Source organism: Macaca nemestrina, chromosome 13 (genome assembly GCF_043159975.1).
Source record: "Macaca nemestrina isolate mMacNem1 chromosome 13, mMacNem.hap1, whole genome shotgun sequence".
NCBI classification, from domain to species: Eukaryota; Metazoa; Chordata; class Mammalia; order Primates; family Cercopithecidae; genus Macaca; species Macaca nemestrina.
Genome location: NC_092137.1, coordinates 25,181,563 through 25,467,281, shown reverse-complemented (window position 1 = coordinate 25,467,281; position 285,719 = coordinate 25,181,563). Strand labels below are relative to the sequence as shown.

At 48.8% G+C, this 285,719-nt stretch overlaps 2 protein-coding genes, 1 long non-coding RNA gene and 1 pseudogene across 56 annotated transcripts in view; all 4 read left to right on the top strand.

The window, feature by feature from the left end:
• Positions 1 to 106,989, top strand: part of LOC105479800 (dystrobrevin beta) — a 311,471-nt gene extending 204,482 nt beyond the window's left edge. For 6 of the 44 annotated variants that reach the window (XM_071076312.1, XM_071076313.1, XM_071076310.1 and 3 more), the window contains 10 exons: positions 591 to 668; positions 30,055 to 30,144; positions 33,626 to 33,713; positions 52,822 to 52,907; positions 53,798 to 53,911; positions 59,148 to 59,244; positions 67,805 to 67,825; positions 96,015 to 96,174; positions 96,996 to 97,085; positions 97,409 to 98,321. In XM_071076312.1, coding sequence (XP_070932413.1) covers positions 591 to 668; positions 30,055 to 30,144; positions 33,626 to 33,713; positions 52,822 to 52,907; positions 53,798 to 53,911; positions 59,148 to 59,244; positions 67,805 to 67,825; positions 96,015 to 96,174; positions 96,996 to 97,085; positions 97,409 to 97,566 — 982 coding nt within the window. In that variant the 3' untranslated portion in view covers positions 97,567 to 98,321. Of the gene's footprint in view, positions 1 to 590; positions 669 to 30,054; positions 30,145 to 33,625; positions 33,714 to 52,821; positions 52,908 to 53,797; positions 53,912 to 59,147; positions 59,245 to 67,804; positions 67,826 to 96,014; positions 96,175 to 96,995; positions 97,086 to 97,222; positions 98,322 to 100,452; positions 100,507 to 104,911; positions 104,946 to 106,677 lie in introns of those variants that run through there. The other 38 variants (XM_071076348.1, XM_071076352.1, XM_071076331.1 and 35 more) reach the window with 29 other exon arrangements.
• A 34,605-nt stretch (positions 106,990 to 141,594) lies between these two features.
• Positions 141,595 to 256,404, top strand: LOC105479801 (DNA methyltransferase 3 alpha). Of its 11 annotated transcripts, none has more exons than XM_011738093.3 (23): positions 141,595 to 141,756; positions 169,379 to 169,627; positions 183,487 to 183,591; positions 201,251 to 201,521; positions 208,661 to 208,704; positions 209,116 to 209,262; positions 236,088 to 236,303; positions 236,591 to 236,749; positions 237,170 to 237,277; positions 237,552 to 237,708; positions 238,019 to 238,168; positions 238,264 to 238,308; positions 239,001 to 239,080; positions 239,684 to 239,796; positions 239,990 to 240,173; positions 240,346 to 240,430; positions 242,636 to 242,781; positions 243,611 to 243,701; positions 243,891 to 244,039; positions 245,113 to 245,198; positions 247,286 to 247,355; positions 248,466 to 248,584; positions 249,867 to 256,404. In XM_011738093.3, the coding sequence occupies exons 2-23, from the start codon at positions 169,565 to 169,567 to the stop codon at positions 250,006 to 250,008; spliced, it is 2,730 nt and encodes a 909-aa protein (XP_011736395.1). In that variant the 5' UTR covers positions 141,595 to 141,756; positions 169,379 to 169,564; the 3' UTR covers positions 250,009 to 256,404. The 11 variants fall into 11 exon arrangements, with proteins under 11 accessions (XP_011736395.1, XP_011736394.1, XP_011736396.1 ...); XM_011738092.3 differs by lacking the exon at positions 141,595 to 141,756 and adding an exon at positions 142,260 to 142,359; XM_011738094.3 differs by lacking the exon at positions 141,595 to 141,756 and adding an exon at positions 169,049 to 169,201.
• An 11,203-nt stretch (positions 256,405 to 267,607) lies between these two features.
• LOC139357791 (uncharacterized) lies at positions 267,608 to 269,058 on the top strand (annotated as a pseudogene).
• An 11,811-nt stretch (positions 269,059 to 280,869) lies between these two features.
• On the top strand, positions 280,870 to 285,100 carry LOC105479802 (uncharacterized). Its single transcript, XR_986081.2, has 3 exons — positions 280,870 to 281,060; positions 282,960 to 283,112; positions 284,067 to 285,100. It is a non-coding gene; the product is annotated as an uncharacterized lncRNA (long non-coding RNA).
• Positions 285,101 to 285,719: the final 619 nt, after the last annotated feature.

The following is a 285,719-nucleotide window of genomic DNA, read 5'->3' as shown; positions in this document are numbered from 1 at the left end:
AGACAACATTCTAATTAGGGTATAGGTGTAAAATTTGGATTTGTTGTTAAGATTCTAGTAGAGAATTAATCAAAGTTTGTTCCAGAGTCTTATTTTTGAATGTGGTATGTAACAGTTTGTTTTGGTTAAAAGTTTACAAACTAAGTCTGAGGGAAACCAGTGAGCTCTAACCAAATCTCAGGAACATCATGCACCTCGATGCTACGACCTTTGTAATATATGATGAATGCCAGACACCTAGTAATGTTGTACCTAAAATGTAGAGAAATTCACCAAGGGGCAGAATTTAAATTCTTATGTACTAAAACTACAAAGCAAAAGCCACCGAAGTTATGTCCTGTGGTAGTGTGTTTATGATCAGTTGCTTCTCCTGGTACCCACAGCTCAGTGGCCCTGTGGCTTTGTGAGAGAGAACCTCTTGCTGAATTTACTTAGGCTTGAAGTATCGATTTCTGCCGCACTCCGCCTGGGTCCCGCTGTGCTTACCGCGAACGATCGTTGGTCCCTTTGCTCTTATCATGCCTATTGTCGTTTCCCTTGTTTCCCCTAGTTGGTAATTATTAATATAAGGCAAATGTCTTTTCTTTCAGTCCTCCTCGCCCTCTGACTAATATGAATGACACCGTGGTTAGCCACATGTCCTCTGGAGTGCCCACTCCCACCAAGAGGTACGTATGTCTTGTGCCTTCGACTTGAGTGTTGGCTTTTGCTACTGATTTGCAGTGCCCCTGTCAGAAATGAGGCCTGAAAAAGCAGGTTGTTCCACCAGGCAGAAAGGACTGGTTTGCTTTCTCTTCCTTTGGCCGTCTTTTAGTCTTAATTTCTACTTTTTATTTTCCTTTTTTTCCCCCCACTGACTCACAAATACAGCAACTGAAGATTGGCTTTCAGTGGTGCCTCAGGTGGAAACTTCATTTGTGACAAGCAGTGGTGACAGTGTCAGAGCAGATTAGGCACGTTTCAGATCCGTTTTTTAACCTGAAACAATGTTTTGATAGTCATGAGTTTCAACAGTTTTGCCTTTGAATTCTTTGAGTGTCAAAGATCATTTTTGCTCTTTGATTAGATGGTAAATTGAATTAATCCCTTATAAGATTTTCTCCTAAATCGTTCTGTATATGATTTATAAACATTTAAGTTGAAAAGCCCTAGTGTCTCTCTTTTGGTTATGCAAGGAGTTTGCTTTAGGGGCCTTCAAGGAATGAGAACTGTGTACTTCTTTCTCCTCTTTATTTAATTTGCTCTTCTCCAAAAATTCTCTCAGGCAGGACTTGAAAGAACTATATAAAGTGGCTTTCTATTTGGTATACGCTGTTCCCTGACCAGAGCAATGCAAAAACTCCCTCAAGGGCACGGCCATTAAAGAATTCTTTCTAACAGTCATCACTCAAAAACAAGAAAACCACAAAGACATTCCAGCCCACCCCCTAGTCCTTCCTGGAAAAAAAACCATTTTGTGCCATATGTACCGATTGCTTTGGATTAATTCAGCTATGGAAACGCTATAGAAATTTTGACTATGTAATACATAGTGCTTAAGACAATGATGTTTGTTCCCATTGGCTAAAACTCCTAGGGCAATGTTTCTCAAACCTGACTGATGAGAAGAATCACCTGGGTCACTTGTTGAAAACAGATTTCTGGGACAACATCATACCCAGTGAATTGGAATTTCTAAAGATAGGATCTTGAGAAGCTACATTTTTATTCCAGCTGATTCTTATCATCAAGCAAGTTTGGGCAATAGCCTGACAAGGAAGCTAATGAGTAAAGTGTAGGACTACCCTGAAGAGAGAAGTTAGGGACTTAATAAACCAGAGTGGCCTGATAATACATTACCTGTGTGGAGACCCAGGACCTGACCAGGTAAGAGTACTTGCCTTTAGCCTCGTTAGGGCACTTTCCAGCAGTGAGAGAGTCAGGCCACTGCTTCTGGGCAGAGCTGAGTGGTGCAGGGCACCAGAGCATGTACTCTTGAGCCAGACTCTGTCTGAGTTGGAATGCTGGCTCTTTGCTTACCTTGAAATGTTCTCGTCTTCATTTTTAATTTAATTTTTTTTTTTTTTCAGAGACATGGTCTCTCTTTGTCGCCCAGGCTGGAGTGCAGTGGCCCAATCTTAGCTCACTGCAACCTCTGCCTCCCAGGTTCAAGTGATTCTCCTGCCTCAGCCTCCGGAGTAGCTGGAATTTCAGGCACCTGCCACCATATCTAGCTAATTTTTTTTTTTTTTTTTTGGTAGAGATGGGGTTTCACCATGTTGGCCAGGCAGGTCTCAAACTCCTGATCTCAAGTGATGCAACCGCCTCAGCCTCCCAAAGTGCTGGATTACAGGCGCAAGCCACCGTACCTGGCCTTGTTTTCAATTTTTTATCTCTGAATGGGGACAAAAATAATATCTACCTTTTGGGGTTTATGTGAGGATTTCATATATTATTTTTATGACTTAGGAAGTAAACTGGAATGTGAGAATAAGTGAGGAAGAGACAGAATGATTTACCAGTAATGCCCTCTCAAGCAGGAAAGGAATTTTTATGGACGACTACAAAGCAATTAAGCCCGTCCCACCTACCTAGATATTACGATAACCCTTGCTGCCCTTGGACTTCAGTTTTTTATGTTAAACACCCATAGCATTCAAACCCAGACTCCAGATCAAAGATGTTTCCATTTCAAAACCAGGCAGATAAGGTGGCCTATTCAAAGAATTCAGGTCATAGTTTTCATGTTAATTATAAGAATACCATCTCATTCAGTAGCATTTCCTATCTGAATTCTTCTCATCATTTACTAGTTCTGTCATGCTAAGTCACCCAAGTACATGAGGGTGTACACCTTGGTGCCCGGTGACGGGGGAGGAGGGGGAGTGGGGGGGTGGGAGGAGTGGGGGGGAGTAGGGGGTGGGGGAAGTGGGGGCATGGGGGAGGATGCCATGTGTTATATGTGCCACATTCAGTGACCACAGCTGAATGTGGCTGCTAGAAGCTGTTAGAAGGAGCATGGCTTTCTGGACAATGTTTTCTTGCTTGAGAAAACTAAAAGAAGGGAGCAGTAATAATCATAACCACCTCTGTAGAGAACTACCCCTTAGGCTTGCTGCGTTACACCCCCAGGCTTAATTGTAAGTAGCCAGCTGTGATTGCCAGTCACAAAATGGTATCTGTCATTTTTGAAAGCTGCTTCAGATAATCTATAGCCTGGATTAAGATTTCATCTTAAAGTCAGCGTTTCAGCCAGCACCTCTTTCTGGTAGAATTAGCCCACCCTAGAGGTGGTTATCGTAAACTTTGCAAGGGCTGACCAGCAGGCCAAAGGCAGCCAGAGCGCAGACCAGAAAAGAAGGTTGAGCTCCGGTCGATCAAGAAGCACAATTACTTGAGCAGAGGCTCCATAGGAACAAAATGCTCCTATCCTACCAATACAGCCCCCAAGATTTTAGGGGATTCCATTTATATTCAGTATGAGATTATGATATACCATGTGGATACCAATTACCTAATTCATAGACTTGGCTTTTCATGGCCCCAGTAACCAAATAGTATAAATTTCCAGGTGGTATTCTACTTGCTTCCTTAAGGATTCCTCAGCTTTTCTTCCCTGCTCTGAATGTGGACAGACCTGTGTGGCCAGAGTCTAATGGAAGCCAGGAGCCCAGCATGTCTTGCCGGCCACAGAGCCTTACTCTGCCCAGACAGGAATGCTCACGGAGATAGAGCAGCTACTCTCCAGAATAAGAGGTTTCTTTTAGAACTCATCCTAAGACGTCAATCACTGAATGAGACAACAACATGCACAGCGATAAAAATGCAGGAAAAATTTTAAGTGCTCTAGTTCCTACCTTTTAAATAGGCAGTGCATATAAAAATAGTGATAATCACAGTGGCCAAAAGTAATGCTGTTAGTCCAAGTAAAAGATGATCTGAATGTAAGCTTTACTTTTCACAGAAGACCTTATAAATGGCAGAGATGATGACTGTGATGTAAGATACCATAAATCATGTTCCTGAGAGGTTCCACTGTAGGGATTTTTCCTCCCTAGTAATCTTTTAATATCCCTAAATTGATATCTTATAACTGAAAAGAAATTTTGTCTTTGCCTTAGGCTAAATAGTTTCTTGAAATTTACTTTCTTTTGAAAGCGTCTACATAGTACATTTAAAAGCAAACAAGAAAACACTTTTCAAAGCTTTAAAACATAGGCTTAAAATACCCTCCCCTGTCCAATTTCCTCCGAGACCTGCGTCTAGACCTCTTTTTTCCCAGGGTTCAGAATGTGAATTGTGTTCTTATGCTCTGTACTGTTCTATTATTTTAAGTCACCTTATATTCAGACAAATATGGAAAATGATGCTAATGTTTTTTATTTTTAAATGTCTTCTAAAACTTTAGCTGTAATTGTTTATGGATACTTAAAGCTTAACAATTCTGTGGCAATTTCATATAACTATGGAAGTAACAAAAGCCTTCAATATGCAATTTTGTGCTTTGTGCATTCAGTTGGTATATTAATATTATATCTCCTTTAGCTTCAAGTATTAAAATTGAACCTTAAAAGGCAAAACCCACAAAGCAAAGGCAAAAAGCAGAAAGGGAGGGGCAGGAGAGTACACTGATCACGAAAGCAACGGGAATGCCCCCAGGCAGCCCTCCTTCTCCGAGCTGCCTCTCTCTGTGTGCCTTCTTTGCTCCCCGCCACTGCAGAACAGCTGCTCCCAAGCTGCTGATGCTTCCAGACACACACCTACCTACAGCCTTGCTCCTCCAGGGGTTGTGCTTTTCCTCCCTTGGATTAGAAAAATGCAAGGAAGGATTCTTGTGTCCTGGATTGCATTACTGCCCATCCTTGGTGTATGTGACGGGCCATGCCCATTAGAGCTATGGCATCAGAGCAGAGGGAGAAGAATTTCCCCCCAAAGAAGGGTATACTGTCAAGAAAAGGAGAGAGAGAAGAGGCTGAGGTGGGAGGATGGCTTGACCCCAGGAGTTTGAGGCTGCAGTAAGCTATGATGGTGCCCGTGAATAGCCACTGCACTCCAGCCTCAGCAACGTAGCAAGACCCTGTCTCTCAAAAAAAAAAAAAAGGAGAAGAAGCAGAAGAAGAAAGAAGGAGAAGCAGAAGAAGAAAGAAGAAGAAGAAGAAGAAGAAGAGGAAGAAGCAGCAGAAGCAGAAGAGGAGGAGGAGGAGGAGGAGGAAGAAGAAGAAGAAGCAGAAGCAGAGGAAGAAGCAGAAGAAGAAGAAGAAGCAGAAGAAGAAGAAGAAGCAGAAGCAGCAGAAGAAGAAGCAGAAGCAGCAGAAGAAGCAGCAGAAGCAGAAGAAGAAGAAGCAGAAGAAGAAGCAGAAGAAGAAGCAGAAGCAGCAGAAGAAGAAGCAGAAGAAGCAGAAGCAGCAGAAGCAGAAGCAGCAGCAGAAGCAGCAGCAGAAGCAGGAGGAGGAGGAGCAGGAGGAGGAGGAGGAGAAGAAGGAGGGGGAGAGGGAAGGGGAGGGGAAGGGGAAGGGGAAGGGGGAGGGGAAGGGGAAGGGGAAGAAGGAGAGAAATCCTGGGCAATAAAAATAACGGAAGTTGTTAGCAGACCGTGGTTTTCCTACCTAGCACATAACTGTGTGCACACATGCACACACGCAAGCCTTCCCATATACATTTCCACTTCCAGAATTTTCCTTCTTCACATAAGGCAGCCATCCATGTACAACTGCCGATGCTCTCATACTTTTCCCAGGAGTCTTAGCCACCTCTTGTGAAAGGGACGAGGTCCAGGGTATCCAATTTATACCCATTCATCTGGACCAGGCCTAGGTATCTCCTTTTGTGATTCATTAGCCCATTAAACCATGAACCAAATGATGCATTTTAAACACTCACACATGCAGTATACAAAGGTAAAGATCTGCAAATAGGATAATTGTAATTTAAAGACGTAGGGAAAAGGAAAGTAACAAATAGCATGGCATATTAAGCCACATCTGCCTGTTTCATCCTGAAACACCACTAAAATGACAGCCAAGAGGTTTTTTTTTTAAGTAAAAACTCACAAGAACAAGAAAAATGGAAGAACAAACAATAGCAACAAAATTTTGGTAGCAGCCAAGCAAATGGATGAGTGGTAACGAACTTAGCAGAGAAAAACTAAAACATAGGCTGAAAGTAAGACAAGCCTGGAAGAAAGCCAACCCTAGGAATTAGAACACTCTGGAAACACAGATTCAGAATGATTGGCTCGTAGTCCCTGGAGAAGGTAGAGGTACTCAGAAATTACAACTATGGGCTTCTCTTTTGGGTGGCTTCTGAAAAAAACTATTTTATGTATTGTATCACACCTCCCTTTGCATAGATGTGTTTTAGAAGAGGTCTTTTTTCCCTAACACCTCACTTTTATTTCTCTCAACAAATAATATTTTCTCAAAAATAGAAATAATTCTTTCTATTCTGTTTGGTTCAGTTGTTGATGATGTATTGACTTGGGACATAATACCATCTTTGGATGGGGAACTGGTAAATATTAGAGCCTATAATTCTGAGTAGTCCTAATTGCTAGCACTTTTAGGTAAGGGCGAGATTTTATCATAGCATATTTACTTTAATTTATACTTCATAAGAAAGAAAAGCAGTTTTTGAAGATCAGAAGATGCCACAATATAAATATTATTTCTGAACTGTAGAAACATGAGGAAATTAAGAGATGAGTTAATATAATAGTACACGCATACCTCAGAGACATGGCAGGTTTGGTCCCAGACCACTGCAGTAAAGTGAATATTGCTATCAAGTGACTCATACAAACTTTTAAATTTCCCAGTACATATAAAAGTTTAGCTTACACTATACTATAGCCTCATAAGTGTGCAGTAGCAATATGTATTTTAAAAGTATGTACCTTAATTTAAAAAATATTTAATTGCTAAAAAATGCTAATGATCATCTGAGCCTTCAGCAAGTTCTAATCTTTTTGCTGGTAGAGGGTCTTGCCTCAGTGCTGATGGCTGCTGACTAAGCAGCATGGTGATTGCTGAAGATTGGGATAGCTGCAGCAAATTCTTAAAATAAGACAATAATGAAGTTTGCCCCTTTAATTGACTCTCCCATTCATGGAGGATTTCTCTGTAGCATGTGATGCTGTTTGATAGCATTTTACCCACGATAGATCTTCTTTCAAAATTGTAGTCAGTCCTCTCACACCCTGCCACTGCTTTGTCAACTAAGTTTACATAATATTCTAAATCCTTGTCATTTCAACAATGTTCACAGCATCTTAACCAGTAGATTCCATCTCAGGAAACCCCTTTTTTTTGCTTATCCATAAGAAGCAACTCCTTACCTTTTCAAGTTTTATTATAAGATTGCAGCAATTCAGTCACATCTTCAGGCTTCACATCTAATTCTAGTTCTCTTGTTTTTTTCTACCACATCTTCAGTTACTTCCTCTATTGAAGTCTTGAACCCCTAGAATTACATGAGGGTTGGAATCAACTTCTTCCAAACTCCTATTAATGTTTATTTTAGCCTCCTCCCATGAATCACAAATGTTTTTAATGGCATCTAGAATGGTGAATCTGTTACAGAGGTTTTCAATTTACTTTGCCCAGACTCCATTAGAGGAACCACTCTATCTATGGCAGGTATAGTCTTACAAAATGTATTTCTTGCGTAATAAGACTTGAAAGTCAAAATTACTTTTTGGCTGGGTGTGGTGGCCTATAATCCCAGCACTTTGGGAGGCCCAGGCAGGTGGATCACCTGAGGTCAGGAGTTCCAGACCAGCCTGGCCAACATGGTGAAACCCCGTCTCTACTAAAAATACAAAAATTAACTGGGCATGGTGGCACATGCCTGTAATCCCAGCTACTTGGGAGGCTGAGGCAGGAGAATCACTTGAACCCAGGAGGTAGAAGTTGCAGTGAGCTGAGATTGTGCCATGGCACTCCAGCCTGGGTGACAAGAGCAAAACTACATTTCAAAAAAAAAAAAAAAAAATTACTTCATGATCCAGGGGCTGCAGGATGGATGTTGCGTTAGCAGGCCTGAAAGCAACATTCATCTCGTTGTACATCTTCATCAGAGCTCTTAGGTAATCACATGCATTTTCAATGAATGAGCAGTACTGTTTGAAACCTACTTTTTTTCTGAACAGTAGGTCTCAACAGTAGGCTTAAAATATTCAGTAAACCATGCTGTAAACAGATGTGCTGTCATCCGGGCTTTATTCCTCCATTTATGGAGCACAGGCAAGGTAAATTTAGCATAATTCTGAAAGGCCCTAAAATTTTCAGAATGGTAAATGAGCATTGGCTTCAAGTTAAAGTTGCCAGCTGCATTAGCCCCAGCAAGAGAGTCAGCCTGTCCTTTGAAGCTTTAAGGCCAGACATTGACTACTTCTCTCTAGCTATGAAAGCCCTAGATGGCATCTTCTTCCGATAGAAGCCAGTTTCATCTCATCAAAAATCTGCAGTTTTTGTGTAGCTGCTTTCATCAGTGATCTGAGCTAGATCTTCTGGACAACTTGCTGGAGCTTGTCCATCAGCACCTGCCACTTCACCTTGTACCTGCATGTTCTGGAGATGGTTCTGTTCTTAAACCTCATGAGCCAACCTCTGTTAGCTTCCAGCTCTTCTTCTGCAGCTTGCTCACCTGTCTCAGTCTTCATATAATTGAAGAGAGTTAGGGCCTTCCTCGATGAAACTTTGGCTTAAGGGAATGTTGTGGCTGATTTGATCTTCTATCCAGACCACTAAAACTTTATATCAGCAATGAGGCTGTTTTGCTTTCGTATCATTTCTGTGTACAGTGGAGTACCACTTTTAATTTCCTTCAAGAGTTTTCCTTTGCATTCATAACTTGACTGTTTGGCACAAGAGGCCTCGCTTTCAGCCTTTGTTGGCTTTCGACATGCTTTCCTCACTAAGCTTGAACATTTCTAGCTTTTGGTTTAAAATGAGAGACATGCAACTCTTCCTTTCACTTGAACACTTAGACATCATAGTAGGGTTATGAACTGGCCTGATTTCAATATTGTTATGTCTTAGAGAATAGGGAGGCCTGAGAAGAGAGACAGAGAGATGGTCAGTGAAACGGTCAGAACACATATTGATTGATTAAGGTGGCTATCTTATGTAGGCATGGTTTGTGGCACTCAAAAGCAATTACAGTAGTAACACCAAAGATGACTGATCACAGATCACCATAACAGATATGATGATAATAATGGAGAAGTTTGAAGCATTGCCAGAATTACCAAAATGTGCCACAGAGACACCAAGTGAGCACATGCTGTTGGAAAAAATGGCACCAGTGGCCTTGCTCAACTCAGGGTTGCCACAGACCTTCAATTTGTAAAAAGCACAATATCTGTGAAGCACGATAAAGCAAAGCACAATGAAACAATGAGTGCCTGTATTAAAATGGCTTTCTGACTGGGTGACAAAAGAGTTTATCTTGTTATCTGCAGAATGCAGTAGAATGACAAAAATCACTATTTTTTGGTTTTTTTAAGACCGAGGACAACAGAGTTGTTGGGGGAAACTAAGAAAAGGAACAAAACAAAAGTGGTCATGTCAGAAACTACCCATATGTGGACTCTGCGCACAGATTCTCTTCCTCCCTGTGAAATGAGAAAGATAGAGTTTGTTTGAAAAGCAAGAATAGTTCATGATGGTTTCAGGAAACAGCTAACTTATACGAAGTCTTCGTGAGAATTTTACCAAGTCAACACAAGAATAGTTTTTTCTCCGGTGTTTTTTTTTTTTTTTTTTTTTTTTGAAGACAGAAAAGCAGAGTAATTGAAAATTAACACATAATCTTAGAGAACTGCAGGGTCCTTGATGTTGGCAGGTGTCCAGAGCCTGCCTGACAGCCTGGGCAGACCGCCAGTTTTCAGCTGCTTCTGGGTTGGGATTAGATTCCATTTCCACTCAAGCATTTAAGGTAAACCTTTCACCAGTTCTAACTCAGATTAGTACAAACAGAAAGTTTGAGTATTTCCAAGTCCATACTTAAATACCTTAGTTTGAAAAATAGAAGCTGACAGAAGCATAGTACGTAATAGTTTGCTTCTTCTTTGCATTGGACTGAGGCTTGAGGTCCTGAGCATGACCAAGCGTCACATCCATCATAGACCGTCGGCAGAGCCAAGTGGAAGGAGCAGGTTCGGGGAAAAAGATCTCAAGTGTAATGTTGTCGTGTTCAGATTGAGATGTTTGTGGGATGCCGGGAGTGAAGACAAGCTTTGTAAATTTTGGATGTGGGTGGGGCAAGGAAAAGTGTGGATCATTTTCAGATTTCTTCCTGGCTTGAGTTAAGGTCCCTTTGGTCAAAACACTGGAGGAGGATTTGTGCCAGAAGAGGGTTGGGAACCAGACCATCGTTTTTGTCTTCCAGATTCTTCCAGCGAATCTCACGTTCACACCAGCAAAAGGGATACAAATACTTAGAGCCAACAAATGACCAATAGAACCTGACATGCATACATGCACACACACCCCTTTTCTCCCTAGCAGCCCCCACACAGACTCTCTTCCTCTCTCACTATATAATGTCTCTTTCTCTCTTTCTGATACACACATGAACACACACGTGCTTTTTAAAAACACATTTTTACACACACATGCTTTGGGGCTTTTCACTGAAATACCTTTTGACCTTATCTCCTAAGAGGTTGACTCAGTATAGTTGCTACGGTCAAGTGATGGTGATGGGCCACAGCCTGGCACATAGAACAAACATCTCCGAATGCTGAAATTCCCATGCTGATCCAGCCTAGACGTACTATGTTTAACCAGAGATTTTTTTCACTCCTCTTGATATGAAACTAGTAAAATATTTCAGCTCACTGTAGCTAGTAAAGCAAACACTTAAATCAGTACAGTTCTCAACTTTTTCATGGATCTTATTGGGGAATCTCCAGTCTACTCCCCACTTTACCCCCAATTTAGTCTTTTCTTTGCACCTGCAGGGGTTTTTCTGAAATGCAAATCTGATTATGTTGTTATCCCGATTAAAACTTTCCAGGGGCTCTTCTTTGCTACGGCACTGTCTAGTAGCATGGAATTGTTCTGTGCTAACCAGTATGGGAGCCAACTAGCCACATGTGTCTGTTGAGTACTTGAGATGTGACAGAGAAAATGAATTTTTAATTATTTATTTAGAGATGGAGTTTCATTCTTGTCACCCAGGCTGGAATACAGTGGCACAATCTCAGCTCACTGCAACCTCCACCTCCTGGGTTCAAGCAATTCTCCTGCCTCATCCTCCTGAGTAGCTGGGACTACAGGTGTGTGCCACCACACACGGCTAATTTTTCTATTTTTAGTAGAGATGGGGTTTTACCACGTTGGCCAGGGTGGTCTTGAACTCCTGACCTCAGGTGATTCACCTACCTCAGCCTCCAAAAGTGCTGGGATTACAGGCATGAGCCACTGTACCTGGCCTAATTTTATTTAATTGGAGTGAATTGGAATTTAAATAGCCATAGGTAGCTGATGGCCACACAGTTCTACAAGCTAAAACCCCCATTCTTCTGTGTGGCTTACAAGGCCCTTGTTTCTGAGCTGACCCTTGCCAGCCTTTCCAGCCCTACCTCATCCCACTCTCTCTTCTCAGCATCCATACTCAAAAGCACTTGGACCTCTCACAGTGCCCCAGGCAGGCAGCTGCATATGCCACTTCTCCCTGAAGGACCTCCCCATCCTTTTCACCTTTGTTCTCTCTTCTTTGTCATCTAATTCTTCCTTGTCATCTTAGCTCTGACTCCTCCAGGAAGCCTTCCCTAATACCCTAAAACTGTATTATGTGGTCTTCTGTGAGCCACAGCGTCTGGTACATACCATAGTATCGTAGTAGCTGTTTGTTCGATGTCTTTCTAGACTACAAGCTCTTTGAGGGTGTAGACTTCCCAGGCTTGGGCCAAAAATGAATTCCGTCTCTCAAAATCTTCTTGCTGCTGCTTGCCTCTTAATTGGTACTTCCTCTGCTAGGAAAGGGATTTTCTTTTTTCAGTTATTTCAAATAAATCACTAGTACTGCCTGCTTATTCCATTCAGAACGGGGAAATTAAAAAGAAAGGTATTATTTCTCTACTTTATACATATTATGTGTAAACATAATATTACATTGCCTTTCACATGAGTAATTAGTAGGAAGTTTAACCGATTACTAGAATTTTATGTACATTAAACCCAAGCATTGATTGATGGCGGGTCCTTAACCTCATAGAGCTTATTTACTCAGGAAGAAAACATAAATGGGGGGGTGGGGAGGGAAGAAAGTGGAAGGACTAGATATGTTTTCTTGTTCAATATGATACTTATTTGGTGAAGATTTTTGATGCAGGCCAGGTGCGGTGGCTCATGCCTGTAATCCCAGCACTTTGGGAGGTCGAGGCAGGTGGATCTGGATTGCTTGAGGCCAGAAGTTTGAGACCAACCTGGCCAACATGGCGAAACCCTGTCTCAACTAAAAATACAAAAATTAGCCAGGAATTGTGGTGTGCACCTGTAATCCCAGCTACTCAGGAGGCTGAAGCAGGAGAATTGCTTGAACCTGGGAGACGGAGGTTTCAGTGAGCTGAGATTGGGCCACTGCGCTCCAGCCTGAGCAACAGAGTGAGTGAGACTCCGTCTCAAAAAGAAAAAAAAAACAAAACAAAACACTTTTTTCATACACTTCGTGTTGGGAAAGAGGTCACTTGACAAATTTAGATAGCATCACCACCACTACTTTATTAAGACGAGACCCCACTGGGTAGATATGCACAGGAAAGGTGAGTGGTGATGAGCATTTCTTAGAGAGCCCCATGTCACTCCAGCTTCTCCATTCTGTCCATAACCTGGCTGTGCCAGAGAACCTATAGAGCCTGGCATGTCATTGCGCTTGTTTGTGTCTCTCACAGGTCCTCATTGGACAGCATTATTTTTTCTCATTAGCTTGTAATGCAGTGAAGGCACAGACTAGTTTCTTTCCCTTAAACAGAGTTGATTGCATCAAGCCACAACCTATGAGACAGTGAGCTGTTGGAAGGATGTTTTTCCTGTACCCCCTTGCCCTTTGTGGCTAAAGTCCTTTGAGGAGAGATAATCCAGATGGGGAGTGTCCTTACATTCTGTAAATCCATCTCTTCCACACTAGTGCCTTGACATTGTGTATTTTTTTTAGTGACAGAGGAGAAAAGGACCTTAATTTGCTGAGAATTATTTATGGTGTGCTGCAGGATCACATGTTAGAGAAGAGTAACATTGCTTGCCCCATGGATCTGAGAGTCTCAGTCAGGCATTTAGAATACTGTTATACCGATATAACAGCAGGCATGTGTTTACATTGCTGTAACAGAACACAGCTTTACATACTGTGATCCACAGTTGTTGTCTTCAGGCCAGGCACTGGCTCATGCCTATAATCCCAGCATTTTGGGAGGCCAAGGTGGGTGGATCACCTGAGGTCAGCAGTTCAAGACCAGCCTGCCCAATATGGCGAAACCCCATTTCTACTAAAAATACAAAAAATTAGCCAGGTGTGGTGGTGGGTGCCTGTAGTCCCAGTTACTTGGGAGACCAAGGCAGAGAATCGCTTGAACCCGGGAGGCAGAGGTTGCAGTGAGCTGAGATCACACCACTGCACTCCAGCCTGGGTGCAACAGAGTGAGACTCTGCCTAAAACAAAACAAAACAAAATAATGTTGTCCGGTGTAAGAATCTACTCTGAAATGTGTTACTTTCAGTACTAATCCCTAGCCTGCATCCACTTACCTAGGGTTTCCTTGCTAAAGTCACTGATTATTCTGGGTGTTCGGGTTTTCACTGGAATATTTTTTTGTATGTCTTCCTTCTGCTTTGGTGGTTCCTACAGATTTCTCCCACCATGGCAGAACTATTGATATTTCTTCAACTTCAGGACTTTCCAGAGTCAGAGAATTGTCTTATAATTTAACTGTTAGAATCAGCTGGCCTTGTGCATTTATTGTGGAGGACACAGAAATGCTTTTCTGAGCTTCTCACTCAGCATTTCTAATAGAGCTTCCGTGTGGGATCTTTCTTGGGACAATTTGGTCTATTTGAAGTTGTGGAGGCCAGGCTATGTGAAAGATGACAGTGGTCTTTTCTTCTCCTAGCCTTAAATTTTAGCAGATGATAAAGGGAAACAGCAGCTAGATTGATTTATGTTTATTTTTAAGAGACAGGGTCTTGCTCTGCTGCCCAGGCTGGAGTTCAGAGATGCAGTCACGGCTCACTGCATCCTCAGACTCTTGGGCTCAGGCACTTCTCAGCCTCCCAGGTAGCTAGGACCATAGGCATGTTGCCACCACACCAGGCTGAATTTTTCATTTTTTTTAAATAAAGACAGGTTCTCGCCGTGTTTCCCAGGCTGGTCTCAAACTCCTGTCCTCAAGTGACCTCCCACCTTGGCCTTCCCAGTGCCAAGATAGATTGAATTTCAGATTGAAAATGACTGAATTGAAAGTGACCGAAGTGACCCACATTCCAGTGTGTGGCTAATTTTTGGTTCCTTCCGTCCTTGGTTTCCTTCCTTGGCCTCTGTGACTAATTCCTCTGGCCTCACTCATTTCTTATATGCTGGTGCTCTTTAGGACCCTGCCTTGGGCCTACACTCCCATTTTAGTGATCCTACATCTAACCTCCTACCCAAATCAATCCTCCGAGTTCCAGAACCATTTATCTCAGTGCCCACCTGGCATTTCCACTTAGGTTTTTCACAGACATCTTAAAGCCAACATATCTAAACCTAGACTTTCTCCCCTCTTTTCACCTCTCATCACCCTTTTTCACGTCTTTTCACCCCTCTTCCTTCTCCACAGCTTCAGCTCAGTAAGTGGCAGTACCAGCCACCTCTTGCTGAAGCCAGAAACCTGGGAATCTTTTTACTCCATCCTCTCTCTCTCTTCCTCTCTCACACCAGCCAGCCAGTCACTAAGTCACTATTTTTTCAGCTTTATTGAGTTACAATTTATTTACAATAAAATTCGTCTGCCGGGCACGGTGGCTCATGCTTGTAATCCCAGCACTTTGGGAGGCCAGGCAGACATGTCGATCACTTGAGATCAGGAGTTTGAGACCAGCCTGGCCAACATGATGAAACCCCATCTCTACTAAAAATAGGAAAAATTAGCTGGGCGTGGTGGTGCGTGCCTGTAGTCCCAGCTCCTCAGGACGCTGAGGCACGAGAATCACTTGAACTCAGGAGGCGGAGGTTGCAGTGAGCCGAGATCATACCACTGCCCTCCAGCCTGGATGACAAGAGTGAGACTCCATCTCAAGTAAGTGAGTGAGTGAATGAATGAATGAATGAATGAATGAATGAATAGGCTTGGGCAACCATTCATGGTGCCCAGCGTGTCTCCCCAGCCTCATTTTCCAGTGCTTTCCCCTACTCTTCAAACTGGGACTCTTTCAGTACCTGAAGTATGCTGTAAATTCTCTCAACTGCACTTTTGCACTACCCTTCCCTCTGCCTGGGACCCTCTTCATCCAACATCTTCATTTAGCCAACCCTGTTTGTCACCCAAGTTTCAACTTTGATGTCACTTTCTGAGGGAGGACTTTTCTGATCTCCTGGACTAGGTCAAATCTTCTATTTATGATCTCCCCAAACATCCTTTTATAACATTCCCTACCCTTATAAATAATTGATTAATATCAGTATTTCTGTATTCCTCTCAAGATCGGGCACTTCACAAGGATGGAGCTACATTTGTTTATCACTGTAGTTCCAGTACTGATGTAGTATCTGGCACATAGATACTCACTAAATGTATTGAAAACTCGGTACAACTAAATATTTACTATTTGGCCACTCTGTGTCATACAATTCAGTTTTGCCTCCCAATCAAAATTCCAACTGCAACTACATTGAACTTGATGCATTTATAGCTTATCCTTGTAGGATAAGTCATTAAACTATTTTCTGACCTTATAGGTAAACCCTTTAGAGTTTATATCTGTTTTCTAAAATAACCACATATTAGGGACCCTGTCATTGACCAAGAACACACAAAAAGTGCTTTCATGAGGAAGGCAAGAGCATTGTTCCGAAACAGATTTCTAGTGTTCATGTCTAGCAGCCTCTTTGTTTTACACTTGACCCTGATTTAACTTGTTGCTCCTGGCTTATTTCTTAAACTTGCCTTTATAACCTCGTGTTGACCTCTTGTCAGACTCCAAAGGCCAGTTTCTTGCTGTGGTTCCCTTTGGACTGCTGTCCTTGCACTTTGGCCCTCGGTCGTTTTGTTGACTTACATACTATCTTCATACTTAGACCCAGTGGAGGAGCACCTGAAATCCTTGTGGCCACTGTTCCAACATGGACAGTCCAGAATAGCGTATTGCAGCCTGGAATGGTCCTGTTAGATTAGGAGCACCCTGGAGTTGATCCTGGGCTAGAAGGTTTGCCAGGAAGAAAAGTATGTTAATTCCAGAGTTGCTTTTCCTGGGAGCTTCTTCCTGTTGTGACGACTTGGAAGGGTGCAGCTATCTTCCTTAGTTTCTCACCTTCATCGCAATGAATCCCTAGGCTACCTAAAACTTATCTAAGGCATAGAAGGGTTTGAGAGCCACTTTGGAATCAAAGCAGACTTATGGATGTGGTTGTAAGCCACTTTAGTTCCTAACATCCACCTAAATTCAAGAATATAAGACAAAGACTCCTGACCTCTTCTCAGATATTGGCATGGTGCACAGGTATATAACTGGCCTCAGAACACTTCCAAGCCACCACATGGTATACACAAGGGCAGGGGCTGGCAAACTACAGCTTGTGCCAACTCCTGCCCTTATGTATACCGGGTGTATACTTGTTTTGTAAATAAAGTTTTATTGGAACATACTTGTTTATATATCGGCTATAGCTGCTTTCCCTACCATGGCAGACTGAGTAGCTGCAACAGAAACCTTATGGCCTACAAAGCCTAAAATATTTACTATCGGGCCCTTTAAGAACAATAAACATTTCACCTTGTCTTGGATTTAGAATAAGGATGCTAAAAAGAAGAGATGCAGCTCTATATACAATTTTTTTTTTATTACTCAGAATTTAAGAGCTGATAAAAGGTACTTTATAAGTCAACATGTTGTGATCCATTACCGTACTCAACATAGATAATGAAATATGATTACAAGGCTGGGCGCTAGTGGCTCACACCTCTAATCCCAGCACTTTGGGAGGTCAGGGTGGGAGGATCACTTGAGGCTAGGAGTTCGAGACCAGTATGGGCAACACAGCAAGACCCCATCTTCACAAAAAAATTTTTTCTTTAACTCTCTGGGCCTGATGCTACCCGCCTGTAGTCCCAGCTACTCAGGAGGCTGAGATGCAAGGATTGCTTGAGCCCAGGAGTTTGAAGCTGCAGTGAGCTATGATCACATCACTGCACTCCAGCCTAGGTGACTGAATGAGACTCTGTCTCAGAACAAAGAGAAAAGAAAGATTACATCAATTTAGTAGGCCTTTACATCTTCTTTATTAGTAGTATAGTAGCAGTAGTCAGAGGTACAAATTTGGCCCCTGTGAAATTTAGAATAACAAATATGGATATGAATTTCTATTCTCTCACTTCAGCTTGCCCAAGGACTTGATTATTGGGAAGATTAATGTGACTGTTTGAGTTCCCATGAAAGTAAAAGAGTATAATATACTTATTCAGAGAGCAGCTGGTAATTAGTAATTGAGAGAAGGACTACCTCCATCAAGGAAGATAATATTAGAAATAATTGTCCTACCAACACTCAACCAGTACATTAAAGATTGCTTTGACGGAACTCTTCGGTGCTTTTAACCTTCAGAGATGACTCCCTTAAATATCTAACACTTTGAAACAGTGGTTGCCAGAATTACTCTCATTGTTTGAGGAGAAACGACAGTGTTGGGAAAAAAATTATCTTAAAATCCATTATAACAACTCTTTGTAATATTCCCCAAATTCTGTATTTTCACTTACATTATATATATAAAAATTGAGGTGCCATAAGAAAACCTCACTGAACTCTGCCTGTCAATTCAAGAACAGAAATTCAGTCTAAACTTCTGCCCCAAATTGTGTATTTCCCAAATGCGGATCAGCTCCCTAGTCACAAACACACTGTAACTGTGCTCTTGCACTGACAGCCACCTCAGCGCAGCACTCGCCTGGCTGAGTGACTCGCGGCAGGAGCTCCCCCGCCTTCTCTGCCACGGCACCTGATGTTACTCCTGTCCTTTGCTGCTGTCAACTCCATTTCGCTTTAAGTGTGGCGTGGCTGAGAGAGTATGAGCCCTGAAGTCACCTAGGCCTGGGTTCAGGGTCAAGCTTTGTCACTTACCTGTTGATGGAATTGTTAACACTTACACTTAAGTACTTCACACTTAAGTACTTCTTTCTTTTTGTTTGTTTGTTTGTTTAAGACGTTGGTTGTCTGGCTCTGTTGCCCAGGCTGGAGTACAGTGACACAATCTCGGTTCACTGCAAGCTCTGCCTCCTGGGTTCAAGCGATTCTCTGCCTCAGCTTCCCAAGTAGCTGGGATTACAGGCACGTGCCACCACGCCCAGCTAATTTTTGTATTTTTTAGTAGAGACAGGGTTTCACTATATGTTGACCAGGCTGGTCTTGAACTCCTGACCTCAGGTGGTCTACTTCTCAGCCTCCCAAAGTGCTGGGATTACAGGCGTGAGTCACCACACCTGGCCTTAAGTACTTCTTTAGAAGTAACAAATTACTTCATCTTTAGGCTAATTCATTAGTTCAGCAAATATTTGGTGAGCATCTGATATGTGCAAGGCACTATTTTAGGAGGTGCCTGGTGATTTAGCCGTGTAAAAATAGGTCCGTGCTTTTATGTAGCTGCCGTTCTAGCAAAGAAGACAGAAAAATATTGTTTTATAATATAATAAAGAATAGTGGTAAATGCTGTGCAGAAAAAGAGAGAGTGAATGGGGCAGAGAGTTTCAGGGTTTAGATGGGATGATCAGGGAAGGACCCTCTGGAGAGATGACTTTGATCAGGAATCTGAATGATGTGAGGAGGAAAGAAAGCCATGCCAGCATCTGAGGGAAGATCGTTCCAGACAGAGGGAATGGGGAGGATAAAGGTCCCATGGTGGGAAGGCACTGGGTGTTTTCTGGAACAGCAGAAAGGTCAGCATGGGCCGAAGCGCAATGAGCAGAGAGACGAGTGTAGAAAACCAGCGGGAGAGGCAGCAAGGGGCCAGACCACGCAGGGGAGATGGGATTTGATTTTTAAAAAGCATTTTTAATAAGATATACTGTAGAATAGTTTTAGGCTTAAAGAAAAGTTGCAAAAGTAGTACAGTAAGTTCCTATATACATACATACCCCTTCCTCTGTTTTTTTTTTTTTCTTTCTTTCTTTCTTTCTTTTTTTCTGAGACAGAGTCTCACTCTCACCCAGGCTAGAGTGCAGTGGCTTGATCTTGGCTCACTGCAAGCTCTGCCTCCTGGATTCACACCATTCTCCTGCCTCAGCCTCTCTAGTAGCTGGGACTACAGGTGCCCACCACCATGCCCGGGTAATTTTTTTATATTTTTAGTAGAGACGGGGTTTCACTGTGTTAGCCAGGATGGTCTCGAACTCCTGACCTCAGGTAATCCCCCTGCCTTGGTCTCCCAAAGTGCTGGGATTACAGGCATGAGCCACCGTGCCCGGCCCTGTTTCTTCTATTGCTATCATATATTGCCTTGGTGCACTTGTCATAACTAAGAAATCAACACCCGTACATAAAGTTCCAGACTTTATTCCTGTTTCACTAGTTCATCGAGTCATGCCCTTTCTCTGTTCCGGGATGCCACATCTCATTTAGTTGTCCTGTCTCCCTGGCCCCTTCTGTTCTGTGAGTTTCTTTTTTTTTTTTTTTTTGAGACGGAGTCTTGCTCTGTAGCCCGGGCTGGAGTGCAGTGGCCGGATCTCAGCTCACTGCAAGCTCCGCCTCCCGGGTTTACGCCATTCTCCTGCCTCAGCCTCCGGAGTAGCTGGGACTACAGGCGCCCGCCACCTCGCCCGGCTAGTTTTTTGTATTTTTAGTAGAGACGGGGTTTCACGGTGTTAGCCAGGATGGTCTCGATCTCCTGACCTCGTGATCCGCCCGTCTCGGCCTCCCAAAGTGCTGGGATTACAGGCTTGAGCCACCACGCCCGGCCTGTTCTGTGAGTTTCTTAGTCTTGTCCTTGTTTTTCATGATCTTGGAAGTTTTGAGGAGTACTGCTCAGATATTTTGCAGAATGTCCTTCATGGTTTTCTCAAGATTAGACTGTGTTTATGGATTTGGGGGAAGAACACCACAGAGGCGAGTGCCCTTCTCCCTGCATCATAGAGAACCTGCTGTCAGCATGAGTTCTCGCTGCTGATGGGAACCTTGGTCTCCTGGCCAAAGCAGCATTGACAAGGTTTCTCCACTCTTTTCCTACTCTATTCTTTGGAAGTCCCTAAGCATGGTTCATACTCAAGGGCAAGGGTGAGGAGTTAAGATCTACTCGCCTGGAGAGGGAAGTATCTACACCCTCTGTATATCTCTCATTTGTTGATTTAATCATTTATTTATATCAGTGTGGACTCATGGATGTTTATTTTATGCTTTGGGTTATAACCCAACACTGTTTAATACATTATTTATTTTGTTGCTCAAATTGTTCCAACTCTGACTAGTGGGAGCTCTTTCTGGTTGGGACCTGTGTCCCTTTGACATGCCACCTTTTGTTTTTTAAGCACTTACTTAGGTTGTGGCGTTACAACATGCTCCAGGCTCATCTTGTATTCCCTGCCCCAGCCCTAGAATGAGACATTTTTCTAGGGAGCCCTGGCTTCTTTATTATAGAATGGTATGAGAAATCAATATGTATAGGCCGGGCATGGTGGCTCACGCCTGTAATCCCAGCACTTTGGGAGACCGAGGTGGATGTCACCTGAGGTCGGGAGTTCAAGACCAGCCTGACCAACATGGAGAAACCCCGTCTCTACCAAAAATATAAAATTAGCTGGGGTGGTGGCGCATACCTGTAATCCTAGCCACTCCAGAGGCTGAGGCAGGAAAATTGCTTGAACCTGGGAGGCAGAGGTTGCAATGAGCCGAGATCATGCCATTGCACTCCAACCTGGGCAACAAGAGCAAAACTCCGTCTCAAAGAAAAAGAAAAAAAAATCAGTGTGTATAGGCTGGGCACGGTGGCTCATGCCTGTAATCCCAACACTTTGGGAGGCCAAGGCAAGCAGATCACATGAAGTCAGGAGTTCAAGACCAGCCTGGCCAACAGGGCGAAACCCCATCTCTACTAAAAATATTAAAAAATTAGCTGGGCATGGTGGTGAGCACCTGTAGCCCCAGCTACTCAGGAGGCTGAGGCACGAGAGTCGTTTTAACCGAGGAGGCAGAGATTGCAGTGAGCCTAGATCGCGCCACTGCACTCCAGTCCAGCCTGAGTGACACAGCGAGACTCGATCTCAATTTAAAAAAAAAAAAAAGAAGGAAAAAATAAAAGAAATCAGTATGCGTATATGCACATGCCTGTATTATTTCTGTATCCATCTGTATCTGCATTAAGCTATATGTGAGTTATGCTGAAGTATCTGACTCGAATCCAGTACCGCTGGGTTTCCTCTAGCTGTCCCCACCTTGGTTGTCTGTAACTTCCCTCTCCAGGGGTGAGACACCTGGCTCCCATCATCTACCATCCATTGACTTACTTGTTCCGTGCCAGCAGCACGTGTAGCAGTTTCAGAATTATTAGTTAGGACCCTTGATTTATTTTTTAAACAGATTTACTGAGATATAACTCATAGACCATACAATTCATCCATTCAAGATGTACAATTCGGTGGTTTTTAGTGTATGCACAGAGTTTTGCAGCCACTACTGAAAACAGTTTTAGAACATTTTCCTCACCCCAAAACTGAGAAGGCCACTCATTGCAGTGTGGAGACTCAACTGTAGAGTATATGAGCAGAAGAGAGCACAGTCAAGAGGCGGTTGGAGCAGTCTAAGCAAGACCTCGTAAGAAGTTGCTCGTGAGAAGTCACGGTGGCAGTAGAGGTGATGAGAAAATAGAGCCACAGGACTTGCAGTGGATTGGATGTGTGTTCAAGGAAAAGAGAGAAATTTAAAAGACCCCTCTGGTTTTGGCCTGATGGCTGGGTATAGCGATGCCGTTTATTTAAGTTGGTCAGTCTGGGGAAGAGCAGGTGAGGAGGTGGAGTGGAGACAGTCAAGAGTTCTATTTTGAGCATGTTAGGTTTGAGATGCCCATTGGGCAGCCAAGGGGAGGTGTTGAATAGACCATCAAGTACATGATTCTGGAGCTCAAGGGAGAGGTCAGGGCTGGAGATGTAAAATCATGAGGGTTACCATAACCCCTTTCTTGTAAGATTGTTCTGAGAATAAACAAGAGAAGATACATAAGAGTATCTTGATAGGTCACAGGTACCTTGTTGATAATGACTATGACAACATATATGCCAGATGCTTTTTGACATTATTTTATTCAATCTTCCCAACAGTCTACAAAATAAATATTTTATGAAGTAGAGTTTATATTATTAATATTTTACAGATGACGGGACTAAGCATAGAGAAGTTATTGTCCAAGTGGATTAAAAATCAAAGCCCATGCTCTCAATTGCTGTATTCCACTGCCTCCTGCTTGGTACATAATTGTTACCATTGGCTCCAGGCTGCTCCTCTACACCCAGCCTCTGACCTCATCCAGCTATTGCTCACCCTTCATCCCCGCTTCCCCAATTTCAGTCCCGTCCCCTTGCTCCCTGTCCCTATAGATGTGCCTCCTGACTACGGCCTGCTACCACTAGAAATTCTGCTGACATCACAAGGTATTATCACCATCTCTTGGAGAGCAGTTCTCACACTGGAATGCAGCTAGCACACCTGCAGACTTGTTCTAAATGCAGATTCCCAGGCTGCGTTCCCAGATTGATTGAGTAGAAGCCTGGGAGTTCTAAAGGAGGTAAGTCAGGGAAAACATATTTTTAGAAAGGCTGCTTTAGACTCTACCAATCCCCTTCAAGACTCTCTGCCCTCAGCTGTGGTCATCATTAGCATTGGCTTAGAGCTAGGGGATGCCTTGAGGGAATGTGCTGATCAGGGTGCCTTACGGAATGTCCATCTTATTGTCACTCCTCATTTTAGCTCTGTGGTCGTTGTACTGACCTTTGCTTTTGCTGATCTCCCTGATTGGATAAAATTGTATTGTGTCCTCTGAGATTGGTGTGGTTGTTTCTTTTCCTACTAGAGTGTTGTTAGCACCATCGGAGCAGCAGCCATGTCTGGGTTTTGTTTACGGTGGTGTCTTCATCACTGGATACCTAGTAGGGCTCCGTCCATTGTTTCAGGTGCCAGTTTCCATCAGTAATGCTGTTAGAACGATGGGCTGTTTAGGCATCATCTCCTTTTATGGATTGAATTGACATTTGACAGTTTAGGAATTCTTGTTTTTATAGGAAAAAACCTGAATTGTAAACTATTGACTCTGCTTTGGAAAAACAAATTTCTAAAACAAACTTTGTTTATTAGTTGGGAGTTATATATATGTTGCATATTTATGTATATATGTATATTTATATTTTACCAAAAAGGAAAGAGTTTAAATTTTCTTAATCTGGTAAAATAGATACAACTTTGAATGGGGGTAAAACAACATTACACCCCACACTGCAAACAAAATTACCAGAAAATTCATGGTCGTTTAACTTCCTTATCTGACTACTAAGAATGCTTTTCATTGTGTTCTAGATCTCTAATTATATGACAAACAATACTGCTTCTGAATAGAAGCCCTCCTATAGGCCGGGCCTGGTGGCTCACGCCTGTAATCCCAGCACTTTGGAAACTGAGGCGGGCGGATGACCTGAGGTCAGGAATACGAGACCAGCCTGGCCAATATGGCGAAACCCCATCTCTACTAAAAATACAAAAATTAGCCGGGCATGGTGGCACACACCTGTAGTCCCAGCTACTTGGGAGGCTGAGGCAGGAGAATTGCTTGAACCTGGGAGGCAGAGGTTGTAGTGAGCCGAGATGGCACCACTGCAATCCAGCCTAGGCGACACAGTGAGACTCTGTCTCAAAAAAAAAAAAAAAAAAAAAATCCTTTCTCGGCCTCAGTTCCCTTTCTAAGTGCCCTCTATATCTCTCCTTCCTATTTCAGAAAAACTTCTTCAAAGGGTTATCTGTAGAAGGAAACTTCAATTTCTGTTCTGCCATTTCCTTTCCAACACACCCAGTCAGACTTTCACCTCCTGTTACTTTGCCAAAACTATTTATGTCAAGGACACTGGTGACTTCTATACCACAGAATCCAGTGGTCAGTTTTCAGTAGTTACCCTTACTTGATCTGTCAGTAGCGTTTGGCATAGATGATCTCTCCTTTCTACTTGAAACACTTGTTGCACGTGGCCTCCAAATATCACGCTCTCCTAGTTTTTCTCATTTCTTCTTGGCCTCCTTTGCAAGTTTTTCCACACTCCTTTGAAACCCGAATGGTAGTGTGTGACAGGGACCACTTCTCTTTTTTGTCTTTACTCACTATTAGTAGGCGATTATAGCCAGACTCATACTTTTTATAACACCGATGATATTGCTGACTTCTAAATGTATTTTTCTGGCCCACACCTTTTCCCTGAGCCCTTACCTCATATATCTACCTCCTAATCAGTACCTTCACTTGGATATTTAATACATATCTCATAATTAGCATGTTCCAAACTGAGTTCTTTATCGTCCCTCACCAGACCTACTTCTCCCTTAGCCTTCCCCATCTCAGTTCGTGACAGTCCCATTTTCCCAATTGCTCATTCAGAACCCTTGATTTCTCTCATTCCCTTACATCCATCTCCACTTCCTGACTGTGAGATCAACACCATTTCTGTATGCAAAAACACCATGGAAATTTGTTCAAGATTCTGCTATTTCTTACGACCTCTATTAAACACTGTTTTCCTAGCCCACTCTTGTCTCTCGCCTGGAAGATTGCAGTAGTCTTCTAATTGACTACATCTTCCCCTGTTCTCTAGCAGTTTACTTTCTAGAGAGGAAATATCTTTTATTTATTTATGAATGATGGAGTTTTGCTCTTGTTGCCCAGGCTGGAGTGCAAGGGCATGATCTCAGCTCACTGCAACCTGCGCCTCCTGGGTTCAAACAATTCTCAGGCTTCAGTCTCCCGAGTAGCTGGGATTACAGGCATCCACAACCACTAATTTTCTGTATTTTTAGTAGAGACAGTGTTTCATCATTTTGACCAGGCTGGTCTTGAACTCCTGACCTCAAGTGATCCACCCAACTCAGCTTCCCAAAGTGCTGGGATTACAGGTGTGAGCCACCGTGCCCAGCCTTGGAAATATCTTTTAATTTTTTTAGAAATGAGGGTCTTGCTATGTTGCCGAAGCTGCTTTCTAACTCCTGAGCTCAAGTGGTCTTCCCACCTTGTCCTCTCCAACATGCTGGAATTACAGGCATAAGCCACTGCACCCAGCCTAATGATCTTATTAAAATGTAAATAATATCAGGGCCGGGTTCTGTGATTTACATCTGTAATCCCAGCACTTTGGAAGGCCGAGGTGGGTGGATCACTTGAAGTCAGGAGTTCAAGACCATCCTGGCCACCATGGCGAAACCCTATCTCTACTAAAAACCACAAAAATTGGCTGGGCATGGTGGTGCATGCCTGTAATCCCAGTTACTCAGGAGGCTAAGGCAGGAGAATCACTTGAACCCAGGAGGCAGAGGTTGCCATGAGCCGAGGTTGTATCACTGCACTCTAGCCGGGGCAACACAGCGAGACTCCATCTCAAAATATAAAATAAAATCATATATCACCTCTCAGTAGCTTCTCATATCAGAGTAAAAGCTAAAATACTTGTAATGGCCTACAAGAGAGCTGAAAGGGATAATGTCTGAAATGAAAAATTCAATGGATGGACTTACACTGAACTTAAAGACATGGCAGTACAAATTACCCAGAGTAGAGCACAGAGAGGAAAATGACTGAAAAGGAACTGAGCCTCTGGAACCTGTGGGGTAATATCAGGCAGTCTTAACGGACGAGAGGGAGAAAAAATATTTAAGAAACATTTTTCCCAACTTTTCAAAGAAATTTTTACAAATTCATTGAAAACTATAAACCTACAAATACTATAAACACAACAAACTGTACGCCAGGATAAACAAAGAGAAAACTATACCAAGGCACATCAGAATCAAATTGCTGAAAATCAGTGATGAAGAAAACGTTTAAAAAGCTGCTAGAGCCGGGCGCAGTGGCTCACACCTGTAATCCCAGCACTTTGGGAGGCTGAGGCAGGCGGATCACAAGATCAGAAGATCGAGACCATCCTGGCTAACACGGTGAAACCCCTTCTCTACTAAAAATACAAAAAATTAGCCGGGCATGGTGGCGGGCGCCTGTAGTCCCAGCTACTCGGGAGGCTGAGGCAGGGGAATAGCGGGAACCCAGGAGGCAGAGCTTGCAGTGAGCCAAGATCACGCCACTGCACTCCAGCCTGGGCAAGAGTGCGAGACTCCGTCTCAAAAAGAAAAAAAGCAGCTAGAGGGAAAAAAAAAAAAAAAAGGCATATTACATACCTGAACCCAGGAGTTCAAGACCAGCCTGGGCAACAAAGTGAGACCCTGTCTCTACAAAAGATTTAAAAATTAGGGCTGGGTGTGGTGGCTCATGCCTGTAATCCCAGCACTTTGGGAGGCAGAGGCAGGCGGATCATGAAGTCAACAGATCGAGACTATCCTGGCTAACACAGTGAAACCCGTCTCTACTAAAAATACAAAAAAATTAGCCAGACATGGTAGCGGGCGCCTGTAGTCCTAGCTATCCAAGAGGCTGAGGGCAGGAGAATGGCGTGAACCCAGGAGGCGGAGCTTGCAGTGAGCCGAGATCGTGCCGCTGTACTCCAGCCTGGATGACAGAGCAAGACTCTGTCTCAAAAATAAATAAGTAAATAAATATTAGGTGTGGGGGTGCACACCTGTAGCCCCAGCTACTCTGGAGACTGAGGCAGGAGGATCGCTTGAGCCCAGGAGGTTAAGGCTGCAGTGATCCATGATTGCACCATGGCACTCCAGCCTGGGCGACAGAGCAAGACTCTGCCTAAAGAAAAGACATGTTACGTACAAGGAAACAAAGATAAGAAGAACTGTTGATTTCTCATTAACCCTTTTCCTGTTTAGAAAAAAAGTACAGCTCGCTGCCAGTGCGCCTTTAATTTTACATAAACACACTCTTTGAGGCTGAAGCAAAGCTGACTGATTTTCAATGTGAAAATAAAATATACAGACTGTTTTTGGAGTTATTTCTAAACAGAACTAACATCAGAATCATCTGAGTCATCAGAATCATGTATTTCGGAAAAAAGGTTGATTCATTAAATGAATCTTCAGCCAACCATTCGAGAATGATGTTAATAATTAACATCAGCCAGTCACAGTGGCTCACACCTGTAATCCCAGCACTCTGGGAGGCCGAGGTGGGTGGATCATGAGGTCAAGAGATCGAGACCATCCTGGGCAACGTGGTGAAACCCCATCTCTACTAAAAGTACAAAAAATTAGCTGAGCATGGTGGTGCGCGCCTGTAGTCCCAGCTACTTGGGAGGCTGAGGCAGGAGAATTGCTTGAACCCAGGAGGCGGAGATTGCGGTGAGCCGAGATCGCACCACTGCACTCTAGCCTGGCAACAGAGTGAGACTCCATCTCAAAAATAGTAATAATAATAGTAATAATAATAAACATCATGCACAGGAATGCTGTGCTTTCTACGCTTTGGCATTTTCAGCAATCGAGAATTACTGTATTTTGTAAATGGAAATTCCACTACTAAGAACAGAATGCTATAACTAGAATGATGTCTTTTCTTTCCAAAGTCAGTATACTAGAGTGATGAGATAATAATAATAAAAGCAAGATATTTCATGGCAAAGTTATCTCAGGGTAAATGCTGTATCTGCAAGTGCTGCTGGTGAGTATTCTCGGGACAAATGGGAAAAGGGTTAAAAGCAATGTAACGCAGAAGAAAACGGAATGGTACCTTGAAAGCACTGAGAGGACTTATTTTTCTTCATTCTGAAATATACAGATTTTCTACCTTTTTCCACTGAGAAGTCCTAGAATCAGTGAGCCTAGAACCGTGGGCACCCTAGCATCCTGAATGTGGTCCCTAAATACTTTTTGCCAGTAAACGGAACAAGGGATCCTTAGAAGGATGGTTCATTCCAAGTCTGGGACAAGATATATAACAAACAAAAGTAGAGGGCTGGGCACAGTGCCTCACACCTGTATTCTCAGCACACTGGGAGACCGAGGTAGGTGGATTGCCTAAGGTCAGGAATTCGAGACCAGCCTGGCCAACATGGTGAAACCCCTTCTCTACTAAAAATACAAAAATTAGCCGGGCGTGGTGGCGCGTGCCTGTAATCCCAGCTACACAGGAGACTGAGGCAGGAGAATCACTTGAACTTGGGAGGCGGAGGTTGCAGTGAGCTGAGATTGCACCACTGTACTCCAGCCTGGGTGACAGAGTGATACTCTGTCTCAAAAAAAAAAGAAAATAATAATAAAACCTAGAGCATTTTATTGTGCTAGAAAGCAGGAAAGCTAATAAGGTCTAATGGATATATCAAAAGAACACAAGAGCCTACAACAGGAGCTTCCACTGGCCAAAGGTAGGACAGTTTGAGCCTCAGAAAGATGACTGGGGCTGGGCGCAGTGACTCACATCTGTAATCCCAGCACTTTGAGAAGCTGAAGCAGGGAGATCACTTGAGGTCAGGAGTCCAAGACCAGCCTGGCCAACATGGCGAAACCCCTTCTCTACTAAAAATACAAAAATTAACTGGTGGTACGCGCCTGTCATCCCAGCTACTTGGGAGGCTGAGGTAGGAGAATCACCTGAACCCAGGAGGCGGAGGTTGCAGTGAGCCAATATCGTGCCATCGCACTCCAGCCTGGGAGACAGAGTGAGACTCCGTCTCAAAAAAAAAAAAAAAAAAAAAAAACCAGAAATGTATCAGTCAAATACAAACATAAAAGAAACCTACCAGCCAAATGCAAAGTGGGGACTTTGGATCTTGACTTTAATGTAAATGGACATTTTTTAAGATTTGAGGAAATTGGCAGATGGACTGGGATACTAAAATATTTTTGTCTATGTTTTTAGGTGTGATAATGGTGTTAGGTTGTGTGAAATGTTTTTACTGTCTGATAGATGTACAGGCTCAAGTATTCCCAGGTGAAGTAATTGCCTGGGGTTTGCTTTTAGCCACACGTCCCTGCACAAAAAGTGGGAGGAATGAAAATTCGATTAGATAACATTGACAGAATGTTGATATTCATTCAAGTTTTGCTGTGGGTACCTGAGGGGTAGTCATTACGTTACTCTATTTTATGCAAGTTTTAATATTTCTGTACTAAAAATTTAGAAGACCATGTGCTTAAGGACCTTTCACATATCTGTAAGAGAGAGCCTCACTCAGAATATATAGTGTTGCCTTACAATTAGGTGCAGTTCTGTTGAGTTTGGGATGGGTACCAGTTTTATGGGAGAAACAAACTGATGCTAAAGGCAGTATCCTTATAGAAATAAAAATGTTTTAATTGGCAACATGAAGTAACACTGAAAATTCTTAGATGCACACAAAAGCTTATAAAAGCATAACACTAGGGGGTCACATAGTAATATTTAGTAGACTGGCTGTGCCTCAGTTGTCTTGCCAGAGGGGATCCTCTAAAAAGTTCATCATCACAGAGCGCAGCACCTGGACAAAAGTGGTACACGCGGCTCCTCTGCGCACTCAACAAGTCCTTCCCAAGGGCTGTCATGTCAGTGCCAGAGCCACCCCTGAAGGACTGCTTTTGTTTCGAGGATTTGAGAGATGGATTCCTGAGGATCTAACACCATATTCCATTATGCGTTGTGGGTTTTTTATTGTTTTCCTTATCATGATTTATTATTTTTTAAATTTTTCTTTGAAGTTTGCTCATTTTAATCCATGTTCATTTCTCCCTGTGTGTGTGTTTGTGTCACGCTTGCTGTCTTTGCCTCCATTGTTCCTAGGTTACAGTATAGCCAGGATATACCCTGTCACTTGGCCGATGAGCATGCGCTGATAGCCTCCTATGTGGCCCGTCTGCAGCACTGTGCACGGTCAGTGGTGGTGCAGCAGCAGTGGGCAACCAGGGGTGATCAGAGGGAGGGAGAGCTTTGCTACCTGGGGTTGTCAGCTGGAAAAAAAACTGCATGTAGCGTTTTTCTTGAGCAACTACCAGCTATGTTTGGCAGAGTTAAAATAGTTGCTAAGCATTCGCTTCTACAAGAGAGGGAGGGTTGCCAAGCCTAGGCGCTTACCTAAACATGGAGTCAGACATTCTCCTTTAAAGTGGGGTTCACTTCCTTCAACTTACACTCAAAAAAGATACAAACCTATGAGAGGTCGACATTTCCAAAGATGCAGTATTCACAGGGGTATGTGATGCAGCCTCTTCCTGTTCATTCTTACCTGAATAATGAAATCTTTGTATTAACATTCAAAGTTTAGAGTTGGTCAGCCCACAGATATCCTGCTTTGTCTTATCTGGGGACTTTGATACTGTCACCCTATTACATCTTTACCACCCTTTATCTGTTAGCAGGAATCTGTCATTGTTGATTATTTAAACCAGTGATTCCCAACAATGGTATTGGATCACTGTCACCTGAGGGTCTTTTTCCAAATTATATAGACCCTCTCTATTGTAATACTTACATATATTATAATAGCTCCACATTCCCCTTACGCTGAAAACTACTACAGTAGTGATTCATTGTTAATAAGAGAATGTGTCTGATTCTTCAGTGGTTCGGGATGGAAAAACATTTGATAACTGCTAACTATAGCAAAGTTCATCCTTTTTTTAAAAGATTTAGTACCGAAAAAAATGGTATTATGTTCAGGTAGGTCCAAAGTCTCCTGCCCACTCCATGCCCACACCCACCACCATTCTTCAAGTAGGATGACAGGTAAAGTTTAAACAATCTAAAGCCATCCTTCCCCTATGTAACAGCAAAGTAGAGTCACAAGGCCAAACAACTTGGAAAGCCATGCTTTGAGATTCTTATTCTTAGAGAGAAAACCTAATTTATAAGCTATACCCATAACAGAGGCTGAAGCTTTAAATTTTGATCTTAGTTTTGCTTACAGCATGCCTTGGCTCCTTGGGAGGGTCATCTGACCTTGCTGCTACTCCCCATAATAATAGAAGAATAAATTAATAGTCAGTCGGGAAATATACATATGAAAAAGACTGTTTTTAATATTATACTTTATACCGTTTTCCACAGTTTTCCTGATATGACTAAATAGCATCATTTTTCTGGGGTATTTATGTATCTCTAAAGCTTGGAGAAGTAGGGTTTTCTAACCTTCTAAGTATGTTTAATAGGCTCACCCTCTAAAAGGGAAGGAAGGGCCTGATAATTGTGTGCGCTGCATCACAAAGTGTCTTCTCATCCAACAGGTGATTTCTTCGCACACTGTCCCAGCTTCTTGGTCTCTAGGAATAGAGTTGTTTCACCTTAGGCAAGACAAATTCTTTATTATCAGTAAAGGCAATTGTCCAGAGTGAGCAAAAGTTTCCATGGTAAAAATAGCAGCAGAATGTTTAACAGAGACTGTTACCTAGTAATGTAGCCCAATCAGCTTTATGGTAGGTTTAGCTAAGGCCCTCAAGTCTCACCTCGGCTCCCTGAGCAAAAATTGGTGGCTGGTAGCCTTGGGAGAACATGACGAGTGAGTGAGTACTGCCTGACTTCTTGATTAGTAATCTAAGAAACTGAGCTTCATACTTCTTCCGAGAAGTCAGAACTTTCCTGGCTAACTAATTCTGAAAATGAAAGTCAATTCAAACAGAAGAATAAGGATCCTTTCTAATTGCCCTCAAATAATTTTCATTGACCTTAAAACCTCTCATCAACACAAGCTTCCAGTTTCTGGCTAGAAAACATAGCCAATTAAAGCAGTCTGTCATCCACACTCATGTATAAATGACAAATAGGATCAGCCTTCCTAAGGAGATAGAATGTGATTGAGAAAAAGGAGCTCTTTTGCACAGAAGAACCTATTGTATCCCTTGCCAGATAACAGAGGTCAGCCACTTTAGGCCGCACTTCTTAGGCTTCCAATCCCTCCATAATATGATCCACTTGTATTCTTAAGCATCCATTTTTATTGTTTTTTTTTTTTTTTAATTTAAAAGATAGTTCTCTTATTTCACACAAATACCTTTAAAGCACAAATATTACAGTTTATCTCTCACCTTGGGGCCTTGACCCTAAAATATTAAAGCCGCCTGATAGTAGTCTGTTCTTATTACAAGATCATTTTTCAGAGGATGATTATCCTGGAGATGGATATTTGCATGCTTAAAATTATAAAGTGTTGACAAATGTCATAGGCAGAAAACTCAAAGCACTTTAAAAAAATCCTAGAAGAAAGACTAAGTTAAGCTTAAAGACTTAGCCAAAGAGATAGAAAGATTCTAAAAAAAGCAAAAACTAGAAAAAATATAGTTGATTCTACACATGAAAATTTCAGACAGATCTTTATTGATTTAGCCGCACCCTTCCCAGATTCCCCTCAGTAATTATAACAAACTTTGATGAGTATTGAAGTCATGTCTTTAAATTTTTCTATATGACTTGTCATACTGCTAAATTCTGATCAGGGGTTTTTGGAAACCCGAGAACATAGGGCCAAAGTGGAGGTAAGCCACAACAGCCACCTCCAGTCATTTAGTCATCATCATCACTGTTGTCTTAAAGCATCTGCCAGTCCTAAACAGAGAATTATATAGCCACAGTCCCTATTAATCTGGGACTGTCTTGATAAGGATAAATAGCATTTGATATACTAAATTAAAGAAGTCATGTATTTCAGAATCCAAACTTCCATATCAGCATCCCATATGCAGAGCCAGCCTATTGCTCAAGAACCCTTCCCTCATCCAGATACCACATTATCTGATAACCTGTCTGAATGGGTCCTTAGATTTTTTAGAGTGTTGGTACTGTTGTTAAAGAGTAATGCATTAAACTAATTAACTCCAAGATGGGGCTATAGATGTAGAATGAGCATAGTAAAGGAAGAGAAAGGGGCACGAAAAGGGGAATATTTGATGTCATGGAATCTTTCCAGCTTTACAGTGTGTTTGGCCTGCCCTGACAAGGCCAAACTTTTGCTTAGCCAGTGTTAAGTATATTTTTTCTCAGCCCTCTATTTTTCATAATGCTCTTGGTCTTTTTGAATTTGAGATCAAGGTCTAAAAAGTCATCAGTTTTAAACATTTGGTTAGAAATCCCTGTCTCAGACTTTGTGGGTGCCCTGTGTTTTCTTAGCCCTTGCATTCAAAATTAAGTGCCCCTTTGATGGTGGGGGAGCAGCGGGGATGTGCTGCCAATGAGGAATGACAAATGTGGCCTCCTCGTTTCTCTAAATCCCCTTTTTTCTCAGAAGGCCATTAGTATCTATGACCCAGACCTCTAGTTCTTTTATTACCATTCTTTTATGAGCTTTTCTTCCATCTATTCTAAGAATGGAACAAGAATAAGGGATGTTTAATAGACACCTGTTGCATTTTTATTTCCTTGGCAGTGTTCTGGACAGTCCTAGCCGACTGGATGAGGAACACCGTCTTATAGCTCGATATGCTGCCCGGCTGGCTGCAGAAGCAGGAAACGTGGTAAGTTAATGGAGGATCCCAGGAAAGTAGCAGAAATTAGCATTACTTTAATATACAAATGGAAAGGGAATAGTAGACATGAAATTTAGGAGAACAGGTACCTCAGGGACAAAAGGAAGGGGAGTGTTTAGGGAGGAGATTGAAGGGGCCCTTAATTTTATCTAAATGTTCTCTTTATTTGAAAAATGAACCCACGCCTGTAATCCCAGCACTTTGGGAGGCCGAGGAGGGCGGATCATGAGGTCAGGAGATCAAGACCATCCTGGGTAACACAGTGAAACACCATCTCTACTAAAAAAAATACAAAAAAATTAGTTGGGCGTGGTGGCAGGCTCCTGTAGTCACAGCTACTTGGGAGGCTGAGGCAGGAATGGCTTGAAGCCAGGAGGCGGAGCTTGCAGTGAGCCGAGATCACACCACTGCTCTCCAGCCTGGGTGACAGAGCGAGACTCCATCTCAAAAAAAAAAAAAAAAAAAAAAAGAATCAAGAAGAGAAAATCAAAGAGCCAGAATTTCATTCTTTTAAGATATCAATAAAATTAATAAATGCAGCAATACTCATCAAGTAAACAGGATAAAACACTAATTACTAATATCAGGAATGGAAAAAGAGACATTGCTGTAGATCCCACAGACATTAAAAGAATGATAAGGGAATATGATGAACAACTTTTTCCCAGTAAGATTAACAACCTAGATAAAATAGATAAATTCCTTGAAAGACGCAAATTAATAAAACTGACACAGGAACAAATAAAAAAATCAAATATTCCTATGTCAGTTAAAGAAGTTGAATTCATAATTAACTTCCCACAAAGAAAACCCCAAGCTTGGCCAGGCGCAGTGGCTCACACCTGTAATCCCAGCACTTTGGGAGGTTGTGGCGGGTGGATCACGAGGTCAGGAGTTCAAGACCAGCCTGGCCAACATGGTGAAACCCCGTCTCTACTAAAAATACAAAAATTAGCTGGGCGTGGTAGCAGGCTCCTGTAATCCCAGCTACTCGGGCGGCTGAGGCATGAGAATCACTTGAACCCAGGAGGTGGAGGTTGCAGTGAGCCGAGATGGAGCTACTGTACTGGGATAGAGCGAGACTCAGTCTCAAAAGAAAAAAAAAAAGAAAAAAGAAAACCCCAAGCTCAGATACTTAAGGAAGAAATAATGTCAATTTAATGCAAACTCTTTCAGAAAATAGAGCAAGAAGGAACACTTTACAAGTCATTTTATGAGGCCACTATAACCTGATAAAAAAACAATACAGAGGCATTACAGGCAAAGAAAATTGCTGGCCAAATTCTCTCATGAACTAGATACAAAAATCCTTAACAAAATATTAGCAAATTGAATCTAGCAATATACAAAAAGGATGATACTCCATGATAAAGTGAGATTTATCCTAGAAATGCAAATGTATTTAATATATAAAAATCAATGTAATTCACCACATTAACAGTTAAAAGATAAAAATTATAAGATCAATAGATGTAGAAAAAGCATTTGAAAAAATACAGCACTTATTTATGATAAAACTTTTCCACATGCTAAGAATAGAAGGAAACTTCCTCACCCTGATAAAGAACACCTACAAAAACCTGCAGTTAAGATCACATTTACAGTTTAAATTTTGAAATATTTCCCCCTAATATTGGGAACAATTCAGAGATATCCACTTTTACCACCTCTATTCTACATTATACTGGAGGACCTAATTAATGCAACATGACAAGAAGAAACGGGTATAAATATTGGAGAGACAGAAGTAAAGCAGTCTTTATTTGAAGATGACATGATTATGCATATGAAGTCCTAAGAAGTCTAAAAAAACACTAGTAGAACAGGTAAGTAAATTTTATAGTATTGCTACAAGATATAAAGTGTATATCCCAGCACCTTGGGAGGCTGAGGTGGGCAGATCGCTTGAGCTCAGGAGTTTGAGACCACCCTTTGGCAGCATAGCAAAACCCTGTCTCTATAAAAATATATATATATACACACACAAAAATTAGCTGGACGTGGTGGCACGCACCTGTAGTCCCAGATGCTGGGAAGGCTGAGGTGGGAAGATCAGTTGAGCCTGGAGGTCAAGGCTGCAGTGAGCCATGATTGTTCCACTGCACTCCAGCCTGGGCAACAGAGCAAGACCCTGTCTCACAAAAAGAAAAATACTATTTAATGTAGCATTAAAAATACCAAGTACTTATGGATAAATTTAATGAAAGATGTTCAAGACTGAAAACTGTAAAACGTTACTAAAAGAAATTAAAGAAAACCTAAATAAATGAAGAGGTATGCCATATTTATGGATTAAAAGATTAATATTGTTAGGATGGCAGCTTTTCCTAAATTGATCTGTATATTTAATACCAATTCACATCTCAGCAGGCTTTTTTATAGAAATTAGCAAACTGTTTTTAAGATATATTTGGAGAACCAAAGGACCTAGAATAACCATAACAGTCTTGAAAAAGAATGACAAAGTTGGCAGACTTAATCCTACTTGACATTAAGACTTACTATAAAGCTATAGTAATCAAGAAAGTAAGATATTGTCAAAAGGATGAACAAATAAAGGAATAGAATAGAGTATCCATAAAAGAGACTCATGTGTAAGGTCAGATGACTTTGAGCAAAGGTAAGAAGCAAATCTGTCAGAAAAGGAAACTCTTTCTATTTTTAACAAATGCTGTTGGAACAACTGAATATCTACATAGGGAAGAAAAGAATCTTAACCCCCACCTCACACCATACAAAGAAATCAATTTGAAGTGTATCATAAACTTAAAAGCTAAAACCATAAAGCTACTAGAAGTATAGGAGAATAATTCTTCATTGTCTTATGAAGAAGAATAAAAATTTATTAGAGTTTATAGGGATCACAAACCATTTTACAAATTGATAAATTAGACCTTACCAAATATAAAATCTTTTGCTCATTAGAAGATACTATTAAGAAACAGACAAACCACTATCTGAAAGAAAATATTTGCAAAACATGTCTGACAGAGGACAGAATATATAAAGAATTCCTGCACCTCAGCAATCAAAAGACAACCCTTTTTTTTAAAACGAGCAAAAGACTTGAACAGATATTCCACAAAGAAGATATACCAATGGCCAATAAGCACATGAAAATGTGCTTGATATCATTAATCATCAGGAAAATGCCAATGATACCACGATATACCCTCCAGAATGGCTACAGTGAAAAAGTTGGATGATACCAAATGTTGGAGAGGATGTAGAGCAACCAGAAATCTCACCCTGTTGTTGGCGGGCCTATAAAATGATACAGCTACTTTGGAAAACTATTTGGCAGTTTCTTAAAGAAGCAAGCATTTATACTATGACCCAGCAATTCTACTTTTTTTTTTTTTTTGCAATTCTACTCTTACATATTTATCCAAGAGAAATGAAAACATTTTCACAAAAAGCTTTGTACAAGAATGTTCATAGCAGTTCAATTCATAATAGCTGGAATAGCCAGCGTAGTTATCAACAGAATAGATAAACAAAATGTGTTATATTCATACAATAGAATTTTCTCAACACAAAAAGGAATAACATTGATATATGCAACGACGACATGGGTGAATATCAAAAATATTGTGAGTAATAAAAGAAGCCAGACAAAAAAAGTACATACTGTTTTTTTCTATTTATGTGAGATTCTAGAATAGGCAAAACTAACTTATCCATTACTGTAAGTTAATCATCAACTCCTAATCGTAATCAGATAAGGGGTTGTTTCTGGAAATGGAAATATTGAAGGAAGATGAAGAAACTTTCTGGATTGATAGAAATATTTCACATTTCAATAGAGATGTGGGTTGCAGGAGTATACATTTGTCACAATGGATTAAATGAAAAACTTTTTTTTTTTTCTTGAAAGAGAATCTCACTCTGTCACCCAGGCTGGAATGCAGTGGCGCAGTCTCAGCTCACTGCAAGCTCCATCTCCTGGGTTCACGCCATTCTCCTGCCTCAGCCTCCCGAGTAGCTGGGACTACAGGCACTGGCCACCACGCCCGGCTAATTTTTGTATTTTTAGTAGAGACGAGGTTTCACTGTGTTAGCCAGGATGGTCTCGATCTCCTGACCTCGTCACCCGCCCACCTCAGCCTCCCAAAGTGCTGGGGTTAACAGATGTGAGCCACTGCGCCCATCAATGGAATACTTAAGATCTAAGTATTATATCTCAATTAAAACAAAGAGGAACCAAGAATGTTGAATATGTAAGGGTTTGATTGAAATAGGAAGTGGCTCCCCAGGGATTTGCAGTGTGTTTCCTGCAATTTTGAAATATTCATAATACACTGTTTTCTCTTTTCCTTCTCCTTTTTCAATTATTTACTTTCTTTGAGGAGTTATGTTCACATTAATATTCACCCACCCCCAACCAGCCACACACACTCATTTTATTCATTCAGCAAATACTTCTTTTGTTGCTGTACTGTGCCAAATTGGATACTATGGTAGACAAATGATTCCTGCCCTCATGGAACTAACAGTGCAGTGACAGAGAGAAACATTAAATAAATAATCACACTACTAAACCTAACTACAAATTATTATGTGCAGTGGAGGAAAAATGCAGGGAGCTGTGGAAGTGTAGAGCAGGTGCCTGATCTGTTCTGGAGAGTAAGGGATAGCTTCTGTGAGAAGGTGTTACTTGAGTTGGGATCTGAAAATAGGTAGAATAGAATTCAGTTTCCTGGGAATTGAAAAGTAACTGAAAACCAAAGCAGGCCAAGAGCTACTGTTGCTGTCACTGCTGCTGCCACCCCTGCCCTGTGCTTGGATGTCAATTGTCAGGAGCTTCTGTGGGCAAAACCTCGGTTACGTGCAAAATGAAGAGTTGAAAATGAGGCTGTCACATTAAGGTAGGCCCCTTGAAGCATTATACCCTTGGTGAATATGTTGTATAAAAGATAACTAGGCCAGGCACAGTGGCTCACTCCTGTAATCCCAGCACTTTGAGAGGCCGAGGCGGGTGGATCACTTGAGGTCAGGAGTTCAAGACCAGCCTGGCCAACATGGTGAAACCCTGTCTGTACTAAAAATACAAAGAAAATTAACCAGTTATGGTGCATGCCTGTAATTCCAGCTTGGAAAACTGAGGCAGGAGAATCACTTGAACCCAGGAGCTGAGATGGCGGAGGTTGCAGTGAGCTGAGTTCGCACCACTGTACTCTAGCCTGGGCACCAGAGCAAGACTCTGTCTCAAAAAACAAAAAAAGATAACTAGCTGCCAGTACACAGAAAAAGAAAGCTTATAGATCTTCTGTTGCAGTGGAAGAAGTTGTCTCCTCTGGAAATTCAAAACCTTAGGCCTACCTATACTTATGTTGGGTGCATTTACATTACGTTATAGTTTGAGAAACACCAAGGTGAAATTTTAACATTAAAACTAACCCCAAGGCACCTGGTAGGAGCAAAGTATAAATTTCTGCTTAAATTCTCAATTGACACCTAACAGTGCTCCCACTGAAAGAGTCCAACTAAACTTGAACCCCTATGCTGACTTTGCAAAATGAGACCCTCAATGGCTTTAGATATTAGAGTTATTGGCTGTAAAATAGCTACATTTAAGATTTCTAAAGACCTAAAAGAAGGAATTAAAAACATGAAAAACTCACACCTGTAATCCCAGCACTTTGGGAGGCTGAGGCGGGCAGATCATGAGGTCAGGAGATGAAGACCATCCTGGCTAACACGGTGAAACTCCGTCTCTACTAAAAATACAAAAAATTAGCTGGGCATCCTGGCAGGCGCCTGTAGTCCAGCTACTCAGGAGGCTGAGGCGGGAGAATGGTGTGAACCTGGGAGGCAGAGCTTGCAGTGAGCTGAGATGGCGCCACTGCACTCCAGCCTGGGTGACAGAGTGAGACTCCGTCTCAAAAACAAAAAAAAGTGACAAAATACTATCTTAAAAGAACAAAGTTGAAAACAAACCACATAGAAATTGCAGATTTTTAAAACAAAAGTTACTGCAATTTAAGACTTGGTGGATGGGTTAAATGTCAGATTAGACACATGAATAGAGAATTAGTGAACGAGAAAATATATTTAAGAAAATTTTCCAAAACACAACACAGAAAGATGAAAAATTGGAAACAAGGTCTTCAGACATGGGAGATAGAGAACGAACAGTCATGTAATTGGAATTCCAAAAAAGAAAATAGAATTAGGGTTAAAAAAATACTTGAAAAATTAATGGCTTAAGTTTCCAAAATGTATTCAAGACATTCATTCTCAGATGAATATATTGCAATGAGTCCCCAAATAGATAAATAAAAATAATTCTACAACTAGACGTATCATAGTGAAACTACAAGATACAAAGAGAATCCTCAGAAAGCAACCACATAAGATGTTACATTATCTACAAAGGATTCACTACTAGATTTCTCTCCAGAAACAATACTACAATTTCTTTATAAAGGAAAAAAAAAAATAAATCCCTTTAAAAACAAAGCCAGATACAGTGGTTCACGCCTGTAGTCCCAACACTTTGGGAGGCCAAGGTGGGAAGATTGCTTGAGCCCAGGAGTTCAAGCTCAGCCTCAGCAACATAGTGAGACCTCATCTCTACTAAAAGGTGAAAAGTAAAAAAAAAAAAAAAAAAAAAAAATAGCCAGGTGTGGTGGCATGTGCCTGTAGTCACAGCTACCTGGGAGGCTGACGTGGGAGGATTGCTTAAGCCCAGAAGTTCAAGGTTGCAGTGAGCTATGATCACGTCACTACACTCCAGGCTGGGCAATACAGCAAGACCCTGTCTCAAAAATAAATAAATAAAACAGCTGATTACATCCAACATTACCAGTGTTTGTGAAAAAACTTTAAGAATTTTCCTTATAAAAAAGACAGTTGAATAATATACCAAAAGGAACTAGATGAACTGTCAAAAGGGGATATAAAGATCCTTTCTCACAAAGACAGAGAAAGGTCACAGTAAGATTCCTCCTGAAAGAATAATACTAATAGCTAGTATTTATTGAATATTTACTTTGTGCCAGTCATTCTAAGTGCTCTGCATGTATTAGCTATTTATTATTCAAAATATGCTTGTTGAGGAGACTAAGCCTCAGAGAGATTTAAAAAAAAAAAACTACCCAGGATCACATGGTGTGCTAAGTGGCCAAACTGGGACAGGGATACTATCCTGTCTCCTAACTACTAAGATTTAACTACTGGAGGTTATAATTTGGGAGATAAGGAATTAAACCTAGATGCGAAGAGTAAGATGGAAGGAGGAATGAGCTGAAGCCAAAACAACAGAGTGTCCAAGCATTAACCAGGTAAAGAGAATGAAGTGTATGCCCAGCAGGGTATTTCAGCATATGTAAAGGCCCTGAGGCTAGAGGTTGCATGACCTGAAAGTTGGCATTGTGGCTAGAATGCAGAGAACAATGCTGGAATGAAGTCAGGTAGGCCAGCTCATGCAGGACCGTATTAAACAAACCAGTACATCCATTTTGGAAATGTGTACCAATTTATGTTTACTTCTTCACAGAGAAATAAAGTTACAAAAGCTGCAAATGGGAATTCTTGCTTTGTTTCTCCCCCAAAAAGTAACTTATCCCTTTGGGTTTGTTTAGATTTCAAAATCCTTTCCTTGAAAATCTAATGTCAGCTCACGTATTTGACTCTAACATTACAACTCTAAAGGTTAGTTAGTGAAATGGAACAGAATAGAAGAAAAAGCCTGAGAAACAGAAAAGTGCTATTTGATTAGTTAAACCTTAGACATGCCCTCAGTCAGTCACAACTGCTCTGGGTATTTTAGAAATTAAAATGTATAAATAAACGTGTTGAGATGGGCCATGCTGTGGTTAGATTTTAAAAATTAATAATATTTTATGCCGTTATATAGTCTTACTGAGTTTACATAGTACTTTTAAAATGTTGTAAATAAAAGCTCCAAAGCCATTTGACCTTGAAAGATTTCAGTACTCCCTTACTGCAAACAAGATAAGTCTCTTTACACCTGATAGTTTCTGATGCCAATTCTTTAATTCTTCTGAAAATGATCATTGTTAGAATGAATACTGATATGGTTGGGCGCTTTCATCTTCAGTTGATTTTGCAGAGTGTAGTTATCTGATAACTCTTGGGCCTCGGGAAGCATTCTTCTTGACTAGAGTTCTGTTATACAGAAACTCCTAATCCTCTAATCTCACACTGATACAAGTGCTTTGCATAAAGTGGGTGTAGTGCTCAAAAGAATTTATTTATAACCTGCTAGATAGGCTTTGTATTGATTTTTTTCAAAGACCTTCTTCTACGTTGTTAAATAATTTGAGCAGCCAGCAGTGCACCCTGTAGCGTGCTTCAGCATCCGTATCATAACTTCTCCCTAGATGGGGAATGGGGCTGCAGAAACCTCTTCAGGCCAGCCTTCAAAGAAAGACATTTCACATTGATTATGTTAGCCAGGAGAGGGAATTTGTTTTCCTGAGGTGCCTACATTTCTTTTTTCTTTTTCTTTCTTTTTTTTTTTTTTTTTTTTGAGATGCAGTCTTACTCTGTCACCCAGGCTGGAGTGCAGTGGCACGATCTTGGCTCACTGCAACCTCTGCCTCCCAGGTTCAAGAGTTTCTCCTGCCTCAGCCTCCTGAGTAGCTGGAATTACAGGTGCCTGCCACAACACCTGGCTAATTTTTTGTATTTTTTTAATAGAGAAAGGGTTTCACCATGTTGGCCAGGCTAGTCTTGAACTCCTGACCTCAGGTGATCCCCCCGCCTCAGCCTTCCAAAGTGCTGGGATTACAGGTGTGAGCCACCGCGCCCTGCCCTAAATTCCTTTTTTAAAAACAAAACTATAATGTGTGGTAAATTGTAGTCGTAATAGCAGATTCTTAAAGTGTCATCACAAACGTCACCAAGATGTAATCAGATGTTTTGTTCACCTTTAAGGGTTTTTTTTCCTTTATAAAAAAATTTAAAACTCATTATGGAAAACTTGGAAGACAGGTGAAAGAAAGGGGAAACCATCACCCATTGTCATGCTACCTCACACTTAAACGTTTCTGAGCAGCTTTCTTTCAGATCCCAGGCTGCACAGCCCCGTCACCTTGTCAGCTGCTCCAGGCATGCAGCATTCAGAAATATCCTCACAGCCTATTGTAATTAAAGATTGACAATCTCCTATGATGTTTCGCACACATTTAATGGCTCCAAACCTCCCTACATACTGTAATCATGTATGAAGTATTTTAAAAATATATGGATCCTTGGCTTTGCCTCAGATCTTCTGAATCAGAATCTCTGGATTTAGGGCCCATCAGTTTTTACTGAAAAAAAGAAAACTCCCAGCATTGTGATTCACGGTGAGCTTGGGAATCACTGCCTTCAACAGCAGATTGGATTTTTGAGAGAGAGGGTGACAACCCACAGCCCTCTGGGTAGTCTGGGGCAACTTGGGTGATGGGCAGGCTGCCCCTGGAATATAAAGAAAGCCTAGTTGATTCCAGACACATCTCTTTGGAACTCATCCTGCCACATTCATACAGACAGGAGTCTCTGGTCTCTTTAGGAGGCTCCAGAAATGCATGCTACTGGATTACCATTTGCTGACTGTGTCGGCGTCCCTTGGTTTTATAACATTTGCCCAGTTTGACTCAAAGGGGTCTTATTTATTATCCTGTATTTTTCAGATGTGTCTCATCTCATTAAGATGATGGAGCTCTGTGAGTCCACCTGAACCTGAGAGAATGCTCCTGTGACAGGAAGTTAGAGGCACCTTGTCCTTCCCAGGACTTAAGGGACCTCAACATCTTATTCGCATGTAATAGTAAATGGATCCCACTCTGGAGCCTTCATTCTCAAATACAGAGCTTTAACTTTTATAATATGGTCCTCTTATCCCTAACGTTTTTGCCTTTCATTGCTCTGGCCTTAACGCCTCCATCCACTCAACCTAACAGTTGCATTTATTGTTAGGTCTTTGATTATTGTTTAATTGTTAGATGATCTCTCACCACCTTTTGTCTCCTAAACTCATTGAGCTTGTATGTCTGTGGCATTTGAGAAGTCTTTTTCCTCCAGATGTTACCCTGCCTGACTGCTTTGACCTAATAACAGAATGAGAAATAACAGCTACCATTTTGAGAGCCATCTGTATTTATAACCTGTGCTGGATATTTTAGAACTGTTACCTCTGGTTCTAACAGCAGCTCTGAAGGATAGTTGATTCCTAATGTGATTTTACAAAAAAGGAAACCGAGACAGAGCAAGGTTAAATCATCTTGCTCAAGGTTCCTCAGCTAGACTTGAGATTCAAATACAAGGTTATGTGACTTTAGTTGGGGTACCCTTTAAATACCCTTCTGGGATCACTTTCCATGCTTACAGTCAGATATACACTACCAATGTTTTTTACTTAACATATAACCAATGTTTTTGGTATTTGGTGCTAAGTAAATTGGTTTTTTCTTAAAACAACAAAAATCTGCAGGAGATGTTCTACAATGACCCAGTTCTGTCTGTTTTGACAAGAACTCTGATTCTTAGAGCAGTGCATCGATGTTGGATGCACATTGAAATCACAAGTTTTTGAAACTACTGCTGCCTAAGTCCACTTCCAGAAATCGATTTAATTGGTCTTGGATGAGACAGCCTGAGCACTGGGGGTTTAAAAATCCCTCTAGGTGAATGGAGTGTGTGGCCAAGTTTGATAACCACTGACCAAGAGAAACGTTTCTGGACTAGGGATAAACCAGAGTTACCTGGCATGTTAGATGTGACCCTTAGTTGAAACCATTAGTTTTAGATAGAGGGCACAAGGCAATAATGTTAGTTTCTCTGTTCATCTATCAGATTCCTCTCTGTAATCTGCCTCTTGGCAGAGGACCTGTACGTTTACTCTTTCAGGCCATGTTTTGCCCTTTATTAGGGCCCTCGTTAGCTCACCTTGAACTAGAAAAGACTAGATGTTGAGACTTTAGGCGAGCTTGCCAAATACAAGCCAAATTTCTGGGCTTATTAAAAGTTCAAAAATCTGAACCCTGAAGTTTTCTTGATTTTTGAAACCTGTTTGGTCTGGAGTAAGTTAAGAGGAAAAAAAAAATCTGTTTAGGGAAAAGTTGAAAAGGTGCATGTCATCATCTTCCTAGCCAGAATGCAGATTAAATACCATCTCTGTCCTAACTTTCTAGGAAACCTTACCTTCATTTCACAACTTAGGAATGCCTATGATGCCTGAGTGTCTTTGAAAAAAATATTTCTGGTTCTTCCTTAGGATTCAGGTTTCCCTGATTGAAAACAACCCTGGCTTTGAATTTGATACAGGTTTGGAACTTTTCAGTTTGTAAGTTTTTAAGACCCTGTTAAGTGTTTTGTTTATTACTTCAAAGGTGATCAAGAAACTTCTTGAAAGAGCAAATTCTACTTAATGACATGAGACCTCCATGAAGGAACTTATTAGATACACCCTGATTCTCCACTGCCCTAACATGCGATACTGAGTTGCTAATGCCCACATTCAGCACCAGAGGAAATGCATGCATCACATGACATCGCCTCATTAAAGCTGTCAGCATAACTTTACCAAACAAGTTATATAACAACCATGAAGCCATTGGTACAGGATAATATTCAGAATGTGACATGTAAAAATTGCAATGAGTAAAATATATTTTGTGTGTTGTTGAACAAAAGAAAATTGAAAGAAAGCAGTCCAAGGGCCTAGAAGCAAGTGATTATCTCCAATACCTGTGAGTAAGGCTATGTTAGCTGCCACTGGCAGATTGTAGGACAGCCCTTGAATCCATTCCTAGGGTTGTTCTGAGCTTCTTGGGAAATGGCCCCAACTGGGTTTTTGGAGTGAACCTGGTTCAATACAGATTGCCTCAGGATGTTCACTAAAAGTTTAGGCTTGCTCTGGACTCCCAGAAAACATTCAAAGAATCGGGTTGTTACACAGGTGGTTTCATTTTAAGGATGAAAGGAATAGGTTTGGGGAAGTAAATCACTGAGTTGAAGCTTCAGAGATGTCCTTCCACGTGAACCAGGAACTCTTCAGGATCCAGGAATCAGTTTATTTGCCTTGAGGTCTTCTGGATTGAAGCAAAGAGAGGGGAAAGGTAGGCCTGTAGGTGAATGACTTGGTGGCCAGTAGAAGTCCTGTTACCTGTACCAGAGGTTGGTCAGCAATCAAAAGCTGGCTTAAAATATTTCTGGAGATGTCTGCTGACGTCTGTAGGGGTGAATTGTTTTCAAGAATTTGCATTAAAATACTTCAGAGAGAAATAAAATATGGGATAGATAAAGCAAATGTGTCAAAAATTTTTATAACTGTTTAACCTAGTTTGAGTATATGGAAATACATTGTTTTATCTCCTTTTGCGTATGTTAAAAATACTCTTACTACATTTTTACGTAAGTTAAAATAGGGAACCATAAAAATGATAACTATATATTTTAACATTTCTCTGTGTGTCCTCATGTATATTTCGATGTAGGACCAAGCCCATTCATTGAGTGTAGATCCTCTGAAGCTCCAGGTTGTCTCCTTTGCATAAAATGTTCTCACATGTTGCAAGTTCAGCTTCCTTTTTCAGTCCTTTACAATGAAATGAGAACTTAATAACTCTTATGATGCAAGAGTACGAAATTTCTCTTTATAATTTTTCCAAATCTTTACAGCTGTCTTACCTTCAGCTAAGTCAGTGCCATTTTATTCTAGAAGCTTATCTCTATGGAGTCTCCAACTCATTCAACTTGGTTTTCCTAGAAATAGAAACCCTCTTTTCATCCTTATATCTCATTGGTTTGTTATTTAATTAGATGACATAATTGCAAGTGCATTTGTTCCAGTGAGGAACAGACGAGTTTTGTTAAGCATGCAAACTATGTTTTCCACAGGAAGTCGAGTCCCTTCCAGTATACCTGCTATGCTCACTAAGTAGAGATCAGTTAAGAGGCCTTCAGCTTTAGTTTTTTTTCTGGGCATCTTTTGCTCTAGGTAGTACAACCCCCGAGTTGCTCACTGGACTGGGTACTTCCTTGAGTTTTAGTGGTGTGAACATAATGCTTTAACTACCAAGATTCTAGAATTTTATTAAACCCCAGAACCATATGTCCTCCTTATGAGTAAGCTTTGCAGTGTTTATCTTCAGTTACTTAGAGTTCTGCCTTTGCTACTTGCTAGATTTACACATAAGAGGTGTATAGTAAGTTTATTAGATACAATTTTATTTTGCGTTATGATTATCAGCATTTGTAGAGCATTGTGCTGCCTCCTACATTATATCATTAAATCCTGTCCACATCACTTTCACTAAATATTCCTATTTTACAGACAAGAAAATAAAGGTATAGTAAAATAACTCAATGTTGCACAGCCAGAAAGTGGCAAAACTAGGATTACTAATTCATCTCCCTACTTTCATTCCTCTCCTACTACACTAAATTCTCCACCAAGTAGAAAGCAATGTTTATTTTTTAAACTTTATTTTAAAAGTGTTAGATTTACAGAAAAATTTTGAAGATAGTACAGAGAGTTCCCTATAATCTATACCCAGTTTCCCATATTATTATTATTCTGAGACAGGGTCTCGCTCTGTCACCCAGGCTGGACTGCAGTGGTGTATCTCAGCTCACTGCAGCCTCGACCTCCCAGGCTTAAGCAATCCTCCCACCTCAGCCCCCTAGGAGCTGGGACTACAGGCACACACTACCAAGCCTGATTAGTTTTTTTGTATTTGTTGTTGAGTAGGGATTTTGCCGTGTTGCCCAGGCTGGTCTTGAACTCCTGGCCTCAAATGACCTCGCACCTCTGTCTCCCAGAGTGCTGGGATTACAGGAGTGAGTGACCCAGCCAAGTTTCCCCTGTTATTAACATCTTAAATTAGTATAGTACATTCATTGCAATTAATGAAGCAATATTGATACATTATTATTAACTAAAATCCATACTTTATTCATATTTTCTTAGTTTTTACCTAATGTCCTTCTTCTGTTCCATCCAGGCTACATTACATTTAGTTGTCATGTCATCTTAGGCTCCTCTTAGCTGGGACAGTTTCTCTGACTTTCCTTGTTTTTGATGACAATTTTTAGGAGACTAGTCAGATATAGACTGTCTAATAATTGTAATTTGTCTGATGTTTATCTCTTGATTAGAACTGGGGTTATGGGTTTGGAGAAGGAAAAGGTAAAGTGACATTTTCATCATGGCATATCAAGAGGTAGCTGCTATCAACATGAGTTGTCACTGTCAATGTTGAACTTGATCACCTGGCCATGGCAGTGTTCGTCACGTTTCTTCAACATAAAGTTATTCCTTTTCCTTTCCACACAGACTCTTTGGAAGGAAGTCACTATGCACAGGCTTCACTTAAGGAATGGGGAGTTAGGCTTCACCTCCTTGAGGGCAGAGTATGTCCATACCTTATTTGGAATTCTTCCGTATGGGAAATTTGTCTGTTCTTCCCTATGTATTAAATTACTCAGCCACTTATTTATATAAATGTAGAACAGTGTTTTTAACACATATAGTCAAATTTCATATTCCCCTGCCCAGAATCCCACAGTGGCTTCACACCACATTCAGAATGAAATGGAAACTCCTCTCCATGGCTTAGAGGCCCTGTATGGTCTAGACCAAGCTTGTCCAACCCATGGCCTGTGGGCTGCGTGCAGCCCAGGATGGCTTTGAATGTGGCCCAACAAAAATCCGTACATTTTCTTAAAACATTATGGGAATTTTTTGTGATTTTTTTTTCTTTTTTTTTTTTTTTAGCTCATCAGCTATCATTAGTTTTTTTGTGTGTGACCCAAGACACAGTTCTTCTTCCAGTGTGACCCAGGGAAGCCAAAAGATGGGATATCCCTGGTCTAGACCCTTCATCTCATAGTGCCTCACTCTCACCACAGCTTCCCCACTCCATCAGCACTGACCTGAACACCCCAAGCCCGAGCAGCTGTAGGGCCTTGCGTTTGCCCTTCTTTCTGCCCAGCAGGCCCTTCCTTCAGACCTTCACCTGGTTGGTTTCCTCATTTCATTGAGTTTCTGAGAGCCCTTTCATCACCACCTCATTTAAAAAGAATTTTCTGTCCCGGTTCACTGTTTCCTTACCCTGCATTTCTTTATTGCATTATCCCTACTGATGTTTATATTTATTTTTTGGGTTTCTTATTTTTCTGCCAGTGTAATCCGAGCTCCATGGGGGTGGGGCTATTCACCAGAACATCCCTAACTGGTAGAGCAGTGCCTGGCACATAGTAGGAGCTCAGGAAGTATCTGTTGAATAAATGTATGAACTACTTATTTTTTTGAAGAAATCATCTTCATGTCTCTCTGGCCAAAGTGTCCTATGTCTTTATGAACTGGATGAACAAAGTGTCCTATGTTGTTATGAAATAATTCCCGTCTTTTTCCCTTCAGTGTCCTGAAGGCATTTTAGAAAGAGAGGCTTGGCTTTTTTTTTTTTTTTCTTCTTCTTCTTCATGAGCACTATGGTGTTTAAGATTGTAAATAAAGTCTGAGTGCAGTAACTCACACCTGTAACCCCAGCACTCGGGAAGGCTGAGGTGAGCAGATCACTTGAGGTCAGAAGTTCGGGACCAACCTGGCCAACATGGTGAAACCCTGTCCCTACTTAAAATACAAAAATTAGCCAGGCATGGTGGCACGTGCCAGTAATCCCAGCTACTCGGGAGGCTGAGGCGGGAAAATCACTTGAACCCAGGAGGCAGAGGCTGCAGTGAACCGAGATCATGCCACCGCACTCCAGCTTGGGCGACACAGTGAGATTCTGTCTCAAAAAAAAAAAAAAAAAAAAAAAATTGTACATAGATAAAAGTGCTAAGTTTCTGTTATTTGATGTATACTTGACTGTATTTAAAGTTTGATTGAGTGAGATATGCCATCACTGGACACTCACCACTGAGGAGTCCAACCTGCTATGTGCAGGTGGAGGTGCACAACAATGCCGGGACACCAGCTGCCCCTGGGGGAACTGCTGCCTCAGGATTGGAACCTTCCTCCACCCCTACTTCCTTATATTTGCATTACAATGCTTCTGGGAGCCAACCAGTCTTACCTGATTAGGTATCTCTATTGATAATGACCTGATTCCTGTATTAACCTACTCTGTGGAAGATCCCTTGGCTTTGCAGTCACTCAAAACCAGAAAGGTTCTCTAGATACTTCCAGAGAAATGCCACAGGGCTTCTTTTCGTCGTCATATGAAGCAAATTTCTTTCGGAACTTACCTCCATCATTTTCCCTAGTCTCACTCTATTAAGCAACTGTTACTTTTAGCTCCAGTTTTCAGGAATTGCAAACCTGTTCTTCACAGCCAGCCTCAGTCTCAAGCAAGCTATTTTTCTGAAACTCAACTCAGGCTTTCACAAGACTGACTACAATATAGAAAATTTACTCAGTAGGCTGCCAGTCCATGCTTCTCTGGAGGAAGAAAACTCATCTTCGTTTTTTTGGGGGTTTTTTTTTTTTTTCTTTTAAAAAGAAAAATACTTGGTAATTTGGTAAAAAGCCTCCTACCCAGATTTGCTATGCTGTTTTGCCCTTGTTTATTTAGAAGATGCCGCTTGGAAAGATTTACTGAATCTTCAAGCTCTAGACAGGAGACAAGGTCTTCATGGTAGAACATGTTTCAGGCAGAGCCAAGAGTATACAAAGTGAAGCAGGGTCATCATGGAGCCCTCGGTGAGAGCTGCATTTCTGGTTAATCAACAAAAGGGAGCCACCACCTAGTCATCCCTTTTCCCTGTTCATGTTCATTGGCTACCATATTATTTCCCCCGCTCCCCCAGATGGAGTCTTGCTCTGTCACTCAGGCTGGAGTGCGGTGGCACAATCTCAGCTCACTGCAACCACCACCTCCCGGGTTCAGGTAATTCTCCTGCCTCAGCCTCCCAAGTAGCTGAGATTACAGGTGCCCGCCACCACACCCGGCTAATTTTTGTATTTTTAGTAGAGATGAGGTTTCGCCATGTTGGCCAGGCCGATCTTGAACTCCTGACCTCGTGATCCTCCTGCCTCAGCTTCCCAAAGTGCTGGATTACAAGCATGAGCCACTGCGCCCGGCCTGGCTACCATATTATTAAAGGAGTTAACGAGGGTCCGAAATATCAATGGATATGCACATCACAACCACATAATTTCTCCACAAAAGATATACAGATGGCCAGTAAGCACATGAAAGTATGCTCAACATACTAGTCATTGGGGAAATACAAATTGCCTTACAATGAGATACCACTTCACACCCATTAGGATGATGTGGAAAAAATAGAACCTTGATACATTGCTGGAAGGAATGTAAAATAATGCAGCCACTTTGGAAAACAGTTGGGCAGTTTCTCAAAAGGCAGTTACCATATGACCCAGTAATTCCATTCCTAGGTACATACCCAAGAGAAATAATAACATATCTCAACATACATGCTCAAAGCAGCACTATTCAAAACAGCTGAAAGGTGCTAACAACCCAAACGTTCATCAGCTGATGGATGGGTAAACAAAATGTGGTATATCCATATAATGGAATATTATTCAGCTATAAAAGGGAATGAAGTACTGATAATGTGCTACAACATGGGTGAACCTTAAAAACATTTTGCTAAGTGAAGGAAGATAGACGTAAAATGTCAATATTGTATGACTCCATTTATATGAAATATCCAGGATAGGCAAATCCATAGAGACGGATAATGGAGGTCAGGGCGAGGGAAGAGGGATGAGGAGTGACTACTTGTGGGTATGCTGTTTCTTTTTGGGGTGGTGAAAATATTCTGGAATTAGATAGTGGAGATGGCTTCACAACCTCATAAATGCATTAAAAACTACCGAATTGGGCCAAGCGTGGTGGCTCACACCTGTAATCCCAGGGCTTTGGGAGGCCGAGGTGGGTGGATTATTTGAGGTCAGGAGTTTGAGACCAGCCTGGCCAATGTGGTGAAACGCTGTCTCTACTAAAAATCAAAAAAAATCAGCTGAGCATGGTGGTGCACACGTGTAGTCCCAGCTACTCAGGAGGCTGAGGCAGGAGAATTGCTTGAACTTGGGAGGCAGAGGTTGCAGTGAACTAAGATCACACCATTTCACTCCAGCCTGGTGACAGAGTGAAACTGCCTCAAAGAAAAAAGTTACTGAATTATATGCCTTTAAAAAGTGGATTTTATGGTAGGAAAATTATATATTAATTTTTTAAAAACTCACTATTTGGAACTTGAAACCCACTAGGATGGTTAAAAGAAAAAAGTAGTAAGAAAAATAAAATAAAAATAAGTAAATAAAACAACAGGTGTTGGTGAGGATGTAGAGAAATTGGAAATCTCATTTATTATTAATACAATTGTAAAATGGTACAGCCACTTTGGAAAGCAGTTTGGGAGTTCCTCAGATGTTAATTACGATTATCATATAATTCAGCAATTTTACTCCTAGATGTTTGCCCAAGAGAAATGAAAGTAGACAAATACTTGTGAATGAAAGTTCATAGCAGCTTCATTTGTAATAACCAAAAGCTGGAAACAATAGAATACTACACAGCAATAAAAAAGGAACTGCTAGGCCAGGCACGGTGGCGTGTGCCTTTAGTCCCAACTACTCAGAGGCCAAGGTGAGAGCCCAGGAGTTCTTGACTGCAGTGAGCTGTGATCATGCCACTACATCCTGTATACCAGCCTGGGTGACAGAGCAAGATCTTATCTCAAAAAAAAAAAAAAAAAGGAACTACTAGTTCATGGAAAAACATGAATTAACCCCAAAAACATTATGCTAAGTGGAAGCCAGAAACCAAAGACTTTGTGTTTATAGGAAGTTTCTAGAAAAGGCAGAACTATAGACAGAAAGCAGATGCATGGCTGCCTGAGGTTGGGGGTGGGAGTGGCAACTGGTGACAAACTTGCATGAGGGAATTTTTTGCGGTGATGGAAAATATTCTAAAACTGGACTGTGATGATTGGTTGCACAACTGTTTACATTTACTAAGACTCATTGAATTGTGCACTTAAAACGGGTGGATTTATGATATGTAAATTATATGTCAAAAATCTGTTTTTTAAAAATCAGTCAGTCTAGAACTCTGGGTATATTTGGATCAGAAAAAAAAACTTTCTCCCCACTTCCCCACTTTAGACTCGTCCTCCCACTGACTTGAGCTTTAACTTTGATGCCAACAAACAACAAAGACAGCTTATTGCAGAACTGGAAAACAAAAACAGGTAAGAGCGCGGAGGCTGAGCCCACTTCCAAAGTCCAGGATTATCTGATTATCATTTTCCTTGGATGGCTTTTGACCGCCCAGAAAGACCTTGCCGTGGTGAACCTAGGCTAGCCGAAGTCCAGGGAATGCCCTGGGCACTGATTTGTGTCTGTCTGCTCTGGTAGTCCACAGCTCTGCTCACCTGCCCTCGGGGGATTCCTTTTAACAGGGCCTTCTCCCACCCATGCGTGTGACCCCCTCTCACAATTGCATTTTTCACTCTGCTTCCCAGCAGCATTTTGCTGTATCTAGTCATCTTGTCCTGACCCATTATGCTATGTAGGACTGTCTGGTCTCTCCTTAAAAAAAAAAAAAAAAAAAAAAAAGAAAAACCATTTAAAGGCACAGAGAGCAGACAGCACACCATTATGTACTGAAAGGTAGAAGCCAGGTCGAGGAGACCTGACCTAAGGTAACAGGCGTAGGTAGAGGCAACACAGCTGTCCACTGGGGCATCGGGGACAGGGGGAAGGAAGGGGCAGGTAAGGATTAAGGGAAGTCAGCACAGGACCTGCATTAGGAGATTGCAAGGAGTTCCCTTTTCCTCCTCCCTGAGTGGAACAGAGTAAATAAAGTATTCTGGCTGTAATTTTCCTTTCATGGAGATTTTTCAGGTCCTTGAGAAGAGTATTTTTATGACTTTTTCCACCACAAAGGATTGCTTTGTTGAGGAAATGTCAGGTGAAGCAGTATTGAGAAGGTGTCCATTTCACCTCTTGGCCATTTGGAAGCAATCAGAACAAGATTGGTAGAGGAGGCGCTGCTAGAGTTGAACACTTGTAATAGGGAAAGAGGGAGCGTGAGTGAGAAGCACTGTGCAGCCCCTTTCCATTCACACGTCCTCTCCAGAGAGATCCTGCAGGAGATTCAGCGTCTCCGCCTGGAACACGAGCAGGCCTCCCAGCCCACCCCTGAGAAGGCACAGCAGAACCCCACGCTGCTGGCAGAGCTGCGGCTGCTGAGGTGAGTAGGGACACTCTGCCACTTCCCACATGTAATCTGCTATGGATGGAACTTGTCTGAGGAAACCAAAGGAGTGGGGAAGAATCTGTTGTTCAGTATAAACAATCCTGTGAGAGCAAACCACTGCAGAGTTCACCCATTCTGTTACTGCTTCAGATGTCTGGGTTCCATTAGAAATCACTCTACGAATGTCAGCCATTATCACAGAACTTAGTAAATACCAGTCTCCCAGCTCCGGGACCAGCGGGGCACTGTTTATACTTCTGTGATTGCTTTAAGAAGACCACTGTGCTGCAGTCCCTCTTCTTATCTTGCTAATTTGTCTGACTTTGGAGACAGTTGGCGGGAAGAATGCTTTGCTTTTCCTGTGAGTATATTTTCCTGGCTCTTTACAGTCAGTGCAGGGCTCTGCCAAAGGAGAAGGATGCTTCCTGTGCACGTCTCTGAGACATGAAACCCTTGCACCATGGCTTCTAAATGAAGTGTCTCAAGAATCAGGAAACTAAGGACATAGAATGAGAATGGGATTAGAGAGCAGTGTTACCACCATGTGTGACGCTGTTTTGGAGGGAATGGGGAAGTCTTCACAGAAATGATCTGATTATTAGGGTCTTATTGCCTATGAGCCTTAGGGGAAGGGGTGTGTGTGTGTGTGTGTGTGTGTGTGTGTGTGCGCACGCGCATGCGTACACACTCTTCTGTAAGTTAAGACATTATGGAAACTACATTTAGTGACTTGATTCTCACCAGATCTCTAGATTTTCAAATAATGGGTTCTTTCTGTTTAGGTTGATTTTTAATTTGCTATTATCTGGGATTCTGTGTAGCCTCTTGTTTCTTTTCCCAGAGAATGGAGATTATTGTTTTCTGTAGATAGTTTAGATTTAGATCATCAATAAAAGTTGTCATAGTAGAGTCATAAAGAATTTAAACTGGTGCAGGCGAAAAAAATCATTAGATGTATAGAGATTTTCATTCTTCTAAAAATTTATTTTAGTTTCTTCATGTAGTTAGGCTGAGATTTGGGTGGCTCTGTGGTTCACTGCTGCACGTCTGGGGTGTTAGTACAGCTGGTGTCGTACTAGGGAGGATGGGAGCACAAATGTTGCTGACTTGGGCAGACTGTAAGTCTAGGCTGTTGGCATAAGATGCACCTGTTGTCTAGTGCCTGATTTTATATCTAGAAAAGCAAAAAGGCCTGTCATCCTGAGTCTAACTGTTGCTGAAACTGGGATTGCTGAAAATGCTCAGTTAAGCTGGAAGGATCTAAAAATTATCTTAGATGTCGTAGCAGGGCTAAGTCCAGGAATGTCACATAGGATAGCAAGAAGCAGGAATGTAATCTGAGACCAACGAGCATCTGAAGGTGGAGAAATCAGAAAGTTTTTAACCTCAAAAGGAGTTCCTATATCACTGAAGAAAGGAGGGACTATTTTAAAGTGTGCTGGGACAGTTGTTTATGCCTATGTACAAAACATGTTGGTCTTCTACCCCACACTAATTACAAAAACCGACACCAGATGGATTCGACATGAATACAGAACTTTAAAACTTCTAAAAGACTCGGGAGGCTGAGGCAGGAGAATTGCTTGAACCTGGGAGGCGGAGGTTGTGGTGAGCTGAGATTGTGCCATTGCACTCCAGCCTGGGCAACAAGAGCGAAACTCTGTCTCAAAAAAAAAAAAAAAAAATTCTAGAAGAAAAGTAGGAGAATGTCTTCAGGATTTTGGAATAGAAAGTAATATCTTAGAATTACCATGAAAGAAGAAGTTGGTAAATCCACTTATATTAATATTAAGAACTTTTGCTTATCAAAAGACACATAAAGGGCTGGATTCACTTGTAGGTATCTGACATCCGTCTGCTTTTGATCAGTGTGTATGAGGCCTGGGACTGCCAGTACCCAGTTAGTATAATAAAACAAGGTGGACAACTTCACCCATAGGGTGAGTGGCTATGAGCCTTGCACCAGGGTTGCCTTTTCTTCCTTTATTATTATTTTTAATGGTATGTTGCTTACAATAAAATGTATGACAAATGTGCGTGTGACAAACGTTTATGAAGCATAATAGTCAAATGAATACTTATGAACCCACATCCTATTTGAGAACTCATATATGACTAAAACAATGTCATCCATAGAAGTACCTCTCCCTTACCCCATTTCCTTGCCTTCACCTTCCGCACTGGGTGAACCCCTATCCAGAATTTGGTTTATCATTACCTTGTGTTTAAAACAGTATTATCGCATTATCACTATCCTATGTAATAAACTGTTTAGTTTTGCCTTTTGTTTTCTGATCTTAATAGAAATATTGTACTAATATGGTGGGGATAGTCCCAGAGGACTTCCCTGTATACCCCCTACCCCTACCATATTAGCCTTTAGGATCATTCCATGTGGTTGGATGTAGCTGTAGCTCATTCATTTTCACCTTATACCATAATTGTTTGGTCACACACGGTACAGATAAAGAATATAACATCCAGGCTCAGGAGTTCAGGGAAGGAAATCTTCCTAGAACATTGAATGAGTAGGTCCTTCTTCTGGAGAGTCTACTGCACTGGAAGTTTAGGGAGTATGAAGACTAGAAGACAATGAGTCCTTCCTAAAAACTTATAATCTGATTTGGGAACAAAACAGAAAATAATTTGGTAGTCAGTTAAATAGTATTGTGCAATGTCAATAAACAGTATGGATAAGAAATCTGTGCAGAGAAATATATATATATATAATATAAAGTATATATACATGAGATATTTTACATATATAATACCTATATAATATAGTTATTATATCTATATTCATTCTCTACCACCTTTGTGTGTCTAATTTTCCTCTGGAAGCATTCGGACCCATGGAGGTGGTAGAAGTTGAGCTAGACCATGAAAAGTAGATAATGATTTGGATGGAGTGTAGGACAAAACATTTCAGATTGGAAGTGTGCTTGGGGTTCAGTATGATTCCCCCAAATAATTATGGCACATTTCAGAAAAGGGAAAGAGTCTTGGAACTAAAAATTTCTTTTCAATCATGCATTACATCAATCTTTAGAGTGCCAGTGATAGGAGATACAATTTGCCAGGCAATTGAGATCAGATTCTAGAAAGTCTTAATTGTTAGGTCATTGGAAACCCTTGGAGAGTTCCAAATCATGATTTTGGTAAGTTCGGTAGATGTTAATTAGGCGATACTGGATGCCTGATATTTTCTTCATCCTTCAATACATGCAGAGATGAGTAAGGCCCATCCCTGACCTCAAGGATTTTGCATCATTGTAGGAATGGCAGTGAGTAAAGTAAATTAAGTACCACCGAGGAGCACTAATTACTGTAGTGCTTAATCAAGCAGTCCCTGCTGCAGTGATCAGGAGCAGCTTCCTGACAGTGATGTTGGGTCAGACATTAAGGAATGAATAAGATTTGGAAGGTGAGTTATGTAATTATGGAGCCCACTTAGGAAAAGTGAACCATAAGCTGGAGGTCCAGACACAAAGGGCATAAAATAGGAGGTGAGGTGCTAAGGATAGGAATGTAGATGGGATCTAGAGCCGCACTCTCCGATAGAAATGCAGGCCACATATGTAATTAAAAATTTTCTAACAGTCTCATTGAAAAACCAAAAAGTAATAGGTGGCATTAATTTTAATACTATATTTTACTTAACCTGATATTTTCAAAATATTATCCTTTCAACGTGTAATCAGTATTAAAACATGATCAAGATAGTGTGCTTTTTTCTGCACTAAGTCTTTACAATTGCTGAGCATCTCAATTCAGACTAGCTGTGTTTCAGGGGCTCAGTAGTCAGGCATGGCTAGTGGCTACTGTGATAGACAGCATAGGTCTAGATTGTGCAGGCAAGGGTCAGTGATGCTAGAAATTCTGTTGCGATCATTATGGGACGATGAACATAGCTTTGCTTTGAGCAGCAGTTTAAAGTTCATAGAACATCCTCATGTTTATTACCTTATATGATCCTCAGAATATTGTTGCTGTTACTAGTCCCCTTTTAGAGGAGAGAAAACTGAGGCTAAGTGACTTGTCTAAGGTTGCATATTTGCTAAATACTGGGACTGATACTCAACTTTGAGGCTGTTGACTTCTATTCTACTGCTTTTTCCTCACCATAAAAGATGAAAGAGCCAGTTGCGGTGGCTCACACCTGTAATCCCAGCACTTTGGGAGGCTGAGGCGGGTGAATCACTTGAGGTCAGGAGTTCGAGACCAGCCTTGCCAACATGGTGAAACTCCATCTCTACTAAAAATACAAAATTAGATGGGCATGGTGGTGATGCCTGTAATCCCAGCTATTTAGGAGGCCTGAGGCAGGAAAATCGCTTGAACCGGGGAGGCGAAGGTTACAGTGAGCCAAGATCGCACCATTGCACTCCAGCCTGGGCGACAGAGTGAGACTCCATCACAAAAAAAAAAAAAAAGCAGGATTAATCACACAAGGAGACTGCTTGATGTTTGAGGAAAGGAGTGCTTAGATAAAGCAAACGAAATGGGAATAGAAAGATAGGCATATAAATTTTCCAAGAAAGAATGATCTGAATTGAGTTATTGATTGAATATGGGATATAAAGAAGAAAGTAACAAAGAGGACTGAGTTTTTCAGCCATGACACCTGGAAGGAAAAATAGCAGAGACAGAAAAGAGACAGAGACAAGAAAAAAAAGAGACAGAGACAAGAAAACCATTTAGGGAGAAAAATCGTAAGTCTGGTTTTGGACATACTGAGCTAGAGTAGATGGTGTAAAATGTATCCTCAAGGAAAAGTGACTGTTCTTGGACACAGGGAGCCATCTTGATCTGTCACCCTTCTTGAATCTGTCTAGTGTCAGAAGTACTTGCTACTGAACCCTGTTTTCTCTGAGCAGTTTAATATGGTTTATCTACTATTAATCTAAATTTGGGCTGATTTTATATATTTTTCGAAAAGCATTGACTTTCTAAAGAGTTTTTTGATCATTAATTCACTCTGGTAATATGAATAATATCTTTATATGGTCATGTAAACTTTCCAAAGCACTTTTACCTATGATTCTCAAAACAGTCCAGGAAAGTAGGCAAAACAGACATTATCACCATTTTATGAGGTATTGGAAGCTAAATGACTTGCTCAGCGTCTCATAACTGGTAAGTAGCAGGATCAGGTCTGAAATCCGTTTCACCTGGCCTTAGATCCATCTTTGAGGGTCCCTTTATCTGATGGGCTTCTCCTCTTGGACAGGCAAAGGAAGGATGAACTGGAGCAGAGGATGTCGGCCCTGCAAGAGAGCAGGCGGGAACTGATGGTCCAGCTAGAAGAGTTGATGAAGTTGCTGAAGGTAAGAGCCCACGGCCCACGCTCAGTTCTTGTCATTCTCCCACCACAGCCTCAGCTGCTACCTCCCTGTGATGTCAGAATAGGATGAGGCTAAAGGCTTGACTTTAGCCTAGAATCAGTTTTCAGATAAATTTCCATAAATTTAGCCTAATTGGGTATAAAAGTCATGTAAATTAGTGCAAAGCCAGATTATTAAAAAACTTGTAACTGGAAGTAGGATAACGTGTTGAGCAGTTGCTTTTATGAATACATAAGAATGTTTATAAATAGGATATTAGCTATGTACCAATGAATAATGTTTCTCAACTACTTAAAGTGGTGTTTGTTTGTTTGTTTGTTTTGAGATGGAGTCTTACTCTGTCGCCCAGGCTGGAGTTCAGTGGTGCCATCTTGGCTCACTGGAACCTCCGCCTCCCAGGTTCAAGTGATTCTCCTGCCTCAGCCTCCCGAGTAGCTGGGATTACAGATGCCCACCACCACGCCTGGCTAATTTTTTTTTGTATTTTTGGTAGAGATGGAGTTTCGCCATGTTGGCCAGGCTGGTCTCAAACTCCTGACCTCAGGTGATCCACCCACTTCAGCCTCCCAAAGTGTTGGAATTACAGGCGTGAGCCATTGCTCCTGGCCTTAAAGTTTCTGTTAAGACAAGTTTTCAAATATTCCACTTAAATACTTAACAAATATTAAGTGTCCTATTTCAATAAGTAGTACAGAGACAACCTGTATTAGGGTTCTGTAGAAAAATTGGACCAGTAGAATATATATAAAGATATCTAAGAGGGGATTTATTATGGGAATTGGCTTACAGTCATGGAGGTAAAGAAGTCTCATGTTAATGCCATCTGCATCCTGGAGACTGAGAAAGCTGGTGGTGTAATTCAGTCTGTCTCTGAAGGGCTGAGAGCCAGGGGAACTGATGGTGTGACTCCCAATCTGGGAGGTGGCTTGGGAGATGGGCGGTGTTGTGTTACTGGTTTAAGTCCCAGAGTCCAAAAGCCCAAGAACTTGGGGAGCTCACATGTCTGAGGGCATAGAAGATGATGTTCTAGCACAATAGCCCTTCCTCTGCCTTTTTCTTCTATCCAAGTCCTCAGTGGATTGGATGATGCTGCCCATGTTGGTGAAGACAGATCTTTATTCAGTCTAATGATTCAAATGCCAATCTCTTTTGGAAACACCCTCACAGACACACCCAGAAATTATGTTTTACCAGCTAACTATCCTTTAGTCTGGTAAAGTTGACACATAAAAATAACCATCACAAAAACCAACCTAATTAAACCATTCTAGTCAGTAACTTTACTATATTAGGAGTAAGATAGCGTATTAGCTCTAGGTTTGGGATACTGGGGAACTGAATACATGCGTAATAAGTCAGGTCTATCTTGTGGTGTGATCATAGCTCACTGTAACCTTGCTTGAGCTGGGTTCTAGGGATCTGCCTGCCTCAGCCTCCTGAGTGGCTAAGACTACAGGCACACGAGGTCTGTCTATTCTTGTTGAAAGCTGTATTACAACCCCTTTACCCCTGAGCAAAGAAAGGCATGCTTGGCATTTGAATGCCCTACCCTGGACAATTTTATTGGAATTGAACAGAAATATCTACCTGGTTACTTAGCAGCAATACCAGGATACTTCCTCTGCTGAGAACCTGCTGCATTTAGTAGTATGATACCGAGTTAACAGCCAGAGAAAATCACAAAGTGTGGAGTGCCCCCAAAGCCAGATGACAGGAGTGAATTTAATATTGTGGTAAAGGGGAGTCATTGGAGGTTTTAAAAATAAGTTTAGGAAAATACGCAGGACAAGTTAGAACAGGGAGAAACTAAAGGATAATAGGAGACTTAGTTCATCCTCCAGGCCCAAAGTGACAAGGATCTTAACCCCAGGAGTGGTAGCCCAGGAGAATATCAGTTTAGAGACTTTTCTCCAACTTGTGCATCCTAAGTCAGTCTCTTAGTAATGAAGCTAGTGGGCATTAGCAACTTGGATAAATGTAGAATTTGTGTTTTAAACTGAATTTTGACTTGCGCAAGACAGTTACTGTTTTGTCATGAGTTGAGTTGTTGTTGGTGGTGGTGGTGGTGGTGGTTGTTTTCCTCCTAGCTTTGGCCGTATTTGGGTTGTTTTGCATAGATATGTTTCTACATTAACCCTGTTAGCAGGATTTTTCCTCAGAAATATTTTGTGTCTAAATGGGTCTTGTTTAAAAAAGATCTTATGTAAAAATTTGGCCCAAATCCCTATAATAGTTGTCAGATATCCAGCTAAGCAACCTAGCCCCTCACTCTAAACAGCAGGAATGTACTTAAACATACATGGCCTGTGTAACATCTGAAGCCTCATGGGACTTTAAAAGCCCGGCTGCCATGGAGTTAGTACACCTGTGGGATGGGAGATATCTAGTCGGTATCCAGTCGGGTACAGTGGCTAACGCCTGTAATACCAGCACTTTGGGAGGCCAAGGCGGATGGATCACTTGAGGCCAGGAATTCAGCCTGGCTGACATGGCAAAACCCTGTCTCTACTAAAAATACAAAAATTAACCAGGTGTGGTGGCACGTGCCTGTGATCCCAGCTACTCAGGAGGCTGAGGCAGGAAAATCGCTTGAACCCAGAAGGCGGAGGCTGCAGTGAGCGGAGATTGCACCACTGTACTCAAGCCTGGGTCACAGAGTGAGACTCAGTCTCAAAAAAAAAAAAAAAACTAGGGGATCCACTCACCTCTTCCGTGTGTCATATCTCCCTTTTCAGAAAGATGTTCTCAAATATTACCCAAGCATAGATGGGAAAGTCCCAGTGCCCCAATGTGGTTTTTGTAAAAGGCAAAAGGCGTATGTAAACTGAAGGGAAACCAGAGTGCATCTCCCCTAAATAACCTTGTACCATCGCCTTTCAGTTGGATTGTCTTAGCGATCCCCAGAACTACTGACTCCAAGCCCCATGCATGCCACTGTGGCCTTCTAGTATACCACTGATGCTTGTATTCAAGGGCTAAGCAGAATGAGCTAATGCCCGCAACTCTACTCCCAAACCTCGAGTTTCTTTATATTTGCAGCTGTAATCAGTAAAATAAGCAGGACACTGCTGCCCCTGTAGGATGCCCTGCCAGGTTCTTACCCATCTGACAGGCTAAGACTATTCAGACTGGGAGGAAGAATTTGCAAACACAAATCCGGGAATGTTGTCTTTCTATCCATTGGCTAGAATTCACAGTCGAAAATCTCATGCCTTTAGTGTCTAGCTTCCTAAAAGAATTACCACATAATCTTAATTTGTGTATTATATGCATACCTAAAAGTTCACACACAGGAATTACTGACTTCTATTAAAATTTCAGTGTTCTCCTACTATTAAAAATATATATTCATCAACCCATAAAAGTACCCTTTAGAATCCTAATTTTAGGCCAGGTGCAGTGGCTCACACCTGCAATCCCAGCACTTTGGAAGGCTGAGGTGGGTGGATCACATGAGGTCAGGAGTTTGAGACCAGCCTGGCCAACATGGTGAAACCCCATCTCTACCAAAAATACAAAAATTACCCGAGCATGGTGGCATGCGCCTATAATCCCAGCAGGATTTATCCTCAGAAATACTTTGTGTCTAAATGGGTTTTGTTTAAAAAAAATCTTATGTAAAAATTTGACCCAAATCCCTATAATAGTTGTCAAATATCCAGCTAAGCAACCTAGCCCCTCACTCTAAACAGCACGGATGTACTTAAACATACATGGCCTGTGTGACATCTGCAGCCTCATGGGACTTTAAAAGCCTGGCTGCCATGGAGTTAGTACACCTGTGGGATGTGAGGAACACAGGAGGTAGAGGTTGCAGTGAGTCGAGATCGCACCACTGCACCCCAGCCTGGGCGACAAAGCAAGACCCTGTCTCAAAAAAAAAAAAAAAAAAGAAGAAGAGAGAGAGAGAGAGAGAGAGAAAATCCTGATTTTAATTTAAAAGGGTTGCCTGCTTTTATTGATGTTCAGTATGCTAGCATTTAATTCTCTCATAAAATAGCTGTAAGCAGTTAGTCAAATGGACAATCAAGCCACATGGTCTGGGATACTCATAAATTAAAATACATCACACAATAATTTTCATGCCACAGGGAGTTCTTTCATTCTACTGCTTCAGGAAACTATTAGGTACTTTATCTTCTGTCTGAAATGATAATTTAAAGAAGCATACATAAGAAGTGACATCATTGTTAATTCATTCAACAAAAATATTAATCCTTTTTTGGAATAAGGCAGGGTTAAAATTAATTTTTTTGTTTATTTAATAAAAATCTGTTGAGTTCCTAAGTGTCATATTAGGTATTTGGCATATCGTGGTGACTAGACCCAATCCCTGTCACCAAGGAGTACCAAGGTCCCTCCTTCTTTGTTTTTTGGTTTTTGTCTGAGGTGGAGTCTCACTATGTTGCCCAGGCTGGGGTGCAGTGGCACAATCTTTGCTCACAGCAACCTCCGCCTCCCAGACTCAAGTGAGTCTCCTGCCTCCTGCTTCAGCTTCCTGAGTAGTTGGGATTGCAGGCACCCACCACCACAACTGGCTAATTTTTCCATTTTTAGTAGACAGGCTTGGCCTCCCAAAGTGCTGGGATTACAGGCACGAGCCACCCTTTATTCTTTTTAATGACGTGATGTAGACTGACACTTAGGCATTCATATTTCTGTACATATCTTTCCTTTATACCTTTTTACCTGATTAATGAGTATTAATTAATTACTAGCCTCAAAAAAAAACTTCCTGTTTAATCTAGAAGTGTTTATATGTTGGTGTTTCTAATCCATGTTCTACTTCGTTTTCCATTTGTCTAATACTGCTTTTGAAACTCATTTACCAGGCCAGGTGCAGTGGCTCATGCCTGTAATCCCAACACTTTGGGAGGCCGAGGCAGGTGGATCACCTGAGGTCAAGACCAGCATGGCCAACATGATGAAACCCCACCTCTACTAAAAATACAAAAATTAGCCAGATGTGGTGGTGCACACCTATAATCCTAGGTACTCGGGAGGCTGAGGCAGGGGAATCACTTGAACCCAGGAGGCAGAGGTCACGGTGAACCAAGATAACACCATTGTACTCCAACCTGGGTGACACAGTGAGACTCCATCTCAAAAAAAAAAAAAAAAAGAAGAAAAAAGAAACTCATTTATCAGATGAGTTCTGCAGTTTTGAATTTCAACCTCATTTGCAAATGTTTATCTAGTTTGAGTGTAAATTTTTTTTTTTTTTGAGATAGAGTCTCGCTCTGTCACCCAGGCTGGAGTGCAGTGGCATGATCTCGGCTCACTGCAAGCTCCGCCTCCTGGGTTCACGCCATTCTCCTGCCTCGGCCTCCCGAGTAGCTGGTACCACAGGCACCCGCCACCATGCCCGGCTAATTTTTTTGTATTTTTAGTAGAGATGGAGTTTCACCGTGTTAGCCAGGGTGGTCTCGATCTCCTGACCTCATGATCTGCCCACCTCGGCCTCCCACAGTGCTGGGATTACAGGTGTGAGACACCGTGCCCGGCCGAGTGTAAGTTTTTATATAAATGACTATAGTGGCTATGCCATTGCTTTGGCCACCTTGCCAGACCTTGTTCATGTGGAAGAGACTCACATGTTATTAGGTGACATAAGCAGTTCTAAGTTTACACTTTATAATTAAGGTATTATTACCCCCTTTTAAATCAACGTTGGCTCTATCCCTTGTCATCAGTCAATATTTAGTGATCCCAGCTGACTGGTTGATAACACAGAGGTTCTCAGACCTGGGATCTGACCTGCTTACTGTGTTGACAGAGCCTTAAAGGCTTTATCTGAATAAATTTTGTGAGTTTAAATTATACAACACTATCCTAAATAACACTTTGCCAAAGTCCACTCTCTCCCCAATACCAGGCCACATGGAAGGCCTATAAGTCCTGGAAGCACTGCCCTGCCCACTGTCCCCAGCCTAACCTGATATATGTCTACTGCAAATTATGATTTCTCTTCTGACAAACTTAAATTGCAATCACCAGATGTCCAAGTATGAAACATTGCTTTCTGAAATTTCCCTATTCTGTTTAGTCACTGCAGTGTTCTCTTTAATACCAAACCTGGAGAAAACTGTGAAAGTAGAGAGATGTCTTAGAAACAGTTCTAAGAAATTACATACTAGTCTTCTGACCTTGGATACAATTTCAGCCTGTTAGGATTGCCCCATCCTTCCCCAACCGTCGCACTTTCCACTTCAACACAGTGCCAGCAATGAAAACACATTTTATAATTGTTTAATAACTGTCCTATGACTGTTTGCCTTGCCTCATGAATATAAGAAAAGTGTCCTGCCCGAAAGGGAAGTCTGGCAAGGAAGAGAGCTTGCTTCCTAACTGTGAAACAGGTGCAAAAACAGAAGCGCTCTACCTCCTTCACACTGCCAGAGCCGGTGCTGAGCACTCTGAGCCTGGGCTCCTGTGAGTTTGGCTTTGGTCAGGCATCCAGCATCTGGCTTTGATTGTGAAGAGCACCTTCCTGTGCTGAGGTGGGAGTCTCCTTAAGAGATTTCTCAGTGCCCATTTATTTCTAGTCCCTGTCTCTCCTTTGCAGTAATAAAAATTATGTTCTCCAAGTGTTCACTCACCCTCTCCCTTTCGTAATTCCTCTGCTTTACTGAGGTCTTTCTCACCATTGCACCCAGGTCTGTAGACTGTGTGGGAGCAGGAGCACTTACCCATTCCTGAGACTTCCTAGGCACATACATGTTCAGTAAAGACTGGCTGCATGAATTGGTCCAATTTAAATAGAGCCATTGCACAGCTTTTAGATTTACTAGGCCAAAGAGCTGAGGCTCCCTGACCACAGTGACCCATGGTGAGGCACAGAAAGAGGAGGTGGAAGAGACCCATTAAAAGACAGAGTAGATGAGTAGCAAAGAACTGAAGAAAGAGAAACTTGAAAGTATTCTCTTTATCCTTTTTCCTACAGTGTCTGATAGTGCGTTCATTTGGGCAGTCAGCTGATAGCCAGCAAGTGCCTGCTCTATGTTCCATCACTATACGGTTCTAAAAGACAGAGACCGGCCAGGTGCGGTGGCTCACGCCTGTAATCCCAACACTTTGGGAGGTCAAGGTAGGGGGATCACTTGAGGTCAGGAGTTTGAGACCAGCCTGACCAACCTGGTGAACCCCATCTCTACTAAAAATAAAAAATTAGCTGGGCTTCGTGGCACATGCCTGTAATCCCAGCTACTCAGGAGGCTGAGTCAGGAGAATTGTTTGAACCCAGAGGTGGAGGTTGCAGTGAACCCATATCGCACCATTGCACTCCATCCTGGGCAACAAGAGTGAAACTCTGTCTCAGAGAGAGAGAGAGAGAGAGATTGATTTAGATGACAGAGACCATTTCTTTATGTTTCCAGTGCTTTCTGCACAAGAAGTACTAAATAAACCTGTACTGAATTAACGAAAAACTGAGATCAAGAATTCTTTTTTGAATGACCTTTCAGGGTCTCCAAACAGTTTCTGGTTTATTGGGGGAAGTGGGTATGTATGGGACTCACTGGAAAAACAAACAAACAAAAAAAAAGTGTTCCTGAAAGCAGGTAGATGGGGCTACAGTTCCAACATGTTTAGTGTGGAGAGGGAGAAAATGAGAAAAGAACCTGTCGTGGGCAGACTGCTAGTTGGGAAGTGATGAGAGCAGTGGGTCTCAGACTTGTATGCACCAGAATCAGACAAGGTTGAATGCAATGCCGTGCCCTACCCCTAGAGCTTCGGTTTGGTGGGGATAGGGTGAGGCACAAAGTTTACATCTCTGACAAGTTCCCAGGTGATGCCAATGCTGCTGGTCTGTGTTCCATGCATCGAAAACCACTTGCCTGGATAAATGTACCTAAACACATGTGAATATCATGAATGATGAAATAGAATTACTATTAGAATTTCTTTTTTTTTTTTGAGATGGAGTCTCGCTCTGTCACCCAGGCTGGAGTGCAGTGGCGCGATCTCGGCTCACTGCAAGCTCCGCCTCCCGGGTTCACGCCATTCTCCTGCCTCAGCCTCCCGAGTAGCTGGGACTACAGGCGCCCACAACCGCGCCCGGCTAATTTTTTGTATTTTTAGTAGAGACGGGGTTTCACCGTGGTCTCGATCTCCTGACCTTGTGATCTGCCCGCCTCGGCCTCCCAAAGTGCTGGGATTACAGGCGTGAGCCACCGCGCCCGGCCTAGAATTTCAAGTCATGGTTGCACTTCCTCTTTCAGATTCCCCTAAACAGCTATGTGAACTGTAGGCAGGTCAGGCCCTCTAGGCCTGTTTCATCTACAGTAAGAATGTTGGCAAGGTGGTTTCTAAGGTTCTTTCCTTCTAGCTCTAGGAGTTAGCATTGAATTACTCGCCGGGCCGCGGTCTGCTGCTTGCTTCGTCCTCTGATGCTTCTGTGGGGGATGGGGCCTTTGATCTCAGCACCCATGGGCCTGGCCTGGTTTGTCTGATTTTTCTATCATTTCTTCCCAATGTTTGTGGTGATGGGCATTAATTTCTCTCCTTTTTTCCTCTGCCTTTTTTTTCATCTTCAACACTCCAGGAGGAAGAGCAAAAGCAGGCAGTAAGTGAACTTCAGAATTTCCCGCTGGACTCTCGCTCTTGTTGCACGTTCTTTCTTTACTCATGTAAATGTTTCTCCTCTTCTCCCAGCACATCATCTCTGAAGAGGGTTTTACATGTAAAACTCCCAGTGGGTCTCCCCATGGTGTTGTAAAATGTTCTAAAAGTTCAAAGCATGTTTACCCGGTAGAGCATGTTCTTACTTAAAACCAGAGCTTGTAAGTACCCATCTGTTGTGAGCATTGAAGTGTGCATGATTAGCCAGGCTACCATTGCATTTTCCTGCCTTTCATTCTCTGTTGTTTTGTGTCTGGAGTGATTTTAATTCCTTGAAACAACTTTCGGGGTGCTGGGGTGACCTCATGTCATGAATGAATGTGCATGAAAATGAGGACTTATTTTGCTAACTACAGATGTCGTGCAGTCTTGACTAGGCTTCTGGATGCTGGGGCTTTGCCAGCCTTCTTAACAAAATTACTGACAACGACTGAGGCACTGACTCCACTTGCAGTGATTTCCTGTTCAGAACCTACTCCAGAGGGAGCTCAGGTTTTTCTGAGCTGTGTGGCTGCTGCATGGTGTTTGGGGGAGGTTTATATTTGTTTTTGTTTTTCCCGATAGCCACTGACCCACACAAGAAAGTCAATTGCAGACTTATCTACAATATTAGCACCATATGTTTATATAACATAGTAAGGTTTCAAAGCATACATTTTTTAAACTGAAGCTGAGTTTTTGTTTACCTTGGAGCTTTTTGTCCTTCGGGAGAGAAACATAAAACGTTTAATTTTAAAAATTTGCCTTTTTTTTGAGACGGAGCCTTGCTCCGTCGCCCAGGCCAGAGTGCAGTGGCATGATCTCGGCTCACTGTACCATCTGCCTCCCCGATTCAAGTGATTCTCTCGCCTCAGCCTCCTGAGTAGCTGGGACTGTAGGCGCGCACCACCACACCCAGCTAATGTTTGTATTTTTAGTAGAGACGGGGTTTCACCATATTGGCCAGGCTGGTCTCAAACTTCTGACCTCATGATCCACCCGCCTTGGCCTCCCAAAGTGCTGGGATTACAGGCATGAGCCACTACGCCCGGCCTACCCGTTTTTTAAAAAAAACACAAATGAATACATGTTTTAGGTTAGGAATATAAAACATTATACTTATAATTTCTAGCTAGGAGAGCAATGGGACCATAGAGTAAAGAGAAAGGAAAGAAGAGATAGGTAGTTAGGGGAGGAGGCGAGAAGAGGGTACAGAGGAGGCAGACTGTCAGAAAGGGAGAAAGAAGATGGTGCATGGCATCAGGAGTGGCCAACAGCCCAGAAATCTGATGGCTTTCATGGAACCAAAGTGCACTTGTTTAGGTTTTTGCTAGTTTTGGTTCTTTTTTCTTCATTCACACAGAGTTTATTGCTTCCATCTCTGGCACTTCTGCATCAGTAGGTACATTTACATGGGCAAAGCAGAACAGGATGGAAATCAAGCCCAGCCATTACATGCTGCTTCCAGGAAGTGACACACATCACTTCCTCTCCATTTCATTGGCCAGAGCAAGTCACATGACCACACTTCACCTCAAGGGGGCTGGGAAGTCTAATCCTCCAGTTTGTCCAGAAGTCCCAGAGAAGCAGATGTTGGAAATACCTCCCCCAAGTAGACGAATGAGTGAGACTGTTGGAGGAAGAGAAAGGAGACTACTTATCCTCCCAGCTCCTGATAGTCTCATCCCCTTGTTATGAAGTATTCCCTTCCTAGTGATCCAGGGTGTCACTTCACCCGTTGTTGCTGATCACTAGTGTCCCCTCCTTCTCTTCAGCCCTCCATACCCCAGAGATGCACTTTGCAGCTGCAGCTACTTGCTGCAAATCTACTTCCAACAGTCTGCCAGACTAGCACAGCATCTCCTGATCTCTCTCTGCGTGCACCTGCTCCAAGTGAGCACAGACTGGAAACACCCTACACCTCACCTGAAAACTCTTTCAGAAGAGGGCAGGCATTGTGGATATTGATCTTAGTGGTAGCAGTAGAGCTTCCAGTAGACATTTCATTTAAAAAATGTTTAATCCAAGAAGCAGGAATTACCACTGCTGTGATATTAGTTCTCAGGTCAATTTAAAGCTAGTCTTCACTATAAATATTTGCTGAATGATAACCAGTATTAACCAATTTTATAAGATTTTGACTTATAGTCTGTATGAATTAATAATTGTATTAATTATAAGGGACATAACTAGTTCACATACCTATAGCAGTTATTTTGCTCAAGGCACTCCCAGATAGATCCATTCAGGAGACTAAATTATAGCTCAGAAATATCCTTTATAAAAAGGAATCTGAGCCGGGCGCGGTGGCTGACACCTGTAATCCAACACTTTGGGAGGCCGAGGCAGGTGGATCATGAGGTCAAGAGATCGAGACCATGTAGCTAATGTGGTGAAACCCTGTCTTTACTAAAAATAGAAAAAATTAGCTGGACGTGGTGGTGCACCTGTAGTCCCAACTACTCAGGAGGCTGAGGCAGGAGAATGGCGTGAACCTGGGAGGCGGAGGTTGCAGTGAGCTGAGATTGCGCCACTGCACTCCAGCCAGGGCGACAGAGCGAGACTCCGTGTCAAAAAAAAAAAAAAAAAAGGAATCCGATTTCCCAAGAAAGCAAATAATAAAAATAATTTTTTAAAAAAGGAATCTGAAAAAATTTTGTATTACTGAAAAAAAACCCAAGCTGATTAGTATTATTATTAATATTGTTATTTCTGTCTAAAGAAAATACACTGATACATAGCATAAAAATCACCTTATCTTTTAAAGATAATAATCTATAAAATGCAGGATATCTATAGTTATTTGCATCATTTGAAAATATTTTGAACATTTCTCAGTAAAAGTCCAGTGCTTACAGTCAGAAATATGGTTGTAGGATTCATCAGCATGTTACAGAGGGGACACTAGGGTCACCACAGACTGATTAGGTCCCTACTGGCAATGGTGTTTATGACCATTGGTGCACTTGAGCTATGGGCCACTCCGGTCTCGATCAAACAATATCCCAGTCCTAGTCTGGAAAGAGTTCAGATGTACAAGTTCACTCTAGGAACATTTTAGGGTTCCATTTTTCCTAGCGACTCAGTGCACCATAAAATTTCACTGCTGGATCTCTAACACCACATTCACTGAGCTATCCAAGGAAATGGGTTCTGTTTATTCATGAAGGATGTGTTTTCTGCAACATTTGTCTGATCTCTCCTATTAGAAGTTAATTATCTAATAATGATCATCTGGCCTAAAGACTGTAACTTTATATACATTTTATAGAACATTTTATATAATGATCATCAGACTTAAAGACTGTAACTTTAGACAGTGAAAGTTATGTAAGGATAGGAAGCTCCTTCAGGGTGGCCTTGGCCCAGCTTAGGTAGTGGGGCAGCGGTCCAAAGGGTAATATACCTGGCACTCTGAAAATAATGTAATTAGTGGAATATTGGGGAATTGGCTAAGAGAACATTGCCACTCTTGGGACCTTTCCTTTTTCTTCAGTGAGTTTGGCTATCACGTGGGATCTTGCCATCATGTCCTGTCTGATTTCCAAGACCCAGACAAATATCCAGCTACAGCTGTACCAAAGAGAGCAGGTTTGGCCTGGCTCCAGGAAGCCCCCATTTCTGATCACAGCTCTACCAAATATGCCTCAAAGGAAGGGCACTCAATGTTTAGTTAGCAATGGTCGACCCACAAGGGCTCACATGAACCTCATGAATATTAACTTTGTAAGTTTAAGAGAAAGTACTTTCAAAAAAACAAACCTATGCGACAAGAAAAAGAAACCTCCTCTTTGTCCATTAAAGAAATTGTTGGTGAACCCCTTGATGTCAGCATGCCTCATGGGTCACGTTCCCATCTTAGCCTTTGGATACAGTCTCACTGGGAAGCGATTCAGATTCACATGCTTCTGCAGTCTTCTGGGCTCCCTGGCTCTTAATCCTCTGAAATAGAAGCCTGAGTCTACTTCCCGAAAGGCAAAGGATTGCCATTCATTTATTTATTTAGCAGTGTTTTACTATATATGTTCAAGGCAGTGATCCTGGCCTTTTGGAGGTTAAAAAGAGAAATCGTACTCAAATACCACCATCAAATAGTCTGAAAGTTATTTCATGGTTGACATGATACCCTAAATGCAGAAACACAAGCCGGGTCAGTGGTATCCTGGGCCTCAGGCACCACTGTGGCCCTCCTAAGTTGGCAAACTATACAGACGTCTGTTGGTAAGTGAGGATTGCTGTGCTATACATAGGACTCTCCCACAAACCTTTAGCCTGGTCGCAGTCCCAGGATAGGTGCATAGGCTGTCTGCCAGTGTTAGCTCCCTCCCACACATGGCCTCGCAAGAGTCGGCAGGATGTATTCATCCATCGGCCTTGGCACCTGTACTCACCGTAGGGACCTGGCAGTTTGTTGTTATTTTTTTTCCAAAAAGAGGAAATATCACTACAATATTAAAAATAGGTTTGGCTTTTCTTTTTTTCTTTTCTTTTTTTTTTTTTTTGAGACAGAGTTTCGCTCTTGTTGCCTAGTCTGGAGTACAATGGCATGATCTCAACTCACTGCAACCTCCGCCTCCTGGGTTCAAGTGATTCTTCTGCGTCAGCCTACCTAGTAGCTGGGACTACAGGTGCACGCCACCACGCCCGGCTAATCTTTGTATTTTTAGTAGAGATGGGGTTTCGCCATGTTGGCCAGGCTGGTCTCAAACTCCTGACCTCAGGTGATCTGCCTGCCTCGGCCTCCCAAAGTGCTGGGATTACAGCCATGAGCCACTGCATCCAGCCATAGTTTTTCTTTATGATTAAGTATAAGTTTATTTGAGCCCAAAGCTTGAGGATGGCCCCCCCAGGAGCAAAGATTCAAATATACATTCTGATTAGCAGCAGTTATAGTGAGTTTAAAAAAAAAAAATGAAAAGGCAGTTCCTAAGTTGTTTACCAAGAACTTACATTAAAGTAACATAAGCAGGGCACGTGTTCTCAGAATCTCCTGAGGTTGTGTCACAGGCCAGATAAGGTTTTTAAAAATAATAACATAAGCTATTGATTATGTATACTTTGTTCTTTTTATCACAGATTCCAGGAACATGAAGCTAATGAGTGAAGCAGCTAGTCAGGAACAAAATGCCTTTAAACCATTGCCCCTCCGACTTGGCAGGTGGCGTGTCTGAAGCCCCATAGCTGTGTCTCTCAGGACCTGATCAATTTTGAATACCTCATATAATTCAGACTTCCTGGAGTTATTTTTGTTCTCATTTCCCCTCTTTTCATCAAGGTCTTTCTAGGAAAGCATCATAGATGAACAAAAATGGTTTTGGTTCCTTTTATGTTCAGCAACTTAGTCTTGTGTAGCCAGAAGGCTCATTCCTGGATGGTCCTGTCTTGCATGGTGGGAATGGGGGATGGGTGTTTGTATTTCACTCCCCCAAAACTCCCTGAGTACCAAACAAGAGTCTGAGGATACAAGGGAAAAGTAGCTTTGGGATGTATGCCACAGCCCCCCAATATTTTTAATCACTCTCATCAATGTCAGGCTGAGAGATTTCCTTACCTACTTCTTGAATTTCCCTCCTGTACTGTATTTCTGTCTTTTCCTCTCCTGACCAGAATGCACACAGCATATGAAAACCATCCTTCAGGGCCTCCAAGAAAATGATCTCCTCAGCCAACTGGAGAAATTCTTCCACTGGAAGAATATTGAATTCCTAGGACACACTGCCTCCCCCAGAACACTACAGGCTGAATCTCAACAAAGCATTAACAGAAAAGGATGAAGAAAAATGACTTGTAGGCTTGGAGCCTAAGAAGAATCTGGGGAAATGATGGGTGTCATTTCCTGAACAAGTGAAAATAGAGACATGATCTGGGTTAGGAGGGGATTTTGATCTGATTTTGAACATACTATTATGTCCTATAGCCAGGCAGTCAAGCAGAAAGATCTGCTAGGTATTGGACGTGTGCAACTGAAATTTCAATGGGAAAACAGGGCTAGCAATGTAGACCTGGAACCCTTCAACACAAAATGAGGATTGAAACCATAAACGTGAGCCTTAGGGAAAACGCATAGTAGACAAAAAGAAGAAAGAGGAGGCAGGAGAAGGACCGTCGGGTCTCTTGGAAGCCCAGATAATTGCAAGAAGGAGGAATTTAGTAAGACAGTAAGACAAGAAAGCCCGTGAATCTGACAATAAGGAAGTTACCAGCAACTTGGGAAAGAAAATGTTCAGTAGAGTAGTAAAATGCACCCAGCTCTCAAAAGTGGGCTTTGTCCTGTCCGAACCCCTCAACACCACCTCCTGTCAAATAATGTCACCCCACTGAACGGAGATGTAAATCTTAAATCTGTGAATTACACGTGAATGGACTGCCCTTCCCACTAATCGAGTCTTGTTGGCTAAATCCCATTTCTTTTTCATCTAAACAAGCACGTAACCTTTACAAACCTCATTTTCCTCGTCAGTAAACTTTCAGCTCCACAATTCTTGGATCCTTTCATCATTGTACCAACTGGTACTCTGGAGAAAGGCTATAAACCTAAAAGAGTCTCCAGAGATCTTTTTGGGTCCTGGCCTATAGAGGAATGAATGAATGAATGAATGAATGAATGAATGAAATCCAGTTGGGTTTATTTCACTGAATTCTCCTTTCCTGACTTTGAAATCCTGTGGCCCTTACTTCATTGTCTGGGTTTTCTTTCAATAACTTCTTCCCCAGGGTTTATTCATGCCAGCCTCCCACCTGCCACTTTTCCAGATACAAGAAAGTATCCTAAGAAAACATCAGCTGCATCCCTGATGCCCTTCTCCTGTGGCTCACCTGCGTGATTCTTGGCCATGTCTCCAGCAGGACAGGTTTCTCTGGCATTCTTCCTCTGTGCTGTGCCTCACCCCAGCCTCTTCTCTCAGCATGGGATTGTCTCCATAACCCTTCACTCTGAGAGCATCTGGAGGCATTTCGTCAAATCATGAAGCTGTACCAGTCTCTAGGGTAACAGGTTTTATAGCTGACCCTCAGGTTGGTTCTGATGTTCCATAGTAATGGTAATGCTAAGGTTTGAAGCGTCCTTTACGGAAAAGAACGTCTGCTTAGTTTCAGCTGAAAGATGCATGTTATAACAAGTACTGTAGACTCTTTACACTTTTCTCCATTTACTCTTAATCATGGTTTGGCAGTATGCATTTGGAGCTGCAATATAGATGCCCTGATGTTTAAAAAAAGAAAAGTAGAAAGCTGTTTTATAAAATTACAGGCAATGCAGTTAACTGTAGCTGAAGTGGTACTGTTTTTTTTTGTTTGTTTGTTTGTTTGAGGCAGAGTCTCGCTCTTGTTGCCCAGGCTGGAGTGCAATGGCATGATCTCCACTCACTGCAGCCTCCACCTCCCAGGTTCAAGTGATTCTCCTGCCTCAGCCTCCCAAGTAGCTGGAATTATAGGCATGCACCACCACACCCGGATAATTTTTTTGTATTTTTAGTAGAGACAGGGTTTCTCCATGTTGGTCAAACTGGTCTTGAACTTCTGACCTCAGGTAATCTGCCCGCCTCTGCCTCCCAAAGTGCTGGGATTGCAGGTGTGAGCCACTGCGCCCGGCCGGTCTCAAACTCTTGACTTCAAGTGATCCACCTGCCTCAGCCTCCCAAAGTATTGCTACTGTGCCCGGCCAAGTGGTACTTTGTTAATTTTTTTTTTTTAATTTCAATAGCTTTTGGGGTACAAGTGGTTTTTGGTTACATGGATGAGTTATTTAGTGGTGAATTCTGAGATTTTGGTGCACCCGTCACCCAACTAGTGTACATTGCACCCAATACGTAGTTTTTTATCCTTCACCACGCTCCCAACCTCTCCCTTCTGAGTCTCCATAGTCCATTATATCACTCTGTGTTTTTGCATACTCATAGCTTAGCTCCCACTTATAAGTGAGAGCATACAGCATCTGGTTTTCCATTCCTGAGCTACCGCACTTAGAACTGTAGCCTCCAGGTCCATTCAGGTTGCTGCAAAAGATATTCCATTACTTTTTATGGCTGAGTAGTATTCCATGGTGTTTATATACCACGTTTTCTTTATCCACTCATTGGTCGATGGGCCCTTAGGTTGGTTCTGAATCTTTGCAATTGTAAATTGGGCTGCAATAAACATATGTGTGCATGTGTCTTTTTCATATAATGACTTCTTTTCCTTTGGGTAGATACCCAGTAGTGGGATTGCTGGATCAAATGGTAGGTCTACTTTTAGTTCCTCAAAAAATCTCCATCCTGTTTTCCATGGTAGTTGTGCTAATTTACATTCCCACCAGCAGTGTATGAGCATCCCCTTTTCACCACATCCATGCCAACATACACTGTTTTTGGACATTTCGATAATGACCATTCTTGCAGGAGTAAGGTAGTAATCTCATTGGGGTTTTGATTTGCATTTCCCTCAGGTTAGTGATGTTGAGCATTTTTTCATATGTTCGTTGGCCATTTGTATATCTTCTTTTGAGAAATGTCATGTCATTTGCTGAAGTGGTACTTTTATTATAGTAAGGATCCATGCCAGCTCACCACTGCTCTGCACAGATGGCTAACCATAAACCCTTCAGTTATTTTATTATTATGTATTATTAATTTAAGTGTATATACAATTCTCTGTTAATTGCTTTCACAGTGCAAATTTCAACTCCAATTTTTAACCTGCTCAGACCTCAGAAAATCACGAGAGATTCTAGGAGACTCTCAGATCTGTAGCCACCCCAGGATATCCCAATGTGCAGAAGCCACGGCAGTCTATTCTTGGGTCCCTTAAAGGTCTAACGAACCTGAGGCTGCTGGCTGCCTGCCCTTCTTTCCACAGCAGCTCACCACCCAGGAAAATAGCCCTGGGCAGACCATTCTCTGTAGGACCTCATGACTAAGTCGCCCTCAGCCATCCTTCTCATTCTCAGCACTAGTGACATTTGGGGCCAGATAACTCTGTTTTTGCAAGTAGTTGTCATATGTGTTGTAGAAAAACATATGTGTTTTTTTTGGTAGAGATAGGATTTCATTATGTTGGCCAATGTTGGCCAAGCTAGTCTTGGAGTCTTGAACTCTTTTTTTTTTTTTTTTTTTTTTGAGACAAAGTTTCACTCCTGTTGCCCAGACTGGAGTGCAATGGCATCATCTCGGCTCACCACAACCTCCACCTCCCAGGTTCAACCAATTCTCCTGCCTCAGCCTCCCAAGCAGCTGGAATTACAGACATGCTCCACCACACCTGGCTAATTTTTTTTTTTTTTTTTTTGTATTTTTAGTAGAGACAGGGTTTCTCCATGTTGGTCAGGCTGTTAAGGATGTTTAGCAGCATCCTTAACTTTACCCACTAAGCGCCAGTAGTAGCCTCTACTCTCAGGCCCCTATCAAGTAAAATTGCCCCCTTGTTAATTGGAAGCCCTGCTCTGAGTCCAGAGAACCTTTCTCTGTGATACCAGTATGAGCCTCCCTGGTATTCTCAGAACCCCTTATTCTGAAGTTTGGCTATGGGAAGGGTGGGACCCTACAGATCCCTCTTCTGCACATATTTCCTGCTTCTGTTGATGCTGTTATCAGCACCGCCGTATCCCTGCCAGCCATCGCCAGCCTCCTGCTCTTCCCTCTCAGTTGCCAACTTCTAGTCCATTTTTTCTCCCAAAAGTTGCTCTCCCTCTTTCTATTCCTGTACCTCATTCCAGCCTCCATTATCTGTCAACTAGTTTTGGAAAAGCCTCTTTATTGATAGAACCCTGTCTCCAGTCTCTCGTTTCTCAGTTCCTCCCTGCCATTGCCCAGAGCTCAATTCCTGAGCACAGACTAGACTGGCCACATCCCTCCCCTCCTTAGAAACCTTCACCGGCTTCTTTTGCCTTTGCCTGTAGCAGGAGTCAGCAGGCATTTTCTTAAAAGATTAGATAGTAAATATTTCAGGCTTTCCAGGCCAAACCAGATATTATGTAGGTACTATATAACCATTTAAAATATAACCATTAAAAAATGTAAAAATCATTCTTGGCTCATGGTCTGTTAAAAAAAAAAAGACAACAACAACGAAACAAAAAGCAAAAAGCAAAACTGGTGGTGAAAAAAAGTAGAACATTTTATTTATTTATTTATTTATTTATTTGAGATGGTATCTTCCTCTGTCGCCCAGGCTGGAGTACCGTGACGCAATCTTGGCTCTCTGCAACCTCCGCTTTCCAGTTCAAGTGATTCTCTTGCCTCAGCCTCCCGAGTAACTGGGATTACAGGCGCCCACAGCCACACCCAGCTAATTTTTGTATTTTTAGTAGAGATGGGGTTTCACTGTGTTGGTCAGGCTGGTCTTGAACTCCTGACCTCAAGTGATCTGCCTGCCTTAGCCTCCCAAAGTGCCGGGATTACAGGTGTGAGCCACTGCACCCAAGCCAGAACATTTTATTTTGAATGGTGGTTAGTTGGGCCAAGCATGGTAGCTCATGCCTGAAATCCCAGCACTTTGAGAAGCCGAAGCAGATGGATCACTTGAGCCCAGGCATTTGAAATCAGCCTGGGCAACATGGCAAAATTTCATCTCTCCAAAAATACAGTAATTAGCCAGGCATGGTGTCACCTACTCGGGAGGCTGAGTTAGGAGGATCACTTGAGCCCAGGAGGTCGAGGCTGTGGTGAGCCACGATCTTGCCACTGCACTCCAGCCTGAGTGCACTCCAGACAGAGCAAAACTCTGTGTCAAAAAATAACAAATAAAAAAAAAATAATGGTGGCAAGTTGGATTTTCCACGGGTTGTATAGTTTTCCTATCTGTGGCCTATTATTTTTTAGTTTTTGGGAGAGTTTCACTCTTGTCACCCAGGCTGGAGTGCAATGGCACGATCTCGACTCGCTGCATGCAACCTCTGCCTCCTGGGTTCTAGCAGTTCTCCTACCTCAGCCTCCCAAGTAGCTGGGATTACAGTCACGTGCCACCATGCCTGGCTAATTTTTGTATTTTTAGTAAAGACGGGCTTTCACCATGCTGGCCAGGCTGGTCTTGAACTCCTGACCTCAGGTGATCCACCCACCTCAGACCCTCAAAGTGTTGGGATTACAGGTGTGACGCACCGTGCCCAGCCCTTATCTGTTGTCTGTTAAATAAGCTGCTCATTACGGCTCTGGCTGCTCACCGTCGCCACTTCTCCTTTACTTCTCCTCTCCTGCTACAGGTCTTCCCTGTTCCTCACACTCCAGCCTCATCTCTCCAGCCCAGTACCCTCGGTCATGTACTGTCCCCTGCCTGGTTTGCCCTTTCCAAGCCTCTTCTGCCCATTGCAGTTGTACCCCTCGAGATACTCTCAGCTGCCACCTCTTCTACCAAACTTAACCCTGTTCCATAACATCAGGCCAGGCTGCTTTTCCTCTGTTCCTCTGCTGTGGCCCCTATTTCATCCTGTTTGGTGTGCTGGTTGCATACGTACCTGACTCCCTCGGGATAGGTCTGCTGAGAGTGGAGACATTGCCTCAGCTGCATAGCCCCCTACCCCTAGTACCTTTCAAAGTAGAACAACAACAGGTATCACTCTATGGACCAAGTGTGTGGAGTGTTTCATGTTCATCCTCACCAACCTGAGAGGGTAGATATTGTTATTCCCACTGTACATATGAAGAACCGTAGGTGCAGACAGGTTAGGTAATTGCTCAAGATCACACAGCTAGTAAACGGCAGCCGGAATCCAAACTAGGTTCATCGAGGCTGGGCACAGCAGCACACGCCTGTAATCCCAGCTATGAGGGAGGCTGAGGTGGGAGGATCACTTGAAGCCAGGAGTTTAAGACCAACCTGGGCAACATAGCAAGACCCCATCTCAAAAAGAAAAACAAAAACTAGGTTTATCCAATTGCGAAGCCTGGACTCTAACCACTATATTATATATAACAGGAACTTAACAAAGTGCAGCGTGTCCTTGTTGAATAAAGGTGCCGTACCTCACCACACAAGTTTGGCTTACCTATAAGTAACATTTACATTAAGCTCATTGAATTTTAAAACCCACTGATAGGTCCCAGCTGCCTTCCTGCTAATAGATTTAGCTGTCTGAATAAGGACCGCATCCTCTTGAGAACCTAGCCTAGCCTAGTTTCTGTTTCTAGTATGCAATCTGAGTGTTTGGCATTCATTGTATAGGTATTTTTCTCTTGATTGGTGAGGTCTCTCATCATTTTGAAGAGAACTTGCTTTGAAATCTTGCAGTGAAGACTAGTGGTATACAGGTCAGGCGCAGTGGCTCACCCCTGTAATCCCAACACTTTAGGAGGCCAAGGGAGGTGGATCACTTGAGGTCAGGAGTTCGAGACCACCCTTGCCAACATGGTGAAACCCCATCTCTACTAAAAATACAAAAATGAGCTGGGTGTAGTGGCGGGCGCCCATAATCCCAGCTATTCGGGAGGGTGAGGCACAAGAATTGCATGAACCCAGGAGGCAGAGGTTGCAGTGAGCCGAGATCACGCCATTGCACTGCAGCCTGGGTGACAGAGTGAGACTCTGTCTTGAAAAGAAAAAAAAAAAAGACTAGTGGGATACCATTTTCAAATAGGGCTAGGCAAACTGGGAGAAACAGAAAGGAGGTAATTCTAGGCTTGGAATTTATGAGTTTCTCTATCTAAAAGTTTACATTCCAACTTTCTTTTTATCTATAGGTTTATCTTGAGTTTTAATAGGTTGTTCTTTGTCCCAGAAATTTAATACACCTTCTTCCTTCTACCAAGAAAGATAATTGTACACCTTCCCCTCACTCTTTAATTCTTAGCATAAGCTTTGTCTTCTATATAATTTAGTGTAACTTGAATAGGGACAGAATCATGAAGATTGAGAACCGTAACCTTCTGCCGGTGGCAACACCGTGATCACAAATCATCCAGCAGTCCTAGAATAGCTGCTTCCTGTCTTCTCGCAGCTTGCCTCACCAGCCATCACAGTGAGGGACAGGTTATGCGTGAGCCCTGAGGTTCCTGACATGATGTGGTAACAAACAGGCGTCACCCCTCTGCAGAGAGACCCCATGGCAGACTTTCTGGTGGCCTCATCCTTCCAACAGACACATGATAGGTAAATGTGTTAACGGTGGTAAGAGAGACTTTATAGAACTCTTTAGCCCCTCTCTCCAGTGTCTAGAAGCCAAGTTCATCTTTAAAAGACTCCACTTCCATGCTGACCAGGGCCGTTGAAAGAAATAGAAAATAAAAATAAATAAAAGGCTCCACAGCACTTAAACTTGCAGGTGGGCGCCTCTGCTAAGCAGGGAAGGTGTCCAGGCACATTCACTCCCTGCTTCTTTGCTCATGGCCATTTGGTTGCGTCTCTCCTTCACCCTCATTCTCCATTCTCTGAGCGCTTTCATTGCCAGTCCTAACTCCCGATAGTCTTAACTCTTGTCATGTGAGGCAATTATTTCCAACTCTCACAGCAGGACAGACAGTGCAGCATCAGATAGCCCCATCACCTCTCCCTCATTTCACTTCCGCTTTGATGAGACATCTGCATCTTCCTAGCACAGTCTTCACCAGCACCAGCTCAGAATAGTTATGTGGGGTTTTTAACTTTTTCTTGAAGAAAAAAAATGTACAAAGGCTATTCTCTACATATCCCAGTTCTCTATACATTCACGGTTGCCTAAATTTCAGACTTGCAGCAACTCTCTCCCATCATTGTTTTTTGTTTCTCTGAGAGGGCCTCTGCAAATCGGCAGCAAAGAGGCCACTTTGTTTAATTTAAATACACTGCAGCAAAATGAAGGTAATTGTCCACACAGGCCATCTGCTACCTGGCAGGTGTCCATGAGTCAGGGAGATAGAAATGGAGACTAAAGTGTCTTCCATTCTGTTACCATGATAACAACTTAGCTCCAAGTTTTAGTTGCGTGTGCGTGTGGAGGGGGATGCCGTTATGAATGCTCTGCAGAGGGCATTAACTCTTAAAGTCAGGCTTTTTGCCACAAGGCTCTCTGGCCTTGTTTACCTGACTATAATGTGTACCAGGAGGATTAAAAATTCTTCCCTGTTCCATGAGGAAAAAGAAAGAAGGGAAGTCCTATTTTTGGAGCCCCTACTATGTGCCAGGCATCCTGCTGGGGCCACCCAAGCATGGCCAAGAACAGTGCAGTATCATTTTCCTACTAAAGACAGCGCTTTTCTCTCTGTGCAGCTGGTCTCCTGGCCAGTTCTCTCTGCCACAGCATGTGAGTCCCTGCCTCTGTGCTCAGATGCAGAGCTGGTGAAGGATCCCCGTGTCCTCAGGGCACCTTCTCTGGCATTTTCTGTACCTGTTTTGTCTCCAATATGAGATTGGTTTTATAGATAAGAGATTTTCATAATCCCTGTATTCTCCATTCTCACATTTCCTTGCTGGGAATGAAATCGACTATCCCCTGGAAAATCATGGTTAGGGTCAATTGTCAGAAGTCTTGACTGATCCGTGTTCCTTTTAGTGTCAGAAACATTGTGCTGTGATCCTAATATGCTTACTTGCTTACTTTTCTCCTAGCAGTTTGAGGCAATTAGCAGACCCAGGGACCAGTCCTAGCCTATCTACTGATTTTGTGGTGACCTTGTGACCGCTCTTGACCTCAGCCTCCTGAAATGAAAAATGAGTGTTGGACTAAAACAAGCTAGTTTGCTGGGGTCATGAACCCTCTGAATTTGTAATTTCTGAACACTTTTCTTGGAACATGACGCAGAGCTTTCTCGGGTTCTCAGGGTCTTTGCTGATTTGAAAATGAAGAGCCAGCAGTCTAGAGAGCTTATCAGATTGTAATGTTTCACTGGCTCTACATTTGCAACAGAATTGTTTCCAACTGTTATACAAGGGACCTCTTTATTGAGAGAACCTGAGTCACAGGGCATTTATTGTGTTTAGTTATTGGTTAGACACATGATTGGCCTGCACTGGACTCAAGCCTTTGTTACAGCTTGTACTACAACAAGATTCCACTGTCCTTGTATCAGGAAACCTTAAAACACTGAGTAGCACATTGCAGAGCTTCCCTTGCTTCTCCAGGTGAATTGCCCTCTCCTGGCAGCTGAAACCCAAAGGCACAAGAGTCTTTTGTTCCCATCATTGGACAGCACATCCCCATCCTTCGAGCCACCTGACTAGTTCCTCTACCTTTGCAGATTTCTAGGTGTTTCTCAGGTTTCCTGTAATCTCAGGGTGCCAACTGTGATGCCCCCCCCCAAGTCTCCCACTGTGCCACGTATTCTAGACTGGTTCACACTGAGCGAGTGTTCAGCAGTCTCCATGGAGAAGAGCCTGCCTCTCTGAACATAAAGCCCATCTGTGCTTTTGAGACGAGGTGCATTTGCACAGTGCAGTGCTCCATCTTGATTTTTAGTGTGTTCTGTCTGGCCTGTGCCTATCAAGTAAACAGAATGAACAAACTCCAGCCAGATTCAGAGGTGATTGTCAGCACGTCAGGAATGTTGCTGTGCACAGAAGGCTTCTCAGACTGCATGTGCGCCACACACTCTAGTTTGTGCTTATTTAGTTAGAAGGACCTTATTTCAAACTCGTTCCTGAGATAGTTCCATCTTCTACAGAGTAGCCTTCTCCCTACACCTCCTCATCAGCATCATCTGCACAAGGCCTCAGTGGCCAGCAGCTATGGTACTGACTCCACTCGTGAGAAGGAAAATTAAAAGCAGAATATGCCATGACGTGACCAAGATGCTGCTGGGACCCCAGAAGAGCATTCCTCACGGCCAGAATGGTCAGAACTGAAGCAGAGTGTTGGTTCTTGCCATGTCTGAGATGAGGTTAACTTAGCGAAGATCAGAGGTCACAGAATTTTATATCTGAAAAATACAGTTTTTATCCAGTTGAGTTCCCTCAGTTTACAAATAAGACTGAGCCCCAGAAAACTTAAAATGCATGTGCTACAGAATCAAAAGAAGAGCCCAAATCTCCCAAAATCTCACTCTGTGCCCTTTTCACTGAAGCACGCTGCCTCCTCAGTGCCCACCTGGGATGTGGTAAGAGCCAGAGAGCCTGCAGCTTTCCCTGTTCTTCAGGGTCAATGAGTTTGCAGCTGAGAAATGCCTCTAGGCCCCGGTCGTGACTGACAAAGTGAAGAGGTGAGTCTTCTGGTGTCAGAACAGGCTGATGTACTCAGGGCCCTCTGCACATTCCCAAATCAGAGAAGTTTTTTTCTCGATTGTATATCCCTGCCTCCCGTCTCATCTGGAGGCCTCTTTCCTGGGCTCTTTGGCTTGTTCCTCTGAGGGCCTCTGGTTCTGGTCTCGCATATGTCAGAATTCATCCACCCGCTCTCTTTCATCAGATGTCATCATATGGGATTGATCTAATAATGTATTTTTAAAATTTAACCTTAGCATATGAGTTAGCTGTTGCTATACAACAACGCACCCCAAAATGTAGCTGCTTGGGAGAACACGTGTTTACTAATAAATAACAAGTATGGATTACCTCACAGCAACCCAGCTGCCGTCTTCCCGGACCCCTCAGTTCAGTGTCTCGCACAAGGCTGCCATCAAGGCGTTGTCACCTCAAGGCCCAGCAGCACGTGGCTCTTGACAGGACTCAGCTCCTCATGGTTCCTTGGACTCAGGGCCTCAGTTTGGTGCTGGCTGATGGCTGAAAGCCACCATTGGTCCTGCCACAGGGCCCATTCCCAGGGCAGCTCACAGAATGGCAGCTGCCGTCACCAGGACAAGGAAGCAGGAGAGAGTGAGAGCAAGGAAGAGAGAGTCTTCTATAACCTCTCCTTGGAAGTGATATCCCACTTGTCTGATTCATTAGCAGCGAGTCAGTAGGCCCAGCCCACATCGAGGGGGAGGAGACTACACCCGAATATGAGTGCAGGGGAGGGTCACTTGGGGCCATCTTAGAGGTCTGGTGACCACATTTGCTTATCTAGTTAAAGTATCTCACATAAAGACTCACTGGTTAGCTGGGCCCAGCACTCCTGTAATCCCAGCACTTTGGGAGGCTGAGGTGGGCAGATCACATAAGGACAGGAGTTTAAGACCAGCCTGGCCAACATGGCAAAACTCTGTCTCTACTAAAAATACAAAAAATTAGCCAGATGTGGTGGTTTACGTCTGTAATCCCAGCTACTCAGGAGGCTGAGGCACGAGAATTGCTTGAACCCAGGAGGCGGAGGTTGCAGTGAGCCGAGATCACACCACTGCACTCCAGTGTGGGAGACAGAGCAAGATCCTGTCTCAAAAAAAAAAAAAAAGTCAGGCTCAGTGGCTCACACCTGTAATCTCAGCACTTTGAGAGGCCAAGGCAGGTAGATCATGAGGCCAAGAGATTGAGACCATACTGGCCAACATGGTGAAACCCCATCTCTACTAAAAATATAAAAATTAGCTGGGCGTGGTGGCACACGCCTGTAGTCCCAGCTACTCAAGAGACTGAGGTAGGAGAATCATCTGAACCTGGGAGGTGGAGGTTGCAGTGAGCCAAGATCATGCCACCACACTCCAGCCTGGTGACAGAGTGAGACTCCGTCTCAAAAAAGAAAAGATTCACTGACGACTGATAGATGTATTACTCCCTGGAGATTACTACCTGCTCTAGCCCTTTTCCTGTTCTTTTCCACTTTTCATGACAGAAGAAAAAGGGCCAAAAATGTGATGCCCTTCATTGTCATTTAACAAGTGTTTATTAAGAATTTACCAGTGCTAAGCACAGGGATTCAGAGGATGGAATTTAAGAAGCGAGATAGTGCTGTGATAGAGACACACAAGGTTCCGTGGGAGCATCTCAGAAAGACATTGTCTCATCCCAGAGGAGATGGCAGTGAGATTGATGCCCAGGGGACCAGCAGGAGCCAGTCAGACAGCATGGGGGAGAGTAGCACTCCCAGCAGAGAGAATGGCAAGAGAGAGCACGGTCCCATCAACAGAGTCGAGTGTGGACAGGCCCACACTTTTGCTTTCTTGTCAAAACCACCAAGGAACAGAGTTGGTTGACATCCCTTGCATGATGTATACCTCATCCAAGATCAGCTCCAGTCTCCGGGCTTCCTGAACCCTCAGCCTCAGGCCTGGCAAAAGCTGGTGCATACTGGTGGGCTATCACTTCTGCCTCTGACCCACCCAGGATTGCAAACTGGTATTACCCTACCCACACCAGAATTCACGGAGGGCCCTGACAGCTCTTTCCTGGCTTCATTTTCATCCAGTATGATCCTAATGCCAAGGGCTGGGGCATAAGACCCATGGAGAAATAACACCTGCCCAGAAGTTGTAGCTTTTCTCTTTCAACTGCTCTGGACAAACACAACTTCTAGAATCTGGTTTTTATCTTCCTCAGAAGGCATGTCCTGGGCGATGATCCCAGGAAGAAGGTCTGATTATTTCCAGGCTGATGGTGGGCAGGAGGTTTCACTTCCAGATGCTAGAGCTTTAGACACATGTGGCTGGCTACCCTGCCTACCCCTTTTGTCTCATCCCCCATCATCATTTCAATATCAAAGTATTTGCAAAGGTTCAGTGTCATTCTGTTACGAAGCAGCCTGGATGTTAACCTGGGTCCTGTGACTCTGAAGTGCGGTCCTCAGGCCATGGTGCCGGGCCCAGATCATACAGAGGGAGATTCCTGAGTTATTGCCATATGTTTAATGCTGGCTTGGCCATCTGTCTTACAGTGAAGTGTGTTAGCATTTCAGAGGTCATACTTTTTTTTTTTTTTTTTTTTTTTTTTTTTTTGAGATAGAGTCTCACTCTGTCGCCCAGGCTAGAGGGCAGCGGCAGCATTTCGGCTCACTGCAAACTCCACCTCCTGGGTTCAAGTGATTCTCCTGCATCAGCCTCCCGAGTAGCTGGGATTACAGGCATGCGCCACCACGCCCAGCTAATTTTTGTATTTTTAGTAGAGACAGGGTTTCGCCATGTTGGCCAGGCTGGTCTCGAACTCCTGACCTCAGGTGATGCACCCACATTGGCCTTCCAAAGTGCTAGGATTACAGGCATGAGCCACTGGGCCCGGCCCATTCTTTTTCTTTAAGTGGATTTAATTTCTATCTTGAGTTCCCACTCTGTCTGAACTGGTCACTTAATCTAGGCTTTTCCAGGCAAACTCTGAAACCAGCCCTCAGAGATTCTTATCCCACTTCCTGTGCCCTGAGATTTGCCTATTCTGGACATTTTATATAAATAGAATCATACAATATGTGGTCTTCTGTGACTGGCTTCTTGCATGTAGCATAATGTTTTCTTTTTTTTTTTTTTTTTTTTTGAGACGGAGTGGAGTGTCTTTCTGTCGCCCAGGCTGGAGTGCAGTGGTGTAATCTCAGCTCACTGCAACCTCTGCCTCCCAGATTCAAGCAATTCTCCCTTGGCCTCCCGAATTAATGGACATTTGAGTGGTTTTGACTTTTTGGCTATGTCGAATAACGCTGCTATGAACATTTGGGTTCAGATTTTTGTGTGGACATGTTTTCATGTCTCATGGCTATATACCTATGAATGGAATTGCTGCCAGTCTGTCCAAAGCAGCTGTACTGTTTTACTTTGTGGGGGTGGGGAGGGGCTGGGGGGGTGACATTTGATCTTTATTCCATAGATGGCTTAAAGAAATTAAGTTATCTAAAATCTCAAGACAAATTTATCCCTTTTAACTTATATTCAATTCAGAAATTGTTGAGATTTTCCTAGAATCGCAGTCTACAAATACATGACAGTGAAGGATTGGAAGGTGGTAATAGGAAAAGTAGTGAGGGAGACAAAACAGTGCTCAGATTGAGGTTTTAATGTTAGGAAAAAAGAACATTAACGATACTGCAGAATGGTCACAAGAGCTATCCCTAGCACCAGTCTTTTTTTTTTTTTAAGTTCCTTTTTTTAAATTTCAGTAGGTTTTGGGGGAACACAGGGGCGGGGTTTGGTTACATGGATAAGTTCTCTAGTGATTTCTGAGATTTTGGTACACTCATCACCCAAGCAGTGTATACTGTACCCAATGTGTAGTCTTTTATCCCTCACCCCCCTCCCGCCCTTTCCCTCAAGTCCCAAAAGTCCAGTGTATCATTCTTTTTTTTTTTTTTTTTTCCTGAGACAGGGTCTTGCTTTGTCACCTAGACTGGAGTGCAGTGACACAATCTCAGCTCCCTGCAACCTCCACCTCCTGGGTTCAAGTGATTCTCCTGCCTCAGCCTTGCAAGTAGCTGGGATTACAGACATGAACCACCACATCTGGCTAATTTTTGTATTTTTAGTAGAGATGAGGGTTCACCATGTTGGCCAGGCTGGTCTCGAACTCCTGTCCTCAAGTGATCCATGCATCTTGGCCTCCCAAAGTGCTGGGATTGCAGACCAGTGTATCATTCGTACGCCTTTGCATTCTCATAGCTTAGCTCCCACTTGTGGATAAGAACATACAGTGTTTGGTTTTCCACTCCTGAGTCGCTTCACTTAGAATAATGGTCTCCAGTTCCATCCAGGTTGCTATGAATGCCATTGTTTTGTTCCTTTTTATGACTGAGTAGTATTCCATGGTATGCATTTACCACATTTTCTTTATCCACGCATTGATTGATGGGCATTTGGGCTGTATTTTTGCAATTATGAACCATCCTAGCACCAGTCTTCAAGAAGGAGGGAGGGAATATTTAATTAGGGCTTCTTATATATAATTCTGGGCTACATTTTTTAAACTTACACTGTCTATTAATCCTTTTATAATATTCCATATTATGTAAGAGAAAACTAAGATTCAGTAGGATTAATTTATTTACTCAAAGAAAATGCTGAAATAAGAATGCAAATTCCATCTGTAGTGCTTTCTTCACAACATAAATTTTTATCTAGCTTCTTTGCTCACTGGAAGTACCTTTATCAATTATGTGAGAAATACCTACAAATCAGTTGCAATGATTTATTCATGTATTAATTTGTTTAATCATGATTTTGTCACATAGATTTTGAATATTTGCTATTGCTAGAAACTCTGATGCTGATGTGGTTAGAGAGACCTATATAAATATTTAAATATACATAAATACAGATTTATGTATATTTATATTTATGTATATATCGTGATTTATATATTTATGTACACAAATATACATGTATATTATGATTGATATATTTATGTGTATATATTTGTAAATATGTATAATGTGATTTATATATGTATACATATTATGTGATACATAAACTTTTTAAAATTTTTAAGTTTTTTTATTTCAATAGGTTTTTGGGGAACAGGTAGTATTTGGTTACATGCATAAGTTTGTTAGTGGTGATTTCTGAGATTTTGGTGCACCCATCATCCAAGCAGTGTACATCGTACCCAGTGTGTAGTCTTTTATCCCTTGCCACACCCCACCCTTTCCCCGAGTCCCCAAAGTCCAATGTATCATTCTTAGGCCTTTGTGTCCTCATAGCTTAGCTCCCACATATGAGTGAGAATGTACAATGTTTGATTTTCTATTCCTGAGTTACTTCACTTAGAAAAATAGTCTCCAGTTCCATCCAGGTTGTTGTGAATGCCATTATTTCATTCCTTTTTATGGCTAACTAGTATTCCATGGTGTATATATCCCATTTTCTTTACCCACTCATTGATTGATGGGCATTTGGGCTGGTTCCGTATTTTTGCAATTGCAATTGCAAATTGTGCTGCTATAAACATGTGTATGCAAGTATCTTTTTTGTATAATGACTTACTTCCCTGTGGGTAGATACCTAGTAATGGGATTGCTGGATCAAACAGTAGATCTACTTTTAGTTCTTTAAGGAATCACCACACTGTTTTTCATAGTAGTTGTACTAGTTTACATTCCCACCAACAGTATGAAAGTGTTCCTTTTTCACTGCATCCACACCAACATCTATTATTTTTTGAGTTTTTTATTGCCATTGTTGTAAGAGTGAGGTGGTATTGCATTGTAATTTTGATTTGCATTTCCCTGATAATTAGTAACTGGAGCATTTTCCCATATACCTGTTGACCATTTGTATATCATCTTTTGAGAATTTTCTATTCATGTCCTTTAGCCCACTTTTCTATAGAATTGTTTTTTTCTTGCTGATTTGTTTTCTTTGTAGATTCTGGATATTAGTCCTGTGTCAGATGTATAGTTTGTGAAGATTTTTTCCCACTCTGTGGGTTGTTTGTTAACTCTGCTGATTATTTCTTTTGCTGTGCAGAAGCTATTTAGTTTAGTTAAGTCCCATCTATTTATCTTGGTCGCATTTGCTTTTGTGTTCTTGGTCATGAAGTCTTTGCCTAAGCCATTGTCTAGAAGGGTTTTTCCGATGTTATCTTCTAGTATCTTTATGTTTTCAGGTCTTAGATTTAAGTCTTTGATCCATCCTGAGTTGATTTTTGTATAAGGTAAGAGATGAGGATCCAGTTTCATTCTTCTACATGTCTTACCAATTATCTCAGCATCATTTGTTAAGTAGGGTGTCATTTCCCCATTTTTTGTTTTTGTTTGCTTTGTCAAAGATCAGTTGGGTGTATTTGGCTTTATTTCTGGGTTCCCTGTTGTGTTCCATTGGATGTGCCTATTTTTATACCAGTACCATGCTGTTCTGGTGACTGAGGCCTTATAGTATAGTTTGAAGTTAAGTAATGTGATGCCTCCAGATTTATTCTTTTTGCTTAGTCTTGTTGTGGCTATGTGGGTTCTTTTTTGGTTCCATATGAATTTAAGGATTGTTTTTTCTAGTTATGTGAGGAATGACAGTGGTATTTTGATTGGAATTGCATTGAATTTGTAGATTGCTTTTGGCAGTATGATTATTTTCACAATATTGACTCTACCCATCCATGAGCATGGGATGTGTTTCCATTTGTTTGTCTCATCCGTGATTTATTTCAGCAGGTTTGATAGTTTTCCTTACAGAGGTCTTTCATGTCCTTGGTTAAGTGTATTCCTAAGTATTTTATTTTACTTTATTTTATTGTATTTTTATTTTATTTTGCAGGTATTCTGAAAGGGGTTGAGTTCTTGATTTGATTCTCAGCTTGGTCGCTGTTGATATATAGCAGAGCTACTGATTTGTGTATAATAATTTTGTATCCTGAAACTTTGCTGAATTCATTTGCCAGTTCTAGGGGCTTTTTGGATGAGTCTTTAGAATTTTCTAGGTATACAATCATATAATCAGCAAACAGTGACAGTTTGACTTCCTCTTTACCGATTTGGATGCCCTTTGTTTCTTTCCCTTGTCTGATTGCTCTGGCTAGGACTTCCAGTACTATGTTGAATAGAAGTGGTGAAAGTGGGCATCCTTGTCTTGTTCCAGTTCTCAGGGGGAATGCTCTCAACTTTCCCCTGTTCTGTATAATATTGGCTGTGGGTTTGTCATAGATGGCTTTTATTACATTAAGGTATGTCCCTTCTATGCCAGCTTTGCTGAGGGTTTTAATCATAAAGGGATGTTGGATTTTGTCGAATGCTTTTTCTGCATTTATTGAAGCGATCATGTGATTTTTGTTTTTGATTCTGTTTATGTGGTATATCACATTCATTGACTTACATATGTTAAACCATCCCTGCATCCCTGGTATGGAACCCACTTGATCATGGTGGATTATCTTTTTGATATGCTGTTGGATTTGGTTCACTAGTATTTTGTCGAGGATTTGTGCATCAGGGATATTGGTCTGTAGCTTTCTTGTTTTATGTCCTTCCCTGGTTTTGGTATTAGGGTGATACTGGCTTCACAGAATGATTTACGCAGGATTCCCTCTTTTTCTATCTTTTGGAATAGTGTCAATAGGATTGGTACCAATTCTTCTTTGAGTGTCTGAAAGAGTTCAGCTGTGAATCCATCTGGTCCTGGACTGTGTTTTGTTGGCAATTTTTTTATTACCATTTCAATCTCGCTGCTTGTTATTGGTCTATTCAGAGATTCTGTATCTTCCTGGTTTAATCTAGGAGAGTTGTATATTTTCAGGAATTTATCCATCTCCTCTAGGTTTTCTAGTTTATGCATGTAAAAGTGTTCATAGTAGCTTTAAATGTGTTGCATTTCTGTGGTATCAGTAGTAGTATCTCTTGTTTCATTTCTAATTTAGCTTATTTGGATCTACTCTCTTCTTTTCTTGGTTAATCTTGCTAATGGTCTACCAATTTTGTTTATCTTTTCAAAGAACCAGCTTTTGGTTTCATTCACTCATTCGTTCGTTCATTTTTGAGACGGAGTCTCGCTTTGTTGCCCAGCCTGGTGTGCAGTGGTGTGATCTCAGCTCACTGCAGCCTCCACCTCCTGGGTTCAAGAGATTCTCCTGCCTCAGCCTCCCGAGTAGCTGGGATTACAGGCGTGCACCACCATACCCTGCTAATTTTTGTTTTTTCAGTAGAGATGGGGTTTCACCATGTTACCCACACTGGTCTCGAACTCCTGACCCCAAGTGATCCACCCACCTTGGCCTCCCAAAGTGCTGGGATTACAGGCGTGAGCCACCGTGCCTGGCTTGTTTCATTTATCTTTTGTATTGTTTTGTATGTGTGTGTTTCAGTTTCATTTAGTTCTGCTCTTCTGCTGGGTTTGTTATTTCTCTTCTGCTGGGTTTTGGCTTGAATTGTTCTTGTTTCTCCAGTTCTGTGAGGTGTGACCTTAGATTGTCTGTGCTCTTTCAGACTTTTTGATGCAGGCATTTAATGCTGTGAACTTTCCTCTTAGCACTGCTTTTTCCATATCCCAGAGGTTTTGATAGATTCTGTCACTATTATTCAGTTCAAATAATTTTTAAATTTCCATCTTGATTTCATTGTTGATCCAACCATCATTCAGGAGCAGATTATTTAATTTCCATGTATTTGCATGGTTTTGAGGGTTCCTTTTGGAGTTGATTTCCAATTTTATTCTAATGTGGTCTGATAGAGTACTTGATATAATTTTGGTTTTCTTAAATTTACTGAGACTTGTTTTGTGGCCTATCCTATGGCCATTTTACATTTCTATCAGCAGTGTATTAGGGTTCTAATTTCTTCACATCCTTGCCAACACTTGTTACTACCTGTCTTTTTTATTATAGCCATCCTTGTGGGTGTGCAGTGGTGTCTCATTGTAGTTTTGATTTGCATTTCCCTAATAATGTTGAGCATCTTTCCATGTACTTATTGGACATTTATATATCTTTGGAGGAATGTCTCTGCAGATCCTTTGCCCATTTTACAATATTATTTATCCTTTTATTATTGAGTTGTAAGAGGAGTTCTTTATATATTTTATATATAGATCATGTATCATATATAATTTGCAAACATTTTCTCCCTTTCTGGGGGTTGACTTTCACTTTCTTGATGGTATTCTTCAAAGCACAAAAGTTTTACTTTTGATAATATTCAGTGTATCTAGTTTTTCTTTCATAGCTTGGGCTTTTGATGTCATATCTAAAAAGTCATTGCCTAGGCTGGGTGCAGTGGCTCACGCCTGTAATCCCAGCACTTTGGGAGGTCGAGGCAGGCGGATCACGAGGTCAGGAGATCGAGACCATCCTGGCTAACCTGGTGAAACCCCATCTCTACGAAAAATACAAAAAATTAGCCAGGCGTGGTGGCGGGCACCTGTAGTGCCAGCTACTCGGGAGGCTGAGGCAGGCGAATGGCATGAACCCGGGAGGCAGAGCTTGCAGTGAACCGAGGTAGCGCCACTGCACTCCAGCCTGGGTGACAGAGCGAGAATCCATCTCAAAAAAAAAAAAAAGAGTCATTGCCTAATCTAAGATTATAAATCCTTCCCCCTATGTTTTCTTCTAAGAATGTTATAATTTCAGCTCCTATGTTTAAGTTATTGATTCATTCTGAATTGATTTGTCCATATGTTGTTTAATGATGTCTTTTGAAAAGCAGAGGTTTGGCCGGGCTCAGTGGCTCACACCTGTAATGCTAGCACTTTGGGAGGCCGAGGCAGGTGGATCACCTGAGGTCAGGAGTTCGAGGCCAGCCTGGCCAAGATGGTGAAACCCTGTCTCTACTAAAAATACAAGAATAGCCAGGCATGGTGGCATGCACGCACCTGTAATCCCAGCTACTCTGGAGGCTGAGGCAGGAGAATCGGTTGACCCCAGGGGACGGAGGTTGCAGTGAGCCAAAATCGTGCCACTTCACTCCAGCCTGGGTGAAAAAGTGAAACTCCATCTCAAAAAAAAGAAAAAGAAAAAGTTTAAAATTTCAAAAGCCAGTTTATCTGTTTTGTTTTGTTTTTACATATCATGGTTTGGGTGTTTTCTTAGAGAAGTTTTATAATTTTAGCCCTTATAGTTACTATGATCCATTTTAGTTTTAGCTCTTATAGTTACTATGATCCATTTTGATTTAGTTCATGTTTATTTATATCATGGAAAGATCTCAGAAAGCATGCTAAGTGATTAAAGCAAATTGCAAAGTGATATGAGCAGTACAATACCATTCATGCAAAATTTAAAAGCATGAAATACCATTTATTATTCATAGCTATATATGCACATATAGGTTAAAAGTTTCACACCAAAATCTTTGATAATGGTTGCCTCTGAAGGGAGGAGAGGAAAGAACTGGAACAGGAAAGAACTGGTGGTCAAAGCAGTCTTCAGATTTATCTGCAATATTTTTAGGTTGAAATACATTTGACACGATATGAAGTTACCAATTTGGGGTGGTTAATTATGTTGTACTTTTTAGTTTTCTGTATTTTTTTAACTTCTTGAAATACACACACATACACACACACACACACACACACACACACACACATACACACACAAATGATTCAAAGTAAGAACCACAGAAAACAATCCATTTCTGTTGAGTTTGGTGGCCACACGGTTGAAGCACTGCAGTAGGGTATGGTGTGTCCAGCCTGTCCACCTGTTCAGGGCCAATTCTGTTTGTATGTGGGGTTTCTGAGCTAGCTCCCCAGAAGGATAACTATCTTCATTTGAACTCACTCTCACACTTTGGCTTATATTTTTTCCAGTTTTGCTTCCACAGAAAACCCTAGTCCACCTGTCACACTCAGTTCATGTTGTGCTGAAGAGCTCCAGAGCCCACATCTCAGTGAGCAGCCCTTGATTCGTTTTCTCCTTTTATTTATTTTATCCCATTGCTCCAAACTTTCTCCACAACTGTACCAGGGCCTCCCAAGGAAAGCTCAGTTTCTGTTTACTACGTGTCCTTTTCACCTCGTCCCTGCGGGATGGCCCCAGACAGCCTCGCTGTGTGTGTGCAGTGCGTGTGGCGTGACTGGCCCGATGGCCCCGCTTGCAGCCTGCAGCCAAGCTCCCCACATGCTCAGAGCATGCCCTGGGGGAGTGGGGGCGCAGCCTGCAGAGTGCACACTGCCACTCTTGGAGTCAAGGGGTTCTTCCCGTGCCTCCCACTGGCAAGCTGTGTTGCCTGACACAATGCTTTCTTTTCCTTCTATAAAATGGATATAAAAATATACACCCTGACTAGGTGTGGTGGCTCACACCTGTAATCCTAGCACTTTGGGAGGCCAAGGCAAGCAGATTGCCTGAACTCAGGAGTTAAAGACCAACCTGGGCAACATGTTGAAACTCAGTGTCTACTAAAAATACAAAAAATTAGCCCAGCATGGTGGTGCACGCTTGTAGTCCCAGCTACTCAGGAGGCTGAAGCAGGAGAATCTCTTGAACCTGGGAGGCGGAGGTTACAGTGAGCTGAGATTGCACCACTGCACTCCACCTGGGCAACAAAGCAAGACTCTGTCTCCAAAAAAGAAGCATATACATATATAAATATATACATACACACACACTCACACACACGTATGTCCTTTCCACTCACAGGTTGCCGGGGGTGGGTGGGGTGGTCCAAATGAGAACGTGTGCATGAATGTGTTTGCAAACAAAATGAAAGCTGTTTGCATGTTACTTCCTGCCCCGCTAGCCAAGCCCTTCTAGAGCCCTGGCCCAGCTATATGCTCACCCTGTCTTCCTGAGAGTCCTCCACCACTCTGTGCCAGCCTCTTCTTTCCCTCCCATTCTTGGTCTCTTCCTATGATGTTCTTTCTTCCTGCCCTGCACGACCCCTTCCTTTTTTCCTTTTCTTCCTCTCTCCAGTCTTGGAAGCAGCCTGACTCCTTCCTTTCAAGTATGATCTTGTACCACTGAACTGAGGCCCGCTGGCTGGCTCCGGTTGACAGAGAAAAAGTACTTTCTTTCTTCCTCAAAGAGGTCAGGTACTTGAGATAACATATTTTCTCTCTTTGAATCTCCAGGCTCAGGCCACAGGGTCACCACATACATCGCCCACCCATGGAGGCGGCCGGCCGATGCCCATGCCAGTGCGCTCCACGTCTGCCGGCTCCACCCCCACCCACTGTCCGCAGGACTCACTGAGCGGAGTTGGGGGAGACGTGCAGGAGGCCTTTGCACAAGGTGAGTTTCTGGAGCAGAGTTCAGCAGGGAGCTGAAGGGATCTGCAAACATGGACAAGATTCCTGCTGAGGTTTTTCCATTTCTCTTTTGTGCTCTTGGCTTGAATGATCAGATTTTGACAGACAGTGTAAATAAGTCAGGTGCTGGCCCCTTCTCATGAGACTGGCTGGTCTCCAGCAGGAGAGCTGCAGGCTTCCGATGTGTGCCAAGAACGGGCCTCCTGGGGTTCTCTGCCCTTTTTTCTGGATTATGGGAAGTGCTTTGTCCTTTGAGCTTCGTCTCCTCCAGAGGAATTGGATGGAATAATTCCCTGGCCTAGAAGGGACTGTAACAGGCACTGTAACTGGGACCGTGCTGACAGCATAGTGTGCACGCCATTGCCACAGTCATCGGAGGAGCTGGTGACCAGCAGTATTAAGTAGTTGGGTGGGGATTCAGAGGGAAGTCCTGCTGGGGCTGGAGGTGAGAAGGGGAGGTGGTGGTGGTGGTTGTGGAGAGTAGAGCCCCGCCCCCACAAGGCTGAGGAAGACCTCGGTGGAATGCTTATTCTGGAACCCAGCTCTGGATTGTGTGGTGATGGCAAAGCGTGGAATTGACAGGATGCTGCTCCCTAGGTAGAGAGGGCAGAGGGAGAGGGACCAGTGGGCTGGTGCCTCCTGCCCCCGGTGTGGCTGGGAGTGGGTGGAGCTGCTGCAGCCCCATCTCCCCTTAGGTATTCCACACCTGTGTCCTCCGGCCTGGCAGAATGGAGGCGTTTGCTCAGCCGTCTCTTCTCCATGCTCACCCCCCCTGGCATCCCCATCTGCTCTGCCTCTCCTCAGGTACGAGGAGAAACCTCCGCAATGACCTGCTGGTGGCAGCTGACTCCATCACCAACACCATGTCATCCCTGGTGAAGGAGCTCCATTCAGGTGAAACCCAGAGCTCCCACCTGGCTTCCCGGCCTCCCCTGCCTCGCCCACGCCCTTCTCACTTCCTCGCCAGCTCTGGCAGAACCTCACCACCCAGCTTGCACCACCCCATTTCACCACCCAACTTTGCCTTCTAGGAACACATTGGATGTCTCCGCCCAGAGAGCCTCTGTCACACAGGATTGCATAGGGGCGGTTTCACATTCAGGCTATCTCAGGAGTGCATCTTGTGGAGCAAGCTGAACTTGGAGAAATTCAGACCTTTCAGTGCAGGCAGGCCCCCTTCCTACTTACCCTGTCTTCTATCTGTGCTTTGTCCACAGCCGCTCTCTCCCTAGGCCTGACCGACCGCCTCATTCTGAAGCTTCCCTGGAAGTCTGGAGCCGAATCAGCCAGGAAAGCTCTGGACCTTCCCCTGCTGCCTTTCTGCTCTCTCCTGTTTGATTTGGTTTTGAAGCCTATTCCCTCCTTTTGTCCATGACCAGGCTCTGATTTCACCTGAAGTTCATGACCTGAGTCTGTCGCCTCTTCCACTCCTCGTGCTCAGCTCATCTGTGACTTCTTTCTCAGTCTCTCCATCACCTCGCCACATCAGTGACTTCCCAAAGACCTTTACCTTACATAAAACCCAGGAAAGAGAGAGAAAATTAAAGGCCATTCACATATCATCCTATCTCCAGGAATCCCCATGACTCTGCCAGTTACGTAGGGGCCAGAGAGTCACTAACGATTTCACAGCAGTGGGGTTTCCGTGTTTTCTGTTAAACTAATGGTTTCCCTTCCTAAGTGCTGTAGGTCACTCACACTGATGGTTCTCTTTTGTTTCTTTCCACCTAATGTAGTGCTTTTAAATACCTTGAAGTAGCTTAACAGGGCTATTAAATAAAAAGATAAAGCAGTTTTTCCACGGGCCATTCAAACACATAGATTTATTCAAACACTCTTAGGGAAGGCAAGCCTTGGGTATTTTTCAGCCCTTCGTAGGAGAAAGCTCACATGTTTCGGGTTGTCATGGGACTGGACAGAGCCCCCAGCTCTGCTCTCAAGTCTGCCTATTTTCATACAGACCAAAGTGAGTGTGTGGCCCAGGCTACTCTTTCCAGCCAGTGAAGGTCAGACGCTGCTTCTCTGGTTTGATGGCACCACCCTCTCCATTCTAGCACTTTCTCAACCCCCGTCAGAAGCATGGCCCCCCTCTGTACCCATGAACAGAAGAGGTGACAGCCTTTGGGATGACCTCACAGGTGATTAGAAGGCACTTTCCCTAATACAGCTCCCCACAGATGCCAGAAATCCCACTTTTAGAGGAAATTTCTTAGGGAATTTCGGGCCATGGAAATTAACTACACTTGTACTTCATGGCCACTTATTAGAGTTTATGCAAAATAAGTGGCTTCTGCGTTCATCGTGCTGGGGTGAGAGGTCATTAAATACCATTAAGCATAAAGCACATAGAGACCAAATAGCTTCACAAAAATTTAAAGGTTATAGGAATACTCAGCAGTGTCTCATAGTAGGAAAGAATGGTTTCAACAAAATTATGTAGTGTAATTTGGAAGGTGCCTTAGAGAGCACATTGTCCAGTCCCTTACTTTAGAAATGTTGCATATGCTTATCAGAAAAGTCTGCCTAAGGTCGTGCAGCTTGAAGGGGGAAAGCTGGTCCTAGAACTTGGGTCTTCAGAGCATTAAGCCAGAGATCTTACTCCCCTCCAGGACAAGACATCAAACCCAGAGTCCCAGAGGCCCCTTTCCCTGATGTTCTTTCAGTCACTGAAGCCTGCAGGTAGATGTGGACCAAAGCCACACATGGCATGGTATCCCTCTAACATGCAGACATAAACTCCCTTTACATGTGAGGGTACCAATTTCTCAATGAATAGAACAGCTTCGCCCAACACCAACACGTTTTTACTATCTCCTTGACAGTGACTTGACAGGTTTTTGTTCCAATGAGAGGACATACTTGGATTATCTTTACATATAGTCTATACAGTATATGCATACTGTATGTACATAGCTTGTACTCCTCATCTTTATAAAGTTTTTTCACAGATAATGGAATCCTAGAATTGGAAAGGATCGAGGCCAGGCACAGTGGCTCACACCTGTAATTTTAGCACTTTGGTAGGCTGAGGCAGATGGATCACCTGAGGTCAGGAGTTCAAGACCAGCCTGACCAACAGGGTGAAACCCCATCTCTACTGAAAATACAAAATTAACCGGATGTGGTGGTGCATGCCTGTAATCCCAGCTACTCGGGAGGCTGAGGCAGGAAAATCACTTGAACCTGGGATGCAGAGGTTGCATGAGCCGAGATTGCGCCGCTGCACTCCAGCCTGGGCAACAAGAGCAAAACTCCATCTCAAAAAAAAAGAAAAAGAAGAAAATTGGAAAGGATGTTAGAAGTCATTTAATCTAACTTGCCACCCAATAAAACAGTCCTCTGAATATTTCCAGTGAGCTCATTCATGATCAACTCTAATCACTGGAAAGTTCTTCCTCAGTGGGGAGCCAAAATCTGCCTTTCTGTAATTGACTTATCCCTGTCCTCCAAAGCCACCCAGGACAAGCTCAGTCCCTCCTCTGCAGACTCACCTGTCACGGGTTGGATGGCAGATGATAACCCTTCCTAGTGTTCTCTGTAGACTGCTACACCCAATTCCTTCAGCCTTTCCAAGCGTGACATGGTTTTCTCTTACCAGCCTGCTTGACCACACCAGGATGTGGCCATTTTCCAAGGCTCCTATTCAAAGTGCACGCCCAGGGCTGGGCCCCTGCTGTCCATCACAGGGGATCTTGTCCCTGCAGAGCACAAGGCATCTGTGACCCTCTTGAGTGGCCCCTGGAAAAGCACCTTAGACAGCATTAGCGCTTCCCACATAGCCACTTTGCGCTGTGCGGTCATTTTAAGTTTATCATCAGCTAAAACATCCGGATTTTTTTTTTTTTTTTTTTTACAGAACCCCATATTAATCTAGGTATTCCCCCACCATATATTGTATGGTCACTTTCTTAAACCTGAATGCAAGACATTAGATGTCTCCCTGGTCATCACCAGCTGAGGGCAGACAGGCACAGAACGGAGGCACGCAACCCCACACCGCACGCCCCCCACCCCGGTCAGGAAAGTGAGTGATGTGACTGCACTGCTCCTTGTGGCTCTGGGCTCACGGGCTCCTATTCAACAGTGCTGGGGCGTGGGCCACACAAGTGCAGACTGGTGAGCTGAAGCACCCTCGGAGGCCTGCAGCCAGGAGCTGTTAGCTAGAGTTTCCTCCCAAGCCTCAGCAGTTGCTTTGTTCACCCTCCTTCTGAACTTGTCCTGTGCTGAAGGGTCACTGGCCTCCCTGGACTTGTTTTCACAGCAGAGGAAGGTGCAGAGGAAGAAGAAGAGAAGATGCACAATGGGAAAGACAGAGGTAAAGGCAGCTCAACAGGACTCCTAGTTTAAATGGGGAGCCAGAGCTCATGGATGAACTGCCCCCCACTTTGTTTCTGCCTTCCTCCCTGCCACCACCTTTCCCAGAGCTTTCGGACCCGAGTTCCCTGTACCTACTTTTCCCATCTGACAGTCAGGTTTTACCTTCCAGGAGCCAATGTCAGTCAATCACCAAGAGCTTCATTTCCTGATCCTGGGATAGGTGGTTGGGATACAGGAAGTAGATACAAGTAGAACACAAAAGATGACCCTTTGACTGGAGAAGTTTATGATCTAGTTAAGAAAGCAAGACCAGGCCGGAACGCGGTGGCTCATGCCTGTAATCCCAGCACTTTGGGAGACTGAGCCGGGTAGATCATGAGGTTAGGAGTTCAAGACCAGCAGCCTGGCCAACATAGTGAAACCTCATCTCTACTAAAAATACAAAAAATTAGCCAGGTGTGGTGGCAGGCGCCTGTAGTCTCAGCTACTTGGGGAGGATGAGGCAGGAGAATTGCTTGAATCCAGGAGATGGAGATTGCAGTGAGCCAAGATCGCGCCACTGCACTCCAGCCTGGGCAACAAGAGTAAAACTCCATCTCCAAAAAAAAAAAAAAAAAAAGCAAGACCAAAAATGCAAAATAAACAGGAGATCAAATGAAGTGACAGAAAAAGCTAATCATAAAACTTTCAACATATAAGTATAATAAGGGTTTCTGAAAAGGAAGATATTATTGTGGGCCAGAATAGCCAAATGGTTTTGTGGCTTCGTGGAAGAATAAAAGCAAGAAGGGAAGGTGTCAGCAAAGGACAGTAGTGCCTTCCTAGTTGTTCATTATATATCAAACCTGCTTAACACATGACATCTGGGAAGAGCTGCACGGAATGATTTTCACATATGATGATCTCATCTAATCCTTAACAACACTGTGAGACAAATTCGAATATCCCTGTTTTACCCATGAGGAAATAGGCTCAGAGAGCTGTTATTCATGTAGCTGTTGAATGGCAGAGATTAGGCCGGGTGTGGTGGCTCACTCCTATAATCCCAGCACTTGGGGAGGCCGAGGTGGGTAGATCACTTGAGGCCAGGAATTCGAGACCAGCCTGGCCAACGTGGTGAAACCCTGTCTCTACTAAAAATAAAAAAATTAGCCAGGTGTGGTGGTGCATGCCTGTAATCGAAGCTACTTGGGAGGCTGAGACAGGAGAATCCCTTGAACTCAGGAGGCAGAGGTTGCAGTGAGCCAAGATCATGGAACAGCACTCCAGCCTGGGCGACAAAGAGAGACTTTGTCTCAAAAAAAAAAAAAAAAAAAGCAGAGAACTGGGTCTTTGACTCCAAACTTCATGCTCTTAATCTTCATCCTTCTATGTTATACTGAACAGAAAACAAAATTTTCTTTGGATATTTGAGGGTGAGCTGTCCTTCTGTCGCACATTAATGTGTTAGTTGCTGGATTTCTCCTAAACATCAGCTCCCCAAGGCAGAGATTTTAGTCTGTTTTGTTCATGTTGTGTTCCAGTGCCTGGTGCTTAGTAGGAGGTCAATAAATGAGCAAATCAAAGGAAATAAATGGGGTGATGAGATAGAGAGTACCTTATCAGGGGAGAGAAATGCAGTGGCTGGTCACCCCAAGGAGGTGAAGGTAGGGAGAGCAGGAAGGATGCGGAGGAGCCAGCAGCAGCCCTCCCAGGGAGGAATTCTGAACAAGGCTCGGGGGAGTGAAAGAACCTGCAGGTGATAAATGGCACAGCCTGAGTTTAACTCTAATACCCATGCTTTAGTCTGAGCAGAACTGGTAGACTAAGGGAAGTGGAGTGGTCTTATTTAAGGAAGGATATAAGTCAAGTGGGAGCTACAGGTAAGGAAGCTGTGACAAGAAAGGGAAACCTATGGGACAGCAGGTCTGGGGTGTTCTTGGCCCATAGGGGCTGGTGTGGCTAAGAGAGAGAGGTCTTTGGAGTCTCAGGGGGCAAGGAATTTGTCAGCAAGGAACTGAAATTGCTGAGGAAGAAACTGGGAGAAGAGGAAGAACATTCTACAGATTCTGAAATCATCTAGTGAGTCTGAGCTAGTCCTGGGAGGAAGTGGACAGCAGCACCACTGAGTTGATGAGAATGACCTATGTGGCATGGACGCCAAAAGGTCAGACTAGGCTGGCCATGGTGGCTCACGCTTGTAATCCCAGCACTTTGGGAGGCTGAGGCAGGGGGGTCACTTGATCCCAGGAGTTCGAGACCAGCGTAGGCAACATAGCAAGACCCCATCTCTACAAAAAATAAAAGTAATTAGCCAGATGTGGTAGTGCACACCTGTAGTCCCAGCTGCTTGGGAGCCAGAGGCAGGATTGCTTCAGCCCAGGAGTCTCAGGCTGCAGTGAGCCATAGTCATGCCACTGCATTCCAGCCTGGGTGACAGAGCAAAGCCCTATCTCTAAAAAATAAAAATAAAAGGTCACATTAGAGAGAGTAGTGTTTCAGACATCTAGGAATGCTTCATAGAAATGTAGAAACAGTTGACTAACGCACACACATAAGAAAGAAGGCAGGAGGGCAAGAGGTGAAGAGAGAGAGAGAAATTTCCACTGGTGTAAACACATGCTCCAAACACATGCACACACACACGCACATGCCAACCAAATCCCAGCATTCATGTGGAATGTTCCTGGCTGAAGACGTAACAGCTGCATCTCTGGCCTCCCTTCACCTGCCCCTCCCTTCCCCAGTAGCTTTTTCCCATGGCCTCTCCTCAGTCCCTTTCACTCCCCCAAAGCAAACCTAGGACTCTGCCCCAGCCACTGAGGCCTTGCCCTGGCTACGAACTCCAGCCCTTATCCTGGTTCCATTCTGAGTGTGGGCCGTGCCTCACATGGGAATCAGACCGTGTTTCCCTTGCCCGGCGGCCCTCCAGGCCCCAGGGCGTTATCTTTGTACCTACACTGCCCTGTCCTCATCAGACTGGGTTTCCCTTGCCCGGCCCTCCAGGCCCCAGGGCATTATATTTGTACCTACACTGCCCTGTCCGCATCAGACTGGGTTTCCCTTGCCCAGCCCTCCAGGCCCCAGGGTGCTGTCTTTACACCTGCACTGCCCTATCCTCATCTCTTGTTTCTGTGCCTCTTGCCCTTAGAGCTCCTTGTCTGTCTTTCAATGCATATACTAGAATGTCTGTATGTCTATGTGAAATCTTTTTGTGGGAATGCCTGAATTTTATGTGACTTTCTGGTGTCATCCCTAAGGCCAAGAGTGTTAATAGTTGGGGTGAGAGATGGTAGAGTTTTTATGTTTGGCTCTCCACATTATATAGGTCCTATGATATGTCCCTGAAACTACAATGTAGCTGATACATAGGCATTTTTCTAAGACTAAGTGTTTTTGTGGGTGGACCTCTTGATTCTCTGCCATGAGCTAGGCCTGAAATTTTACAGACCTAGAACTAACTGCAGTCACCTGGACACCAGAGATCTGTAACTGTCAACTGTAAAGAGAGAGAGAGAGTATATTTGCTTCTTTGGGGTTGAAACTATGCTGACGTAATATAAACAGAATTTGGTCAGCACTGTCAGGCAAACAGTCTGCTCGATAGGGAAACTCTTAGAGTCAAATGGGACTTTTGAAGAATCTGGACCAAGCTGAACTTCCCTGCCATATTCACCCCTACCTCACGCCTCTCCCTGTTCGCCCCTGGCTGGCTGGCTGGCTGCATCCTGGGGAACGCTTCTGCTCCATTGGGGTACCCTTCCTCCTATGCATCTTCTCAGAGAAGTGTAACCAAGACACATAGAAGAAGCACAGACTGACACCTTCCCCCATAGTATGTCTTCTCCACCCTCCAGAGCCTCATGTTACGCTCCTGTGTCCTTCAGAATCTCCCCTCCCAGACCCTGCCATCCTGGTGTGGGGGCTGTAAATCCAGTTTGCATCCATAAAGAGCCCTGGTGCAAGGCTGGACAGCAGTGGCCCTCAGAGAACAGAACAGGCTCGGGAGGGGCCAGGCAGTGCTGGAGCCCCGGGTGAGCAAGCGCATGGCTTTTCAAAGCAGACTATCTGCAGGAGGGGGACTGCCCTCACCCAAGGTGCAGTCCCTTGGGGAACTTTTAGAGCTGGGTAGGCTTTGCCCCCCCTCATGTAACTGCTCCCTGGATTTAAGGAGATTTGATTCCATTTTTAATGACTTTTCTTATCCTGGGAAGCCTCTGTCTCCATGGCTGCCTTGGGTTGGCTATGGTAGTAGAAAGTATGACTCTACCCTGCTGTCATACCTGGGTGGGAAAAGTCAACATACAAGTAACAGGGGAGAAGCAAGGAAGCCCCTGGCGTGGGTGGTTCAGGGAAGCATAGTCTGGGGCATGAGAAGACCTGGCCGTGACCTCAGCGTGTTGTTTCTGCCCGTGCTGCCACAGGTTAGCAGAGGAGCCGGACACAGAGGAAGCTCAGGTGAGTACAGAGAGTCCTCTGCCTCCCCACGGCCCCTCCCTCCTTCCTCAACATCTTCCCTTCCCCTTCCTTTCTGCAGTCACAGGTCCCAAGCCAGGACAGTCCTAACAGGTGAAGATGCAAGAGCCTGACTCCCTTCCCTTTGCCCACCCTGGCCATGTGCCCTCCTTGCCCTATTTCTAGGCCGTGTCCTGTCTTGCACGGCACTGTCTGCATGCCTGGTCCTTGGGCATGGCCTGGTGACCTCTGTGTTGGGATGACGTTGGCAGACCCAACACCGTTGGCTGAAACAGGGCGTGCTGAGCAAGGCCACCTCCCTGGGGAGCACTGCCTCCCATGCTCCTTTACCACAGCCACTGCCCACTTCCTTCCTGGGATCCAAACCACAGCCAGTGCGTCCCTGGATTCTGTCACCCAGCACTGCACCGAGTCACAGTCCCTAACCCACAGACATGTGATTCATGCAGGATCACACTACATACAGGGCTGACCAAGCCGCTACCCATGGTGCCCGGCCAAGCTGCACCTTCTCACTTCCCGAAGAAGCAGTGCAGAAAAGTACAGACTGCTCCAGTGGCAGATGCTCATTGCCTTTAGGAATTAGTCATTCCCATTTTCCATCTCAACACCTTAACTCCTTCTAGTCCCAGCGCCAAGATATCAGACTTCTCCATTTTAAAATCTTGTCTTCCCTCCCCCTTCCCCTACTTCTTATATTTAAAAATTAGGCATCTTCCTCAGGTGAAAAAGCCAGGGCCCTAGCCCCACAATCCAGAAAAGGAGTTTTTTCAGACTTTCCCAAGTCTTGTCATCCTGGAATAGCTTCTGGCCCTCTCAGCCCTCCCTGCCCAACTGCGCCAGGTCATTGAAGGGCTCTGCCCGTTCCCCTGGGGCCCCTGCAGCCTCAGCCTGCGCTGACTCTGGATTGTGCAAGCTGAGAGGTGGGCAGCACCTGGGCCACGCGCATTCTCTCGCTGCCCTGGAAATCACAGTGCCCCAGGGGCTTGGAGAGACGCTTCTCCCTAAACTCACTGTGCACATTCAGGCAAGGCCCTTTCCCAAGCAAGCCTAGGCCGTGGCAGCCGAGGAGGGAAATCAGGAACTGACTCGCCCTGCAGGAGCCTGCCAGAGCCCCTCTCTCCCCCGGGCGGAAGGAACTAGGGTGCAAGGAAACGTGGCAGAGCCATGTGCCCCCACCGCCTTGTTGCACATGGAGGAAAACAAAGCCCCACACCGGAAGCTGTATGCCAGAAGCAGAATTGGAGCCGGTTTTTCTGCCTCCTAATGGTGCCCTCTCTGACCCACATCAGGGGTGATGAGAAACACCAACAGTCGGGAGTTAAACTATAAGCATTAAACTTGGGCGCTGCGGTTCCATGGATGCCCGGGCCTGCGCTCTGATGGCCTGGGGCTGAGGCTTCCTCCCTTTCCTCTTAGTATTCATCGGCACACCTCAGTCCTCCCTGCCCTTCTCCTGGGCCACAGTTCTCCCCAAGAAAGCACCCCATTCCAAACCTTGCATTGTGAACCCAGTTCTCCACGGAAACACTTCCTGACTCTTAGGAATGGTAGTAGAGGACCCTAGGTACCACCCTTCAGCTCAGCGCTTGAAAGGCGCCCAGCATCCTAGCAGCCCCTCCCCGCAGGGCCTCCTGTTCACAGTAGATGTTAGCAGCTTTTGTCCTGAACCCTCAGCAGTGCCCGTGACTAACGGTGAGTGTGTCTTGCGCAGGCACAGAGGACGAGGAGCAAGCTGGCGCCGACATGGCGAAGGCAAGGTCTTCCCCCAGAGGCACATTCCTCTCCATCTTTCCACCGCACACCTGGACCAGGCTTGCAGGCTGCCAGACGTCACTCCACCCGCCAGGGAGAGGGGAGCCAGAGCCGGTGGGAAGCGGGGAGGGGCTGCGTGACACAGCTGGTGGGCCTCCCCCTGCACAGCCCTGCATGTACTAGCACCTTCATCACTCCCCTCAGGGCATGGTCTCATCTCCGCATCAGGAATTTACCTGGAGGTTGAAAAGAGAAAAGAAAAAGCACCAAGCTCTTGTGTGTTTGTGACCTGATGGAACTCTGCCTGGCGTCTGGCCAGCACGTGGGGTGTTCCCAAACGTGGGGGCACAAGTTTCCTTATCTTTGACCTTTAAGAACCAACAGGTTTCTTCTAGCGTGCAAAGAAAGCGTCAGGCCTTGCTCGGCTCTGTAGACATTCACACCCTGGCCACGGTGCTAAAAATAGCCTCACACTGGTTAGGCTTCCGCCCGCCCTGTGTGATGCCGCCGCCTGCAACCCGGGAGGGAGGGGCGGAGATCGCGCCGCGCGCCGCGCGCCGCAGCCCGGCTGGCCGCCTGGCCGCCTGGCAGAGGGCGGGAGGGACGCTCTGCGCCGCGGACTCCGTGGCCGCCAGGGGGCGCGCCGCCGGGGGCGCTGCACGCAGCCTTTCGCCTTAGGGGTCCATTGGGCTCGGGTACACGTGATCAAGTCCCGTTCCCGGTGATTTTCATTTATTTTTTTTCCTCCTCCCTGGGCTCCAGGATGTTATTTTTAGCAGAAGAACTGCTATAAATATTTATAAAGGGCAGTGACTGTAATGAAGCGAGAAGCCCCACAGCTGGCTCCCTGGCATCCCCCACCCACCTCTGCAGACCCCTGACCTTGGCTTTGAGGAGGTCTGTGCAGAGCCGGTGGGATCAACTCCTGGCCGCGCACGGATGGAGTCCCAGGGAAGCCTGCCAAGGCCCAGTCAGGGTAAAATAGAAGGGGTGGGTATTCACTCCTTCCATCCTTTTCTGTCTCTTCTCCCCCATAGCTCATCTTCCCATTGGTTGGCACTGTGTCCCCCCGAACTTTCCACGGGGTTCCGCTCACCGTGGCCCCTCTCTGGCCTTCCAGGCAAGGAGGGATCCCTGTTTCCAAGGGCATGGGGCCCTCTCCTCTGCCCAAGCCCCTGCTGACTGTGTCCTCAGCTCTGAGGCCAGCACTCAGGTACTGGGTGCACTCTGGTGATGCTGGTTCTTGCTAAGGTTGATGTCTTGTAGAGCTAGAATATCCGCCATTACCTAAGCCCCGAGCTCCCTCATGACTGTTGGCATCTGCTTTAGGACCCACATCCCTGTCAGACGTTTGGAACTGGGTCCCTTTCCTCAACCCTGGCGAGGAACACAGATGGTCATCACAGAAGGAAGATGGGCACTTCCATCTTAATTGCTCTGGGACCACTGAGCAGCCTAATTTAACCTAGGTAGATGGTCTTTTGAGAGACTGCGGCATCACTGATTCCTGGGTGAGCCAGGCTGCCATGCAGCACCATAGCCTGGGCTGGCGCTGTTTTTCTGTGCCAGAGGACCCCTGGAGGACTACCTAATACATCGTGGGTCTTGAGGAAGCAACAGCTCCACCGAGTTCTTGTCCATAAGTCCCAGCCATCCTGAGCCTCCTCTTCCCTTCGTGGCCGCTCTCATCTGCTGGTGAGGCTTCATCCATTGGCAGACGCGCCCCTCTTCGCTCTGCTTACTGTGCTCCTGCAGCCCATAAGCGCTTCGGAGGGGTGCAGTTGCTATGGCAATGCCTACAGCCATCTGAATTCCTGCTGCACCTTCTGGAAGAAAAGAGCTCATGAAGAGGCATTCGGTGGATTCCCAGTCTGGCCTCTGGCCTCTGCACTGCCAGGGCTCAGCTGATGGGTTACATGCGGGACATGTGGGAGGTCAGTAGCCCGCCTTCCTTGGGAAGACACCGTAGCCGCAAGCCTCATGCGCCTGGACGGGTTCTCCTCGTGTGGATCAGAAAACTAAATGAAGTGTCCTTCTCAGGGCTCCTAGGTAATATACTGCACCAGTGGTTCGCAGACTTCAGCATGTCCGTGAATCCCCTGGAGGGCTTGTTAAAATACGGATAGAGTCTCTGATTCAGCAGGTCTTGGGTAGAACCAGAGAATTTGCACTTAACAAGCTTGCAGGTGATGGTGGTGCTGTTGGTCCAAAGACCACACTGTGAGATTCACGGGACGACACTTAGATGAAGAAGAAAACAAAGCAGTGCGGAAAGACATTGCCTGTCAGTGAAGAAAGGCCAGAGTCAGCCACCTATTTTAAAGGAAGAAAGGGCCCTGGGGATGTGTGCTGGAACTAGGATCCCTAGTCTAAGTTGGTTTTGGTCCCCAGCAATCAATAAAGACTCTCCCAGACATGAAGGGGGGCAGCATTGAGGCAAGGCCTGTAAGTTACAGAAGACCAGCATCGTGGAGGCCCAGTGACTGAGGGGGTTACTTCTCAGTCTAGAGTCTCCCTGGTAGGGGTGCTGAAGGCCTGCCTGGCTCAGGAGGGATGTCAGGGGAGAGGGGGTGCTGCAGGCACCTAACCCCCACAGCCAGAGCCTCGACACCAAGATGCTTTCTCCAGGATGCAAATACCATCTTCCACATGAAACAACATCCAGGCCCAGATGGGCTGCTTCAGCCTCCCCGAAGCTCTGTCTCCCATGGGCGTTATTCTTTTCAGAGGGAAAATGATTACTAGAGAACCTAGTAATTCGATGTTACAGGCCTCCCCAGTTAAAGTAGCAAATCCCAGGGACTCTGACGCCTTCTCTGCAGTTAACCTCGCTTGGGAAGCCAGAACTCTGTAGGTAGCGAGCTTGGAGTCTCTCCTGCCTCCTGCACAGGCATGTCTGCAAACAGGTGGAGGACACTGCCTCCATCTTCCCTCTGCCTCCTACTTCCAAGGGTGGACAGCTGGAGTAGGACCATGGCATAAAAGAAACGGGCATCAAATCCTTTTACCAGTTCCAGAAAGCAAGATGAGTCTACTAGTTCTATGACAGTTTGAATGGATTGTGAGTGCTTTCATGTGGAAAATTTAAAATATCTAAGGGAGGGCCGGGCGCGGTGGCTCAAGCCTGTAATCCCAGCACTTTGGGAGGCCGAGACGGGCGGATCACGAGGTCAGGAGATCGAGACCATCCTGGCTAACATGGTGAAACCCCGTCTCTACTAAAAAATACCAAAAAAAACTAGCCGGGCGAGGTGGCGGGCGCCTGTAGTCCCAGCTACTCGGGAGGCTGAGGCAGGAGAATAGCGTAAACCCGGGAGGCGGAGCTTGCAGTGAGCTGAGATCCGGCCACTGCACTCCAGCCTGGGAGACAGAGTGAAACTCCGCCTCAAAAAAAAAAAAAAAAAAAAAAAAAAAATCTAAGGGAGGTCATGAGAACTAGAACTTGCTGGGAATGGAGGTGGGAGGCAGGTGTTGAAGACACAAACACCAGGTAGCCATCCTTGTATTTCTGAACAAATGGAGCCTGTCATTGATAAAGGTGAAGATTCAGAAGGGACTCATAGGCTAGAGGTGAAATGGTTTATTCAGGAAGATTCTTCACGGGCATCAACTGTGTGCTGGGCACGAAGCCCCTTCCTCAGGCCTTCAGGCCTCACTGGTTCCAGGGTCTTAGAGCTTAAGGTTGGAATCTGGTCTCGGTTCACAACTGTACAGTGAAGGGTGGGATTGGAGGAACCGGCTGCCCTATGAACACACCAGACTCAGGACAGTGGGTGCAAAGTGAGGCCACCCAGGGGAGGAAAAGGCTGTGGTCCCTACTCAGAATCTGTTCTAGGTGCTGAGAAGGATGGGTCCTTGGGCTCATGGGTGGGAGGAGAGACTGGGAAGAGTGGGACCTGAGGAACCCAGGGCTGTGTCCTTGAATTCAGGAGTCACGGCGAACATATAGAGACCTCACAGCCCCCTGTGACCCAGCTCACTGCTGGCTCGGAAAGAGTCCGTTACCACGCAGTCAGTGATGGCCTGGGTCAGCCCCAGCAAGTCCTCAACCAGGTGGCAGAAACACCTGTCCGAAGCTTGGCCTACAGCAATGGGCCACACTCCCAGGCAGAGTTCATAGGCCTGAAGCCAGGGGTAGTGGCACAAGCAGATAATCTCACCCCATCTTGGTGAGGGGCACAGAGAGTCCTCAGAGCACAAGCGTGGCCATGGGCACACCCTGGTGGGGCCCCTGGCTTGGACGGTGCAGGCCGCAGGTGCTGCTGTTCTCCCCAGGAGAGCAGCCTGTGCTGGAGCCCTGGAAAGCAAGGCCTTTGGCTCAGCGCCTGACTCAGGACTGGGGCAGCTGGCCGCCCTGCCCCCCGCCTTCCGGCCTGAAGGGCACCTGTACCCATCAGGCTTTTTGTTCAGGCCTCAGCGTGAGCCACGCTGTCTCCACCACCGTGGTATGTCCCAAACCTTAGTCACTTTGTCTCTTTGCCTCCCTGCCTGGAAACGCCTCCTGTGCCAGGCATCCATGGCCCTCACTGAGGAGGTTCAGCCTGGGCCTCACGTCTGAAGCCTCTGGAAGTCCTCCCCACAGCTTCTCCCAATCCCAAGCCTCTTCCTTTCCTTTCCATCAGAGAAGGCCCCATGGTTCCTCCTTCCTCCTCCACAAAACCTATTGGCCATGGGTGCCGACAAGAAGCAGCATGTCCTCTGCTTCCCAGCCAGAAACAGCAGGGAGCTGCCCTGGTGAGGACCCTGCCCTCCTTGGCCTTGCTCGTGTGCCCTCTTAGGGCTGCCCTGATGGGCTGGTCTTTTGGAAGAAGGAATATGCCCTGGGCCTGCTGAGAAAGAGGCCACGCAGCGAGGAGGCAGGCCGCCCAGGAATCGCTCTGGCCCAAAGGCCTTGCGCAAATGTCGGCTGTGAGGGAGCCAGGCGGGAGCTCCTGCAGAGACGCTCAAGCTTCCTTCTGGACCAGCTTCTGGGGATGAGCCAGGATGGGGACAGTGGGGCTGAGGGTTAGCAAGGAGGTCTCCAGGCTAGGCTGGGCTGGGACGCAGTCCCCTCCCTCCATGGGCTTCCCTTTTCTCCTGATTGCTGGTTGGTGTTTGTCCTACTTTCCTCATTGCCTAGGCAACCATTCCGGGTTCACCCTTTGCCACCCAGCCTACCCCGGGAGCCCAGAGCCTAGCTCTTCCCACTCCCGGAGGAGGAGAACAAAGAAACGAGGCATACCGAGAACAGCAGGGTGACGCCAGGGACACGTGGGCTGAAGAACCAGGGGCAAGGAGAGGGAAAGAGAACGAAAGGGATGGGAAGAGAGGCAGAGCTGGAGCTGAGGGGGAGCCATGGACACTGGGACACGGTGGCCGCACGGCAGGTCTGAGGCCAAGGAAGGCGGAGGAAGGAAGCCAGGAAGGGCCCTGGGGTAGAAAAGCTGGGAAGGAGGCCGAGTTGAGGTGGACTCTCCGAGTCGCATCCTGAGCTTGTGGGAATCGTTCCTTTGTCCCGTTGTTTCCACAGCTCATTAGCCCTGGATTTTACCCTAATTAGATCCCCACTTGCTTTCCACCAGGATATCCCATTAGCCAGGGCCAGGGCTGCAGATGGCCTTCTGCTGGGATCCTGCCCCCTAGCCCGGCCCCTGCCCCAGCGCAGTCCCTGGCCTCACTGGCTGCCTCCTCCACCCCGGAAGGCTCTTATCTCCCCAGCCCCGCCCTTCTCCCCACATCCCACCCTTACCCCAGCCTGGCCTACAGTGCTCAAGGCGGGTGATGGAATTTCCCTGGGGGGTGTCGGCTTCAAGGAGTCCAGCTTATCTTCCTGCCTTCCGCCATCACTGTTGAGTCGAGAGGAATGAGATTGGGGTCACTGGGAGGCCTCTGGAGCTGAACTACAAACCGTGGGGTTTAAAGCCAGGGTGGAGCTGGGAGAGGCCCTTGTTCAACACTGTTTACTGAGGCCCCTACCCTGACGGCCCACGCCCCCTCGCCTAACTGCTCTTTACCTGCCCCCATTTTATGATAGAGCCTGGGTCTTTATTCCTCTGCGTGCTGTGTCAAAGGGAGACAGCTCCCTGGACTAGGTCACTCCCTCGCTGTGTTGTGCACACACAGTTCCCCGCAAAAAAAAAAAAAAAAAAAAAAAAAATGCCTTTCGACTCAGCACACCCAGGCACACCCAAGGCAGGAGGAACTCGCTTCCAGCAGGGGTCTGGGGGATCTTCGAAGCTCAGAAATCACAGCCAGCCCCAGCCCCCAGGGCCTAGAGAGCACCATCCAGGCACTGTGGAGCGGTACCGAGAAAATGGAGCTCTGCTTGCGGAAACCAGAGAGCAGAGCTGCTTAAAGACACCTAGGAGGGAGTGAATAAAGGAAAACACTAGAACCGAAAGTATAGCGAGATCGTGACACACAGGATAGCGTGTGGCGGTTATGTAAGGTGCATGCACGTTGGGCTTCTGAGTCACTGGTGACCAGATCCAGGTGGGTTTCTTCAAGAGGTCTTGGCTCTAAAGGGTAGGGAACAAGTGCATGTGAAGTACCTACTGTGTGCCAGGTGTGCTCACCTATGTGATCTTAGTGACATCTGCTCAGCAAAACTGTGACGTGATGTTATCGGTTCCCAGGTGAACAGGGCCTGGAGAGGTCGGGCGTCCTCACGTAGTTAGAAAGGAGAAACCCCGTCTGTCTGTTGGGCTCTGATGCTCCATCACTTCCCACTGTCGACGAAAAGAGTCAAGCTCTGTAAAATATTTGAAGATTCTGAGCGAAATATGAGTGACTATGACCCATGACACAGCCTCAGGAAGTCCTGAGAACATGTACCCGAGGTGGTCGGGACGCAGCTTGGTTTTATACATTTTAGAGAGGCATGAGACATCAATCAAATACATTTAAGAAATTCGCTGGTTTGGTCCAGAAAGGCGGGACAACTCAAAAGGTGGCGGGTGGGAGGGGCGGTGGTTCCAGGCTATAGGTGAATTTAAACATTTTCTGGTTGACAATTGGTTGAGTTTGTCTAAACAACTGGGATTCATAGAAAGGGAATGTTCAGGTTAAGGTAAAGATTGTGGAAAAAGTTCTTTTGAAGTCTAATAGTGGCTGCCCTTAGAGACAATAGATGACAAAAGTTTCCTATTCAGATCTTAGTTAATCTCTTTAGGATTGGGAGGGTCAGGAAGAAAAAGATCTAGCTACTATAACAGAGATTCTTTACAGATGCAGATTTTTCCCCCACAAAAAAACAGCTTTGTGCAGCGCCATTTCAAAATATGGCAAAGAAACATGTTTTGGGGTAAATATTTTTATTTTCTTCCTTGTCTCATAATGTTATGCCAGCCAGAGTCAAGCTGGAAAGTAAGTCACAATATACAGGGTTAAATAAAACCCATCTGATGAGAATTTATGATTTGTAGGGCATGACTCCACAGACCCCTTAGATAGCAATTTGCGCAAGATTAAAAAAATCAGAGTTTAGTCATCACCACGGTGTCAACTTGGTAATGTGATGAAATGGCAGCAAGATTTCAAAGATTTTGAGGGAGAGAGCAGGGAGTGGCTCAGGGAAAGAAGTGGAGTGTTGAGTCAGTTGGCTTAATGGGAACCTGGTTTGCCCATTTTGAAAACCACAATGGAGAAATAATCACCCAGATCTGCCATTTTTTCACCTTAAAACATCCTGGGGCCCGTCATCTTGCACCCTGGCTCTCCAGAGCAGGACTGGAAGGTCTTTGGGGGCCCCGCTCCTCTGAAGGATCATTCACCCCACCTGTCACATTCCTCCCTGGCCAGGCCTCACACTAAAGAGACTCACCTGGCTCCACCAACACCCACCCCAGACTCTGTACAGGGGAATCAACAGAAATGGAATCTTTAGCCCCACAAAGAGGCTGTGACATTCCCACTGCCACTTAAGGGTTCAGGCTAGTCAGAGAGTCATAGAACATTCAAGTGTGAAGGAACCATCAGGACAGCTCAAGAAGCCGAAGCCAGGCAAATCAGATGGCCCAGGGCCACACGGGGAGGGAGTGGCGGGGTCCCTGCAGGCTGTGTTGCCCCTTCCAGGCCTCCTCTGTCACCAGAGGAACTGCTCCTACTGCTTAGAATCATATTAAACCTTTGAATGGGGTGTGTAAGGACACTTTCCCCTGGAAAAATGCTACATCACTCACTTCATACCCTGGCCTTAGGCCAACTGAGCCCTCACCCCACCCTCCCTGCCTAAGTCACCTCACCAAGCATCCTCTGGCACTGACGACGATGCTTTTGGCCTGGTAACCAAGGTTTCCTGACCACCTGACGGTAGGGCCCCTCCACATGGGATATTCGTCCTCCCAGAAGCAGGTCTTCCAGTGACGGATCTGCACTAATGTGACCAAACAGAGGGCGTCCTCCTCCTATCTCTGCTTCTTGTAAGTTCCTTGCAAAATTAGTGGGACAAATAAGTACAAGTTGCATGAAAATGAGAAACAGTTCTTCATTTGCCATCCACACCAGGAGCACGAGGCCCTGGAGCCCAGCTGTGCGTTAGATGTTGTCTCTGCAGCCCAAGGTGGGAGGCTACAGAACTGCACAAAGCAATTGTTCATCACCAAATATAGGGGACAGAAGAGTGCTAAGGGAAGAAGAGTCCATCCATAAATAAAATGGCAGCAAATTAGGAAATAACAGAAACCATACTGTCTCATGACGTCCATTCACTTGCTCATCACAGCCTATCCAAGGCTGCTTTCAGAGTTCCAGTGAGTTCTTCACTGTTCCCACTCTTGTAAGCTCTTAAATATGCCTGGTCAGCTCCTCTTGCTTCTTTGTTTTTTAAAAACATACTACAGGAACTATTTTTGCAGCAGAACCTTCCTCCTCGGATAAAACTTCGCTTCGTGGGCTCTGACTTTTGAAGCCAGGCTTTCCCTCCTCTGAGCCAGCGCGCCTCCTCTGAGGTCCGTTTCAGTCTGGAGGCCTGTGGTGATGTCAGTGTGCCTCAGCTGTTTTCAATTAAACCCCTCGAGCGGCGCTGAATAAATGGCTTCAGCAAGCTGATTTTCTAAAGGGTCCACCTTATTTTGAATCAACGTGTCAAAACAAAATCAACTCAACCTGAAACACATACAGTGCAAATAAATACATCTCTTCACAGATTTACCTTAAAAGTTACAAGGGCAGGCTGGGCACGGTGGCTCACGCCTGTAATCCCAGCACTTTGGGAGGCTGAGGTGGGTGGATCACCTGAGGTCAGGAGTTCGAGACCAACCTGGCCAACATGGCAAAACCCCATCTCTACTAAAAATACACAAATTAGCCAGGTGAGGTGACGAGCACCTGTAATCCCAGCTACTCGGGAGGCTGAGGCAGGAGAATCACTTGAACCCAGGAGGCAGAGGTTGTGGTGAGCCAAGATCGTGCCATTGCTCTCCAGCCTGGGCTACAGAGTGAGACGCCATCTCAAAAAAAAAAAAAAAAAAAAAGACAACTGAATTTCTGGGGAGCACAGGTTTGTGGGAAAATGTCCACACAATTATTCCATCCCCTTTTACCTCGTGGCTTCTGTGCAAAGCTACAGGGTTTTAGGACAGAACAGCCAGAGAGGGACCTCACTGCCGAGTCAGAGACGGTTCCCTAGGCCCGGCCATCTGCTTCCAATGTCTGCTGTCACTGTGCCTCTGCTCCCACCATCAAGGCCGGGGGAACTCCAGTAGCAAAAGCCCCACACCCCCAATCTACATGTGGGTTACATTATTTTGCTCATCACTGGTCAGTGCAAAATTTGCATAGGTAATTCTCAAGTGCTGTTATTCCTGGCAGACATGACCCTGGGCCGTCCCACCGTGATGGTGAGCCTGCCAATGCCTGTCCAGGATGGCCCAGGGCTATAAGTAGGAAAGGAGAAGTTTTAGAGAAGCAAGGAACTGAGGCAGAGTAGAGAGAAACCCCTTCAACAAGGGCAGAGTCATGAAATTAGCACCCACCCAGCCCAGTCACACAGGGCCTTGAACCCAAGAGTTTTTTTTTTTCTTTCTTTTTTTTTGAGACAGTGTCTTGCTCTGTCACCCAGGCTCAAGTGCAGTGCTGTGACCATGGGTCACTGCAGCCTTGACTTCCCGGACTCAAGCAATCTTCCCATCTCAGCCTCCCAAGTATTAATAACTGGGACTGTAAGCAAATGCTACCATGCCTGGCTAGCTTTTTGTTGTTGTTGTTTGTTTGTTTGTTTGTTTGTTTTTGAGATGGAGTCCAAAATCAGGATTCCAAGAGATGGATTTTATTTTTTGACATCCAGCCCAGGCTAGAGTGCAGTGGCACAATCTTGGCTGACTGCAACCCTGGCCTCCCGGGTTTTAGCGATTCTTCTGCCTCAGCCTCCCGAGTAGCTGGGACTGCAGGTGTCCGCCACCATGCCCAGCTAATTTTTATATTTTTAGTAGAGATGTGGTTTCACCATATTGGCCAGGCTGATCTTGAGCTCTTGACCTCATGATCTACCTGCCTTGGACTCCCAAAGTGCTAGGATTACAGGCCTGAGGGACCGCACCCAGCCTTTCTTTTTTTTTTTTTAAATAGGGACAGGGTTTTGCCATATTGCCCAGGCTGAGCTCAAGCAAGGGGCTTGTCTCAAACTCTTGGGCCCACCTTGGCCTCCCAAAGTGCTGGGATTACAGTTGAGCCTCCGCATCTGGCTCCTCTGCGCTTTTTAACATGCGCTTTTCTTATCTTCCTGAACCAACTGTAAGGTCCCTGAAGTCAGGGATAGTGACATACACCTTCAGGTCTCTCAAAATGTGTGGATACTATGTTCTCCAATATCCCTGGTGACTAAAATGAGTGCTTGTGGACAAATACCTAACACATAAATGATTTACTAAATATATAGAGAGATAATGCATGTAATTACATTTCTACCTGTTAATCAACACACATGAAATGCTAGGATAGTGTCCGAAAAAGTTTTAAAATAATAGTACTATTTTATTGCTTAAAAAAAATCCACCTGTCTTCCTGAATGACGCACCACCCACCCCACCCCAGCCCAAAGCTAAAGCATCCTGAACAAGTTCTTATGCAAAGAGGCGGGCCTGTCTCAGGCCTCTAGAAGAGTCGGCTCCTGCCTGGAGGCACTTCCTGGCTAGGTGGGAGACAGTCCAATCCCCATGGCCCACAGGAAGCAATATTTCACTCTGTGCCAGTTACCGCTGAGGGTATTCCCACTGGGAACACCCAAATGAGGTATAAACTTTCTCCCAAACACTTATAACTTGGAAGCTTCCCACCAACCTGAAACATGGGAGCAGAAGCTGGAAGACATGGTGCGGGGCACACGGTGGGTGCCAGTTCCGACCAACCTGACACATGGGAGCAGGAGCTAGAAGACAGGGTGGTGGGCACACGGTGGGTGCCAGTTCCTACCAGCCTGAAACCCGGGAGAAGGAGCTAAAAGACAGTTCTGGCACACAATGGGTGCCAATTCTGAATGGCAAATGACTAATGTATTGTGACCCGGAGGGTGTGCTGGCCTGAAAATGAAGCTTACGTTAGAACCTAATGATTGTGCAGACTGGCCCTGGGATGGGGAAACGACTGCTTTTTAGTGTGGTTAATATATACGTGTTTTAAGGCAATGCCGAGGGTGTCCATTTGTAGAGAAAACTCGGGGATGGAAAGCTTGCATAGTCACTAAGAGGGGAACTGAGGTGTGGGTCCGGACCCATGATCATCTGGTGTGCCCGCTGCCCACCCAGCTGCCTCAGACTGAGCACCTGTGCCCCAGCCTCTGGCCATTGTCTGAGGGCTCCCAACCCTGCTCCAACTCCCACGTCCTGCTTGTCTCCTGCTCAGCTCTGTCCGTGCTCCACCCTCAGCTCACCTGCCCATTGACGTGACCTGCCCAGCTCCTGGGAGCATTTACATGTGTGACTCCTGCCCTCTGCTCCAACCTTGGTCCCTAAATCATCCAGTCCTGCTGGGGTGCCTCCAGTTGCCCCAGGCTTCCTCCATGATCTCCCTAGACCTGGTCTAAATCTGTCACCTCCTGCCTCAGTTTGCCCTTTTGAATCTTCTCCCTTTCCTCTTCCCGCAAGTCTGCACCCTGCTGGCCCCTTGCTAAGTCTCCTCCTTCTGTCCCCATCTTTGCTCCCAAGGGTCCTCACCAGCGAGGGCTTTGCCTTCTTCTCTGCTTCTCAGGGAGGTCCCTGAGGGTTCCTGGGATCCCTGGGGACTCATGCCTTCCTGGGCAGCCATGGGGCTCAGTGGACAAGCATGGGTTCTGGAGGGCAGGCACACCTGCATTTGAATCCTGACGCTGCTCCTTTCTAGAGTGTGACCTCAGGTCACTGCCTTATTCTCTGCATCTATAAAATGAAGGTAATTCCAACCTATTTAGTTGTTCTAAGGATTATATTAAAACGTGTGAGACGCCCAGAGCAGGGCTGAGGACATAGTAAATGGTAATAATGGTTGCTTTCCTTTCTTCCTCTGGCGCTAGTGTCTGCACCACCCACTGGGCGCTGTGAGTCAAGCCACGCCGCGCCGCACTGGCCAGACCCTACCTGGACTCATAGGCGAGAGGATCTCCCCATGTCTGGCAAGGGTGCTCAGATTTGCCTCCCCTGCCCAGACAAGTAAAGGGCCACTTAAAGAGGTTGAGGAGTGGAGTCCAGAGCCCTGAGCCAAATCTCTGCCCAGACTGTAACCCTCAAGTCATGGGAAAATCTGCTTCTGGGGTGGAGGCTGGTCTTGGAATGGGAGGTAAGGACCAGGACAGGATGGGGAGGACCACCTCGCAGACCTCACTCTCACCACCAGGTATACACACAGTGGCAACTTGCTTGCCCCCTCAGTGGGTGGGCAGTTTTTTCAAGTCCTTGAAACACCAAGGTTTTGTCACAGTTTTCTCCCGGGGCAAAGGGGCTACTTTCTCCTACACTAAAGAGAGCCCTCTCCAATTTATCCTTTGCCAGAGATACTGGGCTCTGTGCAGGCTCTTAGACGGAGATTTCTCGACTGATCAAGAAGCATCTGCTTCCCTTATTCACTTAGCAAATATTTCTTTTCTTTTCTTTTTTTCTTTTTTTTCTTTTTCTTTTTTCTTTTTTTTTTTTTGCAACAGAGTCTCACTCTGTCGCCCAGGCTGGAGTGGAGTGGTGTGATCTCTGCTCACCACAACCTCTGCCTCCCGGATTCAAGCCATTCTCCTGCCTCAGCCTCCCGAGTAGCTGGGATTACAGGTGCCTGCCACCATGCCCGGCTAATTTTTATATTTTGAGTAGAGATGGGGTTTCACCATGTTGGCCAGGCTGGTCTTGAACTCCTGACCTTGTGATCCACCTGCCTCACCCTCCCAAAGTGCTAAAACTACAGTCGTGAGCCACCGCGCCTGGCCCCAGAGATGGCTTTCTATCCAGAGCAAGAGGGAAATATTCTGGAAGTTACACTCGCCCATGCTTTCCTCCCCACCAACCGGACAAAAGGCCAGGGGCCCACTCCAGCTGCCCTAGGGAATCCCCCAACATCTCACCTCTCCTTAGCTCCTCTGGGCTGCTGCAATGACATCAATGTGACTTCAGCACTGCGCTTTTTGAGCTAGAGGCTCTGCTTCGTTGCCCTCGGGCCCCACTTCCTCTAAATTCCCCGCTTATCTCCCTGTGGCTCCACTTCTCCTTCGGTGCCCATGGCAGAGTTCTTAAGTGTTCCCCGTGCACAGCCTGGATCCTGTCTGCCGCCTGTCCTACCTGTCCACGAGCTCCCCCTCTTTTTTTTCCCTCACTCTTGACTCAGAGAAACCCCACCCAATGCCTGCCAGATAGCGGAAGCTTAACAATCAGTTGTTAGATGTGCAAATAAAATACAGCCGCAGATAGTTATATTGGTAACACGCACACAACATTCAGAGGCCAAGAGAATGAAAAAGGGAGGTCTAGGAGGTCCTCACCTTCCTTCTTTTGTAAATAAACGATGTCTTTATTATCAACAGGTCCCACCAAGGATTTTTCCTGGTGTGTAAATTTATGAGGTGTCTTATAAAGGAACGGTAAATGGAAAACACAGTTAATTACACACTTAACAAATTGCCTTTATTAAAAAAGAAAAACCAGGAAATCAGGATTGTCCTTGAGGAGTGAACACATCCAGGGGCCATGCCACAAATGTTCTCCTTCTGTGTCAAGTGAGCCAACCCCGTCCCCTCTGTCCCCCTCCCACACACACGTTTCCTCTTGCGTAGCTCAGGCACCGGGACTGGGCCCCCTCCCTAGCCCTGCCAGGAAGGCGAAAAGAAAGCGAGATTGAACTCAGCCAATCAACAGTCAGCATTTCTGAAGTTCCGCCCCCTTATACAAATATGCGCTCCGCCCCCGCCAGCGCCACCTGGAGGTTGAGGAGCGAAATGCGACGCCTGCACTGGGTCGTCGCCGGTACCGAGCCGCCCACTCCGCCGGTTTTTGCAGCCGGTGGAGACCCTGCCTCCGCTCCGAAACCTGCCGACCGCGGTGGGGTTATTCGGAGCGGAGCCGCCGAGGGGCTGTCGAGCGCTTTTGAATCCGTTTACTCAAAACGACTTTCCCCACAACTTTCCCTGATTTCTATTCCCACTTGACCAAAAGAATGAGTTTGATGTGGAAAAGTGGCCAGAAAAGTGACAATAGTGTTAGATGCTCAATAGCATCTCTTTGGGCTCAACCCCCATTAATTAAAGTAGATGCCAGGGGTGGGGAGGTGGAACCCTTTTTCCGGTCCCCAGTCAGTGAGGCTGGGGCTTCGGGCACTGTCCCCACCTCCGCACTAGTGGCCCAGAGATCCTAGAAGGGACCCAGCCTTCCCGCGCTGCACCCAGACCTCTGGGGTGTGACCACCAAGCTGTCCTGGCTCCCCCGCTCAGTGGCCTGATGGGGGTCTCAGTCCTGCTCTCCCTCGTGGGGTCGGGGCACTAAAACAAATCATTTTTTTTCAGGCCGTCCTCCTTGCTCCTAATTGAAAAGGCGGCCTGGCCGGACACGGTGGCTCGTATCTGTAACTCCAGCACTTTGGGGGGCCGAGGCGGGCGGATCACCTGAGATAAAGAGTTTGAGACCAGCCTGGCCAACATGGTGAGACCCCGTCTCTACTTAAAATACAAAAATCACCCGGGTGTGGTGGCATGTGCCTGTAGTCCTAGCTACTCGGCAGGCTGAGGCAGGAGAATCGCTTGAACCCGGGAGGCGGAGGTTGCAGTAAGCCGAGATCAGCTACTGCACTCCTGCTTAGGCAACAAAGTGAGACTGTCTCAAAAACAAAACAAACAAACAGATAAACAAACAAAAAAAGCTGGCTATGATGGTGCAGTCTGTAATCCCAGATACTTGGGAGGCTGAGGCAGGAGAATCGCTTGAACCTGAACCTGGGAGGCAGAGGTTACAGTGAGCCGAGATCACACCATTGCACTCCAGCCTGGGTGACACAGCAAGACTCTGTCTCAAAAAAAAAAAAAAAAAAAAAAAAAGAGGCCTGGGAAGGATCCCCTCTGAGACACTGAAGACTTGCTTGGCTCAAGGTGGGTTTTTACCTTGAGTACCTCAGTAGCCCTCAGGACAGTCCCTCAGGTCCCACCTGCCCTCCCCTGCAGGAGGGCTTTGTTCTGGGAGGAGAAGCCCAGACACGCAGGGGTGGTGGGAGGGCAGGTGGGCATCTGCCCCCGACAGGCCTCTCTGCTTTGGGAAGCCCAAGTGCCCTCGGGACCCTTGAGAAAGGAAAGATGGTGGAGAGAGGAGGGCAGGATGAGTGTTCTTTTATTGACCACCTACTATATGCCATATGCTATTTAGATTTCTGACCACGACAGCGGCCTCCTCACGCAGGCCCAAGAAAGCTGGTTAAAATTACATTTACATACCCTTGAATATCATATATTAATTTTACACAAAGGAGAATATACCTTTAGGCTCTTTTCCTTTTTCTTTCTTGTTTATGGACCAAAAAAAAAAAAAAAAAAGTGGGAGGGGGGTTGGTGGGCTCAGGACAGAAAGGAAGAGGTATGCCACCAAAATCACCTGAGAAGAGACGGGGGCGGTGGTGGTGGGGGTCTAAGGGAAGGACAGACCCTGGCCTCTCCCAGTAGGCAAGGAAGAAACTTGCTCTAGCAACTTCAAGATGGTTTGCCTGGTCAAGGAGGGGAATGGACAGGGCGAGTCCATGGGCCCTGCTCAGGGCTGGCTGCTGGGAAAGGAGGGTCTGTGTCAGTCACGGAATCCAAGAAATCTGCCAAGTTAAGGCTCCAGGGGGATGGGGGAGCCACCTTCTCTAAGGCCACTATGGGTGGTCTTGGGGCCCTCAGAGGACTTGCTTCTTGGGGACGTGAGTTAGACCTGCCAGAACCAGCAGACACCCTAGGACCTAAGATGGGCCCTCCCTGCCACTCCCTGGGCAAGAGCCCCAAGCCCATATCTCCAGGGTCTGTTCGGAGGGCACTGCTGGGCCCCTGAGTAGTGCGGAAGGTCAGCCTTTCCGGCCCCGACTTAGCAACACACTCGGCCTCCATCTCCCCCGTTGTTCGCTGGTCCCCATGAACATGCTAGCCCCAGTTCTGCTCAGGAAAATCAGCCCCCACAGCCCAGGTTCTTGCACCCTCCTGTCCTGAGCTTCTTTGTCCCTGTCTACTCCTCTCCCCCACTGTTCACAGCCCCCAACCTCCCGGGGCCCACATTCGGCTCCTGGAATTCATTAAGTGTGGCAAGGAAAGGTCTCTACTCAAGAGATTTCAAGATGTCTGGGGACAGGCAGGTTTTCCAAATGCCCCTGGATGCCAGGTGCTTGGGACGCAGTGAGAGGGAGGGGACAGCAAGGGGAGGGCTGGGTTAGACCTGCTCAGGGCCAGAGCTGTGAGCCAGCACCCAGCCTGGCAGCAGGTGGGCTGGGTGACAAGCCCTCGGCCTCAGCCAGTCTCTAGCACAAGAGAGTCCCAGGTAGCCGGGCGCGGTGGCTCAAGCCTATAATCCCAGCACTTTGGGAGGCCGAGACGGGCGGATCACGAGGTCAGGAGATCGAGACCATCCTGGCTAACACGGTGAAACCCCGTCTCTACTAAAAATACAAAAAACTAGCCGGGCGAGGTGGCGGGCGCCTGTAGTCCCAGCTACTCAGGAGGCTGAGGCAGGAGAATGGCGCAAACCCGGGAGGCGGAGCTTGCAGTGAGCTGAGATCCGGCCACTGCACTCCAGCCCGGGCTACAGAGCAAGACTCCGTCTCAAAAAAATAAAAAATAAAAAATAGAGTCCCAGGCCCCCTGGGAAATTCTGTGTGGACAGAGGGTGAGGTGAGAGTCCAGGTCTGGCCCTGGCTCTGCCGCTGACTTGCTCAGAGACCCCCTTGGGACCTCAGCAGCCTCATCCTTAAAATGGACAAAACAAGGGCTGGGTCCCGGCGCCGTTGCTCACACCTGTAATCCCAGCACTTAGGAATGCTGAGGCCGGCGGATCACGAGGTCAGGAGATCAAAACCAGCCTGATCAACATGGTGAAACCCCGTCTCTACTAAAAATACAAAAGATCAGCAGGGCATGATGGCACGTGCCTGTAATCCCAGCTACTCGGGAGGCTGAGGCACGAGAATCGCTTGAATCTGGGAGGCGGAGGTTTTAGTGAGCCGAGATTGCGCTATTGCACTCCAGCCTGGGCGACAGCACCAGACTCTGTCTAAAAAAAAAAAAACAAGGGCTGGCCTGTCTGCCTCCGGGGTTTGTGATTAGGATCTCATGAGAGCTCTGACTGAAAGGGGAATTTCCCCTCTCTTCCGTGAAATGAGGGATGGAGAGAAGCAGGGAAGGCAGGCCATTCACCAGGGTCGTGTCAGCTAAGGCTGTGGAGGTAGAGTACTTGCTATGTGCAGGCTCAGTACTGAGGCTGTGGAGTACTCGCGATGTGCGGGCTCAGTACCGAGGCTGTGGAGTACTCGCCATGTGCGGGCTCAGTACCAGGCACTCAGCACCTTCTCATTTAATTCTCCCAACAACCCCGCAAGCCAGTCATGATCATCACTCCCAGTATTAACACGCTCAAGAGCACAACATCTGGTGAGTGAGCAAGCTGGCACGAGAATCCACAACTCCCAATGCGAAGCCCCTGCCCTTTACCCAGTGCCACTCTGGGACAGAAGTTCCCATGAAGGACACCCTCTGGGGTGGTGAAAATGCCCTCACTGGAAGCCTAGAAGTTTAGCGCTTGGCCCCAGCTGGCTGAGTGGACTTGGGGAAGGACCTAACGCCTCTGCCCTCCATGCTGTCTTTTGTCTAAGAGGAGGTTTACTCTCTGGGAGTCATTTTTTTGATCCCAGCCCTGATCCTTTGTTGGGTTAGAAAAGGAAGGAAAATGCAAACGGGCGTTAGACCTGGAGCCAGGGGCCAGGGCCCTGGCATGGGCCTCAGGACTATTGCCCTGCTTTTGAGCATCCCTACATGTGGCCTGGGCCCAGCCACCCCAGAAGAGAGGCAGGAGCGTGTTACAAGCCCATGTGTCAGAAAAGTAAGGTCAAGTGAAGAAACATGACTTCTCAGGGTCCAAGAGCAAATTAGAGGCAGAGCCAGGGTTGGAATCCAGGTCTTCCAGCTCTTAGCCCAGCTCCCCAGCTCAGGCCCCAGCTTGGAACAGAGGAGGAAGAACAGGAAAAGGGAGCTGCAACAAGGCTGTGGCCCTCTCTGAAAGCTCTAGGGGAGGACCAATGTCCTTGTCTTTGCCAGCTTCTAGAAGCACTCACATTCCTTGGCTTGTGGCTCTTGTGGCTCCCTCCTCCATCTTCAAAGCCAGACACAATGGGTTGAGACCTTCTCATGTTGCATTGCTCCAACACTGACTCTTCCATCTCCCTCTCCCACTTCTTTTTTTTTTTTTTTTTTTTTTTTTTTCTGAGATGGAGTCTTGCTCTATTGCCCAGGCTGGAGTGCAGTGGTGTGACCTCGGCTCACTGCAACCTCCACCTCCCTGGTTCAAACGATTCTCATGCCCCAACCTCCCGAGTAGCTGGGATTACAGGCGTGCACCACCATACCTGGCTAATTTTTGTATTTTTAGTAGAGACAGTGTTTCGCCATGTTGACCAGGCTGGTCTCAAACTTCTGACCTCATGTGATCCACCTGCCTCAGCCTCCAAAGTGCTGGGATTACAGGTGTGAGCCACCATGCCCAGCCCACCCTCTCCCGCTTCTAAGGATGCTTGTGATGACATTGGACACACCTTGATAATCCAGAATAATCCCCCCAACTCTAGGTCAGCTATTAGCAACCTTAATTCCATCTGCAACCTTAATTCTCCTTGCCATGTGACCTGACATATTCACAAATTCCAGCAATTTGGACATGGACATCTTTCAGGTGCCACTATTCTGTCTACCATATGCCCCTTGTCCCAAAAGGGATATATTAGGTTGTTCTGACATTGCTATAAAGAAATACTTGGCCAGGGCCGGGCACAGTGGCTCATGACTGTAATCCCAGCACTTTGGGAGGCCAAAGTGGGCAGATCACGAGGTCAGGAGATTGAGACCATCCTGGCTAAAACGGTGAAACCCCGTCTCTACTAAAAATACAAAAAATTAGCCGGGCATGGTGGCAGGCGCCTGTAGTCCCCGCTACTCAGAGAGGTTGAGGCAGGAGAATGGCACGAACCCGGGGGCAGAGCTTGCAGTGAGCGGAGATCACGCCACTGCACTCCAGCCTGGGCGACAGAGCAAGACTCCATCTCAAAAAAAAAAAAAAAAAGAAAGAAAGAAAGAAAGAAAGAAATACTTGGCCAGGCATGGCGGCTCATGCCTGTAATCCCAGCACTTTGGGAGGCTGAGGCAGGCAGATCACTTGAGGTGAGGAGTTTGAGACCAGCCTGGCCAACATGGTGAAACTCCATCTCTACTAAAAATACAAAAATTAGCCAGGCATGATGGCAGGTGCCTGTAATCCCAGCTACTCAGGAGGTTGAGGCAGGAGGATCGCTTGAAGCCAGGAGGCAGAGGTTGCAGTGAGCAGAGATCACGCCATTGCACTCCAGCCTGGGCAACAGAGTAAAACTCCGTCTCAAAAACAAAAACTTGAGACTGGGTAATTTCTAAAGAAAAGAGGTTTGATGGGCTCATGGTTCTGTAGGCTTTATAGGAAGCATGATGATGGCATCTGCTCGGCTTCCAGGGAGGCCTCAGGAAGCTTCCAGTCATGATGGAAGGCAAAGGAAGAGCAGGCACGTAGCAAAAGCAGGAACAAGAGAGTGAGAGTGTGCTCCCACACTTTGTGAGAGACGCTATGTGTCACTTTTAAATGACCAAATCTCACAAGAACTCACTATCACATGGACAGCACCAAGGGGATGGTGCTAAACCGTTTACAAGAAATCCACCCCTACGATCCAAGCACCTCCCGTACAAAGGATTACAGTTCAACATGAGATTTGGGCAGAGACAAATATCAGGGGACTTCTAAAAACTGACATCAGGGGACTTCTAAAAAGTTGCATGTCTTGTACCTGCCGCGGGTTGAGATTTTTACCTGCCACCCTCCTGTGCTCCTCCCTCAAGTCTCTGTCCAGCTGTAGCTTCAGTCTTTAAGGATTTCCCCTGCATCCCACTTCCTGTCTCTTGAGCATCCCCCGGAAGTGTTCCCTGGGGAGTGTCGGCTCTTGGTGGGAAGGCCCTGGTGCCCACCTTCCTGGTGCCTCCCTGTCTTTCTGTCCCTCCCACAAGGGGACCCATGGCCCTGCAGCTGCAGGGGGACAGGAGAACACGCCCAGGGTGCTGGCCAGGCTCAGAGCGGGAGGCCCTCGGGGAAAGGGGAGTCTCCTTCCCCAGATGGGTCAAGGGGCTGCTGGCTGCTGGCAGGGGCAGCTGAGAGGGGCCCAGAAATGTCTATGGAATTGCTTCCCCTCCTCCCACATCCTGAAGAGGTTCCTGTGTCTCGATGGCAGTGCCGGCTGGTGAGATGGGGAAGGTGAACCAGGCTGTGTACGTGGGCTGCTGGAGGGGCATTTTTGCTGCTGTGTTTATTATTTTATTCCCAGTGCTGCTGGGGGCGGTGGGAGTGAACCCAGGCAAATGACTGGGCCAGGCTCTTCTGGGAATGGCAGGAGGCCCTGAGTTGTGTCCATGTCTCCCTGTGGTGCTGGGACAGCTGGGATTTGGGCTGGGATTCTGCCCTCACACTCTCGGATGGTCTGCTCTGGGCTGCCTGGAGTAGTCTTAGGTCGAGTCCAGCCCCCTTGCCTTTGCTCCTGTGGTGGGCAGCTTCTAAAATGGCTTCCTGGTATCTGGATCCTTGTAATCCCCTCCACTGGAGTGTGGGCTGGTCCTAGTGACTGGCTATTAATGGAGAGAACAGCGGAGATTTGGTTATGAAAGTTCGTCTCTTTGCTTGCCACACACTCTCTCGCTCTCTTCTCCTTCCTCTCTGGTGAGGCCAGCTGCCATCTTGGGAGCTGTCCTGTGGAGAGGCCCACGTGGCAAGGAGCTGAGGGCAGCCTCTGGCCAACAGCCAGCACTGAATTGAAGCCCTCAGTCCACCAACCTGTGAGGAACTAAATTCTGTCAATAACAACCACGTGAGTGAGGCTGGAAGTGGATCCTTCCCCATCAAGCCTTGAGATGACAGCAGCCCGACACCTTGATTGCAGTCTGTGAGAGACCCTGAGCCTGAGGACCCCAGCAAGCCACTCACAGATTCCTGACCCACGGAAACAGAGAGACAGTATGTGTTGTTTCAGCCGCTAAGATATGGGCTAACTTGTTATGCGCTGTGGATAACAAATGCACTCCCTCCCTGACCTCTTGCCTCAGAAATACTAAGTCCCTTTGTCTTTGGCCTTCATTCATTCATCTGGTTCCCCTTGCCTCCCTGAGCCTCCTTCTCTCTCCTTTGTCAGCATCTCTTCCAGCCCCAGGTTGTAGCCTACTCCCGAACCTCTGGTCTCCACACTCCCCGGAGAGCCCATCCCTTCGTGGCTGTGGTGTGAGTAGTGTCACACCGATGGCGCTGTTCCTCAAGTTATTCCCCACTCCACCCACTCCTCTAAATTCAGTTACACTTCTCCTCTGGCCCCGGAATACACATTTGATCTGGATGCTCCTAGAACAATGCAAATCAGTTGCTACGTCCCTCCTCGCCTGTTTTCAGTCAGCAATAGATGTTCCCTTTGTGTGTGTGTGTGTGTGTTTGTTTTTTGTTTTTTTTTTTGAGACAAAGTCTTGCTCCGTCACCCAGACTGGAGTGCAGGGCGCAATCTTGGCTCACTGCAACCTCTGCCTCCCAGGTTCAAGCGATTCTCCTGTCTCAGCCTCCTGAGTAGCTGGGACTACAGGCGCCTGCCACCACACCAGGCTAATTTTTTTTTTTTTTTTTTTTGTATTTTTAGTGGAGATGGGGTTTCACCATGTTGGACAGGCTGGTCTCGAACTCCTGACTTCAGGTGATCCACCCACCTCGGCCTCCCAAAGTGCTGGGATTACAGGCATGAGCCACTGCACCCGACCAGGTGTTCCCTTTGAAAGGTGGCTTATAGCTTCCCCAAACCCATTGCCAGAGCTAGGTGCAAATCTCCTGGCCTCCCTCCAATTCAGACTCAGCTTCTTACACATGACTTTCAAGGCATCAGATTATCAATGACCTCAAGTCTCCATCTATCCCAATGAAGCTGCCTGGTCTGTTTCTCACCTGTCATCCCGTGTGACTCTGGCAAATGGACTGCAGGTGAAATGCCAACTGTGCCATATTATGCCTGTGTGCCCTGGTGCAGTTGCTTCACTCTCTGGCCTCAGTTTTCTAGGCTGTAGTTGGAAACTAGAAATCCCATGGATGTCCTTCAACAGGTGAATGGTTACACGCTGGCATAACCATACCATGAACTGTTACTCAGCAATACAGAGGGGTGAACTAGTGACACATGCAATGATCTAGATAAATCTCCAGAGGGTTATGCTTGGTGAAAAGAGACAGTTCCAAAAGGCTATATGCTGAATGAGTTTATTTCTTTTCTTTTTTTCTTTTTTTTCTTTTTTTTTTTTTTTTTGAGATGGAGTCTCACTCTGTTGCCCAGGCTAGAGTGCAATGGCACGATCTTGGCTCGCTGCGACCACCACCTCCGCTACAACCACTGCCTCCCAGGTTCAAGCAATTCTCCTGCCTCAGCCTCCTGAGTAGCTGGGATTATAGGCGCCTGCCGCCACGCCCGGCTAATGTTTTTAATTTTTAGTAGAGACAGGGCTTCACCATGTTGGCCAGGCTGGTCTCAAACTCCTCACCTCAAGTGATCCACCCACTCGGTCTCCCAAAGTGCAGGGATTCCAGGCATGAGGAACTGTGTCCGGCCTTGAATTAGTTCTTTTTTTTTTTTTTTTTGAGATGGAGTCTTGCTCTGTCGCCCAGGCTAGAGTGTAGTGACACGATCCTGGCTCACTGCAAGCTCCGCCTCCCGGGTTCATGCCATTCTCCTGCCTCGGCCCCCCAAGTAGCTGGGACTACAGGCGCCCACCACCACAGCTGTTTTTTGGGTGTTTTTTTTTTTTTTTGTATTTTTAGTAGAGACGGGGTTTCACCGTGTTAGCCAGGATGGTCTTGATCTCCTGACCTCGTGATCTGCCCACCTCGGCCTCCCAAAGTGCTGGGATTACAGGTGTGAGCCACCGCGCCCGGCCGAATGAGTTCATTTCTATAACACTATTGAAATGATGAAAGTATAGCAAAAGAGAATACATTCATCATTATTCAGGGTTAAGGGGCGGCCAGCTGGAGGGTGGCAGGAGGAATCCAGTGGTAATGGAAATGTTCACGTCACTGTCAGTATCTTGGTTGTGACAGCCCACTTCACTGTGAGATGGTATCATCAGGGGAAACTGAGTAAGGGTACACACGATATCTCTTTAGTGTTTCTCACAACTGCATGAGAATCTAAAATTATCTCCAGAAAATGTTTAACTTTAAAAATGACACCCCCTTTATTGAGTTATATGGAACTCAACTTATAAATTAGGAGGCACATTACCTAATAAAAAAATATGAATAAAAAAAAAAAACGCCACTGCTTTATACTCACTAAAACATTTGCATCTGAAAGCACATGACCACAGGTTTCTAATCTTTCATTTTGAAACTAACGCACCCCACGGAAAGCTGGGTGGATGGTGAGATGTCTGGCTATATTCCCTGAGACCATGCTCGGTGCAGATGAAGTGAGATCGGGTTCTGTAGACGGCAGCTCCTTCCCTCTTCCCTCTGGAGGAGCAGCATAAATGGGGGAGAACTTAGAGAGATGAAGAGAGGGTGCAGAGTTAGGGGTGTATACGTATAAAGAGGTCATAAAATGTATAAAGAGGTTATAAAAATCAAGAGGAGAAAGACCACAGCCTGATAGATTATCAAAAGAGATGAATGGAGAGTGCTCCACTGATACATGCTAATGGTCCTTAGACACGTGGAAAAATGCTCAGACCCCTCATAGTCAGAGAAATGCAAAAGTAAACATACAGCGAGAACCCAATGCTCACCTATTACACGGGCAAAAATCCAAGAGTTTGACAACGAACTCAATGAACAAGGCTCTCTCATATATATTTCTGGTGGGAAGGCAAAATGTTATCTTCCTGGGGGTAATTTTTAATTTTGAAACAATCTCAAACTTACAGAAAATTTGCCAATATGGTACAAAGTACTTATTTCAAGGGGGAACCATTTGTGAAAAAATTGTCAACAGGATACCCTGTTACCCCCTCCCCGACAACTTTAGTGTATATTTCTTTCTTTCTTCTTTTTTTTTTTTTTTTTGAGACAGCGTCTTGCTGTATCACTAGGCTGGAGAGTGCAGCGGCACAATCTCGGATTACTGCAAGCTCTGCCTCCCAGGATCAAGCGATTCCCCTGCCTCAGCCTCCTGAGTAGATGGGACTACAGGCACTTGCCACCATGCCTGAATAATTTTTTGTATTTTAGTAGAGATGGGGCTTCATCATGTTGACCAGGATGGTCTCGATCTCCTAACCTTGTGATCCACCTGCCTTGGCCTCCCAAAGTGCTGGGATTACAGGTGTGAGCCACCGTGCCCGTCCTTTAGTATATATTTATAACAGATAAGGATGTCATTTTTCTTTTTTTTTTTTTTCTTTTTCGTTTTTGAGACAGCGTCTCACTCTGTTGCCCAGACTGGAGTGCAGTGGCATGATCCTGGCTCACTGCAACCTTTGTCTACCAGGTTCAAGCAATTCTCCTGCCTCAGCCTCCGGAGTACCTGGGATTACAGAAATGCGCCACCACGCCCAGCTAATTTTTGTATTTTTAGTAGAGATGGGATTTCACCATCGTGGCCAGGCTGGTCTCGAACTCCTGACCTCAGGTGATCCACCCGTCTCGACCTCCCAAAGTGCTGGGATTACAGGCATGAGCCACCAGGGCCAGCCTCAGGATGTTGGTTTTCATAACTACAATATAGAGACATCAAAATCAGGAAAGCAACATTGATACATTACTACTATCTAATCCTCAGACCCCATTCAGCTTTCTCCAGTTGTTCCAAAAATGTCCTTTATAGCAAATAAAATTCAGTTCAGAATTACACATTTAGTTTTCCTGTCTTTAGTTGCCATCAATATGTAACAGTTCCTCAGTCTTTCTTTGACTTCATGACCTTGACACTTTCGAAAACTGCAAGCCAGTTAATTTGTAAAACAGCCCTCATTTTGGGTTCATCTGGCGTCTCCTCAAGGTCAGATTCAGGCGTGCACCTTTGGCAGGAACATCACAGAAATGATGCTGTGTCCTTCTGACTGCATCCTGGTAAGCGGTGCACCATTTGGATTTACCCAATTACTGACAACATTAACTTTTCTTTCAATCACTTGATTAAAGTGATGTGTTCCAGCCTTTTCCATTGTAAAGTTACTCTTTGTCGCTTTGTAATTAATAAGTATCTTGTGGGGAGGTACTTTGAGACCATGTAAACATCCTACTCCTCACTAAACTTGCTATGTATTCCCTAGTTATTTCTGTCAGTGTGGGCTATGGGTTATAATCTATTAATAGCTGTCTTAGTCCATTTGCATTGCTAGAAAGGAATGCCTGAGACTAAGTAATTTATAAAGAAAAGAAGCTGATTTCGCTCACGGTTCTGCAGGCTATACAAGAAGCATGGCGACTGGGCACAGTGGCTCATGCCTATAATCCCAGCACTTTGGGAGGCTGAGGTGGGTGGATCACCAGAGGTCAGGAGTTCAAGACCAGCCTGGGCAACATGATGAAACCCTATCTCTACTAAAAATACAAAAACTAGCCAGGCATGGCCGAGCGCAGTGGCTCACGCCTGTAATCCCAGCACTTTGAGAGGCCTAGGCGGGCGGATCATGAGGTCAGGAGATCGAGACCATCCTGGGGAACACAGTGAAACCCCGTCTCTACTAAAAAAAAATACAAAAAAATTAGCCGGGCATGGTGGCGGGCACCTGTAGTCCCAGCTTCTCCGGAGGCTGAGCCAGGAGAATGGTGTGAACCCGGGAGATGACGGAGCTTGCAGTGAGCGGAGATCGTGCCACTGCACTCCAGTCTGGGAAACAGAGCGAGACTCCATCTCAAAAAAAAAAAAAAAAAAAAAAAGCCAGGCATAATGGCACACGCCTATAATCCCAGCTACTCAGGAGAATGAGGTGGGAGAATCGCTTGAACCCAGGAGGTGGAGGTTGCAGTGAGCTGAGATCACACCACTGCACCAACCTGGGCAACACAGAGAGACTCCATTAAAAAAAAAAGAAGTAGCAGCAGCATGGCACTGGCACCTGTTTCTGGTGAGGCCTTCAGGAAACTTCCACTCGTGGCGGAAGGGGAAGCAGGCATGTCACATGGTGAGACAGGAAGGAAGACAGAGAGGAGGAGGTGCCAGGCTCTCTTTAACAATCAGCTCTCAAGGGAAGTAACAGAGCACGAGCTCACTCATCACCTTGAGCAGGGCATCAAGCTGTTCAGGAGGGATCTGTCCTCATGACCCAAGCACCTCCCACTAGGCCCTACTGCCAACACTGGGGATCAGATCTCAACATGAGGTTGCGAGGGGAGAAATAGCCAAACTATATGAGTATCATTATTTATTTTGGTGCTCAAATGGTCCCATATTCCACCACTGGCAGCCCCTTTTGGGACAACGGACAAATCTGCTTGTCCATTGCTCGACCCAATTCTGGAATCTGCCATTTCTCCAGGCAGGTCCAGTGCCTTCCAATAAAGACCGGTATTTAGAAACCAAGATCTGGTCACTAGTTTTATTTATGGCTATTGAGGTTTTATTGTGTCTAGGTGCTCTCAGGTGACAGAACAAGTGAATGTATATATTTCTGAGGTGTCTCCTGGGGGAAGGGGTTGTTAGCATCTAGAAGTTGGAGGACGTTAGTGGAAGTTGCTGTGAGAAATCCGATAAGAGAGTAAACATAGTTTAATCAAATATGGTGAACTGGCACATACAAAACCATACAGAGTGAACTTGTATCTAGGACTTTCTCAGTGAATGAGGATAACGGCATTTTATGGGTTTACAAAGCACTTTTGTATCCACTCTGTTTTGATGCTCGCAATGTCTACGGGGCACATGCACAGTGATCTACTCAGCAGCTTTGGGTCTTTGGGGGGCTGGCTGCTCGTCCATGGCATTCCCAGGAAGTGAGCTGGCTGGCAGCTGCCTGAGGTTGTAAGGAAGTGACATTGCATTCCCTGAACCCAGGGATTGCCCAACCTCTGAAGGAATCCCCAGGCAGATGTGATCAGGCCAAGAGGAAGCTTATCCTCCCCAAAAGGCACTTCTTCCCCTCAGCCCTCAGGAGCAGCCACGGACCACAATGAACCAGGGATTCTCCCAGGGAGTCAGGCCAGGACCTGGGCAAGATGTGAGCCCTGGCTGGGTGTCATGTAGGCCACGGAAGGGTAGCCCCTGCATACTCTTTCCCTTCTAGCTCTTCTACAGCCAGTCTTCATTGGGGAGCATCTATTTTCCCCCCACTATTGGATATATGTGCTTTGGGGTGGTTGAGTTTACAATTTAACCACAGGGTACAGGATAAGAAGAAGCCACACTGAGACCTCATGGACAGGCATGCACATTACTCAGAGATCTTGATCTTAGAGCTGGCCGCGACTTGGATTATCTTTTTTGCAGAAAGAGAGTAAATGCATTTTTAGTTGTGGATGGGGTGGGTTCTTTATATGAGCAGGAGCACTTTTAACACTATATTTTCTATTGAGATGAAATTCATATAACATTAAATTAACCACTTTAAAGTGTACAATTCCGTGGCATTTAGTGCATTCACAGTGCTGTGCAGCCACCAGCTCTGTCAAGTGCAGGAGCACTTTTGAAAGTGCACCGATGGGCCGGGCGCAGGGGCTCACGCCTGTAATCCCAGCACTTTGGGAAGCCGAGGTGGGGAGATCACAAGGTCAAGAGATCGAGACCAGCCTGGCCAACATGGTGAAACCCCATCTCTACTAAAAATACAAAAATTAGCTGGGCGTGGTGGTGCATGTCTGTAGTTCCAGCTACTCAGGAGGCTGAGGCAGGAGAATCACTCGAACCCGGGAGGTGGAGGTTGCAGTGAGCTGAGATCAGGCCACTGCACTCTGGTCTGGTGACAGCGTGAGACTCCATCTCAAAAACAGGAAAAAAAAAAAAAAAAGAAAGAAAGAAAGTGCATCCATGGTGGGGAAAGGTACGCATGGATGCTGTGTGGCTATCGGGTGGCGTGTCATGTGTTTGCCCAGCACCCTTGCTTTGGTGAACAGCCTTGCCCTGCTTCACAGGGTGCTGGCAGGATCTGTTCATCCTATTGCCACCTCTTGAACCCACTTACAGATGTAGGCATGTAATCTGTGCTATCCCACTGGCCACAGAATCTGGTTCAGATTGGACTTGTGACCAACGCCAGAACAACTGAAGTAGTCCCTGGAACTTTTCCGCTAGGGATGGCCCCTTGAGAGAGGGTGACATTGAAGAAAAACAAAAACAGAAACAAAAACCAGGGAATTGCATATCTCAGACCTTGAGGATCAGGGTTGGGAGTGAGGGGTTGTTAAAAGACCTAGAGCTTTATGTTGTGGAGGCATTAGGGGACTTCCTAAAGTCCTCCTTCCTCTCTTAAAGGAAAAGAAAATTATATTCTTCCACTGCGATTCTAAGCTGGGAGCATGTGAGCCTGAGGCTGCTGGTCACCATCTTCCAAGGCTGTGTGGAGTTTGTTTAAAGTAGGAGGGAAAGATGCCAAAATAGTGGGAAGCAGTCGTGAGCAATGGAAACAGGGGAAGAAAGAGAGAACAGGGAGAGAGTGTACTCTGGAGCTGGCATTTGAACCCCTGGGTTTTCCTAGTCCTAAATCCCCAACTCTGGGCTTCCCAATTGTCTCAATTCTAAACAACAGACTCCCTGTGTTCAGGCTAATTCAGGCTGGCATTCTGTTACTGCAACACAGAGAATCTCGACTAATGTAACAGCCCTACCTGGAAGGTGGGTGGAAGGATCCCCATGTGTTACAGATGAAGAACCTACGGTGACGAGGTCCAGGACATAGTTCTCCTGGTAGGTGTCACATGGAGGGGATATTAAGATGACTGCAGTGGTGAGTCACTGTGGGGGTGGAAGTCGCCGAGCAGCTGGTAGGTGAGCCAGGTCTGGAAGTCAGGAAGGAGGATGGAAGGTCACCCACTGTGCTAAAGGCAGATGGGATGGTTTGAGAAGAGCATGGATGGAGGACACATCTCTGTCAGGATGCTGGGGGCAAGGGTAGACCTACCGCCACTTCTCTCTTTTGAGTCAGGAGTGTAGGAGCTAAGCCTTCAGCTGGAGACCCCGGGTAGAGGATGTTAGAGGGACATGTGACCTGTGAGGGAGCTGGGAAGGCCCCTGTGGTAGTCACTGGTGCTAACTCTATCTAGTTCTCGCCACTTTGAGGCCCATGGTAGCATTTACGTCCTGTTCCTTGTAGGCAAATGGAGCTGTGTGACTGCCTATAGTGACAAGTGCCTTTTGTCAATAGGACACCCTCTGGTACTCTGTTTGAGATAGTGGCTCTTCTGTCGACCGGGGTCCCTGAGTATTCAATGAGCAGAGCCCCCCTACCTCACCCCTCTGCAAACCTGCGATAGACATGTGACATGGGCAAGAGAAGGAACTTGGCGGTTCGTTGGTAATCTACTGAAGAAATGTAATGTACAGTTGAACTATGCTCTATTTTTTTTTATTGTGGTAAAAGAGACATAACGGCCGGGCGCGGTGGCTCAAGCCTGTAATCCTAGCACTTTGGGAGGCCGAGACGGGCGGATCACGAGGTCAGGAGATCGAGACCATCCTGGTTAACACGGTGAAACCCCGTCTCTACTAAAAAATACAAAAAACTAGCTGGGCGAGGTGGCGGGCGCCTGTATTCCCAGCTACTCGGGAGGCTGAGGCAGGAGAATGGCGTGAACCCGGGAGGCGGAGCTTGCAGTGAGCTGAGATCCGGCCACTGCACTCCAGCCTGGGTGACAGAGCGAGACTCCGTCTCAAAAAAAAAAAAAAAAAAAAAAAAAAAAAGAGACATAACATGAAATTTATCATTTTAACCTTTTTTTTCCCCCCGTCACTCTGTTGCCAGGCTGGAGTGCAGTGGCACAATCTCAGCTCACTGCAACCTCCACCTCCTGGGTTCAAGTGATTCTCCTGCCTCAGCCTCCTGAGTAGCTGGGACTACAGGCACCTGTCACCACACCCAGCTAATTTTTGTATTTTTAGTAGAGACGGGGTTTCACCGTGTTGGCCGGGATGGTCTCCATCTCTTGACCTCATGATCCACCCGCCTTGGCCTCCCAAAGTGCCGAGATTACAGGCATGAGCCACTGTGCCCAGCCTTTTTTCTTTTTGAAATGGAGTTTCGCTCTTGTTGCCCAGGCTGGAGTGCAATGGCACGATCTTGGCTCACTAAAACCTTCGCTTCCTGGGTTCAAGCGATTCTCCTGCCTCAGCCTCCAGAGTACCTGGGATTACAGGCACCCCCCACAACACCTGGCTAATTTTTGTAGAGACGGGGTTTTACCATGTTGGTTTGGCCAGACTGGTCTCGAACTCCTGACCTCAGGTGATCCACCTGCCTCAGCCTCCCAAAGTGCTAGAATTAAAGGCATGAGTCATCACACCCAGACCTTTTAATCTTTTTTTTTTCTTTTTTCTTTTTTTTTTTCAAAGACAGAGTCTCGCTGTGTCGCCCAGGCTGGAGTGCAGTGGCGCAATCTCGGCTCACTGCAACCTCTGCCTCCTGGGTTCACGCCATTCTCCTGCCTCAGCCTCCCAAGTAGCTGGGACTATAGGTTCCCGCCACCATGCCTGGCTTATTTTTTGTATTTTTAGTAGAGACGGGGTTTCACCCTGTTAGCCAGGATGGTCTCGATCTCCTGACCTCGTGATTCGTCCGCCTCGGCTGGGATTACAGGTGTGAGCCACCACGCCCGGCCTAATCATTTTTAAGTGTATAGTTCTGTGGCATAAGTACAACCACCTCCGCCATCCATCTCCAGAACTTTTTCATCTTCCCAAACTGTAACTGTATCCTCATTAAATACCAAGTTCCCATTCCCCCTCCCAGCAGTGCCTGGCACCCACCATTCCACTTCTGTCTCTATGAGTCTGACTACTCCAGGGTCCTCATATAAGTGGAACCCTATAGTATTTGTGCATTTGTGCCGGCTCATTTCATTTAGCATAATATCCTCAAGGTTCATGCACGTTGTAACAGGTGTCAGGATTCCCTTTTTAAGGCTGGATCATCTTCTATTACGTGGATAGACTGCATTTTGCTTATTCATTCATCAGCTGATGAACATCTAGGTTGCCTCCACTTTTGGCTATTGTGAATAATGTTGCTATAAACATTGGTGTATAAATATCTATTCAAATCTCTGCTTTTGGCCAGGCACGGTGGCTCACGCCTGTAATCCCAGCACTTTGGGAGGCTGAGGCAGGTGGATCACCTGAGGTCAGGAGTTTGAAACCAGCCTGGCCACCATGGTGAAACCCTGTCTCTATTAAAAATTTTAAAACTAGCCAGGCATGGTGGTGGGCACCTGTAATCCCAGCTATTTGGGAGGCTGACACAGAAGAATCACTTGAACCCAGGAGGCGAAGGTTGCAGTGAGCTGAGATCACGCCACTGTACTCTAGCCTGGATGACAAGAGGGAAACTCCGTCTCAAAAACAAAACAAAACAACAACAAAAAACAAACAAAAAATTTTTCTGCTTTCAATTCTTTTGACTGTACACCTGGAAGTGGAACTGCTGGGTTATATGGTAATTCTATGTTTAATTTTTTTTTAAGTACCACCATATTGTTTTCCCTAGAAACATTGTGGTTTTGAGTCTCTGAGATTTGGAGTTGTTTGTTACTGCAGGACATCCTAGCCTGTCCTGATACTGCCCTGTACCCCAGATAATCTAGGATCAGCCAGGATTCTGACGAGGCCACAGTGGGGCAGACACAAATGAGGGATGTAGAAGCCCAAAGGCTAAACCAGCCTGAGTTAACCTGAGTATGAGGTGCAGTGATGAGGGTTAGCTAGCACAGATATGCCTCCTCTTGGGATCAAAGACATTAGGGTCAGGACCTGGAACCAACCCTGTAGCCAAATGGTTGTTTCTTAACAGACATAAACCCCCTAACACGGTCACCTTGGGTCTCTTGACCCCAGCAACCCATACATCCAAGGTTACATACTTTACCATGCTAAGTGACTTCGGTGACTCCTAATAATGTCATCATAAATAGCCCTATTGAATAGAAATTTACATTTGCTCATCATGGCCATGAGAATTTCAGCTTTTTTTTTTTTTTTTTTTTTTTTTTAGACAAAGTCTCGCTGTGTTACCCATGCTGGAGTGCAGTAGCACAATATCAGCTCACTGCAACCTCTGCCACCCAGGTTCAAGTGATTCTCCTGCCTCAGCCTCCCAAGTAACTGTGTTTACAGGCATGCACCATGACGCCCAGCTGATTTTGTATTTTAAGTAGACACGGTTAGCCAGGCTGGTCTTGAACTCCTGACCTCAAGTGATCCACCCACCTTGGCCTGCCAAAGTGCTGGGATTACAGGCGTGAGCCACAGCACCCACTGAATTTCAGCTTCTTAAGAGCAACTATGTTTCAAAAGTGTGGTGTGGGCTGGGCACAGTGGCTCATGCCTGTCATCCCAACACCTTGGGAGACTGAGTTGGCAGCATCACCTGAGCCCAGGAGTTCAAGACCAGCTTGAGCAACATAAAGAGAGCCCTATCTCCACAAATAATAATAATAAATTAGTCAGGCATGGTGCTGTGCATCTATAGTCCCTGATACTCAGAAGGCTGAGGCAGGAGGATTGGTTGAGCCCAGAAGGTCCAGGCTACAGTGAGCCATGATCACTCCACTGCACTCCAGTCTGGGAAACAAAAGAAAAAAAAGATTGTGTGGGGGGTGATTTGAGAGCCGAATGAACCCAGCTTTGAATCCTGACTGCCACTTCCCAACTGTATGGCTTTGACTAAGACTAAGCCTCAGTTTCTTCATCTGTAGCATGAGGGTAGTACAAACTATATCACAGGGCTGGTGAAGACTAGGCAAAATGCCATGTCTGGCGCCTGGTACATAGTAGACACTCAGTAAACAGTCGTTGCTGTTTGGGGGCAGTATTACGTAAGCCTTTGATGAAGGCAGAGGTAACTCAGTCATCCTTCTAAAAATGGTCTTCTCCTTTGCCAAGTTGGGTGCGCCATTTAGAGTGTTCACCAAGGCCCCTCCTGATGTAGAAAGTGAAGTGCCCAGGAGGGTCACATGTTAATTCCACCAAGGTTTACTGAGAATCTCCTAACACAAGTGCTGGGCTACAAGGATGACAGACATGGCGCCTGTCCTCACAGAACATTGGGAGTCTCTGGGCCGGTGGGGACCGTGGACAACAGGGCCTATCATCAGTAGGACGGGGTGGCCACTTGAGTGAGGGTGACACTGAAAATGGCCAGAACTATGGCCTAGAAGTTGGTCTCAGATATTGAGGCTCAGGGCGGGGGTTGGGGAGACGAGGGACCTGGAAGCATTGGAAGACTTCCCAAAGGAAAACCTTCCCTTCTGTATGAACAGTCAGCTCCCGGTCCCAGAGAAATCGGCAACTCCGTTCTGTGACGCTAAAAGGGTGGCATTGGTGGGGGCTGGGCTGCATGGGGAGAAGGGAAAAGTAGGACCCGCTTCACTGTGAAGTGAGTCCCACCACCAACAAGTAGGATGGCCCCTGCCCACAAGTAGGATGGCGGGTCCCTGGGAAGGGATCCGCCAGTCTGGGAGCTCAGGGCACTGTGATGTAGTTGAAGTGCTGAGTAGAATTCGGGGTGCAGATCTGCGGGTGGCTGGTGGGGTGCGGGGGCGTGCAAGGAGGCTGGAGGCGGGGGTGGGGGGCCCAGTCCCAAGTCCTAGAGAGGCTGCTGGAGGAGTGAGAGGAGCACACAGTGGCTGTGCTCGTGGAATTAGACAGAGATGCCCCAAGTCAGGAACCTGGATCCCTGAGCGCTCCATGGGGAAGGAGAACAGCCCCCACGGTGAAGGGGTGAGGGCGGTGTGTAGGCATGCACAGAATCTTCCAGCTGGAAGACACCTTCAATGTCATTTCGTTCAACCTCCCACCTCATGAAATCTTTCAGTCTTCCAGTGCCCAACTGAGGGCACCCAACTCTACTTGGACAACTCAAGGTACAGGGAACTCACTCTCTTCAGGGCAGCTCATCTCAGAGAAGCTCTGTAGCCTGCGGGACGGCCAGGAGGAGCCCGGCGCTCCGACCTTGGCCCTGTAGAGCGGAGTGGCCTCCACTCCGCGGCGGCACCTGGCTGGGGGTTGCGGCGCGGATGGGCCGGCGCTGCTGTCCCCAGCCCCAGTGCTGAGGCAGGCAGAGCGCAGTGGGCTCTGGCGGAGGTCGGGAGAACTGCAGGGCGAAGGCCGCTGGGGGCTCCGCGGGCTGCGGGGGGAGGCACTTGACACCGGCCCGGGGAGAGGAGGGGCCGCTGTCCCTGCGGCCAGTGCTGGATGCGGGGACCCAGCGCAGAAGCAGCGCCAGGTAGCGGGGCGCCCCGCGTGGGGAGGGCTGCAGCGAGGCCCGGGGCTCGGCTCCGACTCGAGGGGCTCTGAGTGGCCGGGAGCGCGGCCGAGGCGGGGCGCCCGGGGCCCGGCCCCCGGTCGGGGCGGTGCGGGTCCGGACCTCCGCCAAACGGCGTGCGGGGACCCTGGCGGGGCCGCAGAGGCCGGGAAGTCGCGCCGAGGGCGCTAGGACCGGCCGCGCGCCCAGGCCGCTCCCGCCGCGGCGCCCCGGGGCCCCCCAGTCGGCGCTGCCTCCCGGGCCGGCTCCGCAGCGCCGGGGCCCGGGCCAGCGCGGCCGCGGGGGGCGAGCGGCGGGCGGAGGCCTGGGCCCGCGGGCGGCCGGAGGGAGGGAAGGAGGAAGGCGGAGAGAAGGGGTGGGAGGGGGGGACCCGGCGGAGGAGGCGGAGAGAGGGAGCGCGACAGCGAACGGAGGGAGGGAGCGAGCGAGCGAGGCAGGCAGGCGGGCCGGGAGGGAGGGAGGGCGCGCGGGCGGCGGCGGCGGCGAGAGCAGAGGACGAGCCGGGACGCGGCGCCGCGGCACCAGGGCGCGCAGCCGGGCCGGCCCGACCCCACCGGCCACACGGTAATGAGCGCCGCTGCTGGCGGCCTGGGAGGCCGGCCCGGAGGCGGCGGGGAGCCGGGGAGCCGGGCGGGGGACGCCGCGGCGGGCAGTGCCCGGCTCGGGGCACGCTCCCGGACCCCCGCAACTCGGCGCCGGGCGCCCGCGGGGCCGGGACTGCGGGCGGGGACCGCGGGTCGGGCTGGCCGGGGCGGCGCGGGGGATTTGAGGGTTTGTTTATGTCCCCGCGGGCTCGGCAGGCGCCCCCTCCCGTCCCGCCCGCTCCCGGCGCAGACCCCCCTCCCCGCCCCCGCCCGGCTCCGGGCTCAAGTTCAAGTCTATACAATGCCGCGGGGGGCCCCTCCACCGCCGGCCTCCGCCGCGGTGCCCGGCTCGGCGCTGCCGCAGGGGCCCCGGCCGGGCCGCCCCCGCCTTCCGGGCTCTGCCCCCGCCCCGCGGCCCCGCCTGGAGCCCGCGGCCAGGGCGCCGGAGGGCGCGGACCCCGACCCAGAAGGATCGGCCCCCGCGGCGGCCTGAGGGAGCGAGGGAGGGGGCGGAGGCCGGGCCCCGCGCAGGCTCCGCGGCGGCGGCAGAAAATGGCAGCCTGGCACGACCCGGCCCCCCGCCCCTCCCCCCGGCGCCCGGCCCTCCTCGGCCCCGCGGGGCGGGGGACCCGGGAGGCCCCCGGGGGCGGGCCGAGGGGTGATGGCGGGGCCGGGCCGGGGAGCGCCGCGCCGCGATCCTCCTCCGGCCACCTGTGGCTGGGGGTGCGGGGCGCCGACGGGTCCGGGAGGGGCGGCGGGGCCAGGGAGAGCGCTCGCCTGGGGGGCACACCTCCCCGCGGGGTGCCGGCGGCACAGAGGGGGATGGTCGTGCCCGGCTCCTCCCTGTCCCCACCGCGGGCCGTGGGTGCCGGGGCGGCCGCGGTGGCGGCGCCGCAATGTGGGGGCGGGGCGGGGGCGGGCGAGGATCCCGGGCCCGGGCCGCGGGGGCCGGAAAACGCGGGGGTGGGAGCAGCGGGGCCGGGGCCGGGAGCGGCCCAGAGGGGGACGCCCGGGGTCGCCCCTGCCGCCCCCCCGCGCACACTCCCACGCACGCGGACACACTCACGCACACGCACCCCGCCGGGCCGGTGCAGACGTGTCCTTGAAAGCTTCGCATCTGCACAGTGAAGGACGAGGCCTCGCCGCGGCTGCGGAGTGGGGTCTTCGGCCCCACGTCCCCGCACCCCGGGAGACCCCGAGCTTCGGAGCCGCAGGCGGCCGCGGTCCGTGTCCCGCCCTCACCCCAGCTCCCCTCCCCCAGGCTGCCCTGCCTTCCCTCCCCTTCGGCGCGGACCGGGCTGGCGCGGGTCCAGGGCCCGCCCCTGGCCTCCCCCAGCCCCTCATCGCTGGGGCCCGCGGCCCTGGGACTGCCAAACTGCGTTTCGCTTTCCTGGAGCCTCCCTTCTTGGGGGCACCTTCTCCCGCCCCAGCGCCTCTCTGCCATTTATCCCCCTCTCCTCATCTCCTCCGTCCTGGCACCCTCTCTCCGCTGCACGGCTAGTTGAGGAGGTTTCGGCGCCCTGGCAGCGGGGAGCGGTGCCCTCTGGTTCCCAGGGCCTGCCTCCCCCACGCTCCTGAGGGGAGCCCCCTGTGGCTGCACCTTGACCCAACATGGCGTCTGGCACCCAGCAGGGCAGCTCTGGCCTGCGGCAGGCGGGAGGGTGGGCAGGGCCGGGCCCCAGAGCCGCACAGCTACCCCCCCTCCAAACCAGCGGGGACAGAAGCCTTGGGGAGAAGCGCCCTCCGCCCTGTGACCCAACTTGCCCCTCAGTGCCGTGCCCAGAGACTGCCATCAGCATCCCAGGGGGCCTGCTCAGTCTTCATGTTTCACCCTAGGCTGCCAGCAGCTGAACCGCCTCCTGGGCGGGCGGCTACGAAGGGATCCTGGGATCAGGTGCTGCTCCAGTGTCGCCTCTTCCCTCCCTCCCGAGCAGATGTGACAGCTGCAGCCAGGGGAGCTATTCGCCTTGCTGTTGCCTGGGTGTTAGGACTGGCCTGTGGAATTTGGGGGGCCCAGCATCTGGGGGACCCTCTTTGGTTGGCTGGCAGGGGCCATCACCAGGTAGTTTTCTGAGGTGCCTGCCTTCGGAGAGTTGGGTTGTGGGGAGTTCCTGCTGGGTCTCTGGGGCAAAATGGTCCCCCTCTGCCTCCAGGTTCCACCAAGACCCTGCTTGGGCTGTGACAGGTGGCTCTGTCAAGGTGGGAGTGTGTGTGTGCACATGTGCTGGCTCCAGGCGACGGCGCAGGCCGGCCTGTGCAGCAGCTCTGGCACCTGCCTGCCTCCCTGGTGGGTCCCCCTCCTCTGTGCAGCTCCTCCCCAGATAAGCAGCTGCGGATTCAGGCCGACCAAACTTCCCTCCTTACCCCACCCAGGCACCAGTTCCTTCCATAGGAGACTGACCCCAAGAAAGGTGAATTCCTTCTAGACTCAAGGAGTGGACTGGTCCACAGGGACAGGGCTGCCCTCTGAGTCCTTCCTGGAGAAGCCTAGGAGAGGACGCCAGCGGCCATCTGTCAGGGTGTCTGCGGACAGGATTCCTCTGTGGGGTGGGGGTTGGACTAGAGCCAGAAGGTCCATTCCAGCTTTGACATTCTATGGCTCTGATTCTAGTGGTGGAATTTCAGACCCAGAAATGGGGACAGGGTGGTCTGTTTTTCCGCACATGGCAGTAATAGGGGAAGGCTTCCAAGGAGAAGGAGATATAAGAGAGATCAGGGCCCCCAAACGAGTTGGGCTTGGGAAGGAGAGGCAGTGTGAGGAGGGTCCCTGCAAGAGACGGGTTGGTCACGTCCGACTCTGCAGAGGGTGTAAAAAGTACAGCCTCCTTTAAGCCTCAGCACGTGTGTATTCTGTAGGTTTGTGTATAAATCCCTGTGTGTGGATAATTTCTGAGGTTTCCTTTTCGAGTCCAATTCACAGTAAGCTCCTCAGTCCCTTATGGATGTTTTACTATCGCTTTCACACCCACCTCTGCCAGTGGTTCTCAAAAAGCTAGGAAGACAGGACAAACGGTAAAATCCTTGTCCAGGGTCACTGGCAGGAAGAAGTGGAGCCAGGCCTGCACTCAGGGGAAGACGCCCCACACTACACCTCTTACCTGGGCTGCTGCATGTGTCCGTCCCCCCTCTCAGTTTGTGATCTCCAGGGAACAGGGGCTTTGCCTCCCTGGGTCCCTTGGACAAGCGATGAGGCCTCCAAGGGAGTCTGCTGAATGAGGGGAGTGTACTGCCATCCTGTCCTCTCCCCGAGGCAGCGAGGCAGCGTTAGTGCCGGGCTCCCTTCCCCCTATTGCTGTGCGTTGCTGCCCAGTGGCCACCGCCTACTTACAGGCCAGCTCCTCAGGCTCACACCTCCCTGAAAGACCCAAGTTCTTTCCCAGCAAGAGCCAGACTCCCCCAAGGCTTCTCTTTTTGGGATCCAGGTAGAAAGAGGACTCTAATGGGTGAGTTAAAACAGACCACCCTCTCCCCGTCTTTGGGCCTGAAATGTCAGCATTAGAACTCAAACGTTAGAATTGCAGGCTGAAAGAGGAGTTTAAGCTCCGAGAGCTCTTGGTACTGGCTATGGTACTGTTTGTGGGAGGTGACGCCCAGTTCTTCTCAGGGTTGTCCATGCTACCCAGAGCCTGAGGCCTGCAGGGCCGTTCACGTGCCAGTCACATGCCTCTCCTTCGGTACTTCCTGCTGCCTCCAACTTGCTGGCCTGGGGTCCTGGACTTGGTGCTCGTGTCCTCCCCAACCCATGCCCCACTGGGAGTTGAATGTGTCTCTGGCCTCTAGCAGGTAGGGCCAGAGCATCTACCCCAGTACTATTTCTCATGCTGCAGCCCCCGGGGAATAGCTTCCACTTCCATTTGAATAGTAGTAGATGAGCAGAGAGCCCATAAGAAGCCCACCTGGCCTGTGGCTGGGTTTCTGCCGGACGTTGCTGTTCCTGAGCAGGGCTTTAATGGTCTACCAGAGGTGCCACATTCCTTTCCACTTTAATTTTGAGGGCTCATTTTCAATCATTTCTCTCTTTGACGATTTTTCCCTAAAAACATGACCAAATCTGAGATCCATGAAGTGTCAGCCTGAGATTTATGTCTGTGTCCGAGCCTGCCTCCACTTGGCTAAGTGTGTGGGCAAGACGAGGTTCAGTGCACGTGTGTCTGTGCATGATGTATGTGTACATGGTGTGCCACTGCCTGTGGATGGGGAGGACTTGCTTCCACATGAGCCAGTGTCAAGGCAGCATGAGGCCCTTGAGCCACAGGAAGCTGCACTCTGACACCTCCCAGCGGCAGGAACTTGGGCGGCAACTCGATTCCCTGGGCCTCAGTTTCCTCCCCTGTAACATGGGAGTGCTCATGGATTCTGCCTACAGGTGGTTGTGAGGATGGAGTGAGATGATGTGCGTTACAGCCTCAACAGAGCGGGAGCCCTCCTGTTAGCTGTGTCTGTTTTCATCATTTGGGCGACTCACGTGGACTAGCACTGCAGGAAGTGCTCTAAGAGGCCTCATCCACCTTCCTGTGTCTTTTGCAGAATCTTGGTCAGATGAGGAAAGTGCCGATTCTGATTCAAAATCCTGGGAGGTGGGAGGCTCCTCGGTGCCACTTAGCAATCTGTTGAGTTGAACAAATCGCATGTCAACAGGTTGTTTTCTTCCACCTGAAATCCCTCCCGCTGTAGTTTCAGCTCGTTATTCTCATCCTGTCTTGAGTGCAGCAGCACTTTGCCACCGTATTCGCTTCCATTTTCCAGAGATGTGCTGAGCATTTCCTGTAAGCCATGCCCTGTGCTGGCTTTGAGGGGACACGGTGCATTTAGGATGTGCCCAGCTAACGAAGGACTGCAGAGTGGTACTGGGGTCACTGGAGAGGGAGAAATAAAGTGCCCAAAGGAGAGTGAGGTCACAACCAACTAAGGCCATCAGGGAAGGCTTCTTGAAGGAGGTGGCATCTCAGAAGCACCTCAGAGCACAGAAGTGGGACTTCAGGGAGGAAGCCAGGCCTTCAGGGGCAGGGCATCATTGTGGGTGGCTCTAGTGCCCGGGAGGTGGACTGGGGCCTGGGTTGTGCTGGAGGCCAGGCTGAGGCCCTGCCTTGGTTTGGGGAGGAGGTCCCTGCACTCCGGAACTCCTCTGTGACCTACGGAGAATTGCTCTGAACTGCCTGAGTGTGGCGGCCAGTGCGGGGTGGGGGTGGAGAGTGGACAGCAGGGAGGGAGGGGAAGGGGCCAAATGAGCTCATTTGGTGTCAGATCCTGATTCTTTCTATTCCATAGACCAGAGCTTAAGAGCTCAGACTTGGAAAGCAGCAGAGCAGGGTTTAAATTACACTGACCCCAGGGGGTTGTGACGATGAAGGGGGAGGCCAGGGTCAGGTCTGGTCTGTGTGCGAGTGATAGCAGTCATGGTGAGGATGTGGCAGGAGGAGGAGGGTCCCTTTTCTGGCCTCCCAGAGGTCTCCATGTGCCCCCTTGCCCATTCCACCAGGCTGAGGTGCCCAGCATCCAGAACATTCCTGCAAGGGGCTGCCAGTGCCAGGGAAATGGGGGTGGAGACGTCAGGTTCCCGTCTCTACAGCCTGACCCTGCCCCCCAACACACACATGCTGGGCAGAACCAAGCCACCAACCCAGAGGGGAGGTGCCCTGCAGACGGCCCAGGCCCCCAGGCATGAGTGCAGGTGCCTGGCAGCCCCCTGCAAGAACAGCTGGTGGGCAGGGCCTTCTGGGCCAAGTCTCCCTTGCTGATCACATCACAGGCCACCAGCCTGTCTGGAGGACAGCAAGGGTGCTTGGTGGGCAGTCGGGGTGGGGGTAAGGGAGGCACAGATGCCTGGGGCTTTCCTAACTAAATCCCAGTATAGAGTGGATTTTTTGTTTTTTTCAGCAGTAGCTCTGTGTTGCCTACTCCTGTCCTGCTGTGGTCCTCTCTGACCCTTAAGGCTGCCCAGCCTTATTTAGATATATGACCAGGTTCCTATTTTCTCTTTCCTGTGGTCACAGCCCTGCTCGCCACCATCCCTATTGATCTTTCCTCTCTGCTTCTGTTTCAAATGTCAAGGTCATTTTTAATTCTGAGCCAGTTATTAGATGCCCCGTCTGAGTGCACAGAGGGGACAGAGGACCATCTCTTACAGCCAGTAACCAGAGAGCTGGAAGTTGGGTCTCCTGACTCCTAGTCTAGTGCTCTTCTTGCTGTCATGAAAGGGGAGGGGTCTCGGTGCAGATGTTCGAGATCTGATAGATCAGCTAGGTCATGGGTTCCAGTGATCCTTCCTTGAAAAGGTAAAAAGATGCTTAGAGAGGAGATTATGGGGCATGGGTTAGATTTGTGGCTCACTAAGCTGTTGAGTGTGGGCTGTGTCCTGGGGAATACTTGGGAAGGGCCGTGGCCTGGGGGCAGGAGGCCTTCGGAGTATCCCTCCCCCACCACTCCCTGGAGGACCCTGGGAGACACGGGCGAGTTCACCGCTGCCCCTGCCAAGCCAGTGGGATCCCCCAGTACCCCATCGAGCAGAACCTGTTTGGAAGGAGGCTTCTGGAAGGCCTGCTCGATTACCTGTATAGGTTCCTGAAGTACTAAATAAACAAACAGGTAAAGGGGAATCCACCTAGATTCCCTAAAAGCCTTCGAAACAAGGTGGTAAGTGCGTCTGTTCTGATGCGTTAGATCCCCATGCAGTAGTGTTGTGGTTAAAAAAAAATGTTCATAGCTTAATCTCATTTTTGTGAAATTCTTTAAAATCGATACAAATACACACATGTATAGGTTTGTACACGCATGGAAAAGTTCTGGAAAGATACACACAAACCTATGAACAAGTTTTTGCTTTTTAACTTTGTACACTTTTGTTTCCTTTGAAAAAATGTAAATGAACTTGTGTTCCTTTCTTAATGACAGCAAGAATAAAACTACACTTCTTAAAAGCCTGTGGATAAGAATGTAGAAAAAAGAATTAAGTCACCTAAGGCTGAGGGATGGACTCTTTTTTATAGTGGATAAGAAACTGGTGTAGAGACTGACAGCAAGGGGTAAGCTTACTCAGGTACTTGTCTTTCCCAGAAAGGTTGCAGGGAGAAATATCGCAGATATTAAGGCCTCTGAGCAAAGGCCTAGGCTGGTAGGGATTAGGTGAGAGCAGAAAATAGGCCGCTGACTGCATGCACCCCGGCCCACGCCAGGGACAGGGGACAAAGTTAGCTTTATAGGATGGCGACTTGAATCTCGTTTCTGACCCAAGGTGGAGAACAAATCACTGAGGGTCTTCCCCAGAAGCATCGGTCTAATGGGCTGTTGCGGCCCAAATGGTTCCTGGGGAACTGGAGGTATAACTGGGGCCTGGTCCAGGTATGGAGCTCAGGTGACCCAGCCCTGGCATAGTGAGAGCCTCTTGGGAGGCCACACCCAAGGGAGACAAAGTGGGGCTTCAGGAGGTCCCACGAAGGGGTAGAAGGGGTGTCTAGGAACTTGTTTGGCACATGGGTTCAACTCTGATCTAGGGGTCCCTGAGCAGGTAGTGATTACCCAGACGATGGGGTGGAGAGGTGAGGTGGGGGCAAATGCAATTCCTCCGTCTGCAGTCGTTTTGCTACCCCAGGAAGCACAGGGCTGGTTGCTTAGCAACAGCACCTACCACCCTCTTCCACCTTCCCCTCCCCCACCTCACCCATGGGTACCTCTTGGAGCTTCCCTTCCCCTGAGGCTGCCCCTGTTCAATAGGACATGAGAAAGGTCTGTGCACTTTTTTGGCCCTGCTCCTGGAATAAGGCAGGAACAGACATAAAAGGACCCATGACTTGGAGGCGAGCACAGAACTGGCCCCTCTACAAACCAGCCATTTGGTCCAAGGCTGGTAGGGGACAGATGTGCAGGGCAAGAAAGGCACTGGGGAGTCAGGCCGACCTGGAGGACTGTCTCAGCCCCATTCGTGCTCAGTTGCTGCTGGCCCCAAACCACCTGGAGATGCAGGTTTTTCATCTGTAAATCGGGGATAAGAATAGCGGCCTCATCTTACAGGGGTTGCCTCAATGACATGCACTATTTTATGAAACAGCTAGCACTGTGCCTGGCACAGAGAAGGTGCTCAGGAGGCAAGAGCTGCTTTTCTTTACATGGGGGTCATTCTAGGGCTGCCTGAGGGTTAGGGTGACCCCCCCACAAAGCCCTGCTGCTCTGTAAGACCCTGCAAGTGGCCGGGTGCGGTGGCTCACGCCTGTAATCCCAGCACTTTGGGAGGCCAAGGCGAGCGGATCACTTGAGGTTAGGAGTTCAAGACCAGCCTGGCCAACATTGTGAAACCCCGTCTCTACTGAAAATACAAATATTAGCCAGGTGTGATGGTGCGCGCCTGTAATCCCAGCTACTCTGGAGGCTGAGGCAGGAAAATCACTTGAACCCAGGAGGTGGAGGTTGCAGTGAGCTGAGATGGCTCCACTGCACTCCAGCCTGGGCGACAGAGTGAGACTTCGTCTCAAAAGAAAAAAAACCAGGCCCTGCAAGTGTTGCCTGTCCTCCCTACGGCCCCTCACGGTGAGGGGAAGAGATCATCAAGTTGAGAATGACCCCCAAGCCCACGGTGGACTCTGGGCTGGGAGTCAGGGGCCGCGAGGGAGTGGCAGGGACAGAGAAAGATGTCTCCATCCTCCTTACATTCTGTTGTCTGACCCAGGTCCCTTTTTCCAGCTGCCAATAAGTTGTACCATTTTCTCTTAGCCTTTCTGAGCCTCCACTTCTTCCTGTGAAGCCAGGATTTGCCTGTACCTTCTTTTATCTCTTCAGAGTCCCCGTCCGTGTGGGGACCCAGTAGCTCCCTCAAGGCCTGGGCCCTCTTTCCCTTTCCTCTCTGCCCACTGGTCTCGTTGGAGCTAAGCAGAGAGTGGCCTCTGCTGGGTTCTGGCTCTACCCCATGGCCTGGAGGCATGGGAGGGTCTAGACCACAGCCCGGTCTGGCAGCTGGCACGCAGCAAGGGCTCCTAATGGTTTTATTACCAGCAACAATGTGGTGCTTGTTGCCATCCACGCACAGGCTGATGGTTCCCAGCCCAACTGGTGGTGGCCTGAGGGCCCTGCCTGGTACTGGAAGCTCAGCTGGGAAGCCCAGTGGGGTTGGGCAGTCAGTCACCTCTGCATTTTCTTCTGTCAACACCCTGCCAGCAGTCTGGAATCGGAGGGAGCCAGGGCCCGGCATGGTGAGATGCTGGAATAGGAGGGAGCCAGGGCCCGGCGTGGTGAGATGCTGCCCCCACATTGGCAGGCCTGGCAGCGCTTGAGTTTTCTTTCCAGAGGTCCCTGTTTCAGATCCACAAATGATGTTCATCTATTCATCCAAGAGAGACCCACTGTGTGCCAGACACAGGCTGCATAGATGAAAGGGGTCACGCTCATCTCAAGGAGACTGCAGCTTAGGTGGGGGTCTGGCAGGGCGGAAGGACCCCTGGCACACCATGTCCAGGCATTACCGGGGCTCAGAGAAGGAAGTCGGATTCAGGGGGAGAGAAGATCTAGAAGGGCTTTCTAAAGGAGGTGATGCTTCAGCTGAGTCTCGAAGGAGAGGGAGCAGTTAGCTTGGTGGACAATAGCACTTTTTGGCCCCATGTAGCTGCAGTATAGGGAATGATGGGGTATGAGGCCGGGGGCCTGGGCTGGAGGACCATGAAGGCCGGATGTTATCCATCAACGGACGTCGGGCTTGGTATTTGTATTTGAGAAGGATAATTCTAGGGCATCGAGAAGGAGAGCTCGGGCAATAGGGTTTAGGGGCAGGGAGCCCAGGTGGAAGGCTGGCACAGAAGTCCAGGGCAGCAATGTGGGCCTGGACAGGGCATGTGTGGTGTGACATTTAGGAAGTGCAGTCAGTAGGAACAATTGGGATAAAAGAAATGAGGGGAGTTGGGGTGGCCGTCTGGTTTCTAGCTCCGCCAACCGTGTGGGTGGGGATGCCCTTCATGGAGGGGGCACGGGTTGGGGGGAGTCGGAGAGAGCAGGAGGTGCCTCCCACATGGAGCTGGGTTGGAGCTGGGGCTTGAAGGCAGGTGGGATTTCCCCAGGGGGAGCCTGAGCCAGGCCAGGCTTGCAGAAGGAGGCTGGAGCCTGAGTCATAAGGCCTGGGGGCGGGGTGCCTGGTGTGATGGATGAGAAAGGCAGGTACATTTTGGTCCATAACTGTTAGGACCCCTGCAGATTTTTGAAGGAAGATTTTGAGGAAGGTGCTTGCACCTATGCACTGGGAATGCTGATGAGTTAGGGCCTCTGCTTCTCAGTGATTTCCCTAAAAGATGAGCTGCAAGGCCTAGACCCTGGCCCTCCACCCAGGACCTGCAGTGAGTCTCATCACCCTCTGAGTATCTTTGGGTGGGCTGGAAGTTGATGTCAAGCTGTCCGGCCTTCCCATCACTCTCCATTCAGAGGCAGGTCTGTGGAGAGAGATTGGAGGAACAAGCTGGGGACAGCATTTTTGGAAAGCAAACAGAAAAGAAGCAAAAACTGTTCCTCTAAAATAGAAAGGAGGCTTATGTGTGTTATGTGAAGGATAATGTGGAAGGCTATTTCCAAAGAATTTCTCGAAAAATGATGTGAGCCCTGTCAGCATCATTGAATTTAGATAGAGGCCAGGAGCAGTGTGGCATCAGGCCGGGGCCACCAGGCTGAGGGCTGGACAGATGGTGGTTTCACCTCAGCCCTGCCACCTCCTTGCTGCGTGTCGTTGGAAGATGACTCAACCTTTCTTAGGCTCAGTTTTACCATCTGTAAAATGGGCATAACTTCACAGGCTGGTGTTCTTGTTTGTTTTGAGCATTGCTTCTTGGACTAAACCTGGATTTTTTTCCTTCCCTCCCTCACTTCTGCACTTCCTCTGGTTCTTTGCCTCCCAAGAAGCCTGTTTCCTCCTGTGAGTTCCCCCTTCCTGGGAAGGTCCATTCATCATGTTCTATTGACTCTCTTGTTCCCAATTATTCCCTGCAAACCTGGTTCACCCAGTGTATTTGAAGAGCATCTACTGAGCTAAATAGGAGTTATTGGGGGTCAGTTCCTGTTCTCTTTTTAATAAGGGGAGGGAGGGTCTGTGCAGAGCTGTCCAGGAGAGCACAGGGCACGGGAGCCAGGGGGGAAGTTGCAGGACCCAGTGGGATCACAGCTGGGACCTTGCCCTGTAGCTGGCTCAGTGTGCCAGGGGATAGAGGCACACAGCCCTGGTGGGTCTGGGAGATGAGCTTGGGAGGGACTTGGCCTGGACATGGGCTAGGCTGCCCTGCTTTCAGAGCCAGACCTCAGGAGATGGCCGAGAGGGCCGCTTCCTCTGTGAGGGCTACACATGATGGCCCTTGGGCTGTATGGTGGCCCTGTGACATGCAGCCACACCCCTGGGGAGCTCTTTGAAGCATCTCTGCTTTCTGGAGGATCTGGTGGGAAGATGGCTTTGCAGCAGGGCTCTTGTTGATGTTGCCAAGAAGGCCGGGCGGGAATCGGGCTGTCTCTGCCTGGGGGTGGGGTGGGGGCTGCGGTCCATCTGAATGTGGAAACCCACGTTTCTCTGGTTTGTGCCGACCTGTGCAAGCAGCCATGCTGCAGGACTGGCCCCCTGGAAGTGGGGCATACATGAACTCAGGGTGTGGTGGTGTAATCAAATGAAATGTACAGCATAATTAATCTGGCATACCCTTAATGATATGCATAATTGTGCTGCATGGTAATTAGGTGTAAATGGTAAGCAGTTCACATAAATGTTTTTGTAATTGGTATTAATTTTGCAGAGGCAAACCAAGTTTATGTGGTTTTTCTCTTCTTGCTCTGTTAGTTTTCTAGTACAGGCAATTCCAAGCTTTTGGAGGAATTCTATTGCAAATGTTTGTTTATAGGGCAATGTTTTGTGTTTTCTCTCAGAACAATGTTATGAATGGTTATGAGGTTCCCAAGCTGGTTTCCAAATGCCTCTTTGGCCCATACAGTAGGTGAAATGTGCAACGCATGTGCCTGTGTGGGGAGGCCCGCCCAGGATCCTCTGGCTCCAGGTGCCCCGGCGTGTGCAGCACGAGGGGCACTGTCGCGTGTGTGCGAGTGCGCACCTGGGTCATCTCTGCATGTGTCTAGGTGTGTCTCTGTGTGTGCCTCTGTGTCTGTGTGTTTGTATCTGTGTGGCTGTCTGTATGTGTCTGTTCGTGTGTGTGTGTGTGTGTGTGTGTGTGTGTGTGTGTGTGTGTGTGTGTGTGGTCTGCCTGAATGGGAGAGATTCCTGAGGCCACAGTGGCAGGTTGAAATTCTCTGGTAAATACATTCCCCATTCTAGTGGCAAGAGGCCTGGGCTGGAGACTTAGGGGCATTAGCTGGGAGGGTGACCCTGGCACAGCAGCCGTTTCTAGGAGGAGCACAAGCCGCTCCGGGGCGTGGTCTGAGGCCAGAGTCTAGGTTTCCTAAGAACATGTGGCTTGCCTTTCTTTCTGATCAAGCACATAATACTTTTTAAATGAACATTTATTGAGTGCCTCCCATGTGCCAGACCCTGTGTTAAACACTCGACTCAGATTCCCTCCTATCTTAAAATAGACTTATGAAGTAGGGACTGTTTCTCACCTCGCTTTACAGCTTGGGAAACTGAGGCCCGAATCTCCGAGTGACAGAGCCAGGGTTTGAGGAGGGGACTGCTGGAGGCAGGGCCCGTGGTTCTGAGATGTGCTGCTTGGAACCCTGGGCTCTTCTCCCTCCCTCGGCCCCCTCCACAAATGGTTTGTTTTTGTTGGGACAGAGGAGGAGAAAGGCGGCCCTGTGGGAAGTCTGAGAGCAGCGAGCTCCTTCCTGCTGAAGTGTAGGGGGGTGGGGGCTGAGCCCCAACAGCCGCTCCCAGGCCCTGAAGACCCTTTGGGGGTCCTCCTGGTTTTGACCTGAGAGGGAGCTGGTCTAGGAAGTGGGGTTGGGAGAGCATGGCCGTGGGCGGTGTGGGGAGAGGGTGGTCACAGGCTAAACAAGGACTCAGCCCCCCTGTTTCCTGTGGTTCACTGATAGCCTAGGCCCTCACCACCCCCTTCACCTTGGGGATCTGGGGCAGGTGAGCCTGCAGACCCATGGCAGGTGTATGTTTCTGCCCTCGGAGCTCCTGCAAACGGCCTTTCCACTGACGCAGTGCCTTGGGGGCTCTGCCAAGCGACCCCTAGAATGGGGATTGTGGGGGGTCGCTCTAGGCACCGCAGCACTGTGCTGGGGATGTTGCAGCTGCCTGGGAGTGACTTCACACAGTCCTCTCTGCCTCCAGGGTCACCCGGAATGGGGTTGTGGGGGACAAGCTGTGGGCAGGGGGACGATGGGCAGCAAGAGGCAAGGCGTGAACTCTGACCTCGTCTCTTTGGGAAATCAGACACATCTATACACGCATGGAACACCCAATGAGCCCTGGGTGGGTGGTCGAGGAGAAGGGGACGGTGTGTGGGGGAGGAGAGATGTTGGGTTGAAGGACTGGGAGAGAGGAGCTGAGTGGGCCCTGAGGGAGAGGGTGGGAGCCAGGGGTGTCATTCCGGGACAGCAGCCGGGCCTGGAATGATGCAGCTGGGAGAGGTGGGGGCACGGCCAGAGCAGTGGGCGGAGGCTGCATTGTAGCCAGCCCTGGTGAGACCAAGCCAGAGCGTATATTTTACCATGTGTGAAAATCTTTGGCATCACAGGATTTTTAAAAATAATAGCTTGAAGATATAATTCACATTCCGTACAATTCACCCATATAAGTGTATAGTTCGATGGTTTTAGTACATTCACAATCAATTGTTTAAAATTTTCATCAGGCGTCATAGGTTTTCCTAGAGGGAGCCATGTGTGGGCAATCTTTGCTGAGAGGGTGAGGTGGGAGGTGGAGATGCCAGAGGCAGGTGGACACGCTCCAGGGGATCTACCAGGTTATTGTGCCACAGTCACAAGAGGTACAAAGGGCCTGGAGGGAATAGGGGGTCGAGAGAAGCCCAAGGACCAGGTACCTGCTGGATGTGAGGATCCAGGGGAAAGGTGGGACCTGTTTTCTCCAGGGTTGGGGGCTTAGGCAGCTGAAGGGAGGGGAGTGTTACTTCCACATAGAGGGAAAAGCCAGAAGATAGAGCCAGCTCTGAAGGAAGCATGTTCTGGAAGAGTAGGATTTTAGGCAACTGCAGATCATCCAGTTGGGATGAAAATAAATAGAGATGGAGCCCCTTGCAGAAGGAGGCCTATGTGACTTATGCCCAGGTGTCTTAGAGGAAGAACATTTAGAGGAAAGCTGAAGGTAGAACATGACCTTTGAGGAGCGCCCACCATGCAGAAGTGGGATCAAGACTCCCAGCCAGCCCCAGAGACAGAGCTGTGGAATCTGAGGCTGGAGACCCAGGAGCCACACGGAGTCACACGGAGCCACACGGAGCCACAGCTGGGAGAGAACACAGGGAAGGTGGTTGCTGGGGAGCTCCAGAAGCAGGGTCTCCTTTCACTCCAGGGCCCAGCCCCACAATAGCACTCAAGAAATGGCTGTTGAGTGAGTGCTTGAAGCAGGGAATGATTAGCTGGCCAGGATGTTGAATTGAGCTCAAGGGCCATGAGGATGGAAAAAGGCCCTTTGGGGCCATGGGTGACTGTATCCGTCAGGGTCCATTCAGGGGAAAGAAACTACATGGTGATTGGAACAAGGAAAGTTTCACATAACGAATTATTAACTCTAATTGGATTAGAATAATGAGGAATTGGCTAGGAAGAAGTAAAAATAACTCCAAAGAATACAAAAATAATAGCTATGAGAACAGCCCCTACCTCTAGGGTTGCCACAGAGTGCCCAAGGAAGAGGCCCTGCAAGGGCTGAGATCCAGACCTTGATGGAGAGGGTGTGGCTATGGCTCTCTGGATGGCAACGTCTCTGTAACTGCCATGTTGGCAGAACTTGCTGGAAATTCACCCTCTGGAATTTACTGGAAACCCATCTTTTTGGGTCCCAAGGAAAGTTGTTTGTGGGAGGTATCTTGCTGGAAGCACACCGCTGCCAAGTTTTCCCAGGAGAGTGCTGGGTGAAGCTCCTGGCTGTTGGGTATCCTGACTGACATGTGTTGCTGGAGCCAGGTACTGGAGAAGCTGTCTGCATTGCAAGAGCCTGGCACTCCTGCAGGAGCTGGGCACTGGAAAGCTGCATGCCGTAGGGACTGGGTGCTGGAGAAGCTGCAACAGCACAGGAGCTGGGTGCTGGGAAGCTTCATATCTGGCAAGACCCTGATGCTGGAAAGCGCCCATGCAGCAAGATCTGACTGCTAGAGAAGTTGTATACAATGCAGGAACCTAACAAGAGCACATCGGGTCTGGAAAGGAAACCCGCTTCCTCCTTCAATGCCTCTTCAGTGCCCTCCACAGTTGTGCCAGCTGACAAAGGAAAAGTAGTTAAAGGGCCCAGCTCCATCTTCACAACACAGGTAATGATGGGCGAATAAATTGATAACTGGCTCAGTTTACCCCTTTGGCTACACAGCTTCTATTTGCACCTTTTTACAACATCTGAACTGCCATACAAAAACGAACAACTAGATGTCTACCTCTCAAGACAGTTATCCTTCTTATGAAATTCTCACCCTTTTCCCAGAGATCCCCAACCATCACTCTATCAATCCCTGGCTATAATAACTTCTCAAAGTCAGTCACAGTCCCACTGAATTAGGTAACATAATTGTTACCTAAACACTAGATTATAAAGTTAACTGTCAACAGCTTGCATAGAAAACAATGGGAAGGAGAAAAAAAGAAGAAAATGGTTACCATATTGCACACACACACACACACACATACACACATCTCAAGTTAATAGAAAGTGTGCAAAACCACTAGAGGCCTGCTGTCTGCATTTGTTCACAAGGCTACACTTGCTACTGGCTTCCTTGTCTTCTTATCCCATTCTGTATTTCCTCCACACTCAGCCAGAGCCTTAGCAGGTCATGCTTCTTTTACTTGGTGGAGTAGCCCAAACCCTCATTCCCAAAGGACCTGAATCCTTAGTTATCCCACTTTTGTTGTTGTTGTTGTTGTTACCATAACTTTCCATTCAGCTTTCCTTTGGGCATGGAAGTTCTTAAGAGGTGCCTGAGAGAATTCGCTGGGTTCCAGACATAGTCTTGCTTGGCTCTGTGGCTGATCAGCAATCCAGTTTTCTCCTTGGTAACTAGGATCAATCACTCCAGACAGTGGTGTAACTCCTTTTCTCCACTGTCAGTTCGGTGGCATTAGGAGTTGGAGAAAGCCAAGTGGGCGTGGGGTGTCTCCTTTCCCAGGGAAAGCACTGTGATATGTCCCTGGAGGGAGCATTCTCCCCCGAGGACGAAGACAGTCAGCATCCCCAGAGGGTTTCAGAGTTGTGGGGTGGGGGAACAGGGTCGTGCGTAGGGGGCTAAGTGATAGAGGCTCTGGAGCTGGCAGCTGTGGACCATTCTGTAGAGAAGGTTGGAAAAGTAGAGAAATGTGCAGATGACCGTGGGCCACTTCTGCTGGGGATGATAAAATCAGACCCATGCTGGTCGCTGCCAGACCCTATCCAGGACCACGTGTCTGATCCTCACATGGACTCTCAGCCTGGCCACGCTGTGCCCCTGACTCCCAGGCCCCAGGCCGTGGGAAGCCCATCTGACCCACAGCACGTGTGACCCCTAGACAGGGCTTCTCCTGGCTTGCAGCACTTGGAAATGGGTGCTGCCTTACGGAAGTCTGTGTTGGCTCATTTTGGCTCCTGAGAACAACTTCGGCTCCTTAACAGCGTCTATTTTAGGTATAAATCTCCCCCCGCTCACTTTTGGGGCTGTGTCATGGCAACCATTAGTGTGAGCAAAGGAGTCTGACTCAGACTCCCATGTGGCCGCCGTAGTGGCAGCAGGTTTGGTGTGATCATAAGTGCTTCTGCTGGTGGTGCCAGTGCTGGTGGTGCCATGGCCTCGAGAGTGGTGTGAGAGCCACAAGCCGTCTTATTGTGACTCTAGAGCCAGATAAATGGGCTTTGCAGAGGGCAGGACTGCTGGCCTGTCACCAGTGGCTTTTGGTATTCTATGGACAGCTGGTGGTTTGGGTGCAAGTGATGTTGCGGAAAGTCAGGGCGATGGAATAGTGATGGCATCTCGCTGGAAAATGGCACCAAGACCTCCCTCCCTCTCCCTCCTCCTTATCCATCCCCAGTCTTATGACCACGAGAGGCTGTGACAGGAGGGGGAAGAGTCGACAGATAGACATCTCCGTCTAGGAGGTCTCCTCCGCTTTCTCCTGGCCCCCAGCTGAGCCCCACCCTAGCAGATGATTGGGGCACAAGAAGCTCTGCTGCCTTCTGTCACCCGCAGGACCCATTTGCACCTCCTCCTAAGCTCAAGTAGGAAGTTTAGCCATGGGACTGTTATCTGTGGGCCAGGGTCACCCCAGAGGCACAAATGGTTGATCATGGCACTGGCTCTGAGATCTGTGTTTAATGCGCCCATTCATGACCAAGAACTGCCACATTTGCAAGGGGTCCCGAGTTACATGGACCTGGATTCCTAATCCTGCCCTGGGGCTTTCCGGCTGTGCTACCCTAGAGAGACACTAAACCTCTTTAAGCCTCCGTGTCTTCTATAAAATGGGGATAACAATAGGACCTGCTTCATAGGATTGTTTTGAGGATTGAACAGGACAGTGCATGTTCCTTAGCACAGTGCCTGGCACATGGTAGGTGCTCAGGAAATAGCTGCATGAATGAATGAGTGAATGACCACTGCATTGGGCAGGGCGTTGAATACTGTGATTAGAAAGCTGCAGTGCCCTCCTTCCCCGCTCCCGCTGCAGACAAGCCTGACCAGGAAAGAGAGATTGACTGGAAACTTTGTTTTCTGGCCAGCCTGTGCCCAAAGTTAATATAGATCTGCAGCAGTCACATGCTGATTGTGGATTGTGAGAGAGGGAGTGGAGAGCTGTGAGCTTCTGAGTGGGACGGACCTGGACTGTGTCTGGCTCCACCCCTTACCCACTGTGTGACCTTGGGCAGTTTTATTAATCTCTCCATACCTCATTATTCTCATCTGGAAAATGGGGATAAAAATAGTACCCACTTCAAAGGGTTGGGGTGAGGTGTGAGGATTAATGAGATGTTGACATTGTAAAGCTCTGCTCACGGGGCCTGGCATGTCAGAGGAGCTTAAGTACAAGCTCCTGCCTGAGCGAAGGCCACTTAGAGGAACTCCAGGGATTTCAAGAAAGGAGAGAAATCTGCAGGCTGGTTGAGTCTGAGAGTAATCATCGTTAAGATTTATTGAGTACTTTCTCTGTGCCAGGCGCTCTTGGAAGCATTTTTAGGGCATTCCGTTTTAATTTTCACAGCAGCGCTGTGAGCTGGAGAGTTCTTTCCCCCACTCTACAGCTGAGAAAACTGAGGCACAGTTTTGCCTCAGGCCACACAGCTGGTAAGATGTAAGGCCAGTGTTGGAAGCCCCGCAGTTGGCCTCCTAGAGAGCCCTGGAGGGGACTGAGATTGGCCTTTAGGTCAGGAGGGTGTCAGCCACAAGTCATAGACTCATACCAAAGTAGTGAAAGCTCACAGCACCCGGAAGTTCACAGATGTATGTCCCTGCCTCCAGAAACAGCAAGACCAGGGGCCCAGACAGTGCCTTCAATGCTTCATCCCTGTGTCTTCATCTCTGAGCTCTTCGTTCTCAGGCAGGCTCACCCACATGGCGGGAAGACAGCAGCCGGCAGCCCCTGACTCACATCGACCGTGTTAGCATCTTTCCATCGCATCGGTGAAAAGGTTCCAGGGAGGCCTCTGATTGGCTCTGCCTGGTCACATGCTCACCCCTTGCCTGGGGTGGGTGTTGAGGTCAGCACAGGCACAACCAAAACCCCTTGAGGAGCATTTCCCACCAGGAAGGAGGGGAAGGCGTCTAGGTAGAGCAGAATAACTAGAGTCCACTAGAGGAAAAGGAGAATTCAAGCAGAGGGAGGGAGAAAGACCTGCTGCAGAAATGCTCAGATATTTTTCAGCCATTCAGACAGAGAACTTGAGATGGAGAAGAAGGGGCTCTTGGGGTGAGAATATTGGGATCATGTTTGGTGGAGTGAGGATTTAGGTTTGTGGGCCATGACAGTTTTGATTTTGGAAGAGGATAATTATATGCAAGCCCTTGTTGAGGAGAGACTGTGGGGTGGCAGGGGGGCCAGAAGTCTCTCAATCTGAAGATGGAGAGGAGGCTCGGGTGGTCATCTCGGGGGTGCTGATGAGGCTGGGGTTGGTGAAGAAGTAGGGACGGCAGTGGGGACAGCGTGGTGCAGGGGAGCAGCCCTGAGGCTCCAGGAGTTGGTGGAGATGTGGCTCTTTGGTCTCAGAAAGGGCTGAGTGAGCGGGGGTTGTGGTGACGGATGCAGGCAGCACTGACTTGCACTGCCCATGGGCTGGATGCAGTGGGAATGATGCGTTTGTAGGATTAAACATTTCGTGAGGGTGGGGGGTGGAGAGGGAGGTACCAGTGTTGTAGCTGGTGATGGAACTCTGTGTGGGTGTGAGGAGCTGATGATGGTTATTCTGTGGGACGTGATGATTTCATAGAACAACAGAGGTGGAAAGGCCTCAGCTACGCTCTTATTTATAGAGGAGGAAATGGAGGCCAAACGCAACTGATGGCTGCAGTTGGGATGTAAGCCCTTTCTCCCATCCCCACTCTCTCTGTTTAAAAATTCATTTTTATTTACTCACAGTAGTACATGCATATAATTTAAGAAGTCGAATAGTACTAAAACCTCCTAACAACATGCAGTGATTCCTTGCCTACTCCTACCCTTATCCTCTTCTCAGAGGCAACCGCTTTCGATTCTCTTAGCTGTTTCTTCCAGCAATTTTCATCTCATATTTCTGAGTAAAGTGCATATTTTTGATTCATCTATTTAGACATTTTCCATTGATTTCCTATTTAGTAGATCCTCTTACGTGCCCAACCTTTCTACTCTTCAACCATCCTCCCTAAATATTGACAATACTCTTTTTATATTGTTTCAAAAAATTGTTGTTGGTTGTTTTGAGACAGGATCTCGATCTTTGCCCAGACTGGAGTGTGGTGGCACAATCACAGCTCCCTACAGCCTTGACCTCCTGGGCTCAGGCGATCCTCCCACATCAGCCTCTTGAGTAGCTGGGACTACAGGCATGTGCCACCACACCCTGCTAATTTTCTAAATTTTTGTAGAGACAGGATCCCCCTGTGTCACCAGACTGGTCCCAAGTGATCCTCCTGTCTTGGCCTCTCAGAGTGCTGGGATTACAGGCATGAGCCATCGTGTCCAGCCTCAAAAATGTTTTGTGTATCTGGTTGCCAGAATAATGGCCCCCCCTAAGATGGCCAGGTCCCCTAATCCCCTGGACCTGTGAATATGTCACCTTACATGGCAAAAGGGACTTTGCAGATGTGATTAAATTAATGACCTAGAGACGAGGGGATTATCCTGGATTATTTGGGTGGGCCCAGTGTAATCAGAAGGGTCATTAGAAGTGAAAGATGGAAGTAGTCAGAGCAGGAGATGTTGATGAGGCAGAGAGTACTGTGATGGGAAAAAGACTGTCCATTGCTGGCTTTGGAGTTGGAAGGGGACCATGTGGCAAGGAATGAGGGCAGCCTCTAGATGTTGCAAATGTCAAGGAAATGGATTCTCCTTAGAGCTTCCAGAAAAGAATGCAGCCCTGCCAACATCTTGAGTTTAGCCTAGTAAGGAGAATCTTTTTTTTTTTTTTTTTTACTACTGACTTGCAGAATTGCAAGATAATGTGTTGTTTTAAGGCATTAATTTTGTGGTACATACAGAAGTAATTTGTGTGTACATACATGCATATATACATGTATACACACACACATGTTTAGTAAACCTACATACAGTGTTTATTTTATTATTTCAATGCAACTCTTATTCACAGTTGAACCTTCTGGTATACTATAACGGTTTCTTTTTACTTTTTTTTCCTGAAGTTAATAATTACCTTGTTTTTCATCTGCCTTATTTTTTGTACCTGTTGCTAATTCCTACCACAACTTCTAATATAATTTAATTTTTCTGTAACAATACTGTTACCTTAGGTCTTCTTTTTCTTTTTCTCGTTTAAACTGACACATAATAATTGTGCATATCTATGGGGTACAATGTGATGTTTTAATACATGTATACATTGTGTAATGATCAAAACGGGGTAGTTAGTATATCCATCACCTCCAGCATTTATCACTTCTTTGTAGTGGGCCTACCACACTTTCTAATAGCCATCAGTATTGCTTTCCACACGGGCAATCACAGCAGGTAAAAGATGTTTCAGTTCCATTTTTTAAGCTATCTATCCTCTTTCACTCTGGGCTGGTTGCTTTCTAGGCACATTGTAGCTGATGTTCTGTGACTTCCTTTTGTGGTCATCTTTGGAATTCCCATTACTTTCTGGTTGGAATCTCTGTTTTCTGGCTTTCGTGTCCTCTTCTTGCGTGGCTCACTCCCCTCATTAGAGTACATCTTCCAGGACACACATCTGTCCATATCAAAATCCATTCATGGCTGGGCACGGTGGCTCACGCCTTTAATCCCAGGACTTTGGGAGGCCAAGGCAGGTGGATCATCTGAGGTTAGGAGTTTGAGACCAGCCTGGCCAACATGGCAAAACCCTGTCTCTACTAAAAATGAAAAACTTAGCTGGGCATGGCGGTGGACACCTGTAATCCCAGCTACTTGTGAGGCTGAGGCAAGATAATTGCTTGAACCCAGGAGGCAGAGGTTGTGGTGAGCTGAGATTGTGCCACTGCACTCCAGCCTGGGCTAGAGAGCAAGGGTCCAAGAAAGAAAGAGAGAGAGAGAGAGAGAGAGAGAGAGACAGAGAGGAAGGAAGGAAGGGAGAGAGGGAGGGAGGGAGGGAAGGAGGAAGGAAGGAAGGAAGGAAGGAAGGAAGGAAGGAAGGAAGGAAGGAAGGAAAGAAGGAAGGAGGGAAGGAAGGAGGGAAGGAATCTATTCAGTTCCTGGGTTTAGATAGCAGAGTATGGCCACGAGCGATACCTGTAGTTTTGTCAGGTAAAAAGACAGTTGGACAGCAGAGGGCATGGTGATGACAGCACTAGTGCCCTAGTCTCAGTGGGAAGGCTGACCCTCTCTGGCTCATGCCAGGTGACTGGCGTGTGGCCTCTTTTCCCCTTCATCCTGGAGCCTCCCTTCCCATCTCTCCTGTGCTGTATCTTCTGCGTATTAGAGGACATCGTCCTGTCCTTCCTGGGAAAGGAGCGTGGGGCCTGATATGTCTGAAGATGTCTTTACTGGGGCCCAGCGCGGTGACTTACGCCTGTAATCCCAGCACTTTGGGATGCTGAGGTGGGAGGATCACTTGAGCCCAGGAGTTCAAGACCAGCCTGGGCAACATAGTGAGACCCCATGTCTATTTAAGAAAAAAAAATGGCGCCTTGCGTGGTGGCTCATGCCTGTAATCCCAGCACTTTGGGAGGCTAAGGCTGGTGGATCACGAGGTCAGGAGATCAAGACCATCCTGGCTAACATGGTGAAACCCCGTCTCTACTAAAAATACAAAAAATTAGCCAGGTGTGGTGGTGGCTGCCTGTAGTCCCAGCTACTTGGGAGGCTGAGGCAGGAGAATGGGATGAACCCGGGAGGCAGAGGTTGCAGTGAGCCAAGATCACACCACTGCACTCCAGCCTGGGCAACAGAGCAAGACTCCATCTCAAAAAAAAAAAAAAAAAAAAAGAGAGAGAGAGAGAAAATTTTAAAAAAGGGCCAAGCGTGGTGACTCACGCCTGTAATCCCAGCACTTTGGGAGTCTGAGGCAGGCGGATCACGAGGTCAGGAGATTGAGACCATCCTGGCTAACACGGTGAAACCCTGTCTCTACTAAAAATAGAAAAATAATTAGCCGGGCGTGGTGGCGGGCGCCTGTAGTCCCAGCTACTTGGGAAGCTGAGGCAGGAGAATGGCATGAACCCCTGAGGTGGAGCTTGCAGTGAGCGGAGATTGCACCACTACACTCCAGCCTGGGCGACAGAGCGAGGCTCCATCTCAAAGAAAAAAAAAAGAAAATGTCTTTATTTTATTCTCACACTTAAATGATAATTTGGCTGAAAATAATTCTAATTGGAAGATTGTTTTAAGATTTGGTTTATTCTTTAATAATTTTGGCTGGGCACAGTGGCTCACACCTGTAATTCCAGCACTTTGGGAGGCCAAGGCGGGTGGATCACTTGAGGTCAGGAGTTCAAGACTAGCCTGGCCAATGTGGCGAAACCCCATCTCTACTAAATACGAAAATTAGCCGGGAGTGGTGGTGCACGCCTGTAATCCCAGCTACTCGGGAGGCTGAGGCAGGAGAATCGCTTGAACCCAGGAGGCGGAGGTTGTGGTGAGCCGAGATCGCAGCATTGCACTCCAGCCTGGGCAACAAGAGCCGAAACTTCGTCTCAATAAATAAATAACCTTCCTCTCCTTGGTTTTGATATATCATCTTTGTTTTCAGCTGTGCCAAGTGACTCTTTTCAAAGACCCCCTATTTTATGCCCTCCAGTGACTACAGATAAACCTTCAGACTTGTAGAGGAGGGTCTAGGAATTCATTTCTCTCACTCAGCCTCTCGTTTCTCACACACGCATCCTCTTCAGCCCTAGTCCCAGAGTACCTGATGCTATCATATAAGCATCTGTTGAAGACTGTGTTATATATCAGTATTCACACGCCTGTCTGAAATTTGGCTGTCACAAGTCTGCTTTCCAGATTCCACAATTTTGTTGGTGGTATTCCTTCTCTTGTTCAGCCTAATCTTGTAATTTTATGTCTTCTTAAAAAATCTTTTGGCCAGGTGTGGTGGCTCATGCTTGGAATCCCAACACTTTGGGAGTCTGAGGTGGGAGGATCCTTTGAAGCCATGTGTTCAAGACCAGCCTGGGCAACATAGGGAGACCCTGTTTCTACCAAAAAAAAAAAAAAAAGCCAGGAGGTGTGGTGGTACACGTCTGTAGTCCCAGCTACTCAGGAGACTGAGGCGGGAGGCTCACTTGCCCTTGAGCCCAGGAGCTTGAGGCTGCAGTGAGCTGTGATACTGCCACTGCATCCAGCCTGGGTGACAGAGCAAGAACCTGCTCTAAACAAACAAACAAAAGATGTTTCTACTGCACTGAATTTAGAAGGTAGTGAGCCTTGGTATGCATATTCAAAGCTTTCAGTTCTTTTTCCGCAACAGTTTTATAGTTGAAGCAGTGGAGATGGTGATCCTATCAGCTGTGATATGAAGATGTTTTCATGGTGGGATTCCTTGAAATTTTTTAAGTGGCTGTTACAAACATTATTCAGGATCACTGTGGGTTCTAAAAGGAGGAAATAAAAGCTGCTTTTCATGGTGGTAGCATTCTTAGCAAGGGTTTTTTGGTGGCGGTGGTGGTTGCAGTGCAGCCTTTGGCCCAGGTCGGGAGAACGCTTTGGTACTGGAAGCAGCCAGAGCTGTGCGATGGAAGGACCGGAGTGGTGGACGCCTGCTGCTGTGTTGGGACTGTGGGCCCAAGAGAGCCCACTCCCCATGGCTGGGCTGCCTGAAGGAAGAATGAAGCCTCTAAGGGTAGATTGGCAGTGCTATGTCAAGGTCTGGGACCTTGGCCACCAACTGGGGCCCCCTAGAGTTGTATAGTGCATGGCCTGCCCACACATGTACTGGAGCATTTTAGATGATGGGGGTGATTTTGAGGGACTGCTACTGACAGGGCTGGTCCATTGAGCAACACAAAAGGGTTGACCCAGGTCAGCTGCGTTTTCTGTGAGGACAGTTTCTGTAGCTCAGATGTCAGAGTCTTGGGTGGAGGAAGGGGAGGAAGAAGAGAATCTTCCTTTCCTTTCCTTTGCTTTCTGGGGTGTCTGCCCTTGGGGCCAATGCCCTGTGAGTTTCTGCTTTTCCCTCCAGCTTCCTTCCTCTCCCTACTGGGAGCCAGAGCTTCTCTGAGCCTCGCCACACCCGTGGCAGCACAGATGCCCTCTGGGTGTCTCTAAGCCTAGGACAGCATCAAGACAACCCCCCTGCCCCACTTCCTTTGTGCCTGGGTCTCCCCCGAACTCCATTTGGGGTGCCCTGTCCTTGTCAGCCCCTCACGTGTCCACTGGGCCTTGGGGCTGCAACAGCTTCCTTGGCCAGTCAGAGCTATTAATAGAAGGGGTCCTGCTCTCCCGTTTCATTGGTGGGGAAACTGAGGACTGGGGAAGCCTCCATCAGGAGTAGGTCCCACCCTTACGGACTTCGGGCTCAACGTTCTTTCCAACCAGACTCTGCCCCTCTTAGCTTCTGACCCTTTTGAAGGTTTTGGTTTTGGGGTGGCTGGAGATGTCTGTGGTAACAAATGGGAGTGGGGCTTGACAGGGAATCATTGGCTGCTAAGGGCTGGGAGCCGTGCGCTTCTGAGTTGGACCAGTTCTCTGCTGGGATCTTCAGAGTTGCTTCTGTGGTGTGTGTTGGGGGACGTGAACCCAACCCCTCAGAGCTTTAGTGTCAGAGAGATCTGGGTTCATGCCTCCGATGGGTCCTGGCCTTGTCAATCTTAGCGTCACCTGTAAACTGGGCACAGCACAGCAGCTGCCTGGATGCAGAGCACGAGCCAGGCCCTGAGTGGCATGTGGCCCGTGGAGCTGCTCTCCGCTGCCGTTCACCTTCTCAGGGACCCTGGGCAGCAGACCTTCGTGGGGGTATGGGAAATGGACCCAGTGCACCTGGGCTGCCTCAGGGCTCAGCTGTGGGGCAGGCCCACTTCCAGCCTTTCTGGGTTGATCTGATGGAACCCTTCCTGTCCTGGCCCTGAGAAGCTCCTCCCGCCAGCTCCTTCCTCCCACTACCCCCTGGCAGAGCCAGGGCTGGGGCACCCACTCCCAGGCAACAATGCACCCCTGGAGAAAGGGGCTGGGCCTGTGGGAGAGCCGAGCCTGCGCTGTCTCCCGGTCCTGGTTTTCCAGGGAGCCCTGGCTGGAGGGGGATGGGAGGAGAAGGCCAGGAGGGAGGGGGAGCTGGGGAAGCAGAACCAGGAACTGGAAGGGGAAGGGTGTGGGTGGGCCCAGATCCAGCCTGCCTCCCTCTCTCCCTCGCCTGCCAATCCCCTCCTGGGCCCTGGCACACTCGAGGCAGGGGCTTGGCGGCCGCCTCCTCCGGGGGTGGGGAGCAGGGGAGCTCTTGTGTGTCTCTGAGTGAGGGGGCTGAGGCAGCAACACCCCCACCCCAGCTGTGGCCTGAGCTGCAGGCTTTGTTATTTCACTGGCTTGAGGCCTACACCTGGAGCAGAGGGAAGAAAAGCCCCTAAAACTCAGCCATGTGGGTTCAGAGGACCCCTCAAGCCCACCAGCTCTGCAGGCAAATGGGGCTGGTACATGGGGTGGGGGAGAGAGCAGCCTCACTCCTGCCTCAGTGTGGCCGTGACCTGTGGCCTTGGCCGTGGCCGTGGCCGTGACGGTGGCCTCGGCCTCTCCCTCCTAGGCCAGAGCCAATCAGGCCTGCAGCCTGAGCTCAGACCTCAGCTTTCTCTGGGCCCAGGCGCCGGTCCTGAAGTGAGGTGACATTCATTTCACTACATCCTGTGACTGCACTCACTTCCTCCACGTGGCGGGAGGTGTGGGGGTGGGGGTGAGGACAGATTAGAAGGAAAATGTAGCCGGGCTGGGGGCCTCTGGGGGAGGTTGGGATTTCCCAGGGGCTGGTTGGGGTGGGAGGGAGGATGCGGGAAGCTTTCAAAGGAGAGAGCGGCTGTGAATGAAGAGAAGGGAAGAGGCGGAGGCAGCTGGAGGTCCCAGAAGTGGCACCCATTGGCCACCGCGACACGGAGGGGAGACTGCTGCCACCTCCAAGGCTCTCAGAGGCTGCTGGGGTAGGAGGTGGCCCTGAGGGGAGCCTGCCTCGGTTTCCCTGCTCTGTGGGGTGCTGGTGAGGCCGGGAGGAGGAGCAAGACCCCAGGCCTCCTAGGCCAGGTGTGGCCCTGGGCTGAGGGCCTGACCCAGGGAGGGTGGGGTGCTCTGCCTCACTGATCCTCTTCTCTCCTCCACAGGTGGAGCCATCGAAGCCCTCACCCACAGGCTGACAGAGGCATTGTTCACCAGAGGGCTCAACACCAGGATCTATGTTTAAGTTTTAACTCTTGCCTCCAAAGACCACGATAATTCCTTCCCCAAAGCCCAGCAGCCCCCCAGCCCCACGCAGCCCCAGCCTGCCTCCCAGCGCCCAGCCGCCCGCCATGCCCTCCAGCGGCCCCGGGGACACCAGCAGCTCTGCTGCAGAGCGGGAGGAGGACCGAAAGGTGAGCAGTGGGCTCTGCTGGGGACCCTCTGGCCTGGGAGAGGGAGAGCCCTGTCCCCACGTGATGACAGCCAGCTCCTCATACTGAGCGCGTGACCACATCACTCAGTGCTCACGACAGGGTGTGGGACCATCACATCCCTGTTTGGGTGATGAGGAAACGGAGGCTTGCAGAGGTTCGATTCTGGTGGTGGAGCAGGCATTTGGCTCCAGGACCCAGGCTTTTAACCACCATGGCATTCGCACAGTGGCTCAAAGCCCAGGTCTGTGCCATTGTGAGGCCGAAGAGTCCCAGAACGTGGATTCCTTCTCAGACCCGCCTCTTACTAGCCGTGAGCCTTCAGGTGAATCACTTTCTCTCTTAGCTGCCTCTGTTTCCTTAAGGTGTTCAGTAGCTTCTAGGGGGCCAAAGACAAGTTCTGGGGTGGGGCACAGTAAACACGACTCCGCGGGGGCCCACCCTCCCATACGGACGGAGGCACAGGCTGGGCTCAGTGTGGCGCCAGCGCACTTTGGAGAAGGTGATTTCCTGTCCCTGCCCCCCACCCCAGACTCCAAGTGAATGTAGCTGGGTGATCTTTGGTATGGCTTTTATTCACGGAGCTGGTGACCTCCATGTTTTCAGAATCTAGTTGGGGGTGGCCTCTCCACCCTTCTGCTGAACTCCAGGTTGTGCCTGAATCAGTCAGAGGAGATTACATCAGACTGACGGGAGTCCCTGCTGGGTCCCCACAGGCTGCCTTGGGACCTTACCAAGCTGTGTCCCCATGATAGGAAAAGCTACCCCTTAACCCCCAGCACTGGACTGTGTTGCCCTCTGTCAATGGAATAGTGAACTCACTGCCACCCTCCAGGGGATCTTATGATGGCCATAGGCCTTCCTGGCATGTCTATCTGCTGTGCCTCTGTCCACAGTCCCCTCTGCCTGCTCCCCTTCCCCTGAGTAGCGCTGGACATTGTGATGCTTGGTGGTGTCTGGGAGTAACCGGGCATGCTCATGGGGGCAGCAGTTGGTTCTTTTGCAACAAAGGTGGACAGCTGGCACCAGCTGTGGGGGCCCTGGGCACTCTGGGGCTAGAGGCAGCCAGGCACCCTACCTGAAGGGCGTCAGCTCTGAGACCTCCCTCTCGCATGCTCAGCTCCTTCCCAGGTTTACTCATTCTTCAGAGTGTGTTTCTGTTTCCTAGTTTTCCATCGGTGGTTCTGTTTGGTCCTTGGGGACAACTCTTGAGACAAATGGGGCAGGGACAGATGGCCCTAGTTTACAGATGAGGAAGCTGAGCCCCGCTGGGCAGTGGCAGGTCCAGATGAGGGCCTATTCTCCTGTCTCCCAGGCCCGAGCCCTTCCCACAGCCCTACCTGCATAGGTCCCGCTAGGGACACACGTATACATCCCAGGAGTGCGCATGATGCTCAGGGACCTGCCTTCCCAGCCCAGCACCCTGTAGAGCGCCACGGGGGTGTGTGCACCCAGTCAGGCAGAGCAGGCCAGAAGGCCAGCACACACTGCGGCCCACTGGGCAGGGCGCCCGGGCGACTGATCAGTCTCTCCCCTCTGAACCCATGGGAAAAGAACTAATAGTCCTGGATACCTGTGGACCCCTAGGCTGCTCCCCTTCAGGACTCAAGCAGCATGAAGACCCAGGCCCTTCAGCCGTAGACACCTGCAGCGCCTGTGCTCTGGAGTGGCAGCTGTGGCCATGGCTGACTCCCTCCCCTTTTTGGGCCTGGCTTGCTTTCTCTGTCGGATAAGGTGACCCTGAGCCTCGCCCCACTCCGGGTCCGATGTCCTGACAGTTGCTGACGCAGCTCCCCATCAATGCACTGGCAGTCACTGGTCAGCTGCTCCCCACAGGTGGGGTGGTGGGGACAGCTGGGACAAACTCCTCCTGTTACTGGACTGTACTCCCACGCCGCTGCTGCTGCTCTGGGCTGTGGAGCCCCAGGCCCCCGCCGATGGACTGCAGCAGGTCAGGATCTGCATTATAATAGTTCAGGATTGAGAAGCAGCGCTGGACCAGGAGTCAGAAATCTCAGGTCCTAGTCCTGAGTATGCCACTTACTGGAGATGTGACTTCAGGGCATCTGGGCTTGTGTTTGCTCAGCTGGAAAATGGGGATAGTAACTCCAGCCTTGCCTGTTTTACAGGGTGGTTGTGGAAGTCAGATGAGGTCATGGGCATGGAAGTGACCTGCAGACAGCAAAGTCTGGTCCAATTATGAGGGATTACGATTGCTATTATTATCTACCCATAGTAACTGCTCTGGCTCAAGCGGCAGCAAACACACACCCAGCCCTAGATCCTAGTGCTGATAGAGTGTGCACACTCACACACTGGCAGGCAGGGGTCATGCCAAAAGATGGCAGCAATCTGGATAGACAAGGGCCGGGCCATAGCCAGGCCTCCTCCCCAGCCTCCCACGCCTACACTACACATGCTGGCTCACCTGGCACACTTCCCTGGCACCTCTGGGCTGGCTCCAGCACCTCCAGGGAGCCGCCTAGGGAGGGTGGGGAGAGACACTGACAGCCACCACAGCAGCCCATGAAAGCCAGGCCTGCGGCAGGGGTGCTGGTAGCTGCAGAGGGGAAGACACAGGCTTGGTCTGCAGCCCAGTGAGCCTGGCACAGGTGCCAGGGGCACTATGCACGAAGGAACTGTTTGGCAAGCCAGATGGAAGGGGTGTGACCAACCACTGGCCCTTCCACCGCCTGGCCCCATGTGGCCCTCTAGCCTCTGCCCCCCCCTCCCCACCGCCCCCGGCCACGCCTCCATGCACCTTTCACTCCAGCCCCACTCCCATGCTTCCTGGAGTCTCCAGGTCTTTGTTTATGCTGCTCCCTCTGCCTCGTGGGCTCTTTCCCTAATCTCTTCTCCTCCCTGGTCAAAGCCTCAAAGCCCAGGCTGTAGTCGGCCTTGTATTACCGTTTGCAGGGGACCAGTGGTTCTCAAAGTGGGATCCCCAAACCAGCAACTTCAGCATCACCTGGGAAGGCGAAGCTCAGGCCCCTCTCCAGACCTGCTGAGCCAGAACTCGGGGGATGGGACCCAGCCGAGCACCTTCTAACCATCCCTCCAAGGGATACTGTTGCGCACAGATGTTGAGAACTACTGGTGTAGATAACTTCTGCCCACTGCTAGCCTGGAGGATAGGGCCATGGCCCTTTTCTTCCATGTGAATCCCCAGGACCTGGAATAGCACAGAGTAGATGCTCGGGAATTTTTTTTTTTTTTTTTTTTTTTTTTGAGACAGAGTCTCACTCTGTCGCCCAGGCTGCAGTGCAGTGGCACGATCTCGGCTCACTGCAAGCTCCGCCTCCTGGGTTCACGCCATTCTCCTGCCTCAACCTCCTGAGTAGCTGGGACTACAGGCGTCCGCCACCATGCCCGGCTAATTTTTTTGTATTTTTAGTAGAGACAGGATTTTTTTTGTATTTTTAGTAGAGACAGGGTTTCACTGTGTTAGCCAGGATGGTCTCGATCTCCTGACCTCGTGATCTGCCCACCTCAGCCTCCCAAAGTGCTGGGATTACAGGCGTGAGCCACCATGCCCAGCCATTGCTCAGGAAATATTTTACGGATAGGACGAAAAGGAAAATGAGAGTGGCCAAGACTCTCCCACAGGAGAATAATCCCGGAGCCCAGGATCAGGGAGGCAGAGTGCAGAACTGTGGGTGATGGGCTGAGGCAGCCATGCTGTGGCTGGGAGTGTACAGAGTGGCCTGTGTGTGTCCCCCTGGCACCTGCCGCCTACCCTAGCTGCCATCCATATGGTGGGCAGAGCGGGGCTGCTTGGGGAGATGGGGAGGGGGCAGGCCGAGCTCTGGGGCTGTGGTCAGGGCGAGTCAGCTGGTAAATGTTGCCACAGCAGAGGGAGGGGGCTGGCCTCGTGGAGGGTAGGTGGGGAGGCAAGCAGTGGGGAGGCTGAGAGCTTAGAGGGGAATATGGAGCAGAGGACGGGGGAGGGGGCAGAGGGAGCAGGACAGGGGACGAAGAGCAGTCCAAGGGCCACCTCAGATCCCCAAATATGAATCAGAGGGGAGTCCAGAGCCCCAGGCCAGGCTCCTGGTCTCAGTGTCCCCCCCTTTCCTCTGGCCTCAGAAACACAATGGCTAAGATGCATTGAATACTGACTCTGCTGGGCGCTATGTGCGTGCGTTATCTTACTCCATTCTTTTTTTTTTTTTTTTTTTTTTTTTTTTGAGACGGAGTCTTGCTCTGTCACCCAGCCTGGAGTGCAGTGGCACAATATCAGCTCACTGCAAGCTCTGCCTTCCTATTTCACACCATTCTCCTGCCTCAGCCTCCTGAGTAACTGGGACTACAGGTACCCGCCACGCCCAGCTAATTTTTTGTATTTTTTTTAGTACAGACGGGGTTTCACCATGTTAGCCAGGATGGTCTAGATCTCCTGACCTCATGATCCGCCCGCCTCAGCCTCCCAAAGAGCTGGGATTACAGGCGTGAGCCACTGTGCCGGGCCTATCTTATTTAATTCTTATAATTGCCCTATAAGGTAGACACTATTATTTTCATCATTCTATCTTATTAAGGGCTAAACTGAAGCTCAGAGAGGTTAAGTCACTTGCCTAGAGTCACACAGCTTGTGAGTGGTAGTGCTGAGGCTGGAATGAGGCTGGCTTCTGTGCTCCTTAGGCTGTCTCCTGCATGAAGGGGGACGGGATGAACAGTGCCTCCTGGCGGTGATGCAGTGAGAATTCGTAGTCCTCCCCTGGACTTCTGCTGCAGGAGAAAGCCTTTCACCACATAATAGCGCTCTTGCCCTTGGGCAGAAGCTGGGGGCACTTCATCTCCAGCAGGAACTGCACACAACACCTGTGTGTACAGGCACACACACCAGATTGAGGCACTGCTGCAGACACGCAGCTTCTTACCATTTCTTCCTGCCTCCTGCCCTTCTTCTTCCCTGCCTCTCCCTCTCTGGACATACCGCTCCTCTTTTCTTCTCTTCCCCCCTCCCTTTCTTCAGACATAGGTACCTTTCCAGGTAGTTAGCACATAGCAGGGCTCCGCAAGGCTGCTGGATGAACTGAGTGACCGTACTTGGAGGGCCTAGTAGAGGGGTAGGAAGACATCAAGGTGGGTAAGCCATGCCTACCCTCCAGGGCTGGGTGAGGCCTGCTGGGCAGCTCCTCTGATCAAGCCTTCTCCTGCCCGTAGTGGAAGCTGCAGCTGGGGTGTATATTTGTGCTAGGGAAACACAGTAAGTATGTGTTTGCACGTGTGTGTGTATGTGTCTGTGGGCAGCATTGGGGCTGCGGTTCCTCCTTTCCCCTCCCCATCAAAGTCCAGCCCAGAGGCCTGGCAGCCACTGATTTCTCGTGGGCTCTCTCCGCTCTGGTCTCCAAGTGCAAGGGCCTCCATCCTTGGGTGGGGTCCCTGCCAGTTCCAGTGGCAGTCACTCTTGCTGGCCTCAGTCTGTCACCTGCTCCTGGGCACATTCTGCCTTTCTTGCACTCAGATGCCCCCAGATGGTCACTTAGGGCTGGCTCTTTGCTTGACAATGGTTGCTGTAAGGTCATTTCAAAGAGCATCCTTCTTAGTACGTTTAAATAGCTACAGAAGAAGCCGCTGCACCCTCACCTCTTCAGAAACTCAGCCAGCGATAATGGCGCACACGCTGATCTCCGGGGAGTTAGGAGAGGCCTGGGCACGCCCAGCAGGTTTGTGATAGAAACAGTGCCCATCCCTGAGCTGAGCAGGACCTACATTTTGGGCTTCAGATTCTCTAAAATTCTCTTAAATTGGACATTACTACATGTCAAATTTAGTTAACCTTGCAGTCAGTACAGTCTTGGGTGGGGGTTGTTTGGCCCCTGGAGACAGGCTTGTGTTGAAGCTGGACTCTGTCACGTGACTTGGCAACATGGCTGTGAGCAGGAAAACGGCTCCTAGTTGGCTTGAGAGGTTCAGACGAGATGGTGTGTGCGAGTGGTTAACACCAGGACATGGCATATGTTAAGTTAGCTTTGTAATTTATTTTGGATATCTACCTACCCATCCACCCACCCACCTACCTGCCTACCTACCTACCTACCTACCTGCCTACCCACACCTTATGGTTTAGACCCACTGCCGCCCTATGAATTGCAGGGGTGCGGGAGAACAGTAGGAAACCATGGGTGGGGATGTAGTGTGGGCTTAGAGTCCACTGAGAGCCTAGCACGTAGAGGGAATGTTGTCTCTCTTTGGGTCATCAGTCACAAAAGGCCTGAGGTCCCTTTATCCCTTGAACAAAAGTGAAACAAGGCAAGTGATGATGAGAACTAACTCCTGATGCAGGGGCTGTAGATCCCTTCAGGGGCCTAGGTGAGGGGCCATAGTCACTTGGGTCCCTCATGCTCTTAATGGCCAGGTTAGGGATGGAGCCCAGCCCTGCCGAGAAGGTGAGCTGCCCGGGGTCAGGGCAGGAAAGGCCAGGCTCAGCTGTGCAAAAAAGAATGGGCCGGGTGCAGTGGCTCACACCTGTAATCCCAGCACTGTGGGAGGCCGAGGCAGGTGGATCACTTGAGGTCAGGAGTTCGAGACCAGCCTGGCCAACATGGCAAAACCCTGTCACTACTAAAAATACAAAAATTAGCCTGGTATGGTGGCATACACCTGTAATCCCAGCTTTTTGGGTGGCTAAGGCAGGAGAATTACCTGAACCTGGGAGGTGAAGGTTGCAGTGAGCTAACATCTCGCCATTGCACTCCAGCCTGGGTGACAAGAGCGAAACTCCATCTCTAAAAAAAAAAAAAAAAAAAAAAAAAGGTGGCCGAGTGCGGTGGCTCATGCCTGTAATCCTAGCCCTTTGGGAGGCTGAGGTGGGCGGATCACCTGATGTCAGGAGTTCAAGACCAACCTGGCCCACATGTTGAAACCCTGGAAAAAAAAAAAAAAGAAGAGTGGAGCTGAGTGGTAGAGCAGTATCCCAGGATAATTGGGACATGAGCCTTTCCTCTCTGGCACCTGGGCTTGGCGCAGGAGGCCTGGTCATGCCCTGCAGCTGCCTCTGCAGAGAGCCATAGGGCATTAGGGATATTCCTCATAATCATCCCACGTAATGTTTTTGCTGCATGGAAGGGCATGCAAAAGAGTGTTCTCTGCATAGTGATTGACTCACTCCGTCATCATGATTAGTTAGGAGGCACTCAGAGCAGGATAATGATCAGAGGTTCCTCAACTGGGGCTTAGAGAGGCTACATGGCTACAAAATAGTTTTATCTGGATCTTCCCCTTTATTAAGCAAGGGCTGGCAGAGCTGGGTGTGCTGCTGAAGGAGCAGACATGAGTGGGCTTGGTGCCATGGAAGTGGCCACAGGCAAAGTAGTGGCACACTCCACTCTGGGCTCAGCATGGCATCAGATACTTGTTTACATGTCGTTGTCTCCCTCTGAACTGAGTTTCCTATTTGTTTATCTTTGTATCCAGTACACAGTAGGTGCTCAATAGATTTTTTGAGTGCACCCCTATGTCTGGCCTTGTGATGGCACTGAGACCTCAGAGGTGGACAGGGCTGAGGTATGCTGCTCTGTGGGTGTGAGGTCTGTCCCACCCTGAACCTCCAGAAGACAATGAAGCCCCAGCCAGGTGGACAGGCTGTGGACAAGGGGCTGCAGCTCTGGCAGGAGGGCCTGGGAACCAGACGGGCACCAGCATTGTCAGCTATTTAGCATTTCTGGAACATCTCTGTGTGCAAGTACCCAGGAAATGTGGGGGACTCAGAGGCGCCAATGAAACACAGCCCCTCCCCTTCAGGAGAGTGGCCTTTCAGGAGGATGGAGGGCTTTCCTCAGTAATTATGACACCACCTAAGCAGTCAATGATTATTTGTTGGATATTGTTGAATAATTGAAATAAAGGGCCAATGAGCCTTGGGAGGTGACTGAGATCAGAAAAAGTAGGGGGCTTTGGAGGGCTCTGGGCCCATGTGCATCTACAGTGATTCCCAGGCCACTGCCTGACCCCTCACGCTGGGATCAGCCTCTGCAGGTTGGCCTGGGCACGGGTGTGCATGCGAGCATATGTGCATATGTGTATGGCGTTGGGGTACGCGAGCGTGTGGCTGTGACTTCAGAGCCTGGTGCTCAGGCAGCCCGGGACAGGGCTCTGCCTCTTGCAGAAGCCAGTTTGTTTCACTGAATCCCATGATCACAGACAGTCCCTGGGAGGCCAGCCAGCCAGCTGGCAAAGGCTGTGCATGCTTCTTGTCCCAGGGGGCCCGGGCAAGTAGCTGGCTAGATCCGGCAAGTTCATCCCCTCGACTCAAGCACCAACTTGAGACATCTGCTCGACGGATGCTGGGTCAGTAGCATCCGGTTTAAGTACTGAAGGGAACACACGTATGTCAGGCTGGCTGTCTCTAGGCAAGGGCCTCAAGAAACATAAATCTATTGTGGGGAGGGGTTCTGTGTCTGGGCACAGCCAGCCCAGAGTGTCTGTGCCTGTGAATGCCAGTGTGCCTTGACTTTGGATTGCCTGTTATCTTTATGGTGTCACTGTGTGTCTGTTGACGTGGTAGAGTATAGTGGCATGTTGCAGTAGAAAGATCCATGGGCTGGTAAACAAAAGGTGTAAATTTTGGTTCTAAAGGCCTCCTTTCCTGGCTCTCTGATCCCTGCAAGTCAGATAATCTCTCTGAGCTTCAGGTGTTTCACTTGTGTAATAGAAAAAAATAATACCAGCTCTGCTTTCCGTAAAGTGTAAGAATACAATGAAATAACATATATGAAGATGCTTTGTTAATTACCATGTACAGTGCAAATGTGAGAGATTATTACCGTCATAGCCCAGCGCATCAGAATGAGACGTTGTATATGGCTTAAAATAATCCATCCAGTGAGCAGTGTTGAAATGTAGGTCAGATCATAGCCTCAGAAGTTTAGAGAGAGGAACCACCTAATCTCACAGGCCACCAAATGTGAAGGTGCTTTGAAAGCTGCAAAGAATGATATAAATGCAAAGCGACAATTATGTTTAAGTCTAGAAGGGACATTTTAGTCCTCTTGTTTCCTAATCTGGAATCGTAAAGATCCGAGAGGCACTGGAACCTGGTATACAGTTGTATTTGTACAGGTTTGTAGATTTGTACGTGTGCCTCTATTTGCGTCTATGGACTCATGTCAAGCACCTACTCTGTGACAGTCATTCATCAAGTGCCTGCCTTGGACTAAGTGCATCAGTCTAGGCATTCTGGATGCCAGCATGAATCAGACACCCACACTTCCCTCAAGGAGCTGACCACTGTCATGCTGGGTAGGGAAACTATGGGAGAGAAAGGGTCTTTTAGCTCAGTCTAGGCAGGGGATGGGAGGAGGGGGCCTAGGGGCAGAGAATCCAGGATATGAGGCTGGAAAAGCAAGTAACAGTCTGCTGATAAACCTGACGGGAAGGTGGTGCGGGCAGAAGGAAGAGTCTATGCCCAGGGACTGAGGCTGGAAGCAGTTTGCTTTTGCGCTTGGTGTTGTCTGTTGGGACCACAGTGTGGAGAGGAGACCAAGGTGATCCAGCCAAATCCTGGGGACCGTCCTGCACATGAGCTGAGGAGCTTGGCTGGATCCTCCTGGCCCCCGGAAACCCCCATGGCAAAGGTTTAAGCTCTGCAGAGTGGCATAATCAGCTTTGCATTTTGGAAAGCTCCCAGAGCCCTGGTATTGCCACATATCTTGAGGCAGGAGCACCCGCCAGATGTTGGGCTCTGTGTGGTAGTGAGGGATCACTGCATATGGTGGGCGGCGTGCTGGGATTTGCACGAGGCAAGGAGGGGGTTGGGGAGGATGGAGTGGGAGTGAAGTACGAATCAGGATGTGTGGAGCGGGGGAAGGTAGCAGTTCTTGAGTGACTATCACGTGTCAAACTTTTGCTACATCACCTCATTTAATTCTTATAACATCACTGTGAAGTAGGTATCATCCCATTTTATAGATGAGGAGAGCAAGACTCAGGGAGGTTAAAGAGCTTCAGGTTACTCCTAAGCAAAGAGCAGAGCGAAACTCCCAGCCCGGCTCTGCCCTCTCCAAAGCCTACTTGTCTGGAATTTCCGCCCCTCCCCTCTGCACTGGAAGTGTGGACAAATTCAATCCCCTGGCTTGACAGATGAGGAGACCAACCTGGGCTCAAGTCTCTTCCCGTGAACCGTGTTACTGTTTTTCAGCTGTTCCACGTCACCACAGATCAGATTCTTTTCTTTCAGAGTATTAGCAACGCCTACTAATTCAGGGCTACTTGCAGATTTGATAAGCATATTTTACATTCCTTTGCTCAACCCATCAGCAAAGATATGGAATAAAACAGACCCCGTGACAGATGCAAGAATGAACCACTTGCTACGCTTCCTTGGAGCCGTTGAGGGGCACGGCCCGAGCCATCTGCTTACCCTTCTCGGCGTGTCAGCCCCCTCCCTCTGCAGAGGGAACCTCAGGCAGGCCCAGAGCAGAAGCATCACTTCCCGCTTTGCCCTAAGACTCCATCGAGGAAGAGCCGGTGGAAGAGAACGTGCTTTTCACAACACTGCGATTACAGCCAAATGTCAAGGGGAAGGGCCAGGAGTTGTTCAGACCTGGCTCTCGTGGAGACTCCAAGCATGGCCCAGAAGCATGCGGGGCCTGAATGCTGGACCAGCCGTGAAGCTCCTTGCACCAGGTGTGGGGTACACAGAGCACCCCTGCCTGGCACTCCCCGCCCTCTCTGGACCTGTCAGGACCTGAAGAGGTGGCCTGGCACCGGGGGGTCCACCCCTCCCCCCTGGGCTGGGTTGCATGGAATTGAATCCAACAGGGAAAAAGATGTGCCAAGCACCTCCAGGCCCAGCACACATGGTGTAGGTGAGAGATGCCAGCAGGACTGCATATGGCAGAGGGGTGGCCTGTAGGGGCCCCCAAAGGCTTTCTCCACATGCCCGATGGAAGCTGGTGCCCATCATGAAATGTCAAGCGTCTTTGTTTTTAGGTCATTGCTGTGTGGTAACTGTGGTTCCCTTTCACTGATCAGAAGCTCTGGTTGGCTTTCACATCTCGGATTAGTTCACAATAAAAGAAGTCAAATGAATCCCTCTGTCACAAATGCAGCTTGTTAAAGAAATAGTTTAAAGCCCAGAATTTAGGGGCAGTAGGAGTTTTTCCAGAATCTGCCCTAGGCGCTGGGGATTCGGCAGTAAACAAAACAGACAAAGGGGCAGACCTTTTGTGAAGCTGTCTTCTCAAAACCCGAGAAGCAGACGGGATGGACACCTCCATACCCCCATTTTATGGATGAGGAAACGGAGGCTCCGAGAGGCTGCTCCTGTAACTGTAACAAGGAAATGGACAAGCTGGGCTCATGCCCACTTTGCTCTTTCCATGACCTCACATGACCCCTGGTGATTTTACAAGTGCTGATCAAGACAGTGCCCATTTGGCACCAGTAGAATCGGATCAGAAGCCCCACCTCAGTCTGAAATTCTTAGCAGTTGCGTAGATCCAATCAGAACGTTCACAAATACTCAGCTGCACTGGCAACACGTCCTCTCTGTGTGATCCCTTCTTACACGTTTGCGGGGGTGGGTCTGGGGTCTTCAGAAGATGGTTCAGAAGCAGCAGGCCTCCCCTCCCATGGGGCGTGTGCCCTTGGGCACCCTGAGCCCTCATGAAGGCTCCCACGAGTTGGCTCCTCTTTCCATAGCCTTTCTGCCCCCACCGCCCCTCTGCTGTGCTTTCCTGAAAAGAGCCCCTGAAGGATCTCCAGCCTCGGGGCTGGCCTCTCCCTCCATAGACAGCACGGGGCTTCCCAGTCCCCTGGCGTCCTTTCCAGATGCTTCCTCCGCTGTGCTCCTTAAATTGTCCTCTTTGGCCCTTCTCCAGCCCACACTGCCATGTCACTCTGCACAGCTTAGTGACGGTGCTCTTGAAGGTCAGCCGTTCTGACCCCTAGCTAAGCCTCCTCATCCTCAGTATCTTTCTCAGACAGCTTTGGTCTCTGGCGTTGGCAGCTCTCCCCTTCCTTGTTCCCACAACACACCTCTTCTGCACCTCCGAGCATTCTCTCTCTATCTCTTGTGTGAGCTCTGCCTGTCTCCAGCTTGACTGTGGCCACCACCTGTGCTAAGACCGGGCACCTCTGTTCACCTTCCATGTGCATGTCTTTGGAGGCCTCCCAGAACTTGAGCCATGATGGTCTGCCCTGCAGACATGCCTCAGCTGGAGGATGGATGGAGGGGCCAGGGATGCTCTTCCTGCTGGTCTTACGTCTACAACTGGTCACAGTAGGTTTCCATTTGTGTGTCCCACTATCACCAAAAATTAATGTGGCAAACCACAAGGTATTTTGCAATCACAGAAAATGAAAGTTGAGTAGGATGTTGAGGGCCATCTTACTCAGGTCTCCAGGAGAGCTGTGGACCCTCTTCTCTATCTGTGCTGCCAGCACTTCCCTGGGTTGGCACCCTCCTCAGGGAGGGCCCAAAAGCCATCTTTGGCTCCTGACATCATGCGGGGTATGAAGAACAGCCTGTGGTCCGTCTGCAGGGTCAGGGCGTCTTTCTCCCTCCTTCCCCAGCATCATTTCTGCTGGGGATTAGTCATGCCAGAGCCCGGCTGAGTCAGAAGGGACTTGTGGGTGGTTTGTGGCCAGGCTGGAGTAGTGAGGCAGGACTTTCTAGGTTTATTGCCTCTGTGCCCCAGGAGACAAGCACGTCAGGGCCCAGCCCTGCACAGGTGTTATGTGAGGGGTAGGGAGTAAAACAAACTTCTGTTCCAAACTCAGTGAACGCAAGAGATGGAGAGGAACTGAGATTCGGTGGTCCCTGAGACCCTCTTGCAGGCTGGCAGGCGTGCATGGTGCCAGTTCCACATGGCAGGGATGTTCGCAGCTGTACAAGTCCTCCACTTTCCACGGTCGTTCATTTTAAGCATTGCCTGGACTTCAAGTAGATATTACTAAATTTAATATTTCTTTTCACCTGTTTTTCTTTTTTTTCTTCTTTTTTTTTGAGACGGAGTCTCGCTTTGTCTCCCAGGCTAGAGTGCGGTGGCGTGATCTTGGCTCACTGCAGCCTCCGCCTCCCAGGTTCAAGTGATTCTCCTGCCTCAACCTCCCTAGAAGCTGGGACTACAGGTGCGTGCCACCATACCCAGCTAATTTGTTGTATTTTTAGTAGAGACGGGGTTTCCTCGTGTTAGCCAGGATGGTCTCAATCTCCTGACCTCGTGATCCGCCGGCCTCAGCCTCCCAAAGTGCTGGGATTACAGGCGTGAGCCACTGCGCCCGGCGATTTTATTTTCAATAAAGGTGATTCCTTAAGTAGATCACAAATGTAATTGTGTACCTGTGAACAAAAACTTTCTCATATAAATAAACTTTTAACTCAAATCCTTTATCAGAGCTTGTGTTATAATTTTATAGTTTAGAAAATGTAGTAATAAAGAGGGAGAGATGCCTTCTGTTGGGGCAGCAGGTCTGCCCTGAAGTTCCCCTAAGGATGTATTATTTATATATATATACAAATCTGTATTATTTATATATTTATATATGGGTGTGGGTTTTTTTGTAGAGATGGAGTCTCACTATGTTGCCCAGGCTGGTCTCAAACTCCTGGCCTCAAGGGATCCTCCTGCCTTGGCTTCTCAAAGTGCTGGGATTACAGGCGTGAGCCACTGTGCCTGGCCAAGGATATATTTTAAGTGGGGCTCTGAGGGGTGACTCAAGCCTCACCAGGCAGGAGGGGAGGTTGTGGAGGTATATTATACAGCCCTGGGAGTGTGGCTCGTGGAACAGGAGGAGGCTGGGGCTGGAAGGGAGGCCAGGGCCAGCCCCTGACAGGCCTGGAATGCTACACTGCTTGGATCCACCTCTGGCCTCATAGGCTGTGTCTGTGCCTGCAGGACGGAGAGGAGCAGGAGGAGCCGCGTGGCAAGGAGGAGCGCCAAGAGCCCAGCACCACGGCACGGAAGGTGGGGAGGCCTGGGAGGAAGCGCAAGCACCCCCCGGTGAGTGTCACATTCTACACACCCTCCTGTGCACACACACAACACACATGTGCCTGGGCTGTCGATGGCAGTGATGTGTGTCCTGCAGGAACCTGGAGACATTTAAGACCAGGTGATGGGGTGCACCCCTCCAGCTGCAGATACCCCATTTTTCAAATCCCACCCTCACATGTCCATGTTTTCTTATTTATTTATTTATTTACTTTTTTACTGAGATGGAGTCTCACTCTGTTTCCCAGGCTGGAGTGCAGTGGTGCAATCTCAGCTCACTGCAACCTCTACCTCCTAGGTTCGAACAGTTCTCCCACCTTAGCCTCCCAAGTAGCTGTGATTACAGGCATGTGCCACTATGCCCGGCTAATTTTTGTAGTTTTTGTAGAGACAGGGTTTCGCCATGTAGCCCAGGCTGGTGTCAAACTCCTGACCTCAAGTGATCCGCCCACCTCGGCCTCCCAAAGTGCTAGGATTACAGGCGTGAGCCACCGCGCCTGGCCACATTTCCCTGTTTTCTACATAGAGAACTGAAGGCCCTGAGAGGCCAGGGGACTTGGCTGGCTGCTCTTGGGCCTAAGACTTGGACCAGGCCCCTGACTCCTGGCCTCCCTCTGGAAGGGAAGCAAGAGGGCCTGCCAGAATCCCAGGCTGGATTAAGATCTCCCTGGACTGTCTATGCAGGCCCCTCCCTACCACACTCTCACCCTGGGTCTCAGCCCCTACCTGGAGGAAGGGAACTGAGGCCTGGGAGTCTGATCAAATTGGAGAGGGGAGATGCAGGCTGAGGGGTCTCTGTGAGGGAGCAGGAGAACCAGGGCCCTGGGGAAGGAAGTCCTGCAGGCCTGTAGGCTGCAGGGCCAGCCCCAGCCCCAGGCTTCTGGGAACCAGGGCTGCTGAGGCCTGGGGGCAGCTCTGGAGAACAAGACCCCTGGACTTAGAGTCAGACGTGGAGCAGTCATTATTTCCCAGCGCCAGAGACAGCTGGTTCATTTCTTTTAGCCGCTTCTAGCTGAGAGTGGTAAACTTGGAGCAAGAAGGTAAGGGGGAGTCAGAGGCTCTGGATTTGTTACTCAGCCCTTCAAAGAAATGTTCTCAGCAGGTATGGAGCCCAGGACTTGCTCCCTTGGGGTAGAGGGCTGGGTTGAAGGTGACTGAAGTGAAATGGGATGGTGGAGGCAGGGGGTGGGTTCCTGGAGGTGGGAGGTATGGGAACCTGCTGGGTACTGAGACGTACCCCTGCCAATTCTGCCTGAAGATTTGGAGGGGGGGTGGGGCCCGAGTGAAGTCATTTTACTGGTAAGTAATTTTAAACATTTTAATATTAAAGCAAATGTGGATATGTTATGGCCTGGAATGAAAAATTCACATGACATTGAAAGATAAAACGGGGCTTCCGAGGACTTTCTGGCTGGCAGCAGACTCTAGATTCCCAGGGCCCCTGCACCCTCCTCTACCCACAGGGCACCTTGATGGAGAAGCTGTGGGAGGAGAGCCAGGCTGGCATCAGAGCACACTGGTGACTGCACATTTGCAGCATGTCCTGCCTCCTGAGGCTTGGCAACCTGCAATCTGCTAAGCAAACTGCCCCTGTCCCCATCCAGTTTCTGAGGACAAGAGCCACCACCTGTAGCAGATAAAGACCCAGCAATCCTTTGATTCATCTTTGAGTCTCGGAATCAGAGAGTAGCCACATCGCTGAGAGGTGGAGTGAAGCACTCAGGTGAAAAGGTACAAGGAAGTCAGGGGCAGGAGTGTGGGGATATCACCTAGACAATGACAGAGAAGAGGGGCACTGCTGAGTGAGGGGAGAAGGGCCGGTGGTCATACATCCCATGGCCTGAAGCAGGCTCCAGTGCAGAAGGAAAAACACTGTCTTTGGGGTCCAAGAGACCTGAGTTCAAATTCTGGCTCCACCACTGGCCACCTGTGTAACCTTGAACAGCTGCTGCCTGAACCTCAGGTTCGCCTTCTAAAAATAGAGGAGAAAACCTCCTCGCCCCTGTGAGAATGAAATGTTGCAAGCGCCAAGGAGCCTCAGCAAAGGCCAGACCTGCCCCTGCCCAGCCAAACCTTTCCTCTTCAGGAGGCCATGGCAACCGTAGTTTGACAGAAGAGCAGCACCTTGATTTAATGCTTCCCAGCATGTGTCCTTGAGCGAGTCACCTAACCTCTCTGGGCTGCTTCCTCATTGGGAAAATACGGCTGCCAGTAAAGCCTGCCCTGTCCACATCTTGGGGCACTTGGCAAACAGCAAAACAGAGTTCAAATGTGCAGGCTGGGCCAGGCGCAGTGGCTCACGCCTGTAATCTCAGCACTTCAGGAGGCCGAGGCGGGTGGATCACCTGAGGTCAGGAGTTTGAGACCAGCCTGGCCAACATGGCGAAACCTCGTCTCTACAAAAATACAAAAATTAGCTGGGCATGATGGCGGCTACCTGTAATCGCAGTTACTCGGGAGGCTGAGGCAGGAGAATCGCTTGAACCCGGAAGGCGGAGGCTGTAGTGAGCCAAGATTGCACGACTGCACTCCAGCCTGGGCGACAGAACGAGACTCCGTCTCAAAAAAACAACGTACAGAGCTGGCTATGTAAAAAACCTGTTCCACTGCAGGGCCCAGTGTCCACCAGGCTGGGGTGCAGGCCTGTGGGGTGGGGGCCCAGCATCGGCCTCTCAGCAGCCGTGGGATGCCCCTCGTGGTCTGGATGTGTTCTAGCATAAGTCCTAGGTTACACCTGCAGTCTCCTGGCCTCTCAGGAGAGGCCCAGGGTGAGGAGGAGCATGGGAAAGGCAAAGCTGATTGGGAAGTCAGCTGTTGGGAAAGCGACTCCTTGCACATTGGAGAACCAAGAGAGACTGACCCCAAGGACAGCAGCCAGCACGGCCTTTCCTGGGAGCCCATGTTGGGGGATTCCTGCTGCAGCCAAGGCTCAGCCCTTGTAGCCACAGGTGCTGGTCCTGGACTCTTCCCCTCCCGTGCAGGAGCACAGCAGAGAGGGCTTCTGAGGACCTGTTGCAGCTGTGGCCCTGGCAATAGATTTGCCAAGGAGCTTTAAAACAGCTGAGTGTGTCATCCAGCTAAACCTAGGGAGGGAGCTTGGCTCAGGTCCTGACAGGTGTGATGGGGGATGGGGACTGGGAAGTAAGAGATGAAACCCTGGCTGGAGGCTGTGGCCTTCCACAGCCAGCACTGGACAGGGAGGGTCCAGGTACACCCACTTAGTGCCCTCACCAGGTCCCACCCCCAAGCCCGAGAAATCCTGGGCTCTCTCCTCCTTTTGCCGCCAACGACTGTCTTTCTTGGCCTTCAACAGGCATCTGTTCCTGGGTGCCTTCTGCCCCCTGGCATTGCCCTCACCCAAACCAGACTCCACCTGCCCCCTGCATGCCCAGGCCAGTGTGCTCTCTTTACGACAAACACTTTCCACTTCCTGAGCAATGACCATGTGCGGGAAGCCACCAGAGGAAGATGCCTTCTATTTCAGCCAAGTGTGCTGGAGAGAAGAGGCCACACATAATCACAGTAAATGTAGCACCGGCACGTCCCTCTTCAGGAACCCCCGGGGACTCCATTTTTTAGTGGACAAGATCTGAATTCCAGCCCCTCACCATCTGACCACTCCTTCCCCTGCTATGCCTGATGCCACCCCTTTGGCCGCAGAAACCTCACCTTCTCACTGCTCCCCAAACACACCAGCCAGCCACTCCTCCTGCCCACCCCTTACACAATTCCACAGCCTGCCTTCTCTCCGCCTGCCCCAGCACCGCAGCGCAGCAGAACCTAGCCTGGAAATGAAGCCCAGTTCAGCCACTGTGACCCACACTGGCCTCTCCCTTCTCGAACTGTTTCTAAAATTAACAAAAATGAACTGATAAAGACAAGTTCCAAGCCCACCGATCACACACATGGGACTAGTGGTCTGCAGACCTCACTTTGAGAAGCGCTGGTTGTTACCTGTCGGTACAGAACTGAGTATAACTATTCAGAAGCTTTTATGTGTATGTGATAATGTTGCCACATCCACGTGCTGTGATTTTATATTTTACAACCATATCATTTCTTGTTGCCTTGAAAATTTAAAAATCTGAAACCAAAGCTTGAGCTTTCATCCCCGACTGTTTGAAAATGCACCACCATTGCATAGTCACTGAGCTGTGCCACGCTGAGGGCAGAGACCAGCAATAAAGGTTCACAGTTATGCCGCATGTTACTGCCTACAAAGGCCTTTTACAGGGGTTACCCTATTTGATGCCGACAAACCTGTATGAGGTAGTTGGGGACCACTTTCATTATCCTCACATTCAGAAGAAGAGACTGAGGTTCAGGGAAGATGATCAGGACTTGGACTTCACGCCTCTCAACTGCAAAGCCTGTGGTGCTCTTTCCTCCTTATCACTGCAGCCATGCAGTTTGGCTCCTGGGTACCTACCCAGGGGTTGTCTTTAAGTTAACATGTGAATTCAGGGCTGCTGGAAAAAGTGTGTGGAACTGGTCCAAAAAGCATACAAAGAAAATATAACTGAAGAGAGTTATTGACACAAATACCAGGGAGCCTGTGTGTAAGTGCCGAAGGCTGCAGGGGGCTGAGGGCGAAGAGGTGGGCCTGCTTAAAACCAGCAACGGCCTAGTTGGCTGCAGCACTGGCCAGAGAGCCAGGATGCTGCAGTCAGAGCCGGCAACAGGAAACAGGAAGTCAGCTGCAGGGCAGGGCGGGGCTTAGGAAGGGAGCTGGCACCTGGGCCAGGGCCTGCGGGCTGGCCAGTGCCCATGATGGGGAGGTGGGGGCCAGTGCGTGGAGCTGAGCCAGTGTGGGTGTGAGGTGGGGAGGAAAGGGCAGCCTCTAAGGATGTTGCAGGGTGACAAACGTGGGTGTCTGAAGCTGGTTCCTGCCTGGTCACCAGCCCAGACAGTCCTGCAGAGGCCTTTGTCCTTCCTGGGTGGTTCTGGTTGGAGCCCTGAAGGGAGAGTTTCTGCCTTTGCCCAGCAGGCCCTGGGGGGTGAGTGGCCCTGTGGGGCTCCATCCCCTATTTACTAGCGATGCGTATTTATTCATTGACAATTTATACCCACCAACTTCCTCAGGATTATTTTTGCTCAGAGGGAGCACTCTGAGGTCACCTCCTGCTAAGAATAACCCAGAATGGGAGGGAGGGAGGAGGAGGAGGGGGCTGGGTGCTGGTGCTGAGCTCAGCTGAGCCCAAGCCGGTGTTAGGGCTGACCCTCCAACACCACAGGAGTGAGCCAGTCCAAGAGAGCAAACTGCCCCACTTCAGAGCAGATGACTTGGGGTATAAATGGGGAAGTTAGGGAACCATTCTTCTGTAGCAAAAGTCAGCTAGGTACAGCTTAGGGCAGCTGTTGGAAGTTTGCAGTACTGGCTAGCTTTCCAGCCTAACAGGACCTTTGATTCTTCTCCAAGTTAAGACAGAGTTCAGCTCCCCTGTCTGTTTTCAGATCAGAGCCCCTCCTGGGCTAACCCTTCGGACCTCGGCTCGGTGACATGGTGCCCCTCACTTTTATGCACACTTCCTGACATAGTGTCTCCCACTCCTGGGCTGCAGCCCCTGGCCCACTCCCGGAGGTGGCTCTTCTTCCTGTGAGTCTGCATCAGTACACGCTGCTGCCCACTCTGTCGCCTCATGTTTTGGAAGGCGTGAGGAAGACTGGCCGACACACTGCTTGTGAGGTAGAGCCTATGGTTATGAACTTTGCAGCTCCACCCACCCACTCCCCGACCTGAGCGGTGAAATCGACACCCGCTACTGGAGTCCCGCATGGAAGGGCCTAGCCTGTGGTGGGGACTTAAGTGCAGTGGGACTCCTAAGGATGCTGGGAAGCCAGGGAAGACGGAGGAGGTGGGGCTTGACCTGGGCCTTAGAAGGGAGGTGACATATGGAGAAGTCAAGGGGAAAGTGAGAGGCACCCCTGACCCCAGGACCTTGCTGAGGTGGGTGTGGAGGAAGGAAGGCATGCAGGGCAGGGAGAGTGTGGGGAGGCCCAGAGGTAGGGGCTGTGAGCACACAGACACAGGCCTGGCTGAGGGGATTAGGGATGCATTGAAAAATGTATACAGGGCTGGGTGCAATGGCTTATGCCTGTAATCCCACCACTTTGGGAGGCCGAGGCGGGTGGATCACTTGAGGCCAGGAATTCAAGACCAGCCTGGCCAACATGGCAAAACCCCATCTCTACGAAAAATACAAAAAAGCCAAACGTGGTGGCACATACCTGTGGTCCCAGCTACCTGGGAGGCTGAGGCACGAGAATCGTTTGAACCTGGGCAGGTGGAGTTTGCAGTGAGCCGAGATTGCACCACTGCACTCCAGCCTGGGCTACAGGGGACACTCTGTCTCAAAACAAATAAATTATATATATATAAAATAGTAGCTGCGTATGGTGGTACGCCTGTGGTCGCAGCTACTTGGGAGGCTGAGGCAGAAGGATCTCTTGAGCCCGGGAGGTTGAGGCTACAGTGAGCCTTAATTGTGCCACTGCACTCCACCTGGGTGACAGAGCAAAACCCTTTCTCAAAAGAAGAAGAAAAATGTTCTCAATCTTGATTGGAAAGGTAGTTTGCAGGCAGCCTGAGGTGCTTTTACTCTTTATCCTCTCTGAAAAATGTGTTATCTGGAAGGTTGTGAGGAGGCGGATATGACGTGATAGGAGTCGTGTTTGAGAAACTGGCTCTGGCACCCGTGAGCATGGCGTTCATCCCCGAACATGAACACATGCTGGAAGAGGGGAGGGGGCGGGGGCGCCAGCAAAGTCCCAGGGCCTGTGGGGGGTAGCGGTGGCGGGGCAGAATTGGCCAAGCCTGTGCTGCTGCCCCTGGGAACGCTGGAGAGGAAGGGGTGAAAGGAGGCCCTAGCAATGGCACAACAGGGACAGCGTCAGCGTTGTTGTTAGAGACGAGGCTTCTGGAAGGGAGCAGATGGGGAAGGGGCCCCTGTTGAGGCCACCTTACATAGCTGATCTTATCTGGGGAGCATTTAAGTAGAATCTCAGAATCTCCTTTTTTTTTTTTTTTTTCCAAAAATAATCCCTGTGTTTATTTTCATCTCTCCACATCCCAGGGCCACCTTCAGCGAGTCATTCATTCCCACAGGTCCTGGTCTTGGTGGCCTTCCTGGGGCCCCATGAGCTTTTCTAGGGCCTGTGCTGCACCTGCATCGTTCCTCCCATTGCAGGTACGCGCTGGCACACGCATCTGAGGAGAGCTGTTGACATGGGTTTTCTTTCATCATCCCCACCTAGAGAATTTTGTACATTTTGGTTCTCCTACCTCAAGAAAGCCATGAGTGAGTTGGAAAATCTCCAGAGAAGGGCACTAAATTGATCAAGGGGAAGGCCAGGCTGCCAAGAGAGGACAGACTAAAGAGATTAGGACTCCCCGGTCTGCAGAGACAAAGGAGAGGACGTGATTAAGGCTATGAAATCATGTCGGGTGTGGTGGGCTGAGCACAGCACAGCTGGGGAGCGGAGGGAGGACACCCATTTGAAATTTCAGAAAGGTAAACGAAGCACAGAAAAGACAGCACCATTTTCCATGGTGGGTTCCCTTCTTACAAACCTGTCACTCTAGGGATGGCAGAGATTGAAAACAGAAGCAACTTCAAAAGAGATTTACTTAACGTATGGGATCTCTCATACGTAAGGGCTTTTTTTTTTTTTTTTTTTTTTTTTCTCTTTTTTTGAGAGGAGTCTTACTCTGTTGCCCAGGCTGGAGTGCAGTGGCGCGATCTCAGCTCACTGCAACCTCTGCCTCCTGGGTTCAAGCAATTCTCCTGTCTCAGTTTCCTGAGTAGCTGGGATTACAGGGGTGCACCACCATGCCTGGCTAATTTTTTTTTTTTTTTAGGGTCGAAGGGATTTATTGAAAATGAAAGTACACTCCACAATGTGGGAGCGGGCCTGAGCATAGGGGGCTCAAAGGCCTTTTTTTCTGTATTTTTAGTAGAGATGGGGTTTCACCATGTTGGCCAGGCTGGTCTCGACCTCCCAACCTTAGACGATCTGCCTGCTTCGGCCTCTCAAAGTGCTGGGATTACAGGCATGAGCCACCAAACCCAGCCAGCATAATGGCTTTTTAAAGGGAGCCTCCAGCTCACTCTGAAATCCTTTGAGGTTGACTTCAAAGAGCACAGCCAGGCCCTCTTCCAGGTGGACCAGTTACCCGCTGGAAACAGAACCCTGAGTGGGCCGGCCACTTACTGCGCATGGTCGTTCTGGCATCCGTTTGCCGTGGCTTGTGACGACCTAGCGAGGCCACAGACTGAGTGACCTCTAAGGCTTTGCTGAGCCCAGAGGTCTCTCCTCAGACACACGGGTGGAGAGATCTCTGGGGAGGAGGGAGACAGGCAGCTCCCAGCAGATGTGGTGAGGGGAATGGTAGGACCTGGTGGGGGTGCCCGGGCTGGGACCAGAGTTTCCGGAGTCATCCCTCTGTGGCCTCTGGTCCCACCATCCCTGACCCCACTGGCGGCGCTTTTAGCTACCCTACAGGGAAAAGGGAAATTGGAGGAGTCAGGGTCCTAGCTCCATAGCATTGGAGCCTGCTCCGTCCATCCCAGGAAGGCTGAGCAAGGGGGCATCTGGGGACCCCTGGCCCCTCCTGGAGTGGGCATGGGGTGGGCCTCTCTGGCTCTCCCTGCCACAGGCCACTTCCAGCTGCTATCAGATCTCTGGTGAGGGCTGCCAGGGGGAAGGGGGCTGCAGGAAGGGCGGGGGCGGGCAGTCATGGCCCCGTGCCAATGCTTCGGGGGCAGAGCTGCCCTGCTTACGTGGACATGCAGCTGTTTCCTGAAACTAGAGTCAACCTGGAAAAATCCAGGCTAGTTGAGGGGTGATGGGCCTGCAGAGCTGAGGAACTGGAAGGAGCGAGGAGTTGCGGTACAAGTGGAGGGGCTCATTGGCGTGTCTGTGTTGGCATCGCACGGCTTCCTCGCACCCCTCTGTCCTGTGGCTGGCAGTGGGTGTCTGCAGGCGTGGGGGCGCCTCCTTCTCAAGTCTGTGCATGTGACGGTGAAGAGACCGTGGCTGGCCTGATGCCAGGGTTCCCGGGTGGCATGGAATGGATCTCACGGAGGCCTTAAAAGCACCATGGCAGGTCCGGCCCTCTGGGTGACCAAGGTGAGGTCACCCCCCTATCTGCTGGGCTCTGGGAGAGTAAGCAAGAGGAGCTCCTGGTGGGAAAGGAAGAGGCAAGAGAGGAGGGAGAATGGCATCTACCCATCCCCCACCCCCATGGAACCCCCCCTTCCTGGGTGAGCGCTGCATGTGGGCTGCAGCCTGGGGACAGGGCTCCTTGCCCCAGGTGCCAGGGCCTCATCTCCCCTGTACCATGACCCTCACCTCTCCTCCTCCTGGGTTTTAGATAACAATAGTAAAGCAATACTTAAAAATCACTTCTGGCTGGGCGTGGTGGCTCACACCTGTAATCTCAGTACTTTGAGAGGCCGAGGCAGGTGGATTACTGGAGGTTGGGAGTTCACAACCAGCCTGACCAACATAGAGAAACTCTGTCTCTACTAAAAATACAAAATTAGCCGGGCGTGGTGGCACATGCCTGTACTCCCAGCTACTCGGGAGGCTGAGGCAGGAGAATTGCTTGAACCCAGGAGGCGGAGGTTGTAATGAGCCGAGATCACACCATTGCACTCCAGCCTGGGCAACAGAGTGAGACTGCATCTCAAAAAAAAAAAAGAAAAAAAAATCACTTCCATAAAATTAACTGGATATGGTGGCACACGCCAGTGGTCCCAGCTCCTTGGGAGGCTGAGATAGGAAAATCGTTGAATTTGAGGCTGCAGGGGGCTATGGTCACACCCCTGCACTCCAGCCTGGGCAGCAGAGTGAGACCTTATCTCGAAAAAAATTTTTTTTAAATTACTTCCGTAAACATAAAAAATTAGGCATGGTGGCAGGCATCTGTAGTCCCTGGTACTAGTGAAACTGAGGCGGGAAGGTTGCTTAAGCCCAGGAATTCAAGGCCACAGTAAGCCGTGATTGTGCCACCACACTCCAACCTGAGTGACAAAGCGAGACCCTGTCTCTTAAAAAAAAGAAAAAAATCACCTCCCCCTATTAGGAGTTTCAGACTTTGCCCCACCCTGGGAGGCAAGGCTTTGCCTGGAGTGAAGGAGGGGCAGGAGGTCTGGGTCTCGCCCAGACTTTGGGCAAAGGGGGAAGAGGAGGTGGCGGCAGGGCTGGGGAATTGGTTCCGGCTGGGCAGGCCACAGCAGAGGGCTCCTCCTTGCCTTGCCTCTGGCTTTTGCTTGAGTTGGGCGCTGGTCAGGGGAAGGCCACCAGCCTCTGCCCAGCCTTTCTTGGGCACTGCACTGCCACCTGTGCCTTCTCCGAACCCTGGGGGCGTTTGTGAGCTTGCACTGTTTTGAGACTCAACCCAGAGTGGGAGTCGGTCTTCAGATGTCTCCCCTATACCTGGGCCGTCCTGGAAGCTTTACTGCTCAGAGGCGTGTGACCCAAGGCAGGCCTCAGAAAAGCGAGCATCGCTCCAGCTCCCCCAGGATCCCTTTGAAAATTACATTTATTAATTTTATAAGCATATGTATGCCCAGTCCTGTGTGGGATGCTAGAGAGCCGTAGGTGGAGAGGCTCACAAAGTTAAATAAGATCAGCCGGCCCGGGGCTCCTGCCTGTAATCCCAGCACTTTGGGAGGCAGAGGCAGGCGGATCACCTGAGGTCAGGAGTTTGACACCAGCCTGGCCAACATGGAGAAACTCCATCTCTACTAAAAATACAAAAATTAGCCAGGCATGGTGGCAGGCACCTGTAATCCCAGCTACTCGGGAGGCTGAGGCAGGAGAGTCGCTTGAACTCGGGAGGCGGAGCTTGCAGTGAGCTGGAGCGGCAGAACGAGACTCCGTCCCCCCCCCCAAAAAAATGTGAAATAATGCAAGGCTCACAGTTAAGGAGGGAGGCCACAGTACACAGATAATTAGATTCGGAGGTATGAGGTGTAAGGAGATTGGGTGAGAAAGCACTTTGTAAACAAACATGGCATGCATTGGAGGGGACAGCAGTGAGGGGTGTGGTGGGTTCACCCCCACCCTTCAGGGCGAGGCTGGGTCAGCAGCTGTCCACACCTGCCAACTACAGGGGGCCGAGGGGTCCAGATCCTTCCACACACAGACTTTAAAATGCTCCTTAGAAGACAGAAAGTAGAAGAGTGGTGACTGGGGGAGAGGCGACTGGGAAGTTAGTACTGAATGGAGGCAGAGTTTTTGTTTGGGATTGTGAAAAAGTTCTGGAGATGGATGGGGGTAAAGGCTGTATAAGAGTGTACTTAAAGTACGCTTGAAAAGGGTTAAAATAGGCCGGGCGCGGTGGCTCAAGCCTGTAATCCCAGCACTTTGGGAGGCTGAGATGGGCGGATCACAAGGTCAGGAGATCGAGACTATCCTGGCTAACACGTTGAAACCCATCTCTACTAAAAAAAAATACAAAAAACTAGCCGGGCAACAAAGGGCGCCTGTAGTCCCAGCTACTCGGGAGGCTGAGGCAAGAGAATGGCGTAAACCCGGGAGGCGGAGCTTGCAGTGAGCTGAGATCCGGCCACTGCACTCCAGCCTGGGCGACAGAGCCAGACTCCGTTTCAAAAAAAAAAAAAAAAAAAAAAAAGGGTTAAAATGGTAAATGTCATATATGTTTTATCCCAGTTTTTTAAAAGTTTACAAAAGTGTTTCTAGGCCGGGCACAGTGGCTTACACCTGTAATCCTAGCACTTTGGGAGGGCGAGGTGGGCGGATCACGAGGTCAGAAATTCAAGACCAGTCTGGCCAAGATGGTGAAACCATGTCTCTACTAAAAATACGAAAGTTAGCCAGGCCTGGTGGCAGTGAGCTGAGATAATGCCACTGCACTCCAGCCTGGGTGAAAGAGCAAGACTCTGTCTCAAAAAAAAAAAAAAAAAAAAAAGTGTTTCTTTTTTTTTTTTGATACGGAGTCTCACTCTGTTGCCCAGGCTGGAGTGCAGTGGCGAGATCTTGGCTCACTGCAGGCTCTGCCTCCCGGGTTCACACCATTCTCCTGCCTCAGCCTTCCCAGCAGCTGGGACTACAGGCGCCCGCCACCACGCCCAGCTAATTTTTTGTATTTTTAGTAGAGACAGGGTTTCACCATGTTATCCAGGATGGTCTCGATCTGCTGACCTCGTGATCCAACCACCTCAGCCTCCCAAAGTGCTGGGATTACAGGCGTGAGCCACCACGCCTGGCCAAAAAAAGTGTTTCTTAAGCCAGGCATGGTGGCTCATGCCTGTAATCTCAGCATTTTGGGAGGCCGAGACGGGTGAATTACCTGAGGTCAGGAGTTTGAATCCAGCCTAGCCAACACGGTGAAACCCCATCTTTACCAAAAATACTAAAAGTTAGTCAAGTGTGGTAGCGGATACCTGTAATCCCAACTACTTGGGAGGCTGAGGCAGTAGAATTGCTTGAATCCAGGAGGTGGAGGTTGTAGTGAGCCGAGACTGCGTCACTGCACTCCAGCCTGGGCAACAAGAGTGAAACTCCATCTCAAAAAAAAAAAAAAAAAGCGTTCCTTAGATAAAGGCAGTTTCTGTCCTTGCCCCTACCCTCAGTCCTGGGTTTTTCAAAGACACTATTGCCATTTTGTCTGGACTAAATCTCTGTTGTAGGGGGTGTCCTCTGTCTGGTGGGGTGTTCAGCAGCTTCCCTAGCCTCTACTCACTAGATGCCAGCACCTCTCCCCAACCATGTGGTGGCCAAAAAAGTCTTCACACACATGCCAAAATGTCCTGGTGGGGAGGTAGCAAAATTGCCCCAGTTGAGAACTACGGCCTTAACCTGCCTCGAAAAGCGGCTCACAGGAGAGGACTGAGGAAAAACCGGAGGCAAGGTGGGGGTTCTGCCCAGAAGGAAAGCAAAGGGTGGCAAACTCTGAGGGACCCCAGGTAGTAGCAGGCAGGATTTGAAGACCCAAAGTGAGGCATACCGGCTGGGAGTAGGTGGACAGTGGGTGATAGGACCGAGCTGTACTGAAATCTAGAATGATACTAGATTCACAACCCTCCTGTGTCCCCCATCTGGCCCCCCATGGGAGGAGAAGTGATGGGTACTTACTGCGGCTTTTCCCATTCGGAAATTGTCACCTGCAGCTGCACCTGCTGGTGGTGCCTTCTAGGATGGTCGGCACCCACAACCCAGCCCTCTCCCAGATAATGGGCAACATGAGTATCTCAGGGGTGTGCTATGTCTCCTTTCAAGATGACTGTCAAAATAAAAGCAAACAAAAGCAGATTGTTTAACAGACATGGCAGCAAAGCTGAAACTCCCTGTAGCTTGCGTGCAGGAGGTTCTCAGTTTTAGCCTCGTCTTTGCCATTCACGAATCAATTGTGAATATTGGCTGAGCACTTGTGAGGTGCCCCACTCCGTGCTAAGTCCAGCCGGATCAAGCAAAGTCTCTGCCCTCCAGAGGTCAACAAGGTGTGGAGACAGGAGAAAGGAGGGGAGGAGAGTGGCTGGGAGGAGGGCATGGAGTTGGGGGCAGAAGAGGCCAGGCCTGGCTGGGGTACCCCTCCCTTCTGGGCTTCCAGGCTGAGGTTTCTGCCCTTCTCACCAGGGATGGCTCCTTCAGTGAGCGCCCAGCTCTTCCCCAGAGACTTGGACAGTTGCTTCAGGCCATTTGACTGGGACCTTGTTCCTTCCTCTGGATGGTTTTGTCCTGCTGGTTACCCTGAGCCCCAGAGAGCCCCAGTGAGGAGCCACACTTAGCTTGAGGGAGTTCTTGATGGGTAGGATGAGTTAAGGGTTGAGCGTGGCAGAAGTCATGGGCCCCCGCTAACCCCAGAACTTTGGCTGAATCAGCTCATCCAGAACCTGAGCGAGCAGATGAGCAGGAGGGGATGGTTGGGCAGAGGACGATGTGGACCAGATGCGGGAGTGGGGATTTCAGCTGGTGAGCTAACCTGGGGCTGGAAATGAGCACCATGCCCTGCTCCCCCATCATCTGCCCAGCGTGCCCGACTCCCACCTGGCTTTGAGGGCATCTCTAGGAGAATGGCGCCTCTGGTGCTGTTGCAGACTGGGGAGAGGTGCTGGCATCTAGTGAGTAGAGGCCAGGGCAGGGCTTACTAGTGTGCATGAATGACTGGGTTGGTCGGAAGCCTGGGGCTGTGTTGGGCCTCAGAGTCGGCCCTCATGGGTCTCTATGCTACGGCCCTCATGGGTCTCTATGCTACGGAGTCAGCAGTCAACAGGAAGTGAGTCCCAGCATGAGAGGAGGCCGTGTGGTCCCAGGCAGGAAGTGAGTGACAGTGGAGTTGCCTCCAGCAGCTTTGCGGGGCTCAGAACCTGCCCCAATCTGAGGTGTCTGCAGGGCAGCAAATGATGAGAAGAAAGGAAGATGCAGCCATGCAAAAGTCTGTCTCTGACCTAAGCTTCTTAGCTCAAGTTGGCCAGACAGGACCCCATGCACACCTCCGTGGTAGTGCCATGTTGGGGGCTTTGGGGTACCTGGCACAGCTGGACCCTGGAAGGTGGCTGTCAGTGCAGGGGTACACTCCACTCTTCAGGCTGCTGGGGCTCATGACTGAGCCTTGAAGGGTGACAGACAGGGTTTACACCAGGGAGGACCATTCTAGGCTGGAAATGCCCTCTTTGCTTAAGCAGGGTGGGAGGAGAGGTGTTCTGAGTTCTGAGGAGGGTCCTGACACACAGGATGGAGGCAGGGGCGATAGGCAGGGGTCCACTTTCCTTCCTGGATTTGACCTTCCCAACTCTGCTGGCATCAGCCCAAGCCCCCAGGCACAGCAGAGGACTTCTCGCTTTCACCAGTCACCTCCTCTTCCTCTCTTTGCAGCCCTCTGCCTCCAACTGCTGAGGAGTACACACATGCAGCTTCTGTGGGCGCTTCCCTCCTGGAAGCAGGACTGCCCAGCCGCCCTGCACAGCAGGAAAGGAGCTTGGCAGGCCCTGCAGTTCCTTCTGCTCCCTCTCCAGCTGCTCCCTGTGCCCGGGTCCCCGTCCAGGGAGGAAAGCATACCTGAGAAGACTCTGGTTTTGTTTTTGTTTTTGTTTTCCCAAGGCCGTTGTCCCTAATTGCCACCTCTGGGGTTCCTCACCAAATAACAGTGGGTTCAGAGTTCAAGTCTTAGACCGTTAGAACAAAAGCAGCCTTGGAAATAGGGCTTTGCAGGGGAGGGGCTGGAGACCCAGTGCTCTCTCAGGCTGTGCACTTGAGTGGTGGGAAACTCTAGAGGGAATTTGGCAGTATCTCTGCACACTTAGCTGGACAGGCCCTTTCACCCGGCCAGACCACTTCTGGAACTCCGTCCCATGGAAACACGCAGCTGTACAGAGCTGTCAGTGCAAGGGTATTCACTGCAGCGAAAAGCAAATCAGCCCAAATGCCCACCATCAGGGAACGGCATGCATACATTTTGGAGCATCCAGATCCATCTGCACTGGGATGGAGGGATGCCCACTCTGCTTGTTAAGTGAAAAAGCAAGTTGCAGAACATTACGACTAGTATGATACCCTTTTGGAAAAAAACATTTCTGGATCTGAGTGTGTATATGAATACATATGTATAAACATGTAACTTACACATGATTGTCAATGCATAGGAAAAAGTCTGGAAAGGATGCTCACTGAACTGTTAATAATGGGTACCTCCAGGGAGAGATTTTGGGGGTAGGGAGCTGAAATAGGAGCTTTAACCTTTTAGCATTATTCATTTTTTTGTATAGTTTGATTTTCTTTTTTTTTGAGATGGAGTCTCGCTCTGTGGCCCAGTGCAGTGGCGCAATCTCAGCTCACTGCAACCTCTACTTCCTGGGTTGAAGTGATTCTCCTGCCTCAGCCTCCCAAATAGCTGGGATTACAGGCATGCACCACCACGCCCAGCTAATGTTTAGTAGAGACAGGGTTTTGCCATGTTAGCCAGGCTGGTCTCAAACTCCTGACGTCAGGTGATCCTCCTGCCTCAGCCTCCCGAAGTGCTAGGATTATAGGCATGAGCCACTACGCCCGGCTATAGTTTGATTTTTTTATGATATATGTGTCTGACTTTTATAAGTAGAAAAAAAAAAAAGACAAAAAAGACAAAACTTCCATTGGTCTAGACCAGTCATCTCTGGTCTAGACATCTGACAGGTGGGGAAACCGAGGTGCTGAGTGCCTTATCTGAGGTTTGCTGAGCTGATGCTGTCCCTGCCTTTCTACTGGGTAGGTGTTCTGCATAAGGAGCCGAGCCAGCACGGCAGAGTTGCTGAGTGCAGCCTGGTGCCTGTGGGTGTGGCAGAGTGTCGAGCCGTGGGGACCCCTGCCTGTTCCTGTCCCATGCTGGACACCTCCATTCTTCTTGAGGTGTCCTGGCCCACTTGCCTCTGGATGGCTGAGGACTGAATATATACCCACAGCAGAGCACACAGCAGGCACCGGCTCTCCTGCTCTTGCTTTGTCCTTGCAAAGCCTGTGACCTGGAGCAAATCACAAAATTTCAGAGAACCTCAGGTTCCTCACCTGCTTCCCAGGGAGGCTGAGAAACTCTGAGGAGGTAATAAGTGAGGAGCTTTGTCCACTGTGCAGTGATACGCACAGACAGCCACGATTATTCTTTATTTGATTTTTATTACCTGGAACCTTAGTGAGTTCAGTTCTTAGACTCTAGGGGATAAAGAAATGATTTCCCTTGAAGGGAATGAGAGACCCCAGTGCTCAGGAAGGGTTGTTGCAGAGCCTGAAAACTGTTTGCCAGAGCCTTTGCTCTTCTGGGTCTGAGTGCCTGAAAGAATCTGGGGCGGCCCAGGCCAAGGGAGAAGGCTGTGCTAGGCTATGAGCCCACAGAACGCTTTTCTAGGGGGCCTCCTTCGACTCTCATGCCTCAAGAGATCAAGAGGAAAGCTGGGAGAGCACTGACCACAGAAGGCAGACCAGACTGAGTCCCAGACTTGATCTGGTGGCACTGCAACCTTCTGGAGGAGGGGCTTCTTATTGGATTATAGGTGGCACAAGGAGCCTTTTTTTTTTTTTTTTTGAGACGGAGTTTTGTTCTTGTTGCCCGGGCTGGAGACAAATGGCACGATCTCTGCTCACCGCAACCTCTGCCTCCCAGGTTCAAGCGGTTCTCTTGCTTCCTGAGTACCTAGGATTACAGGCGCCCACCACCATCCCCGACTAACTTTGTATTTTTAGTAGAGATGGGGTTTCTCCACGTTGATCAGGCTGGTCTTAAACTCCTGACCTCAGGTGATCCACCCACCTCGGCCTCCCAAAGTGCTAGGATTACAGGTGTGAGCCACCACGCCTGGCCAGAGCATTTCTTTTTGAACAGGGGCTGCAGAGATGGTTTGGACATCCTATGTAACCTCAGTGAGTGGTGGTGGGGTGGGGGTACAGATCCCTTGAGAAGTACAACCAGGCTGCCAAACCTGCTTGGATTCTTTTCCTGTTTCTTAAGCTGGAGTCCACAGACCCGTGATTTCAAGGGGTCAAGTCCATGAATCCTTTGGTATTGAAAGCAAAATTGTGAATGTATCTGCTTGCTTGAAGATTTATATGAACACAATTTCTGGACAGAAAGTGCATAATCTTCTCTAGAATTTCAGAGCGGTCAATAATCCGAAACAGGCTAAGCCTACTGATCTAACCCTCCTTTTGGATATCTTTCTTGTATTTGCAGGTGGAAAGCAGTGACACGCCAAAGGACCCTGCGGTGACCTCCAAGTCCCCATCCATGGCCCAGGACTCAGGCTCCTCAGAGCTGTTACCCAACGGGGACTTGGAGAAGCGGAGTGAGCCCCAGCCAGAGGAGGGGAGCCCTGCTGGGGGGCAGAAGGGCGGGACCCCAGCAGAGGGAGAGGGTGCAGCTGAGACCCCGCCTGAAGCCTCAAGAGCAGTGGAAAATGGCTGCTGTACCCCCAAGGAGGGCCGAGGAGCACCTGCAGAAGCGGGTGAGTCCTCAGCACCAGGGGCAGCCTCTTCTGGGCCCACCAACATACCCTGAGAGTCAGGGACTTGGGTCTCCAGCAGGTCCCAGGAAGGATGGGCTGGGTCGTGGCTAAAGGTCTGCTTGCCAAGGCTATGGCCTGGAGGCTACTGGCTGGATGCAGTCTGCACATATGTTTTATTTGGCCCATAGAGTGTTTTAAACATTTAAAAAATTAGTTGCCAGTATTTAAAAATCAAAAAATTTCACATAAAAGTCTGGAGTTTTGGCTTCTCATGAAAAAAAAAAAAAAAGCTAGATCTGGCAACAGTGGGCTTTCGTAACGCCAGCGATTGCTAGACTGGGATAATGGCTGTCCCTCCATCGCCTTCTGTGGCTGGTTGTGGGCCTTAGTTTTCTGCAGCTCTGCCTGGCCTGCTCACTCTCCCACGTGCCCTGCAGCTCCTGGGGATTGCTGTATTTGTAGTCCATGGCCTGGGTACTCAAGGGCAGCAGACACCCTGTTTGCCTCCCTGAGTGCAGAGGTCCTAAGCCCACCCTAGTTGGGCTGACTCGACTGGAAATTTGGTTGTGACAGTGGCATGGGGAGGGGGCTGGGTGAGGGTATTCTGTGTAGTGCCCAGTCCAGGCCTCTTCATCTGGGGACTTTTTGGCCTAACCCTGGAAGCCTGGAAAGTTGCCCACTTTTCTCTTTCAGGTTAAGCCAGCAATTTCAGGGCCAACCGAGCTGTAAACATGTTAGTAATGAGGACAACTAGCATTTGTACAGGGCTTCACAGTTTACAAAGCGCTTTCTCATACATTATCACATTTGATCCTCCCAGGGCCCTGCCAGGTTGTTTTGCATATGTGCATTTTAATTTCAAAAAGTCTTCCTTCCAAGCGTGTATGATGGAATGAGTAAATTGATTAATTGGCGTAACTTATTTTGCATGGATCCAACCTAATGTTCATGCAGGATAGAGAACCAGAATACACATTTTCAAACTTATTAAGAAGCTTTTATTCATTTATTATTCAAAAAAGATGTATGATGCTCCCATTAGGTGCAGAACACTACAGAGGGAATCTGTATTAGTTGTTTTATTTACTCCTCTAACAATCTTATTCAAGAGATATGATTATCCTCATTTTCAGGAGAAAAATATTGAGGCTAAAAGCGATGATGTGACTTGCTCATGGAGCCCCAACCTTAAGTGGCAGATCCAGGGCTCATTCAGTCCTGGTCTTGTGCCTTTCTACTATTTTCCACTGTCCTGGAATGGGGCTTGGTGCAGAGACGGGTCCTGGACTGTCTGATGCTTCCTGGGAGTGGGAAGGGCCTGAGAGGAATGAGACAGCTGAGGAAAGGGAGAAGACACCATTCTTCCCATTAACAATGCCAGGTGTGTGAGAGAACCCATCAGCCCTGCCCTCCCAAATGTGGTGTTCCTCATGGGCTGACTGCAGTTGACTTCGCTTCCCAGGACCCCACGATGACTCCTGCCAAGCTGCTACCCAGGGTCATGGCATTCCTTCCTGCCCTGCAGCATGGAGCCATAGCCCCAAAGCTGTTCTCTGGTCTTGAGGGTTTGTTTTCACTTTGGGATTTCCCTGCTTCCATTTCTAGTTGTTCTCAAGGGCTCCTGCATCGCTCAGTCAACAGGTGTTTCTTAAAACACCCATTCAGGGTGTGCTAGGATCCATACCAGGGACTAGGGAAACTGTTATGAACAAAAACCTGGTTCTTGCCCTCAAGGACCTCACAGTCAGCTGGAGAGACAGACATTAATGAGAAATCCACGCTTAAAAAGATGGGATTACACATGGAGATAAGCGCTCTAAGGGAAGTGAAACATGTCCAGGGGAACTACAATGAAGAACCTGAGTTGGCCTGGGCTGTCCAGCCTGAGCTGAAGGGCGAGGGAGTCCATTGGGTGAGGGGTAGAGGAAGAGAGTGAGAACAGGGAAGAAGGCTCCCAGGTGGGAGGGAGCAGGGCACCCAGCAGACTGACAGATGTCACAAGGCTAGAGTGTAGAGAGCAAAGGAGAAGGGTGTGGAAAGTGCTGGGGCAGACAGGCCAGGCCTTCAAGGTGGCTGCTGGGGCTGGGGGCGGGGGTGGGGTGCGGAGGTGGGGGTGGGGGTGGGGCGGACAGTGTGTATGTGTGATGTAATCAGCTTTGCAATTTGAAAAGCTCACTATGTCATCTGGATCCTGGGATGGAATGGAGGAGCTGGGAAGCAGGATGGCAGCGGAGATGAAGGGAGGGGACAAATGCCAGGGACATGAGAGGTGAGGGAGAGATGCTGTCAAGGATGATTCCTGGGTCTGGGACTTTCAGACAGGTGGATCTTCCTTAGAATCTTAGTGCTGAGTATGGTAGGCAAAAACTCTTTAAGTCTCCTTGACCTCCAAAATTTGGCCTTGAGGCTGGGCGCAGTGGCTCATGCTGGTAATCCTAGCACTTTGGGAGGCCCAGGCGGGCAGATGACTTGAGGTCAGGAGTTTGAGACCAGCCAGGCCAACACAGTGAAACCTTGTCTCTACTAAAAATACAAAAAAAAATTAGCCGAGCTTGGTGGCGCATGCCTGTAGTCCCAGCTACTCAGAAGTCCGAGACAGGAGAATCACTTAAACCCAGGAGGCGGACGTTGCAGTAAGCCAAGATTGCACCACTGCACTCCAGCCTGGGCAATAGAGTGAGACTCCATTTCAAAAAAAAAAACAAAAATACCAAACTTTGGCCTTGGTGCACTCCGGTGTGGCCCCAGCTATCCAGGAAGCATAGATTCTGGCAGGGATGAGAGCTAGTAGGATCCCTGAAGGCCACTGTGCACTGCCTGGAAGCTGAAATTGGTGAGATGTTACCTAGTGGGGTGGGCAGTGGCCTAGGCTTTGCCAGTGTGCAACGGGCAATGCCTTAATCAGGCTGTAGAGGCTCGGTCACGGTTCCAGCAGTCAGCTGACATAGAACACATGCTCAGCTGGTTGATTCAGATGAGGAAGGATACTAAGGCCCCGGAGAGGATGTGGCTCGGCCGTGGTCTCCTTTCAGTTCCCGTTATTCCAGGTCTCTTTTCAGGGGACGCTCTCCTGGAACCCCTTTCATGAGCTCCTGTACAGCAGCAACAGGCTTTTTAAGGCAGCGTTTCTTATAGCCTGAGCATGTGCTGAAAGTACAGCCAGGAGAAAGAATCAGGAAGAGGGGAGATGTTGAGATGAGTGATAGGGACAGGAGCCAACATCCGACAGGCCCATGCTTGTCTCGGGTCTGCTCCTGCCCCCGCCAGCATTAAAGCCATAATGATGATGGTGGCAGTGGCAATGTGGCTTTCCCTTACTGAGTATTGACTGTATTGGGCATTCTCTCTCCTTGCTGCTCACGGTGGTCCACAGACCAGCAGCGTTGGCAGCACCCAGGGATTTAGAAGTGCAGAATTGCAGGCTCTGCTGAAGACCTGCTGGATCAGAATCTGCATTTTAAAGAGGCCCTCATGCTTCCCATGCATATGAAAGTTTCAGAAGCTCTGCTGTGTATTATGCCCCATGTGTGATCATGGGAGGAAGACTTTTTTTTTTTTTTTTTTTTTTTTTTGAGACAGAGTCTCATTCACTCTGTCACCCAAGCTGGAGTGCAGTGGCACGATCTTGGCTTACTGCAACCTCCCCCTCCCAGGTTCAAGTGATTCTCCTGCCTCAGCCTCCCAAGTAGCTGGGATTACAGGCGCCCGCCACCTTGCCCTGCTAATTTTTGTAATTTTAGTAGAGACAGGGTTTCGCCATGTTGGCCAGGCTGGTCTCAGACTCCTGATCTTATAGGTGATCCGCCCACCTCGGCCTTCCAAAGTGCTGGGATTACAGGTATGAGCCACTGCACCCAGCCTGGAAGACTCTTATCATCCCTATTTTTCAGATGGGGAGACTGAAGCTTCAGAAAGGTTAAATTACTTACCCAAGATTATACAACTGGTAAGAGACTGGATTAGGGTCAGCACAAAGCCCCTCTCTGCTCAGACTGAGCACAGGGCCCCTTTTCAGGCCAGTGACTGCCCTCTGAGGTAAACCTGGCTACAGCCTGGTCATGGAGATTTGCGTTCATTTTAAAGAGAACTTGGGTGTCCTCTGGCTGAGTATAGCTCAGACTAAGAGGCAAGTGTTAGAAGCACCCTGGCCTCCCCTGCCCCCAGGTCCTGAGATGCACTAGGGTTATGTTCGGCTTGCCAGGGCCACACTGGAAGGACACAGCCACCTGGCCCTGGTGGTGACCCTGGGCCTGGGCCAGGAGCAGTTGGGCTGCATAGGCCGTACTGAGAGAGCAGCTGACCCTCCCTGACTCACGACAAGTGCCGCATTCCGAGGCGGCTGGGCCAGGCTGGAAAGCGTGTGTGTGTGTGTGTGTGTGTGTGTGTGTGTGTGTGTGTGATCACTCAAGTGGGCATGCGCAGAGTCGTCAGGGAGAAAATTCCAGAAAGAAGCCAATTGGAAACTGCATAAGGAAAAATCGTTCTGTTTTGGGGACCCTGGGGGCTGGGAAATTAGGAAGGGGTCACATCGAGAAATAACAGTAGTGGTGCAGCGGAGAGGGAGCTGGCCGGGGCATCCGGACCCCTGAAAGCTCATCTCAGCTCTGGCCTTAAGTCACTCCACCCGCCAGGTCTCAGCTTTCTGCAAAATTTAAGTGCTGAACAAGTACTCGGGAAAGCCTTTCAACCCTGATTTTCTAATATTCTAATGAATAAATATCTGTAAAAGTAATTAAATGCCATGGTGGGTCCCAGGTAGGAAACCTTATCTAAAGCAGGCTGGGGAGAGAATGCAGTCGGGAACCCCATGTCCAGGTCCCGGAGCCAGCCCGGGGGTCCTCCACTCCCCGCCCCAGACGCAGGGCTGACACAGCGGTTCCCAGCGCCACCGCGAGCCCCCGAGCCCCGCCGCCCCGCCGGGTCAGTGTCAGCCTAGACCGCCAGGCCGCCCCCTCCCCGGCCGCCACCTGATCGCGGGCAGGCGCCCCCTGCTGGGAGCCCGGAGCCTCGCCGGGCAGAGCGACCAGGTCTGGGAGGAGGGGGGAGCCCTGGCCTGGGAGTCGGGAGGCCCGGGACAGACTGGAGGGGGCCCTACGAGAAAGGTGGGGAGCTGGCTGTGGTGGGAGAGAGGACAGAAAGGAAACAGGGAGGCAGAGCCAGACAAGACAGTTGAGACAGGCCTTAAAAGGCCGGTCACGAACAAAGCGCTGGCGAGTGCGCGCCCGCCCACGCGCACAGGTGCCCGCGACAGACGCCCCGTCCCCGCCCACGAGGCCCCCGCGGGATGAGCCCGGCGCCAGGCCCGCACCCACGGCGGCGCTCCTGCCTCCCTCCCCCGGTGCTCCCGGGCCTAGCTAGCGGGAGTCGCTGTCACCCGGGACAGAACCACTGAGGACAGCGCTGTCTTGGGCGCCCGGGGGCAGCCCAAACCCAGCCCAGGACCCCCCTGTCACGAGGGAAGGGAGTGGCCTCCCGGGCTGAGGACCCGCGGCGTGAACACTGTGGCTGGCTTCCGCTTCACAGCCAGGAGATGAAGTCGGGGCTGTTTTTTCCGTTTCAAGCTCTTTGTCTCCCCCCACCCCAAGCTACCATAAGCCAGCCTTAGTGACCTTCCTGCAGTGGGTCCAGGCCCGATACGCTCTCGGCTCCCGACAAAGACGCTCAGGGGCCCAGGTGGAAGGAGGGCTCACTTCCCCACCTCCAGCAAGAAGCTAGGGGAGGCAGAATCAGTCAGCCCCGCAGCCTGCAGGGCGTTGAGCCTGGAAGGGGTGCCTGGAAAGGGTGGTGAGGACCTGGTGGGGAGTACAGGGGGCTGCTTGGGAGGAACGCAGCTCCCCTTATGCTGGGGGCCTGGAGAAGCACCGCGAGAGGGCAGGGTCTCAATAGGGAAGCTGAGGCCGGGCGCGGTGGCTCAAGCCTGTAATCCCAGCACTTTGGGAGGCCGAGACGGGCGGATCACGAGGTCAGGAGATCGAGACCATCCTGGCTAACACGGTGAAACCCCATCTCTACTAAAAAATACAAAAAACTAGCCGGGCGCGGTGGCGGGCGCCTGTAGTCCCAACTACTCGGGAGGCTGAGGCAGGAGAATGGCGTGAACCCGGGAGGCGGAGCTTGCAGTGAGCTGAGATCCGGCCACTGCACTCCAGCCTGGGCGGCAGAGCGAGACTCCGTCTCAAAAAAAAAAAAAAAAAAAAAAAAAATAGGGAAGCTGAGACTTCCCTGCCAGGACCTGGAATCAGGGCCACAATACCACACTAACATGTATTGAACACCTACAGTATGCCAGGCCCCATGCTAGGCACTTAATGCTCATCATAACCTAATGATTTTAGAACATTTATCTATCTTGATTCAGTGGGAAAACAGGCCAGGAGAGGTCACAGAGGTCACACTGGAATCCAAACTCAAGTCTTCTAGATTAAAGGCTGAGCTCCGGGGCCTGAGCATGGGGTAGGGAGTGGAGGGACAGAGAATGAGATTAGTAATAGAATCATAATATTTGGACCTGCAGGCGGACCTTGGAAATCGCATCCAGCATCCTTATTTTCCAGATGAGGAAACTGAGTCTCGTAGAGAGGAAGTTGCTTCACCGGGGTCTTGTTCCAGTTGGCCCGGTACCCACCGCCCCCCAGTACATGCCCTTATGCCCAGAAGGCCTCTTTGCAAACACTCCCTTGCAGGGCCAGGGAGGCCGCTCAGGCTGGCCCTCCGGCCCAGGCCTTCCTGCACCCCCTCCACTTTCCACACCCCCTCTGCCATCCTGCTCCTCCTCTGGGGAAGGAGGTCTCTTGACTGGGAGCAGCAGAACGGGGGTATTTTCAGTCCCCTTCTGTGTACCTGAGACAGAGTCAACAGGCCAGAAACCCAGCTCTGACTTTCCTCGTGTTCCCTCTTGCCTGGGCCTCAAGGCCTGCCCCTGCCCGAGTTCTTTCTCTGCCCTAGGCCCTGCTGGGTCCTCAGGGTCAGCACTGTGCCTGGCATGTCGTGGGCCATCATATTTAACTCATGAACAGCTAAACGGCCAGAGGACCCCCATCCCCTGTGGCAGGGACCCCAGGCACAAGGTGGGGCCTATGAGCCACTCTAGTAATTCTGCCGACCAACGAACTGGTCCCTTTGTTCTTCCCTCTCCACAGGCAAAGAACAGAAGGAGACCAACATCGAATCCATGAAAATGGAGGCAAGTGTTCCACCCCCAGGGGCTCTGTGGATCCTAATTCTAGAAGAAGGACACGGGTGGCGAGGGTGTGTGAGGGGGTGGAGGGTGGGCCCCTCCTCCTCCTTTACACATCCCTCTGTGGGAAGGAGAGGAAGTGGGTGTGGAGGTTGGAAGTCCCCCAACAAGGCAGCCGGCTCATCCCCCTCCAGAGGCCAGGCACCTCCCTTTGTGGCCTGTGGCTGTGTCCATGTGCCCCCTACCCCCACCACACATGTCCCTCGCTCCTCAAGCCCACACAGGGTCTGCCCAGCACTCCCAGGGGTGCCCTCTCTGGCCAGGAGCCAGTGTCCACATTGTGTTTGAGGTGAGTGCCTCCTCGGTGGGTCTGTCCGTTCCCACCCTAATGCCCTAATATCTGTCTCTCTGTCCTAGGGCTCCCGGGGCCGGCTGCGGGGTGGCTTGGGCTGGGAGTCCAGCCTCCGTCAGCGGCCCATGCCGAGGCACACCTTCCAGGCGGGGGACCCCTACTACATCAGCAAGCGCAAGCGGGACGAGTGGCTGGCACGCTGGAAAAGGGAGGTGAGGCGCCTTCTGGCCTGGGCCCCAGCCTTTCCTGCAGAACTGGAAAAGCAGAAGTGATGGGCCTCAGTTTCCCCTTCAGGCTAACCCTTAGAACTTACTGGGAACCACTTAATCTCTAGGCAGTGATGACTGGTTCATCTGCTCCTTCAGCAGATGCTTACTGGACACTTACTGTATACCTGGCTGTGTACTAGGCCCTGGGCATATATGGTTCCTGCCCTCATGGAGTTGACATTCTGATGGGGGAGACAGGCAGAACATAAAGAAACAAGGGGCTGAAATAGAAGATAGCAGAGGCCTGCTTTAGTTGGGGTGGTCAAGAAAGGCTTCTTGGAGGAGGTGGCATTTCAGTTAAGATCTGAAGGAACTGAAGAGCCGGCTCTGTGGGGGGTGGGGTGGGGGAGAGTGTTCCAGGCAGAGGAAACAGCATCAGCAAAGCCTTGGCTTGACTTGTTTGGCAAACTGTGTGCCAGGGTGAAATGGCAAAGGAGAAAGAGCCAGATGCAGCCGGAGAGGCAGACGGGGCACCACACATCAGGGCTCTGCAGGGTCTGCCCAAAAGCTGGCTTACTTCTGACAATACTGAGCAGCCATAGAAGGTTTCTGTGTACAGGAAGGATTTGATGTGGATTTGAGAGGCAGCAATGGAGACAGAGGAGAGCTTTGGGGTGTATTTTGGAGCTAGAATCGTTAGGGCTTGACTGGAGGGGAGGGGAACTGGTGGACTCAAGGAGGACTCCCGGGGGTCTGGCCTGAACACCTGGTGATGGTTGTGCTATTTGCTCAGATGGGAAGACCCAGGGAAGGATGAGGTTTGGGATAGGTGGGAATCGAGGGCTTCGTGTGAGACGCCAGGTGCCTGGAGTCTGGGCCGTAGGGAAGTACGGGTGACAGAGGTGGGAGTTGAGAGCAGAACCCTGGCATTTAAATCCATGGGAACTTAAGGGCTCAGCAAGGAGAGAGGGAGGAGAGACAAAGTCTCAGAATCGTGTCCATGAAAACCCTGACATTTGTGGGCCACATGGAGAGGAGGAGTGGCAGGCAGCGGGGACCGAGGGAGAAGACAGGACAGAGCGATATCTGGGGAAGCAAGGGGTTTTCCCGGAGGGTGGCTGCCCAGCCCTAGGGAAAGCTGAGTTCATTGAGACATGCCCATGGCATTGGACAACCTGGAAGGAGCTGGTGACTTTTCAGAGAAGCTTCTTAGGGGTGGGGGAGGTGGGAACAGCCCATGGAGGGCTTCAGCCATGCAGAGAGGTGAGAAAATGGAGGCTGAAAGACTGAGGAGGAAAATCAACTCGCCACGCACAATTTTTGAGCTGTCTTGTATGTTTGATTAGTAGAGAACGGGGTACAAAGAGAAGTGGGTGGTGACCTAGCTGCACAGGAAAAGAGAGGAAACTGCCACCACGTGGGGCACTTCACATGAACTCAGCTCTCATTTCGTCTTTACCCCAGGCCTCCAGGGGAAGGCGGCCCTGTTCATCTGTTTGCCTTTGTGTGAGAGCTTTCTCTAGAGAAAGTGCAGAACAGAGGCCAGGCGCGGTGGCTCACGCCTGTAATCTCAGCACTTTGGGAAGCTGAAAGGAGGTCAGGAGTTCGAGACCAGCCTGGCTAGCTTGGTGAAACCCCCGTCTCTACCAAAAATACAAAAAATTAGCCAGGCGTGGTGGCTCACACCTGTAATCCCAGCACTTTGGGAGGCTGAGGCAGGCGGATCACCTAAGATCAGGAGTTCAAGACCAGCCTGGCCAACATGGCAGAACCCCATCTCTACTAAAAATACAAAAAATTAGCCGGGTATGGTGGCAGGCGCCTGTAATCCCAGCTACTCGGGAGGCTGAGGCAGGAGAATCACTTGAACCTGGGAGGCAGAGATTGCAGTGAGCGGAGATCACACCATGCCCTCTAGCCTGGATAACAAGAGCGAAACTCTGTCTTAAAAAAAAAAAAATACAAAAAATACAAAAAACTAGCCAGGTGTGGTGGTGTGTGCCTGTAGTCCCAGCTACTTGAGAGGCTGAGGCAGGAGAATTGCTTGAACCCAGCAGGTGGAGGTTGCAGTGAGGCGAGATCGCACCACTACACTCCAGCCCGGGCGACAGAGCGAGACTCCATCTCCAAAAAAAAAAAAAAAAAAAAGGGAAAAAGTGCAGAACAGGGTGGGGGTTCTAGCTGCTTGATTGTTTTCATTTCCTCTGGGATCCAGGAAGGCAGAAACTACTTTCCCGGAAGAGCCCGGAGAAAGGGTAGCCTGTCTGAGGTCTGGGAGGAGAGGCACTTACACCTGTGCGTGGAATGTTGTGTTTGGGGTGGAAATTCAGGAACTGAGGCTGTTCTCTCTCAGTCAGTCGCTGCACTCCTGGGTGTCCTGCAACCCGGAAACAGGGACTTTGCTTTTTTAGCTCTTGGTTTTTTGAGCGAAGTGTTTCTGTTGTCATTTAGCTCTGGGGCAAGAAGCTTAGACATTATGACTTTTAGGACCTGGAAGAACTTTCAGAAATTCCGTGATTCTCAAACTATGCTCCCTTGAAGAAGCAGTATGGAGGCCTGCCCTCAGTTACAGTGAACTCCCAGAAAAAATTAGATCATAGATACATTTTCTCAATTTTAGGTCTCTACTAAAATTTAAAAAGACTTTTTTGGGCTGGGCACAGTGGCTCACACCTGTAACCCCAACACTTCAGGAGGCCGAGATGGGTGGATCATCTGAGGTCAGGAGTTTGAGACCAGCCTGGCCAACATGTTGAAACCCCGTCTCTACTACAAATACAAAAATTTGCTGGGCGTAGTGGTGGGCACCTGTAATCCCAGCTACTTGGGAAGCTGAAGCAGGAGAATCACTGGAACTCAGGAGGCGGAGGTTGCAATGAGCCGAGATTGTGCCACTGCACTCCAACCTGGGTGACAGAACGAGACTCTGTCTCAAAAAACGGCCGGGCGCGGTGGCTCAAGCCTGTAATCCCAGCACTTTGGGAGGCCGAGACGGGCGGATCACGAGGTCAGGAGATCGAGACCATCCTGGCGAACACGGTGAAACCCCGTCTCTACTAAAAAAATACAAAAAACTAGCTGGGCGAGGTGGCGGGCGCCTGTAGTCCCAGCTACTCAGGAGGCTGAGGCAGGAGAATGGCGTAAACCCGGGAGGCGGAGCTTGCAGTGAGCTGAGATCCAGCCACTGCACTCCAGCCTGGGCGACAGAGCGAGACTCCGTCTCAAAAATAAATAAATAAATAAACAAAACGGACTTTGTAAAACTCATGAACATCTTCGAACATATGCAGAAGCAGAGAGTAGTGTAACGACCTCCCATTGCCATCAGCTGGCTCCAGCAATTCTCAAAAGATTTTCTAGTAAGTCTTCAACCCTTGGCATTTGCATCCCCACTCCCAACCAATGAAGGTAACAGTAGGCATTACCAGAAAAACCAGAATGTTGATTTAATTTAAAAGACTTTAGTACATGTGACTTGCGATGTGGAGATCTCCAAACAAAATATATTTTCTTCTAATATAACATTATTCCTTATTCATATGCTATAATTAAAGAATTCCACGAGTTCTAGTACAAGTTTTAGAACTACTGATCTCATTTTCAGACTAGGTGACTTGGGGTGACCGAGTTTGATAACTGGCCACAAGCTCACAATGAAGAATTGGGAACAGGACTAGAATGGAATTAGAATTTAGGTTTCCTGTTCTGATGTGGGGCCCAGCCCCTGACTGTCACACAGTCTTCTCCTGGGCTCTGCCTGGGGTTAGGGAAGGGCTAGATGCAGGTATCAAGAAGATTGGGAAAACACAGGTAGCTTTCAGGATTCCCAAGTCCCCCTCAGACTCAAGAGTAGCAGCTGTTGCTATCAGGCCTGTTTTCTTTGTTTGTTTGTTTGTTTGTTTTCGAGATGGAGTTTCGCTCTTGTTGCCCAGGCTGGAATGCAATGGCTAGATCTCGGCTCACTGCAGCCTCTCCCTCCTGGGTTCAAGCGATTCTCCTGCCTCAGCCTCCCGAGTAGCTGGGATTACAGGCACCTGCCAACACACCCGGCTTTTTGTATTTTTAGCAGAGATGGGGGTTTTACCATGTTGGTCAGGCACGAACTCCTGACCTCAGGTGATCTGCCCGCCTTGGCCTCCCAAAGTGCTGGGATTACAGGCGTGAACCACTGCATCCGGCCTATCAGACCTGTTTTTTTTGTTTTGTTTTGTTTTTGAGACAGAGTTTCGCTCTTGTTGCCCAAGCTGGAGTGCAATGGCACGATCTCGGCTCACTGCAACCTCCGTCTCCCAGGTTCAAGCGATTCTCCTGCGTCAGCTTCTCCAGTAGCTGGGATTACAGGCACACACCACCACGCCTGGCTAATTTTTTGTCATGTTTTCTAAATGGTGTAATAACAGCACAGACATTTCTTCTCTTTTCTCAGTCTCATTTTGCTCTCTGACATTTGAGCCCTTCTGAAACTGCCTCCCTGGGCCTTCCCAAGGCCCCTGCAGGTTCCTCCCCACCTCCTTCAGCTGATCTCAAGCAGCAACCTCTGTTAACTGCATCCCCAGATCTCCACCCCCCACCCTCTGCCAGTGTTGATCCACTAACCACTTACCCACCCTCCTAGATCCAACTACCCACCTCCTCCCAAAAAAGGCACCTCCCCTCCCGACAAACCACCCAGCCTTCAGGACCCAGCTCCAGCTGTTCCCCAGGCAATATCACTTGAAGGGCCAGCCAGCACTTCCTAATCTCAGGATGCAACGCCTGCAACCCTTCATTCAGGGCACCTTTACTGAGCCGATTTCCAGAAGCCTCCACAGCTGAGCGACACGTAAGATACTGGGGCTACCGAAGGCATAGAGGATTCCTAGTTTTCCCGTGATAGGATGAGGGCTCATAGCGCCTGCAGAAAAAGCTGCCCTGAACTGGGCATAGACAACGAACGCTGCCTGGGGTCATCTATGCATCAGCAGGAGGTGGCTTCTGGCTTTTGACGGTTGAACTGGAATTTAGGGGAGGGGTGAGGAAGGCATTTCAGAGGGAGGAATATAGCAAGCACATACCTCCCGAGGCACAAGACACATGGGCTTTTCAGGAACGGGAGTTTGTTGTGGTGGTGCACAGCGGGTGTGGGCAGAGAGCAGCTAGGAAATGTGGCTGGAAGGTGGGGCGGGGTCAGAAGGTCTCCCGTGCTCTACTGGGGAGCAGCCACCAGACCCGAGGCTGCACCCGCCCTTCCCCTAGGCTGTGTGCCCCACCTGGGGGTTCTTCCCTCAGAATGCACTCCCCAGCTTAACTTGCTTCTCCTTGCCCACCCTTGTCAGACCAGTTACTAAGTGAGCCCACCCCAGATTACCCACTCCAGGCTTTCCCTCCCCCAAGATTTAAGACGACTCAGAATGCCACAAAATGAAAGAACTGGAAAATAAGTGAATGGGGAAAATGAGACATTTCCACAGTCCCTGAGGCTGAAGTGAGAATTCATGCTGGAGCTGGGAAGGAAGTTGTTGTCTTGTGTCTGTTCCATCTCCTGTTGCTCTTCCTTCACCTGCTTACTAGTCCTGTAAGGACTAAGCTCTGCTTTAATCATGATCACACCCTGCTGTAGAACCTCCAGTGGCTCCCCATTGTCTCCCCCATCATGTCAGATGCCCTCTGGCTATTTCTCAAGTCTTCAACCCTGCGACCTCCACAATCAACCCACCCCACTTTCACTACAGTCCTCTAATAGGAGGGTGTCCCATAGGAGGGGACCTTGCCATGCTCCTTCCTTCCTGTCATTGTTCCTGCTGTGCTTTCCCCAGTCCATTCTTCAGGGTTGAGGCCAAGAGCTGCTACCTCCTCCAGGAAGGTTTCCAAGATTTCTCCAGTCCACAATGACCTCTTCCCTTCCCTGAATCCCTGTAACTCTTACTGGGTTTTTGTTTGTTTGTATTTTTGAGACACAGTTTCACTCTGTCTCCCAGGATGGGGTGCAGTGGCACAATCTCTCGGCTCACTGCAACCTCCACCTCCCGGGTTCAAGCGATTGTCGTGCCTCGCCTCAGCCTTCCCAGTAGCTGGAATTACAGGCACGCACCACCACACCCAGCTAATTTTTGTATTTTAAGTAGAGATGGGGTTTCGTTGTGTTGGCCTGGCTGGCCTCGAACTCCTGACCCCAAGTGATCTGCCTGCTTTGGCCTCCCAAAGTGCTGGAATTACAGGCATGAGCCACTGCACTCCTTACTGTTAATATTACTTAGCACTGAATCATATTTCATCAGGGTATTTTTCACTATTTCTTATGTGTTAATCACATCTTCCCCTGTCTGGCCTAATACAATGGGCAGGGAGAACAGGCCCAGTGAATACCTACCGGTTGGCTGAGCAGTTAGGAGGTGGGTGAATGTGGGATCACTTCTCTGGGAGCATGAGATCTTGGGTCTCCACCATGGCAAGGGCTCACACCCTTGATTTCGAGGTGGTTTTTCCAGGGGTGCTGACTGGTATACCTGGAGGATGGCATGGGACTGGTATGGACAGGCTCCATGGGTAAAGTGGGGCCAGAATCTCCTCCATCCTGTGTTCCTGTCGTTCTCACCGGGCTTCTGAGCTGAGGAGAACCTTCTTTGGCCTGGCAGAGCTGGCCAGGGCTGTGGGGAGGGCAGGGATGGGGCAGTTCCTCCTCCCAAAGGAACGCAATCCCTTAGTTCCTCTTCCTTCTAATTCTCAGAGCAAAAGACACTCTGATGGAGGGCTTGAGGGTTTAGGAAGGGCCTCTCGCTTCATTAGCCCTCCCTGTAGCTCTGCGAGGCAGATGAGCGTAGAGACCCGGGGTCAGTAGCTGGGCGGTCATCTCGCCTGGGAGGCCACTGACTCCAGTTTGTGTCACTGCTGGTGGTTTTAGGACTCAGTTACAGCACATCGATGGCATGACTCGCTCATTAATCTCTTCACCCCAGCCAGATTCTAAATTCTGTCTAGGCAGCAGGTACCATGTCCTACTGTACCTAGAGCACTAGGATCTGGTCTCTTTCCTGCTTCCAACCTGAAGGTAGGGACCCTCAACTCATGCATCCTTATACTTATTAGATGCTTAATAAATATTGAATAGTGATGATGAAACATCTGTGTCTGGAATATCATAGTCTCTCCTCCCTTCCCTCGCAGCACTCAGATACAACCCACTCCCTCCACCCAGGGCTGCCCAGCAGATAGCAGAGCCTTCATGGACCTTAAGGGTCGGCTGCTGTTTACTGCGGCCTTTGGAGGCAAGTTCAAATACTGCCTTGAAGCCGGGCGCAGTGGCTCATGCCTGTAATCCCAGCACTTTGGGAGGCGGAGGTGGGCGGATCACGAGGTCAGGAGATCGAGACCACGGTGAAACCCCGTCTCTACTAAAAATACAAAAAATTAGCCAGGCGCGGTGGCAGGCGCCTGTAGTCCCAGCTACTCAGGAGGCTGAGGCAGGAGAATGGCGTGAACCCAGAAGGCGGAGCTGCAGTGAGCCGGAGATCGCGCCACTGCACTCCAGCCTGGGGGACAGAGCGAGACTCCATCTCAAAAATAAAAAAACAAAAAACAAAACAAATACTGCCTTGAATGAGGTCCTGCTTACTGGGTGTGGGACCTTAGGCATTACTTACCCTGTACCCCAGCTGAGGTTCCTCCTGTGTGGATAGATTTGGCTGTACTCTGCATCCCCATGGCAGCAGCACTCACTAGCTTGTTTTCTGCCTCTACCCATTTCTGCATTTAAATTTGTTCAATACAGGCATTCTGGGCACCCTCTGCCCCCAGGGCTGGCATGTGGGAGGTGCAGGGTGAAAGTGTGCTGAATCAATGAACAATTCTCATCTCGGAGTTGTGTGGATTAATAAGGTAACACACAACATTTAAAGCTCCTGGCAAAGAGCTAGCATATAATAGGAACTTGGTAATTTTTTAGAAAGTATTTTAAATTACATAAGTATTACACAAATATGTGAAAAAGTCCACCCAAACTTGCCACCCCAAAATTTTATTTTGAGACAGGGTCTTGCTCCATTGGCCAGGTTGGAGTGCAATGGCATGATCGTGGCTTACTGCAACCTCAACCTCTTGGGCTCAGGTGATCCTCCCACCTAAGCCTCCTTAGTAAACAGGCATGTGCCACCACACTCGGCTAATTTTTAAATTTTTTGTAGAGATGGGGGTACCCTTATGTTGACCAGGCTGGTCTTGAACTCCTGGGCTCAAGCAGTCCTTCTGCCTCAGCCTCTCAAAGTACTGGGATTATAGGCATGAGCTACCACACCTGGCCTGAAAAATTAATTCCTTCACCAGACGTACTTGATGCTGTGAGTTTGGTGTATGTCATGATTTTTTTCTATCTGTGTGTATGCATGTAAATACATAATTTTGCTTCAGGGGTCCTTTTTTTTCCTTTTCTTTTTACACAAATGGAACTACACTGTAGTTTCGTTTTACAGCTTGGTTTTTGACTTCCAGTAAGTCTGTGCAATCTAGCCACGTAATTACTATTATATTCCACCATATGGATTCCCATGGTTTTATTTAGCCATTCTGATACTGGTGGGCATTTATGTTGTTTATGATATTTTACTATTTAGCATTGCAGCTGTGAACATCCTTGGTCGTACATCTTTGTGCATCTGTTTCTCTAAGATAGATACCTAGAAAGAAAAAGGTCTAGTTGAAGGGAATGTGCATTTAACATTTTATGAAATCTGCCAAACTGCCCTCTAAAAAGGGCACTGCCAATTTATGCTTCTGTGAACAGGGTATGAGAAGACCTTTGCCAACATCAGTATTTTGCTAGTCAAATGGGTGGGAAAATAGTATCTTGTTATGCTTTTAATTGGCATTTCCCAGATAATAAGTGAGGTTGAACATCTTTTCCTATGTTTATTGGCCATTTGTGCTGCTGCTTCTTTGAGCTTAGCAAATGTTGCCTCCTCTGACTTTACAACCCTGCAGTCTCAACAGACTGTGCTTCCTGTCCGCCCTGGGGAGAGCAGGCCATGAATGTCCAGAAGGTCCCCCCTGCTGTGCCATATTCCATTTAATAAGCAGTCACTCCGCACCTACTAAGTAAAGGGGCCTTGTGCTAGGGGCTGTGGGAAGGAGGAGATGAATAAGGTGTGATCTCCTGGGCTTTAGTCTAGTTCAGGAGAAATGGCAGTGCAAAGTAGACCAGTAAAGGCTCCAACCAAATTATTAGCCAACTGTATGGGTAGCAGCTTTAGGGTATTTGGACTGGAAGACATTCCTCACTTATTTGCCATACCTGACCTTTTGCAGGGTGGCCTCAAAAATAACATCCCCCTTGAAGGAGAGGATGATGTTTGGAGTAGGCACAGCAAGTATACTTTACCCAAAGGCTGAACAAGTTCTAGAGGCTCCCATGACAGCCTGTAACCAGTAGTGACTTCGAGGGCTGGCCTTTACCATAGGCTACGAACGTTGCCACAAAGGGACTCCCCATTGTCCTGTAAGTAGATGGGTTGGTTGCGCACCAGATTCTTCACTTCTGGGGCACAGAGAGAACAGCTCTTAGAACAACCCCTACTTTTTAGTGGTGAGAAAAAAAGAGGCAGGGTGGGGTAGGCGCCTGACTAGTAGCTGGCCCAGGGCCAGCTCCTGGCCACAGCAAAGCCTGAACCAGGGAAAGGGTGTTGAACTTTACTGAGCACCTACTTTACATCAGGCACTATGCCAGGAGCATTAGCTTTTACCACAATCCTAAAACATGTTACCTGTATTTAATATATAAGAAACCTTTTTTTTTTTTGTCTTTGTTTTTATTTGAGATGGAGTCTCACTCTGTCACCCAGGCTGGAGTGCAGTGGAGCGATCTTGGCTCACTGCAACTGCTGCCTCCTGGGTTCAAGCGATTCTCCTGCCTCAGCCTCCCGAGTAGCTAGGATTACAGGCTCCTGCCACCACACCCAGCTAATTTTTTGTATTTTTAGTAGAGATGGGGTTTCACCATGTTGGCCAGTCTGGTCTCAAACTCCTCACCTCATGATCCGCCTGCCTCAGCCTCCAAAGTGCTGGGATTACAGGCATGAGCCACCGTGCCCGGCCAGAAGTATTTTTTAACCTCTGTTTTGCTATTAGAAAACTAAAATTGCCAGGCGCGGTGGCTCAAGCCTGTAATCCCAGCAGTTTGGGAGGCAGAGGCGGGCAGATCACAAGGTCAGGAGATCGAGACTATCCTGGCTAATCCGGTGAAACCCCGTCTCTACTAAAAAATACAAAAAACTAGTTGGGTGAGGTGGCGGGAGCCTGTAGTCCCAGCTACTCTGGGAGGCTGAGGCAGGAGAATGGCGTAAACCCAGGAGGCGGAGCTTGCAGTGAGCTGAGATCCGGCCACTGCACTCCAGCCTGGGCGACAGAGCGAGACTCCGTCTCAAAAAAAAAAAAAAAAAAAAACTAAAATTTATCTAGGTAAGTAGGTTGTGGCCACATGGGTATCCTAATGGAGTGGCCCAGTGGGCCAGACTAGACTCCAAATCTCACCTTGCTTCTATTGTGTACCCAAAGGACTCACCTACACTCCCAGTTTTCCTGGTTTCCTGGCTTGGAAATTGTCATGAAATTGAAGAATGCACTTAGAAGAGAGGGAGAGAGTTGGCCTGGCTTTCCAGCCTGCCGCATGCTCTTCCCGCCCCTGGCCTGCAGTTGTTGGGGCTGTTCCCCATGCCTCTTTGCCAGGAGGCTCGGGTCCCTTTCAACCTCCCCAACCACCCCTCCCAGCTCTACTCATGTGGTCCTGAACCCTTGCCCTTGAATTGCTGTTTTTTCATGACCATATGGATGATGATGTGAAACTGGATTAAGAAAATGTTGGAATGAGATTTGGAGGCCTGGTTTCTCGTCTCAGCTTCTGCCCCTCCTTAGCTATGAATGTGAGGAGGTCTTTCTGCTTTCGGCATTTTAGTTTCCTGGTTTATAATGTGACAGAAATAAATGACATGACCCCAGAAATTGTAAAATTCCATCATGGCAGGTTGGGGGGTGAGACTAGAATCATGATCTGCACTCTCTTTGTTACCTAGATTACCTTGTATATAAATTCTAAATTAAATATTTGAGTGAATTCTCAGACCTTGCATATATGTCTCTTCTAAAGGCACATACATGAAGCATCTTTATAAAAACTCTTTTTAGCTGGGCGTGGTGGCTCATGCCTGTAATCCCAGCACTTTGGGAGGCCGAGGCGGGCACATCACGAGTTCAGGAGATCGAGACCATCCTGGCTAACACAGTGAAACCCCGTCTCTACTAAAAATACAGAAAATTAGCCAGGCGTGGTGGCAGGCGCCTGTAGTCCCAGCTACTCTAGTCCCAGCTACGTGGGAGGCTGAGCCAGGAGAATGGCGTGAACCTGGTAGGCGGAGCTTGCAGTGAGCTGAGATCGCGCTACTGCACTCCAGCCTGGGCGACAGAGTCAGGCTCCGTATCAAAAAAAACAAAAAACAAAAAACTATTTTTTAAAAAAACCTTTGATCCAGCGCAGTGGCTCACGCCTGTAATCCCAACACTTTGGGAGGCCAAGGCAGGCGGATCACTTGAGGCCAGGAATTCGAGACCAGCCTGGCTAACATGGTGAAACCCCGTCTCTACTGAAAATACAAAAATTAGCTGGGCGTAGTGGCATATGCCTGTAATCCCAGCTACTTGGAAGGCTGAGGCACAAGAATCGTTTGAGCCAGAGTGGTGAAGGTTGCAGTGAGTCAAGATTGCGCCACTACACTCCAGCCTGGGCGACAGAGCGAGACCCTGTCTCAAAACAAAACAAAACAAAAAACCCAAAGAGTTGTCCAGCCTTTACTGAGCAGATACTGTGTGCTCAGTCTTTAAGATACCACTTTGTGTGTCTGGGTGTCTACTATGTTCCAACATTTTCTAGACACTAAGGAAGCAAATTTAAAGGTAAGTCAGAATCCCTACCCTCCCCTGCGAGAGGTTGGTAGTAAATGAATGAATTGTGCTGTAGCCAGGGCAGGGTTGTTTTAGAAATACTGAAGGAGGGACTATGCAAGCAACTTCCTAGCCCTACCTAAGGACCTCAGGGAAGGCGGTGCCCAGGGAGAGGCAGGGTACCGCCATTGACCTGAACAGGACTGCTTGGCAGGGACAGTGGGGGAAGGGCATGGAATGGGGTCCGAAGGGAGATGGTCAAAGAAATCCTCTAGGAGTTTGGAGTCTAGAGCACCTCAAGGTTTCTCCAATATTTAGGCCAACTTTAACTTTCCCATAGCACTGTCTATGGGGCTGACAAAGCAGAAAATATAATGGCCAATGTTCTCTCTGCTTTAAAAACCAGACTGCTTGTCAGGGAGGCCGTGGGATGTTCAGGTATGGGGTGGTCTGCCAGAGCCCTCTGTGCCACTTTATTAAAGGGCGAGTACACTAGTTAAAGGAGTTAATGAACCTCAGTACTTACTACTTATTGCTTAGTAATTCCGTACTTAGTAAATACACATATACTATGCTAGTGGTGGGGTGGGGGGAGACCAGTTGGATACAGTCCCTGTCCCAGAGGCAGATATTGTCAAGTGGAGGAGTCAGGAATGTTCCCAACAAGCCTCAGTGGCAGGCAGAGCGTGGGGCTTGCTCTGTGCTCCTGTGTAATAAGAGCCCAACATGAATCATAAAGGAACACGAGAGAAGCTTCCTGGAGGAGGCAGGCATCCTTTGAGAATTTCAGTAAGTGCAAAAGAGGCTGGGTGCAGTGTAATCCCAGCACTTTGGGAGACCAAAGTGGGAGGATCGCTTGAGCCCAGGAGTTCAAGACCAGCCTGGGCAACGTGGCCAGACCCCCTCTCTACAAAAAAAAAAAAAAAATTAATTATCTGGGCATGGTGTTGTGTGCCAGTGGTCCCAGCTACTCAGGAGGCTGAGGTCGAGGCTGCAGTGAGCCGTGATCATGCCACTGGACTCCAGCCTGGGTGACAGAGTGAGATACTGTCTCAAATAAATAAATAAATAAATAAATAAATAAAATAAAATAAATAAATAAAAGTGTAAAAGAGGAGGAAGGCATTTCAGGAAAAGGAACGACTGAGGGCAAAGAGAAGGAGGCACTTCTGGGTTGTTTAGGGAATAGTAGATCTGGCAATAGGGTGCAGGGCTTAGGGAGGATGGGTAAGAAGAGAGAGAACTAGAAAGCAAGGTGGTCACATCCTCAAGGGTCTTCCTGCTATAGCGAGAAATTTAGGCTTCGTTGTGCAGTGGAGAGCAGGGGTGGAAGAGAATTGGACATGTAGTTTAGGAAGATAACCTGGCAGGATGGTAAGGATTCCCCAGAGAGGGGAAGTTTAGAAGCAGGACCAGGTAGGAGAACATTACATTTGGCCTTGACTGAGGGTTGAGGTAATGAGAGGCAGACTTGAAAGAATTGCTAGAACTGGTCCTGGTTGGAGGGGAGGGAAAAATTTGCCTGGTATCGGGGGCTGGGCTGGGGACAGGGTTCATTATCTGAGCTAGAGAATCCTGGAGGAAGAGCAAGTTTGAGGCAGGATGGTGGAGTGAACTTTTCATTTTCTTATGTATTCTGATGAGCAGAAGTTTTTAATAAAGTCCAACTTACCCATTTTTTTCTTTTATTGGTCAGTTTGTGTGTGTTATCTCTCAGAATTATCTGTCTACCCCAAGGTCATTAAGACATTTTCTCTTAGGAGGGGGTGGATTTTTGAGTGAGGGTTTGGATAAGCTGCTTTTGAGAAGCCAGCAGATTGGTGTCCATGGGGACAGGTTTTTTTTCTTTTTGAGACAGAGTCTCACTCTGTCGCCAGGCTGGAGTGCAGTGGCACAATTTTGGCTCACTACAACCTCTGACTCCCTGGTTCAAGTGATTCTCCTGCCTCAGCCTTCCGAGTAACTGGGACTACAGGCACGTGCTGCCACGCCTAGCTAATTTTTGTAATTTTAGTAGAGATGTTGGCAAGGCTGGTCTCAAATTCCTGACCTCAGGTGATCCACCCACCTCGGCCTCCCAAAGTGCTGGGATTACAGGCATGAGCCACCATACCTGGCCACCTCTGGCTAATTTTTGTATTTTTAGTAGAGATGAGTTTTCACCATGTTGGCCAGGCTGGTCTCGAACTCCTGACCTCAAGTGATCTGCCCACCTTGGTCTCCCAAAGTGCTGGAATTACAGACGTGAGCCATCATGCCGGGGCTATGTTTTTTTTTGTTTTGTCTTTTGTTTTTTTTTTTGAGACGGAGTCTCGCTCTGTCACCCAGGCTGGAGTGCAGTGGCCGGATCTCAGCTCACTGCAAGCTCTGCCTCCCGGGTTCACGCCATTCTCCTGCCTCAGCCTCCCGAGTAGCTGGGACTACAGGCGCCCGCCACCTCGCCCGGCTAGTTTTTTGTATTTTTTAGTAGAGACGGGGTTTCACCGTGTTAACCAGGATGGTCTCGATCTCCCGACCTCGTGATCCGCCCGTCTCGGCCTCCCAAAGTGCTGGGATTACAGGCTTGAGCCACCGCGCCCGGTGGCTATGTTAATTTTTGAGACAGAGTCTTGCTCTGTCGCCCAGGCTGGAGTGCAGTGGCATGCTCTGATCGTAGGTCACTTCAGCCTGGAACTCTTGGGCTCAAGTGATCCTCCCACCTCACCTTCCCAAGTAGCTGGGATTACAGGCACGTGCCGCCACGTCCTCTGTGGAGCCCTTTCTGACTTCCATCAACTCCCTGCGGCCACCCCGCATCCTTCACCTCTCAGTCTGTACTCCGTCCCAGGCCAACTGCATGGTGTGTGTGTGTGTGTGTGTGCGCGCGCAAGTGTGCATGTGAATGTTACCATTTTTCTGACTTGCCATTCTTCAATAGCAACTCTACAGATGCCACAGCTCTTCCCTGTTCCTCTTTAGTCCATGAATGGTGGGCAGTATAAATATTATTTTCACTTGCAACTCAGATGGATTGAGCAAAAACAGGAATAACAGCTCAGCTGCCTGTATATTTGATGCTAGATGCTATTGGAAAGGCAGCTTTGTGAGGCAAAAAAAAAAAAACAAGAATTGAATGAACTTGCTTATATACCAAAGATGCTCTTAGACTTCAGTGTTTCTCAAAGGGTGGGATTGTGTGCTATCCCACCAGAACCACCTGGGCAGTGCATTAAAAAGGCACACTCCTGGAGCAGAAGCTCTGGGGCAGTACCTGTAGGTCTGATTTTCTAGCCGGCCCCCCAGATGATTCTGGGACTTACTACAGCTTGAAAACCACCAAGCTTCAGATGATTAGAAGTAAACCAAATCTGGCACAGATGAGAGTCCCACACAGATGTATCCGTAGATGTATTTATTGTATCACCTACATTGGCAGTGGGGGCCTCTCTGCACATTTTGCTTAAACATGACTACCTGGGCCAGGTTAATCACGTTGGGAATTTAGTGATGTGCCCAGCACGGGTGATTGATATGGCCTGGGTTGCCAGTCTAATCTTGAATAACAAGCAAGGAAGAAGTATGGACTCTAAGGCGGCAGACCTAGGGAACAGTTTCCAAACAGGGTTTGGGGGAAAAGACCGGAAAGGACTTGGTACAGGAATTTAAATGTTTCCTTTCGGATGGAGATGGCAGGGTTCCCGCTGTTTTCAGCAATAGTTACCGCAATGCCTGTCTGCTGGGATCCTCTGGAGTCTTCTCTTTGGACCCTGAAACTTGAGAGGGTCTGCATGCCTGAATCTGAATGCGGCTCCTTTAGGCCCCTCCCTTTGACCCCCGGAGCCTGGAGAAGGGGTGGGGGAAGGGTGGGGAAAACAGGCCTGGCTGTTAAGGTTTACCAGGTTCCTTTTGGCCCACACGCCTCTTAGTATAAACACTTCTCTCCAGGGTCCAGTTTCTAAAGCAAAGTGACAGCATCGACACGTCCCTAAAGCAAACTTGTCATGAAGTCCCTCACCTCTCAAATGTGAGTCCCTCCTGGCTTCCTTTGATCTTATCTGTAATATTTAGCAGATACATGTGATTCCATTAGGCTAGTTAGGAAACCAAGACCCAAAGAAGCTAGGGGTTATTTAAGGTCTCGTCATCAGCTATAAAACGCCCTGCTCAGCACCCTGCTCAGTGAAAGACCTGACATCCCCTCCCAGTTGAATTTCCTGGTAAGGGGCATGTGAGATCCGGGGTCATGGGGCACTGCCACCCTCCCCCCCTCGCCGTGGCATCTCTGCTCCCTGGCCCCAGACTCAGTCACTGGTAGAGTTGTACAGACCCAGCAGTTCCGGGATAGGGGGTGGAAGTGAGCAGGAAGGAAGAGCTGGGTTTGTGGAGAAGCCTTCCCCTTATGGGGCAGACCCAGAGCTGTAGGGAAAAGGAAGGCAGACACCAAAGCTTCAGAGCCTGATGGCGCAGCTGCTGGGCTGGGACTTCCCAACATACACCATTAGGGAAGTGTAGGGTTGGCTGGGAGAGAATGAGGGAGCCAGGGGCTCTGGGATAGAGGTGGGGGGAGCAGGGCAGGTGAGGGTATCAGCAAGAGGGAAGGACTGCCTTTCCAGTAGGTGGGCTTCCCCATCCTGCATCTTCCTCTCTTGATTTAGAAGAATTCATCTAGAGTGTCAGTGCAAAAAGCCCCTTACCACTCCCCCTCCCTAACAATACTCTAAGGCTGTGCTTGTGCTTTTCATTCCTGCCCTTCATCTGCCAGGAAGCTCATGCAGTTGCAGATGCCCCCTAGATCTGGCCATTCCTGTCTGAAAAACCTGGGAGGTTGTGCCCATTCCTAGTTTCTGCTCTTTCATCTTCCCTTGAGTCTTCCTGCCTTCACTGATCCCAGCTGCCTCTGAGTTCCTTCGGCACATGTAGAAAGCATCCCTACCACATAATTTACCATCTAATTGCATGCTGTCTTGAATGAGGGCTGTGGTTTCATGTGTGGTGGGTCTTGGGTACACAGTTAGGCTGTGAGTAACAGAAGCCTAGAGCCCCATCGCGTCTACTAGCTCTTGCACCTCTTTGCTTCCCTTCCCCCAAGTCTACCTATTGCAGGTACTAAGGACCGACCGATCCTATCCGGTGTTTAGGTGAGCTTCAGGCAGGCTCCCAGGATAAAGCACAGTTCCCTTACAGGTTCTAAAACTAGACTGGTCAGTGCAGGGGTTAGAGGGGTGCCCCTGCCCGACCACATTTGCCCAAATGCTGTTCCTCTCCCCAGACTCAGGGAGGAGGTTCTGCTTCAGGGCCCAGGTTTGGGGTGATGGCATAGAGCCCAACCAGGCAGCACACTGCAGTTGCCATGGTGACCCTTTTGCTTTTCTTCAGGAGGATGGATTTCTCTTTCAGCCCAAATCATCTGCCTGGGCTACTCTGAGAACCAGACTCCTAGCCCCCTACCTTCCGCATTCCACCACAGGGGGCAGCTTGTCAGGGGCTTTGGTTTGAAATCACAGTCCAGCATCCAACAGCAGCAGGTTGTGCTTGAACAGGGAGCAGGCGGGAAAGGCCCAGAGGAGGGGCTCACCTGGGGCGCATGCCCTGAGGGAGCTGACCTCCATCTCCTTCTGCTACCCCTCCTCTCTCCAGACTTCTCTCCAGAGTCTCCAGTGAATGACTCTGACCCTTCCGGTGGGCTGGGTACTCTCTAGGCCTCAGTGTCCTCATTTGTAACAGAGACAGCCAGGGCTCTCCGTGTTTCCACACCTGGCTAGTATTAGAGTTACTCAGGGAGGTGTTAGTAGATTCCTGGGCCCTACCCTGAGCCTGCTGATCTACACAGGTGGAGCCCAAGAATCTGTATTTTTAAAGCCCTCCTTGGGTGATCCAGATGCAATTAAACCAAAGTGAGTCTGGGGTTCTCCTGGCGAGATGATCTGCAAGGCCCTTGTGAAAAGAAAGGAAGCTCTGTCTCTCCGGGCTTCCAGGAGCTTCTGGAGAGCCCCTTACAGGCTAGTCTTGTCAGGAAGCGGGTGTTTCCTGGTCATGCTGGCTAAGCCAAGACCAGACCCCCACCTCTCTCCCTTCAGAGAAGCCAGGAGAGAGAGAGTGACAGGAAGGGGGGATGTTGCCATAACAACAAGCTCCAGGCAGAGGCCTCCCTTCCAGGGGCTGGTACTTCACCCCAGTCCTGGTGGTTTCCATGGAGATGGGTTACGGAGGGACAGGGGGAACATTTGCCCCACTTAGAGCATCAACCAGGAGCTGCCAGAAGGCAGAACACCGCTAGGTGCGAGCCTTTGGACCCCTCTGCTCTCTGGGTGTACATCTGACACCTTCCCCCTGCTTAGTTGCTCTCTCTGCGACTGGTCTCCTTAGCAACAAGTCCTGCTAACTCCATGCTGTTGGCTCCATGGCTATTTTTAGCTTCACTGCCAGCAGCCCAGTCCTGGTCATTTGCTTGCAACCTCCATATGGATTGCAAGGGAATAGGAAAACAAAGATTCTCGGCCTCTTTTGGGAGCCCTAGACTGGGACCTCTTAGCAACGATTAGAATTCTTGTCTACGGTTCCTGAGACAACATTGCATTCATTTCAGCAAACAGTTTTAATCCTCTATTTTGGGCAAGATGCTCTAGCCCACACTGCTTCCATACGAAGGTGAATGAGGTCCAGTCCCTGCCCTGTAGGAATATTTAATCTTGTAAAGGAGAAAGGGACAGGAGGGGAGGATAAGGGCGAGGGGCCAGGGCAGCACTGTCAAAAGAACTTTCTGGGATGATGGCAATGTTCTAAAATCTGTGCCATGCAATTCAGTAGCCTCCAGCCACATGTGGCTCTTGGACACTTGGAATGTGGCCAGTGTGACTGAGGAACTAAATTTTAATTTGTATTTAATTCAAATAGACACATGCAGCCAGTAACTGCTGTCCTGGACAGTGCAGGGCTAGAGGAACTTTCATGGTGGAGGTCACTGGCAGACTGGTGTAGAAAGATATGCAGGGTTTTGGTGGTGAAAGTTGAAGGGGAGGAGCCTTCCAGGAAGAAGGAACAGCATGAGGAATAGCAAGTGGGCGGGCAAAGCGTGGGCTTCATGATATCACACGGAGGCCTCCAGATTCGTGGGGGCCTAGAATGTCACGCAGAGTGTTGACTGATTGGCATTGAGGCTTTTGAGCTGTAGGTGGGAGGAGGACAGGTTCAGAACAGACATCCATCCTGACCTCTCTTTTTGTCTGGATAAAGTCTCCCTGGTCTTGGGGTTGGTGGGAATATGTGTGGGGTGGAAAACATGCAGTGACTTCATATGTGTTGCTTTGCAGATGGCTTTATAGGGACCATGGCTTCTCTGATTCAGAGTAGAGAGACTCACATGGTAACTGTCCTGTGGGATGGCAGCAACATCATCTACCCTTATCCTGCCAGAACTGGATTTTATGATAGAGCATGCCACAGAGCACTGAACTTTGAGTAAAACGTCAGGCATGAGCTCCAGGCATTGCTGCTCTTTGGAGAAGTATCGTGATGGACTAGTGTCTCGTCTCAGTCCTTTGAGGCTGGAAAGTCACATTAACACACTTATGATCATGACCCTTCAAAGACCCAGGAGAGTGATGCACCCCAGAATGTTAGATTTACCAATTGATAACAGGACATGTCCTCACCACACAGATCATAATACTTGTCCTGCTGTTTTCTGGCAAATTACTGGTATCAGAGTTATTGGAAAATGTAATTAAAATTGGAAGTTTGCTTGATGAATATGGGATCAGGGCAGAGAAATGTCCTTCAGAGGTATTTTTATTGGGCTTTGGAGGCCTATGGGATCACTGTTGTCTGCCCACCAAACAGGAACTGTGCCGTCATTCTCAGGTCACTCTCTCCGTTGGACCACACTGGATACTTCCTTTCCAGCACCTCTTTTAGGCTCTTGACATCCAGCATATTTTCTTTTCGTCCAGGAGTTCTTCCTTTCATCATACTTTTATAACAAATCCAAAAACATGGCTTATTTTACATGATGCTGGTATTTGAGTTGACTGTCTTTAACTCAATCAAAAGACCTATCTGGTAAACTGCCAGGGAGGTTTACTTTGGAAGCTCAAGAGCACGTGTGACCTGAGGATCCTTGATGATTGCCCCATCTTAGTAAGGGGATTTTTCCTTTTAGTAAAATCTCCCCTGCTCTAGATCTTGGGGTCTCTTCTGCTTTGGGGTGTGACTCTGTGCATTGACCACAAAGAAGACACATCTCTAAGTGACTCAGTCTAGAAAAGGCAGTGTTTCCTGTCTGCATAGTTACAGGAGAGGGAAGGAAGATGCTCTGGGTTGTTAAGGGGACACCTTTGAGCCTAGGCTTCCTTTAGCTTGTTGGGAAGTTGTGTGGAAGAGGTAAGATTTGACTTTAATGCTAAAGGATGAGAATAAGGAAGTTTGACGGCAGGAGGGAACAGCTACTTAGTATGTGGGCCAAGAGAAAGTGAACAGTTCTGACCAGTTCTGACACTGAGTCCTTGCTACACACATGGCATCATTGCAGTCTGATGTCCCAGGACCACAGAATGTGGAGTCTAAGGTGTTTAGCCACGTTATAATGGAAGAGCGGGTATCATACATGAGACAGTGTCTGAAAAAGGCCACCAAGCCAGAACCAGAAACTTCTTTTGAGAGGATGCCTGAAGTGAGTTCTCAGGCCCATTGACCGGCATGGATGCAGAAGAGGTATCAGTGAGAGAAGCAGCGAAGCAAGTCATACTGCATTCCCTAAAGGTTGGGCGCAGGCAAGAGGGACAAATTCTGGGCTTCTCACTTCCACTTGGGGAGCCCCGGAAATGTGTACTAGGCAAATACCTTAGTTGTGTTGAAAGATGGGTTGGAACAGAAGAGGGCCTGTGTTTTTGTTTGCTTGTTTTTCGAATAGCTTCTTTTCCTAGCTGTATGGATTCTGGGTCTCAGGGTTGGGGGACTCTGTACCCAAGTCTTCTAGGTAGAAGGCTCTCTGGTTTGGGGTCCTTGCTCTTCAGGGTTTGCTTGCTCTGATGGCCCTCGGGGGGAGGGGAGGCTCCCTCACTGCACATCTTATGACTTCATTATACCAGCACCTGTATGTCCCAGGTGACAGAGGCTGGGAGCCAGGCACCTAGGGAGTTGTCTCATTGTCATTAGGGGATGCTGGCATTCCATGGCCCAAGAGGGCTGATGTCATCACTCCTGTTTTGCAGATGAGACAACAGATTTCTTGGGGGTTAAGTGACTTGGTTAAGGTCATGGTGGTGGAAACAGAACTGAAGTCCAGATCTTTTTTTTTTTTTTTTTTTTTTTTTTAGACAGAGTCTCACTCTGTCGCCCAGGCTGGAGTGCAGTGACACAATCTCGGCTCACTGCAACCTCCACCTCCTAGGTTGAAGCGATTCACCTGCCTCGGCCTCCCAGGTAGCTGGGATTACAGGCGCACGCCACCATGCCAGGCTAATTTTTGTATTTTTAGTAGAGACAAGTTTTCACCATGTTGGTCAGGCCAGTCTCAAACTCCTGACCTCATGATCCGCCTGCCTCGGTCTCCCAAAGTGCTGGGATTACAGGCATGAGCTAGCACGCCCGGCCAAGTCCAGATCTTCTAACAAGTGCCGCTGCCCAAATAGCCCTCTGCTGTTGGGAGCATTTTCCTCCAGTTCCTCGGTTCTTCCTTCTAATTCATCTTGCCAACTGAAACTAGGCTGATCTTTCCAAAATACTCATTCATCTTGTCAGAAAACCTGCGGTTATTCTTCCCTGCTACAGAATATACCCACGGACGCACCTGAAGGCTTGCCATTACCTTGCCCTGTCGTGTACTGGGAGGGTGGAGGTGGACGAGGGTCTCCTCCCTCCCCAGCCTGGCAGCTCTTGCTCATCCCACCCATCTCACCTCATTCCAAGTCCGATCCAGCCTCCAGGCCCAGTCTGCCCACCTGGAACTCACCTCTAACCTCTTTTGTCATCCATGCCGCCCATTTTTTTCTACTTGGTATTTGTGGCATAGTTACCTTTACATATGTTTGTTTTACAGTGATCTTTTCATATTTCTCCAAGTCTAGTGGAATCTTCAACCCCTGGAGGGCAGAGCCAACAGGGTCTCTTTCTTTATCTGATCCTACAGCCAACGTAATGGAGGGCTGTGGGTGGGGACTGCGTCTGCCTTGGGGGTAGGTGCCTTTGTTCAAGAGGAGGAAGCTTGAAATGGCGGAGGCTGCACCTGGAGGCCGCACCTGGAGGCCCCAGGAGAGGAGTCAGGTCTTCTCGATCTGCAGATGTTTGAGCCTGGGAATGAAGGAATTGCTGAACTTTCTGAAGGAGCGCCCTCGCCGCGACCAACCTTGCAAACAGGAAAATGAGAAATCCAGGGAAGGCCCGGAGTGACGTAGGGGCCCTGGGACTCGAAGCCTGACCTCCTCACGCCGCGCTTTTTGAGGCCCCTCTGCTTCTCTATTCACCTGTAGTGTGGATGCGGGAGCCCCCCCAAACATCCCCGATCTGGAGCGCTCCCAATGTCTGCGCGCGCCTGCTGTCACTCTCCGTCTGTGTGCTGAGTTTTCCTACAGCTTCCTGGGCCTCCTATCTGTAAGCTTTTTCTTTTTTTTTTTTTTTTTTTTTGGTTGTGCTTCTGAGAAACTCACTTTTCACAACTTTCTCCCGGCTCTCCCAGGCCGTCCGAAAGCTCCGGCTTGCTTTCGCCCGGACTCCCGGCTCCCTCCGGGCAGGCGGCTCGGGAGCAGCCCCTTCCCTCCCCTACCGGCCCCCCGGCCCCGCGCTAATCTCTTCCAGAGCTGGGGGAGGGGCCGGGCGGTCTTCCCGGAGGCGGGGCGCTCCGTGCAGCCCGGCCTGGGCGGGCCCTGGGAACGGGCGGGGAATGGCCTCGCCCCCCGGCCCCGCGCCCCTCGGACCGGAGGAGAGGGGTTGGCCCAGCGCCAGCGTCGGAGCGCCGGCCCCCTCCCCGGGCCGCTCGCAGCCAACCAGGCCCTCCAGCGGGGCCCACGTGACCTGGAGTCCTAGACAAAGAAAATGTTCCCTCCCTCCCCCCCGCCGCCCCCCTCCCCTCCCAGTGGCCCCCTCCGCCCCCAGCCCCATCGCCCCCTTCCCCTCCCCCCAGACGGGCAGCTACTTCCAGAGCTTCAGGGCCGGGGCTCACACCTGAGCGCGACTGCAGAGGGGCTGCACCTGGCCTTATGGGTAGGTTCCTGGACGGAGCCCCGGGGAGACCGGGGGCGGGGAGGCGGCAGGGCCGGTGGGAGGATTTCCGCAGCCCTCCGGGTTTGAAAAGAGTCAAGTATGCCTCCCCAGCCCGCAGCAGCCGGGGCGTCCCGGCCTGGCCCGAGTTCTGGAGATGCTGACTTAGTGCTGGCCCGCCGCCTCCCTGCCCACGAGCCCCAAGGCCCCACTCCTCGAGGGCTCCAGTGGCACCTGGCGCCCTCGGGGGACAGGAAGAGCAGCCGGCTGGGAGCCCGGGCAGTGGTAACTGCAGGCTGGGGCACGCGGAGCTGGTAGCCCAGGAGTTGGGTTGGAGGCAGCTTCAGCTGAGCTGGCAGATGGGTGCCTGGCACTTCCCTGTTGACCTGCGTTCCTGGCTGGGGGGCCACGCTTTCCTCAGGGCCCTGCCAGCTTGCGGCCTCTTGAGAGGGACAGCTTCCTCTCCTGCGAGTTCCTGGAAGCCTCCGGGCAGGCCGCCAGAAAGAAGTGGTGGGGGGCGGAGGGCACGGTGCGACCCTGACAGGGGGCCGGCCTGTGACACCAGGGTAGCCCAAGGCCGCATGGGCTTGGGGGCGGTGGCGCTCAGACCTCTGACCTTTGGAATGGGAAGCGCTGCAGTCGCAGGGGGAGGTGGAGGCGGGACAACTGCCTGAGGAGATGGGAGTGGACAGGAGGCAGTAGTCACCGGAGTTCCCGGTGGCTTTCCCAGGCTGGACGGACTCCAGGACCAGGGGCTTCCGTGAGCCAGCAGGGAGTGGGGAATGGTGTGGTGTCTCTTGAATGCCGCCTGGTTTCTCTGCCCCCCCCCGGGGGTGAGCGGCCTGCAGCCCAAATAGGAGAGCCTCGAGTTTATCCCTGTTTCTCTTATTGTTTGCCTGGGGAGGAAGACAGGAGTGCAGGGGGAAGGGGTGCTTTTCCTACGCCCCAGACAGGCCTATTCTAATGAGGCCCCTCCCCCACCCAGCTCCGGCTGCCCCTTCTTCCCCTTTCGTCAGGCCTCCCGCTGCTAACCCACCCCCTTCTTCCTTCCCCCACCCTACTGCCCCAGTCCTGATGGAGGCCCCTTCCTCCTCCGCCAGCCCTCACCGGGCCGGGTGCGTGTTCTGCACCAAGTGGGCTGGGGATGCTGAACAGCTCGCAGCGCGGCATCTGACAAGCTGGGGGAAGTTGTGGGGGAAGAAGAATGTTCAGGAACTCGCTGTGAAGGGGCTGAGAAGAGAGACAAAGGGGCCGTGGGGGAGTGCTGAGGGTGGTGTCAGGCACGACTCCTAGACCTGGGGAGCAGCCCAGCCCACCTGCTGCTGCCGCTGTCGAGGAAGTGATAGCGGGTCCTTTCCCCTTCCCGCCCTCTGCCACCTGCACACCTTGTACTGGCTCAGGGGCCTCGCCACGCCTGGAAACAGGGTCTTTGGATCATCCCAGGCATCACCCTAGGTCAGCCACCCATGCCTGAAGCTTGAGAAGGCGTGGTGGGCGAGGAGCAGCCGCGAGGTGTGGGCTCCTCTGCGAGGGTAACTGACGCAGCTGAGGATCCCAGGAAGGGAGGCACCCTCCCCCATAGCGGGGTCCACACTTCAGTGCACCTTCTCTATGGGAGGAGGCGATGGCTAATTGATAGTAGGAAGGGGAGGGCAGAGTTTTGGCCAGGTGAGAGTGGGACTAGGGAGCGATGAGCAATTACTCCACATTCTTCCACCCCCGCAGTCCGATCCGTGAGCTCATTCCGCCATCCATGAGCTCATTTTCCCAGCTGTTTGGGGGTTGGGGGCAAAAGATGCATTATCCTGTTTTAGAATTTGTTGAGTCAGAGGAAAAACTAGGATTTAACATCTTCAGTGTTTTCGGAATCGCCATAAGACACAGATTTGGTCTGTGGCTTGGAGGCAAAGACTTGAAGACTCAGTGAAATTAAATGAATCTATAAGACAATACGTTGGACCACTGAGCTTCAAACAAAGGTTCCTAACCTGGGACCCTTGGATCTGGGGGGTCCACTGACAGGCTTTGGGAGAGTCCTGGGAATCATTGGTCCGTATATACACCAGATTCTTAAACAGGTCAGAAAAGCTTACCAGAAATCCTTCCCTCAAGTGCCTTTTTATGTTGGAGCAACTCCTACCAGAAAGGACTGCTGCTGGTTGTGAGGCTCCGAAAGGAATGTAGAGGCTCCAACTTCAGATGAGAGCTCTTCCTACTCCAGGTTGCTTGCTTATCCTCTTTACCCTTGAGGATGGGTTTGCATTTGCAGCTCTAGGCCCCTGGGGGAGCTCTTTTGAAAGGCATGTAGAAAATGGGGTTTTCTCCCCTCTGATTCTGGTATGGTGGAAATGGGTGCAGAGCCTTGAAGTCTGAGAGCCGTGTTTCCTAGATTCAGTAAAAGGCTAATGGTTCTCAGAGCTAAGTATCAAGGATTTCATTCTCCTTTGTAGGGATCCTGGAGCGGGTTGTGAGAAGGAATGGGCGCGTGGATCGTAGCCTGAAAGACGAGTGTGATACGGTGAAAGGATGGAGGCTGTGCAATGGGAGAATAACTAGGGTTTGGCTTATTAATTTGTTGGTGGGATGGCAGAGAGCACGCCTGGTCTATAGTGCCTGCTCAGTAAATAACTGAATGAATACAGTATTTATGGATCTGAAGGGTGCACATAGAAGGGGTCGAATCTGGTAACAATATACATTGGGTGTGATCCATAAGAACTCCAACATGGCATCTGAGCATGGGAACAGGCGGCTCTTGGGGAGCTTCCTATGGTGTTTGAGCATGTGCTGGGGGAGATGGGCTTTTTAAACCCAGAGCAGTGATTTCATCATCAGCAGACAGCACAAAACTAGAATTGTGTCCTGGAAACCAGGAATAGGAGGGATTGATTGCCCAGAGAAATTGTGGAGAAGAAGAGAGGGTCCACCCTGCTTCTTTAATTTTTGGTGACAGGGTCTTGCTATATTGCCCAGGCTGGTCTTGAACTCCTGGGCTCAAGTGATCCTCCCTGCTCAGTAACTGGGATTACAGGCACATGCCTGGCTGAAGATCTTAGTCTTGATTAAGATAGGAGAGGGTGGAACCAATATCTGTGTCTAAACAATAGTGCCTGACTAATATTTGGATAGAATTAACATTTCCATAGGCTGGACATGGTGGCTCATGCCTATAATCCCAGCACTTTGGGAGGCTGAGGCGGGCATATCACCTGAGGTCAGGAGTTAGAGACCAGCCTGGGCCTGGCCGATATGGTGAAACCCTGTCTCTACTAAAAATACAAAAATTAGCTGGGTGTGGTGGTGCATGCCTGTAATCCCAGCTACTTGGGAGGCTGACACAGGAGAATCGCTTGAACCCAGGAGGCAGAGGTTGCAGTGAGCCGAGATTGTACCACTGCACTCCAGCCTGGGTGAAAGAGTGAGACTCTGTCTCAAAAAAAAAAAAAAAAAAAAAAAGAATTAACATATCCATATCATAGGGTAGGCAACTGATATGCTGATGAGATTGAGGAAGATTAGATCTGGGAGGAAGGTTTCCTAAAAGGCAGAAAAGAAGGCTGGAATTGCGTGATTTGAGTTCACCTCTCTACTTCAAATCTTTCCATTTTTCACGGCAAGGCAGCTGGTTGGTTCTCTCCAGCCCTTGACCGTCTGTCACTGTCCCAGGTTTTGTCAAACATGGTCCCCTTGAGTGTCAGGTGGCCTTGCTAATTCCTGGAGAGGTCAAGGTGACTTTTTGTTTTTTGTTTCCCCAGGCTGAGAAGAAAGCCAAGGTCATTGCAGGAATGAATGCTGTGGAAGAAAACCAGGGGCCCGGGGAGTCTCAGAAGGTGGAGGAGGCCAGCCCTCCTGCTGTGCAGCAGCCCACTGACCCCGCATCCCCCACTGTGGCTACCACACCTGAGCCTGTGGGGGCCGATGCTGGGGACAAGAACGCCACCAAAGCAGGCGATGATGAGCCAGAGTACGAGGTGAGCGGCTTCTTCACCAGCCGTGGCCAGCTCTTTCCGGGGGCCTTCCACCGCCAGCTCCTCCCGTCCTGCTCTCCTCTCTCCATCTCCCACGGGCCGCTCGCTCTCTCCACCTGACCCTGGGCCTCTTCGTCTCCCCGATTTTGCTCTGTCTTGCCTCATTCAGATGGAGCTCCCTCCTGGCTGTCCTGCCCCCCAGATGCCCAGGGCTGGGGTTGCCATGGGGGGATCAGGGTGGCAGGGCCTCGTGACCACTGTGTAATGATTTCTGCTCCTTGGGGCTCCAGGACGGCCGGGGCTTTGGCATTGGGGAGCTGGTGTGGGGGAAACTGCGGGGCTTCTCCTGGTGGCCAGGCCGCATTGTGTCTTGGTGGATGACGGGCCGGAGCCGAGCAGCTGAAGGCACCCGCTGGGTCATGTGGTTCGGAGACGGCAAATTCTCAGTGGTGAGTTGTGGGGTTTGGCAGTAGCCTGGGGCGGGGGAAGGTTCTTGATCCCAGGGCCTGTGGTTTTGGCTGGGGGCAGTCTGGAATTGGGGTGATAGAAGTGGGTTCTGCTCACCCCTACTCTGCCTGTGGTGGGTGGAAGAAGCCATAGGGATAATTAGGTTGCCCCTGTGGCTCAGAGAGCTAGGATGCTGGCCCAGTTTTAGGAATTCACTAGAATTCCTTTCCACCTGCACTCAGGTACTTCCCTACTCTTGGTCTGGACTCCTCTTTGCATCGGGTAATTATTTATCACTGCATCTGGTCCCCTCCAGGGCTGAGACTGACTCTCAAGGCTCCCAGCCCCTGCCAGTTACGAGGCACGGGGTGGGTGCTTGCAAGTATAAGCCGCAGCAAACAAGGCCTGGCTTGTCCCCCCAGGTGTGTGTTGAGAAGCTGATGCCGCTGAGCTCGTTTTGCAGTGCGTTTCACCAGGCCACGTACAACAAGCAGCCCATGTACCGCAAAGCCATCTACGAGGTCCTGCAGGTGAGTGTCCCTGCTGGGAGCTCGGAGGAGGAGCCCAGAGCACTAGGAGGCCTGGAAGTTAGAGTGCAGGTCAGGCCTGAGCAGAATGGAGGCCCAGGAGGCAGCGACTCCTTTCTCCCCACCTCGCTCACGCCTTTGTATGCACATCCACCTCCTGGACGGTTCCTCCCGTCTTGCCTGTGCCACCCTCACTACTCAGAGTCAGGCCTTGAGCCTGACCCATCCGCCTTCCAGCCTGTCCTGACAACCCCATCCCTGGCATGTCACCCTCCAGGTGGCCAGCAGCCGTGCAGGGAAGCTGTTCCCGGTGTGCCATGACAGCGATGAGAGTGACACTGCCAAGGCTGTGGAGGTGCAGAACAAACCCATGATTGAATGGGCGCTGGGGGGCTTCCAGCCCTCTGGCCCCAAGGGCCTGGAGCCACCAGAAGGTAAATAAGGGTACCCAGCCTTCTGGGACCCCTGTCCGCCAGGCAGAGCCACACCAGGGCTGGGAAAGCCATGCTGAGGGAGGGCTGCCGAGGCCTCCACAGAGGGGCCCAGTGGGAATGACTGGGGTCTCTCTTGCCCTGGGGTAAGGACTTGAATGACCTGCTCTCTGTTAACTGGCTAGAACCATAGAGTTGGGAGGTGGGAACGAGTTGGAGACCAGGCTGCACCCCACTATAAGGAGAGTGGGGGAGGGGGCTGGGGTTTCCTGTCAGCCTGTAACTGACCTTGGCACCTGCTTTCCTGCTCCAGAAGAGAAGAATCCCTACAAAGAAGTGTACACAGACATGTGGGTGGAACCTGAGGCAGCTGCCTATGCACCACCTCCACCAGCCAAAAAGCCCCGGAAGAGCACAACGGAGAAGCCCAAGGTCAAGGAGATTATTGATGAGCGCACAAGAGGTAGTTGGCCTGCTTCTAGAGAGGGTGGCACCAGGAGGCCTGCATCCGAGGAGCAGGCGCGGCCTCCTCTGACGCCGGCTCTCCTCCCCTTGCAGAGCGGCTGGTGTATGAGGTGCGGCAGAAGTGCCGGAACATTGAGGGTAAGTTTGTTGCCTGGGAACTCTGGCACTCCTAGTGTGGCATGGGGCAGAGTAGCATAGGCACTTAGGAAGGTTTGAATGACATGGGACCAGGGGCCACGTCCTGCGTGTCACACTACCTCCACCGTGCTTCATGCACCGTCTGTCTGTCTTCTGGTGCCATGATTCTGCTCTCCTGTCAATGGCATGGGCTGGCCTTCAGGGTGTGGGACTCCCCAGTGGCCACAGAAGGGCACCCCCTCTTGGGTGTGATTGAACTCGCCTACAGGTCCCCTTTCATTTCAGCTTTTCATCTTTGCTCACCTCTCTCATGCCGGGGCTGTCTCCCTCAGCCTGGTGCTGCTGGATCTGGCTCAGGACCCTCAGCCTGGGAGGACTGGGGCAGGGGTTAGTACTTGAGGATTACCCCAGGAATCCTTCCTGAGTAACCTGGAGCCAGGGTGCTTCTCATGAGCAAGTTTCAGTCCTCCTGTCACTCTGTCCCTGTTTGTGGATGGTGGCATTGGTGCTCTGAGATGATGGCATTCTGAGACTAGGGCCACAGTGCCTCCCTTTTCTGTGGGGCACCCTGGACTCTTCCAGCTGCCACTCCAGCACACCCCTTTTTTGTGGCTGGTCTGGTGCTGGGCTCCAGCCCAGGCAGGGAGAGGTCCTTTGGTTGTACTCACCCCATCCCTTCACTCTGCTTACAGACATCTGCATCTCCTGTGGGAGCCTCAACGTCACCCTGGAACACCCCCTCTTCGTTGGAGGAATGTGCCAAAACTGCAAGGTAGGAGCACACCCGCCCAGGAGAGGTGCCATTGAGGCCAGCCCTTCGGCCCCCTGGCTGACTGTGTCCACCGCTTCTGGGCGTGTACGGGGTGACACCTGGTATGCGTGTGACGTAGACTTCAGAGCTTCCTCCGGAAGCAGAGTCCTGATGACATGGGCCCTTGGGCTTCAAGCTTTTCACTTGCTCTCATTTTTCTCCTCTGAAAGATTCTTTATCTCTCTCAAGCCCCATTTTAGTCCCCAGATGTGGGGATGGGAGCAGAGCAGTGGGGACAAGCTCAGGCAGAGTGTAGCAGGGTTGCCGTGCCCTCGGGAGCCCAGGAGAAAAGCCCAGGGCTGCACGGAGGCCCAGGTGGAGGTGCAGCCCCCTTCCTGGCCTTGCCCTCAGGCTGCTCTTTGGTTCTGTCCACGGCGGTGCCCAGGCAGACGAGGTTTCCCCTGCCCAGATCTGCAGCTGGGGCCTGACCCTGGCTAGGGCGGTGGCAGGATCATGTCTCCAGGGCTGAGTCAGGCTCTGTGAGGCCAGGTGCAGAGCCTCCCTTCGTCCTGGCCGTCCTGGGACCCGTCCTGGTGGTTTCTGACCCTTCCCGCTGCTGTCTAGAACTGCTTTCTGGAGTGTGCGTATCAGTACGACGACGACGGCTACCAGTCCTACTGCACCATCTGCTGCGGGGGCCGCGAGGTGCTCATGTGCGGAAACAACAACTGCTGCAGGTGAGACTGGTCTCCTCGGCTGGGCCCTGGGCTCCCGCCCCCCACCTGGCTCCCCTCCCCTCCCCTCCCCTCCCTACAGACCCCCCTCCCCCCCAGCAATGCTCCAGACCTGGTCTTTCCATTCCAGGTAGCACACCTTGACCTCCCTGGACCAGGGCTGAGAGTCTCCTCTGCTCACTGAGTTTCCTTCCAGGTGCTTTTGCGTGGAGTGTGTAGACCTCTTGGTGGGGCCGGGGGCTGCCCAGGCGGCCATTAAGGAAGACCCCTGGAACTGCTACATGTGCGGGCACAAGGGTACCTATGGGCTGCTGCGGCGGCGAGAGGACTGGCCCTCCCGGCTCCAGATGTTCTTCGCTAATAACCACGACCAGGAATTTGTGAGTGCTGGGCCTGGGGCGTGGTCTCGAGCTCCCTTGGCTGAGCTGTGGTTGTGGGACCTGAGCTGCACACGGGGTGTGTGGGTCTAGGAGCCTGGCTGGAGGGCCAGCGCTGAGTGGGAGCTTGGGACACCACTGGGCGTGCATCTGACCTGTTGTGCTCACTGCTTAGGACCCTCCAAAGGTTTACCCACCTGTCCCAGCTGAGAAGAGGAAGCCCATCCGGGTGCTGTCTCTCTTTGATGGAATTGCTACAGGTGAGGGGTGCAGGCCCAAGAGGTTCTGGCCACCTTGTCCCAGGACAGGGGAGCCAGGTGTGTGGGCAACTCTGGCAAAACGAAATGATCGTTAGCTTCATAGCTGTTAAAATATTACCCCAAAGGGGAAACTTGTGTGTGAAGTGAAAATGTATGCAGTGCATGGACTTAGATTTGACCAAAAATAAAAACGTAAAATAGGTGGTAAAGCAGCCTGTCTGCTGGGCACTTCCTTAGTGGAGAAGATTCAGCCACACAGGATCAAGTGATCGTTAGTCCGATTCACAGAGATTTCACAGAGCCTCAGAGGACAGACTCAGCAAGACAGAAACGTAACACAGTTCTGTTGTGTTTTGATTATACACAAGATAGTCTAAAGAAGGCTTATTTAAATCACCCATTATCCTTTTATTAATATTTTGGCATATGTCCTTTTTAGATTTTTTTCTGTGTGTGTGTGTTTATATGACCATACCTCCATACATAGATAAATTAAGTGGGTAGTGAATGCACACGGTTTTGTAACTTGCCTTGCATTTATTATATTATGACTGCTTTTTCATGTCAAGCGATATAAAGCTACATTTTTTGTTTTTTTTTGTTTTTTTTTGAGACGGAGTCTCACTCTGTTGCCCAGGCTGGACTGCAGTGGTACCATCTCGGCCCACTGCAACCTCTGCCTCCCCGGTTCAAGCGATTCTCCTGCCTCAGCCTCTCGAGTAGCTGGGACTACAGGCACCCACCATCACGCCCAGATAATTTTTGTATTTTTAGCAGAGACGGGGTTTCACCATGTTGGCCAGGCTGGACTCGATCTCTTGACCTTGTGATCCGCCCACCTCAGCCTCCCAAAGTGCTGGGATTACAGGCATGAGCCACCGCACCCGGCCAAAGCTACATTCTTTATTTGTAAGTGCTACGTAGGGTTCCATTGAGTCAAACTGCCGTAATTTACTTAACGAACCCTTATTAGATCATTTACTATTTTTTTATTATTATAAGTAGTGCTGTGACAAGCATCGTGATAGAATATCTTTCTTTATTTGAACCACTCCCTCCTTAGGAAAACCTTTAGGAGATGTTGGGTCACCCTGTAGGCATTGTTTGCTTCATGTGACTCTGGATACTGCAGAAAGCGTCCTAGGAGGTTGTGAAGACACATCCACCCCCTGCCCTGCCCCCTAGCCAAGGCTTCCTGGCTTTTAAGAAAGGAATAGCTCTTCTTAGAATTTGTGTCTTTGGCCAGAGAGATAGGTGGTCTCAACCCAGGGACCCTGGTTAGAGGGTGAGGCGGAGGGGGTGGCTTCCCTGGCCAGATATTTGTCTTCTGTTCTCAGCTCCATGCTGCTCTTCTGTAAACCTAGAAAAGTTCGTTTACGGCTTTTTGTATCCCAGGCTGGAACCTTGAGGCCTTCTTAAATCATGTCACACCCCAGGAGGCTGTAAAAGCTCCTTGGCTGGGGGACGTATTGGGAGCAGCAGAAACAGTGCCGTACCCTGTTTCTCCTGAGACCCTCTCGGTATCTGCTTTGATTGTTTCCTTGCCTCAGTTCGACTAGCATTTCTGGAGGGGGAGGGATCGTAGTAAGAAAGTCAGTGTGGTTAGCTCGGGGAGCACAGTGAAGGAGGCCTCTTCTGTCTGGAAGAGCCTTTGCAATCCACGAGAGGGCTGAGTGAGGAATGGAAACTCCTCTGATGGGGAGGCAAGGGATGCACAGAGTTGGGGACTCACAGCGGAGGGGGCGGGGATTCCAGGGGACTATTGGGTGGGGCAGGGCATTGATGAAACCTTTGTGGAGCAGGGAGCATTCAGGTTGAGTCTCAAAGGGTGGGGTAGAATTGCAGCAGGAGGTGATAAGAGGGTATGGAAGGACCAAGCTGTAGACGGACAACAACAAAGAAAAGGCCCCCAAAAAGTCAGCTGCGATTCTTCCTGGATCCTGGAACCGTGTACACTCGGGTCAGTTTTCTGCAGCTTTGACAGCCTTCCAGACAGGCCAAACGAGGCATGAGACAGAGCCTCGATGTCCTTACTGTGGATACTCCAGTTGGATCCAGAAAGGATTTAAGGCATCTTCAGGGAAAAGACAGGACTTGGGTCTACAGCTGACCCCATGGGTCCTGTTGGCCAGCAGGCTCACCTGCCAAGACCAGGGTGCCAGGGAGATGGCTCCAAGTAACGGTGCTGTCTGCTGGCTGGTGCAGGGCTCCTGGTGCTGAAGGACTTGGGCATTCAGGTGGACCGCTACATTGCCTCGGAGGTGTGTGAGGACTCCATCACGGTGGGCATGGTGCGGCACCAGGGGAAGATCATGTACGTCGGGGACGTCCGCAGCGTCACACAGAAGCATGTATGTCCATGCTGTGGGGCGCAGCCCGTCTTCCCCACCCTGCACACTCAGCACCTGGAGGCAGCCCTTGCCTCCTTTCATTTTGTTCATTTGCCCTCTTTCTCTTCACCCTTTGCCCCAGCCTCTTTTTCTCCTTATCTTCCATTTGTCCTCTGTCTTGAGAGGGTAAAGGGCAAATTGAAATGGGAATTTGGGCTAGGCATGGTGGCTCATGCCTATAATGCCAGCACTTTGGGAGGCCAAGGTAGGAGAATCCCTTGAAGCCAGGGGTTTAAGACTAGCTTGGGCAACATAGTGCCTACTTGAGCTCTGGCTACTCCCTGGACTGGTTTCTGGGCCATTTCTAGTAGAGCTTTTTGGATTAGAGAGAGGTTCCTGTCCTCCCAGTACTTTTGGCAAATAGCTTTACCAGCTTCCATATCTGGGAGGCTCGGGCAGGGTCTTCCCTTAACCATGACTACAGGCCCTCTGGAGTCCTGAAGGGCAATTGGAGGACACTCACATGGCCCAGACACCCTGCCTAAGACACTCAGAGTGCCAGGTACCTTCAGACTCAGCCGTTCACGTGGGTCGCCTTCCCATTGGGCGGCTGTGTTGCCTGCCTGGGTGATACTAATTTCCCCACTGGCCTGAGAAATGATCCAGCTTGGTCCCCTTCTTGTTTAGGACTTGTCCATGGTTGCAGTTAGGGTCGTGAGCCTGCAGAGCAGCTGGGTCTCCTCTTTCGTGTCAAAGGACTTCTTTGCCAAGTTCACAGATAATTTCTCTTTCTTCCTGTCTGCCTCTGTCCCTGGACAGCAGGCCCATCACTTTGCCTTTATCCTCCCAGATCCAGGAGTGGGGCCCATTCGATCTGGTGATTGGGGGCAGTCCCTGCAATGACCTCTCCATCGTCAACCCTGCTCGCAAGGGCCTTTACGGTAGGTACCATCCTGTCCCCTCCACCTTCTCAGCTGGTGCTTCTGCACGTAGGCTTCCTCCTTGGATATTTCTGCCCTGGGACAGCTATTCCCGATGACCCTGTCTTCCCGTGCCCTCCCCGTGCCCGAGCCACACCACTGTCCTATGCAGACAGCCCCAGCTGATGGCTTTCTCTTCCGACCTCTCAGAGGGCACTGGCCGGCTCTTCTTTGAGTTCTACCGCCTCCTGCATGATGCGCGGCCCAAGGAGGGAGATGATCGCCCCTTCTTCTGGCTCTTTGAGAATGTGGTGGCCATGGGCGTTAGTGACAAGAGGGACATCTCACGATTTCTCGAGGTATAGCCAGCAACCTTGGTTTGGCCAGCTCACTAATGGCTTCTACCTTGGACTGCTGCTTCATCCTGTCTCATCTGCATTGTGGAGCTGGGGACTGGTGACTTCTGCTTTGCAAGGGGCCTGTTTGGGAAGCCCCAGGCTTCCCGGATAGAAAGGGAGGAAGCAGGGTTAGAGGCCTACCTCAGAAAGAGCCAGTGGTCTCACTCTAAGAGGTGGCATTGTGGGTGTGAACCTCCGGGGTTGAAGGACCTGTCACTAAATTGGGTGGAGCGCCAGACTCCTGGGGTTGTGCATTCTGTATGGTGTTCGTTACACACCGGGACCTTTGAGAGGACAAAATCAGTTTTCCCTGAGCAAGAAGGGCCTATCTTCATTCCCTGGTACTCGAGAAGAAAACAGGACTCAGCTCAGTTTTCATTCCTTATCATGTGAGTCCCCGTTTAACCCTGAGCCGAGTCTGAGCCACGTGCAGAGGGCTTCTGCTGCCGGAGGCGTACTTGGAGTGGCCCTTCTGGGAGCTCGAGCCCACCCGTGCTCCTGAGTCTTGGGTGGGTCACACTGTGAGCTGGTGTTCTGACTATAAGTGTGAGCAGGTGTCTATTTGAGTTATAATCAGGGCTCGTGGTAAACACACGCATACTCGCTGGAGCCTGGGCTCTCCCAGCCTCTGGACAGTCTAGAGCCGCACTGTGCAATATGGTAGCCACCAGCCACATGCGGCTATTTACATGAACATTAACCATTCAGCTCCTCAATCACATTGGCCTCATTTTAGGTACAAAATAGCCACCTGTACTAGTGGGCTAGTGGCCACTGAATTGAACAGTGTAGAGGACATCCCACCATCGCAGAAGTTCATTTGGACAATGCTGATCTAGAACGTTCCAGTGACAGCTTGTGGAATGTGGCTAGGTGTAATTCCAGCTTCTCCTGGAGGCTGCAGGCTAGCCCAGTGTGTGGCTCCTGAGAGAGAAGTAAGAGGCTTTGAGGCTTTAAGGCTCGACCCCAGCAGCATGCCGGCGCTGTTTCATGCTCCTCCTTGGCTCATCTTCAAACCGTCTCCTGTTTTGTAGTCCAACCCTGTGATGATTGATGCCAAAGAAGTGTCAGCTGCACACAGGGCCCGCTACTTCTGGGGTAACCTTCCCGGTATGAACAGGTTGGTGAAAGCTCCCGGGCCTGGGGGACTGTGGGCTGGGACTGCAGGTGGGATGGCCCATGGTTGGGGGGCCCCTGAGCCGGGCCCTCTCTGGCCAGCCTCTGCTGAATGACTAGTTGCTCTGCCATGTTCCTTATTTCCTTTTCCTTGAGGAGGAAGAGGAGTCAGGGTATAGAAAATACTCATCTGAAACCAACAACTAGTGGTCTTAAAGCAGGACCTTTAGAGTCGTACTCTCTTTATACCAAAGAAGAGTCATGTGCTGCTGAGTTAGGTAGTTGGTTTTCTGACATTGTGATGTGTCCCGAACCCTCTGGTTCTTAGATTCTCCTGAGGCAAAGCCATGGGCATGGCTTTGGGGCTGGGCAGGGGAGTCGTGGCCGCAGCCTGTTTCAGGAGAGGGAATCTTGCTATGGCTGCATGCAAGTTCAGGGTTCTGCTTAACTTAATTTTACTAATCACACAGTTTGTTGGCTTCAGGTCCTTTTTTGGAGAGATTTTCTTCAGTTAGTTTACACAGATAAAGATTTTAATATCTAGGAATGAAGAAAATTCATTTCATCAGGTATCAAACTGGCATTGTAAAAAGGCTTTTTAGGCGAAAGAAATTGTCCAGAGTTGGCAATTCAAAAGCACACTGAGAGCTGCTCAGTTCCTGACCATTGTGGAGGGAAGCATCTTCCAGAGTGTTCTGAGTCATGGGTGTTAAACCTCCGTGGTGTGCTGCTGGGTATAACTAGAAGGCATCATTTCACCTGGCCTCAGTCTCCCTCCTTGCTATTCCCATGAAGTTGGAGGACCTTCCCCATCTCATACATGTTTGGTAGAGTTGCTGGCGAGGGCTTGTTGAGGGGAAGGAGATGGGGCATGGGGGCAGCTGGCCTGAAACTGTCCACCGAGAGGTCCCAAGATATATGTGTGTATTGGGAAATGGATGGGCTAATGAGGTCCATAAGGTATTTTCATGGAACCATTCAGTGTCTCCTGACAGACCTTGGTCCTGTGGGGATTTCTCACCTGCTTCTTTCAACTCTAAAATACTAAACTCTGAGCTTCTAGGAGAAGCAGAGGTCCTGCATGCAGGGTCGAGAGTCGGGGGCATCTGTCGAGCACCTGATTTGACTGCAGGCCCCGCGGTTCCCACACTGGGATCCTGGAGCCAGTCAGGGAAGCCTTCCTTAAATATCCTTACATGTCAGGAAAGGTCAGTGTTGAAGGGGACAGCCAGTCAGTTATCTGGCCTGCACCCTAAGAAGTGACATGTTTAATGTCACAGAATTTTTGGTCTTCAGGGAACTGCAGAATTTAAGTCTTTTTTTTTTTTTTGAGACGGAGTCTTGCTCTGTTGCTCAGGCTGGAGTGCAGTGGCGCGATCCTGGCTCACTGCAGCCTCCGCCTCCCAGGTTCAAGTGATTCTCCTGCCTTCAGCCTCCTGAGTAGCTGGGATTACAGACACCTGCCACCACACCTGGGTAATTTTTATATTATTAGTAGAGACGGGTTTCACCATGTTGACCAGGATGAACTCAAACTCCTGACCTCAGGTGACCCGCCTGCCTCGGTCTTCCAAAGGGCTGGGATTACAGACATGAGCCACTGTGCCTGGCCCAGAATTTAGTCTTTTAAAACTGTACATTTAAGGCTTGCGGTTTGATTAATTTCATCTAGTGGTCACACCCATGTAACAATCACCACAAATCAAGATACAAAACATTGTCACCCCCAAAGCTTGCTTTGCAGTGGGATGCTTAAAGCTCAGTGTATTTTAGACTAACTGATGTAAAGATAGCTGTGCTTTTTTTCCTTTTCTGCTAGGTGTTATCTGCCTATTCATAATTTGAGACCACTTTCGAATTTACCTTTAAGGATTAACACTTGGTGGATTTGTGTCTGTGTAGAGCTGCAGCGTGTGTTCGTGTGTTTGCGGGGAGTTTGAAGAGGGTTTTGGCGTGTGTGTGTGATTTGGGGAAGGGGGGTCTTACCCTGTGAATAAGTGGCTGCTGGGGGAGGGAGGGGAGTCGTGCAGCTGGGGCCCTTCCTGCTGTTCTCCAGGTTTCTGTCGTTACAGTCTCTCTTCTGCCTCCTAGGCCGTTGGCATCCACTGTGAATGATAAGCTGGAGCTGCAGGAGTGTCTGGAGCATGGCAGGATAGCCAAGGTCAGCTCCAGCGTCCAGAACCTGTGCTGGGGGGCAGGGAGAAGGAAGGGCAGGATGAGGTGGAGTTGTGGCCAGGGCCTTGTCCTGCCTGCTCCTCCAGCTAGTTTAGGAGACGGTGCAGGGTCATGCAGCAGGGCAGCCAGAGGAGGGCCCAGGGCTGCTGGCCTTCAGCCCTTCCTCCCTGGTGAGTGTCGCCCACCACCCTCTGGTAAACACTGAGGAGTCTTTACCAAGGCCTGGACGTGCTATGCTTTTTTTTTTTCATTTTTAAATTTTTTGGCCAAAACCTATTACAAAAACCTTCAAAGCAGAGCAGCCTCCTGTGATGTGGAAGCTCCATTTCTCTCTGGAGCTGGAATCTCCTGGAGTGAGTACCTGGGGCATTGGGTTCTGTGTCGGCAGGTTCCAGCACTCAGAACCACTGGCAGCTCCGAGAGCATCTTTGAGCCCCTCAGTAACTTGGCATCCTTTAGCCTACAAGTTACTCCACCTCTGAAAGAACTAATTCTTTGGAAGACTTGGAAAGTATAGTGGCTACAGCTTCTACTTCTAAAGTCTGTGGCTAGGCTGGGTGCGATGGCTCACGCCTGTAATCCCAGCACTTCGGGAGGCCGAGGCAGGCGGATCACCTGAGGTCAGGAGTTTGAGACCAGCCTGGCCAACACGGTGAAACCCTGTCTGACTAAAAATACAAAAATTAGCTGGGTGTGGTGGCGGGTGCCTGTAGTCCCAGCTACTCGGGAGTCTGAGGCATGAGAATCACTTGAACCCAGGAGGTGGAGGTTACAGTGAGCTGAGATCACGCCACTGCACTCCAGCCTGGTGACAGAGCGACACTCCATCTCAAAAAAAAAAAAAAAACTCTGTGGCTAGATGGATCTGACTAAGATTAGCTAGGTGACCTCCAAGAAGGAAGAAAAGTGGGGCTGTGGGGTCTGCGGAGGCTCCTGCCTGGCGAACTCTGCTCACTCAGAGCCATACCCAGCCCCCTGGGTGGACCAGGCCCTGTCAGGGTTTGGCGAGTACCTGACATACTTGGTAGACTCATGACCAATGTTGGCTGGTGAATGATTTCGTGCTTATTCCTCTTTTCTCCTCTTCGTCATCTAGTTCAGCAAAGTGAGGACCATTACTACGAGGTCAAACTCCATAAAGCAGGGCAAAGACCAGCATTTCCCCGTCTTCATGAATGAGAAAGAGGACATCTTATGGTGCACTGAAATGGAAAGGTACCCGGGTTGTGCTGGCATCCGGCTGCAGTGTGGGCTGTTCTGCTCGCTGTGCTTGCTGGGGGGGTCCTCTGCCTTTCCCACCTGGCTTGTTTTCCACAAACGTCCTGGGAACAGTGCGTTTTATCAAGCATTTCTCAACATGTCAGACTCCTGGGGTGGACTCCTGGTAGATCAGGCTCCTGTGTATTTTAAGGCTGGTCCCAAGTCAGGGGAGTCTAGGGGCCAGGAGCAGTGGCTCATGCCTATAATCCCAGCACTTTGGGAGGCCGAGGCAGGCGGATCACCTGTGCTCAGGAGTTGGAGACCAGCCTGGCTAACACGGTGAAACCGCATCTCTACTAAAAATACAAAAATTAGCCAGGCATGGTCGCGGGTGCCTGTAGTCCCAGTTACTCAGGAGGCTGTCAGGAGAATTGCTTGAATCTTGGAGGTGGAGGTTGCAGTGAGCTGAGATTGCGCCACTGTGCTCCAGTCTGGGCAACAGAGAGACTCCATCTCAAAGGAAAAAAAAAAAGAGGAGTCTAGGAATCCCCTTCTGTCTTGTCTCCCAGAGACCCTGCTGATCCCCAAGGAATCGCTGCAGCGACAGGACCTTCCTTAACTTGTGGTGCCCATTTTGTAGGTCTTTTGTAAACCAAGCCAGCATAGGGCCAGGCAGACCTTACAGCCTCAACACCCTGATTTGGTGCAAACGGGACTCTCGGGGCTGGATGACCTTCTTGTTCTCTAAGTGTAACTAGGATTTAGCCAGACAAAGAGACCATTTACACAAACAACCAGAGCAAACAGGAAATCCTTCAGCTTCTGAAGTCAGGCAGGAGTTCGGCTCCTTTTCACCTTCCCTCCTCTCGGCGGGGAGGATGCTAGGGCTGTGTGTTCATTACGTGCAGACTCGAGGTGTACGTTGCCGAGCTAACCCTGCAGGAGAGGAGAACTGGAGAGTGTGTCCTGGAGGTATTTCTGAGGGATTGTTCAAAATTACTCTTATTTCTGCTGGGTTGTGAAACGCTAGGCAGTGATGACCTTACTACTTTTAAGGCCACAGAAACTAGCACAGTGCCTGTCACATGGTTGGCGATCCGAGTGCTGGGTTGTTTGTAAAGGACAGAAGACTCGGCAGAACTAAACAGGCGTCAGGGGAGTTGGTGGGTGCGAGTGCCCCTGTCCCTGCACTTCGGGCAGCTGCTGGTCCTCCGGGTCCTGCTGTGTGGTTAGATGGCTTCTAGGCAGCCTGGTCCGGCCAGCGCTCATCCTGCCCTCTCTGCCTTTTCTCCCCCAGGGTATTTGGTTTCCCTGTCCACTATACTGACGTCTCCAACATGAGCCGCTTGGCGAGGCAGAGACTGCTGGGCCGGTCGTGGAGCGTGCCAGTCATCCGCCACCTCTTCGCTCCGCTGAAGGAGTATTTTGCGTGTGTGTAAGGGACATGGGGGCAAACTGAGGTAGCGACACAAAGTTAAACAAACAAACAAAAAAACACAAAACATAATAAAACACCGAGAACGTGAGGATGGAGAGAAGTATCAGCACCCAGAAGAGAAAAAGGAATTTAAAACAAAAACCACAGAGGCGGAAGTACCGGAGGGCTTTGCCTTGCGAAAAGGGTTGGACATCATCTCCTGATTTTTCAATGTTATTCTTCAGTCCTATTTAAAAACAAAACCAAGCTCCCTCCCCTTCCTCCCCCTCCCCTTTTTTTTTCGATCAGACCTTTTGTTTTCTACTCTTTTCAGAGGGATTTTCTGTTTGTTTGGGTTTTGTTTCTTGCTGTGACTGAAACAAGAAGGTTATTGCAGCAAAAATCAGTAACAAAAAATAGTAACAATACCTTGCAGAGGAAAGGTGGGAGAGAGGAAAAAAGGAAATTCTATAGAAATCTATATATTGGGGTTTGTTTTTGTTTTTTTTGTTCTTGTTTTTTTTTTTTTTGTTTTTTTTTTTTGTTTTTTTTTTTTTTACTATATATCTTTTTTTTGTTGTCTCTAGCCTGATCAGATAGGAGCACAAGCAGGGGACGGAAAGAGAGAGACACTCAGGCGGCAGCATTCCCTCCCAGCCACTGAGCTGTCGTGCCAGCACCATTCCTGGTCACGCAAAACAGAACCCAGTTAGCAGCAGGGAGATGAGAACACCACACAAGACACTTTTCTACAGTATTTCAGGTGCCTACCACACAGGAAACCTTGAAGAAAATCAGTTTCTAGAAGCCGCTGTTACCTCTTGTTTACAGTTTATATATATATGATAGATATGAGATATATATATAAAAGGTACTGTTAACTACTGTACAACCTGACTTCATAATGGTGCTTTCAAACAGCGAGATGAGTAAAAACATCAGCTTCCACGTTGCCTTCTGCGCAAAGGGTTTCACCAAGGATGGAGAAAGGGAGACAGCTTGCAGATGGCGTGTTCTCACAGTGGGCTCTTCCCCTTGGTTTGTAACGGAGTGAAGGAGGAGAACTTGGGAGCCAGGTTCTCCCTGCCAAAAAGGGGGCTAGACGAGGTGGTCGGGCCCGTGGACAGCTGAGAGTGGGATTCATCCAGACTCATGCAATAACCTTTCGATTTTTTTCTAAAAGGAGACTCCCTCGGCAAGATGGCAGGGTACGGAGTCTTCAGGCCCAATTTCTCACTTTAGCCGATTCGAGGGCTCCTTGTGGTGGGATCAGAACTAATCCAGAGTGTGGGAAAGTGACAGTCAAAACCCCACCTGGAGCAAATAAAAAAACATACAAAACGTACTGGTGCTTTCCTGTCTAAGTCGCCTTTTGTGTGTTCTTTTATGAGGCCCCCACCATCCACCCCTCTGTGCACAAGGCGGCTCCCGGCCCCTGGAATGTGATGTTTTTGGTCATCTCCAAAGGCTGCAGTTTTATACTGGGAGGCTGATGACACCTTTTATTATAATTATTCTTATGGTTCTGGTTATAATTATGTTTGTTTTAAGATTTTCTTTAAGAAAACAAAAACCCAACACCCTTCCCTTTAGGTTTCAAACCAAGGTGCGGGAGCAGGGTGCTTCTGAGTTAGCGGTGGCTCTGGTGCCCTGGCTCCCACCCCTCGGGCCAGGTGGGCCACTGGGCATGGTGACAGCTGGGCGGCCAGGGAGTCCCTAAGGTCTGCCTTCTGGGCTTGTCACTCTTCTCTTCTACTTCCCCTCCTCTTGAGTCGGGTGTGTCAGGGCTGGAGGGAGGACCGGCCGTCTCTCTCCTTGTGTGTGTGATTGGAGTGGTGTGTATTTCTTTTCTAGTACTTGGTCTGATGATAGCTGTGCTCTTACCTCGAGTCAGCAGCACCTGGAGCCCCAAGTGCTCGACACTTTGTTCAACTTCCTACAAGGCAGGCGGCCTGGCGCCAGCAGTAGGAAGGGAAGGCATTGTTGGCTCCAGGGTGAGGGCCCGATGGGCAGGTGCTTGCCTGGGTAGATGGGGTGTAGATATGTGGCATATAGAGATATATATTTTATAATGGGAGGGGGGATGGCACCTCCTGGGACTGGTAGAGCTGGGAGGTGTGTCGGCAAGCACATGGCCTCAAGTCCACGTCCCTAGAAAGATGGGGCCTACGGTGATAGGCGCTCTATAAATACATAGATAGGGTCATGTATAAGAAATATTATGGGGTGGGGAGTGGGGGAAGCAGGCTCAGTGTGCTGAGCCTCGGTCCCTACTGCGGATATAAACCCCACACCAGTCAGTCAATCTCACACGCATACACAGGAGCATATTTCTGTACTGATGCATAATGAATGCACTCACACACACACGCCAGGGGGCTCCCAGCACTCTTCTCCCAGGGTTCAGGACTTTGTGGAGTCAGCCCGTGCAGCTATTTACCTCTGTTGCCCTGATTGCAGGTAGACTGTCAATCCCAGAAGTTGCTAGGTGCTGAGGCAGGAAAAGGAGGAGGTTTCTTTCAGCAGGTGCTCTCCTCTAGCAGGTAGTGTTCTATCTCTTTTGCCCCTGGTGATGTCAAAAGATTCTTCTGTTAGCAACCTGTGATACTGACCTGCAACTCTAGGCACCAGTCAAGTCAGCCCTCAACTCCCCCTACCTATTCTCCCCCAACTGAAATCAAATTGACATCCAGGTCTGTCTTGGCCAGGGGGCTTCCATTGGGGAAAAAAAAAAAAAAAATGGGACAGTGAACCTCACCTATTGAATAAACCAAATTAGTAATTAGTGACAAAACTAAACCAAGGCTTGGACGCCCTGCTCATTACTCAGGAGTAAATTCACACAGCTGGTGGCCGGTCTCACTCCTTTTTGGGGTGCTTGGTCCTAGACCCCAATCGACTGTCTCCTCGACAGATTGGTGTTTAAGATCATGCCCAGTTGCTTCCTGTTACCTCTGACAGGTGGTGACTGGGCCGCTGTGGGGCTGGAGCAGCGAGGAAGGGAGCCTCTGCCCCCTCAGTGGAGCCCTGTGCTAACTGTGGTGCTCACCCAGCCCCTCCTTGCTCCCGCGGGGCTCTGTCCTTCGGGCCTGGAGTCCACCAGCGCCACTCCAGGAGGGCTGGGGGAGGAGGGGCTGCCTCAGGCAGTCCAAGGTGCTCCCTCCCCCGCTGGCCAATGCTAAGGTCTTCCCTGCTCCCAGGGTCAGGACGGAGGTTCCTAACGCTCAGGCTCTCCCAAGCCACTGCTTAGTGACAGCCTTTCTAGCGGCCCAAGCTCCACCGGAACTGGGCCTGGTGCTCCACCCAAGGGGTTGGTGTGGGGACTTGGGAAGACTTGGTAGCCAAGGGCATGGCAAGCCTGGGGGATTCCTGTGGGCTGGCTTGCTCCAGGAGGGAGTGCTGGGCACAGAGGAGCCCTTATGGCTGACAGCTTGAGAGCACTTGTTCCTCCAGGTCTAGCCACTTGACCTGGCCCTAGAATGGACCAGATGCCCCAGGGGTCACGGGCCCCCCCTTGCAGGGACAAGAGTTAACAATCACCAGCTTTTCTTCCAGCCCAGCCTGTGGGCTTGGTCTCACAGTAGAACCTGGGAGAGTGTGGGGCTTCGGGATTGTGCCAACTTGGCCGAGCTGAGATACGCTTAATCCACCTCAACCCTGGGGTCTCTGGGGACAGGTATTGTGTCACCTTCCAAGGGGCACTGAGCTTCAGCAGGCTGTAGATAAGGCAGAGGTTAGAGGCAGTGGAGGGGAGAGCCAAGAAGGCCTAGGGAAAATTACCATATTCCCTGTGGAATTTTCTTTCCAAAGAGCAGGCCCATTTCCCCCTTAGAAACAAGGGTCCTGGGGGCTGAGGATGATAGCTTCCCTCCTGCAGGTGCCAGGTGGAGCATGATGCCAAAGAGATCCGTGGCTCTTGCCTGGGGGAGGTAGCCAGATGCTAGTGCAGAGGACACAGTCCTTGGCCTCCTGCCTAAGCAGGCAGCTAGTTTCCAGCAGGCGGCTGGTACTAACCCCCGCCCTGCGGGAGTGGCAGGTCAGTGCACCGGCAGACTGGGGGGCCGCAGGCAGGCACTAGCAGGGGTCTGCAGTCCACAGATGATGACATGAATCTGTTGCTGTCCTTTTCTCTCTAGGCCCCAGAGACTTCTTGCTATCGAACATCCTATTGGAAAGCAGACTTTCCAAGAGAGCATCCGGGACCTGTTAGCTTTTGAAACGGGCCTGGGTGTGATTGGCTGGTAGAGATGCCCGTGTGATTTTTGGCACGTTGCAGGAGTGTGGATTGGGACAGGCACCCCAGCAGGAAGGAAGGCTGACACCAAAGGGGTCTCACAGGGCCCAGCTCCCTTTGCTTCCCGATAATTGGCCACCAGGCCATGGTGACTCTGGGGAAGCCTAGATAGGAACACCCACCTTCCCAGCAGGAGAAGGAATATTTCAGCAGAGCCATCTGGGAGATGTTCTTATAGGAAAACTGCAGTCGTTTATTCCATAGTTTTGCTTATATAAATAGAGTAGATTTGGGAGGCAGTTTTGAATTCCTGTTGCTACCCTGCTTGGTGCAGAGTTGCAGTGGCCCCAAGTGTCTTTCAGAGCTGTTGCTTTTAGGAGCCCCCTCAAGCTGTGGGTTAGGGCCAAGGTGGGAAGGGGGTGCTGCCTGGCACTGTACCCTGAAGAGGGCTGCTTGCTTCCTTTGGTCGGGAGCATGGCAGAGCCAAGATTCCAGTGGGAACCGAGTTTCTAGCCAGGCCCCTGTTTTGGTCCCGGGAGGTGAGTAATCTGAGTTCGTCATTGCGCATTCTCCAGGCTGCCTGCTCCCAGTGCGGGAGACTAGAGAGGACCCTGGAGTTGTCCTCCGGGAGTCCTGCCTGTTTGCCAGGGAGCAGCTGAAAATTCCTCCCTCCCAACCCCGGGGTTGGAAAAGGTGTAGTGGAGGGATGGTCTGGAGCTAGGATGCCCTTCTGGCCATGCCCTGCGGAGCTGGGATTAAAGAAAGTGTCCGCCGCCTCCTCACCAGGCCCTGTGCTGGGGTCAGGAGGACCGGGAGGAGAGGGAAGGGTGAGAGGATGGACTCTGCTGTTGTAGTATGGGCTCTGGAATCTTTACGTTTTGGTAAAGGCAGGCCAGGGTCTTTGAGGAGTGAGTTGGGGAACCTTGTCTCTGTGTTTCCAAGACCCAGCTAAGGTGGGCCTTTGGTGGGTGACCTGTCTCTGACCCAAGGCAGCAGAGTTCTGGGGGAGGGAGAAACAAGGAGCAGGGAGGACAAGGACACAAGATCCCTTTACTGGTGGTGACTTACTCACTTCCCCCACCAGAGGGCCCGGGCTCCCGAAACTCCCGTAACTGGAACGCTCCCTGGCTCAGCTCCACTGGGGGGTGAGGAGGGCGGCTCCCCCAGCCCCAGCCTAGCGGCCTCCAACCCTGTGCCTGAGGACATGAGCAGTGGTCTAAAGCGTCCCCTAGTCCCATTTCACTTCACCCACCGATTTGGTTGCACAGCCCTAGAATTCAACAGACAACAAAAATGCTGAAATTCCTTAGAATACGCAGAGGGAGGAGGTGACTCAACAAGGTGCTAAAACATTTTATTAAAAATATATATTGTTAAATTAAGTCTGCTGTCTGGACAATGACTGTTTGTTTTGTTTTCTTGTAGTGGAGTTTAAAAGAGACTATTATTTTACTCTGATATATTATTATTAAAAAGGCATTTTAACTTTGTACTTGAAAACTAAATGAGCGATTTCATGTGTTTTAGCTGAGGCATTGAAGTAGCGGGTGCTTACTTATTTGTGGGAAATCATGTATTCATACTGAAGAATAAACTCCGTAGCTGATTTGGTAATAACTTTTACTGTTACAGACGATTTCGCTTTGACCCCGGTGGCAGAGCACTTTTACTCCACATTCCACGCAGCTAAATGCAGGACTTCCCAGACTCTTCCCTCCCCAGCCCTCTTTCCTTTCTCTTAAGTTCCTCTTTTTTCCTTTATTATTATTTTTTCCTGGTTCCAGCATCCTTTCACCACTGTATTTTTTTTTTTTTTTTTTTTTTTTTTTTTTTTTTTTTTTTTAGGGTTGCTTCTCTATTTATTGACAATAATAATGTACATTTCACAGTCTGGTTCTAGGACATCCAGGGAGGGGTGAGTGGGGGCCCGAGTGGGTCCCTGCCCCACCCGCCTGGTGTCCTGTTGTATCTCTGTGTAAGTGATGCTCGTGACATAGCTGTTTATGAAATAATTAAAGAGGTCAATGCGTACAACAGATGTAGAAAGTCTGTCAGTTCCGCCTTCATCACATTTTTTTTTTTGTGCCCAGAAGAATATAATAAAGCTCCTTTCTAATGTACTTGTGCTGGAGAACACTTGAATAAATGGACTGTTTTTGTGCAAAAAGAAAAACGGAAAAAGCACCGTAATAATGTCTTTTTGTCTTGCGTCTCCTTTCCCTGTCGTGACTGTTCACAGCCATCTCTCCAGGGTGCTCAAGTACCTAAGCGGGGAGGTGCTAGTGTCAGACCATGCTAGGCCCAGACCATGCAGGGCCTCCCTAAAACAGTCACCTGTGTGAGCATCAAGTTAGTAAATGGGGGCTGTCCCCTGGGTGCAGGAAAGAGTTTGATTGACTGGAAGCTGAAAAATAAGTCATGGTGAGACAGGGTTGCTGGGAAAGCAAATTCAGCTCTGGGCTGAGCAACAGAAGTTTTAACACCAGAGCAGGGAGAGGAGCGCGCCTTTCGCCAATGCCTTGGTCAGACGCGGCGGGAGGAGGATTTTTGAACCTGGGTACTCTAAACAGGGTTTTGGCAGCAAGCGAGCATCCAGAGTGGTAGATGGTCTGGACTGTCAAGGGGCCCCGGAACAGATTGGGGCGTTTGTCCTAGAAAAAGCAAGAGTTGGTAGGCCAGTGTTTGTAAACACTGATGGGGTGAGCCCAAAGGGCTGGGGTCTTTCCAGGTGTTCCACAGGCGGGTGGAATGGTGCGGGGAAACCAGTGTCAGCATAAGGGGAGGGAGGCCCCTTTCCCTGCTCCAGCCGACAATGCAAGGGCACCTTGAGGGCAGTGACAACCACTTGGGGATACCGCCAGTTTTCCTTCAGACCCCGAGTCTGAGTTCCTCTCACTGTCTGGCCCTCCCCAGAGCTGTCTTGCAAGTGGACAGTGCCTCATGGTCTGCAGAGCCCTTCACCCAGTGTTCCCTTTGTCTGCATGACTCATTAATCACTAGTTCTCTGTCTCCACCTATCTAAAGTGACCATCTGGCTGGGTGCAGTGGCTCATGCCTGTAATCCCAGCACTTTGAGAGGCTGAAGTGGGCGGATCACCTGAGGTTGGGAGTTCAAGATCAGCCTGGCCTATGTGCTGAAACCGCATCTCTACTAAGAATACAAAGATTAACCAGGTGTGGTGGTGCATGCCTGTAATCCCAGCTACTTGGGAAGTTGAGGTAGGAGAATCGCTTGAACCTGGGAGGTGGAGGTTGCAGTGAGCTCTGTGCGCCACTGCACTCCAGCCTGGGCAACAGAGTGAAACTGTATCAAGTAAATAAATAAATAAGACCATCTGAATAAATGCAGGAACTGGGACGATTCATACCACATCTCAACTCTAAGACCTCAAGCATCTGTGTTTCAGTTTCATCTTCTAGGTGCCTAGTAGGTCTAGCCAGTGCTTGCTTCTCTTAAAGAAGGGTTACTTGGCTGGGCATGGTGGCTTATGCCTGTAATACCAACACACTGGGAGGCCGAGGCAGGTGGATCGCTTGAGGTCAGGAGTTCGAGACCAGCCCGGCCAACATGGTGAAACCCTCTCTCTACTAAAAACACAAAAATTATCCGGGCATGGCGGTGGGCACCTGTAATCCCAGCTACTCGGGAGGCTGAGGCAGGAGAATTGCTTGAACCCGGGAGGTGGAGATTGCAGTGAACTGAGATTGTGCCACTGCACTCCAGCCTGGGTGACAGAGGGAGACTCTGTCTCAAAAACAAAAAAAAAGAAAAAGAAAAAGAAAAGAAGGGTTACTCAAGTTACTCAAGATTTCTCTTACATTAGGTTTCGGGGAGGTTTAGGACTGTACCACTTCACTGGCAGTATTGAAAAAAATTACAAGGGGAACTGTTTGAGGAAAAGAGGACAGCCCTACTAAACTAACAGGGTTTTTCCTCATGGGCACGTTTTTCTTTTTCACAAAGTTGTAACTATGCATTTTTAAAAAGTACATTGTATCGTACTTTTCTTAGTATTTTTCAGTGTTGATGTAGAATTATTTTTATTTCAATAGTTTTTGGGGTACAGGTGGTTTGGTTACATGGATGAGTTCTTTAGTAGTGGAATTTTTTTTTAATGGCTTCGTGGCACTTTCTTGTTGGATATTTGTTTTTATTTTATTTTTAATTTTAGCTACAAATAGAGCTTCTGTAAACATTTTTATGTTTTGGCTTTTTTCTCTCTATATTTTGTATTTTTTCCTTAAAATGGATTCCCAGAAATAAAACTTACTGGGGCAAAGTAGCTGCACATTTTGATTGGCTCCTCACACACTTGCCTGATTTATTCGAGTGACTGGCAGACTGACGGCATCTTCAGCTCTCAGGCTCTCAGTTCAGAAAGAAGCAAACCTGGTTCTTAGTTTGACCAATTCAGAAACGTGTTCATCTCAGCGGGGAAGTAAAGACCTAAGATTTTCTTTTTTTTTTTTTTTTTTAGAATCTAGAAATTAGTAAGAAGCAAGAGGTATAATAAGCAACTTCATCTGACCACTGAATTTTGAAAATTAGCTTACCTGAAGGAATCCTGGTAGAAGATGGAACTCAGACTGAATCTTCAAGACTTAGCTCCAAGGAGAGATGGGAGGGCTGGGAGAGGTGGGTATTGGTGCCCTTTCGCTCTGGAAGCCATGCCTGATTGTCCCAGTGTCATCAGAGCTGGGAGTGGGAGGTCTGGCAAGAACTTACGGGACAGAGGGAGCTACTGGAGCCATTTGGTTAATAAATACCATTCTGTGACAGGCCAAGTGCGGTGGCTCACACCTGTAATCCCAGCACTTTGGGAGACCGAGGCAAGCAGATTGTCTGAGCTCAAGAGTTCGAGACCAGCCTGGGCAACATGGAAAAACCCCGTCTCTACTAAAATTACAAAAAATTAGCCGGGCGTGGTGGTGTGTGCCTGTAATCCCAGCTATTTGGGAGGCAGAGGCATGAGAATCACTTGAACCTGGGAGTGGGAGGTTGCAGTGAACCAAGATGGCACCACTGCACTCCAGCTGGGACAACAGAGAAAAACTCTGTCTCAAAAAATAAATACATAAATATAATAATAATAATAATGATCCTGTGACAGTCCTGGGTTTAAGCAAGGCGTCATTTGGTGGCAGAGGGGTAAGGAGAGACAGGAGAAGAGTCAGGGCTGGGCTGAGTCAAGGTATTTGTGAAGTGACAGGTCCACAGCCCCTGAGACTGCCTCAGTGGGTAGCTCCAGCCCCGTGTCTGCTTGGATGTCGAGGAGATGCTGCATACCAGGCCCAGGCTTGTGGGGTCAGCATGGTGGGTCTCGAGTGGAATGCAGGAGAGAGGGAGACAAGAGGCTGCCTGGGTGCTGGCTGGTGAGGAGGCCAAGTGTGCATATAGTAGTGTGCATATAGTAGGGCCAGAGCTGCCAGCATGGGGAGTGGATGTAATTCCGGCGTGTGTGGGTGTGGGTACAGGGCTGCTATGAGGCTAACAACAAGTTTAGTTGCAGGCGAGGGCACAAAGTCACATCCAAGGGGGACAGGGGACCCCGGGACTATCTTCTAGAGTCACTCCCAAAGCTCCCTTTCTCCTTGGCTCTAATACACTTTTTTTTTTTTTTTTTTTTTGAGACAGAGTTTTGCTCTTGTTACCCAGGCTAGAGTGCAATGGTGCCATCTTGGCTCACCACAACCCCCACCTCCCAGGTTCAAGCGATTCTCCTGCCTCAGCCTCCCGAGTAGCTGGGATTACAGGCATGCACCACCACACCCAGCTAATTTTGTATTTTTAGTAGAGACAGGGTTTCTCATGTTGGTCAGGCTGGTCTCGAACTCCTGACCTCAGGTGGTCTGCCGGCCTCGGCCTCCCAAAGTGCTGGGATTACAGGCGTGAGCCACCACGCCCGGCCGCTAATACACTTTAAAAGGGTTTAGTCCCTCAGTGGCAATTTCCTCGTTTCACCTGCGGCCCTATGGAAGTAGGAGGAAAGCATCTGTTGCTTGGGGGACTATGGGTGGAGGCCTAGGCCTCTAAGGGATGGACAACTGACACAGAAATGGTCAGAGATAGATTCAAACCCCAGGGATCAATCCGGCCAGTGCCTAATTTTTCATGCTGAAGCCCCAGATGCCCTGAACTGTGTCCTGGTTAGAAGAAAGTCCATCAAGTTCGGGTGTGGTGGCTCACACCTGTGATCCCAGTAGTTTGGGAGGCCGAGGTGGGTGGATCACCTGAGGTGAGGGGTTTGAGACCAGCCTGGCCAACACGGTGAAGCCCCCATCTCTACTAAAAATACAAAAATTATCGGGCGTGGTGGCAGTCACCTGTAATCCCAGCTACCTGGGAGGCTGAGGCAGGAGAACTGCTTGAACCCGGGAGGCAGAGGTTGCAGTGAGCAGAGATAGTGCCACTGTACTCCAGCCTGGGTGACAGAGTGAGACTCCATCTTAAAAAAAACAAAAACCAAAATTAACCAGTCATGATGGCACATGCCTGTAGACTCAGCTACTTGGGAGACTGAGGTGAGAGAACTGCTTGAACCCGGGAGGTGGAGGTTGCAGAGAGCCAAGATCGAGACACTGTACTCCGGCCTGGGCAACAGAGTGAGACTCCATCTAAAAAAAAAAAAGAAAGTCTGTGGTATTTGGAACCCCCGATTTGCATCCTGTGTGACCTCGGGCCTCGGTCTTCTCCCTGGCAACTTGGGTTTTGTCTTCTCTCTTCCTGCATGTGGCCTCTGGTGGCTCCACCCGCAGCAGTGGGTGTGGGGAGTTAGTTGCTATGTGCTGGGAGGCGATAGACTGCAGGGAGCAGAACCAAGGCTTTAGCCAAAGTCAGGGTGTTTCTTGGATCATGAGAAGGAATTTGGAGCCTCCAGGGAAGCTTTGGTCCTGATGGCATCACAAGGCCCCACTGCACCTAAACACAGAGGTGGATAAAATATTCCCCCCACACCCCACTGAACAGCCATCCCTTGCCTGGCCCTGCATCAGCTAAGGTGACAGTGATAGGCAACCCTTATTGGTCACCTCAGTCCTGCTTGGCCCAGTGTGAGAACTTTGTTATCTCCCTTGTCCTTCCCCCTATAACCCACCCCTCCCTGCCTGTCTCACCAGCCTCTCGGCAGCCTCCCCATCCAGCTCCGAATCCCACCATGCTTCTCGGACGTGGCTCCGTCTGGCATCATCAGTTTCCCTGTTTCTCCCAGAGCACACAAACACGCCTCATGGCACCCATCTGTTTTATGCATGCAAGCGCTGCCCGCAAGCACACACACGCGCACACGCACACGCAGACACAAACTGGCTGTGACCACCCCCTGAAGCCCTGCCCTATTTCTCTGCTCCACTTGACTTTCAATGCAAAGATTGAAAGCCCCCTCTGTATTTGGCGGCTGTGCTGTCTTCACCTCCGGCCTCTCCTCCATCCATCCCAGGGGCCTGGGACCCCCCACTCTCAGGTGAGCCTCAGGAACTGCCACCCAGGAGACTTCCCGCCTCCCTGAAACTCCTTTTTCCCTAGGCTTCCTACCACGGGATCCTTTCCCCTTCCTCTTCTCTAGACGGCGGAGGGCCAAGGGCTCCGGGATCTGTTTCCACTCCCTGACTTCTGGAGGCCCAGGTTCCTATAACCAAATGTCAGCTGGGCCTCTCCGCCTGGGTGTTCAACAGGCATCTCAGATGTGACCTGTCAAAAACAGAATTTTGGTCTCCTCCCAACCTGCTCCCAATCTTCTGATCTTAAAGTAACTGGTGTCGAACTCTGCCTTGATCCTCTTTCTTGAACAGTCAGTCAGTCCACCAGCTTGTTCTTTTTTTTTTCTTTCTTTTGAGGCTGAGTCTTGCTCTATCACCAGACTAGAGGGCAGTGGCACGATCTCAGCTCACTGCAACCTCCACCTCCCGGGTTCAAGCAATTCTCGTGCCTCAGCCTCCCAAGTAGCTGGGATTACAAGAGTGCACCACTGCACCTGGCTAATTTTTGTATTTTTAGTAGAGACGGGGATTTTCTCCATGTTTGCCAGACTGGTCTCGAACTCCTGACCTCAAGTGATCCTCCAGCCTCGGCCTCCCAAAGTGCTGGGATTACAGGCTTTAGCCACGGCGCCTGGCCACCACCAGCTTATTCTGACAGCACTCACCTTTCAATGTATCCCCAACTCTGCCATTTTCACCTTCTCCCTGCTGCAGCTGTAGCCCAAGTCCCCATCATCTGTCCTCTAGCTGGTCTCTCTCCCCTTCATACCACAACAGGTCTCTCTGCTTCTGTTCCTGTCCCTTCCAGCCCTTTCAACACATAGAATAATCTCATTAACCCATTTGTGCCTGAGGTTGTAATTTTTTGAATTTTTGCAATCAGACCTTGGTGATGACCTTGAGCAGTAGGATATAAAAAACTCCTACATGCCTAGTGTTCCAATAATGGAACGCTAGGCATAAATGGATAAAATCAAACCCTTTTTTAGGCTGGACAAGATGGCTCACGCCTGTAATCCCAGCACTTTGGGAGGCTGAGGCGGGCAGATCACAAGGTCAGGAGATCAAGACTATCCTGGCTAACACCGTGAAACCCTGTCTCTACTAAAAAATACAAAAAATTAGCCGGGCGTGGTGGCGGGCGCCTGTAGTCCCAGCTACTCAGGAGGCTGAGGCAGGAGAATGGCGTAAACCTGGGAGGCGGAGCTTGCAGTGAGCCAAGATCACGCCACTGCACTCCAGCCTGGGCGACAGAGCGAGACCCTGTCACAAAACAAAACAAAAAACCCTTTTTTAAAAAAACCCATGTTGTTGCTATGGCAGTGAGAATAAACTCTCCTACCCTGGCCTGCAAAGCCCCACCTTCCTCAAGCAACACGTCAGCACCCTGGCCTTCTTCCCTGTGACCACTTCAAGCTCTCCACAATCACAGGGCCTTTGCACGTGCTCCAGGCTCTGCCTAGAAAGCTCTCATCTCCCTCCTTTTCCTGCTTCCCATCATTCAGGTCTCAGCTCAGAGAAATCCTCCTTGACTGCTCTAGCTCAAGTAGTCTTTTTTTTCCCCCTGAGACAATCTCGCTCTGTCACTCAGGCTGGATTGCAGTGGTGTAATCAGAGCTCACTGCAGCCTCAACCTCCTGGCTAATTAAAATTTTGTGTGTGTGTGTGTGTGTAGAGACAGAGGTAGGGGTCTTCCTATGTTGCCCAGGCTGGTCTTGAACTCTTGGGCTCAAGCGATCCTCCTGCCTTGGCCTCCCAAAGTGCTACATTACAGGCTTGAGCCACTGTGCCCAGACCTCAAGTAGACTTATGCCCACTACTTTTTATTTTATGTACTATCTTCAGAGCTGTCAGCCTCTGACATCCTTATGATTTTGCTTTCTGTTTGTTGCCTGTCTTCCCCACTAAAATAAAAGTTCTGCAACGGCAGACTCTTCTTTGTTTCTCCAGCATCCCCAGGGCCCAGACCAGGTCTCATACATAATTGTTACGTGGTAATTATAATCATTGTTACAACTACTGTGCATTGAGTGCTCAGTATGTACCAGAAATGGTTCTGTATTAACTTCACAACCCTCTGTGCCAGGTACTATTGTCTCATTTTACAGATGGGACACGTACTCTACTCATGGTCACAGGTGCACAGTGGCAACACCCACATTTCAAACCCTGTCTGTCCACTGCAGGTTACCTGCTCCCACTCCACCTCTCACAGGTCTTGGGCTGGTCCCCTGGGGAGTGGTAGCTGCCTACTCCCTCCTCGAGGGTTTGGATATGCGGCCCCTCAGCCTTCCCCTGCCTTAGCCCTGGGTCCTTCTCCACCCACCACCCCAGGGGGCTGGCTCTGCAGAGGGGAGGGGCAGCACAGGCAGGAGCTGGAGGCCAGGGCCAAGTCACTTTCCCCACTGGCTGTGTGACCTTCAGTGAGTCTCTTCACCAGTTCTACCCTCTGCTTAGACGGGAGAGAAAGAATTGGGCCCTGTTTGCCTCACAGGTTGTGCTGAGGATTCGATGAAGTAGAGAATGGGGAAGGGCTTGGGACAGGGGAAGGGAGTGAAGGGTCACCTGTTTTCTCTGGAGGCTTTGACCACCCAGGGGCTTGGCCCAGCGGGTCCACTGCATTGCTCTGGAGCCCAGTCTAGGGGCTTCCAGGAGAGCCAGGCAGTGGCACAGGAAGGCTGGGCTTGGGGTAACCTCAGCTATGGTGTCCCAGACCCTCGTGCTGGTGCCAGTTCCCAAGAGAGGCCCATCCTTGCCTCACATTTGAACCCCTTCACTTCAGTTTTCTGTTGCAGCTCTTTGTGTCTTTCGTGGCTCTTATCACAATTGCTAATCATTTTGGTTACTTATTGTGTCTTCCTCACTAGAGTGGAAATCCAAGAGGGCAGAAACTGACAATGTTGTCCTCCAGTGTATCCCCAGAAGCTCACTATCTGTTTGTTGAGTGAATCAGTAATCGCACCTGCAGAGATCTCCAGAACAGGGGCTCTCACTGTCTTAGAAGCCTCTTTTACTGGGCAGACCATGGTTTAGGGAGTTTTTGACAATGTCTGGGACCTCTTGAGTTAGTTCCAACTCAGCTGCAGAAACACCTAGGTTATGTCCACAGTGTCCAAGGGCAAGCGATCCTCCTCCTAGGAAAGCAGCATTTGTTCTTTGTTTGGTGGTGGTGGTGGTCTTGTTTTTTTGTTTTGTTTTGTTTTGAGAGATAGAGTCTCTCTCTGTTGCCCAGGCTGGAGTGCAGTGGTACAATCAGGGCTCACCACAGCCTCCACCTCCCGGGATCAGGTGATCCTCCCACTTCAGCCTCCTAAGTAGCTGGGACTACAGGTACCCGTGACCCCACCTGGCTGATTTTTGTATTTTTTGTAGAGACAGGGTCCCACTATGTTGTACAGGCTGGTCTCCGACTGCTGGGTTCAAATAATCTGCCGCCTTGGTCTCCCAAGGTGCTGGGATTCCAGGCGTGAGCCACTGCGCCCAGCCAACCTTTGTTACTGAGTGTCCACTAAGTCTGAGGAATTTGCTCCTGCAGCTGCAAACGTGACTGAACTTCCTGTGAGCCCCAGCTTGTACCGAGTCCTTTACATGCATTATTTCATATAATTCTCATGCAAAGGCCTCAGGTAATTACACCCATTTTACAGATGGGAAAATTGAGGTTCATAAAGATTACATAACTTGCCAGGGAGAAGAAGGGCTGAGGTGCTGTCCAACATCCCAGCCCACCAGGCTGTTTCCACTCTCCATGCTTCCTCAAAGCAAGTATCTGCCCAAGGGGAGGGTCGCCTGGGTTCTCAGAGCAACCTCTACATTGAAAAGAATGAATCAATAGCATTAAAAAAACCCCAAAAACAAAAAAAACCTAATATAACAGGACCTTTTCCTCCTAGGCCTAAAATTATATTAACTGAACCAAATTTTAAAATAACCAAAAAAAGGAAAAAGTAAAAATTATTCATAATCCCACCTTCCTGAGATAATCACTGTTGGAATGTTTCTTTTTTCTTTTGTGTTAGATACATATATTTTACTAACTTAAAATCACATTGTTCACTAATACCCTGTTTTGTAATAATTACTAACATTTACTGCAACTTTGTGCCAGATACTTTTCTGTAAACATTTTATTGTGAACATTTTCCCACATCACTAAATATTCTTTGAAAACATCACTTATGTATATATTTATTTATTATTCAGAGATGGGGTCTTACTGTGTCACCCAGACAGGACTGCAGCAACATGATCATAGCTCACTGAAGCCTGGAACTCCTAGGGTCAAGTGATCCTCCCATATCTGCCTCCCAAGTAGCTGGGACTACCAGGGTGCCACACGCCTAGCTAATTTTTTTTTTTTTTTTTTTTTTTTTTTTTTTTTTTTTTTAGAGATGGTGTTTCACCATGTTACCTAGGCTGGTCCCAGAAAACACCATTTTTTTTTTGAGTGGGAATCTCACTCTTGTCGCCCAGGGTGGAGTGCAATGCCTCGATCTTGGCTCGCTGCAACCTCCGCCTCCTGGGTTCAAGCGATTCTCCTACCTCAGCCTCCTGAGCAGCTGGGATTACAGGTGCCAGCCACCATACCCAACTATTTTTTGTATTTTTAGTAGAGACGGGGTTTCTCCATGTTGGTCAGGATGGTCTCGAACCCCCGACCTCAAGTGATCCTCTCGCCTTGGCTTCCCAAAGTACTAGGATTACAGGCGTGAGCCACCATGCCCGGCCGAAAACACCATTTTTTAATGACTGCATACTACTCCATCCAGAAATATTCCATGATTTATTTAATCAATTTCCTTATCCTGGACATTTCCAGTATTACCCTTTCCTTGGAAAGTGCTATTATTTTTTTTTTTCTATTTATTATTTATTTGCTTATTTAGAAACGGTCTCTCTCTGTCGCCCAGGCTGGAGTGCACTGGCGCGTTCTCGGCTCACTGCAGTTTCCACCTCCCATGCTCAGGTGATCCTCCCGCCTAAGCCACCTTAGTAGCTGGGACCACAGATGCGGTCACCACGCCCGGGTAATTAAAAAAAATTAAAATATAGGCCGGGCATAGTGGCTCACGCCTGTAATCCCAGCACTTTGGGAGGCAGAGGCGGGCGGATCACTTGAGGTCGGTGGTTCGAGACCATCCTGACCAACATGGAGAAACCCCATCTCTACTAAAAATACAAAATTAGATGGGCATTGTGGCGCATGCCTGTAATCCTAGCTACTCAGGAGGCTGAGGCAGGAGAATCGCTTGAACCTGGGAAGCAGAGGTTGCGGTGAGCCGAGATCGCGCCATTGCACTGCAGCCTGGGCAACAAGACTGAAACTCCGTCGCAAAAAATAAAAAATAAAAATAAATAAAAACAAAAAATATTTTAAGAGATGGAGGTCTCCACAGGCTGGTCTCGAACTCCCGGGCTCACTCCCGGGCTCAAGCCATCCTCCCACCTCGTCCTCCAAAAGTGCTGGGATTACAGGAGGGAGCCACCGCGCCCGCCGGCGCAATTGTTACCGATGCTGCATTGAGTGCGTGTTCCTTCACTCATCGAAATACATTTACATATATTTTTGTAAAAAACAAAAACGACCCCGCCTCGCAGAGTTAGGAGAAAAGCAGCCGGGAGCGGAGGGTGGGAGGGTGCGGCGGGCTGGGGCTCCGCAGCGTAGCTGGGTGCGGGTCCTGAATCGGCGCAGGGGCCTTCCCACGGGGGCCGGGCACCCGGGGCTGGCGGCGGAATGGGCCTGGGGCCCGCAGGTCCCCAGCGTCCTGCCCCAAGGCATGCGCGCGCACCGCCCTGCCCGAGCCGGGCTCCCGGGGCGCGTGGCCGCGGTTTCCTCCCCAGCTACCCGAGGGGGCTTCCGGGGGCACAGGAAGGTCCCGCCCCGTCCGGGCGGGGCCAGCGCACCGACGTGGCGCCCTCCGCAGCTCCGCTCGCCGGGGACGGCCGGGTGACCTGCACACACCCCTGCCTGCAAGCTGCGCGCGGTCGAGCCGGGCCGTTCTGCTGGGCGGCCGGGCCTTATCGTTTTTTAGGATAAATGTCTCGGGCGTATTTCGGGTCGAGGGGCTCGGGTCCTGTATTAGTAAAATTTGCCCCAGGAAGGCTGAGCGCTCTTCTCCGCGCCGAGCCAGAGGGCGACTGCTGGAAGGGCTCACCTTTACCTGGAGTCCCTTGGGTGTCTCTCGGAGTTCTCGGAGGAAGAACTTTCGGATGAAGTCGCGTGTGGTGGTGGGGGTGGGCCTCGGGCGGTCGCCAGGGGCGGGAGTCTAATGATGAGGGGCCTCAGAGGGTTTGGGTGGCAACCTCCGGTAACCTTTGGCGCTAGGAAGTTTTTGTTGGTGGTGGTGTTGTTGAACTACTGTAGTAGGAGCGTAATCAATAAGTAGTAAGAGCATAATCAATGCTGTATATGCTGGTGTTGGTGGTGGTGCTGGGTTGGGATGTATATAGGGTCATCCTGGCCCACAGCCTCCTCCCAGGGTAGACTGAAGCTGCAAGGGCCTTCTATTTGTGCGTTTTTCTCCATGTCAGTCTCCAACACTGAATCTCTAGCTTCACTGAGTCAGAGGGGCCTGGAGGAACCTCCTCTAGGTTTGCAGCCTCAAGGGGCTCTGGTAGGATCCCTCGCTGGAGGTGGAGAAGTGGATATAAGAATAGGAGGGAGGAGTGGCAGCGGCCAGGCAGCCCAGTTTCGCGAAGGCCCTTGGCGCGCCGCGGCCCGCAGGCACCCAGGACGCGCCTTCCCCGCTGCCAGGATGCCCAAGAGGAAGGTCAGCTCCGCCGAAGGGGCCGCCAAGGAAGAGCCCAAGAGGAGATCGGGGCGGTTGTCAGCTAAACCTCCTGCAAAAGTGGAAGCGAGGCCGAAAAAGGCAGCAGCGAAGGATAAATCTTCAGACAAAAAAGTGCAAACAAAAGGGAAAAGGGGAGCAAAGGGAAAACAGGCTTAAGTGGCTAACCAAGAAACTAAAGAAGATTTACCTGCAGAAAACCGGGAAACGAAAACTGAGGAGCGTCCAGCCTCTGATTATGCAGGAGAGAAAGAAGCCAAGTCTGATTAATACCATATACCATGTCTTACCAGTGGTCCATGTCTCCCTTCTTGTACAACCCAGAGGAATATTTTTATCAACTATTTTGTAAATGCAAGTTTTTTAGTAGCTCTAGAAACATTTTTAAGAAGGAGGGAATCCCACCTCATCCCAGTTTTTAAGTGTAAATGCTTTTTTTTTAAGAGGTGAAATCATTTGCTGGTTGCTTATTTTTTGGTACAACCAGAAAATAGTGTGGGATGTTGAATTATGGGAGGCTTTGACTGTCTCGGGTGTCAGCTTAACATTCCATAGATGGGGGGTTAGTTTTTATATCCTAGAATACAAAGCATATTAAATGGCAATATGGAGTCAGTCCTGCATTTAATGTCTTGAACATTTTATTTTACTTCTATTCTCATGTTTTTTAGTGGAATTGTTTCCTAAAGAAAGCCACTCCTCGATCATGGCGCTCCCTGTCGGAATTGTGTGCACTCTGTAACATCTTTGGTTGTGGTAGTCCTGCTTTCCTAACAACTTTGTTACTGTGCTGTGAAAGATTACAGATTTGAATATGTAGTGTACATGCTATTCAGTTGTGAACTGGTGGGCCGTATGTAACAGCTGACCAACATGTGAAGAAACTGGTACTTGATAGCCTCTTAAGGAAAATTTGCTTCCAAATTTTAAGCTGGAAAGTCATTGGAATAACTTTAAAAAAGAATTACAATACATGGCTTTTTAGAATGTCGTTACATATGTTAAGAATTGTGTACAAATTGAAATGTCTGTACTGATCCTCAACCAATGAAATCTCAATTATGAAAAAAAAAATAGGAGGGATTGCACACCCTGCCTTGCTGCTGAGGAGGGGCGTTTCCTTCTCTTCTTGGGTAGGCTTGGCCAAGATCAAGGTCATTTTTGGCTGTGCTGGGGAGGAGGGCAGGCGGTGGGTCACCCCTTTTTGAGTGTGCTCAAGGCGTTAATAGGTCCCCAGAGGAAGCAGTCCTGCTCTGAGCCAGATTCCACCGTTCCCCTCCTGAATCAAGTCGGTGGCCAGCCTGAGTGGGAAGCAGGGTGGGCTGCTGTGTCCAGACAGGGGGTTGGCCTCATTCCCTGCAGTTCTGAGGAGCCAGGGACACCTGTGGACCTGGGCGAAGTTCATTTGGGCTCCTTGCACCCGTTAAGAATGGCGAATGAAGAGAGTCCTGGGCTCACCTGTACTTAACTGGCTCTGTGATTCCCCTCTTAATGGGCCAGTCACTTGACCTCTCTTGAGCTGTGGATTATTCACCTGCAGTGGGTGAACATTGTGGCCTTAACCAACTTTTCAAAGAGTGGCTGTGGGAAGGCACATAAGGCAGTGCTTATAGAAGGCCCTGGTGGGGCCGGGCACAGTGTAATCCACACTTTTGGAGGCCAAGGCACGTGGATCACTTGAGGTCAGGAGTTGGAGACCAGCCTGGCCAGCAGCTCTGCCAGTCTCTGCTAAAAATACAAAAAAAAATTAGCTGGGCATGGTGGTGCACAACTGTAATCCCATTTACTCAGGAGGCTGAGATAGGAGAATTGCTTGAACCTAGGAGGCAGAGGTTGCAGTGAGCCGAGATCATGCCACTGCACCCCAACCTGAGTGAGAGAGTGAGGTTGTGTCTAAAAAAAAAAGAAAGAAGCTGCTGGTCAGCTGAGAGCCTACTCCAGGGCCAATCTGTCCTGTCTCAGGGACTGGCCTCCCTTAGATTCTGACTGCAAGGCCAGAGACTTAGAAATGATTTCTGTCTGTCTCCCTCTGTACATGTTCTTACCTAATTACTCATCACACTTGTCCACTGAATATAAAAAATTAGAAATTAAAGAAAGGCATAAAGAAGAAAATAAGGCCGGGCGCGGTGGCTCAAGCCTGTAATCCCAGCACTTTGGGAGGCCGAGACGGGTGGATCACGAGGTCAGGAGATCGAGACCATCCTGGCTAACCCGGTGAAACCCCGTCTCTACTAAAAAATACAAAAAACTAGCCGGGCACGGTGGCGAGCGCCTGTAGTCCCAGCTACTCGGGAGGCTGAGGCAGGAGAATGGTGTAAACCCGGGAGGCGGAGCTTGCAGTGAGCTGAGATCCGGCCACTGCACTCCAGCCTGGGTGACAGAGCAAGACTCCGCCTCAAAAAAAAAAAAAAAAAAAAAAAAAGAAGAAAATAAAAATATTGAACCACCCAGTGGTTGCATGAGTATTTATCGAAACTCAACTAATATAGGTACAGATTATTGTACACAAAGTATAACTCAATACAGTTTTTATTTTAAAAGTTTATTTTAAAAATCCCACCACTACTGACATTTTAGAATATTTACTTCTCAATTTTTTTTTTTTTTTTTTTTTTTTTGCTGGGGGGACGGAGTCTCCCTCTGTTGCCCAGGCTGGAATGTAGTGGCACGATCTTGGCTCTCTGCAACCTCCTCCTCCCAGGTTGAAGTGATTCTCCTGCCTCAGCCTGCCGAGTAGCTGGGATTACAGGCGCCTGCCACCACACCTGGCTAACTTTTTGTATTTTTAGTAGAGATGGGGGTTTCACCATGTTGGTCAGGCTGGTCTCGAACCCCTGACCTGAGGTGATCTGCCTGCCTCGGCCTCCCAAAATGTTGGGATTACAGGCGTGAGCCACCGTGCCCAGCCTACTTCTCGATTTCTTATATATAGTATACATTATATTATAGATACATGTGTAAACATATGTGTGTATATACATATAAATGTATATGTCTATAAATGTAATATATTTATATAGAAGGTAAATGTATATACAATGTAGATGTATATATACATGTAAATGTAGATGTATGTAAACATACATATGTAAGTCTGTGTATATATACACATATGCATATACACACAAACACATTTAGAATTTGTTTTGTAAATAAAAATGGATCAAGATGTGCCGTTCTTTGTGAGCTGGGGCTTCTGTAGATGTGACTGGCTGGCATCTCCATCTTCAGGAGGACTTACGTACTCCTCACTATGGAGCTGGGCTGGGCCTGTGGGACCTCCAGCCATGCCACAGTGCTTTTTGAACTGGAGTCGCCCGGGGCGGGGAGGCAACCTGTACCACAAAAGCAGCACCCCCTGGACTCAGCCAAGCCTCTCTGGCCAGCCCCTCAGAGGATGCTCTAGGCCTGTAGATGAGCCTGGGAAAGAAGGCAATAAGGAAGCAACTTCGAAGTGAGAACATCCAGAAACAAGTGGATGACCTGGGTGGGAGGAAGGCCTAGTTGGAGGAGGGCAGTGACATGGGTTAGGGTCATGAGCTCTGTCAAGCAGAACACAGAATCCTGTCTGGCTGATAAAAGGGGGCTTGGCAGAGCTTGGGATAGATAGGGAAGGTTAAGAGCTGGGAGGCGGAAGATGTTTGAGGTGGGGTTGATGAGAGGAAAAGGGTCTCAGGAACTGCCATCTGGATTTCTGTAAAGTTGAAAGCCATATGCGAAGGTCTGGCTGCGTAGAATGGGCTATCTACATCCAAAGGGCAGAGAGAGGGGCCCCTCACATGCTGGATGGAGTAGCGGGAGCTGCCTTCATCTCCAGCATGAAATTGGGCTGCTGTCACCATGACAAACTTTCTGATCAGCTTGTCCTCCACCCATTGAACCCTAGCAGGGGAATCATACTGTGTTTGTCATAGTGACATATTATGGAACCAAGTGCTTAACAGAAAGGAAATGGACTCAGAGAGTCCAGAACGATACCTGGATTGTTTGCAGAATTGAACAGACCTTAGGAACTGGAACTAATACTTGATTCTCTCTCCTCTCTTCTCGCACTGTCTCTCTCTCTCTCTCTCTCCTTTCTTGCTCTCGCTTTCTCGTGCTCTCTCCAAGCCTGTGTTGTTTTTGTGTGGCTCTGCTTGGCCTCCTTTGTTAACAGTCTGACTGCAGGTGGGGGAATGTTTCCCCCTGACATCCCTGAATTTACATGCTCCTAGCTTACAGCCTCAGTGGAATTCTCCCCAGAGCCTTCTGTCGACTCCAGAGAAGAATTCTGACTGGTCCTGCTCAATCTGGCACCATCTCATTATTGCATACTCTGATTACCCAGGCTGGAGGGCTATGGCTGAAGGACCAAGGGCAGCCTGTTTCCAGAAAGAAATGGGATGGAAACAGGCTGGTCAGCACTAAAACAATAGCAGCTAGAGGCCATTACACATGGTTTTCAGGATAAAGTAAAAAAAATCGGCTGGGCGCGGTGGCTCACTCCTCTAATCCCAGCATTTTGACAGGCTGAGGCGGGCGGATCACGAGGTCAAGAGATCGAGACCATCCTGGCCAACATGGTGAAACCCCGTCTCTACTAAAAATACAAAAATTAGCTGGGCGTGGTGGCACGCACCTGTAGTCCCAGCTACTTGGGAGGCTGAGGCAGAAGAATCGCTTGAACCCGGGAGGCAGAAGTTGAAGTGAGCTGAGATCACGTCACTGCACTCCAGCCTGGCAACAGAGTGAGATTCTGTCTTTAAAAAAAAAAAAATCAAGATAACAGAGGCCCTCCATCAAAAAGCATGCCATCTAGTTAGGGAGATGAGCTTGGAACAACAGAGAGCAACAAACAGAAAGTGGTACTGGCTGGCCGTCCTCAGACCACTTTGAGACTACTCAGCTCTTGAAAAAATTAGAGTACAAACATTGATATCTCTACTCTGTAACTAACTCACATTTTTTAAGCCACAGCAGCTGGAGGAATCAACCCTAGGAAGATGGATCCTAACTATGGTAGGAGTGCAGTGTGGCAAAGCAGAAAACGCAGACAGATCAGAGTTCAAATCCTAGCTCTCTACCGGCTGTGATAATTGACTCAACCTTTTTAAAGACTCAGCAAATAAAATGCACACAATTAGTAGCCTCCTTCCTAGGCTGTTGTGAGGATTAAGATATGCATATTAGGTGTTCAACAGAGGATATAAACGAGTACTCAAGAAATGAGATGTGGCCAGGTGCGGTGGCTCACCCCTGTAATCCCAGCACTTTGGGAGGCCCAAGCAAGTGGATCAGTTGAGCTCAGGAGTTTGAGATCAGCCTAGGCTACATGGCGAAACCCCGTCTCTACAAAAAATACAAAAATTAGCTGGGTGTTGTGGCTTGCACCTGTGGTCCCAAGCTACTTGGGAGGCTGAGGTGGGAGGATCACTTGAGCCTGGGAGGTCAAGGCTGCAGCGAGCCAAGATTGTGTCACTGCACTCCAGCCTGGGAGACAGAGTGAAACTCTGTCTCAAAAAAATAAACAAGATGCAACCTTATGGTACAGTATTAAGACCTATTACTAACAATGACCCTTGCTGCTGTGGGCAGAAAGCCACCCAGGTGCCGAAGCAAGAGACTGAAGGCACACACTGTTCCAATATAATGAAATAGTTAGAATAAGAAAAGTTATACTAGAAATGGGATATAGAGATGATTATATATGGATATTATCAATCATTAGTTTTAGTATTAATCTCTGCTTTACTATTACAACTGAGGAATAACCAGCTAGTAGAGAGTCAGGAGCTGAAGGAACATTGTAAAAAGTGACCAGAAGATAAGGGTGTGAGCCCTCTGTCTGGCCGGGTACGGCGGCTCATGCCTGTAATCCCAGCACTTTGGGAGGCCGAGGTGGGCAGATCATGAGGTCAGGAGATCCAGACCATCCTAGCTAACACGATGAAACCCTGTCTCTACTAAAAATACAAAAAATTAGCCAGACTTGGTGGCGGGCGCCTGTAGTCCCAGCTACTCAGGAGGCTGAGGCAGGAGAATGGCGTGAACCCAGGAGGCAGAGCTTGCAGTGAGCCAAGATCATGCCACTGCACTCCAGCCTGGGCGACAGAGCGAGACTCCGTCTCGGAAAAAAAAAAAAAAAAAGAGTGTGAGCCTTCTGTCATGCCTGGATAAGGGCTGCTTGAGGACACCTTGGTCTAGCGGTAGTGCCAGTGCCTGGGAAGGTACCCGTTACTTAGCGGACCATAAAAGGGAGTTTCCCTTTCCTTGGGGGAGTTAGAGAACACTCTGCTCCACCAGCCTCTTGTGGGAGGTCAGACATCAGCCAGGCCTACCCAACAGACATCCAGAGGCTTAAACGTCTCCTTGTGGTGCTGTGCTTCAGTGGTCACACTCCTTGTTCACTTTCATGTTCTGCCTATACACCTGGTTCCCCACTTAAGTCCTTAGAAGATAGCAGTAGCAGAAATAGTGAAAGTATTAAAGTCTTTGATCTCTGATAAGTGTGTAGAAAAAACGCTGACGCACGATGTCCTCCCTCTCTGCTTCAGCTACCACAAAGGGAAGGGCCCCCTGTCCGGTGGACACGTGACTTGCTTGACCTTATCAATCACTTGAGATGACTCACTCTCCTTACCCTGCCCCCTTGCCTTGTATACAATAAATAGCAGTGCGCCCAGACATACGGGGGCACTACCAGAGTTCACGCATTGGTGGTAGTGGCCCCCGAGCCCAGCTGTCTTTCATACTCTCTCTTAGTCTCCTGTCTTATTTTTCTACAATCTCTCACCTTCGCACATGAAGAGAAAACCCACAAGGCCCTGTAGGGCTGGACCCTACATGCTGTCACAGTGAAACTGTTGGAATCCCAGCCCCAGCTCCCTCCCTCTTTTCTGAGTGATCCTTGCTTCCCAGATGTTACCCCAGATGCCTTTCCTGGGCAGAAGTAAGGAATCCAGCGCTAAAAGGCAGATGGGCAGGATATTTTGAGGACCTACTTTGGGCTGGATCCCTGGCAGTTGGTTTGGCTGCAAGGCCCAGAAGCCCATTAACGCTGCTGAAGTCAAGGGGGACTTAGAATAACGATCACAGCATTTCATGGAATTCAGTTGTAGGAGGCAGGATGGGCATCAGCATCAACATGGTTTCCCAGGTGGCGGCTCTCTCTGTCCATCCTTCCGTCGGGGACTGTGTATGCTCTGCCTTTGCCCTTCTGTTGATCGGGTTCCTTCCCTTGCTCTCAGTCACTGATTTCCACCTGGCACCCTCATGACTGACCCCAAAGGTCTCATGTCCCAGCCTTTATAACATAACAATCTTTATACTGGCACCGACTGACTCTGTCTCTGACGCCACACCGAGTTTCTTGGACAGAAACTGTGGTTGCCTGGCTTTGATCAGGGTCACTTGAGTTCAATGAGCTGTGGCTCATTTATGGTAGAAGTGCATTGTGGCACTGCAGCCTCGACCTCCCAGGCTCAAGTGATCCTCCCACCTCAGCCTCCCAAGCAGCTGGGACCACAGGCATGCGCCACCACGCCTGGCTAATTTTTGTATTTTTTTGTAGAGACAGGGATTCACCACATTGCCCAGGCTGGTCTCGAACTCCTGACCATCTAGTGACAAGGGATGGCTTCTTTCTTTGACAAGGGAACCCTTCTAGCGGTGGGAGGTGCATTCCTTGAAGGAGAAGCCAGAGAACAGGTATCCCAGGCTATCTCCTCTGCTGCCTGTTCAAATCTATGCTAGGTTGGTGGGCTGCCTTGTGTTCTAGCTTGGCTGATAACATCTGGAGAAGAAATATTTGGTGATGTGTGAACACTTTGAAATTGAAATTTTGGTGTTAGTTTCCTAGGGCTGCTATAACAAAGTACCAGAAACCAGGTGGCTTAAAACCTAGAAACTTATTGTCCCATAGTTCTGGAGGCTTAGAAGTCCAAAATCAAGGTCACGGCCACTTTCCCTCTGCGTCTGCGTCCTCATATGGTGTTCTCCTCTTTATTTGTATCCACATTTCCCTCTGTTATTATTTATTTATTTATTTATTTTTGGAGACACGTTCCCGCTCTGTTGCCCAGGCTGATGTGCAGTGGTGCAATCACGGCTCACTGCAGCCTCCATCTCCCAGGCTCCTCCCCCATCAGCCTCCCAATAGCTGGGACTACAGAAGTGAGCCACTATGCTTGGCCCATTTCCCTCTTATATAGATATCAGTTCTATCGGATTACGGCCCACCCCAGTGACTTCACCTTAACCTGATTACATCTGCAAAGACCCTCTTTCCAAATAAGGTCACATTCACAGCTACAGGACTTCAATTTATATCTTAGGGAAATACAGTTCAACCCGGTTGTAAGTGTCTATGCTGGGTATGGTGGTGTGTACGTATAGTCCAGCTATGTAGAAGGCCAAGGCTGGAGGATCGCTTGAACCCAGGAGTTTGAGACCAGCCTGGGCAACATAGTGAGACCCTCATCTCAAAAAAAGAAAGACTAAAATGTCCATAAATAAAACGCAGTGGAAATACAGCCATGCTCATTCTATGGATAGCTGTGACAGAGACTATACAGAAAGCTTAATATATTTACTATCTAGGCCTTTACAGAAAAAGTGTGCCATTCCCTGCCTTAAAGGATGGGGTGGGAGTTCACAGGACAGAGAAGGCCAAGGGCGTCCTAGGCTGACAGGACAGCAAGGGCAACCACAGCGAAAGGTCAGCGGTGCAGCTGGTGGACGGTGGTTCTGGAGCTCTGGAAAACAAGGCATCTCCTGAGTTTGAGTTAAAATAGAAAGCATCTTAGGCCAGGCGCGGTGGGTCAAGCCTGTAATCCCAGCACTTTGGGAGGCCGAGACGGGTAGATCACAAGGTCAGGAGATCGAGACCATCCTGGCTAACACGGTGAAACCCCATCTCTACTAAGAAATACAAAAAACTAGCCGGGTGAAGTGGCGGGCGCCTGTAGTCCCAGCTACTCGGGAGGCTGAGGCAGGAGAATGGGGCCGGGAGGCAGAGCTTGCAGTGAGCTGAGATCCGGCCACTGCACTCTAGCCTGGGCGACAGAGCGAGACTCTGTCTCAAAAAAAAAAAAAAAAAAAAGAAAGCATCTTGAGTTGAACACCCTCAGAATCATGACTTCAGCTTTTCTCCTTGGTGGAGAGGACAGTGTGGGAACTGGAACCCTTTCACAGAAGCAGCCCAGGGCATTATCTGGAAAGAGAAGAGGCCTGGGAGGAGCCCAGGATGTCTGTGGAGTGACCTCAGCCGGTCCACTGGAGAGAAACCCAAGTCAGGCTGGCTGTTTTTCTCTGGGAGAGCCAAGGGAGCACCAGGGGCACTGCGTTGTTTGCTCCTTTCCTGTCTGATTGCATTTTCTCCGGCTGCCCCAGGGGACCTGTTTCTGAGCCTGATGGTCCACTTCCAGAGACCAGGCCTCCTGCAGCGGGAAATGTTTGGGAAGCCCCTTGTGATGCCTCCTGCCTGTCTGGTGGAGAGACTTCCCTTTTTGGTAGTAGCTGGCCTGTGAGTGGTGAGACCACAAAAGATCAAGGGACTCCCCGGAGGGCTCCCTTTTCCAGTGTGTTTGTCAGTTGGCTGTGCTCAGGGAGGCCTGGAGGACATTACCTGAGTTTGGCAAAAATGACCTCATAGTAACCTTGCTAGGTAGATACGGCAGGGGAAATTATCCCTGCTTGACTGTTGAGAAACTGCAGTTCAAAGAATGTTCGCTGATTTGCGTAAGATGGTATGGCTAGTCCTGCCGAGGCTAGGCTGCATCTCTGCCTTCTGCCATCCTGGCCCACCATTTCCTCCTTTCTTCCACCTGCCTCTTCTAGCTCAACCTTTCCCCCACTTTTTTTTTTTTTTTTTTTTTTTTTATGTTTGAGGCAGAGTCTCACTCTGTTGCCCAGGCTGGAGTGCAGTGTCATGATCACAGTTCACTGCAGCATTGACCTCCAGGGCTCAAGCAATCCTCCCACCTCAGCCTCCTGAGTAACTGGGAACACAGACGCACGCCACTACACCCAGCTAAGTTTTGTATTTTTTGTAGAGACAGTGGTCTCACCATATTGCCCAGGCTGGTCTCAAACTCTGGGACTCAAGTGATCCTCCCACCTTGGCCTCCCAAAATGTTGGGATTACAGGCGTAAGCCACCACACTCAGCCCATTTCCCCTCTTTTTTTTTTTTTTTGAGATGGAGTCTAGCTCTGTTGCCCAGGCTGGAGTGCAATGACGTGATCTTGGCTCACTGCAACCTCTGCCTCCTGGGTTCAAGTGATTCTCCTACTTCAGCCTCCTGAGTAGCTGGGATTACAGGTGTGCACCACTATGCCCGGAGAATTTTTGTATATTTTTAGTACAGATGGGGTTTCACCATGTTGGTTGGGCTGGTCTCAAATTCCTGTCTTGGCCTCCCAAAGTTTGGGATTACAGGCATGAGCTTCACCTCTTTTAATTTATAAGATGACATAGCAGCATTAAAGATAAACATTTAAACAAAAATCTCTCGGCCGGGCATGGTGGCTCACACCTGTAATCCCAGCACTTTGGGAGGCCGAGGCGGGTAGATCACGAGGTCAGGAGATCGAGACCATCCTAGCTAACATGGTGAAACCCCATCTCTACTAAAAAAAATACAAAAAATTAGCTGGGCGTGGTGGTGGGCACCTATAATTCCAGCTGCTTGGGAGGCTGAGGCAGGAGAATGGCGTGAACCTGGGAGGCGGAGCTTGCAGTAAGCTGAGACTGCACCACTGCACTCCAACCTGGGTGACAGAGCAAGACTCTGTCTCAAAAAAAAAGAAAAGAAAAGAAAGAAAAGAAAATCTCTCAAATATCACCGTTTATATAACACATTTCTATATATGCACATGTGTGCTTTTAAAAACAGCTCTAGGCTGGGAGTGGTGGCTCACCCCTGTAATCCCAGCACTTTGGGAGGCTGAGGCGGGTGGATCACCTGAGGTCAGGAGTTTGAGACCAGCCTGGCCAACATGGTTAAACCCTGTCTCTACTAAAAATACAACATTAGCCAGATGTGGTGGCACTCACCTATAATCCCAGCTACTTGGGAGGCTGAGGCAGGAGAATCGCTTGAACCTGGGAGGTGGGAGTTACAGTGAGCCGAGATCGAGATAGCGCCATTGCACTCCAGCCTGGGCAACAAGAGTAAAACTCTGTCTCAAAAAAAAAAAAAAAAAAAAAGAAAAGAAAAGAAAAGAAAAAAAAACCCAGCTGTAGTAAAATTGTAATTTATAATTGTGGTAACATTGTATAGCACAAAACACACAAGTATAAGTAACATTTGGGAAATCTGCATTAGATCAGCAGGTTACATCCCTGTCAACATGCTGGTTGTGATATTGTACTATAGTTCTGCAAGATGTTACTATTGGGGAAAACTGGGTAGAGGTGGGATCTCTGTATCATTTCTTTTTTTTTTTTTTTTTTTTTTTTTGAGATGGAGTCTGGCTCTGTCACCAAGCTGGAATGCAGTGGTGCGATCTCGGCTCACTGTAACCTCCACCTCCCAGGTTCAAGCGATTCTCCTGCCTCAGCATCCCAAGTAGCTGGGACTACAGGCACATGCCACCATGCCTGGCTAATTTTTGTATTTTTAGTAGAGATGGAGTTTCACCGTGTTGGCCAGGATGTTCTCAATCTCTTGACCTTATGATCTGCCCGCCTCAGACTCCCAAAGTGTTGGGATTACAGGCGTGAGCCACCATGCCTGGCCTATGCTTTCTTATAACTGCATGTGAATCTGCAAGTATCTATATAACATTTTCGATTAAAAGAAAAAGCAATTCTGAAGGAGTTGAGATCCATAAGAATGTACCATTTCATGTTAAACCATTTTTCATTAAGATTGCATTATAAACATTTCCCCGTGTTTCTACAGACCTTGCAATAATCACTTACTGGCTACGCGGCATTCCATCTAGTGGGTATAAAACCTTTCCCTTAACCATTCCCCCTTGCTAGGTGAGGTTGTTTTCAATTTTTAGCTCCTGCTAATAATGCCATGATGAACATGATTATGCCTAGGGCACGTTTATTCTTTTGAATTATTTTATTAGGATACATTCCCAGGGAGTGGGATGCCTGGGTATAAGGTTCTGGACCTTTATGACTGTATTAGGTATTATTAATTTAATATTATGTCTTTATTATTGCCCTTTCTAAGGTACAGATCGGCTTTTCCCCAAGTGAGCAAAAGTTCTCTGGCGCGCCTTTCAGCATTCAGATTTGTGGGGGAGAACCAAGGCCCCCCACCTGTTGCCTCCTGCACAGTGTCCGGCCAGAGATTTGAGTGGCAGAATGGCAGCGGCAGTAGAGTGCAGCTAGAGGAGCAGTCACGGGCGTTACCCTCCCACGGGGCCCGGGCGGGCGTCCGGGGACCTCCTGGGACTCGGTGGCGCGGACGACCTTCTCGCCAGAGAGACAGAGCAGCAGCGACCCTGAGGGGCCCTTCTGGGCCATGAGGGCGCGAGGCTTTCTTGAAAACAGAGCAGCCTCTGCTTACCCTGCAGGCGCTCTGGAGCTGCAGGAGGCCGTTTCCAGAAAGCACCGGATTCGGCCTAAAGCAGTGGTGAGACCGCTGCGTCCCTCTGGCTCCCGGTGGGGAGGCCCTGGGTCCCGGGCCCCAAGGCTCGCGGGCGATCGCCGCCTGGGAGGCGCCGCTGGGGAAGCCCGAGGCCCGGGCGTCCCCAGAGCCGTCAGCGGCTCTGCGTCCCAGTCCCGGGCGAGCGCCGTGCAGAGGGCCGGGGACCCAGCGCCTGGGTGGGGAAGCGCGGCCTCGCCATCTTGCTGGGCCGCGGGCGCTCGGCGCAGGCGTGGGCGCCTGTGCAGTGTTCACCTCTTTTGGATTTTATTCTCATGTTTCATTTAATTTAACTCATTTAAAAATTTTTTCTTTTACTTTTTCTTTCATTTTAGTTTTGTTTTAAATTTTATTAATTTATTTCATTAAATTTAAATTTTGTTAATTTAATTTTAATTTTAGGGTTGGTTTTTTTTTTTTTTTTTTTTTTTTTCCCCCAGTTTGGATTGCCAGATTAAATGCAGGACGTCCAGTTAAATTCAAATTTCAGATAAGCAACAGATACATTTTTAGTATAAATCTATCCTGTTTAGGATGTCCTACTTAGTATCAGAATGTCACCAGCGTTTTGTCCTGGTTTTTTGTTTGTTTTTTGAGACAAGGCCTTGTTTTGTTGCCCAGGCTGGGGTGCAGTGGCAAAATCATAGTTTACTGCAGCCTCCAACTCCTGGACTCAAGGGATCCTCCTGCCTCAGCCTCCAGAATAGATGTATACCACTACACTCATCTAGTCTTTGTATTTTTTTGTAGAGATGGGGTCTCACTATGTTGCCCAAGCTAGTCTCAAACTCCTGGGCTCAAGTGATTCTCCTGCCTTGGTCTCCCAAATTGCTGGGATTCCAGGCATGAGCCACCACTCCTGGCCTGGCCTGTATTTTTATTTGCTAAATCTGGCAACCCAATTTGTGGTAGAACCCCTTCTTTGGAGGACATCTGACTCAGAACCCTAATACCTACCCAATGACAGTGGGTGGTCTGTGTGAACTGGGGCCAGGACCAGGGGGTGCAGGAATGTGAGTGTCACCCAGTGTCTCCTAGATTGGCCTGAGGAACCCCCTGAGCAGAACTGACCAACTGAAGCTCTCTTAAGCGGCTGAACTCCCCGAGGGCAAGTCAGCAATAGCCTCACCAGATAGGCTCTGTACATTGGATTATTCCAGCCATGGCTGGCTCCTGTCCTCTCAAAAGTCCCTCACAGGCTGTGCGCAGTGGCTCATGCCTGTAATTCCAACACTTTGAGAGGCCTCACTTGAGACCAGGAGTTCAAGACCAGCCTGTCCAACATGGTGAAACCCCGTCTCCACTAAAAATACAAAAAAGTAGCCAGGCATGGTGGCACACGCCTTTAATCCCAGCTACTTGGGAGGCTGAGGCACAAGAATGGCTTGAACCTGGGAGGTGGAGCTTGCAGTGAACCAAGATCGGGCCACTGCACTCCAGCCTGGGTGACAGAGCGAGACTCTGTCTCAAAAAAAAAAAAAAAAAAAAAAAAAATCCCTCAGGCCTATATCCTGTGAGCAACAAGCTCTGAAGGAGGGGCCCAGGTCTGCCACTATGGGATGTGGGCAAGTCACTGGCCTCAGTTTCTCCATCTGTGAAATGGGGCTGTTGTTTGGACTACTGGAGATAAGCTATGTGAAAGTGCCTGGTGAACCTGGAAACCCAGAAACTCTAAAGCATGCTTTTTCTTGTCAGCTTTACTGAGGCATAATTCACAAACAGTGACATTCTCCAATTTTAAATATGCAACTCAATGCATTTTGACTGATGTTTACAGTTGTATGACCACCACAATTGCATATATATATATATACACACACACACATATATATGTATATATGTATTTGAGGTCAACAAACATGTGCTGAGCATCTGCTATATCCTAAGCTCTAGGGTGTGCCAGGTACCCAGCTCACAGAGTTGAAGGCCACAGCCCTTCTTTGAGGAATTCCGGGTCTGGTGGAGAAGCGGACCACGTGTACTTGACCACCACACACCTATGTGAGCAGCAGCTCAGGAAGGAACACGGGGGCCAGCGAGGTATGAGGCCACTCTTCTGGCTCTAACGCCCTAAGCATTTAGTCTGGCCACCTCTAACACAGCCACATCAAGCCCTCAGTCCCACCCTTACTGGGTCCAGAATACCTGTGCAAAGCCACATCCTTTTTCCTCTTTTATCTGGCAGAGGCTCATTCCTCTCCATGTTTCAACGCCCAACCCAGATGTTGCCTCCTCTGAGAAGCCACACTGATTTTCCTGGTGATTCTGGGACAGATTTGTGGCTCCTGCTCATTGGGCCTGCAGGTGCTGAGGGCTGGAGGGAGGCAGAGTCTTAAAAAGGGGGCACCCAGTGGGAAGGGCCATGGGATGGGTCAGGGGAGGATCATGTCCTGTAACAGGAGATGCGAACGGCAGGGCGGGATGTGGAGGTTCAGGGCCAGCCCAGGAGGCTGGGGGCCAGGGCTCAGGGTGCAGGTGGGGGTCCGAGCAGCCTTCCTTCTGGGCCCGTCTGCCCAGCCAGGAGAATCTGTCGGTACCTGGAGAGAACCAGGGCAGGGGGAGGGTGAAGGTGTGCACAGCGGGTGGTGCGACCGACGGGAAGGGGCCCCGCCTGCAGATCTTCCCCATCTCGCGTGAACCAAGGAGTTATAGTTAGAAGGCACCCATTCAAGTCCTCATTCAGCAAGTGCCACGCAGGCTCCTGGCTACTTCCCTGTGCCCAGGAGGGTGGGTAGTGGCGGGTGGTGGGCAGAGTTGGCCCAAACTCTGCTGTCATCTCTGAGGCTTTTCCAGACTCTGGCTCTGTGCCTTGTGCTACGTTAGCCCATGGGAGCCTGGATTCTGAGACTGAGGTCTTATGGGATGTCATTTGTCCTGGGGCAGAAAGATGGGATGGGAGAGTGGCCGTGGAAACAGAGAATAGTTCTGTTCTCACTATCCCTCCTGTCAGTTTTGCCTTTTAAGTAAATCTGGAATCCATTTGTTTCTTTTCAGCTAGCAGTGCCACCATTCCAGCGGCACCATGTTGTACCTGGATGGCCACGGATCTCCCCATAACTCACTTATGCCCTTGTGGTCAGTTCAGGCCACTGCAGTCTGCGTGATCTGAAAGCAGTAGTAGCAGCAGCAGCAGCAGCAGTAGCAGCAGCAGCGGCGGCGGCGACTTTTGGTACTATTTCAAAAAGTAGGTGGGGTGTGGTGGCTCAGGTCTGTAATCCCAGCACTTTGGGAGGCCAAGGCAGGAGGATCGCTTGAGCTCAGGAGCCTGAGACCAGCCTGGGCAACATAGCGAGACTTTATCTCTACTGAAAAACAACAACAACAACAATTAGCCAGGTGTGGTGACACGGGCCTGTAGTCGCAGCTACTCAGGAGGCTGAGGTGGGAGGATTGCTTGAGCCTGGGAGATTCAGGCTGTAGCGAGCTATAATCGCACCATGGCACTCCCACTTGGGCAACAGAGTAAGACCCTGTCTCAAAAAGCAAGCAAACAAACAATGATTAAAAGCAAAACAAAACAAAACAAAAAACCCTCAAAAGCAATACCTTCTTTTTTGGAGACAGAGTCTTACTCTGCCATTCAGGCTGGAGTGCAGTGGTGCAGTCTTGGCTCATTGCCACCTCCGACTCCCAGGTTCAAGTGATTCTCCTGCCTCAGCTTCCCGAGTAGCTGGGATTACAGGTGCGCATCACTGCACCCAGCTAATTTTTGTATTTTTAGCAGAGACGGGGTTTCGCCATGTTGGCTGGGTTGGTCTTGAACTCCTAACCTCAGGTGATCCACCTGCCTCAGCCTCTCAAAGTTCTGGGATTACAGGCATGAGCCACGCACCTCGCCTCAAAAGCAATACCTTCTTATGGCAATAACTCAAATACTAAAATAGGATTTTAGGTAAAAGTCAAAGACAGATCCCCTTTTCCCTCACCCCCAACCTCCAGCCTGCTTCTCAGAGCAGCTTGTTCATTCTGTAACACTTCTGATTTTTTTCAAAGTCTGTCAGTGATTTTCTACGTGTGTGTATATGTAATTGCGTGTATATCGTTCTATAGGTGCGTATGTATGTAACCTTAAAAATCAAATGATCCGGACTTCGGCACTGTGTCTTTTTCATTTGAAAGTGCCTGCTGGGGCTCTGTTCACATCAACATGCCTGAGGATTGCCGTCCTTGTTTCTCAGCGTTTTGCTCTTACAGATAATGCTGCAGTGAAATCAATCCTTAGACGTGGAATTGCAGGCTTCCAGGGATGCGCACTTAAAATGTTGATAGCTAGTGCAAATTGCCTTTCACAATGGCTCTACTGATTTCCATTTGCATAAATAATCCAATCTTTCTCCTCACTCTTAAAAACGCTTCCCCATCTGATAGGTGAAAAATGGCATCTTACCTTCATTTGTCTTTTAAAAATTATGAGGCCAAGCGCAGTGGCTCATGCCTGTAATCCCAGCACTTTGGGAGGCCGAGGCGGGAGAATCACTTGAGGTCAAGAGTTCGAGACCAGCCTGGCCAACATGATGAAACACGGTCTCTGCTAAAAATTCCAAAAAAGAAAAGAAAATTAGCCGGGCATGGTGGTGGGCACCTGTAGTCCCAGCTACTCAGGAGGCTGAGGCAGGAGAATCACTTGAACCCAGGAGGCAGAGGTTG

Excerpts from the sequence above, each read along its gene's own strand:
- LOC105479801 (XM_011738093.3), top strand. The coding sequence starts at position 169,565 with ATGCCCTCCAGCGGCCCCGGGGACACCAGCAGCTCTGCTGCAGAGCGG. Across the intron at positions 237,278-237,551 it reads CCATCTACGAGGTCCTGCAG|GTGGCCAGCAGCCGTGCAGG; the intron begins GTGAGTGTCCCT and ends GTCACCCTCCAG. Across the intron at positions 238,309-239,000 it reads GAAGTGCCGGAACATTGAGG|ACATCTGCATCTCCTGTGGG; the intron begins GTAAGTTTGTTG and ends CTCTGCTTACAG.